At 51.9% G+C, this 239,514-nt stretch overlaps 3 protein-coding genes, 1 long non-coding RNA gene and 1 pseudogene across 10 annotated transcripts; 4 read left to right on the top strand and 1 right to left on the bottom strand.

Annotated features, from left to right (window-relative positions):
* The first annotated feature begins 1,124 nt into the window (after positions 1-1,124).
* On the top strand, positions 1,125-119,159 carry MINDY4 (MINDY lysine 48 deubiquitinase 4). Of its 4 annotated transcripts, none has more exons than XR_005021245.1 (17): positions 1,125-1,335; positions 7,740-7,859; positions 11,026-11,261; positions 16,433-16,679; positions 22,285-22,718; positions 58,036-58,094; positions 63,510-63,616; positions 65,149-65,265; positions 66,496-66,584; positions 75,736-75,837; positions 77,556-77,619; positions 78,779-78,844; positions 84,265-84,332; positions 95,750-95,813; positions 98,845-99,006; positions 105,486-106,310; positions 117,096-119,159. XR_005021245.1 is itself a non-coding variant. In XM_036863749.1 (17 exons), exons 1-17 carry the CDS (start codon positions 1,273-1,275, stop codon positions 106,312-106,314), a joined length of 2,256 nt encoding a protein of 751 aa, XP_036719644.1. In that variant the 5' UTR covers positions 1,125-1,272. The 4 variants fall into 4 exon arrangements, 2 of the variants coding, with proteins under 2 accessions (XP_036719644.1, XP_036719645.1); XM_036863749.1 differs by lacking the exon at positions 117,096-119,159 and having other exon boundaries at positions 105,486-105,666; positions 106,238-106,314; XR_005021246.1 differs by lacking the exons at positions 98,845-99,006; positions 105,486-106,310; positions 117,096-119,159 and adding an exon at positions 21,225-21,311 and having other exon boundaries at positions 77,556-77,686; positions 95,750-95,814.
* Positions 68,642-75,725, bottom strand: LOC118900899. The gene is made up of 3 exons (XR_005021247.1): positions 75,182-75,725; positions 73,780-74,376; positions 68,642-71,108 (listed from the first exon to the last, which is right to left on the bottom strand). It is a non-coding gene; the product is annotated as an uncharacterized LOC118900899 (long non-coding RNA).
* On the top strand, positions 112,555-115,299 carry LOC118900533 (annotated as a pseudogene).
* A 17,678-nt stretch (positions 119,160-136,837) lies between the features above and the next one.
* On the top strand, positions 136,838-150,242 carry AQP1 (aquaporin 1 (Colton blood group)). Its single transcript, XM_036863765.1, has 4 exons — positions 136,838-137,278; positions 146,962-147,126; positions 147,418-147,498; positions 148,174-150,242. Exons 1-4 carry the CDS (start codon positions 136,889-136,891, stop codon positions 148,351-148,353), a joined length of 816 nt encoding a protein of 271 aa, XP_036719660.1. The 5' UTR covers positions 136,838-136,888; the 3' UTR covers positions 148,354-150,242.
* A 2,011-nt stretch (positions 150,243-152,253) lies between these two features.
* Positions 152,254-184,124, top strand: GHRHR (growth hormone releasing hormone receptor). 4 transcript variants are annotated; one of them, XM_036863533.1, is made up of 15 exons: positions 152,254-152,265; positions 168,494-168,649; positions 172,941-173,043; positions 173,171-173,278; positions 173,961-174,058; positions 175,187-175,284; positions 176,034-176,172; positions 177,621-177,774; positions 178,062-178,122; positions 178,691-178,760; positions 179,450-179,541; positions 180,474-180,603; positions 181,183-181,224; positions 183,039-183,143; positions 183,924-184,124. In XM_036863533.1, exons 2-15 carry the CDS (start codon positions 168,593-168,595, stop codon positions 184,029-184,031), a joined length of 1,365 nt encoding a protein of 454 aa, XP_036719428.1. In that variant the 5' UTR covers positions 152,254-152,265; positions 168,494-168,592; the 3' UTR covers positions 184,032-184,124. The 4 variants fall into 4 exon arrangements, with proteins under 4 accessions (XP_036719428.1, XP_036719429.1, XP_036719431.1 ...); XM_036863534.1 differs by lacking the exon at positions 152,254-152,265 and having other exon boundaries at positions 168,505-168,649; positions 176,034-176,166; positions 183,039-183,137; XM_036863536.1 differs by lacking the exons at positions 152,254-152,265; positions 183,039-183,143 and having other exon boundaries at positions 168,505-168,649; positions 176,034-176,166.
* Positions 184,125-239,514: the final 55,390 nt, after the last annotated feature.

The following is a 239,514-nucleotide window of genomic DNA, read 5'->3' as shown; positions in this document are numbered from 1 at the left end:
AATCTGGAAACACGTATGTTGGCTTAAAGTCAATAATATGTAAGTAACAGGATAGGTTTTATGGACTGAATTGTGTCCCTCAAAATCCGTATGTTGAAGTTCTAACCCCCAGTACCTCAGAATGTATGTGTAGTTGGAGACTGGGCCATTAAAGAGGTAATTAAGTTAAAATGAGGCATTTAGCGTAGACCCTAATCCAATTGACTGGTATCCTTTTAAGAAGAGAAGATTAGGACACAGACATGCAGAGGGGAGACCATGCGAAGACACAGGGAGAAGGCGGCCATTTATATGCCAAGGAGAGAGACCTCAGAAGGGACCAACTCTGCTGACACCTTGATCTTGGACATCTAACCTCCAGAACTGTGAGAGAATACATTTCTGTTGTTTAAGCCACCCAGTGTGTGGTACTTTGTACACCAGCGCTAGCAAACCAATACACTGGGTGATGTGCAGATGGGGCGGAGATTGTGAAGGTGGTCCCCAAGTGACTGAGTTTGGGGAAGCTGGTACTGGGCAAAGGCATGGGTTTGGCTGGAATCCTAACCTTGTCAGTTCCTAGTTGTGTGATCTTTAGCACAATCTTAACCTCTCTGAATCTCAGTGTCTTGGTTTAAAGAATGGGCCGATAGTAAGCACCTTGCCTGGAGGTTGTAGGACTAAAGATGTGATAATGTATGTAAATGCCTGGTGCTCAATAACTGGTAGTCTCCTTATGGGAAAGCAGGCACCAAGGGGGCCAGGGATCCAGCCTTTAATTTGAGCACCAAGTCAGCAGAGAGTCCTGGGCCTCCTCATCCCTGCAGCGGAGGCCAACCAAGGTGAGTCAGCCTGGAGGAACCCAGGAGACGGCTGAGGTGCTGGGGGTGGACCTCTAGGGGCCACTTCACTGTGGGTTTACTCCTCTAGGAACCAGGAGCCAGGCACTCTCCCCAGTTCACACCTTGTGAGATGCGACTCAGATTGGAACAGCGACTTGTTCTAGGCCACCCAGATGGACAGGGCCAGTGCCAGGACCCAAGCTCAGAGCCCGCGGCCTGATCCCTGGGATGCACAAGGCTTGTACCTTCTGGGTTCTGCCTCCAGCTCTCAGGGCAAGTTTGAAGGTTGCTCCGCCCCTTCCCTCCCGCCTTCCCAGCCCGCGCGCTCCCAGGGAAGGGGCGGAGTTCTCCGGCTCTGCTGACACCGTCGCCACGGCAACGCGGCCATACTGGCCCCAACGGACCCGGGATCTGGGGCTGAGGCGCTGCGGCCTCGTGGGCAGACCGGAGCATGGACACCCTCTTCGTGGAGGAGGTGGCGGCCTCCCTGGTCAGGGAGTTCCTCAGCAGGAAGGTACGTGGCGCCGCCCTCACAGCCCTGGGAAGTTGCTCAATTTTGGGGGTGGCGGGGGGAACAGTCTGGAGGCACCTCTGCAACCTCTTCACCTTCGGGGAGGGAGCCCTTCCCCTGCCCGCTGCCTGCCCTAGAGATGCCCGATGCAAGCGCCGCTTTCCCGGGCCTGGGGAACTACATTTCCCAGGAGCCATTTCTGTCACGGTGCACTTCCCGCAAAGCGGGGCAGGACCGCGGCCGTCCTCCCGGGCATCTCCCTCCAGGGCGCGCGAACCAGGGGCCTGGGCCCTCCGCATTTTCCTAAAGTTCACGAGGCTCTGGGAGCCCAGCAGGCCGGCCTTGCCGCCGGGCTCCATAACCAGCCCCAAGGCTTACATCCCACTAGGAAAGAACTCCCCCGCAAAGGAAATCCAAAGGGCTAAAAAAGTTCTTGCCAGTCAAACCTTTTAGTCCTGTTCATCAGTGGGAAGTTCAATCGTTGAGGTCGTTTTGTTTTTAAGTTCTCCTATTGTCTTGTCCCAGGAGAGTTTTCAGAGAACTCAGAAGTTGGGGAGGTCCTTGGCTCCCACCTGCCCTGACAGTAGAGATGAAGGCAGGCTGGGGAAGAGGTCACTGGGGGTCACTGTGTATGGGTGTGTAAGGAAAGCACCCATTGCTGGCCCAGGCTGACCACCTGCTATGTGTTTGGTGTCCTCCTGGTGTCACGCTGGGCGGGGACGATGGGCTCTTGTCTGGCATTAAAAGACACACACAGACAAAATAAACAGTGTTTTGAATGGGGGAAAGGGAAGGGCTTTGGAGTCAGAGGGAACAGTTCAAATATCCGCTATTAATTAGCAGCTCAAGCTGGAGTACCTTACTCACTGCCTTGATTTCCCTATCTGTAAAAGAGGAATAATAAGACCTACTCTTGGCAGATTTATAATGAGGATTAATAATAATGTACGGGCAGGTCCCAGCCACTGTATCTGGCACATAGTAGGCATTCAACATTGTCCCCTCCCCCATCTCTGATGTGCACCTGTTTTGAAAGTGTCTTTCTTTGCTTTTTGAAAATGTATTTTTATTTAAAATGCTATGTGGCCTCACTGTACCTGCTCTGTTTTTATGACTAATTGACCTGCCATCACTTAGTCCTGGCTACACACGGGATATCAGTGATACACCCTGTGAAGCTGACCACGGCCATCGTTTCTTTTAAGTCTGGGCTACCAAGCAAAACTCTCTGAGAGTTTTCCTCATGCCTATCCTTTCTTGAGTACAAATGAAATCCAGAGACCTCACCTGATATCCAAGGCTCCCCTGTAGCTTGACCTCACCTTACCAGCCCAATCTCATTTCCAGCTTCTCTCACATGCTTTCTTTTCCCTGTTCCACCCATGGCCCATCCCAAGTTCCATTTCCTTCAAGATGTCTCAGGTAACTGTGGCTGAAATAACTACTCATTTGTCTGTGGTTTGCTCATCGGTGCTCATGTCATGGTTTATACATCTGCCTGTCTCACCCACTAGACAGGTCCACAGAGCTGACGCCTGAACTGGGCGGAATCTTGGCAGTCGTCTGGTTCACCTGGTCTCCTCTCCTTCCTACTTTTCATCGGGGCACACTAAAGCCCCGAGAGGAGAAACGAGTTGCCCGCAGTCATTCAGAAAGTCATGGAGAGCTGGAACTGCAGCTCAGGTTGGCTGCTTTGCTCATCACCTTCTGCTCTGGGGCAGAAACTGTGTACTCCCCTCAGGCCTTGGCACAAGGCAGGTACCGAGCGGTTCTAACCAAGAGCGTGCCCATCGTGGTGCAAGGTACCTTCTAGATGCCTGTTTATTTTCTCAAATCCTCATAACAGTCTTGAAAGAGGTATAATTATTCCCTTTCACAAAAGACTATGATCAGACTGGCAGACGAAGAAACCTGCCCAGGGTGAGCAGGTCACATCATGTCACTCCTCTGTCCAAAACCCTCCACGTGCTTCCTTTTGCAATTAGAATAAAATCCCAGGGAAGGCCTCACCAGGGCCTACCAGGCTCCCCATGGCGTGGCTGCCGGCTCCCCCTCGAACCTCACCTTCCACTACTCCTCCTCTACCCTCCAACCTACTCTGTACCCAGCTACACTGGCCTCCTCCAAGCGTGATCCCCCTGCAGGGAGAATCATGACAGTCTCCTGGCAATGGCAGGGTCCACCAAGGTGACTCTTCTGGTGCCCTAGCCTTCCAGGCCTCCCTCCTTTTGTGCCCCAGCCTCCCTCTCCTGCAGGGACCTGTCCCATCTGACCTTTGACACTCCTTCCAGGTGGTCATGCCCTAGGCTTGTTTCCATAATCTCAATTCCAAGCATCCCATCGTCCCTCACTTCCAGCTCACCCCCATCAGTAGCCCGATATAAACTATTCTTCAGCCTCACTCCCATCTCCATTCCACTGTTCCTGCCAACTTTTCACCATTCCTCAGCCCTCTTGTGACCTCTCCTCACGTCTTACCCACCCATCATTGTAATCACGCCCTCAACACCACGCTCAACTCCCTTGCCTGTCTCTCCCTTCTTTTTTTTTAAACTGTTCTTTTTTTTTTTAAATTAATTAATTAACTTATTTTTATTTTTGGCTGTGTTGGGTCTTCGTTTCTGTGTGAGGGCTTTCTCTAGTTGTGGCGAGCGGGGGCCACTCTTCATTGCGGTGCGCGGGCCTCTCACTGTCGTGGCCTCTCTTGTTGCGGAGCACAGGCTCCAGACACGCAGGCTCAGTAGTTGTGGCTTACGGGCCCAGTTGCTCCGTGGCATGTGGGATCTTCCCAGACCAGGGCTCGAACCCGTGTCCCCTGCATTGACAGGCAGATTCTCAACCACTGCGCCACCAGGGAAGCCCCTGTCTCTCCCTTCTTTATACTCCTCTGATGTTAGAAATTCAGCTTGGTCTACTCTGTGCCTGCACTGCAGAGCTGAATGGGGCTGGGGGAAAACACACCACCGTGTTGATGGTTTCTTGCCAAATTCATGGCCACTCACCCCTGTGATGCCTCAGGGATGCCCGCCCATCTTCTTATACCTCTCCAGCCCGTTCACTCTCTCAAATCTTGGCCGACCATTTCACACATCTCTCTCCTCAAGCTGCAAAGCCCCCTCCCCCTCTAATTTCACTGAGAAAATAGAAGCAGCCTTGAGAAAACTCCAGCACGCCCTACCACCACAGTAACTAACCTTCCTGGACCTGAACTATTCGCCCCACCCTGCCTCCTGTTCTTAGGAATGAATTCTCCATCTTCCTTCCTTCCTTCCAGCCCCTCCCTGTGTGCCTGTCCCCTCTTGTGTGTTCCAGGACACTGGTGCAGTTATCGTCATCTCTCTGTATCGTATCATACATTTTGCTTTCTCTGCTGGGTTAGTCTTATCAACGTGTATACGTGCTCCTACCAATTCCATCTTGACCCCCAAGCCCCTCCAGCTACTAGTCTCTTTCTCTTTTATAGCAAAACCCATGAAAGGGCTCTGTATGCTCTGATTCTAATTCTTCTCCCTGTTTTCTCAAACCCACTTTAATCAGGCTTTTGTCCCCATCACTCCATGGAAACAACTCTTGTCAAGTTCACCAATGACTTCTGATTTTCAGTCCTTACACTTATTGATCTAACAATTGTGTTTGACTCAGTTGATTATGCCTTTCTTGGAAACTCATTCCCCTTGGCTTCTGGAGATCACCCTCTCCTGGTTTTCCTTCTATACCTTCTCAGGTTCCTGGCAAGTCCCCCCTGGCTTCCTGAGCTGTGCATGCTGGTGGGCTTAAAGACTGAGTCTCTGGCCCTCTTCTCTTCTCCATTCATTTCCCAGCCACTTCCACCACTGTTGTGGGTTCCAGTACCCTTGATATGCTGACAATTTCCAAATGTCTATCTCTAGCCAAGACCTCTCCTTGAACTCTTACATTCTTTCCAACTGCCTATGTTACATTTCCATTTGGATATCCAATAAACATCTCAACTTAACACGTCCAAAACTCAATTCCTGATTCCTTCACCTCCTGCAATTTTTCCCACTTCAGTAAGTGGCATCACTAACTGTCTGGTTGCTTGGACCAAAACCTTTGGAACCATTCCTGGCTTTTTTTCCTTTTTGTGCACCCTGCATGCAGTCCATCAGTAAATCTGTAGGCTTTCCCATCAGAGCACTTAAAGAATGTAGCTATTTATTCCCCCTTCTGCTACAACCACCCTGGTCCAAGTCACCTCCATCTTTCATGTGAGTTGTTCAATAGCCTTCTAATCTTAATACGTAATCCCCTATCTCATACAGTCTGTTCTCAACCTAGCAGCCAAGTGATCCTTGGCAAATATAAGTTAGTCCAGGATGCTCCTTTTTTCAAATCCTCCAGGAGCCTTTCCATTTTACAAAAGCCGACAAGGCCTTTCCTTAGCAAGCTCTGGGCAACCTCTCTGACCTCATTTCCTGACACTTTTCCCTAGTTACATGGCTCTAGCTGTACTGGCCTCCTTGTAGCTGCCACAGGGCCTTTGCCCTTGTAGAACACTACCCACAAGTGTCTGCACAATCTGCTCCCTTAGTTCCCTCATGTCTCAACTCTAATGTCACTTAATCATGAAGCCTTTCCTGATCACCTTTTATAAAGTAGCAACCCTGCCCTGCACCCCCTCGTGGCCCTCTCTGTTTCCTGACTCTGCTGTATTTTTTTTCCCATAGGGTATTCTATTTGTTGTCTTTTTCCTGATAGTAGGTGAGCTCTATGAAGGCCAGGACTTTGGTCTGTTCACTCCTCCGCCTCTAGCAGATGAACTAGTGGACTAGTGGTTTGTTCCTTTCATTTAACAGATGGGGAAACTTGAAGACAGGAGTGAACACATGGATGATGCTCGATAAATAGCTGACTATCTAAAACAGTGTCTCCTCTCTCTCTGTTTTCTCTGTCTTCATAATAGAGCATATTAGCAGCTGGTATACTGTACATTTACCCCTTTGTTTATGGTTTGCTTCCCTAACAGAATGTCAGTTCCATGAGGGCAGGACTTGGCCATAACCCATCTATATCTCCTGCATCTAGAACAGAGCCTGGCACAGAGTAGGTGCACGACAAGTGTTTGTTGAATGAATGATGGGACCGATGACTGGCTGATTTCTGAGGGCATCCTTGTCCACGGCTCCAGTGGTTTTCAAACGCCAGTTTGCACCACAATCCCAGGGAATTTGTTACGTGTGCCAAGACTTGCTGATCTGTACTGCTGACGAACATCCAGAGTTACCCAGAAGAGAGGGACCCTCATTATACAGGTTTCCACATCACTTTGGTGGGAAAGCCATGGTTAAGCCCCCATGAAATGCAGGTGCCTCTTGAGTCCCACCTCTCCTTCCGGCTGACTCTCTTTAATGGACCCAGGCATGTCCCTACCTTTTCCCCAACATTTCTTTCTGTTCCCGCTCCCCCCTCCCCCCCACCGGCCCAAGACTTCTTTTCATTTCTTTTGGTTCAAGGTTGTGTTCATACGTCTTGTTTCACAAATTCTTCTTGTCCCAATTCATGGCAGGCAGCAGGTTTTGTCTTGTTTTCCCAGCATTGAGAGCCTCCGTAAAATTCTGAATACAAAGCCTAGGGGAGCCACTGACGCCTGGCTAGCACTGGGGTCTGGATGCATCAGGAGCAAGGGACTCCCTTAATGCCAGGCTGAGCTGTGTGTGAGGCATCTCCTCATCTTCCGCCATTTGGTGATCACTGTGTTCTGGGGAGGTGGGCAGGCCACAGCTGCTGTCGTTTTCGAATGAAGAAGCTAGGCTCTTAGGGGGAATAGTGCTTCCCATGGCTGGCCTTCTGGGAGTTCAGGGCCGGATGATGGAAAGCGGCTGCGCTGGGGCACTGCAGACGCTTACCACGTGCTTCCTGTGAGTCTGGGTCCTCTCGTCACCGCCTCGCAGCCTGGGATGGTCAGAACTCCCGCTATGTGTGTCCACTGTGTTATGTTGGACAAGTCGACCCTGGTGCCCCATCTGAAAGAAGGGAATGAATATTGGCCTTTTGTTTATGCTTTTCCTTTTGTTTATTTTTAAAGCTTCATATCCTGTGGCCCCAAATCTAGGCCAAACCCAGGGCTCCTGAGCCAGCCTCGGTCCAGACAGTTGTTACCCGGATTTCACTTTCCTTTTCTATAAAACGCGCTGACAACTCCAGCCTGAGCCCAGCCCACAGGGTGGCTGTAAGATTCGGAATAATAATTGTGAAGATGATATCAAGTGTAAAGGTTATATAAAAATAAATGCTTAAGTCAGTTTTTGGTCCTCCCAGTATCCTGAGAGGAAGGCAGGAGAAGATGATCATAAGGAACATCAACAGTCGTTTGTTTATCCTCTGAGTCAGAGCTCAGAAGGTTTTGATTTAAAATGGTAAAGAGTGATTCAGAGTTCTTCCCTCAGGGCTTAAAGAAGACGTGTGTGACCATGGACCAGGAACGCCCACGCTCTGATCTCAGCATAAACAGCAGAAACCATCTCCGAAAGGTTTTGCATCTTGAAGTTCTCTACAAGGAGAACAAGGTACATGCTTTTAAACGTGTGGTACGGAGTTCTGGAACGGAATGTGGCAACGTCAAAAGCACTCATGAGCCCTGCCAGGTCATCTGAGACCAGTGGCCGGAGGCTTGCCATACATGCAGTCAGGGAGAAACAGACCAGGCTGAGGGCGGACAAATCCCAACTGTGTGTGTGGGGTTTCCAGCCTGAGTTGGCCGCACCCCACTGGCCTACCGCGCCGCGCGTGCGCAGCTCTGGGGCGCATTTTGAACCCGAGCCTGCAACAATTATTCCCGGTGCTCCCTCCTCCCCCCATGAGGCTATTTTTAGTAAGACTGTACTTAAAAATATAGCATTCAGTTATGCTAAAAATTTCCATTCTCTGCTTGCATATGGTTTTCCTTCTGCAGTTCTGAGTAACACCTTTTTCTTAAGGTCACTGTGACATTTAATTCAGGCAGATGCAGGGCTTGGGTTCAGCTAAGCCGGGTGCGTTGGAGTTGAGGTAGCAAATGGAACAGGCACCTCGGGGTGCTTCCCTGATCCCCCAGCCTCGATGCCTCCACTTTCTGTTACAAGCCTTCAGGGTACCCCTTATTTTTCCTTTGTTGTGGCTTATTATGTTTATAATAGAATATTTGTGTGGTGGTTTAATTAGGATCTGCCTCCCGCACTACCTCGGACGGTGCAGGATACGTTGTATCCCCATACTTGACATGGGACTGATGACATAGTAAATAGTGTGTATTTATGAATGAATGAGCGAGTGAATGAATATACAGGAACGAAGGAATGAAGCTACCATTCTGAATTAATTGCTCTTTCGGTAAGAACAGAGAATGCTATAATTTGATTCAAGAATGGGCTCTCCAGCAGATGCCTTGTGGGAGGGCACAGTGTCAGAGTTGGAAAGAACTTCGTGATCATGTCGTTCAGCATTTATCACAAGTGGCAGCCAGGTGAAGTCCTACCAGAGGCCCAGTAAAGACCTTCATCCTCTGGGTCCTGCAGTGACACTCGGGCCCCTCCATCTCCTGTAGACAGGAGACTGTTGCCCCAGGCAGCAGATACTCAGCAATCTTCCTCTGGCTGTCTTTTAAGGCAGGAGAGTGGACTGTACATTTTAGAAAGATTTTCCACAGAGAGTGAGACAGTTCAGCAGAAAATTCAATTAACCGTTGCTGCACAGTGGAATTTTTATGTAAATACATCTTTACCTAATTTCCCAGAAGCATCTTTGCCATTCAAGTTATTTTTATTTCTTCACTGTGGTATAGTTTCCCTAAGGTAACTGTTATCTTAAGATAATTAAGATATTTTCATTAGATCTTGATAAGTGCCCAGATAATTTGATTTATACAGTAGTTATTAGCTGTTATACAATGAATTGGAGCTTATATTTTACAGGAAAATATACTCATTAATCTATCTATGGCATTATAATTTTGACATTCACTCAGCACAAAGCTAGAGTGATTCTGGGAAAGCCCTGCCAATTTAATGTTAATTCCAGTAACTTGTTTTTCCCTATTAAGTGTGCAGTAGGTAAAATGCCTATGTAAAATTGAGGTTTCGAAAAATGGTATCTAGATTCATATAAAGGCTGTATCTATTATGAGCAAAGTGATGTGAAAAGCCACAAAGTATAGTTCAGGTATTCAGGGCCCTAAATCTCTCTTATTGAAAGAAAAACAAGAAAGTTGAAATAATTATTTAACGTTCTCCCCCCAGCTCTCTTCCTTGTAAGTTTCATCTAGACTTAGACAAAATAGCTTTTTGGGTCCCATTCTAAAAAAAATAAAACTGTCCCCTGATTTTGACTGCCTGATAATTCTGTTGAGTTTGATCATAACCCTGTGGGTCTTGGTCCCAGAGTTCTGCTGTGTAGGTCAAGGGAATAGAAAGGGGGAAAGACTGGATTCACCCGAGGGTTCCCTCTGTGCCAGGCTCTTTATCAGGCGCTTTACCACTCTGACTGCAAACTCACCACATGCCCCATGCCTGGCCGCAGTTCCAAAGGGCCTGGGTGTTACTGGGCAGGTGGGGTGCGGACTGACACATGGTCTAGCCCCTGAGGCCAGCCTGTGGATTGCTGCTTGGATAACTGTGTCTGTACAAATTACTTACGAGACTTTCTAAAAGCAATCAAGGTTCTAATCTTGGTGATTCTGGCTTAGTAAGACTCAGCGGGGCCTGAGAATCTGTCTTTTAAAAAAACCTCCAAAGATAATATTTAGTGCTGTCAGGGTAGGGAAATACTGTTACCACTTATTTCCGAAACCTACTACTAAAAAGTTTCATTTTGGACTTCCCTGGTGGCGCAGTGGTTAAGAATCCGCCTGCCAATGCAGGGGACACGGGTTCGAGCCCTGGTCCGGGAAGATTCCACGTGCTGCGGAGCAACTAAGCCTGTGCACCACAACTACTGAACCTGTGCTCTAGAGCCTGCAATCCACAACTACTGAGCCCGTGTGCCTAGAGCCCATGCTCCGCAACAAGAAAAGCCACTGCAATGAGAAGCCCGCACACCACAACAAAGAGTAGCCCCCGCTCACCGCAACTAGAGAAAGCCCGCGCGCAGCAATGAAGACCCAATGCAGCCAAAAATAAATAAATTTATTAAAAAAAAAAGAGTTACATTTTATCTTTTTTAAAGATTGGGGTGTAAACTGACTCAATCCTGACTGCCTCTCTATGCTCTTGCGCTAACTTTCTGCAGCGTTGTCTCTGTAATTCCTTGTGCCCAGTGTTAAATGTAGAGTACATAAACTAAGAAATCATTCAAGTCCCAAATGTTTATAAAGTTGTAGGGTTAGCGATCATAAAGACTTGATTTTTTTTTTTTTATAAAAGGATATATATTTTATAAAGTTATTCCCAGGAAAAAAAAACAAGAGGAAATTTGCTTGGGTATTCCTCTGTTCATATCACATTTTGTTACAATTGTTCATTGAATCTCCTGACTCATGCATTGGATGCTAGTTCTTTTAGGGTACTGATTTTGTCTCCATCTGTGTTGCTACCTAACACAGTACCTGACATATAATAAGCAGTCAGTGAATGTTTGCTGAGAGAATGTATGGATGAGTAAGAAGTTGATAAACTCTGTCAAAGAATTGTGATGGCTGTCTTTCCCTCCCTTCCCTGAAGCTGTACATAAAATTAATGATTTTTTTTCTTTTGATGATAGGCAAAGGGAAATCCTCTAAAAACAAACCTTGAGCTCATCACCAGATATTTTCTGGATCACTTTGGAAATACTGGTAACAATTTTACTCAAGAAACACCAATCCCTGCACTCTCAATACCAAAGAAAAATAACAAATTACCATTGAGATGCTCAGAGACCACGCTGGTAAATATATATGACCTTGCAAATGAAGATGCGAGTTGGAGAACATCATTGTCAGAAACAAGCAAAGCCAGGTACCTCTTCTCATTTATACTGTGGATTAGTTTCTTATTTCTGCTATAACAAATTACTGTAAACTCAGTGGCTGTAATAGGGTTCTCCAGAGAAACAAAACCAAAAGGAACCAATAGGATATAAATGTGTATATGTATAAATATATATGTGCATAAATATATATTTAAATAAAGAGATTTATTTTAAGGAATTGGTCCATGTGGTTGTAGGGCTGGCGAGTCTGAGATCTATAGAGCAGACTGGCATGTTGGAAGCTCAGGCAGGATTTCTGTGTTACAGTCTTTTTTTTTTTATTTTACATCTTTTTTTTTTTTACATCTTTATTGGAGTACAATTCCTGTACAATGTTGTGTTAGTTTCTGCTGTATAACAAAGTGAATCAGCTATACATATACATATATCCCCATATCTCCTCCCTCTTGCATCTCCCTCCCTCCCACCCTCCCTATCCCACCCTTCTAAGTGGTCACAAAGCACCGAGCTGATCTCCCTGTGCTGTGCAGCTGCTTCCCACTAGCTATCTGTTTTACATTTGGTAGTGTATATTTGTCCATGCCACTCTCTCACTTCGTCCCAGCTTCCCCTTCCCCCCAACCCGTGTCCTCACGTCCATTCTCTACATCTGCATCTTTATTCCTGTCCTGCTCCTAGGTTCGTGAGAACCATTTTTTTTTTTAGATTCCATGTATATGTGTTAGCATATGGTATTTGTTTTTCTCTTTCTGACTTACTTCACTCTGTATGACAGACTTTAGGTCCATCCACCTCACTACAAATAACTCAAATTCGTTTCTTTTTATGGCTGAGTAATATTCCATTGTATATATGTGCCACATCTTCTTTATCCATTCATCTGTCGATGGACACTTAGGTTGCTTCCATGTCCTGGCTATTGTAAATAGTGCTGCAATGAACATTGTGGTACATGACTCTTTTTGAATTATGGTTTTCTCAGGGTATACGCCCAGTAGTGGGATTGCTGGGTCATATGGTAGTTCTATTTTTAGTTTTTTAAGGAATCTCCATACTGTTCTCCATAGTGGCTGTATCAATTTACATTCCCACCAACAGTGCAAGAGGGTTCCCTTTTCTCCACACCCTCTCCAGCATTTATTGTTTGTAGATTTTGTGATGATGGCCATTCTGACCGGTGTGAGGTGAGGTGATACCTCATTGTGGTTTTGATTTGCATTTCTCTAATGATTAGTGATGTTGAGCATCCTTTCATGTGTTTGTTGGCAATCTGTATATCTTCTTTGGAGAAATGTCTATTTAGGTCTTCCACCCATTTTTGGATTGGGTTGTTTGTTTTTTATGATATTGAGCTGCATGAGCTGCTTGTATATTTTGGAGATTAATCCTTTGTCAGTTGCTTCATTTGCAAACATTTTCTCCCATTCTGAGAGTTGTCTTTTTGTTTTGTTTATGGTTTCCTTTGCTTTGCAAAAGCTTTTAAGTTTCATTAGGTCCCATTTGCTTATTTTTGTTTTTATTTCCATTACTCTAGGAGGTGGGTCAAAAAGGATCTTGCTGTGATTTATTTCATAGAGTGTTCTGCCTATGTTTTCCTCTGAGAGTTTTATGGATTTTACATCTTGTGGATGATTGCAAGATGCCCACATGAATTTCAACCATAAGCATACTAGAGTTCAAAACAAACCGGTCTTTGTTAAGATTTTCATCTTTGGTCACCAGAGCCATAATTGCCATCCTATACACGTGATCTGATATGCTCTCTGGCTTCTGGACATTTCTGTATACCCAGCCAGTATGTGGGACTCTCTTGAGCTGCCCCACCAGCCTCAGGAACGGCAGCAGGTTCCGGGCCCCGTGGCCCGAGATGGGCGCAGCCGTGTGGCTACCGATCCTGACAGGTCTGATGTGTTACAGTCTTGAGGCAGAATTACTTCTTTGGGAAACCTTTGGTTTTGCTCTTAAGGTCTTCAACTGATTGAATGAGGCCCACCTGTATTATCTAGGGTGATGTCCTTTACTTAAAGTCAACTGATTGTAGATATTAATCACAATATGTTAATTAATCACAATATAACAATATCTTCACGGCAACATCTAGACTAGTGTTTGACCAAACAACTGGGCACCATAGCCTAGCCAAGTTGACATACAAAATTTAACCATCATGGTGTCCTAAAGCAACACCAATTTATTTATTTTACAGTTCTGAGGTCAGAAGTCCAAAATTGGTCTCACTGGGCTAATGGCAAGGTGTCAGTAGGGCTGGTTCTTTCCAGAGGCTTTGAGGGGAGAATCTGTTTCCTTTCATTCTTCAAGTTCTAGAGGCTGCCTAGATTCCTGGGCTTGTGGCTGCTTCCTCCATCTTCAAAGCACATCACTACAACCCCTGCTTCTGTGTCACATCTCCTACTACTGGGTCTCATCCTCCTGTCTCCCTCTAATAAGGACCCCCATGATTGCACTGGGCCCACACAGTCAATCTAGGATAATGTACCCATCTCAAGATTCTTAACATAATCATGTCTGCAAAGTCCCTTTCTTTTGCCATGTAAAGTAACATATTCACAGGGTCCAGGGACTAGGTTGTGAACATCCTCAGGAGGCCATCACTCAGCCTCCCATCCTCTGCATTTTCAGAATCCCTGTCCTGGTGCACTGTTCTTTTCCTCTGGAAGCCATGGGAATGGACCACTTTGTGATGGAGGATACTTATGATTCAAAATGTTTAATTTAAATTCCATGATTCATAAGGTTCGGGGGCTTCCTTTGTTTGCATTTTCTTAAAAACAGGAGTATAGAATTCTAAAAGGCCACTAAACACTGGAGCGATGGAGAAATCTGAAAAATAAGGCCTTTTGGAACTCGGGAAGAAAATGAACTGGCATTCTTGATTGTACCTCTATTATTTGGAAAACAGTTATTTTTTTTCTTCCAGTTTTATTGATATAGAATTGACATACAGCACTGTATAAGTTTAAGTTGTACAACATAATGATTTGATTTATATATGCCATGAAATGATGACCACAATAAGTTTAGTGAACATCTATCATCTCATATAGATACAAAAGAAAAGAAAAAGAAAAAAATATTTTCCCTTGTGATGAGAACTCTTAGGATTTCATCTCTTAACAGCTCTCGTATATAACATACAGCAGTGTTCATTATATTGATCATGTGGTACATTACATCCCTAGTGCTCATTTATCTTATAAGTGGAAGTTTACACCTTTGACCACCTTCATCCAATTCCCCCTCCACCTACCCCCTGCTTCTTGTAACCACAAGTCTGAACTCTTTTTCTATTTTGTTTGTTTGTTTGTTTTTGAAGTATAAGTGACCTACGGCACTATGTTAATTCCTGTTACACAGCATAGTGATTCGATATTTTATACATTATCAAAACGATCAGCACTGGAGAGCAGTTATGTTAAGTTACCACCTTAACACACTGCATGTCATCACCAATGTGAGTCTGACTTCCTGGGAAAGGGTGTTTTCTTCCAGCTCTGTTGAAAAACATTTCCTTTCCTGAGGGTAGCCAAAGCTTAAGGTCTGGGTGTCAAGCTGCTAAAAGATGGGGACCACCAAAAAATTAACTCAAGGTTTAAGATGTGAAAGGAAATGAGGGTGGTATGAAAAAGATGATTCCTCCTTCAAAGACACTTAGTGCCTGGCTAGGAAATGAAATACTTCTGAACCGATAAAAAGCCAGCAATGCAGAGGTTGAAGCTTCTGAGTTCCACCCAGTTACCCAAGCTACAAACTTGGGTGTTATCCTTGACTCCTCCTTGTCTATCATTTTTGTGTCCTTAATGATGCTAGACTCTTTCCCCCCTTTCTCTGTCTCGCAACAGCGGCCTCCATTCACACTCTCACCTCTTTCCCTGGCTATCTCCCAGGGTCTCTTCTCTCATCTCCAGGCCCCTGGTCATCTTCTCAAACCCACCCTTGACCTAACATAGAGTGAGATTTCCACGAAACAAGTCTGGCCACGCTCTTCCCTGCTGAAAGGCCTTCAGATGCTCCCTGTAACTTTTAGGATAAAGTCCAAACCTCTTAGGAGAACTTGCAAAAGCCTTTTCCACATCAGCAGGTGTCCCGTCCCACTCCCCCAGCTCATCTGAGCATGTCCTGCTTTTACAGGACTCTGTGCTAGTGCCTGGGGCCTTCTCCTGGTTACCTCCTGCCTACTCATTCTTTCAGACTCAGGTTCTGCCTTAGCTGGAAGCCCTTCTAGATTTCCCCGGGGTTGGTTCCGGATCCTTCCTCTGCTTGGCATGTTCCAATCATAGCACACATGACCGCTTCCATCATGCATGACCCAGTGCTTGGTAAGCAGCTTGGCACAGAGTTGATGTCGATGCCTCTTTATGCCTGAATCCGATAGTAGAGCATAGCCCAGCCTGTGTCGGAGGGGTGCTGGGCTCTCAGTGACCACAGGTGGGATTCCTCTTTACCTGGGTCTCTTGCTCTGTCTCTTTCTCATTCTTGTTCTTCCTCACTCCTTGCTTTTGCTCTCAGTCTCTTACCCTCTTTTGTTCTCTCTCCCCCTCTTACACACACACACTCACACACACACGCCCTCTTTCTTTCTTACTCTTTCTCTCTTTCAATGCCAAGCAACCCAAGAAAAGAAGCCATTGGCATGCCTAACTTTACTAAACCTTAACTGGGAACGCCAGGTTTTCCAAAGGTCTCTATCCACCACCCTCAATGGTGTGCAGTAACTGGACTCCACCCCTCTCATGACTACACCATCGTCCCCCTTTATCCATGGGGGATACATTCCAAGATCCCCAGTGGATGCCTGGAATCGTGGATAGTACCGAACCCTATATATACCGTAACGGGAGGGGGGAACTGTTGTATTGAAGGGCTGCAGTTTTCCTTAATCACTGGCGTCTGGGAGAAACAAGGATGCTCTTCGTATTTAGGATTCAGGGGATCCTATCATCAGTCATCGACTCTGATTTTGTTTCTTGTTTCAGGTCTCATTTTGTAGGCCAGACTTGCCCTGATACAAAAGTATTTTCTTTTCCTTACCTTTACTGATAAAGCACAGTCTGGTTAGAAATCATCACAGATTTGTGAATGGGCTTGCTATGGGTGCCTGTGGAATGTGGAATTTATCATCATTGCTAGTGATTCCTTTTGGGGAATCTGTTTTAATGGAAGTATCCCTTTTTCGCAGACACGACAGTCTTAATGGGGATGTACTTGGTAATTTTGCATCATCCAAAAGGGCCTCCCACAAAAGTAAGCCCTTGCAGACTGTCCCAGGTGAAAGCCCTCCTGTGGCTCCTGCTTGGGAGAAGATGGACAAGCTTCAGTCATCGGAGCCTTCTTTGGACACGAAGAGGATGGGAGAGAAGATCAGGCCAAAGTCTGGCCTGATTGTCCGAGGCATGATGGCCGGGCCCATCGCCAGCTCCCCACAGGTGGGCTTGGTGCTCTTACTATTATTATGAGCATGGAAAGTGGGGACTGGGCAGGGCTTAAGGGGCTGCCTGGGTTTATTTGGGGGTACCCCACGAGACAGCTCAAGAAGGGAGGACCTGCGTGGTAGATGGCAAGGACACTGGCCTCTTTTTCCTCCCTGGCTCTACTGTCAGCTCTCTGGGACCATGGGTAGGCCTCATCACCTCCCCTGCCTTCGGTGTAACTATCTCATCAACCAGGTCGTTACCAGGTGGATTCCTTTGCGGGGTGAGAACACATCTACCCAGCTTTATCTTTGCCATTCAGGAGTGGGGGGACCCATCCCAGTCTAGAGGACATATTTTTTTTATTTTTTAACACATGATAGTGAAAAGGGAAAAAGAAATCCCAATCCTTATAGTTTTGTTTTGTTTTAAAAAAATTCTAAAAATTTAACACCGATGTTTTATAGTCTCCCTTAAGGAGGGGCCGTGGTAGGGTCCCATCAGGTGGGAGACTAAACCAAAGGAGAGAATGAATGTAAAAGGGGTTTGTAAAACAGAAGAGAAACAGAAAAACAAAGGAAGGTCAAATGCCAAACTCAAAGTAGAGTATCAGTCAAATCAGGGAGCCTAAGCCAACCAAAAATAGGTCATCTGTGTGCACGCTGGTCACCTCCACCCTCACGTGTGGCATATTTATGTGTGGGTGCAGCTGCAGATACCAGCACTGTTCTCCCAGTTCATTTGGAATCAGGGCAACAAGCAGTGGACCTTCTCCCCTCCTCAGCCTACGTCCTGTGAGATTTTCGGACAAGGTCTTTGTTCCTCTTGGCCATGGTCTCGTTTGTTAGACCAGGTGTCTAAGATCCCTTCGAGATCTGGAATTTCATGACTCAGTGATGGTCATGCAGTTGGGAAAGGGAAAAGTATTTTAATAGTCTTTTCAGAAAACTAGGGGTATTTTTTAATATTACACCAAACCTAGACAAGTTGTTTCTTTTTTCTTTCTTTTTTTTTATCCAGTTCACAAGGCTGGGTGTTCCCTCAAAAACAACCTGCTTTGGGTCTAGATCAAGTATAGTTATCTGTCATTGTTCTGTTGATTAAAAACATACACAACCTAAAAGTTAAGAATTATGTTTTATTTGACGGACTTGCTGAGGACTTAAGCCTGGAAGACAGCCTCTCAGATAACGCTGAGGGACTGCTCTGAAGAGGTAAGGGAGGAGCCAGGATATACAGGAGTTTTTGCAAGAAACCAGCTAGTAGGAACATCCAAAGATTACTGTTAATTAAAGAAAAACAGGGACTTCCCTCGTGGTCCAGTGGTCAAGAGTCCAGGCTTCCACTGCAGGGGGTATGGGTTCGATCCGTGGTTGGGGAACTAAGATCCCACATGCCGTGTGGCGTGACCCAAAAAAAAAACAAAAAAAAAGAAAGAAAGAAAGGGAAAAAAAAAGAAAAACAGACATCTCAAGTTAATGAAGTTAGCACTTTTCTTTGTACAGGAAGATGCAGAGTCTGAGTTCATTTAAACCATTCCTTGAATACGCACCTTATCAATGAAAAAAAATGTTGCCTGCCATTTCAGTAAACAAAGGATGTTGCAGCCATCAAGCCATCACACTACAGCTGCCTGAGGGTGAGCCCTGAGGGAACTCAGCACAGAAATAGCATGCCGACCATCAGACACTGCAGCCACCACCAACCCCCGCATAGCGCACCCTGAGGAGACTCAGGAGGAGAAAGCACAGGATGCTGACCCCAGACAGCTGAGGTGCGCATCAAAGGAATGATTTTAATGAGCCCTGACTTCTGCATCTTCCCATATGTAGAAAAGTACTAAATTCCTTAACTTGAGATATCTGGTTTTCTTTTTCTTTTTTTTTTTTTTTTGAATTTTATTTTATTTATTTTTTATACAGCAGGTTCTTATTAGTTATCTATTTTATACATATTAGTATATATATGTCAATCTCAATCTCCCAATACATCCCACCACCACCAACCCCCCCGGCCCCCCCGCCACACTACTTTCCCCCCTTGGTGTCCATACGTTTGTTCTCTACATCTGTGTCTCAGTTTCTGCCCTGCAAACCGGTTCATCTGTACCATTTTTCTAGGTTCCACATAAATGCGTTAATATACGATATTTGTTTTTCTCCTTCTGACTTCACTCTGTATGACAGTCTCTAGGTCCATCCACGTCTCTACAAATGACCGAATTTCGTTCCTTTTTATGGCTGAGTAATATTCCATTGTATATATGGACCACATCTTCTTTATCCATTCGTCTGTCGATGGACATTTAGGTTGCTTCCATGACCTGGCTATTGTAAATAGTGCTGCAGTGAACACTGGGGTGCATGTGTCTTTTTGAATTACGGTTTTCTCTGGGTATATGCCCAGTAGTGGGATTGCTGGGTCATATGGTAATTCTATTTTTAGTTTTTTAAGGAACCATACTGTTCCTTAAAACATACTGTTCTCCATAGTGGCTGTATCAATTTACATTCCCGCCAACAGTGCAAGAGGGTTCCCTTTTTTCCACACCCTCTCCAGCATTTGTTGTTTGTAGATTTTCTGATGATGCCCATTCTAACCGGTGTGAGGTGATACCTCACTGTAGTTTTGATTTGCATTTCTCTAATAATTAGTGATGTTGAGCAGCTTTTCATGTGCTTCTTGGCCATCTGTATGTCTTCTCTGGAGAAATGTCTATTTAGGTCTTCTGCCCATTTTTTGATTGGGTTGTTTGTTTTTTTAATATTGAGCTGCATGAGCTGTTTATGTATTTTGGAGATTAATCCTTTGTCCGTTGATTCGTTTGCAAATATTTTCTCCCATTCTGAGGGTTTAGACAAGTTGTTTCTTAATGTGGAATCTGAAACCATCCCAATGAACTTTTTCTACGTATCAGTTTCCACTGGTTTGTCTTGAACTTTGAATGACTCTTTTACCACTGCATGGTTTAGTAACATGATGCATTGGGTCATGTGGAAATTATTGGTTTACTAAGTTATATGGATCTTCTGAACGTTGACACATTTCAATATACAGAAAAAACACATAAAAAATTGCATTTGTTGATGTCACTACTCAACTTATCAGAAAGTTTTTGAGAAGCCCTCCAGTTCACAGTGGCAAACACAAGTTTCCCCAAATTCTAATTTTTACCTGATGACTTGTATTTTATCACTGGCAACAGTGTATCATTTATTTTCCTTGATGTGACAGGCTCAATTTATTTTCAAGAAAATGCCTGCCAGATACTCAATACTGAATATTCAAATACTGAATAACCATAGTTCATCTGCCAGTTGTTCCATGAAAAAAATAGCAAGTTTAGCTCACAACTCAGATGGCTGCATAAGTGCTTCTCCTGGTGACAGCCTTCATCCTCTGCATCCCGCAGAATGTTTATATATACCTCCCATTTTGTCACACAGACTATTAAAGAGATGTATAACATAGGGTCAAGATTGAACACAATATTTTTTATGCTTCAGCATGGACATTCTTAAGTGAAATTAGCATTTCACTTATTTACTTTTATTGCAAGTGGTATTGAATACCTTGAGTACTGGTAAAGTTTGGTGCTGCTGCCTTGAATCATGCTAAGGGCCAGCCAACAGTTTTTCCCACCAGTGCTTTGCACCATCAGTACAAATGTGGACACAGTGAAAAAGGCAAATCATGTTGTATTATTATTATGAAAATAATTTTGAGCTCCCTGAAAGGGTTTGGGGATAGACCTGTAAGGTCGGTGGACTGCACTTTGGGAACTGGTGGACCAGATGAACGCTAGGGTCCTGTCCTATCATGACTTTCTAATCAGCAAGTCTGTGCAGTTCAGACCCCTTCATAACTGAGGTGTAAGGAAGCTGGCTTGTACCTGCTTTACTGCTGAGAGATTGCTGCAAACTTCTCCCCAAAGGAGAACTGATTGTTCTTGGAGGTGTTCTTTTCCCCTGGGGTATCTGAATCCTGTGAAAGACATAGAGGTAGAATTTCCCCAGGTTTTCTGGAAGGTGTTCTGGGGGCCTTTGAGTACCTTGGCCATACTTATTGGTTGCTCAAGAGAAAAGAGCAAGGTTGCTAGGTATGGCATCATTTTTTTTTGCTAGATCAGCTCTGCACTTTTGAAGAATGAGTAAGAGGCTGGGTTCCCTGCCCTTGACCGGAAGTTTGGGTCTCCTTGGGAATGTTGACTAATGTTTTCCTTGTTCTGTGGCAAGGGATGCCCTGGGTGGCTTTCAGAGGAGGTTTATAGTGCCTAGTAATTTCCACCGGGCGGGAATATGACAGAATTAGCTGTTCTTTTTCTGGCACAGGCTTTACAATTTGGCTCAGGATTATTTCTGGAAATGCTGAGAGGTCCAGAATTTTAAACCCAGGAAGAGCCCAGCAGGTGTATTTTTGTCCCCTACCCCTACTCCTCCACCTCAGATTGGTAACAACGTGAGTTCTCATTTCATTGGTTAATGATTGCTAGTGGGAGAGGACATGTCTGTTGACTCCTCTGAAATTCCTTCATTTCTAAGCATTGCTTACTATGTATAGGTCACTGGGCTGGGAGCTCTGGGGACACCAGAGTTGAAGGAAGAATGGCCTCCATCACCTGGTCTACTGGCAGGAAGGGTTAAGGCCGTATGTAAGCGGGGACGGGGCAAAGGTGCATAGCAGTAAGTAATATTTGCTGGTTGCTGTGCAGGGTTTGGCTCTGTGCTGGTGCCTTACGTGGGTCTGGGTCTCTCCTTTAGTCCTCACCATGGTCCTGTGGGAGATCGGGACTGCAGGTCCCCAATCCCTCATCCAAAACCTTTGAGCAAATGTGTTTTGGAATTTAGATTTTGTTTTCAAACTTCAGAAAGGAAATACAATGCATAAACCACATACCACAGAACGCCTGCAGTAGGGTTTGGAGTAGCACCCCATAAACAAAACATTTCTGCAGCAAAACATATGAGTATTCACACTTAAAAAAGGACCGCAACGGAATTCCCTGGCGGTCCAGTGGTTAGGACTCTGTGCTCTCACTGCCGAGGGCCTGGGTTCAATCCCTGGTCTGGGAACTAAGATCCCGCAAGCCACGTGGCCCAAAAAACCAAAAAAAAAAACAACAAAAAAAACCCAAGAATGCAAGCAACCTACCTCATAATAATGAAAAAGAATTTGCCATGGGATTCCAAAAGAAATGTTCATTTTTTAGGGGTTTTGGGATTTAGGAATTATTGATAGCGGGTTGTGGACAGGTTATATTGCAGGTGGGGAAGTGAGGGACAAAGAAGTTCAACGACTTGCCACAGAGCACACGGCTGGCAGGGGGTGACACGGGAATTAGAACACAGGTCTGACCCTGGAGCTCTCTGTAAGGGGTATGAGGGGGGGGGACAGAGGCATGCTCCTGGGATTTATGTGGGTGGGGTGCTGTGAAAGCGTTACAGAAGTGGTAGCCCCTGCGTGTCTCCTTAAAGGGTGGGTAGGATTTTAAGAGAAGGAGTGAGGATGGGAAAGACATTCCTGGGGGAGGGAAGATCATGGGTAAATGCTTGACGTGGGATATTTTCTCACCTCCCTCCAAGGGGATCCTCACCGCTGCTTTTGTCTTTGCTCCTTTCAGGATTCCCTCCGCAAACGCTCGCTGAGGCAGTCCCCGGCCTTGAGCAGCACGACCCAACCCCACGAGGAGGGGAGCCTACAAGTGCCCGAGCTGTCTGCTCACACCCCAGCCTGTCCCCCCCATGTCCCGCAGGAGGGCCCGGCTTCCAGCACCACCTCCCCCCCCAGGAGCACCCTGGGCCTGCTCAGCCAGCTGACCTTGGAAAAGCGGAGAGCCTCGCCCAGCAGCCCTCCTCACCTGCCAGGCAAAGGGCTTTCCCAGAGCGGGAGCGGCCGGTGGAGAGACCTTTCAGAGGGCAGCCCAGCCGTGGACAGCGGCCCAGAGGCCGACAGGACCGCCTTGAATTTCTCCTTGTCCAGTGGGAATGCCCCGACGACCCAGGAGAGGCTGGAAAGAGTGTTCAAACAGCAGGGGAGCCAGACCCCGGCCGTCAGGTGAGTGTGCTGTGCGCAGGTGATGGTTTTCGGAGAACCGTTCAGTCCCGAGTGGCTCCTTGGGCTCTCCGAGCAAGGCTGTGAAGTAGGGGAGGTGATGATGGTCACCCCACCAGGGAGAAAGCAGCCCAGACTGCACACACCAGGAGGCTTTGGGGGGGGTTTCTTTGGCCCTTCTTACTTCTTCTCAATGGTCAGCCTGATATGGTATAAGAGATGCATCTAAGCCAGAGGTATGGTGTTGAATCAGTTCCCACAACGCTCCTCTGGGGCAATTTTTTTTTTTTTTTTAAATTAATTAATTAATTTATTTTTGGCTGTGTTGGGTCTTCGCTTCTGTACGAGGGCCCTCTCCAGTTGCGGCAAGCGGGGGCCACTCCCCATCGCGGTGCGCGGGCCTCTCACTATCGTGGCCTCTCCCGTTGCGGAGCACAGGCTCCAGACGCGCAGGCTCAGCAGTTGTGGCTCACGGGCCCAGTCGCTCCGCGGCATGCGGGATCCTCCCAGAACCAGGGCTCGAACCCGTGTCCCCTGCATTGGCAGGCAGACTCTCAACCACTGCGCCACCAGGGAAGCCCTGGGGCAATTTTTTTTAACCCTATCCTAAGTCCTTTGCTTTCATTCTTTCACAGTAGACCTTGGTGATCCCTACACTGATTGTTTTTTGAATGTTAAACCAACCTTACATTTCTGGAATGAACCACCCTTGGCTGTGACGCATTATCTTTGTATATATTGTTTGATTTGACTTACTAATATTTCGTGTAGGGTTTTGTATATAAATTCATGAGGGAGATTGGCTGGCAAATTTCCTTTCTTGTAACAACAGCCTTGTCAGATTTTGGTGTCCAGGATATGCTAGAAGTGGTCCCTCTTTTTTTTTATGGTCTTGAAGAGTTAGTGTGAGATTGGTGTTATTTCTTGCTTAAATATTTGGGAGAATTTTCTGGAGAAGGCTTCTGAGCATTGAGTTAAAAGGTTTTAAATTGTGGATTCAATTAAAAAATTTTTTTAAATTAAAATTTTCTATTTCTTCTTGTGTCAGTTTTGGCAAGTTGTATTTTTCCAAGGAATTTAACCACTTAATTTATATTTTAACTTTATTGATATAAAATTGTGCAATTATACACAATTTTTTTTTATTGGAGTAAAATTGCTTTACAATGTTGTGTTAGTTTCTGCTGTACAGTGAAGTGAATCAGCTATACGTATACCTATCTCGCCTCCCTCTCGGACCTCCCTCCCACCCCACCCCCCATCCCACCCATCCATGTTGTCACAGAGCACCTAGCTGAGCTCCCTGTGCTATATAGCAGGCTCCCACTAGCTATCTATTTTACGCATGGTGGTGTATATATGTCAACCCTAATCTCCCAATTCGTCCCACCCTCTCCTTCCCACCCTGTGTCCAAATGTCCGTTCTCTATGTCTACGTCTCTATTCCTGCCCTGCAAATAGGTTCATCTGCACCATTTTTCTAGATGCCACATATATGTGTTAATATACGATATTTGTTTTTCTCTTTCTGGCTTACTTCAGTCTGTATGACAGACTCTAGGTCCATCCACATCTCTACAAATGACCCAATTTCATTCCTTTTTATAGCTGAGTAATATTCCACTGTATATATGTACCACATTGTCTTTATCCATTCATCTGTCTTTGGACATTTAGGTTGTTTCCATGTCCTGGCTATTGTAAATAGTGCTGCAATGAACATTGGGGTACATGTGTCCTTGTTAATTATGAATATCCTCTTATTGTCACTTTAAAGTCTGTAAGATCTGCAGGGATGTCTCTGTTTCCATTCCCGATACTGGTAATTTGTGTTCTATTTCTTAACTAGTTTTACTAGGGGGTTATGAATTATATGCTTTTTTCAAAGAGCTAACTTTTGGCTTTGTAAGTTTGTTTTCTAATTAATTGATTCCCACTCTTACTTTTTTTTTTTTTTTTTTTAATATATTTGGGGTTCCAACTTGTGAGAGAAGATAGTGTTTTTTGTTTTTTGTTTTTTTATATTTTATTTATTTATTTATTTATTTATTTATGGCTGTGTTGGGTCTTCGTTTCTGTGTGAGGGCTTTCTCCAGTTGCGGCAAGTGGGGGCCATTCTTCATCGCGGTGCACGGTCCTCTCACTATCGCGGCCTCTCCTGTTGCGGAGCACAGGCTCCAGACGCGCAGGCTCAGTAATTGTGGCTCACGGGCCCAGTGGCTCCGCGGCATGTGGGATCTTCCCAGACCAGGGCGCGAACCCGTGTCCCCTGCATTGGCAGGCAGATTCTCAACCACTGCGCCACCAGGGAAGCCCCCCACTCTTACTTTTATTCTTTCTTTCATTCTACTTTCTTTGAGTTTAATTTGCTATTATTTTCTATTTTATTTTATTATTTATTTCTATTTTATCGTAAATTATTGATTCTCAGCCGCCTCCTCCTCCTTCTTCTTGTTCTTCTCCTTCCTCTTCCTCTTCTACTTCCTCCTCTTCTTCTTTGGGCATTTCTGATTCTAATTTTTAGGGGGCTTCTTGACTGCTATTTCAGGATTATTTTCAATATTTCTTATATATAATTATTAATATTAGTTACTACCATTAATTGAGAGTTTACTTAGTGCCTGATGCTATACTAGGCATTTTTCATATATTATTCTATTTCATACTTGAAAAAACCTGCAAGAAGGTATTAGTATTCCTCAATTTACAGATGAGGAAATACAGACTCATAGAGGTTATCACTCCCAAGGTTGCCTCGCCAGGAAGTGAAGGAGCTGGGATATGAACCTAGGTGTTTCTGAGTCCAAAGCCCATCATGCCCGTAAGCACCATCCTGTACTAGTTAGGTAATTGCGTTTTTGTGTGTGTGTGTTGTGTATGTTTTAAGCACTAGTAATTTGCTTGGAGAATTTCTGCAGGGGTGGGTGTAAGAAGTATTAGGCATCCTGGTTTGTAATACTGGCTTTTTAAGTCATTTACTGTGCATGTAATATGTGCCAGGCACTTAGGCACTGGTAGTGCAAGGCAAGCTAAACAGATATAGTGTATTAACTCCCTTTGTGACCATAGATAAGCTGGGCCTACTTTGCTTATACATTTTGTGACTATGTTATTTGATGCATATACATATAGAATTCTTATAGCTTCCTGTCGGAGAGACTGTTCTATCATTACGAAATCTCTCTTCGTCTCTAATAATGCTTATTGCCTTAATGTCTATTTAGGTATAACTACTTCAGCTTTCCTTTGATTAGTGTTTTCATGGTATATCTTTTTTTCCATCTTTTTACTTTCATCCATTCTGTAGCTTTATATTTAAAGGTGCCAACCAAAAGCCTGTGGGGTTTACCAGGATCCTTCACCCTTTTAAAAAATAATTATTATAATTTATTTAAAATAACTAAAATAAAGCAAAACAAAACAAAACCAGTTTACCCATTTCTCCCACCTTCTACCCACCTCAGCCTTCTTCTTTTGTAATATCTTTTAAGGCTACAAATTTCCCTCTAAGTAATGCTTTGTATCCCAGAAGTTAATAAATTATATAATCATATAATTTAGTTTAAATATTTTCTAATTCCCATTGTGATTTATTCTTTTGACCTGTGGGCTATTTAGACATGTATTGACTAATTCACAGCATTTGGGCTATTTTTCTGGTTATCTGTTTGTTTTTGATTTCTTGCTTATTTCCACTTTAGTCATAATATATTCTGTATGATTTCAATCCTTTGATATTTGTTGAGATTTCTTTATGGTCTAGTATATATTTAAAGCTTATCTCTTATAACCAGCATATATGTGGATTTTTAAAAATCCAGTCTGATAATTTTTTGTTTTAGTTGGAATAATTATTGCATTTACATTTTCCTTTTGCTTGAAGAACTTTCTTTAGTATTTCTTTAGCAGGTATGTTACAATAAATTTTTTTTTCAGTTTTTGTTTGGTAATGTCTTTATTTTGCCTTTATTTTTGAAGGATATTTTCAATGGGTATAGAATTCTAGATTGGTGGCTTATTTTCTTTTCAGCACTTTAAGTATTTAATTCCATTATCTTACCTTAGTCTTTCATTATCTCTGTTGATAAATAAGTTGACATTTTTTATTATTACTCTTTTTAAGGTAATGTGTCTTTTTTTTGACCTCTGACTGCTTCTTTTTAATTTTTTTTTTGCTTCTTCTCATTCTTTAATTTTCAACAGTGTTACTATGATGTGCCTAGACGTGGTTTTCTTTTTTTTTTTTTTTTCATAGTCACAAGAATAATAGGTTTTGTAGCAGAATGATTGATTCCTGGTAACCACCCATCTGGTAGAAGCCAAATTGTGTGACCAGACATGGTTTTCTTTGACGTTTCCGTTAGTATATGTAGAGCTTCCTCAGTTTGGGGTTTCCATGATACCTTCCACTGATACCTTTCATCAGTTTTGAAAATTATTGTCTATTGTCTTTTCAAATATTGCTTTTATCCCATCCTTTCTTTTCTCTCCTGGTACTCCAGTTATACATATATTACTAGATATTTTCACTGTGTTCTATAGGGTTTAAAAAAATATATTATTTCCTGTATTTTCCATCTTTCTCTCTCTCTGTACTTTAATCTAGATATTTTCTCTTGCTCTATCTTCTGGTTCATGTTTTTTCTCTTTTGCCATGCTATTAAATATATATAATAAATTATTACTTTCAGTTATTTTTCAGTTTTATAATTTCTGTTTCTTTGTAAAAAGTAGATATCAGTCTTTTGTGAGATTCTCCATCTTTTATTTTCTTGAGCACATTATTCATAGTCATTTTAAAGTTGCTGTCTGGTAACTTCCATATCTGGATCACCTATAAGTCTATTGATATTGTCTTTTTTCTTTTGGGTTTTGATAATTTCGTCCTGTTTCTTTCCATTTCTGATAATTTTGATTCAATTCCAGACATTGCATGTGAATAATTGTAGAGGCTCTGGTTAACATTACCTTCCTCCAAAGAGGATTTAATTTTCCTTTGGTAGATATTAATTTTGTTAGTTTTAGACTGTGTAAAATATCTTTTCCTTTGTTGAACAGAAATTCTTAATTTTGGCATAATTAATCAATCTCTTGTTTGGCATACAATTTGCATTTTTTCTTTATTAAGTCCTTTCTTTCCTTTAGGTTTCAATGGTATTCTCCTGTATTTTTTCTATTAATTTTGTAATTTTAGCTTTCACATTTAGGTATTTAATCTTTTGTATTTGTTAGGTTGAAAGACTCACTTTTATTTTTCTCCATATAGTAAGACAGTTTTCCTAGCACCACCTACTCTACAATTTGTTCTTTACCCCGTTGATTTATAGAGCTGCCTTGATTCTTTTCTAAGTTCCTGTATAGATTGTCCAGCCAGTGCAATAACAGTGCTGTATATTCATAACTTCTTCCCCATTCCTTTTTCTAATTACGATTGCTGCAAAATTGCAGAGACCTTACACAGGAAATCATCAGAAATCATAATCCATCCTGGTGCCTTTTAGGGTATCCACAGAGACACTCTAGAGAACAGCCTTATCTACTTATTAGTTATTAAACTAGAAATGGTAGGACTGGCTTTACATTAAACAAATATTTAATATACATATTTTAAAAGAATCATGACCATCTAACAATATTTTAAGGTTGCAGCCATGCACAAAATATACTAGCTATCTCTTGTGTTTCATTGGTCATGACCATAGCTTTTATTACTATGGCTTTGTAGTTATAACCTGGTATCCTGGTAGGGTCAGTTCCCTACTTCTCCTTTCTTTCAGGATTGACATAGCTATATACAGATCTTTATTCTTTATGTAGGCCCTTTTTCCTGTTCACCCAGCATGTCTAACTTATTTCTACAAGAGGGATAACTGGTTTGTCCCTTTGCTGTAAAGGCCTTGCTCTCAAACCATCTCATGAGTGTCTCTTTCCTGTCAATCAGGTGTTTTATACTCATAGTGGTTTTCTCTGACTAACTTCACCTCCACCCACTCACCTCTAGCCTGTTTTATTGTTATCACAGCACCTATCATAACCTGAAATGGGCTCTGGAGTCTGATGACCTGGACTGGCAAACCACCTCTGCCCTTTATAACCACTGTGGCCTTAGACCAGTTCTTAGGCCCTTGAAAGATGGTATGGACTTTGTCTTAGAGGAGGAGGAAGGTAGCAGGTAAATGTGCTGCCACAGACCCCTCCCTCAGGACCAGGCGAAGTATGACCAGGAGTGCTTAACATGTGATAATAGTGTTGATCTTTATATCAGTAAATGTTTTGGGAGCTTTGTTGTTTACCCACTACTTATTTCCTATATGCTGAGCACCATGCTAAGCACATGTGTGTATTATCTCATTTGCTCTTTACGATAATCCGTTCAGGTGGATATTATTGGTTTTCTTCTCGGGGCGTGGGAGGTTCTCATTAAATAGTATTCTTCTCCTCCTGAGTTCTGAACAAATTGCCAAGTAAAACAAAGGATATCAACTAGATTGGGGTAAAATACATATCATCTCTGTGATTGATAAAGGGAAGGTAGGAGACACAGCAAATCATGAGGCCTGGTGGGCCCAGAGCTGGACAGACTTCCCCACCTCATCTCAGGCCCAGGGCCATGTGGTGGGAGGGTCCGGCCCCTAGAAGAGCAGCTCACTCCCAGAGGAGAAAGCGTGCAGCTGAGCCTAATGCCCCTCTTTCCTTTCTTTCCCAAATTAACCAATCAGACAGGTCACACATCCTCCCTCAGGATGGAGTGAATAAAAAGGAAGAGAATAAAGGTCTACAGGGTAGACCAGTAGAACTCCTTCCAAGCTCCCAGGAGACACTGGGAGTTGAGAACAAGCATCCTCCCACCCCAGCAATTATTATTCCATTTTAGATGAAGAAACTGAGGCACACAGAATTAAAGGAACCTGTCAAGATTCTGGGTAGATGCAGGCCTAAGGGCTCATGGTTTGGCAAATGGAATATGGGTTGGATTTCAGCAGTCTCTCATCCCCTCAGTTAGGCAGCTTTGTGCAGTGCACATACTACTCAACTGTATGTGGCAGCCTTGGTTTGAAACCAGGGCCAAAGTAATCCCACTTGCTAAAACTACCTACTTCCTGCCCTTCCCAATACCCCTCCAACAGTCTTGTCTGCCCATCACTTGTTTTTTTCATTCAATACAGTAAACATAGGTCTGAGACCTAGTGTGTATAAGATCCTGTGAACTCTTCAGGTGAGAGAGTCGTGTGCATATGTAATTCTTTTAAAACATGACGAGGGACAGTGAGATGACAGCAGAACTGGCTCGCATGCATGGCATATGCTCCATCACTCAGCCCTAATGAAGCTGGAGGAAAGGTGGCTACTGGGAGCCTTTGCTGGGCCTTGCAACATCAGGTTTAGGGATGGCCATGGAAGTCACACGTGGGGGTGGGGGAGTGAGCATGTGTCCTGGGAGAGGGGGCAGGTGGAGGACGTGACCTGCTGAGATGTCAGGGAACATGAATATACGTGCAGTCAGGCCCTTCTGACACTAACTCCGTAGATCTGACTCAGTTGCTGAAGGAACTACTTTCTGCTTTGATTTTTGTTTCTTTCCTGTGTCCTTTGATCTTAGAAGATGCTTAGAAAATGTCACCTTCTCATTGTAGGGGTTGTGGCTGTTTGGGGCCATTTGTCACTTGTCACTGGCCAGTCAGGGCTGCCCTTGTGGAATTCCTCTCACAATCAGTCAGATCCGCTGGGCCTCTGGCCCTGACCTGGGTGGTCCTGTAACCCTTGCCTCACTCTGCTTCCTCTATACCTTTGTGTATCTTGCTATCACCTACACACCTGGCCCAGACTAGGCCCTCTAGAAACCTCAGCTGCAGGACTAAGAGCATCGGAAAAGTGATTCTTTATTTACAAGTCCCCAGAACCCAGTATGCCAAGCCCATGGCTCCCCAGGTGGCACTTAGTGAAGGTTGATAGTCTGGTTGGGGGCAATCTCACTTGTGGTGCTTACGCTCTCTTGGGGCCTGATGGCCTGTCATTTGTCTGAGTCCCTCAGAGTGAATCCTTGGGGCTTCTCATGGCCACATGGACCCGGCTGTGGTTGATTTTCTGCATGTTAGTTCAAAACACATCATGCCGGGCGTTTGACAATAAGAACTAGCTTCAACTTATGTTTTCCAGATGTGTGTGGGCTGCAGAAGGTGCAGCCACATACATTTTGCCTCGTCTCCTTTGGAAACATGGGTGTAATCAGTGTCATGAAGTTGAGAAGAGTTGTTGGCCTCCCTTGGGAGTTCAACCCATGGCAGTGGCCCAGCAGCAGTGTCTAGCTTCTGGAAGACAGAGGTCAGAATTGGGTCTCGTTGGGCTGAAATCAACATGTTGACAGGGCTGTGGTCCTTCTGGTGGCTCTAGGGGAGAATCTGTTTCCTTGTCTTTTCTAGCCTCTAGAGACTGCCCACATGCCTTGGCTTGTGGCTCCTGTTTTCCGTCTTCAAAGCCAGCAATGTCAGCCGGGTCCTTCTCAGGCTCCCATCTCTCTGATTCTCCCTTTCTCCCTTTTCCGCCTCCTTCTTCCCCTTTGAAGGACCCCTGTGGTTCCATTGTGTCCACCTGGATAATCCAGGATAGACTCCCCATCTCAAGATCAGCTGACCAGCAACCTTATCTCCAAGAATTCCCTTTCCATGTAACCCAACATGTTCACAGGTTCCAGGGCTTAAGACAAGGGCATCTTTAGGGGTGGGCATCATTCTGCCTGCCACAGAGGGCAACTGTTTTTTTCTTGCAGTGTTTAAAATCTTTTATGGTCTCATGATTTTTAAACTGTTTACTTTTACCCTCTCCCTTTCTACCACTCCCAGGAGAAATTTTGTTGTTTTCACCTTATCCAGCCATTCTCCCCTGCTTGTCTGACTGTCTTTATGTCTCTCTCTTTTTTATGTGGGTCATGTGTGGGAAGGGAACCAGGAAGACCCACGGCTGCACGGTCCCCAGGAGCTGCGGGATTAGGCGTGTAGAAGATGTCTGGCTATGTGGCTGTCATGGTGTATCCAGTGAGCTCAGGGCAGTTGTGAATTTCATGAGCATTGATGGATTTCACCCTGGGGAAGGTGGATGTTTTCCCAGAATACAAGCTTAAAGTATGATAGAATCCATGGAATTGAAGTTTAATTTCGTTGGATTTTTTTTTTTAATTTTTATTTATTTATTTATTTATGGCTGTGTTGGGTCTTCGTTTCTGTGCGAGGGCTTTCTCTAGTTGCGGCAAGTGGGAGCCACTCTTCATCGCGGTGCGCGGGCCTCTCACTATCGCGGCCTCTCTTGTTGCGGAGCACAGGCTCCAGACGCGCAGGCTCAGTAGTTGTGGCTCACGGGCCTAGTTGCTCCGCGGCATGTGGGATCTTCCCAGACCAGGGCTCGAACCCGTGTACCCTGCATTGGCAGGCAGATTCTCAACCACTGCGCCACCAGGGAAGCCCTCGTTGGATTTTTTAAAAGATATTTTAAATTGGGTGTTTTAAAAGCAGAGTGGAATAGATGTTGCTTTAGAATCTGTCTCGATTCTTAACCGTATAGTTTGTCAGGGCTAGAAAGATCCTTAGGATCCAAGCCCTTCATTTGGCAGTTGGGGAACAGGGCCCAGGGAGCAGAGGGGAAATGGCTCACCTGAGCTCTTGCAGGTGTCGTATGGTCCTTTCATAAGCTCTGTTTTCACTGTCTGGCTATGTTTAGAGCTTTTGCTCGAAATATGTATGGTCTTTCCTGTACTCAATGTAAGCCTCCAGCACAATTGTCATCCATCAACATATGACATCTTATTTCTCACACAGTAATCCCTTGGTTTTGGAGAGGCTTGATTTCAGACCCTGAGTTCATCGAGTTGGTCCTCAAAAAATCCCCATCAATTCACAGAACTATCCATTTATTCAATTAACTTGTTAACAAGTTTTTTTTTTTTTTTAATTTATTTTATTTATTTATTTTTGGCTGTGTTGGGTCTTCATTGCCGCGTGCGGGCTTTCTCTAGTTGTGGCGAGTGGGCTTTTCCTTTTTCTTTTTTTTTTTTATAGTTATGAATTTTCTAATTTTCCGTTGTTATTTTTTTATTATTATTAATTAATTTATTTATTTACTTTTGGCTGTGTTGGGTCTTCGTTTCTGTGCGAGGGCTTTCTCTAGTTGCGGCGAGTGGGGGCCACTCTTCATCGCGGTGCGCGGGCCTCTCACTGTCGCGGCCTCTCGTTGTGGAGTACAGGCTCCAGACGCGCAGGCTCAGTCATTGTGGCTCACGGGCCTAGTTGCTCCGTGGCATGTGGGATCTTCCCAGACCAGGGCTCGAACCCGTGTCCCCTGCATTGGCAGGCGGACTCTCAACCACTGCGCCACCAGGGAAGCGGAGTGGGCTTTTTCATTGCAGTGCCTTCTACTGTTGCGGAGCACGGGCTCCAGGCGCAAGGGCTTCAGTAGTTGTGGCACGTGGGCTCAGTAGTTGTGGCTCATGGGCTCTAGAGCACAGGCTCAGTAGTTGTGGCACAGAGGCTTAGTTGCTCCGCGGCATGTGGGATCTTCCCAGACCAGGGCTCGAACCCGTGTCCCCTGCATTGGCAGGCGGACTCTCAACCACTGCGCCACCAGGGAAGCCCTATTAACAAGTTTTTAATGAGTGCTGTAGTGTGTCAGAGCCAGCTTGTACTGGCTTACGGACCTGATTGTTGCCATGTCTTCCTGAGGTCAGTGTGGTAGCTTGAAATTGGTCATGGTAGGAATATTTACACCATGGAAATTGGCAAATGCTGCAAATTAGCATCCCCCTTCCCTGGAGAGCCGGTTGTTAACTTCTACCAGCACGCCACCCGTGATGGCTTACTATGTGCCAGGTGCAATTCTAGCCACTGGGGATTCCACATGGATGAAACAGACCAAGTCTCTGCCCTCTTGGAGTGTATACTTCTGATGGGGAGAGGCAGCCCACGACAACAACCCAGTGACTAAATATATAACGAACCTGGGTGCCACGAGGAAAGGTAAATCAGGGAAGTGTGATGGGGAGCCCTGGGTTTGGGGCTACTCTTTTACAAAGGGGTAGCTGGGGAAAACCTTTCTGAGAAGGTGACGTGAGAGGAGACCAGAAGGAAGACAGGGAACCAGCTTTTGATCCCTGGGAGCAAATGCAAAGAGAGCAGCCGTGCACAAGCCCTGTGGTGGGAACACGGTGCTGTTCAGGCTGAGTGGATGAGGGGGGGAGGAGGAGAGGGTGGGGGAGAGGGAGCAGGGGCCTGGGGGCCGCTGAAAGCGCTGGCTTTGCCTCTAGGTGATGCAGGAGGCTTTGGAGGTTGGGCAGAGGCATGGCCTTCTGTGACTTGTTTTCAGCAGGATCCCTCTGGCTGCCCAGGTTGGGGTTGAGAATAGATTCCAGGAGGCAAGGCTGGAAGCAGGGGGACCAGGCAGGGGGCGACTGCGGTTGTCTGGAGGAGAGCTGATGGTGGCTTGAATCAGGCAGGGCAGTGAAGGTGGCGAGATGTGGGCTGGATTATAACACACACACACACACACACACACACACACACACAGACACACACACACACACACACACACAGACACAGACACACACACACAGAGGGATCCTCTGCTTTTCGAGTTAGCTTTATTCCACTTCACTTTCACTAAAGACCTACATTAGCTAACCAAAATAAATCCAAAGAGGATTTTCACTTTTAAGGAAAAAGGCAAAAAGTGCAAGTGGTGATCAACATTTTGTAATAAGTCGTTACAAAGGCAGCTCGCACTCTGAACCGCTGCCAGGGCGGGACCGCCAAGCTCCTTCCCTGGGAGCCATACTCAGCCTCTCAGCGTCAGGCCGCCATAGCCCTGAACTGGTCTGTGAGCCTCTGTGCTTGATCTCGATTTATTTTGTGCCTCCATTAGCAAGATGTGTCCTAAGGTAATTGCTTCCTTGCTTTACACCATCTCAGCTTAGGAAAGGTTTCATAGGAACGCTCTACTTCTGGGTAGAAGGGGAAACCTGTATATGGGTAGAGTCAACAGGGTTTGACCATGGATTAGATTTGCCTCATTAGAGAACGAGAAGACGCAAGGATGACTCCAAAGTTTCTGGCTGAACAACCGGAAGATGGAGTTGCCGTTCCCTGAAATGAGGAAGATGGTGGGAGGAGCAGGTTTAAGTCATGGGCACCAGGCCACAGTCCATTGTCCTCCCTGCCCTGATACTTTTTAATCAGGCCAGTGGTGTTTCTTTGTTGACTGGCCTCCCTGTGACCTGCGAGTCCGAGACCATGTGTCTGGAATCCACAGATGTGAGCGGTCAGCTGTCTTGTGGTTCTCTTTTCAGGCCCTGTTGATGCTGTTGTGACAGGCCAGTTCTCTTCTGGCCTCAGGGTCTTGTTGAAGCTGTGAAGAGGTTGTTTCTCACACCAGGACTATTACTAGAGCCCGCGTAATAGGATTGCTCACGGCTATTCTCTGAGGACAGCGAAAGCAATTGTCTTGCCTTTAAATCGAGCACTTATTTTTCCTGTGTTTGCAGGTTGACTGTCTGCCTTGGTCAGACGTCCAGCCCTCTCTGGGCCTCTGTGCTCCTGTCTGTAAGGGAAGGGGTTGGGTGGACTGCTCTTTAGGGGTTCCTCCGTCTCTGACGTCCCCCTCATCCTACACTGTACACATGGCCTTGGGCGTGTCCAGGCCAAACTTCCACCTTCTCTGTGATCCAGGAATCATAGTCTATTCAGCTGGTCTCTGATGTTCATCTTGTGTAAAGAATGAGCATGTAAACGGGGCCCTGTGCCTTGGGAGTCCCTCCTAGATGGTGGGCTCCTCTGAGCTCCTATAGTAAAATGATACAGGGCTCAGCAACGCAGATTCACCCCCAGCCCCGAGCATGAGGGTCTGTTGCTGGAGGCCTGATGATCTCCTGTTCCGGCTGCAGGGTTTTGTCTGGGAGGCTGGCTGAGTGCTGCATCCTGCCACCTCCAACCCCTTTGCCTGTTACTTGTTGAATGATTCCTGTCTTAGGTCAAAGTGCCAAGAACAGCTGTTCTCAAACTGTGATCCCTGGACCAGCGGCACCTGCATTGCCTGGGAACTTGTTAGAAACACAGCTTGTCTGACTTGCTGAATTGGAACTTTGGGGGTGAAGCCCAGCAGTGTGTTTTAACAAGTCCTCCAGGCACTGGGCTGCAGGCTAAGTTTTGGGAACCAGTGCCCCGGAAGCTAAGCCTGAGTTGGAGGGTCAGGTGCATGTAATCTGTTGGGGGGTGTGCTCTCAGGAAAAAGGCAGCGAGGGAAGCAGGACAGGGCAGGGGAAGGTCTCAGCAAGGATGTGGAGGGTCAGGCGGCTCCCACAGGGAGATGAGCGTGTGAACTGACCCAGAGCTGCTCCCACCTTTAAGCTAGGAGAGGGCTTATCTTTCTTGTGTCAGTCATTGGCTATGGGTGGCCCATCGTGGGGTGGGGCGGGCAGTGTGCCATCTCCTGGCTGAGTTTTGCGAAGGAGAGTTCTCTGGAGACGGGTGCAGCTGTGAGCCTTTAGCAGCCAACGTGGATAGCAGCTGGGATGGGTGCGCCCAGTCAAGGTCATCTGTGGGGGACACCTGCATCTTCCACGTCAGTTCTCATGGTTCCTTCTATACTCGCCCAGCTCCCAGTGGGATAATAAAAATAGACAATCTCGAAGCCTGCTCATGGCCAGGATGTCCTGGCGAGGCAGGCCAAGCAGGGATCATTTACAGGTGAAGAGACAGACCCTAGAGGGGGAGACTGGGAAAGAAGCCTGATGTAAGCCCACAGACAGCCCCTCCCATCACGACACCCACAACTCACATTGCAAGAGCACCATGTTAACCCATCACTGTCTTCAAGCTGGGTGATGCCCTGCTGTCTCAATCAGACAGGAGGTGTCCCTGAGCTTTCTTGGCACCCAGAGCTGGCACTGGGGATGTGGAAAGATGAGATGGCTCCCTGCTCTGAAGCCAGAGGCCCGCTGAGGCTGTATGTAATTGGGTGCTTAACTGTGGCCCTCAGAGGAGTGGAAGATCCGGGAGCAGGTGGAGGTGCTGTTGGCAGGGCAGTAGGGCCTTGGGCTTGGAGAGGCCGTGTTTGATGCCAAGACTTGATGGTGAACTAGTAACGCTGGGCGAGGAATAGCTGCGATTAGCCTGCCTTGTTCTGCGTGGATCTCTGCAGCCCGGACACAGACACAGCCCCACCAAAGCATCAATGTGTGACAGCTCTGTGTCAAGGCCTGTAGGCAATTCCAGGGATACAGCGACTGATGTAGGGTGTGCCCCATCAGGTTTTCGGGTTTTGCAGGAGAATAGACAGTAGGTGGCAGCAGATCTTCATCAATCTTCAGGACCCCAGAGACTTTGGTTGGCCCTGTTGTGTGATTTCAGCCAGCAGACACTCACCAGGCCCCTACCGACGATGATGACATGACGACACACTCAGGTGGGAGAGAGATGAATGAGATCCAATCCCTCCTGGGTCCTCCCCACTCCCGGGCTCCAGATCACTAGCCGAGGCCTGTTTGCATCCTGAGAGGGAGTGAATGATGCCACCTGGGGCCTGGCAGAGGCTGGGCAGAGGATGTGGCATTTGTGGTTTATTGACTGTTCCCCATATCCGAGCATCCTGAGTCTGACAACATCTGCGCTGCATGGGACGAGTAATGGGTAGAATTTCCATTCTAATTTGTCTCTGCACGTTATTTGGACTTTATGTCAGACTAGGGAGGTTTGAAATTAGCTGAGTCTTGAAACATACACAACACACAGTTGCTTTCCTGTGTGCCAGAAACCCCGTGTGAACAGGTGGCCTGCCTGGGGCTCCTGTGCTGGTCCAGCTTTCCCTTCATAACTGACTTCAGGGACCTGTCTTCTGGGTCAGTACAGCTGCCCTTCACACCTGCCATCAGTGCCCTGTGCCTAGCTGGTTTTCCTTCCCACCTCTTACCCACATTCACCCTACATGTGTGTCCCCGGTCCACAGTGGAATGCCTTCTCTCTCCTCCGAATGCCGGCCTCTCCCTAGCACGTCCAGGAGTTTAAACATGAGAAACGGCTCCAGCGCACGTTACAGGCCACTCGGAGCCCTCCAGGAGCAGGGTCGATGCTCTCACCCCTGTGCTTTAATTATAGCTGCCACCTACCTTCAGTTCAAGGGTTTCTCAGTCTTTGATCCGTTGCATCCCCCAGGGGAAAGAGACTTCTCATGAGTCAGATTTCCTTTGAGATCAAGAAAGTGTGGCTAAAGAGGCAAGAGAGTGTCCACACCTCTCCTTGGAAGGGTGAATGATCTCATTTTGTCCATTTTTGGACATTAGGATGGTGGCTCTGAGATCCTCCTCTGCACACACCTGGGCCTTGCCAGCTCTGCCCTAGGCCCAAGTCCATGGCACGCAGGCTGGGAAGATGTTCCATGCAGGGGAAGCCACTGCTGCTAGATGGAAAGAAGCTGTTAAGGCTCAGGGATAATTTTTGGGAGGTGAGTGTCAGAGAGCAGGGGAGGGGTATGGAGACTCTTATTTCCTGGGTGCTTTTTTCCCCTCACTCCAAGATGCTTACTGGCTGGTCTGTGAGCTAGCTTCCAGCAGACCCTAGCTACCGGAACCCCAAAGAGAGGCCCGTATGGAGATTAGCAACAGGGTCAGGATGAGAGTGAAGCAAGTGAGGTATCCCAGGGGCAAAATTTAAGGAGGCACTCACTCTTACGGTGTTTCAACTGCAGTGTAGGCACCTCCATGAACCTTGAGACTGAGTGCCTCCTTAAATTTTGCATCCTAGGTACCTTGTTATGTTTCACCCTAATTCTAGCCTAGTCCGCAGACTGGCTGCTTGTCTTCTGCTTCTCAGTATCATGGGTAATCCTCAATAGAGCATAATGATTTGATAATTCATCTTTACTTCCATGAACTCTTTGAGGATTGGAGTGGGCCTTATTTCTTTGTTGTTGTTGTTTTTCCTAGCTATATCCCTGGACCTGGCAACCTATATGGAGCAAATGAGAGAATGTACATAGTAAGGAGAATGAAAGGGAAAACCATTCTGATCTGTTTGGGACAGTGTCATGAAACTTAAGTTGATAATCTTTAATAGAATTGGAACAATCCAAACTTTATCTTCAAGTTCACTTGTCAGCATTCATTCATTCACTCATTTATTTTTTTACTCATATATTCATTTAATCAACTAATCATCCAGCCAACCAACCATCCATCCAACCAACCAACCCACCAACTCACCAACCAACCAACACAACCCATCACAACTGTGATGTCCAATATTGAAGTCATCTTGAATGTTGCCTTCTTTAGGAAGCCTTTCTGATCTCTTCCCTGCTCCTATACCTGGACGTGATCCCCTTCTCATACCTCTCATAGCACATGTCACACTGGAGACCTGACAGGCTACCATGTTTCTCCTTCTGGATTGTCAGCCACCTGAGTATGGGGCTAAGTCGTCTGTGACCCTGCCTCCCTCAATTTTGCTCAGAATTGTTCCAAACCTATTGGATGGAGCTGAATTATTGGCATGGCCTTGTGGGAGGGGGAGGTGAAATGTGAAGTCTTCCCCTTCATTCAAGGGATACACGGGAGAGTGGGACTAGTGATTTAGCAAACAGGAAAGTCACCTAAAAATAGGAGGCAGATCTGTCCCAGAGCCAGATGGTTGGTGCCCATTGAGGTGCCATAGGATCTTAGAGGGGGTGGTGCTGTTCCTGAGCTGGGCCTTGAAGTCTGAGCGGGGTTGGAACAGACCAGTTGGGGGCCAGCCAAGGGCCTCACTGCTGTGCCTGACATACTCATCGCTCTTCTGCACCTTCCTCCAAGCCTGAGATTCTGGGGGGGAAAGTTTGCTCATGTCCCCGGGGATCTCATTCCTAAAGACTAAAGCAGCTCCCTTGCTCTTCCTCAGCCATTTTTTTTTTTTTCTGGGGCCTGCATTGGATTCTGCTGCATTTGCAGACATTTTTGGGTAATGTGCACTTATGGTGGCTCGTGGAGAAAGAGCCTAATCTCATAGCTTTCCTAAGGATTGGGAAAGGGCACTGATTTAGGGAAAAGATGGGCATCCTTGTTCTCACCCCAAGTATAACTCTGATAGGCTGGCTACCTTGGGGCCTAGGTGGAGCGAGCTGAAGTCTTTCCCCTGCCAAATCCTGTTGCATCCTGCTAGAGTGGACCTTCCCTCGTGACTCCTCAGCTGGTTTTCCTAAACAGTGGCCATGACTCATTTGGGCTGGTGCCTCCACCTTGGAAAGATGGCCTTTGATGCTGAGTTCTGTCAGGGGCATTTGGGGCAGAATTCTTCAAATCACAAAGATGACCCGCCAGGGCAGTTTCCTGTGTAGCTGGATTCTGTGTGTGTGCCTCATTCCAGAAAATTCTACTTTGTTTTCTCTGCTCATTGCACAAGATGTTACTAAAACCATGGGATTCCTTCCATTTCCTGTAGGGACCGGTTTCGCGGCCATGGGTCCCTCAGAAGTAGAGCCTCTTCCTGATAGAGTAAACAGTTTTTGATCTCTATGTAAATACCTGTTATTTAATTTTATTCAGTTCAACAATGCATTTATGGAGTTCTCTTGCTTGTTCGAATAGTGCTGGGGAGAGATGCTGAAGATGCGGTTCTTGCCCCAAAGAGGCCGAGACCTCCATACACATAAAATCATGATTAAGAACAAAAAAAAAGAAAAGAAAGTGACAAGCGGACAGGGCAGGTACCATGGAGCTGGAGTCTAGATTGTTTGAAGGGTAATTAAGCTGTTGATATTTATTGAATACTCATTCTGTTGCAAGAGCATTCAATGTATTACCTCATTTAATTCTGACAGCAACACTAGGAGGGGTATCAGCTCTGTTTTACAGATGGGAAAACTGAGGCACAGAATTACCAACCAGCCTGAGTTCATGCAGGCAGTCTGGCTCTAGGGACCTCAGTCTTAACCCCTATCCTCAAGCCCCTGTCTGAGGAAGAAGGACTGATGGGGAGCTGACATGGGCGAGGACTTAGAAGGTTGGTCTGGTGATTCAGGGAGTGGACGCATGCCAAGCTGAGGGGCCAGTGTGATCAAGTGTGAAGAGGCGGGTGAGGTGGTGTAGCTGGAACCCAGGGCATGTGTGGGGACCAGGAGGAGAGGAGACTGGAGGACTGGACAGTGCTTGAGAGCCAAGCTAAAGAGCAGTAGAGAGGAACAGAAAGGTTCCTCGAATTTTTGGTTAGGTGGTGGTTGTTTTTTTTAGCTGGTTAGAGCTGTGCTTTAGGGAGACTAGTCCAGGGGCGCTGCAGAACTGAGAAGGGTGACCAGTAGCAGGAATCTGACCTAGAAAGTGGGGTGGGCCCTGACCCGACTGTACCAGAGGGGCGAGGAGCAGGGGATCTGGGAGGAGAATCCTTGGGACTTGGTGTGCAGGGAGGTTGTGGGCTTGGAGGGCTGGGAGGCTGGGCATGCAGACGGCAGGGAGAGGGGACCCGACGGGGGAGGCACTGGGTCAGGAAGCAGATGAAGAGGCTGTTCCTGGAGATGTCCAGTGGAGCTGTTGTTTCCACAGTCAGGAGTGGGGCAGAAACGCAGATCCTGGGCAATGTTGCATGAGAGGTTGGGAGGGGGCATCTGGGAGGAGCTGGCACGGGGCTGAGAGCTGAAGTCCTTGGAGGGCTGGACATGGCCAAAGGTGCAGGATAAAGGTGCCAAGGTCAGAATCCTGCAACGGGAGAGCCACATGTTTGATGTGGTAAGGAAGAGGGGTGGTCAAAGCAGAGGAGGACTCGGGAGGTGAGGGAGGAGAGGGTCTCCAGGAAGCAGGAGGTGTGGGCAGCTTCAGACCCTTAGCAGGGAGATTGGAAAGGTCACTAGGTCTGGTGACAGAGTGGCTTTGGAGAGAGCACTTCCAGTAGGGACTGGGGGCAGAAGGTCACCTGCAGCAGGGTGAGGACACGCACGAGAGCATGCAGCTTTTTAAAAGAAGTTAGAGGGCTTCCCTGGTGGTGCAGTGGTTAAGAATCCGCCTGCCAATGCAGGGGACATGGGTTCGAGCCCTGGTCCGGGAAGATCCCACATGCCGTGGAGCAGCTAAGCCCTTGTAGCCACAACTACTGAAGCCTGTACGCCTGGAGCCCGTGCGCCGGAACAAGAGAAGCCACCGCAGTGAGAATCACGCTCACCGCAACGAAGAGTACCCCCGCTCGCCGCAACCAGAGAAAGCCCGTGCGCAGCAACAAAGACCCAACGCAGCCAAAAATAAATAAATCTGTAAAAAAAAAAAAAATAGAAGTTAGAGGGGATGAGAAGCACAGGGACAGGATGGCAGCTCAAGAAGGTAGAGGGTTAGGGCACAGGGTCTTTCTTTCCAGGATGGGAGAGATAGGAGCACATTTGTAAGCCAAGGGCTGGGCGGCAGGAGCAGAGGGGAGAAACTGATCATTCATAGAGACTCTGAGGAGACAGGAAGTGTGTGCCTGGGCGGGCCCGGGAGCGGGCAGAGGCCACAGTAGCCAGATTCATTTTCTGCCAAGCTCCACAATGATAATTGATATCCGTAATGACGGGCCCGGGGCATTACAAGTTCCCAAAGTACCTTTTAAATCCTCAGTGAAAGAGCCAGTTCTGCTCAGCAGAGTTTCTGAGTTATTTGAAATTTATTCCAATTAAGCAAATCTTTGTTAAGTTACTGAGGACTGCTGTTTGGGAAACATTGCATTTTATTGTATTCTGAGACTTTGCAAGGTGGCTCTCCATCTTTAATATATTTAGTAACTCAGCATGGTGAGGTTGAAAGGGCCCGAGATTTAGAATTGGACAGATCTGTCCCTTATTAACAGGGTGACCTTGGGCACAGTGTGTGTGTGTTTTCAAAAAAATCTTTACAACTTACTTTCTTCATCTAAAAAATGGGATGACATACCTACTTTTACGTTTATGTTATCTTTATGTTATGAAGAGTAAATGAAATAATGTATGTAAAACATTTGGCCCACAGTAGCTACTTTAATAAATACTTGCTTTCTTTGCTACTATTTAGTTAGCCCAAACACCCTGTTTCTTGAATGGATGGACGTGTTCCTGAATAAATGAACATTTTGTAAGAAAGGGATGGGAAGTGAGATTAGAGGCGGATTATGCAAGATGGTGATGGTTAAAGAGAAAAGTTCAGCCCCATTGTGTGGGCTACAGCCGAGGGCAGTGAGGAGTGTGGGCTGGGTTCCCTGACTCAGGCACGGAGCAGGCCCTCCTCCGCAGGGTGTGTCCACCCTGCACACTGAGGGCCCAGGTGAGGCGGGGGCCACTTGGATGTGCGCTCCCACCTTTCTTTTTTTCCAGAAGCTCTCCTGAGGCCAGGCCTGGACGGTGGGCTGGCACAGTGAGCTGCCCTTGCCTGGACCCACAGGGCTGTGGTCCACACTCTCACGGCTTCTGCTCCAGGCCTGGGGCTTCATTAGATTCCTTGATGGAGTGTAGCGAAAGGGGAAGTCCATGATGGAGGATGGCGTTCCTATAATTGATGATGAAGCTTCCTTTGCTCCCAGTGTCACTTTGTTTTGGCCTTCTCCCTTCTTCTTTTGAATGAGAAAAAAAAAAAATTGAGCAAACTAAAAAAGTCAGTGATGGAAACCAAACCAAGTACCTATCTGGGGACTGGAGGCTCTTTTGCAAGGCTTAGAGCTGCCTCGTTTTTCTTATTCACCTCTTCATGGAGCAATGACACATTGAGTGTTCATGTTCCAGAAGCTACTATCCAGAGGGCAGATGAACTTATAAGGGCATTTCAACAAGTGTCTAGGAGCCAGAGCCAGAAGCTGCCAAGGAAATCCAGCCACACGCCTGTATAACCCAGAGCCTCTTCTCCCCCCACCCTACACAGTGTATTAAAAGAAGGAGAGAGAAGTTGAAAGTATCCATGTTAGATAAAAACCAAAAACGGACCTGGCCCATTAAAGACATTATGACTGATTTATCATTCTTCTTTTTCAAGAAAATAACTCCAAAATGGTACACTTATCAGACGCAGGAATCTGGGAGAGCTTAAACAAGGATCCTGGTTTTAAAAAGTGTTGTCCTACAAATAAACCCCCCATGGATTTTGTAGAAGGCTGTTATGGTTCTTAGGAGTTAGGCTGATGTAATATCTGCAACTTGCTTTCAGATGGTACAGCAAAAAAAAAAAAAAAAAAAAAAAATGTGTGTGTATGTGTGTATTTGGAGAGAGAGAGAAGGAGAAGTAGAGAGGGAAAGCAAATAAGGCAAAATATTAACAATTTGTCACTGTAAGTGAGGGGTATGCCAGTGTTATGGTATTAATCCATTCAATTTTCCTGTAGGTTTAACACTTTTCAAAATAAAAGGGGAAAGTCTGTATGGAACAAATAGGAAAAATGAAGAGTCAATAGGATCTATTTTTTGTCTCTCAGTAAAGTCCATGAAGAATGTAATAGGGTCATAGTGGGTCACTATGGAATGGTGGCATCCGGGTGAGGTGACGGTACAGACACAAAGCTAGCCCAGGAGACACCGAGGAATCACCCCAACACAGCCCCTTCCTTGTTGTATATGGGCATCCTCGAGCCCTTTGACCTCCAAAGAACCAGTGGCTGTGACAGAAACAAGAGCTCATATATGTTTTCCAGATGCACAGAAAGCAGCTTCTTTTGGTGTCATCCTGGTGGGCACTGCGAAGCCCATTCCTACCCTCCCTCACCAGATCCATCCTCCCCCGCCCACGCTGTTGGGCCTGGAATGCGCACGCCCACAGCCTGGCCGCATCTTCCGGCTCCATACCTTCCGGATGTTTTCTCGAAACTCACAGTTCCTTGATTACACCCACATCGTGAAGCTCAACGTGACATTTCCAACAGGAGACTGCCCGACGTGGGTCCAGCTGCTTCACATGGTTTTTCTATTTGTCCTGGAAAAAGCTCCAGATACCTTTGGTCAAAGCTCTTCCCGTTGGCTGTGCTCCTTGGGACCATTGCTCGCCCACACGGTCCAGCAGGGGCTGCAGTCTGCAAGTCCCTGCACGTCCACCCTGCCAGGGATAGGTAACCTTGGCAGAAGGGAGTGGCCTTGAGAAGCAAGGACTCCAGGGGGGGTTTTGGAGGGCGTGTGCTTTCAGTCTCCTGCCTGTGTTGTTTGCATTTAGATCCCTAGAAACCAAGGGAGTCAGAGCCTTGCCAAAGGGCTTCATTCCACTTCTGCAGAAGTTCCACTCTTAAGGAGAAAAGAGAATGTGCTGCTTTGATTTTTTTTTTTTTTTCCCTCCTTGCAAACTCACATGGAATATTGTTACCTCTTAAGGATCTGGGAAGGAATACTTGCCCTGTGCTAAAATTCTCAGTCCCCACATCCTGACTTCTTTGTGAGGTGGGTCCTGCGCTCCCCTGCTTTGGGGCTCATGGAAAGTTCCAGCACAGATCCCCCACCTTTGAGCAGCTGTGCTTATCCACATCCCAGCTCCCACTGAATACCCGCCCCCTGCCAGGCTCTCCACCTGAGAAACCCTCATTAGAGGCAGGGGTGGTAACCCCAGAGGGGTGGGGAGGAAAGGCTCCCACACTCTGGTTGGTACCCGAGGACCCTCACACCTCATTTCAAGTGCAGGCACTACCTGGAGAGGCACAGGGAGGCCACCTAGCTGGCCCAGGGACACATCTAATTTTAGCCCAGGGTGTGCGTGTCCTGACGGGGGCTGGCTCACCCATGGAAATTCCACAGCTCTCCGGTTTTATGTGTGTGAGTGGTGTAATGCTCAAAGTTTGCAAAGCTCAATAGGGTTTAAAGCAACATTTCTTTCTCCTTTTTCTAAGAAATGCCCAGAAAACAATCAGTCCTCTGTGTTTTTGGTGTAAGTCAAAATTTGCTAGAGATTCCGTTTTTGTGTGTGTGATTGGGCAGCATGGGGTGGAAGAAAGGGGAGCTCCATGAGCCAGTCTTGGCTGGACCTTTCTCTGTACGAACTTGGACAAGACAGTTACAGGGTGTCTGGGGCGGAGGAGACTTTGGGACATCTCTTGGTATAGTGGGTCACTGGGAACTCATGGATCAGCCAAATAAAAAAGAAAACAAAAGAACAAACTCCTTGGGTTCAGGTTCAGATCCAAACGTTGTGAGCCTGAAACTTACACAGTTTGGGTGCCTCTTGAAGACAAAGAATATAAAATTACCTCATTTTTGCAAATCTGACAAAAATAGAAGACCATGCCAACATGTGCTAGGGCCTCTTGGAGGGGCCTGTGCAAGGGAGGGTCCCTGAAGCTTAAGCCCCATTAACTTCATGGTAAATCAGACACTATTCAGGTTGTTATTATTTTTCTGGCTAAGTAAGAATATTAAAACAAGTTTGTAAAATTTAAATATAGACATAATCTTGAAAGAAAAGTCCAACCTTTGAAATGAATAAATTAAGCCTCAAGAAAGCTTCACAGTATCGTATGGTCCCCATTTGGCCATAGATCTGTGTGCCACGGACTGGTTTGTGTTGGACGATTTTCGATTTTCTGAGCCTCAGTGTCTTCATTTTTTAAAGTAAGGCTAAAAAGTCCCTTTGCTACCCCGCACACAGGCTTTTTGTGAGAAGTAAATTAAAAACTGTGCCTTCAAAGTGCTTGGTAAAGTAGGAATAAACACCCAGATAAACAATTCCTATTGTAAGGACAAAACTTAGAACCCTTAGAATGTCACAGAGAAGACAGTGGAAGCCCAGGGAAGGTGAAGATTCATCCATGTCTGCTTGGGGAAAGACAGGAGCTCCAGAAAAAAAGTTAAGCGTACGCCTCCTCACCCTTTCTAAAAGTAAACGAACCCCAGTTGCTTTGTTTTCAAATTGATATGAAGTTAACCTCGGACCCAGACAGTATTGTTTCAGACTTGCTGCTTATGGCTCTTTTATTAATGCTTATGCAGGGGAACGTTTTTGTGAGTTTAAAATGAAAATATTTCTTCTCAGAAGTTGTTTTACGCCACCCTTTGGCATATTTTACCAAACAGAACCTAAGTGGGTTTAATGTTTAATGGGACTTGGGAGAAGTCGGCCTCTCTCGTTGGGACAGCTCCTTCCCTGGATGCGTTGTCCTTTATTAGGACAGTGAAGAGCACTCATGGTGCCAAAAAGCAGTTTCTCCTAGCAGCCAAGTAAACATCTTCGCACAGCTTTCCAATCCGCGATGGAAACCAGCGGCAACTCTTACGTAATGTCTTTCAGGCGCACGTTAGAACCTTCCCTTTTATAACTCCAAGTGTGACTTTAGACCTCCTGGGACCGGGCCAAGGTTGTAGAGGCAATCCTTTCCATCCTGTGCTGTCACACTAGCCTCAGGGAGGGCGGGGCCAGGGGGAATCTTTGTCTCTGACGGAACCATCCTATTAGACCCTCACTCCGCTGCCGGGAGCCCTAATCAGGGGCAGCCTTAGTGATCCCACCTGCTGGGTGTGCAGTCTGGGGCTCACACCGGGAGGGGGCGGGGCTCACGGCGTGGGCCCGTTACCACATCATGTCTCTCGCTCCATCCCTGGTCACTGGGCTCATCCAGCATCTCACAACGGCTGGGCTTGGCTGAGCTACGCAGCCAAGTGCTGGTGGGCAGAGCGGAGGAGGCAAGACCGAGAGGAAGGAAGATCGTGGGCTAGCAACAGATCGGGTGAATGAGTGGTTACTCAGTGGATCTGGCTGTGTCCCAGAGGTGCACTCCATAGAGACCACTTGTCCTTCAAGAGGGTATTTTTCTTTCCCTGGAGCCACCTTTTCACCTCCCCTTGAGCAATGCCTGCCTCTCAGCACCAGTTGCCACGTGGAGCTGAGCTCAGCCACACCCGGGAAACTGCAGGCTGTGAGAAGGGCAGAGAGACAGGAGCTGGAGGAGCCTCCAATCCTCCTAGTGGGCATCCCTTATGGGAAGAGCGACCAGCCGGTCCCAGTGCATTCGGGGTCTTAAGAAAACACTGTCAGTGGCGCCAACATCTAGCATGGGATAGATGAAAATGAGCTAAGGTGAGAGTCTGGAGCCTGACATTCTATTTCTGCTTTGCCCACGACCCAGGGGTTCTTGGTAGAAGCTCTGCCTCCCATTCCCACCCCTGACAGACTAGATGGTCTGGGTTAGCCCTTCCAGCCCTTCCAGATGGATGAGGCTTATCTAGGGGAACCCTGAGTACTCCTCAGCTTCCAGAGGGAGCATCCATTAAACACCAGTTGTATGCCAAGGCCTCGTGCCAAACTGGGAGAATAACATGAAGGAAGGTCACATCTGGTACAGTTTTGTTTTGCCAGTTGTGTGCCCATGCAGGAACCCTCCCAGTCTGATAACTTGGTGACCAGGGTAAATTTCTTCTCTGTTCCTGAAATGTGCCAGAATCCAGCCCAACTCAGGGAAGGAGAAATGTTGGACTTGGTTTTGGATCTTGCTCTAGCTGTGCACACTTCTGGCCAAGGATGTTTGCCAAAGCCTGTGGGGAGGGGTGCATACGGAAAGAGAGTTAAGCTGAGAAATCATCACCCTCAAAGAACAATGGTTCAGGAGGCGAGAGTACAACGTGTGTTCTCTCCAGCGACAGGCTGAGCCGATTGCTTTTCCAGGAGGATGCAGGGCCATCAGGGACCCCTCCCCTCCCAGTCCGTTCTCACCGGGCGATCCCTATCTTTGTCCAACCTTTGTCCAGCCCGGATGAGGGAGTCTTGGGTATGCAACCGAATTCCCAATTAAAGTTTTTCACTAGTTTCAGGAAGATAATTTATTTGGGCTGAATTGCTAAGGCAGATTGCTTTCACAGTATTCCAGGCAGAGCACTTTCTCACAGGAAATCTCAGACCAGGCAGTTCCAGTCAGGTTTTCCACATCCTTAAGAGAAAAGAGAGAGGAAAACAAAAAGATTCCTTTTATATGTTGACGGTCAACAGCTGGAGAACTGGCAACTGCCAGGTATAAAACTGAGATCTGTGCACCTTATGACTTCTTGATAACCCAGCCCTTAAAGAGACCTCATGTTCTTTGATGGCTTAATTTTAAAAAGGCCTGTGGATGTGACAGCCCAGGGAGGTGGAGCGCTTCCTGAGGCTGGGACGTGGATCCCCTCGGGCTGAGCACTGGGAGGTGGAGACACTGGAGGAGCCCCCTTCCTCTCTCCAGGGCGCGGTTCCCTCATCTGTAAAACCAAAGGTTATGGCAGGTGACTCCTGAGTGCCTTCCAGGTCTAACTCACCATGATTCTGTACCTTGTCTTCACCTGGGGGAGCTTGGCTGAGCCTCTGCAGGAAGCCAAAGGGCAGGAAAGTCGAAAGAAGAAATCTTTTCTTCTCTGGAGAATTTCTTTAAAAGTTCTTTTTACATTAGTTTGCCGTCAGGGATCCACCTCACTAAGGCTTACCCCTCCTGAAGTTCAGTCTTTGATAAGAGCCTTTAAATCACAAGGGTTGTGCAGAGTCACCATTGGGAAGGCAGGGAAGGAACACGACACAGCACAGCCGTTCCTCCCAGGGTGCCTCCTAGGTGCACGCCAAGCGCACAGACGGCCAAACAGCGCCTGTGGGTGGGCGTGCGGTGGGCCCGAAGAGCTGAAACCCAAAATCACTGGAGGTGATGGCCCTTGCAGCTTCACAAAGATGATCCTGGTCAAAGGGAAGTTGAGACGTGAGACAATCAGTCTATTGCCAGATGATGCCAGTCTTCTCTGGCACGAGCTGGACCTGCGGCTCATCTGTCCGGTTTCGGTATGTCCATTGACAACTGCACAGCTCTTTGCTTCATTACCATCGAACCTTCTTGTTTATTCCAAAAGGATGTTCTGTTTGAAGCAGGGTAGTAGAAAGAGTGGTGAACCTGGGTCAGGAAACCTGGACTCTGGCCCTGGGGTTGTCAGTTTCACTTGTCTCATTATACTGCCTCTAGCATATCTCTGGTATAGTTCTGAATCTCGTGGGATAATGGACATCCTCATCAGGCTACTGCCTCCAAAGCTTCAGTGTTAGGATGCTCTGTAGGCTTCAAATATGTACATATCAAGTAAAGCAAAACCCTTCCCTTCCCTTGAGCTTGCTAAGTTTTTTTTTTTTTAATTTATATGAGTATTTTTTTTAATTTATATGAGTATTTATTTTTATCAAATGCTTTTTCTGCATCTATTGAGATTGTTTTACATGTCTTCCCTCTTTTGGGGAACTTCTAGGTTTTCTAGGGAATTATTAGATTTTCTAATGTCAAAATATTCTTGCATACCTACTTGGTCAACATTTTTTTCAAACTCATGGCTGATGAAGTGGTCTTTTATTTTAGTTCATAGTTTTGCACTTACATTTACAAGTGTTAGGTTTTTGGAATCAAGGTTATACTTGCGTCATTAATCATCATCATCATCTCAGCTAACACATAGTAGTTACTCTGTCAGATACTATTCTCAGCATTTGATATATTAACTTGTTGAATTCTCACCACAAACGTTTGAGGTAGGACTATTATTAACCATTTTACAGAGGTTCATGATGGCTAAGTTTTCATGTTGAATCGCTCCTTTTGTTATTCTGCAACAAGTAGGTTTATCACTAATAATGCTTTTTATCGGAAAGTTTATTTTTATCCGATAGCATTTAGCTACATTTGCATTTAAATGGTTGGCATACAAGTGATATATTTTTTCTCCATGCTTTACTGTTTTCCTTTGTGTCATGTATCATGTGAAACAGCATATTGCTAATTTAAAAAATCAATCTGAGTGTGTCTGTCTTTTAACTGGCAAGTTTAATTTATTCACCTTTATTATAGTTACTGATACACTTGAATTCATTTGTCCTGTTATATTTTAAACGTTGATTTTGCCATACTTTTACTTTCTTTTTTTCCTTTTTTTTTTTTTTAAAGATTTTATTTGATGTGGACCATTTTTAAAGTCTTTATTGAATTTGTTACAATATTGCTTCTGTTTTATGTTTTTTGGTTTTCGAGCTTGTACCCCCTGCATTGGAAGGCGAAGTTTTAACCACTGGACCGCCAGGGAAGTCCCTTCCTTTCTTTTTTAACTTAACCATTTTAAAGTGAACAATACAGTGGCATTTAGTGCATTCACAAATTTGTGTAACCACCACCTCTACCTAGTTCTAAGACATTTTCTTCTCTTCAAAGTAAAATCTCTTCCTATTAAGCAGTTTCTCCCCATTCCTCCCACTTCCAGCCCCCGGAAACCACCAATCCACAATATTTCACATAAATGGAATCATATGTGACCTTTTGTCTCTGGCTTCTTTCACTTAACATAATGGTTTTTTTGTTTTTGTTTTTTATAAATTTATTTATTTTATTTATTTTTATTTTTGGCTGCGTTGTGTCTTCGTTGCTGCTCACGGGCTTTTCTCTAGTTACGGCGAGCGGGGGCTACTCTTCGTTGCAGTGTGCGGGCTTCTCACTGCGGTTGCTTCTCTTGTTGCAGAGCACGGGCTGTAGGCACGCAGGCTTCAGTAGTTGTGGCACGTGGGCTCAGTAGTTGTGGTGCATGGGCTTAGTTGCTCTGCGGCATGTGGGATCTTCCCGGACTAGGGCTCGAACCTGTGTCCCCTGCATTGGCAGGCGGATTCTTAACCACTGTGCCACCAGGGAAGCCCTAACATAATGTTTTTGAGATTTATCCATGTTGTAGCATGTATCAGTACTTCAGTCTTTTTTATGGTGGATTAGTATTTCATTGTGTGATGTATAACATTTTGTTTATCCACTCATCCATTGGTGGACATTTGTGTTATTTCCATCTTTTGGCTATTGAGAATAGTGCTGTTATGAAGGTGTGTCCCTGTTTTCAGTTCTTTTGGCTATATACCTAGGAGTGGAATTGCAGGGTCATATGTTAATTCTATGTTTAACTTTTTGAGGAACTGCCAAACTGTTTCTCACAATGGCACTTTCTTGTGAATTAACTGATATGTGTTCTTTTTTCTTCTGCTTTCTGATTTGGAAGTTATATACTATCTTTTTTACTCTTTTAATGTTTACTCTTAAATTTTGATCATAATTGACTTAAAGTTTTAAGTTTAATCAATATCTCTACCCTGTCAAAAAATGCAAAGATTTCAGAAAACTTTAATTCTGATCATTTCCCCTTCCCAGGTTCCCTGTTTATTATTGTCTAGTATTATCCCTTTGTTTTCAGCTCCCTCCAGATTAGTTGCTATTGTTATTATTTTTATTGTCAGCTCTTATTTAGGTTTATCTAAATGTTCACAGATTTCTTTTCTGCCATTGCTTGCTGCATCCTGCTCTTTCTTTCTGGGTTCAGTTTTCTTCTCCTGAAGTAAGTCCCTTAGTCGTGCATTCAGTGAAGGTCTGTGATGGTAAACTTTTTTAATCTTTGTCTGAAAATGTTTTCATTTTGTCCTTACCTTTAATATTTTGAATACTAAAGATGTCTTTTGTTAAAGTAATTGTTGTTTATGGATGATCTATCTACCTTTTCTCTAAGATTTTTCTCATTGTCTTTGGTATTCTGGTAGTTTTAAGATGACATATCTAGGTGTGCATTTACTTTCATGTGTATCATTTGAGACTTATTATGTTTCTCTGAGTATTCATGTCTGGTAGGTTCTTAGCATTTATCTTTTCAAGAATCTCCTTTCTCACGTTCTCTTTATTCTTTCCTTCTGGAACTCCTTTTAGATGTATATTGGACTTAAAATTTTTTCCCTCCATGTCTCAAAACAGAGCATTTGGAGCCAGCGGCTCCAAATTCTTCTTTTATATATTTCATCTCTCTTCTGATTGAGTTGCATTCTGAGTAAATGTCATCTGATTGTTCCTAGTAATTTATTATCTCTTCACTGTATCTAATCTCCTTTTTTAAGTTTACCATAAGTTTCCCCCAACTTTAAAAAAGTTCTAACCCATGGAAAAGTTGAAAAAATCGTACGTGAAACCTACCTTCTGCAATTCTAAGATTTTTTTTGCACTTGTTTTCTCTCTCTTTCTTTCTCTCTCCTCTTTTTCCCTCCCCCACATTTTTGATGATTGATTGAAAGTAAAATTCAGATATCATGGCATTTCACCCCTAACTATTTCCGCTTGCATCTCCTAAGGACAAGAACATAACCACAGCACCATTATCACATCCAAGAAATTTCACATTGACTCAGTAACATCTGCTAACATAAAGCCCATAATCAAATCCCTCCCAAATGGCTCCAAAGCGTTCTTTGAGACTTTAGTTTTTCAACCCAGGATCCATTTAAGGTTCACTCATATTTGGTTGCCACGTCTCTCTAATCTCTTTTACTCTCAAACAATTTCCCTCCTTTTTCAGTTTTTCATGATGAATGTAGGCTTGTTGTCTCACAGAATGACCACATTCTAGATTTATCTGTTTCGTTATTGGGTATATGTTAAACAATCTTTGACAAGGACAATACATATGTGATGTGGTGTATTTCCTATTACATCACATCAGGAGCACAGGGATGTCAGTTCGTTTTATTTTGGCTGGGTCAGTCTGTTAGGGTTTTGCCAATCTCTCTGTTATTGGAATTAATAAGGAATCTCTAACTTTCAGACCATATGAATATCCTGTGCCTCAGAAACCTTTTAACCCATGGTTTGAACATCCATTGGTGATCTTTTCCCATATTAGGAATTTATAAAATGGCGATTTTCTAACTTTTGTCATTTTATCATTCCTTTTCCATTTATTAGTTGACAGTGTTTTACAGAGAAGAGCTTTCTGTTATCTATCCCTGCTCTCCTTCCTCCTCTAGTAGCAGACTCGTGGATTTAAAAGATATGTATTTAATATGCTATTATCCATCACCATCATTATATGCCCCAGAGTTTTCTTATTTCCGTGACTGTATTTGCTTTTCAGAGTTGCCCATTCTTTTCTCAGAGTGTCTGTATTTCTTTTTGCATGATTTCCATTCCTTTTATAAAAAGTTCCCCTACTCTCTCTAATTACAGCCTCTTTTAGATTGCTGTTCTATTATCTCAAGTTCTTAGGAATCCTACTTGCTGTGTCAGTTGGCTTTCACTTACGGAGGATGGTTTTCTCACATATTTAACAGTTTTTTGTTTTGAGCATATTTTCAGTGGGACTTAAAAAAAAAAAAAAACCCTCTCTCCCCCGGGAAATCTTGTGTGACCTGCTTTGTAGAAGTGCCCCTCCAGATAATTTTACATGGTGTGCTGGCATATCACTGGCTCGGGAAAATTTTATGTAAATTTCTTATGTTCTGGATTCTTGTGCTGCATGAGTGGGGTCAATCCACACTGGCTTCAGTGTTTCCATCAAATAGAATATATAGTAAGTGATCAATATCTTTCTTCTCATGGAATATCTTTCTTTTGTAATCATAACTAATTTAGCCAAGTATCCAGTACCAAACACAGAGGAAGGAGCATCTCCTTGTCTGATTTTAAGGCTAAGAGCTGGTGAACTCTTCTGAGTGTTGGGTGTGTAAGCAGTTGAGCATCTTCAAGAATAACGTGACCCAGGCACGTCAGACCTCTCAGAGCCCCTGCTTCTGGTCATGTTCCACAGCGAGTGGTCTTGCTCAGGCTTTCCCCAAGGTACAGATGAGGCACCTGATACCCACAGAGGTAGGTGACTTGCCCAAGGTCACTCAGAGTCGGGGGATCAGAGGCAAGAACTCTGGTCTCTGAGTGGCTCTTTCTACCCACCCAAGACCCAGTTATCCAGGGATTGAGTCCTGGCCCTACGTAGCCCCCGACACCTGCGGTGCCCTGGCCCTTGCCCCTCCCTTGGGGGCACAAAGAGGAGCTTGGCTGGGAGGTGGAGACCTCAGACCCAGCAGGCAAGCGCGTGTTTACAGCCTGGCTCCTGAGGATTTATTAGATGCGCACTTTGACACATGTCTCCAGGTTATATGCACAATCGCATTTTTAAAAAGTGTTTTGAATCCTTGATTTATCTTTTTGTCATTGTTTTTCATAATAGTTTTCACTCAAAGGCAAGAACATGCTTTTAAACTGACCTTTTAAACTTTGTAATGCTTATGCCACAAAGGGACACATAAAAGGAACAATAGGGCATTCCCTAAGTGTGAGCATTACTGAAGTCTCCTCTGGTGAAGAGATCTATGGGAAACGGCACAAAGCATCTGAGCTGGGCTCTCGCAGCTGATGGATGGCCTCAGGGTGGACGTCTCATGACCGGGAAGAGGCCCAGCTGTACCCTACACAGCAGGAACATCGTCCCCACCCTCTCCCCACGGCTCGTGGCCATCCGCGTGCCCGTGCGGCTTTGCCCTTGGGAGCCAAGGGGACAACTTGGGAGGTTTGGACTTTGTCTCCTGGTCCACAGGAAGCCGTGGAGGGTTCTGGGCAGGGAAAGGAAGCATAAAATAGAAAAAAGAGCAAAACAGAGCATTTGGAGCCAGCGGCCTGGGTTTGAGCCCTGGCTCTGGCACTTCTAAGCTGTGTGACCCGTGTGAATCACCTAGCTTGTGTGAGGGTCACTCTGGTATTGGCACCCATGTATGGAGCAGTGACTCGGTGCTGGGCACGCAGGATACAGAGGCAATCAAGAGAACCTCACAGTCCTTTGCTCCTCCTTGATTGTTTCTCTTACTGTGTGTATTAGTTTCCCATGGCTGCTACAACAAATTACCACAATTTAGTGACTTAAAACAACATGAATTTATTATCTCACTGTTCTGGAAGACTGAAGTCTGAAATCAGTTCCACTGGGCGAAAGTCAAGGTGTTGGCAGGGCTAGTTCTTTAACAACTAGAATCTGTTTCCTTGCCTTTTTCAGCTTCTAGTGACCACCCGCATTTCTCGGCTTGTGACCCTTCTTCTATCTTCAAAGTGCATCACTTCAACCTCTGTCTCCATCATCATCCTACCTTTCTTCTTCTGTGTCAGATCTCCTTCTGCCTCCCTACTATAAGGACACTTGTGATTAGGTTGCCCCCACCCGGATAATCCAGGCTGCTTTCTTCCATTTCAAGATCTTTAACTTAATCTCATTTGCAAAGTTCTTTTTGCCATAGAAGGTACCATTTTCCATTTCCAGGGATTAGGATGCAGATATCTTTGGGGACCATTATCCAGCCTACCACAGCATGTCATATTGCAATTTATGTGTGTTTATTGTACACAACTGGGTCTCCCTGGGGCAGGGAGACAGACCTGCTGGACAGCTGCCACATGTTTGCTAAGTGAGTGAAGAAATGAATGACTGCATGCTTTGGATTTGAGAAGAAGGTAACATTCCAACGGGGCTGTAGAGGATGAGTGTGAGTTTGCCAAAGGATATCCTAGCTGGAGTGAACGGCTTGTGAAAAGGTGTGGAGGCGTGGGCTGAGAGGTTAGCGTGGAGGACATGCAGGTGGAGTGGGAGAGTGCAGAGGGAGGTGATGCTGGGGTGGTAGGTAGCCAGGTCACAGGCAGCCCAGAGGGCGCACTTATGGGCTTGGGTTTTGTCTTATGAGGAAGCAGTATATGTCATGGTTGCTGCCATTATCTTTGGAGTCATTGCTTGGGTTCAAATCCCTGTGCTGCCACTTATTTGCTGTGTAACTCTGGGGAGATTACTGGACCTCTCTGAGACTCAGTGCCCTGACTACTTCCTAAGGCTCTTTTGAGGAGCAGATGACTTTTGATGCTTGCAAAGCCCTTAGCACAGTGCCTGCAACAGTCAAAGGAACCAGAAAGTATTTGCCACTATAATTGCCATCATTTTTATAAATATGATGTCTCTTGTTGACAATGATGTTGGGGGACCTTGGAAGAATTTCATTTCAGCCAGGCCGTGGCATGGTCAGATTTGCTTTCCAGAAAGATGCCTTTGACACTCATGTGAAGATGTGGGGACCAGCACGGGGTGGGGCATCACACGGGGGGTCAGGAAACCAGTTAGGGGTCTGTGAGAGTGATCTGGGTGAGAGACGAAGAGGCAGAGAGCAGAGATGGGTCCAAGAGAGACGTTGTCGCCATCGGGGTGTTCCAGAGATGTCTTTACTCCTGATGTTCCCGGCTCAAAATGGTTCAAGGTGGCTTTTAGAGACCATCTAGCACCTGCGCCTCAGTCCTTGCTTTTCAGACACCTTGCCTTAGTCTCTGGGTGAAATAGTGACACAGGGGACAGAAGGGATGGGACTCAGGTCCTCGGCTTTAGTGGCAGTGAGGATGGGGGTGGGGAGAGGTGTGGCTGGCTGGCGGAGGCTTCTGATGAAAGTGCAGCTCCTTATTGCTGGGCCCTGGGGAGGGGGGCACAGCGTCTGTGTTGACCCCCCTCCCCTCTACATCCTCCTGCTGCCCCTCTGTGCCTTAGCTCCTCTTTCCAGCTTGTTCTTTCACCATTCCCCACAAGAACACTTGCAGCATCCTGGTAGCCTGGGGCGTAGGAATTTTGTGGTTCTGAGTTGAGGATGAGGGGCTGCCTGGGAGGGAGGGGGAGGAGCTCTGTGTTCCAGCGCCAGAGGAAGAAACCCGGAGTCCAGAGCAGTACGTGCTCAGGGATTCGGTACTGCGCGTCCTCCGTGGTCTTCCACTCACGCCCCTTCATACATCTTCAGGAGGAAGCCAATTCAATAGAACCTACCGTGGCAAGATTATGATTGTTACTTCAGTCATATCTTAGCCTGCAAGGATGTTGGAGGAAAATATATTTCAATGCCACGTTCAAAAGAGCTGTCATTTTTAGCATTGTAAATAGATTTTTCAAGGGGGTGATGTAATGTTGTTATTTTTAATACATTCTTTTTAAAAAATGATTTTACTTTAGTTCAGATCGATGCATGCTGGAGGGAAAAAAGATCCCAAGAGAGCTGAAATACAGGTGGGCCATTTAAAGAAAGCTCTGTGTGCACATCTCTGATTTACAAGTCAGGGTCACAGTATGTATTCTTTGGTGCATTCTCGAGGTTTCTGATAAATGGCTGCTGATAGCTTTACAAGAAAGCTGGGAGAAAGGAAACAAACAAAAAAAATGAGATAAGAAAATCTGTGCAGTGATTACAGGAACTTGATGTGTGTGTTTGTGTGTGTGTGTGCACGTGCACGTGTGAATGTGTTTCCCAGCAGTATTACAGTGGCGTCAGCAAATTAGCTTGCATTCGGTTCTCGGGAAGTATCAAACTACAGGGTCCATCGTCCTATATTGGCTGGTGTGTGTGTGTGTGTGTACAGAATTGAAAAGCGCCCCAGAGGTGATTTGGTCCCATCCGATATGGAACCTGTGGCTCAGTGAGGGAGAGTGCTGGTGCAAGGCACACACAGAACAGCCTGGCCAGAGCTGGAGAGAACCCACCTCCTGAAGCCCCATCCAGTGCTCCTCCCACTCTTCTCTGCTGTTTGCATTTCTCTGTCATTCTCCTATGGTACATTGACATTTCCTTTTTTTTTTTTTCTAGGAATAATCAGTTGCCAGCATCCAGCAAGGTCGATGGTGAGCTGGGTGTGCTGCAGCTTGGTGGGTACCACTGGGGCCTCTGTGCTGTGCCCATCAGGGCCCAGGAGGTCTTCATTTGGTCTGTCTGGGAGGCAGTGGGTGGTAGCGCTCTCTGCTGGCCTGAGTGGGGGGCGGTGCTCCTTTCTTCCCACCTGACCTCAGGAAGGAGGGGCTGGCCCGGTGAGTAGAGCAGGCTTCTCTCTTTTTTGGTTGATGTCCAAATCCGTCTTCCACTGCCTATCTCTCCCAGAGAAATCCTATAAGAAGTCTGGACATTTCTAGATCCATACTGGGAGAGAGGGGGCAGAAAAGCCTTTTCTGCATTTGGAGGTTCTTTTAGGGTTACTCAGAACCTATAGAAGTCTCTAGAAGACAGTGCTCAGTCAAAATATTAGTATATCTCTGCCTGGAGAAGCCCATCCTTTAAACATTTTCCCCCACGTATCCCTGAGGTGTAAGATACAAATCGTGAGGCGCATCAGTGCACAAACCTTTAGTGTTCAGATCAGTGCCCTTTCACATGTGTATACATCTGTGTACCTCCTCTGCAAGATCTAGATAAGAACATGTCCATCCACTCTTTCATTTTGAAGCCATCTTTTTTTTTTTCTCTTTCTGGAATTCTCTACTCCCCAAAGACTGACGTGTTTGCAGGCCTTGGCAAAAGCCAAGAATAGAATAAAGGAGGACAACCAAGGACCAGACATGAAAGGACAAGGCTTGAGTGCCATTGACCTTTGCTCTCCTCCTGGAAGCCAGCAATTTACCTGTTGGACCATTTTGCCGTACAAGAGCTGAGAGCTGTTCACACCCTTTTCGTCTCCTTTTAAGCACTCCCTTTAACATGAAGGAAGAAAGCAGCTCGCCCTTTAGAAGTGACTTGTGTGAGACATGCTGTCTGACAGTTTGCTTTGATGAAGTTGAAAGGCAGGGGCAGGCCTCCGAATGATGGAGGCAGGGGTTTGTTTATTCTGCTTAGTTCTCCTCAGAGGTAAGAGTTCCTCAGAGGTTTGGGGTTTTTTTGTTTTTTTATTTTTGGCTGCGTTGGGTCTTCGTTGCTGCACACGGGCTTTCTCTAGTTGCGGCGAGCGGGGGCTACTCTTCGTTGCACTGTGTGGGCTTCTCATTGCGGTGGCTTCTCTTGTTGTGGAGCACGGGCTCTAGGCGTGCGGGCTTCAGTAGTTGTGGCACGCGGGCTCAGTAGTTGTGGCGCACGGACTCAGTAGTTATGGCTCACAGGCTCTAGAGTGCAGGCTCAGTAGTTTTTTTTTTTTTAAATTTTAATTAATTAATTAATTTATTTATTTATGGCTGTGTTGGGTCTTCGTTTCTGTGCGAGGGCTTTCTCTAGCTGCGGCAAGCGGGGACCACTCTTCATCGCCGTGCGCGGGCCTCTCACTATCACGGCCTCTCTTGTTGCGGAGCACAGGCTCCAGACGCGCAGGCTCAGTAGTTGTGGCTCACGGGCCCAGTTGCTCCGCGGCATGTGGGATCTTCCCAGACCAGGGCTCGAACCCGTGTCCCCTGCATTGGCAGGCGGATTCTCAACCACTGCACCACCGGGGAAGCCCGGCTCAGTAGTTTTGACACACGGGCTTAGTCACTCTGTGGCATGTGGGATCTTCCCGGACCAGGGCTTGAACCTGTGTCCCCTGCATTGGCAGGCGGATTCTTAACCGCTGCGCTGCCAGGGAAGCCCCCTCAGAGTTTTAATCATCAGAAATGGCTGGTGGGATCATTTGGCCCACCCAGGAAGGGGCAGATTTCATTGGGCACACGGCTGTGCAGAATGAAGCCCGGAGCCGGGAAAGGCTGGCATCCGAAGCCTTTCTGTGAAGCGCTTTAAGATTTTCTAATGAAAGCCACTCCTGTTTGGACATAAAGTGAAGCAGTTCCCGGCCTTGGGAACCCAGAGGGCTTCTATTGGGAGGAAGGCTTTTAGCAATTCTCTCAGAACCCAGCTGTTTAAAGTGTGTGTGCCTTTTCCGGAGGGAGGCCGACCCCTCTTTGCTGGTGGCTCAGCTGACGATTTAGAGAAGAGGACGGAGATAAAAGATAAGAGGGCATGCAACCAAGTCACCCAGAGAAAGGGGAAGAGAAGTTTGGGGTGGGGGCTCAGAAACAAGGAATAGCATTCCCTTCCCCATCCCAACTCATCTTTCTTTGGTTCAAGTCAGCAAACTTTGGTTAGCATTACATGCCTGGGCACATACAGGGCTGTCAAAGCACTTTTCATCACCGTGATGAAAAGTGGCCTTGCCTTCTTGGAGGGTGGGGCTGGCTGAGACGAAGGAATAGAGGTGACCCCTGATAGCAACACACAAAGTGGATGACCAGCAGCTCCTCACTGCTTCAGGAGGTGAGTAGGCCAAGTCTGTGGTGGGTTCCAGAAGTTTCCATAGTGAGGTGGCATTTAGACTGGGCTTTGATGGATGAGCAAGGTCTTGTCAAGCAGAGATGTGAAGTGAACGATGTTTGAGGCCATCTCTGGATGTGCGTGGAGGATGGATTTTAGGGGCAGGAGTCTGCATGTTTGGGAGACCCTGGTGAGGGTCTCTTGGAATAGTCCAAAGAAGAGGTGCTTGGGGCCCTGTTCTATCTGGGGAAATCCTATAGGTATTTCAAGACCCTGATCAAATATTTACCTCTTAGGGGAAGCTTCCCTGACCCTTTAAGGCAGAATTATTTGCCTCTTCCCCTCTGCTCTTATAACCTTTGCACCCGTCTCCATTTTAGCACTAACGTCATGTTCTTTGTTTGGGGCTCTGTCTCCCCCTCTAGGCAGTGAGCTCCTTGAAGGCAGGGGTGGTGTTTTCACCATCTCTGGACCTCCTCCGTCCCACATAACCAGTGGCACATCATGCGTGTTCAGTAAAGTGCTTGATGAACAAATAGAAAAATGACAACACATTCCTGTAACAGTGGGGAGAGAAAGGGCGGGGGGCAGCGTATGAGGATTCTGCAGGCAGGATAATTTGGAGGCTGGAGCAGCGTGGCTTGTGGGAGAGGGCTGAGGTTTTGGCCTGGGTCCCTGGTGGAGGGTTGGGGAGATGGAGTCTTATCAAAATGGAAGCCTGGAAGGGTTCTGTGCTGAGAATCCTGAGTCCGGGGCATTGGGGCACTTCCAGGAGAAGATATCTTGCAGTCAGTGTGAAGTACTGGGTGGGAACCTGGAAAAAGAGATATGCGGGCCTCTATTAAGTACTACCAAGTATATGTATATGTTTTCCTCCAAAGGGTAAATAAAATGGTATGGGAAACAAAATCCCTTGCTTCTTTTCAACCAGGCATTTACACCAGGGCCTTAAAAATAGCATTTTCAAGCCACTGGCGTTTGCAGCTGGTTTTGTCTGCTTGGCCAACATGTCATGCTGGAGTGCTTTGTTTTCCTTTGCACGGCCATCCCGCCACATCTGGACCTGCCTCATGGTCCTGAACCAACTCCCTGCACAGGCGCCAGCTGCCTCCTGGCAAAAACCGAGGGAGGCTGCCTCTTCCTGGGGGCTCCATCAGTCAGCTCCCCTTGGGCCCCCAGCCTCCAGCCTCAGACTTAGTTCATGGGGCTCAGGCAGAGCACGTTTCAGCCCTGGTTCCCTTCAGGACAGCCTTAGACTAAACAGAAGCCTCCAAATAGGCTTAAATCCTGCCCGCTCTGGGCCTCCAGGAAGCAGTCTGGCTGAGGCATCACAAGGACCCTTCAGGGCCTGGTGGAATCACTCAGTTACTCTCCCGCTCTGTTCTGGCCCTCAGATGCCTGGGATTGGATTAATCACACATCTCTGTTACTTAATTAACACTCTCAGTATTGATCTTTGCAAAGCCTGCTCATTGGTCTCCCTCTTGCCTTTCCTTCCTGATTTCCCTTTAGCCTCATGCTACACTCCCATGACCCTTAAGCAACCACTCTCATGTATTTAGGGATTCCTTTTTGCTTGTGTATGTTCTTGCAAAAATGTTTAGTGTTGTTTTGTGTGCATGTGTTTATAATGGATGTAAAATCGTGTTGTGTTATACATCCCATTTGCTTTCTTACTTTCTCTACCCAGAGCCATGTTTTCAAGACCCGTGTGTGTTGCTGGGTGAACATCTGGTCTTTATTTCAGGTGTTTTTGTAAGGCCATGGTCACAGGGTGGCTTTTTTAGAGACCCTAACTAAGAAAGGTTCTCATTTAAATTCCAGACTTGTTTAAAAATTTTGTTTCACCCTAAAGGTAAAATCTGTCTGCATTTCAGTGGGCCGAGCCTCTAGGAGTTGGCCTCGTGCTGTGCCTGGTCCTTCTCCAGGGGAGAAAAGGAGGCTGTAGAATAAGATTTATGGCACATGTTCTGGGGATGTTGGCCTTTGCACACCGTCTCAGATGATGCGGGGCAGGGACTGTGACATTTCTATAGTCCCAGATGCACAGAATTATGGCAGGCAATGTTGATTTCTATACAGTGTGGCGTGCTTTTTAAATAAGCATTTAACCTTGGGGAAAGGGTGGTGGAAAAAGTCTCCAGAGGCTCTCTGGAGACCGGCCTGCCCAGCTTTGCCAGCATAATTGCCTTGGGTTGTTTTCACTTGGGTCCTGCATCTGAGGGTTCTGGTAGATGCTGCGGCAGTGCGTATAATGGCGAGAGGCAGCCTCACCCGGCTGGGAAGGCACAGGCTGGTGCTGCCAACACCCACGCTGGGACCCTCTCTGGGCCTCAGTCCCCCCAGCTTTGGGAATGTGACTTAGTGTCCCTTCTGGCTGGAGGTCCAGGGAGGTCTGACCGGCAGGATGGCAGAGCAATTAGGAGTTGGCCTGGGTTTATATTCTATCTCTGCAACTTTCCATCTGTGTGACTTCTGGTCAGTTACTTAACTTCTCTAAGCCTCAGTTTCCTCATCTTTAAATGGGGATGATGATAGTTACTCTCTCGTGGAGCTGTTCTGGGGCTTAGATGATAAAACACAGATGGTAAGTAAATGAAAGCCACAATAGTGATCATCTATTATAACTGTTATTATTCTCTCAGGAAGGGCGGCATTGTCTTTCCTAATTCCGCCCTCTTCATGTTTGTCCTCAGGGGGACAGATCTGTGGGTCACATCCACCTTTTGTAAGAATTGTGTCTGAGCCAGGCTTTTCTGGGCCTGACTCGACAGCTTAGGCCTAGGCCCTTGTTTCTGCATGTCCACAAGCAGAGCTTTCTAGTGGACTGATAGGCAAGTCCCATCTGCCAGCATCCTTGGACCAGCGTGGGGTGACAAGGAGCAAGGGCTCTCACTCTGCCTTTTTCCTTCTGATGAAGGCTTGGGAGCCTCAGCGGGGATGGGGGGTGGGTGGTGGAGGAGCCCTCCTCTCATTCCAACCACCTCAAGACTCATCAGTGTCCTGGGTGTTAAACGGCTTCCTAGTCTGTTGTCTGTGAGTCATAACAAGGAGCTCACGTGGCCACGGTTTTCTTTCAGAGGATGTGGAGGATGAATTGGTAAGGGAAGAAGTCATCCTGTCTCCCGTCCCATCAATGCTCAAGCTGCAAGTAGAGTCAAAGCCCATCGACCTCTCAGTGGCAAAGGTAGGCGTCAGTTGAAAAGTGCGAGGTGATGTGTCTGGATTTGAGTTGGTGTGGATGAGGTGATTTTCATCTCTCTGGCTCCATTCATCCCGTTATAACCTCTCAGTCACTGTTAAAATGGAAATTTGAGTGTGATATGGAAGAAAACCTGAACGGAGGGAAAGTCAGGAAAACGAGGGCCTAGTCCCGGCATCTCCCTCTCCTTCTCTGAGACAAAAGGTGAGGATACAACCTCTTCCCATTCAAACATTCCAGGATCCAGCTTTTCTTTTGGTCCAGAGCTCTGCTTCACCATGTCCGCAACCGGTAACTCCAGGGTTGCGATGGGAACGGGATAATTGTCCTCATTAGCTTGACTGTGCTCCTGCACTGGTCCCCTGAGCTGGGCTCAGGCTGGGCTGCAGTGAGGGAAGGACAGGGAAGTGTTACCAATTCCTCAGCGTCACCTGGGTTCCCACCAGTGACCTCCTGGGTTCCCACCAGTGACCTCCTGGGTTCACACCAGTGACCTCCTGGAGTCACAGGACTTCGGGAGCCGGTTCCTGGCCTTAGCAGCCTCCTCTGCAGGGATGTCCTGGATTCCTCACCATCTCTGCTGCCATAGGGCCTCGCCCTTCTCCGTGGCCGGTGGTTCCTGCGTGATGGAATGTTGCTCCTGCTGTCCTCCACTGGCTTTTCAGCCAGGATCCAGGAGGGAAAAATAAAACTCCTGGGGACACAGCTGACCCTGTTCTCTTCCTACTTACCAAGTATTTACTCAGCACGCAGGTGAAAAGTCAAAGGTTTTTCTAGAGGTTTCGTCCCTCCCCATCCTTCTCCTTTTCCCTTCCTTCTTTTGAAACCACAGGGAGAGGGTCAGACCCAGTTAAGTGGCCCCAAGCCTGGGAGTAAGTGCTCTGGTTGTCTGTAGCCACAGGGCTCTGATTCTCTGCAGTGGGTACTGCTGTTTTGGGAAGGCTTCTCAGAGGCCTCTAAAGACCACCCAGTAGTAGCATCTCCAAAAGCAGCTGAAAAAACCGAGGCCCACACAGAGAAAGGAGGACCCAGGACACAGCAAGCAGGTGTCCACAGCAAGCAGGACCCAGGTTTCCAGGCTCGTAACCCTGTGACCTGGCAACCATACTGTGCCTAGCTGGGAGCTGTCATTCTGTGACTGAGAGAATAGACATGGGCTTCAGCCAGAAAACTCAAGGTCCTATAGTTTCTAGGCTCTTGGGAAACTCAGTCCAAATACATGGATGACTGTAGTTGGTGCAAGAAGGGGAAGCAAGCCCTGACAGACGAATTTACCCACCCCTCTCTCCTGGTAAGGTTTACAGATATTCCAGAGGTAAGACCCTGAGGGTCCATTTTCTCTTTCCTCAAATATGAGAAGAATGGGTTTGCAAAATGAAAAGAAAATAGACTACCCTGCTGGAAAACAGACTACCCTGCTAGAATTCAAGACCAGCTCCTGTGGGAATGCAGACACCCAGCAGTGTACTGTTGTTTGCTTTTAAAACAACCAATACAATTCTCTCTTCTTTTGACAGGACATAAAGACCATTCTGTTTGGTTCCAGCTTTTGCTGTTTCAATGAAGAGTGGAAACTTCAGAGTTTTTCCTTTAACGACTCAGCGTCATTAAAATATGGCATCGTGCAGAACAAGGCAGGTTGTTTTTAAGTGCCCCCGGGGACCCTGCTGTGGGCCCATCATGGACAGGGGCACACGTCCCCCAGTTTGGTAAATCCTGTGGGTGTTGCCTGCGCCAGCCCCTCATTTGCTGAGTTGTCACCCAGGGCAGGAACTTCACGTGTGGCTGGCAGAGCAGAGCAGGGCAACATGACCGCTGCCGTGAGGGGTGCATGATGCTGGAGGGGAGAGGGAGCAGGAGGGGGCCCTGTGTCCGGTCAGGGGTACCAGAGAGGGTCCTTAAGCTAAGTATTGAGAGATGATTTTGCAGGTGGAGCTGGAGAAAGGACACTGGAGGCAGGGGGCAACATGAACAAAGGGAGGCTGTGTGAAAATACAGGGACTGCAGGAAGGGGCAAAAGTCTCAAGCATGAGGACCAGAAGTGTGCGGGGAGGATATGATAAAAGACAGGGAAATGTAAGTAGATTGTGGCAGGATTTGAACATGGCTTATACACAGTTGCCAAGATACACATTTTCAGGGCCAGAAGATACTGTAAAATCTGGCAGCTTATCCAGGTTCCGTTTCTCAAGCCTCAGGAGCCTCCCCCTGCCCCACACTGCCTGAGGAAGAACCCCAAGACCACCCACTTCTGCCCCTAACTTGGCCAAGTCAGCACATCTTCTTGCACCCCGAGTTCGAGGGCACCCACGGCCCCTGCTCTGACAGTCCTTGTACTTGTTGATGCCTACAGGGGTGAGCTCCTTAAGGAGCCCTCTCCCTCCAAGACACACCTACTAGGTGCTGAGGCAGGCCACCGGCCGGGGAACAAGATTGCTTACACAAGCGGAGGCTGCCCAAGGGGCTCGCTTCTAGCTGAGATGGTCAGGGAAGCCTTCCTGGAGGAGGAGGCCTTTAGGATGGGCCTTGAAGGCTGGGTAGACAATTGACACCGTCAGCCTGTGGACACGGAAACACGTCTCTGGATGCCTGGACACCCATGGTGACAGCCCCTGACGGGTTGTGGAGAGTCACTTTCCCCCCATCACACACCACAGACTTTGCTCCTTCCTCTAGCGACGGGCACCTGGCCCTCTGTCACCCCCTCTCTGTGACTCAAGGTCAGCACTTCACAGAAGTAGTCGCCACGCAGGAGACCCCTGTTTGAGGCTCTGTAACCTGTTGGAGGAGGCTGGTTCTGGAGGAGCAGGTGGCCCTGCCCTGGGTCAGTTCTCACAGGCACTGACGCGCGTCCTTCTTTGCAGGGTGGTCCCTGTGGGGTTCTGGCAGCTGTCCAAGGCTGTGTCCTACAGAAACTCCTGTTTGAAGGAGATAGCAGAGCTGACTGTGCTCGGTAAGTCGGCGCTCATTCCGGCAATAGCTTCTCTTCCCAAGGCTTCTCCTCACTGTCCAGAAAAAATAAGCAAGGAAATGTGTGTTTGTTCCCTGATATTTCCCGTCTTCTGGAAAGGGAAACGGTGGCTGGCTAACAGGGCCAGTGCTGACCAGTTTAAATGACCTGCATGCCATTTGTTTCTAAGAGCAGGGAGGCTTGTTAAGTCCTGTGCCACATGGGAAGTGGCAGTTGGAACAGCACTGAAACTCAGGCCACCCCCTCCTCAGGAGTGGAGCACAGCAGCCCCCCAAATCCCGTCCACACCCAGGTCAGCCTGCTGACCCCTCCACTGAGCCCAGGTCTCCCCTCCCTCCCCTCGTTCCCCCACCTCTGCTAACAGCCATCCCCGCACGGTCCAGCCAGACCTGCAGGATACGGCTTCCTCCCCTCGGCCATTCTTTCTCCACCTCACACACTGAGTGTTTGCACACAGCCCCTCCTTCTCATCCTCACTCCCTCCACAGACATTTCTGGAACATTCTCTCTGTGCGGGTACCAGTGATTCAGAGAGGAATAGACGCATTCTCTGTTCTCCAGAGTGCTCTGTGAGGTTGAGGGATGGAGAGAAATCCATAATCCTACCTTGTGGTTGGTGCTCAGATAGAAGGATTATCGAGGGGCTACCCAAGGCTGGGGCCAGCTCGGCCGGTTTGAGGAGGCAGCCCTCTTACCTTAACCAGTAACTGTGTGCCCAGTGGTACCGAGTCACCCTCAGATTTACAGAACTTCTGGCACTTGTCTTTTTTTCTTTTTTAGTTCAACTCTAATATACATACAGAAGAGTACACAACTCAGAAAAGGGCACAACTCATGTATGTTCTGCTTAATGAATTATTGCAAAATCACACACCCATGAACACAGCGCCCAGATCAAGAAAGAAAATATTTCCAGCTCCCTGGAAGCATCCTCCTGCCCAGTAGATACCTCCGTTCTCTTCTCCAAAGTTGTGATTAAGCGGATTTGAAAATCACAGCTTAGTTTTGACAATTCCTGAACTTTAATTAAAGGGACTTGCCTTTTTTTTTTTTTTAAAGACAACAAGGCCCACCCACCATTTATTCACGTTCAAATTCCTGGGAAAGACACTAGTTCCCCAGACATCCAGCCAAGCTTGTACAAACGAAACACACTTTACCAGCTTAGAGGATGTGGCCTTAGACAGGATCCGAGTGAAGGTGGCTTTTCATGCTTGGCATTTTAGAATTTGTCCGATAATATGATTTGTCTAATTACTTTACAAAGTAACAAACAAGGTGCTTGGTTTCAAGCTGAAAGGTGCTAACCGTAAGCATAGCATAACTACAGCCGGAAGCCCAGCGACACAACATTTGCACAGCAAGGGCTGACCTTGTCCTGTTCTTCTCCCCAGTGCCTGCTCTGGAGTCCAGTCCAGCAAAGTGCGGCCTGCACAGTGAGTGTCCGATGGTCAGGGACGCTCCTGGCTGGCTGGCTGGCTGGGACTGGCTAAGCGAGGGACCTCTGGCTGCCTGCCCTCTAAGGGCGCAGGGACCCTCTCTGAGCACATATACACCTCCACTCCTACCTTCCCTCCTTGCGCCGCAGAGAGGCGCACAGGGAGGACTTAATAGGCACTTGGAGGGCGTGCGGGCCTCAACAAGGCAGCTGTGGCCTTGCCCTCATGGCACCTACGACTGAACACGAGAGCCAGATGAACAGGAGGTCCCAGGGGGACGTGCAGGGAGCTCAGGGCCCACCCGGACGTGAAGAGGGTCAGGCAGGCTTGCTGGAAGAGTGACTTTTTTTTTTTTTTTTTTTTTTAATTTTATTTATTTATTTATTTTTGGATGTGTTGGGTCTTAGTTTCTGTGCGAGGGCTTTCTCCAGTTGCGGCAAGCGGGGGCCGCTCTTCATCGCGGTGCGCGGGCCTCTCACTATCGCGGGCTCTCTTGTTGCGGAGCACAGGCTCCAGACGTGCAGGCTCAGTAGTTGTGCCTCACGGGCCTAGCTGCTCCACGGCATGTGGGATCTTCCCAGACCAGGGCTCGAACCCGAGTCCCCTGCACTGGCAGGCAGACTCTCAACCACTGCGCCACCAGGGAAGCCCAGGAGTGACGTTTTAATCTTACTGAGATCCAGAGGATGATCGGGGCTCGTGACTGGCTTCACACACACCCTGGCACAGGCTTGTTCCTCCCTCGATTTCTCCTTTCCCAGCAAATCCCTCAGCCTCCTTCCCTGGCTCCTCACGCGCAGAGGCCATGGCCTCAGGGCCGCCTTCCCCGACCTCCCCAGATGCTGCCTGCAAGGGCCCCACCATTGGATGCCCTTTTTATCCAAGTCATTACCTGTCCATTGTCTGTGCCCCAGAACACAAGCCGCCTGAGAACAGGGGCCTTCCTAAGCTGCCTGGGCCGTAGCTGTCCCTGGCATCCAGCCCCAGGCCTAGTGCACAGAAGAGGCCCTTGGAACTTTTGTTGAATGAACGCATGGACAAACATATGAGTTATCCAGACTGACTGGGAGGGGAGGGGATAGTATTCCAGTAAGGAGAACAACATGTGCAGAGGCCTGAGGGCAGGGAGTGGAGCTGAGAGTCGCCTGGGGTGGCCAGGGCAGAGTGTAGGCGGCAGGGCGAGACCCGGGCCAGGCTGCCAGAGGGCCCTCAGGGCCCAGCGGCTTGCTCAGGTCAAGCCTTGGCCTTGGCCCTTGTGGGAGGTGTTTGATAATTCATTTCAGCCCCACATCCCTTCAGAACTGCTTTTGAACTTGGACTTTGGACTTCTTGGAGGAAGTTGTAGATCATTTCCCAACAGTCAGGAAGGGGTGTATAAGTTGGTTCCCGGAAGGGCCGTTTCTGCCCAGGCCACAAGGCCGGCTTGGCTCCTTGTCACCTGCCCTACAGCCCCACTAAGGGGATGTGACAGCCTCTGGATCCCCGGGCACGTCCTCGGGAGAGAGTTCTGCTCGCCACACCAGAGAGGGGAGCTAGGGCTTGGAAGGCAGAAAGCCATTCGGGCTGGGGGCCCAAGACGGGCTCTGGGTAGAAAGAAAACTGTACCAGCTGTGGGAAGAAGAGTTGGGGCCAGCCTAGATTGAAGGCCCTCGGAGGCCGGGCTGGTGGGGCAGGAGGGGAGGAGGCTGGAAGGGGCTGCTGGCTGCTGGGAGCTCTGTGTGGGGTGTGCCTGGTGGGAAGGAGCCCCGCTCTGGGGGAAGGCTGCCTGGCTGGGCCAGAGGAAGCCTGTGCCGAGCAGCCAGGAGAGCTCGGCCTGCTGGCCAGGCAGGGTCCCGCCCACGGGAAGCGCGGTAGGGTTCATGCTGCAGAAGAGTGACCTCACCTTTCTTTGGAGTCCCACAACCGTGGGTGCTCCACGTTAGTCCCTCCCCTGTTGCACCTCCACGCCTGCGGCCCCAGGCCCTGCACCCAGAGCTGCTCTCCACGCAGGCTGAGCATAGTGGTCTGGCTTCCTGCTGGTGCTGGTGGCCGAGCAGGCCCAATAGTGGGCATTCTTCCTACCCAACCGAGAGGGAGGGGTGGAGAGCTTGGCCCAGTGACCCAGCTGCTCTCATCTAGCCGAGACCGCTGAAAGTGCCTCAGGGGACTCAGGGAGACAGGGCTCCGAGGGGGAGCAGCTGGGGGAGGTCCCAGTGGTGATGGGCTGTGGGCAGGGAGCACCAGCTGCCTCCACACCCCCCATCCTATGTGTCCTCCTCTGGCTTCCGCTGCTGTGGGCCTAGCTTTGCTGAGGCGTGAGCCTGCCTCGGGGCTGGAGGCCAACTGGGGGTGAGAGGAGAGAGTCCTCCTGGGTTCAGGCTAGGACTTGGGTCAAGCAAAGGCCAGGGGAGTGAGCGGCCGGGGCCTGGGGCTGGCAGCCGAGGGGGGAGGTGAGAGCGGAGTCTGGATCGCCGTTTGCTGAGGTGAGGCCCTGCAGATCGGAGGCCACAGGAAGTCGTCCTTGCCAAGTGGGTGTCGGTGCAGCCTATAGGTGCCCGTGCTGAGGCTGCGGGGAGTGCCCAGCTCTGTGGTCCTTAGCCTGTCCCAGGATGGCGGTTGCTGAAGAGAGCACTGGACCGGCCAGAGACCTGGATTACAGTTGTGGGCCAGCAAGGCCTCACTTTCTCCATTTGTGAATCTCTGTCCTGCCCAAGTCTGACTCAGTAAGGAAATGCAAACCAAATCCTTTGTAAATCAAGGGCTGTGCAAGTGGGTGGGACCTTGAGATCACTTGCTGTGGTACATATGGGGAAACTGAGTCCCAGAGAGGGAAAGATGCTTGTCCAGGTTCACACCTGACCTCCGGGGCAGAGCTAAGCACGTCTGTCACACCACACTGTGCCCTAGAAGAGACTCTGAGCCCCAGGCGAGCCAGAGAGGCCAGGAGGGGCTGGTGCCGGGAGGCCGAGTGTCATGGGCTTGAAACACCCGAGGGCTGGACACCCAGATGGACTCTCAGTGACCAAGCTGCAGCTCTGTAGGCTCTGTAGTTTACGAAGGGCTTCTAGGCAGAACGTCCCCATTTTTCCTAATTTGGGAAAAAAAAAAAAAAATCAGAAGAGTACAGAAGAGTAATACAGCAAAGCCCTGGGGACCTGCTGCCTCATGTGAGTAAAGGATGACATTCGACATCCCTGCGGGAACCTCTCGCAGCCCCGGCTCCTCTGGTTTCCTTGATTCATTTGTAAGATCTTAATATTGATTGTTTGGGTCATTGATGCCGCTGCACAGGCTGGTGTGCTGAGCTGAGCCTTCAGTACTCCCTTTTGACTCTGAAATTCCAAGATTTCAGAAATGGTCTGGTTTAAAAAAAAAAAAAAAAAAGGAAGAAAAAAGCAGGCAAGCTCCTCTGTTCTCTTTAGGAGCACTGCGTTGGCCCTCATGCCACACAGAGGCGGCACCTGCAGCTGCTGAATGCTGGGCCCTTTGGGAGCTCTGGGACCAGGGCCGGTGGGCCAGGTCTGCAGGCCTGGGCGGGCGTGGCCCCCTGCTCGCCATCTCCCCCCACGACTGGCGGGGAAACGGTTCTGTGAAAGCCGCACGAGGATGTGACTGCGGCCTCCAGGGAAATCATGCTGAAATAAAGGCTTCTTGGCAGAGGTGGTGTTTTTTCTGCAGGACTGTCTGGCTTCATTAAGACTCATCCCATCAGGCCAGCAGCCGGCCTCTCCTCAACTGGGGACGACAGAGCTGGGCGGCAGGGCTCAGTGTTTTTCCACTTGAGGAGGGGCTGTGCCAGCGGCTCGGCTCGTGGGAAGCGATGGTGAGCCTCGTTCCCCTGCGGGCTTGGGGAGCGCCACAGGCAAGGGAGCTGTCCTCTCGCCTCTACTTCCCTTCTCAACTGGGGAAGTCGAGGTCCAGAGAAGGAGGGGCACTGGCCCAAGGCCCCTCTGGACCCATTAGCGGAGCCAGGCTTGGAACCCAGGTCTGGTGGTCCCCAGGCCAGCTCTGGCAGCGTTTGACCCTGAAAGGGGGCAGAAAGGTCTGCAGTCATTCGCCAGCTTTCTTCTGATTCTTCTATAGGCTCAGACTAGCGGGCACGTCAGGGTGGGCTGGAGAGCCTGTTTTGAGTTAATGATGGTAGAAACATCTTTTTAATCTGAAAGACTTGGGTAATTAAGCCCAACACAGGATGTATTACTTACTGACGCCCATCGCCCATCCTTAGACAAATCCCGCACTTCTTCTGTGAGGTATTAGACTCTTTTAAAGAAACTTCTGTTGGTGCGAGAGCCCGGCTGGGTGCTAGATTCACGGTAGGGGTTGGATAAGCGCGTGCGTGACTGATGAAGGCGGTGCAGAACCGCCCTGGTCACCGAGGTGAAGGCAGACCCTGAATGCCCCGGTGAACGTGGAGGCCGGCGATTCCCTACAGCGCCTCCCTCCTCCCTCTTGTCATCCACACGCACCCCAGCTCTGAATCCCCTGTGGCTGGTTACCTGGCAGAAGGGCCGGGCGGGAATGATGCTTGGGGGCATCTGGCCCAGGGTCTGCATTTTGGACATTCATCTCCTTGGAATCACAACCCACGGTAGCGGACTCCGTCATCCCCAGAGCTTGTTTCCTGCCCCACCCCCATCCCGGTGACCGTCAGTCGTGGCATTCCCACCTCCTGAGCACCCACGCCCATCCCCTTCCCGCCCCTGCCCAGGACTGGGGTGCCCTGCTCCTCAGCTGAGCTGTACAGCCAGTGCCCGAGCAGCTCTGCTGCTCTATCTTGCCCTCCCTCCAGTCCTCACTGTACGTCCTCACCACAGGCTCCTCTTACAGCACAGATGTGACCAGGGCACTCCCCAGCCAAGTCCCTCGACATGGGCAGGAGTGGGGCAAAGTTATGCCTGGATTGTATCCTCTGTCTAGAATGTCTATGCTGGAAAACCTCCAGACGGAGCTACCAGGTCACCTTCCAAACATTCACTATGTTCCACACCAACTTACTGAAGCAGGTACCGCTTGCCTGAAAGCTTCTCACTGCAGCCACAAATAAGATTTTAAAAACCAACATATATTAAGTACTTATCGCATGCCAGGCACTGTTAGAAGCACTTCACACGTATTACTTCACTAATCATTAAAACCACCCTATGAAGGAGGTACTATTATTGTCCCCTTTTAAAAGGGGGAAACTGAGGCACAGAGACTAAGTGATTCACCCAAGGTCACACAGTTAGTAAAAACTGGACAAAGTGCAACAGCAGTGAGGGAAGGAGGAGAGCGTGGCGAGGTGGAACCAGCCATCTGGAGCTCCTGGTGTTGGGGACCAGCATTCCTTTGCCTCTGAGCCCATCTTTCCTGCACCTGCAACGCTATCAAGAGATCTGGCTCCTGGGCCCGGCCTATCTTCCAGGTCTCACAGGCTCTACTTACAGACCCTCTGAACTTCCGTGTTTCTACACAAAAGTTCTCATTCTTTTCATTGGCTTCCATTTAGTCTCTCCATCCTTCCCTGGGTCTTCTCCAGCATGCTCCTGCCCGTGTCAGCTCCAGACACAGCTTTCCAGAAAGCAGTAGCACTGGGAGAAGTGCGGTGGGCGGGCCCGGGTTCCATTCCTGGCTCAAGGCCTTGGGGAAGCCCCTTGCCCTTGCTGGCCTTCTCCTCCCCACCCGGATCCTTTCTCCTTTGTCCAGTGGGCCCTGCTTTCCAGGCCCTCCTTGGTCCTTGCCAGCCTCTCCTGAATCCCAGAGCAATGTTTCCTCACCTTTGTTTTCGTAGTTGACAGTGGCCCAGGGCCAGTGCTTCCCGAATCTCAGGTGCCCGGTTCGCTGGTGGTGTGGTAGCTGTTTGCAGAGGAGCAGGCAGGCTTCCTGAGGCTGCAGACGTACCAGGCAGTCTGCGTTTAATTTCTCAAGTGGTTGAGCGCTTGTTTGTCTCATTGAGTTAGAAGGATTGCCTGGTGTCAGCGGCTTGTCGTCACTTTCACATCAGATATAGGGAGTTCACCATCCTGTGAACCCTCTGGCCACAGCCAAAGTGGGCACTTGACGTTTCCATAAAGACAACAGCAATGGGTACCCTTTCTTGAGCATTCTCCACATGCCAGGCACTGGGCCATGGACCTTACACAGATCATCTCATTTAAAGCTCCCAACACGATGAAGGAGGTACTACTGCCCCAGCCAGTCTAGGGATGGGGAAACCGAGGGACCCTCTGTCACGTTGCCTCCCACTTTAAAGTCACTGGACCACAACAGCCTGGGTGCAGACGGCTGGCTCTGTGGCCCAGGGACTGGGCCGTGACCACGTACTGCCCACCATGGTGACCTGTGTCCTGGTCTCCGGGTTCTCCTCTCCTACCCTGGAGAGGAAGGACAAACACCAGTTTTCACCCGCTCCCCACCTAGCAGCTCAGCCTAGAGCTTAGGGTACTTGGTGACTGAAAACATGGAAGTTCCCTCTACGTTGCTGGGAGCCCTGGCGTCAAGCCCCTTTTGTTTGTTAGGTAGTGAGACACTCAGATGCTTAGCCTGCCTTCGTAGGAATTTAAGAAAACTTCCCAGAATCCAGGGGTGGGCAAGAAGCACAGCTCTGTGGAGCCCTGGAGACGGAAAGAGCGTCTGTACGTGGCCGTTGCTGCTCTGTCTTTCTCATGGACTTCATGCACTAAGGGCCTCTTCATTACCGTTTTTATGGTAAGAGGTCTCTCTGCCATTTTTGACACCACTGGCTGCCTGTCCTTCTCCAGCCCTTTTGCTCCCAAGACTGTAACGGCCCGTCTCCGAGCTCTGCCCTTCCTGCCTGCCTCCCCTGCCTCCCCCACGCGCTGGAGTTCCACCGGGCTCCAGCCTTGGCCGCCGCCTCTGCCTTCCTCATCCTCTCTCTGGGAAATCTGAGCCACACGGGGTGCCGAGGACCCCTCACATGCTGCTGGTTCGTAAGCCTCTACTCAGCCCGAGCCGCTCGCCTGGGCTTTAGAGAGACGGCTTCACCTGGGCGTCCCACGTGCACCTCCAACTGCCCCCCGTCACCCCCCGTCGTCCCACGTGCACCTCCAGCTGCCCCCCGTGCCCCCCCGTCATCCCATGTGCACCTCCAGCTCCCCACCCCACCCCGTCCCCGCCCTGTGTTCCCCATTTCAGTTGGTGGCACCACCATGCACTCACCAAAGCCCAGCCGTCATCCCGAATCCTCCCTTTCCCACGTCCCCACGCCGTATGTCCAGGTAACCGGCCAGTCAGGCTACTTTCCCCTCAGCGCTCGTGGTCTGGTCTCCTATCTGCTGGGGGAGCGCGGGACACCCGCTTGCGTGAGCCGCTGTCTCCAGGGGCCTGGGTGTCAGGACTGGCCAAGGCTGGGCGGGGCAGGGTGGTGCCCCTGCCTGGGATGGCAGCAGTTGCGGGCTCAGTGCCCTGGGCTTTGTCAGAACCCGCAGCCTTTTCTTCCACCGCTCCGGGCCCTGCCGAGTGTCCAGAGGCCCCTTAGCTCCCGTGGGTGATTTCCTCAGCCTGCTCCTCCTCCAGCCCTGCCGGGGCCCCTCCCTCACAGCTCTTCCCTTGGTCTTCATCTGCAGAGGCCCTCCTCCCGGGCTCTGCCTGAACCCCTGGGCCGCAGGGCTCCGCTGGGCAGCAGAGGAAAGGACAGGCCATCTGCCACAGGGCTGCGCTGTCTCTGACGTCTGTCCCCATAGGCATAAACACACTTCCCTTTTCGTCCTCAGGCAGCTGCAGCCTTCAGACGCTCGTAGGACCCGCTGCCTGGCCCTGGCCATCGCGGACATTGTGTGGCGGGCTGGAGGCCACAAGAGAGCCGTGGTCACACTGTAAGTGCTTCCCTGGGCTGTGTTGCGACCGCTTCACCTTGGGCGGGCGCAGCTACAGGCCAGCTGGCTGTGCGCTTCCTGTCCTTGGGGAAATCATCGTCTCACACAGGCCGTCTGGGCCTGAGGACCGTGTCTGTGCCCTCCCAGACCCCTGCCCTGTGCTCCAGGCCAGGAGGAGCCCAGAGAGTTGGCCTGATGTGCTGGGCAGCCCCACACCAGGGGAGGGCCAGCCCTCCACGTGGCTCCGGTCGAGAGGGGTCGGATCTGGGGATCCCTCTCTGCAGGAGGTGCTGGCGGATGTAACCTGCCTGAGAAAACCCATGCCCCCGTCCCGCCACCGGCAGCTTGCTCCCCTCTACATTTCTCTGATCCGGAGGCCTCGGAAAACAGCCTCTAGGTCGACCCAGTCATTTGTACTGCTCCCCCCAAAGCACGCTCCTATTTGCCCTGTCACTTGGATCCCCGTTCCGGTGAGGAGACTCACAGAGAGATGAGAGGTCAGCGGTGGAGCTAGCGCGGTCTTCTTCCCTGCTACCTCTGTCCTGCTGGTGGAGGATGCCATCCTCGTAATCTACGTGGATGGCCTGCCGGCTTTTCAGCCTGACCCTTCAGAGCAGAAGCATCACTTCATCCCAGCTGTGTGGCTAAGCTTTAGTAAAGGGGGTGCCCTTTGGATCCAAGGGCCACACCCTGGAAGGGGGCACAGTGGTCAGCAGAGCACAGTACTTAAGAGAAGAGACTCCAAAGGCTGACTCCCAGTGCTGTTGCTTATTGGCTCTGTGACCTTGACTAACTGACTTGACTTCTCTGTGCCTAGCTTGTTTATTCATCTGGAAAATAGGGGTGATAGTAATGATTACTTAATGGGGTGAATGTGAGAATTGAACGAGTCAACATAAATAAAATGGTATATAATGAATGACAATATCATCGATCAGTTTAAATAATTTATCCATATAAATAAGTGATAAATAATAGTATGAAGCACTTAAGGTAAGGTCTGGCTCATACTAAGTATCATGTCAGTGTTAGGTATCATCATCATTATCACTGTTGTTCTTATCGAGTGCTTGTCCTTGGTACCCATGTTCCAGGTAACTTACAAACCCTGGCCCTTAGGATCTGCATGGCAGCCTTGAGAGCATATGGGGCAAAAATTCAATCTCTCCTTACTTTACAGATTAGGAAACAGAAGCCCAGAGAGGGGGCGGTGGCTGGTCCAAGGCTGCACAGCAGGCTAATGTCATAGTGGCCCCAAACCCAAATGCAGCTTCTAGTCCATGCCTTCCTGGGCCGCACGTGCAGGTGCTGTGTAAACAGATGTCCTCCAAGAGGACAGAGGCTGGACTTCCTCAAGTCCCTAAAACACGAAGGGCAAGTGAGCATTCCTTAGTCTGGAAGCATGCTCGTCAGTGGGTGAGAGGCAGACTTCCTGCTACCAGGATTTGGGTTTGGTTATTCCCGAGCTCTCCTTTGGCTGTCTTTTTTCCATCCCATATTAGCACTGGCACCTCCACCCCCTCCCGTTTAGTGGAGTTCTCCGGACCCGGCCTAGCGGGTGAGTTCAAAGCGGGGAAACGAGGTGCGCTTGGCTCCCTTCTTTCCTCTGGACCACCTTTTGGTTTGTCCTCATTGAGCAGCCCGTGTGGTTTTTGCCTTGGCTCTGGGGCATGTCTTCTCTCCGCGCAGAGACTCATGCATCTCCCTTTCCTTTTTAGGGCTTCGAGAACACAGCAGTTCAGTCCAACCGGGAAATACAAAGCAGATGGAGTCTTAGAAACAGTACGGCTTTCTGGAAAATTATCACACAAGCTTTGGCTTTGTTTGGGGACAGTCTCCTTTCATATAAGTAAATCCTTCCTCAGTTGGGGATGGGCCAGCCTTCCCTGTGGCCCAGGCCAGCAGAATCCTCCACCTGGGATTGGGGTGCGGGCAGAGGTGGGGGCCTTTGGGATGAGCTCTGGCCAGAACTGGCTTTATGGCCAAAAGGCCGGCCGATGGGCGCCCTGTCATGTTGAGCTTGTACAGAACCTGAAGTCCCTCCAGCATTCGGTACACCATGCCTTTTGGCTAAACTCCAGCCTTCCCCATGTCCCCCTTTATGTCATAGCATCCTCTCTGGGATTGCTATGAGAGGGTAGTGGGGCTGCAAGGGAGAGGAAGTTAGAGAGCAGAGAAGAGCTTTGATGGACGGAGCACCAGCTGGAAAGCCAGACCCAAGTAAGACAAAGGACAGGAGAGAAATGAGAGACATGCGAAAATGCGGAAACTGTGACACTTTCCCACAAATTAACCTCCTCTTCACTGAGGATTTTTGTTTTACTTAGCTTGTTTCCTTTGACCTTTTGGGCATGTGTGGCCCTGGGATCTTAATTAAGCATCTCACTTTGTTGGATGTTATCTATGAAAGTGTTTTTTTCTGACCTGCATGAGAAAGCACAGGAGACTCATAACCACTGCTTTGCACTGAACTCAGGACACTGCCTGCTGGGCTTAGAACAGGCCTGGTGATGGCGACCTGGGTGGGTCACCCACCCTGTACTCCCCTGTCCCCCCACCCTCCCTGCCCCCAAGGTGCTCCTCAGATATCTGTGACTAGCCCGCAGGGTGCAGCCCCGCCTGTCAGGGCCATCCATGCATGATGCTGGCTCTGTGGTTTTAGTCCCATGATGTCTCCAATCCTGGGGCCTCTAAAGGCAGGCCCAGTGTTGCTGCAGGACGGGGGCCCCAGAGACCCCAGCTGGGCCCTGCAGCCTTTAAATCACACACAGGTGTAGGAGTGCCTCTCCACCCCCGCTCCCGAGGTCGCAGCTCTCTGACTGCAGGGACATTCCCCAGTGGGGTCTTGCAGCTGCTGAAGTTAGGGCCACAGAAACTAATCCAGCATGGGGGGCCGTCCACTGGGCTTGGGCAGTTCACCCTGTGTGCTTGTGTTTCCCAGCTCATACTCCACAGTTTGACCTGCTACGAGGAGCTGGTGACTTTTCTTCAACAGAGCGTCCATCAGGTATGAACAATGGTTTAGTTTGTGGGATGTGTGTTGCTAAGCTTCTGCTTCCTTTGTGCGAGGCATGCTGGTGAACTGGGGTTGTTCCCTGTTCATCCCCACCCTGGGGTAGTGGGGCGATGTCGGCTGGAGGAGTGGGCTTGGGGGCAGAGGGTCCGACCTCTGCCACTATGTCCTGGAGGGCTGGCCATGGCTACAGGTAAAGGGAGCTGCTGCAGCGGGGGCTGCAGAAGCAGGGATGGAGTGGGGTCGGGCTGAAGGGGAGCAGCTATCAGACTGCGGTTATGAGAGCTTTCTCTCTGTCCGAGGGCAAGCAGCTACCTCTGCAGGTAAAGAACACTTCGTCAGTGAGTGGGGCTCAGCACCATCTGGGGAGGTGACTAGGACATGGGTTCCTGGGCTGGGTTGGAGGTCTGAGCACCGTTGATGGAGATCCTGACAGTAGAGGACCTTGGTTGGTGTCCTGGGAGGCAGGGCTGGGCCCGGAGGGGCCTCCGGAGCATCCTGTCTACTGGAGGAGAGCCGAGCACCTGCTCCAGGCTGTGAGATGGGGTGGAACCCAGCCAGGGCCTGGGAGCAGCCCATCAGAGGGCTGAGGGAATTCAGAGTTGGGCTGTAGCCTCGGGGCTTTGTGGAGGAGGTCGTTGAATGCTCCCCGGGTGGGTGAAGAACATCGTCTCTGGAGCCGCCAGCGTCAGCGGGTGTTTGCATCTAGGTTACACCCCTCAGTAGCTCTGTGACCTTGGGCAACTTACTGGCGCCTCTGTGCCTCAGTTTCCTCCTGTGTACCATGTGGATGATGGCAACGGTGCCTGCCTCAGAGCGCTGTGCAAAGCGCCTGGAGCCACCGTGTCCTGCTCCGTGTTCCCGGTGGTCGTTAGCTTTCGCTGTGGGTGTTTCATCACCATGGTGATGATCACTTAAGGCAACCTTGAGATGGGTTAGTTGTAGACAGGTAGAGACGGGAGGGAAGCATGGCAGAGGGAAGCATCCAGAGCCAAGGGATGCTGCTTTCTGCGCCAGCCCGTCCCGCAGGTGCGTGGGAGGGGCTCTGATGTAGGAGGGCTCCTGGCCTTGGCGCTGGGAGTCCTGGGCTGGCTGTCGCTTGTTCCCGTCCCTGGCTTTCTCTGGTTCTTCATGAGCATAGCCCAGCGGGCTATGTAGATGCAGCGTGCTCACCACCGGCTCAGGGCCATGGGGGGCCTGGAGCAGAGACCCCGGCACCTCCTCTGGCTTATTCCTTGGTCACAAGTGGCCTCAGGAAAGTCACTGGGCTTCAGTGGCCTCATCTGGAAAGTGGAAGATGGAGCAGTTAGCGGGTAACTTCCAGCTCTTCACTGTCCAACTGTGATTCTTAAAGAAGAGCCTTAAACGCATGGGAAAGAATGTCTTCCAAATTAAGGACCAGGCAATTTAAATAAGCAGAAAGGACACCTTTTATTAAACATACCAGAGCAGTGTGAGAATACAGCAATGCAATGCATCTGAGAGACGAGCAAATCCTGACAGCATCAGTGTGCATTCAGGGAGGCCAGGACCAAGGGCACCTGTGTTCACACTGTCAGGTGAAGCAGAGCTGGAGGAGGGAAGCCCTGTGGGGCAAAGGAGGGGCCCTGGGGTGATTGCTCACATGACCCCAGGATCTGAGGCCCCATCATTGCCCCTGAGGCCCTGGGGTGGCCCTTCAGCACCAAGATCGTCTACATCCTTGTCTATAGATGGGATCTCCCTCCTCCCTTGGCCTGTACCCCCAGGGTTTCAATGAAGCCCAAGCAAGACAGTGAGTGTGAAAGAGGTTCTGAGAGTGGGACCCTCGCCAGGGGCGGGAGCCACCTACTTCCTGCCACACCTCTGGGCTCAGAGCAATTCCCCCTCCTCTCCTGGCCTTGGTTCCTGGGTACGAGCGGTCACCATTTGGCCCTCGCTCTGGAAGGCGTTGTTTCCCCCTGCAGTTGAAATTATGTTTTTGCTGGAAGCCGTTGAGCTGCCTCAGCACTACCCTCACCAAATTCATTTTTCATGGTCTGGGCCTAGGAGGGGTTCCTCGTGCCAGGCCTGGAAATGAACACTGAACCACGTCTGCCCAGAATAAATAGCCTCCTTGCTGTGTTTTCATCACCGCTCACCCTCCTGGTGAGACGTCCGGCTGCCGCCCCCTGCGGATGGGGGGATGCTCCCGCCCATGCCTCCCACTGGGGTTCTTGGTGGACTCAGGTCTGTCCCGGGCCAGAGCAGCTCGGTGCAACGACCCCTTCTTCCCAAGCGGTACCAGACATTTTTCCAGACCCTGCTGGTGGGTTCTGGCCCAGTTGCCTGCCTGGACTCTCCTCTCAGTGCAGGCACTTTGCCCTGTGGCCTTCCATGGCTTGGCAGCTGGAATTTGATGAGATAATTTTATAATAATAAATGTTTTAAAAACAAAATTGGATATTGGTGCCATTCAGTCGTGTTCCGGCAAGGGCCAGAGGCCCCAGGCGGGGGTCATGTCCCTGCCCTCTGCAGTCTCACCTAACCTGTCCATACACAGGGGCATATCCACGACTCAGGATGAGGTCCCCTTGGACATGTCCCAAGGACTGGAAAATGCTGGCCTGAGTATAATAATAGTTCTCCACGTTTACACAGAGAGTTGGCTTACAGCGGGAGACTGTGTTCCTTACTTCATTGCAGTCCTGCGAATAGGAAGGCACGGCAGTGGGGGAAACAGACCCAGGAAGTGCCGTGGCCTCCCCAGGACAATGTGCAAGTCCACAGCAGAAGTAGGTAGGCATTTCAGAAGGGGAAACTGAGACTGAGAGAGCTTTGTCACTCCTTGAGACAACAGACAAGACTGTAGTAGAGCTCTGACAAGGGCACTGGTGGCCCGAGTCCTCCCAGGCCTCTGTCCCCCTGCGCGGGGACATCCGCATTACTCTTTGCAATTGTCAGAGCACTTCCACCGACCTGGCCTCATAGGACGTGCAGCATAACCTAAGGAAACATGCAAGGGAGGTATTTGTTATCCTCATTTTGCAAATGGGAAACTGAGGACAACAGAGGTGAAGTGACTGGCCTGAGATCACAGAATTAAGATGACGTTGATTTAAGATTATTGTTGATTCATTCATTCCATTTCTGCTTCCAAAAAAAGATTTAAAGGTACTTATTAAAAAAAATGATGTCCTCGGGGTTTTTTCTGTGCTCCAGCCATGGTAAACCTTCCCTCTCTTGCCTCTGGGCCTTTGCATGTACTTCTCCTCTCACCTGGAACAACGTTCCCTTTTCTGATTCCTCCTTGTCCCTTGGGCTTCTGTCTAGACATCACTTCCTCCAGAAAGCCTTCCTTGACGCTCCCTCCTTCCCTAAGCCCTAAGTCTGCATTGAAGGCCCTTCCTGTGTGTTTCCAGGGAACCTTGGTTTTCCCATCAGTGCAGAGCCCCTTCCTCACTTTTTTCAAGTTGCTTATTATTCTCTCTTTCCTGAGTTACTTCTCATGAGGGCAGATCTGTGTCCACCTTGTTCACAGGTATAGCTTTAGCAGGGAGCATCCTCTTGGCACAAAAAGTTCAGGCAGTAATTTTTTTTTCTTGAATGACTAATTGAATTATTGGGTGAAAATAAAGACTATATACATATATAATATTTAGAAAATATAAATCTATATTTTTAATTGAAGTATAGTTCATTTACAATATTATATTAGTTGCAGGTGTACAACATAGTGATTCAATATTTTTATAGATTATACTCCATTTAAAGTTATTATAAAATATGACTATATTTCCCTGTGCTGTACAATATGTCCGTGTTGCTTATTTATTTTATACATAATAGTTTGTGCCTCTTAATTCCTACCCCTATCCTGCCCCTCCCCCTTTCCCTCTCCCCACTGGTAACGACTAATTTGTTCTCTATATCTGTGAGTCTCTTTCTCTTTTGTTGTATTATTTCATTTGTTTTATTTTTTAGATTCCACATATAAGTGATAACATACAGTATTTGTCTTCCCTTGATAAAGTCTATATTTTGAGGAAAAGAAAAGATAATTCTATCAGAAGTTTGAGCTAAAATAGTTTGAGTAGTTTGAACATCATATTTGGCTCTGAGCTTCCTGGCAGCCAAGGCAAAATGGAAATATGATAAGTTATATGATTCTCATTGTTCCAGGAAAATAAGCTTTCTTTTTCAGTTTTAAGTTCAAAAAGAAACTGATCACCCCATAAGGAACACTGACTGTTGTAACAGGCAGCATCTTCAACAATAATTCCAAAAGTGGTATCGTCCCCATAGTGGGATGAGTAAGGCCTTCACACTCATTTGCAGCCAGGAGACGGTGTTCCTTCAGGAAGCAGAAAAGACATAGTCCATCCCAGTAATCCGTGGCCTGCTGGGCTCACTGGACACATGGGCAGTGAGGACCCAGCATCATAATAACAGCTAACACAGGTGTCAGGCCCTGTTTGAAGTGCTTTACAAGGATGATCTCACTTAATCTTCACAACAACCTCATGAGGATGGGTCCTATTTTTATTATCTTTATTTTACAGATGAGGAGATGGGACAGAGAAGTTAACAAATGTCCCTGTGGTCACATAGCTAGGAGTGGCAGAGCCAGGATGTAAACCCAGGCAACCAGGTCCCAGGTTCCGGGCTCCAAACCAGGGTCGAGACTAGGGGAAGATGGGAAGACGAGTGAGGTGCTCCCCAAATTCAAAGGGGTCCCCAAAACCTCAGTAATCAGCATAAATAATATTTTAGTGCAATAGTTTGAAACTATTAAAATTAATCTCAAAAAATCCGCGATGAACAAAAAAAATTTGAAACGATGGGATCTGCTCTTGCATTTGCCATGCTCACCTCACTGGCACCTCCCCACCCGGCTCTCCTCCAACCTGCTCTCTGCTACTCTCTGCCCAGTGCAGTTCTTAGGATCCCTTAGGAGTTAGGGATTTGGAATCAGACGGAGTCCCTTGGATACCCATTGGGCTGCTTGCAAGCTGTGTGACCTCGGGCCAGTCACTCAATTTCTGAGCTCCAGTTTCCTCACATGGCAGAGGGTGGTAATAACAGTATTTATAGCACAGGCCCGGGATAGTTTTAAGTGTGATAGTGAGCAGAAGACACTTGCACGGTAGCGGAGGCTGCCCCAGGCCACTGCTGTGCGTGAGCTTCTGGGACTCGGAGGTCGTGGGGTGTCCCTCGGCGGGCGGGCACTGCATCTGCTCCACTGTCATTCAGGCTGGTGCGCTCCTCATCCCTTAGGGAGTCTGGTTAGTGAGACCTGCATGGGATCTGCCATGGGGCTACCTGGCGACCTCTGGGACCTGACTGGAAGCAGCTGGCTCGGGGTCAGGCTGCTCCCTGGGTCGTGGTCCCCAAGGAAGTGAGAGGAGGGAGGTGCAGACACTTGATGGGTTCTCATTCCTCTCTCCTCTTCCCAGTTTGAAGCAGGCCCCTACGGATGTGTCCTGCTCACCCTGTCGGCCATCCTGTCCAGGTCCACAGAGCTGTGAGTATCTTCCTCATTCGATTCCGGGAGCCGGGCTTGTCTGTCTGGTTCACTGCTGCCTCCCCAGAGCCCAGGGCAGAGCTGGGCACACAGTGGGTGCGTAGTGAGCATGGGTGAATGAAGCCGTGGACTAGGGGCAGTTGGCTGGACAGCGGAGAGAGAACAGTTACATTCTTCGTACATGTGTGTTCAGTGCTACCTTCTCCGCCGTCTCCCCACGTGTGCTGGGGAGTGCACGGGATTCAGATCCAAAAGACCCCCCAAAGAGCTTACAGCCTCCCTGGTGTCCCAGCGGCACTGCAACGGGCGCGTACTTGAGCACACACGTGGACTCCCTCGAGACATGTGCGGGGACATAAGAACTGGGAGATCACTGAGGGCCCTGTGAACTTGCTGTAGGCCAGGGCAGTCCCGAAGGTTTCAAGGTTCGTGTCTAGGGCCAACCCTGAGGAGCTGAGTGTGCCCCGGGGCCTTGGAGGCCGGGGGAGCAGGGAGGCTGGGTCCCCGGCTTGAACTCCATGCATCCTTAATCAAACGCGGCCTCCCGGGCTGCCCGAGAGCTGGAGTTCCGCCGTCACCCTCATTCCCTAGGAGCGTTCTAGGCCTCTTTTCTGTATTTGTCACCTGGGCATTATGTCACTAGGGAGGGTAGCAGATTAATAGCACATTAATAGGTTTGTAAAGTACAATCGATTGCCCCATCCACTTCCAAGCAGAGCGCAGACCCCAGAGGGCGTGGAGACCTGGGGGAATGAATTTGCACTTTGCAGGGGCGTGTGGTGTTGGGGAAGATTTGGGAACAGCTCTGAGCAGGCGGGCCCTGGGAACTGGGGAGGCGGAAAGAGTAGTCATGGGAGCCCAGGCTGGGGAGGCCCGGCAGAAGGAGACGCCTGCTCCCCACTCCCGGTCCTGGGCGGGCCCTGTCCGAGTTCCCCGTGGCCTCCGGTGCGGGTGGGAGGAGGAGGGCAGGGGCTCTGCAGCCTCGTGCTGCTAGCCTGCCTGCCGCTCGCTGCTACTGACCTTATTAAACGCATGTGTGTGCACTTTCTAATGGCATTTTCCTTCTAATCCTGCCATAATGATATGATTCATTCCTGGCCGGGCTCACGTGCACGGCGACCGTAAGCCGCCCTGCCTTCTCCCCTGGCCTGGGTTTGCTAATCCCTGGGCTGACGGGTGTGTGGGTGAGACCCTTGAGCTCCCTGAGGGGAAGCTGAGTTCTCAGGAGGGCCAGGCCCTTTTGCAATCCTCTTGGCCTCAGTTTCCCCATCTGTATGGGGGCCCCTTGGCTCTGAGGGTCAATGTCTCTGTGCTCAGTGTCTCTGCTCTAGGTGCCACGGGGCTTGTCAGCCTGGGGGCCGGGCACCCTGTTCACACGCACGCTCCTTAGGGAGCTGCTCTGGCAGCCCTGCCCATCTGAGGGGCCTTCGGGGCCCCTTGTCCAGGCTGTGCTTCACGTTGTCCAGAGCTGGAGCACTGGGGCTGTTTCTGCCACCTCCCCGCCCCATCCAACCAAGCCACGCAGGGGTCAGTCCCTGCCTAGGTCGTGGCACCTGTGGGGCATCTGTGTCGGGGAGGCTACCTCGCTGGACCTGCACAGCCTCGTGCCCATGGGCCTGAAGTCACAGCGCTGCCATGCCCCTCACCCTCCACCAGTCACAGACACACACGCGCACAGAGACACACAGATACACACAGACAGACACAGGCACAAAGAGACATACATAGACACAGAAAGAGACATACACAGAGACACATGGATACACACACAGACACACACAACACGGTGGGGGTCCCCTCCTTCCCTTTGTCCCCAGAGAGAGTATATAAAGACAGTCTCTCCTGCTTAGGGCCCCCGAGGACCTTCCCTGGGTCCTGGAGGCCAGTGGTTCCAAAGCCTCCCAGGGCAGCTATGGGCAGCCTGGCCCCTGCCTTCCAGGAGGACCTGCACAGAGACCTGCTTTAGCGTTGGCCCCGGCAGTGCTTTGGTGGGAGTTGTCTTACTCCTGTGGCCTCCCTTTCCTTCTTCTGAGAAGACAGCATAGAGGACATTCTCATCGGCAGTAAGGATAGCAACCAGCATCTAGTAAGCTTCCTGTGTGCCAGATCCTTTGCTGGAGCATTTTACACGAGACGCATTTAATCCCCACGGCAACCCTGTTAGGGGTCACTATTGCGATCACCATCACCATCTCTGTCTTTCAAGTGAGGAAACGAGGCTCTGAGAGGCGAGTGACTTGCCCCAAAGTCACACAGCTCAACCCAGGCAGCCTGGTCCCAGACGGGCTTCTCTGGGTTTGCTGTTTAAGGACCTGAACTTGGGAATAAAACAGATTTGGTTTCAGGCCTGACTCCAAACTCCTTTGAGCTTGAGTTTCTTACTCTGTAAAATGAGGATGATAATTCCTGCCTCACAAGATTAAACGAAGAAATACATGTTGTGTGCTTGGCAGGCCTCGGATAGTGGCTGCTGCTGGTCCCGTCCTCTCCCAGCTGTGCTCAGGAGCCTCTTGTGCCCCGTGCTGTCCTTTTCTTGCCCTCAGTCTTGGCTTGGTGCCTCGTGGTGGAGACATGGCCACAGGGATGTCCTGCAATGGGTGATGGGTCCTCCCTGGTGCCGGGAGACTGCTCTTAGGGGGAAGCCCCAGTTCTGCAAACACAGCTTAAAAACCACAGGACCAGGCGATCCCAAGGGCCTTCCTGCTCTGCGGTCCAGTTTTAGCTTTGCTGAACCCTTTGATACCATTTCAGGGTGATCTGGTGCTACTTTGGGCAGTTGGAAACGTGACCTGGTAGCCCAAAAAAGAGAGCAAGTCTCTCAAATCATATGCTGTTCGGCCAGGAGAAGCGGAGCTGGGGGAGGAGGGGCTGGGAAACGCAGCCGAACACAGTGTGAGTATGTGTGCGTTTGTGGCAGGGCGTGTGTGGACGGGAGATGGGTGAGTCTGAGGGGCTGGTGTGAGATGATGTGGGTTTTGGTGGTTGTGTCTGAGATTGTGCGAAGGGTGACTTGATTGTGTGTGTGCGGGAGTGTGAGTCTGACTGAGCGCGTGGCCGTCCCTCCCTCCTAGCAAGGCTCTGAGACTCATGCCTGAGGCCCAGGGGCAGCTGTCACAACAGAGTCATTGCCTCCTGTCCACGGGCTGTCCCCAGCCCTGGGTGGAGCCAGGGTGAGGACGCCATGGGCAGACACAAATGCAGCAGAGTGCAGCCTGGACACTTCACCCTCAGAGGCTGAGAGGCTGAAAGAACAGTGGCAAAGCTGGCCTTTGAGTTTTGCTTACCCCAGGCTGAGTGCAAAGGCTTGAGAAGGTTTCACTATTTTCTGCTTGATTTCAAGCCATCTATTTTCTTTCCTAAGATCTCGAATTGCTTACAGTAAATTTCATACAGGCTTTCATGTTCTCCTAGTTCCCCTGCTTTCCAAACCGCATGGCCCAGAACTTTCCCCAGCGCATTCTCACAAGCCCCAAGGATGCCCAAGGTTCTGGGGTCAAGGCCAGCTCCGAGCCAGGCCTGCACAGCACAGTGCAGGGGTGGGCCAGCCCCTCGGCCCAGGAGAGGGCTCGGGCGCTGCCCCCCAGCGCCACCCCGGGTGACTTAGGCCTGGGCGGTGAGAGGAGACAGCTTGTGAAGAAAACCTTTTCATTCAGTAGACCTTTGGCATTCATTACAGTGGCAACTTTGGATGCCCAAGGGCAATCTTGAAAGTCCAAAATAGGCGGGACTTTGTCATTTGCCGAAGTGATTTTCGAGCAGCACAAGCCAGGCACTGGGGGCGTGGAGAAGCTTCCACACCGCGTGGCTCTGTGTTCTTTGTAACCGTCTCCAGCAGAGGGAAAGCAACAACAACACAGTGAAACAGCCTTGAACTGAAAGCCAGCTGTGAGTGTTGGTCAGGCGAAGGCAAGTGGCAGAAGCACAGTTCTTAGCCAGCGTAAGCAGAAAACAACGCAATTAATTGATTCATATCAAAAGCCCGGGGCTTTGGGAGTGGCTGGATCCAGGAACGCAGACAGTGTCTGTGGGACTTGGTGTCCCCCGTTCTGTCTCTTCTCTCTTCTTTCCTCCGTCTCTGTCGTGTTCTCGGGGGGAGCCTCCTGCACGGCGGGCTCCAGGGACCCTTTTCTCGGGCTGCCGCTGTTCCTGATGCCCAGGCCCAGGCCGCAGCCGTTGTGGGGCAGGTGAGACTCAGGGGCTCCCCCGGAAGGTGGTCAAAACCCCCAGGGACCTACCCCACTGGCTGGGGAAGGGATGGGCTTGTATAGTCAGGAGCTGGAGGTGTGAGACGTATCAAGGAGCCAAGAGCAGGCCTGAACTCGGGGGTGAGTCAGATCGGGGCCTGCTGGAGGCCCCGCAGGCCACTCTCAGAAGTGGAGAGAAGCAGTGACGAAGCCCCAGTCCACCTCAGGGAGGCTGGGCGGGCCAGCGGATGGCAGCGTAAGGGTTCGAGCAGGGGGCTGTTCAGGTCGAGAAGCCCGGGTTTTTGGTGGCCCTAGCTGTGCTGTGCTGGGGGGAAGGAAAAGATAAGATACTTGTCAGCGTTCTCCTCCACCCTCCTGCCGCACCCCCTAAACTCTCCCAGCCCAGGATGGGAGGTGCAGACAGAACCGCCCAGACCGGGTACCCTGGCTCGATACGGACAACAATTGCTTTGCAGCCCTGAACGGAGCCTGGCCTTTCTCCCCTGGGTCTTCCAGGTGGGACGCGGGAGACCGGGCAGGATGGTAAATGGCCCTCCCTCCCGACATGCCAGGCTCTTTGGACTATAGCTGGAAAACAGGAGGAGAGGAACTTTCTCAATGAATTCCAAGTCACCTGTAATCTGGACTCGGATTCTGGTGGAGGCCGTGCTAGTGAGCGCTTTCAGCAGACGTGTCTGAGGAGGCTGAGGTGGTGGGTGGGAGGCAGGCCCAAAGGGCTTGCTGGCACCTTTGTCATCGGAAGCAGCACATGCTCCACCCAGACCCCACTTCCTTCGACTGACCTTCCTTCCTCGCCCAGGTTCCTTTTCTGGGAGCCCCCAGCTCCCGTGCAGTGAGCGGAGCTCCATCCTGTAGCTCTCCGGCTGGCTCCCCCAACCCGAGGAAGGCAGTTGTGGGAGGCCCAGCCTCAGCTGGAGGCGGAGGAGAGAGGGAGGGGCCCTGGGCCCCTGCAGGTGCACAGCAAGCGGGCCCCAAATGGTGTGAACCTGCCCACACCCAGCCCTGTGGAACGGCCTCCAGAAGCTGGGTCCCAGGCCGTGTTTGAAGGCAGGCAGAAGCAAGTGTCCTGCCCAAGCAGCTGAGGCTGGCCTGGAACAGCCCACCCCAGGCTTTGGGGGCTGCCAACAACCCAAGGGACAGGCCCATAGGCCCGGGACCATCATCCCATTCTGCAGCTGTGGGGACCAAGGTTCTGAGAATTAAGGGCAGGTTGGCGCACAGCTGACACCATCACCCGAGTCTCCTGTGCCCGCATCGCCCTTCCTGGGCTAGGGGAGGAATGACAGGCGCTGGTCAGCTGTGTCTGCCCACTTAGAGGGAGAATGGGAAACAGGACCCCAGGGAGTCCCAGACCAAACTGATGCTTGTCCACCGGCTTCACTCTCCACCTCACTTCAGCCGGCATAGTCTGGTCCCAGGCTGCTGAGATGGCAAATCATGGCCCGTGAGTGCCAGTGGGGTGTGGCTGAGGGCAGCAGGTCTGCCCATAGACAGAGCCTGAGGGCTGGATGCAGAGAAGGGCGACCAAGCCCAGGCCACGCCGGGGTGAGTGAGAGAGCTGGGAGGGTCTCCTGACGCTTGGTGCATCTAGCACCCCTACCCACTCACCCCAGAGCTATACATACCTCCTTGTTCCACGAAGGGCTTGCTCAGGTGCCCACGTAGAGACGATAGGCCTCAGGAGGTGGGAGAGGCCATTAACCTTTTTTTTTTTAACATCTTTATTGGAGTATAATTGCTTTACATTGTTGTGTTAGTTGCTGCTGTATAACGCCACTAACCTTTTCTTTTTCAAAGGTGAACATAACTTGATTTAAAAAAATTATTTTTAACATCTTTATTGAAGTATAATTGCTTTACAATGGTGTGTTAGTTTCTGCTCTATAACAAAGTGAATCAGCTATACATATACATATATCCCCATATCTCCTCCCTCCCGCGCCTCCCTCCCACCCTCCCCATCCCACCCAAGCCACTAACCTTTGGAAAGAATCTTTTGTTCCAGGCCAGCTTCAGCCATTTGGGTGGGAAGCTTGCTTCTGCCTGCCTCCAAACACGGCCTGGGACCCAGCTTCCGGAGGCCGTTCCGCAGGGCTGGGTGTGGGCAGGCTCACATCATTTAGGGCCCATTTGCCGTGCACCTGCAGGGTTAGGGCCCAGTTCTGGGCACCATGGGGCCAGACGGACACAACATAACCCAGGCCCTCCAAGTCCTTGCTGCCTGGAGGGGCAGGGCTGGCACCCGAAAAGCAGGGGGTGGGCGCTCTTAGGAAGGGGATGTCTGCAGGGAGATGGGGCACATCTCTCTGGGGCCAGGGAGGTGTCCCTTTGTGGAGGAGACGACAGTTAGCAGGGCTCTGAGCGTTATGTGGGATAAGGGTTGCGGCAGGCAGCAAGAACGAAGCAGGCGAGGTCTAGCAGAGGGGTTTGCAGGGAAGGGCTCCTCGAGGCATGGCTGGAAGGTTGCTGGCACGTGGAAGAGGACTGGGGGAGGGGAGGTGGAAGGCACTGGGGGAAGGGCTTGGGCATTTCTGCTTTCTCTTCCTTCCTCCAGGCAGGTCCCTCTCTCTCCATCCATGCTCCTTGCCCTGCTTCCTGGGTCCCCTTCCTTTTTAGGGCCCTGTGCCTGCAGAATGGAAATAATACCCGTGCCCTCTAACCTGTGGAGCTGTCTGTGGTTTGCAAGGCCTTTTTATGGCCTCAGCTCTTATTGCAGCGACTCTTTGAGGTGGTTATTGTTATCCCCATCAGGGGACGACACACCCAAGGCTCAGAGGTAGAAAGCAATTTGCCAAAGGTCACACAGCGCAGGTGGCAGAGGGGGCCTGACACCCAGGTGTTCTGACTCATTGTCCATTCCCTGGCGACATTCCTGAGAAAACAGTCAATATCTGCCACATCCAAATCCTTTTCAGATATTCATGGCCACAGTTCAATCGCTGGGAGTGGAGACTCCATTTATTCTGGGTTTTTGGCCGTGATACGAATAGTGGAGGTTGCAGGAATCATGACCTCTCAGTCATTGTTTTGTTGTTGTTGTTGTTGTTATTGCTGGTATCGCAGGAAAAAGGAAGTGACATTTACCAAATGTCAAATGCTTTATATAGTTCATCTCATTCAGTTCTCACAGCAATCTGTAATAGAAGGAGGCGTTTTCATACCCATCTTACAGGTGGGGAAACTGAGGCTCAGAGAGGGGAGCAACCGGTAAGCGGCAGCAGCTGGATTTGAATCCCAGGCTCCCTGACTTCAGAGCCCACGTTCTCTTAGTTGTTCCACAGCTGTCCTTTCACTGTTGATATTGTCCTCGAGAGTCAGTAGAAGTCCCACCAAACAATGGGTGATTGTTTCTGGAGGCTGCTGCAGGTGGCAGGGAGTGCAGTGGAAGGTGCAGCCTCTGGGGGGGGGGGTCTCCTGGGGGGGACAGGCAGGAGCTGGCCCAGTGGAATGTGGTGGTGCCCCGGGCCTGGTGCCCTAGAGGTCAGGTGGAGGGGAGGTGGCTGGTTGGGTCCTCCCCGGTTAATTACCAACTATTTTAGCCATGATGTTTTAAATATCAGAGTCGTGGACCAGGCACACTTGTTCACATCCTGGAAGGTCCCTGGAGACCCCTTGCTCCAGGCCTCTGGTTTTATAAATGAAGACACAGGCTGAGAGCGAGGCATTGACTTGCCCGAGGTCACTCAGCCAAGTCCAGGACTGAGCTGGCCATTGACCCCTCCTCTTGTGGACACTGATTTTAGGTGAGTTTTGGCTGTAGACCAGAACCATATTTCTAGGCCACTTGGACATATTTTCCTTCTTATTCAGAAACTTCTGCACAAAATGCCCAGATTCATATGTTCAGTCGTGTGTTGGGGAGGCTTTAGAGGGAAGGGACAAGCTGTGTCCCAGCCGGGGAGGGTGGGGACCAGGAGTGGGGCTTCAGGGCTCAGGGACCTGCCTGGAGCTGGCCGGCCGGGTTGACTATCACGTGTTTCAGGCCACCCTAGACAGTGTGATGTTGGTGCCAGGGACACAGTCCCTGACTCTGTGTGCCCACAAGTCCCTTCTCCTTTCTGGGCCTCAGTTTCCCCATCCCTGTTCTACGGATGGGCCGCTCTTGCCCGCTGACCTCACAAGACTTTAGGGAGGACAGTGTCCCTGAAAGCATCTGAGACCGCAGACTCTGTGGATCCAAGGCTCTGGCGCTGTAAGCTGCTCAGCGGCAGAACCTCTGCCCCTCTGAGCCCTGTGCCAGAGGGCGGGCTGGACAGAGGCAGTGGAGTTCTAGGACCGGCTTCAGCCTGAATGTGGGCTGGCACCTGTCACTAGCCCTGGGCCAGCTGTGTCCTTTCTCTAGCCGTCCATTCTCCCATCTGCAAAATGCTGGGCCCCGGAGGCTCTGCCAGCCCTGATGTCCTCTTTGTTCCGTTTCTTGGTGCAGTGCAGTGTCTCTGGGACCTCCCGATGGGGGCAGAGCTGGGAGAAGCCGTCCTTGCTGGCATCCTGGGAAAGCCCCTTCCTCTGTCAGTGGGTGGACTGGACACCCCCCAGGGTCAGGCCGTCACCCCAGACCATTGGTCCAGGTTCTGGCCCTTGGCTTCCAGAACGCTGAGGAGGTTGGCGGCAGGGCAGCCATGGCCAAGCCCTTCCTCGTAAGTTTCCATGCCCTGGGCAAGTCCACTCAGGCTCCCCCAACTCTGTGCTTCCTGCAGTCTAAAATCCAGGCAAGCTCCTGTTCCCTAAAGTGTTCCCCAGTGCAGGACAGTCTCAGGGGGCAGACTTCATCAGGCCCTGGCTCCCCCTCACCCAGCCTGGTGCCTGGGTCCTCGGGCTATGCAGAACTCTTCTGGGGCCCAGTGTTGTCCAGCTCCCAGGAGGACTGTGGAAGGAATAAGCTGCTCTTTAGACTGGAATGGTCAGTCCCAGGGGAGGGCCCATCACAGCTTGTAGCTCAGAAGCCCAGAGAGTAGGAACCTTAGAGCTCAGGCAGCCCCTCCGTGGATTCAGCCCCTGCTCCCAGGACACTGCCTGCCCTTGTGCAAGCCCCTCATGTTGCAGAAGGGGAGACTGAGCCCCAGAGAGGAGAGGTCTGTGGCCACACGGCAAGACAGGGCTAGAACCCTGGTCTGGTGATGGCCCTGCCGTGTGAATCGCCTCCTCTCCGGGGCAGAGCAGAAGCCGCTGTTTCTTTGCTCCAGGACTCCTCACACTCAGCTCTCCAGGGATTTCCCCTAGAGCGAGGTCTGGGCATCTAGATTTGCCAAAGTTGTAAATCTCTTAAGCCATAAGCCGCTCCTTGGCGTCTCCCAAATGCCCTAGTATGAAATACAGATGTTCCTCCTTTTTAAGATCTGAGCCTACTTCTGAATTTCCCATCGTGTTTGCACCTAAGGATGCAATTACCATTTCCTCCTATTGTCCTTTCTGCCCGTCCCTCTGCTCTCAGCTGACGCAGGCGCTCAAACCCGCTGGGTGAACACGAGGCTGTGAGAAGATCAGACTGCTTCTGAAAGCTTCGGGGTGGCTTGGGGCCAGCGATCCTTATCAGTCCACCCAGGGCTCCTCGGAGGCTATTTTCTTCCCTTCAGAAGATGCCGGTATATATGCCACAGGGAGCGTTTCCATCAATTCTTCTGCCCAAGCCAGTGCCAGCCACACGCCGGCCTCATCCATTTGTCCCCCGTCCCCCCAGCCAGCCCCTTCCCAGGCCCGCTGGGTCGTTTCTGGCAGGCCAGCCTCCAAGGCCCTTCCTGAGGACCCCCGGCCTCCGTGGTTCTCGGCTGGGCGCTGCAGTGTCAACCCAGCCCGTCTTCTCGTGTGGACCACAAACCGTCCCTGTTCGGCCACGGTTAGTAAAATCCACGAGAAAGCATTTCTCCTATGGAGTCATGGAGCTTGAGTTTCTAAGCTCGTTTGGGAACGGAGTGCATGTTTTAGGTTTGTGGACTTATGGCAGATTTAGATTTAAAGCATAAAAGTGAGACCAGGTTTTTCTTCTCTTCCACTAAAAGGAAAAACAAACGTCACGATTGCTTGCCTCTTCCTACCTCTGGGCCACCCCTCGGCGCTGTCTTTGGGGTGTGGATGTAGGCGGCAGGCCAGGCCACAGCCCTGCTGGGTGGGCAGCAGGGGGGAGCCAGCTCCCTGGCCTCACATCACCCCCCTGGCGTTACCTCTCTGGGCTTCTTTCCATGTCTATAAAATAAAGTAATTCCTACTTCACTGGGTGGCTGGAGGTTTGAAATGCTGTCCTCTGAGCGCGGTCTGTAGGTGGGAGCTCCTTTCCTGTTACCCGTCTGTCCCACGGCTCTGTTCAACAATAACGCTTGGTCTCCCGAGGGATTTACTTTGGGGTAAAAGGAATAATAATGTCCTAATGGTGGGCTTTCTAGACGGTAGGATAGTTTTGAGATTTGGGGGCAGGGGCTTGCTGACCTCACATGTGACAGGGCCATTGCTGACATGACACTCTGCACCGTTCTGGTCCCCAGTAGCATACAGCCCTAGAAATCTCTTTCTTTCAGTTTGGTGGGGTTTCTTTTGGCAAAGGGGCTTTTCACCTTGTGCCTTTAGGGGGACCCCATTCTGAAGGTGGAGCCACAGAGGTGATCTAGGGTTGGGGGAGCACAGGCCTCGGAGACTGGCAGCTAGGTCCCCCGCCAGCTCCATCGCCCACAAGCTGAGTGCCCTGGGCACGTCAATTCTTCTCTGAGCCTTGGTTTTTCTCTCAGGGTTTAAGGAATAATAGTTGTACTCGGCCTGGTACAGAGTCTACGCCCAGGTGGTGGCAGCTATTGTTTTAGAACTCAAGGAGGCATTAGAGGCCGTTCCTCCTATTTAACCGACTTGCAGACCGCGGACTGGAGATGGCAGGGAATGTCCCAGTCCCCACCCTTAGTAAGCGACAGTTGGAGTGTGAACGCAGGACGTGGATTCCAAACCCAGGGCCCTTTCTGCTGTGGCACGCTTCCATCACGAACCTCTGGTGTCTGCCGAGGGCCTGGTGGCCCTCTGCAGGCCAGAGTGGAGGCCACTGCCCAGAGCAGAGCGAGCCCCGGGCTCCAGCCCCAGGGAGGGCACAGAGCACAGAGGCTCAGGTTCCCGCCAAATCCGGAATTCGGGGCCTCAGCCTGGAACCCGAGGGGAGGCCCTGGCCACCCTCGAGGTTTGCCCGGCATCCTGAGTCAGGCAGAGGTGTGCTAACAGCCCTTTCTTCTTGCTCTCCAGTGTCCGCCAGGACTTCGACGTCCCCACCAGCCACCTGATTGGAGCACACGGATACTGCACGCAGGTCAGGGCCGCAGTGGGGCGTGGGGCAGTCAGGCGCTTCTTTCCCTTCCTCTTGCCTTCTGTCTTTGCCCCTGCCAGCACTCCCCAAGCAGCTTTCGTGTTCCGCCTCTGCTGGGCTTCTTCCTCACGGGGACCTAGAAAGGGAACTCAGGTTAACTTCTGTTTCTGGAGTTTGCTGTACCCGATCTGTGTGCCCGGAGCTGCAGGAGGTGCAAGAGAGGCAGAGCCAGGTGCTGCCCAGCCCGGAGCCCCGGCCTAGGCTGGGAGCCCCAGGTCCAGCTGGGGGGACGACGGCCATGGCACCCTACGTTTGTATAGCACCTTGTCTTTATGACGACCCACCCCTCTGCATCTTCACAAAGGGGCCCTCGAGTGGCTTCGTGGAGGGCAGGGGGTCCCTTAGCACAACTGCTTGTCATCGATCCTCCCAGTCACCCGGTGACACGAGGAAAGGGATCTGTTTCAGACCCTATCAGCGAGTGTCAGGACTGGGAGCCAAATGCTACACCTGACTACTGTCTGAGCCCTTCTCTCATGGCAAGGCCTCCTGAGTGGCCACCGGGCCACAGTTAAATCTGACCCTCAGTGCATCTGGGGGCGGCGTGTGTAGCACAGACAGGCTGGGCGGAGCTGCTCTGGCTGCCGGGCCCAGCTGAGGACCCAGTTGTCCTAGGGGTCCTGGCTCACTTGTGGCAGTCCTGAAAACATACCTGGGCACCGTGCAAGGGCCAGCTTGGGGCCTGTGGTTTGTCCAAGGCACCCAAGGAGATGTGACGTTGGCTGCTGCCTAGCCCCCGGAGAAAGGTTTGAGGCTGAGCGACGGCCAGTGGTGGTCCAGCTCCTGCTCTGGGTGCCTGTCCTCCCCGTGGGAGCTTCCCGACGCGCTGTCAGAGAGCAATGCGACCCAGGGGTGGGCCGTTACGCAGCGTACAGAGGATGCAGAACAGAGTCTGGGGCTGGATTCTGAGCTGTGTTGGCAGTTTCACTTGCAGCATGAGCTGGAGCGATTTTCTTCGCCTCCCTAAACCTCGATCTCCTCGTTTGTAGAATGAAGCATTTGGACTAGATCGGTGCTTCTTAAACTTTGATGTGCACGCGGGGCCCGCAGAGTCTTGCTGAAGAGCCGGCTCGGATTCAGTGGGCCCGGTAACCTAGGGCCTGAGCTTTTGAATTTCTAACAGGCTTCCAGGAAGGGTGATGCTGCTGGGCCACGGACTGCACTTTGAGTAGTGAGGAACCAGATGACCGCTAAGCTTTGCCACTGTGTGATTTTGAGTCGAGGGGCAGGGAGCGTCCGGTCACTATTTCTCCCCCAATTTGAGGAGCCTTCCTGCTCGAGGAAGGTTTTGAGACGCACCCCAGATGGGGAGCAGGACCTTTTCTCCCCCTTGAAAACCAGTTGGGAACACTTGAATGTGTCTGAAGAAGGCCATGCCTTTCTTAGGCAGCTGCTGGCCCTGAGGTACAGTATCTCAGAGCAGACATTTCCTCCAAATTCTTTCTCGTTTCCTCTGCAAGAACACAATGAGGCCCCCTCGGTATCTCCCTCCAGTGAGGGCCCCTCTGCGGCCATCAGAGGGACCTCTTTTACTACCTCTGGGGCAGGGATCCTGGTGCCGACGGAGGGATTTATTAACCTGTGCATCACTCTCACAATTCCGGGGAAAACACTTCTGTGAACTCTGCCCTCCAGAGTTTATGATGGGCAAGGGCTGTTATGGCCATTCCCACGTACCATGGAGGAGACTCCTGCGGGCTGGCCTCACGCACGCGCCAGCCCTGGCAGAAGGAGTTAGACAGAAGCTCCTGCCCCAGCACTAAGGCTGGGCTGGCGTGTATCCTTCCTTAGCAGGGCAGCGCGTACTTAGCGGTTACCCTCCGTTTTGAATCTTTGGCTGGCCAGGTGGTACCCTGAGGGTAACAAGTGAGGGGAGAGGGAAGGGACACTGGAAAGGGAGCCGGAAAGTGAGGGTGGGAGTCCGGCTCTGTCAGTAAGCAGCTGTGTGGCCTGGGCAAATCCTCTCCCAGCTGCGAGCCTGTTTCCGCATTCCTGACAGGAGGTTGGAGCCCTGGATGCTCTGCTTGAGGAAGGGCCCTTGCAGCCAACCCAGTGCCTCCGGGAGATGGCCAGAGAGTCAGAGCTCCACAAGTCACCGTCTCCTGGTTCTGGGGTTGGCAGGCTTGCTGGCCTGTCGGGTGCGAGGCATGAGTCATGCGGCCATGCAGCCAACAGAGGCAAAGACAGAGCGGGAACCCAGGCTGGGGCCCGCCTGCCTTCTCCTCTCTGCCCCTGCTATCCTCTCCTCTCCTTCCCCCCTTGAAGACCCCGCCCTCACTGGTGAAATCCCAGTACGGCCTGGAGCTGAGTTATTGGTGCCACCCCATTGTCAGCTTCCTGGTGTTGATAATGCACTCTGGTTATGTAAGATGTTATCGTTGGGGGAAGCTGGGTGAAGGGTGCACAGGAACTCTCTGTACTATTTTTGCAACTTCTTTTGACTCTAAAATTATTTCAAAATCAAAAAGCTTATTAAAAAAATATCCAAGACTTCAAGACCCACCCAAATGCCGCTTCTCCACAAAGCGACTCCGACTCAGTCATGTGGTCCTGTGTCCGTGTGGGCCACCAGTGCTCTGTGCACACATTGTTATAGCCCCAGTCACATCCTACATTGTGCTTCAGGCATGCAGGCCTGCACTGGTCCCCCCCTCTAGACCCGGACGCCCGAGGTCAGGAGCCACTCTTTCCCTCCAGCGGGACCCGCACCCCCCCCCCACCAGCCAACCCCCACACAGGGTCCTGGGCACAGTTGGCGCCCAGTGAATGCTTGTGGAATAAGGATTGATGAGTTCCCAGAGTCACTTTGATGAGCAGAGTTGGTGGCTTCCCTGAAGGCTGTGGGAACGCTGAAGTCACAGCCCCCTCTGATTTCGGTCTCTCGCCCTCCTTGCTTTCTTCCTTCCTTTTCCACCCTTCTTCTCTTGTTCCCCATCTCCCCTTGACAAGCCTTTCCCCTTTCTCTCATCAACAGGAACTTGTCAATCTGCTCCTGACCGGGAAAGCCGTGTCCAATGTTTTCAACGACGTGGTTGAGCTGGATTCTGGGAACGGGAATATCATGCTGCTCAAAGGCATCACCTCGCGCAGCGACATCGGCCTCCTGTCCCTCTTCGAACACTACAGCGTGTGCCAGGTACCGAGCCCTCGGGCCTCCAGGGACCCAGGAGCCTGGCTCCCTGGGACCAACAGGAGGGAGGGAGGAGAAGGAAAGTTGGCTCCAGTCCCCGGAGCTGGATCCAGTCTCAGTCACGGAGCGTATGGGAAAACTGCAGCTTCACCGCCATCCGGTACAGGCGTGTAGTTCACTCCCAGAGCCAGCTGATACCATGCAAGGGACTTCTAGGGATTTACAGTGTGCTCGTGCATTAGAGTGGCCACAGTTGTCGTGTGTGTGTGTGTGTGTGAGTGTGTGTGTGTGTGTGTGTTGGCCAAGGGGTCTTCTCCAGGGACAAGGGCCTGAGGTCTTGGGCCTCGTGTTAGTTTCCTAGGGCTGTCTCAACAAAGCACCACAAACTGGGTGGCTTAAAACCACAGCAACGTGTTGTTTCATAGTTCTGGAGCCGAAGTTCTCCTAACAGAAGTCCAAAATCAAGGTGTCGGCAGGGCAACACCCCTCCTGAAACCCACAGGGAGAATAAGCCTGCCGTGTCCCTTCTGGCTTTTGATGTTTTCCAGCAATCCTTGGTGATCCTTGGCTTGTGGCTGCATCACCCAATCTCTGCCTCTGGTGTCACATGGCCATCTTCTCCCTCTGTGTCTCCTTTTCTCATAAGGACGTAAGTCATGTGGATTGCGGGCCCACCCTACCCCGCTAACCTCATCTTAACTCTGCAACAACCCTATTTCCAAATAAGACCACACTCTGAGGTACTGGGGGCTAGAACTTCAACAGATCTTTTGGGGGGACACAATTCAACCCATAATAGGCCTTACTCAGTCTGTTTGCAAGTGTATTGGTCCCTCTACCTTTTCTCTCACTGCAGCCAGGGTCTTAGAAAGGGCCGGAACCCCAGGTGAAGCTGGGCACGGGGTAGGGTGACAGTATCTCTGGGCAACATGGGCAGGGGACCACTGGGCCCTGTGTTCTTGTCCCAGCCTGCTGCTGAACCTTGTCTGAGCCTCGGTTTTCATGTCTCCAGGGAAGACATGGTTCTGTGGTCGATTACATGAAAGGGTTGTCCTGAGGTGTAGCAGGAGGTCATTCTCTGGTGACCGGCCCAGCAAAGATTGTTGGAGGGTCAGGATGAGGCCCCATTCATCTTACATCCCCAGAACCAGGGATGCAGAGACTGACCCAAAGGGATACTCAGAGTATGCTAGGTGGATGGATATGCAGGGTGGTTCAATTTCATCGTGCCCTTCCTGCATGATCACATGTTTGGGTGTGCTGTCCCATTGAACGCCGTTGTTCAGGTGGCCCCGTGCCCAGATTCCGCATCTGGGTGACACCCCACCCCCACGGACAGGAAGCAGCCTTGTGGGTTCCAAAGACTTGGGGAGAAAAGAGTGACAGTGACTCCTTCCCAGATGTGCTGGTGTCAGGAGGGAGCCCAGGAATGTAGCCACGTGGCCCATGAGAAGCACCAGGAACCCTGAGCATCAGATCCTGGGTGGGCTCTGAAGGCATTCAGCCCAAAATTCCACGGGCTGAGAGGTAACCTTGCCCGGGCTCGCAGAATCCCCAGGCTTACCATGAGCCCTGGTTTCACTCTCGTGTGGAGGGCATTGGTCAAAATGTAAACTATTTTCCTTCGGTCTGTTGAGGGTAATTGACGGGAACAGCAGTTGGGCGTCATCCTGTCCTTGGAACAAAATGCTGATTGCACAAATTCAGGTCCTACAATGGTCCTTGAATCCACATAGACCACCACCACCACCCCCCCGCCCCCCCGCCCTGCTCTGCTATTGTTTGCTTGGTCGAAGACTGGGTGTTTTATCTCCCTGCAGCAAGGGATGGTTTGCTCCTCTGCCTTGGGACTGCAACCTCGCTAAAGAAGGACCCCAGGGCCTCCTCTCCTACTCGCCAGAGCTCACTGAAGGCTGGGCCTCTGAAGGAGAAGGCAGAGGCCTGGCAGTTAGACAAAGCACTTTCCTTTCCTGAAACTCCACCCGCTATCCCTTTGGTCACTGAGTTCCTTGGGGCTTTCATGATTAGCCACGTCAGACAGAGAGGGAATCCAAGGAGGTTTAGCCTCCAGGCCCAGACCTGGACCCAGAGCCGGGGCCCCCTCTCAGCCTGGCCTGGTCTTCTTCCACCTGGCAGTACAGACGTGGTCACTGGGGAAGATCTGGTGTTTGGGGCCTCCTGGGCATGGCGTCCACAGCGGGGCTTGTTCTGATACGGCTGAAGCCTTTCTTTCATGTAGACGGCAGAACCAGGCCCGCCTTCACTCACAGCCCATCTCCAGGCTTCTCAGTGCGGCCTCTGGCTGGGAGCCAGGGTTCTGGGGCCCTCACGAGTATGTGTGTGGGAGGGTGATAGGTCCTGCCTATCAGCGAGCTTGTCAGGTGACCCACATTCCAGCTGTGCCCGGGGGAAGCAGAGGCAACTCTGGGCCAAGAAATGCACCCCTGCCGTAAGTAACCAGTCCGCCGCCCCAGCATGGCTGTGTCCTACAGGACCCAGTCTGCCATCGGTGACCCACTGGGCTGGCCTTGCCTTGCCCATCTGACTTTCCCCTCACTCCCTCCATCCCAGAGCGCAAAGTGAGGATGGGCTGCACTGCAGACTGCAGTGGGAAGACCAGCCCCTCTTGGCTTGTGGTGGCAGTGGTGATGGGGGACTGAGAGGCCAGGGAAGGACAGCAAGGCACAGGGAGTTTAAGTTCAGGGCTTCCCCATGACCTGTAGGTCACGTTCATTGCTGCCTTCAGGAAGGGACCTGGGCAAAGGCTGAGCTTGGCAGGGAGAGCTCTGTAAGCACCATCCTCCTCCTCCCATTTGTCCAGCTCTGCAAACAGCACCATCTACCCAGTTACTCAAACCAGGAGCGCATTCAATCCATCAGGAGGTCGTGGGGCTCCTTCCCGAAGTTGTTTCTCAAGTCTGTCCACTTTCACCCTTATCCTAGCCACCAGCATCGCTGTTCTGGACACTTGTGATGGCCCAGCTGGCCTCTGGCTCCTGTCCCCACCTCCTTGCAATCCTGTTCCTTCACTGAAGCCAGTGTGATCTTTAAAAGAGTAGATCAGTCACATCATTCCTTTGCTTAACAACCTTCTATGGATTCCCAGTCCTCTGAGATTGTTTTGGGCTGAATTATGCCGTTCCCCCAACTCCTCCGACCCAACATTCATTTGCTGAAGTCCTAGCCCCCAGTACCTTGGAGTGTGACTGTATTTGGAGATAAGGCCATTAAAGAGGTAATTAAGGTAAAAGAAGGTCATATGGTTGGGCCCAAATCCAGCTGACTGGTATCCTTATAAGAAGAGGTTAGGACACAGGCACACACGAAGGGAAGACCACATGAAGACACAGGGAGAAGATGTCCATCTACAAGCCAAGGAGAGGGGCCTCAGAAGAAACCAACCCTGCCGACATCTTGATCTGGGACCTCCAGCCCCCAGAATTGTGAGAAAATAAATTTCTGTTGTTTGAGCTGCCCAATCTGTGGAACTTTGTTACTCAGCTCTGGCAAACTAATACAGAGACTACAGTCCAGACCTTCCCATGACCTATAAGGCCCTGCATCCTGTCCCTGCTTTTCCCTCCCTTCACGTTTTGACTTCACCATCACTTCCTAAGGGAAGCCTTTCCTGACCTCATCACGCTATCTAAATAGAGGTCTGCTCTCGTGGTCCCCTGCCCACCTTGTCGTCCTCCATCGTAGAATGTTAATTCTTTCCTTCACAGGCCTCCTCTTGGTTTTACGTATCCCATTTCATTGCTTTTGAGATGCGAACTTGCCCCACATTTGAACATTTCTGACATTTTGATGCATTATGGCAGCCGATGATGTGTCAGGCCTTAATTGCCAGCCTGCGTCCTTTCTTAGTGATACAAAAAAATAATGGTGACTCTGATGGCATCTTCGATTCAGTGAAATGTGGTGCAAATGTGTCTGTGTGATTCTTTGTTTACTATCTCCTCCTCATTCAGCGGCTAACCCCATAAGGACAGGCTGTTCCAGGGTACTTCACCACTGACCCATTGCCTCACACGGTCCCTGGGACCAAAGTATAACTCACGTTGAATGGATGTCATCCTTGGAGATGACAGACTGTCACTCTGCCAGCAATCAAATGTTGGTCCTTTTAAATTAGGGCTTCGAAGCTGGCAGTCCATGGATGGGTCGGGAGCATTCACACACCTCACTCCTGCAAAAGATGTTAAGAATCCAGCTAAAAGTACAAGTTGACCCTTGAGCAGCACAGGCGTTAATCTGTGTATAATTCATAGTCAGTCCTCCATATCCGCCGTTCTTCTGCATCCAAAGATCCAACCAACCATGGACCGCATAGTACTGTAGTAGTTACTGTTGAAAAATATCCGTGTATAAGTGAACCCACACGGTTCAAACCCACGTTGTTCAAGGGTCACCTTAATCCCTGATTGTGCTGCACGTTCACCCACCAGGAGAGAGGCTTGCTGGAGGAAATGTGCCCACCCACCCTCCTTCCTCGCCCCAGGCCTTTGGTCAGCTACCCCAGAATCCAAAGGAAGTGAATTTCATCTTTGGAAAATGTCACCCAATTGGGAGGGGCTCCTGAATGAGAAAACTCATTTATAAACTCCCCAGGCAGCTTTTTTTGCCCTTAATCTTTTGAATGTTGCTTAAATGGCAAGCTGCCCTTTTTCCCCTCTGCTGGAAAATTCAGGGTGGCTATTTCTGCAGACGCCTGTTCCTGGTGGGCTGCATGGCTCTTTTTTCCTGCAGCGAATGAGCACTGGCTTCCCAGTCTTCAAGGATCCCTGTTCGAGGTGATGCCCTCACCAGAAAAGCCTCTTTTAACCTGGAATGGAGGCCAAGTTTGCAGTGGAGTTTAGGCACGTCCAGCCACATCGTTTAAGACAACTAATTCCACCTCCCCTCCGTTTCCACCAAGGAGCAAGTCACACTTTAATGTTCACAGGGGGCTGGCGTGAGGGCCCAATGAGCCAGGTGGAGGGGGCGGGTGGGGGACTTGGGCAATGAGACAGTGAACACTTTGTGAAGTTCACCCTGCTACCCTCTGTAGGAGGTTCACGAGCAAGCATTTCCCCGGAGCACAGCCCCTTTGTTCGGGGCACCCCAGCTCCAGGTGGGCTCTGAGAGGCCCGAGGAAGACTGGCCGGCCACTCGTCTGTGACGGGCCCCGGAGAAAGTATGCCCATCTCCCCACTGGAAAAATAATTCCCATTCTTTCCTTAATCCACAGGCTGCGGCTGTAAATACCTGAGCATGCAAACATCTCCTTGGGGCTGGTGGGGATTAGGCCGAATTAGCCTGGCCCACTGCACGTACAGAAATGAATAAACTAGGGCCCGGGGTGGGGAGTCACAGGTGACAGCGAGAGAGTGCGTCGAGGTCTGGCCACCGAGGGGCAGACCAGCCAGGCATCTGAGCAGGCCTCCGGAGGGCCCGGCCACGCCTCTCTCTTCTGCAGGCAGAACCACAGGAAGGCCCTGATGCTGATTCCGTGCACCTGCCTTCTCCCAACACCCCTCTACCATGGAAGTCCTCTGCTGGGAACTTTCCAGAGGACTCCCTCCTCAGAGGGAAGTTCCAGCTCTTTATCCTCCCCTTCCCCTGCTCTTTCCTGATGCCCTGCTTTTTCCCTGAATGTCTCTGGACATTTGTTCCGGCGTCACCCACAGACTGCTCACCCAGAGGCCCTCCCTCCCTTCCCCCTGTGGCTCCAGCCCCACCTGTCTTCAAGCTAAAGTCCTAGCTCCAGTTCCGCTTCATTCGCGAGGACCTTCAGTCGTCAAACATTTGCTTATGTTGACTTATACCCCCTGCTCTGGTCTAAGGGTGTAGTCCGTGCCAGCGGCAGGCATACATGTTTATCGTGGGGCAGAGTGATGCACTGCAGCAGAGGAGGGTGGGTACCTAGTACCTAGTACACAGGACTAGAAGCGGGACATGATGTGTGCTCTCTGATTGGGTAATCTGGGCGATGCAGGACCCCGAGGAGAGGAGGGGTGTACGGGTGAACAGTGAACGCACAGGCATGAGGCTTGCCGTGCTGGATTAGTTTGAGGACCGGTGAGAGGTTGTGTGTGGCTGTGGCTGGGGAGGGAAGGGTATGGAAGAGCCGGTTAGGAGGTCATTGCTTGGGGAGGAGAGGCTGGGCATGGAGAGCTGTCGGAGGCAGGGTGGGCAAGCACCACATACCAGCTGGATGTGGGAGATGAAGGGGGGGGGGCGACGCCTGGCTTTCAGGCCAGGGTATCTCCATGTGACTGTCTGTGGGGCAAAGGCCCTGCGAGCAGTGGGCTGGGTGGGCAGGGGCAGCTCTGTGTCAGGGAGCCGCAGACGGGGCCCCAGCCTCACACATGGTCTGGGATCCCCAACGGGGCCTCGCTGAGGTCAGCCCGGGCCTGGGGTCGGACAGAAGATGCTCTGGCCCGCTTCCCTGGGGATGGCGCGTTGTATTAGGTGTCTCTGTCTGCTCCCTCTCCCTCGTCCAGGTCGGCTGCTTCCTGAAGACCCCGAGGTTCCCCATCTGGGTGGTGTGCAGTGAGAGCCACTTCAGCGTCCTCTTCAGCCTGCAGCTGGAGCTGCTGCGAGATTGGAGGACCGAGAGGCTCTTTGACCTTTACTACTACGACGGCCTGGCCAACCAGCAGGAGCAGATAAGGCTGACCATCGGTGTGCCGCCTCCCCGCCTGCCCTGTCTGTCCCCGGGGGAGTCTCCAGACCGGTCGGGGACGCCGGCCTTAGCACGCCCAGTCAGGGCAGTCAGAGAACAATGCAGACTGGGAGGTCAGAGGGCAAGTGTGAGCAGGTCCTCCTGCAGGAGGGGGCCAGAGCTGGGCCTTGAGAAACTGATGGCCTTAAGGGTACAAGGTGAGGTTGAGACTACGTAGTAGACGGTATCACGGCAACAAGTTTGGGTTTTATTCTCCAGGCGATGGGGAGCCATGGAAGGTTTTGGAGCAGGGGAATGATGGGATAAGACATGTTTTTAGAAAGAATTATTCTGGGAGCTGGAAGGAGGCAGGAGGGTGGGGTGGAGACTGGAGGTGGGAGGCCAGTGAGCAGGGACACCCGTGGTGTCCAGGTCAGAACCGATGGGCAGGAACCAGGGAGGGTCCAAATAAGAGAAGAGGGGCAGGTACCAGAAGAGTCAGGTCCCAGGAGGAGGGTTGTTGGTGCTGACCTCGGGGTGAACGTGGGCCCTGGGCTGATGAGCGTGTGCCTCTCTCTCCCCGCTCCCCAGACACCACCCAGACCGTCCCCGAGGACAGAGACAACGACCTCGTTCCTCCCCTGGAGCTCTGCATCAGAACCAAGTGAGTCAGGCCCGTCTCTGGCTTTGGAGCCTTGCCTGAGTGGCTGGGAGATGCAGTGGTTGGGAGCGGCCTGCAGGAAGGGGCATGGGTTCCTGGATTGTCCCAACTAGGAGGGGTGTGGTGAGGGGCCGGTAGGACCCCTGCAGACTGGAAAGACACAGTGCTTGGGGCTTGTCTGTATGTGGCATTTTGTGGTCACCATGGCCCAGGGAGACGTGTGTGATTTGCGAGATGCCGTGCCTTCAGATAGCTTCCTAGGATGCCCCGTGGCAGGGGGTGGGAGGTGAGCTGGTGCCTCTTGAGAGCTCTCCTCGTTCCAGGCAGCAGCTGCCAGATGTGCTGAGTGCTCTTAGGCCCACAGGAGGAAGAGCGAGTGAGGTTACCTGGTGGTGGCGGTGGAGCTCGGGTAGGATCGGAAGGCGGGAGGACCCGGCCCAGCCAGGGTGCGCTCGGAGGTAGCTTCCTGGAGCAGTGGCCCTCATGCGGGAGGAGCAGCCCCGGTCCTTCTGCGGGTGCGGGTGCGGGTGCGGCCGTCTGAACACTGAGCGGAGGTGCCCCAGAGGCAGTGGGGTTGCCGGCGGGGGTCCTTGGCTCCTCTCACCCAGCCCTCAGTCTTTAAGGGAAGCTGAGGCTCAGGCCAGGGGAGGCGGGTGAATAGGAGTTCTCTGACCAGGCCCAGGGCTGGGGCAGCACCCCAGCGGGCTGGCGGTTGTAGCCCTGGGGAATCACAAAGCCTTTGGGTGGTGACTTGGAGGCCTCAGGGTGTAGTGGGAGGGAGGGGCAGGCGGGGGCAGGGAGGAGACCTGGATTCCAGTGGGGAAGCATTAGAACTTGCCAGTGTGGTGAGCATGCGTTCTGGCGTTTGAATCCTGGCCTTGCCGCTTTCTGGCTGGGAGCCATCGGACCTCTCCTGTCTGTACCTCACTTTGTCATCTGTAAAATGGGGGCAATGGCTGTGCCTGGCTCACACGGCTGTTGTGAAGAGCGCCCAGGACACAACCGAGCACCGAGAACCGCTCTCGTTAACATTGTCTCAGCCGCTCCTGACTCGCTGTGACCTCGGGCGGAACCTCTGTTTTCCTGTTTGTGAAATGGTGGGGTTTGGGGTGGAGGATGTAGGCCATGGCTGGGGCCCTGCGGCTCTGACCGCCTGAGATCCAGCGGGCTCCCCTGGAGCCTAGGGCCGCTGCCCACCCACAGGCAAGTGAGCCCTTGAATGGAGCCAAAGAGAGAAAGAGGACTCCACATACACAGTCCCCAGGGACTGTGTCCCCAGGGAGCGGACGTGGAGGAGACGTCGTGACATCCTCATTACGCCCCACCCACGCGTCAACCTGCTCATCCATCCGTCCACCTGCCCGCCCACTGGGCCAGGGACGGAGCATTCCTGTGGGGTCACGTGCCGGCGTTTCTTTCATCGGCAGGATTAAAGGCACACGCAGGTCGCTTTCCTTTCATGTACAAAGGGCCACTCATTCAGAGTGATGAGAGAAGGGCTGCATGGGGGAAGGACCGGCCTTGGCACCTTCTGCAGGACGGGGTGGGAGACCACAGGGCATCCTTCCTGCAGGAGGACCTGCCCAGCAGGGCTCTGGACCGCACCCTGGGCATAGGCTCCACCCCCCTCCGGACCCCTGGGACCCCTCGCTGAAGGCCTGCATCTGTCTCTGTGCCCCTCCCCGGGGTGGCCCACCGCCCCGGACCTCTCCACCTGCCCCCGTCTGGAGTAACTCCTCTTTCCCCAAGAATGCTTCTGCTGCAGGACTCGACTCACCAGGCACCTCCCAGGAGCCCGGGGATTGGACTTCTTGGGCTCAGCCCTAATTGGCAAGTGCCTGAGAATGACTTGGGGCTCTGGTCTGTCAGGGAGCTCAGTCCAGAGACATCTGAGTGTGAACGTGGGCCCGGAGCACCTCTTCTTCTTCTGTCAGCTGTCCCTTCTCCCAGAACCTACCCCCTGTCCCCGGGGCCATGTGCCATGAAATGAACCAGTGAAATGACGGCATGTGAAATGATCTGGAGAGGCTGCACACATCAGGGGGCGAGCCCTCGGCTTGGGGCAGGCGGTCCAGGCTGAGTCCCTGACCTGCCCTTGTCTGTCCCTGCTCACTGTCGTGGGAGGAGCTTGGGCAAGGCTGAGCCTTGGCATCTCCTCCAGCAGTGCTTCCTAGTCCTCGTCACAGATAGCAAATCATCGTACTGGGGCAACACACAGGGTTAGGGACAACTGGCTTGGGGACTCTGGTTGACCCAGACTCTGCCCAGTTCCCTGATGGCTGAGGGGATCAATGGTCCAGCACGTCTGTATTTGTCTACGGCCACCCGCTGGGAAGATTTGCTAGAGCGTGAGTGATCATCAGGCTTCAGCGGGCATCCCCGCTGGAGGGTGTGGTAAAACACAGGTTGCTGGGTCCCACCCCTGGGGCTTCTGGCTCAGTAGGTCTGGGATGAGGCCTGAGAATCTGCATTTCTCACGAGTTCCCAGGTGCTCCTGGTGCTGCTGTCCTGGGACGGCACTGTGAGAACTGATGTTCTGGTGGCTGGTGAGGGCGGTGCCTACCTCTCCCTCGCCCTCCCTGGCTGCCTTGTGAGAGTCAGATGTCAAGTGAGGTGCTGACCCTCCAGCATCTGGTCTGCTGTAACATACCAGACCAGGGGTACTTTCTTCCTGGCTCCGCTGGCTGCCCCCTGCCCCCCGCCACCCCCAGGTCTGAGTGCTGCATCCCCTGCATGGACTTTGCTGAAACCAGTTCTACTCCCCCCATCACTTGCTCCGCCTTGATGGCTCGGTCCGTCTGGGCAGTTAACACGGTGAGACTTTTCCCAGCATCATTCCCGGAAAGCTGAATGGGTGAGTGAATAGTGGGAACGCAGGGTTTTTCCCGCTCTGTACCCATCAGATAACATACCCCACTGTAATGGGAAACAGCAGGCCCAGCCTCCTGGAATCCTGTTCCGAGGGGTTGGATTACAAAGGCTTTGCATATTGTTTTCATCCCAGATTCTCAAACAGCTCAAAGGGAGAAACTTGGGAAAGTAGCCTTCAAGGTCAGTGAGACCCGATAAAGCTGGGGCCCTGCCTGTTGGGGGATAAGTCCTGCTGCCTTGACAGGAAGGGCGTGTGGCCCGAGCTCAGGTCATTTCCAAGGCCAATCAGAGTCCAAGCACCCGCTGAAAGGCAGCCGAGCGCTCATGGCAGCGTAGGCCCACCTGCGGGCTGGGGGGCTTTCCCTCTCATCACTTCAACCTCACGGAACCCCTGGACAGGACTCCATGGAAGAAACAGCTGGATAAGACTCGCTTCTTGCTCTCAGAGTTCACAGTCGAATAGAAGTCAAGTTCAGAATCAACTCTGTTCTAATCCAGGGAGAGATGCGCCGCCTGCCCTCAAAACTAGCTCTGTTGCCCCATAAGAACCTCTGACATTCACGCTAACCCACATGGAGCACGCCACATCCCTGGCCACCTGGCAACCTGCTTGGGATCCACAGAAAGGCCCTTGGACACCGCCCGATATGGCCCTTCCTTCTCCAGATGGGGTCGCCAGAGTGGAGGTCTGGCGCCAGGACACACCTCGAGTCAAGAGCAGTTCAGGGCCTGGAGCTTAGGCCGGTGCTGTCCCAGCCCAGTGGAAGGTCACTGAGCAGGCAGTGTGACTTCCCGCCACCTGCTTTTGTTGCCATGGTGACATTACACAAGACCAGACTGCCAGTTTTGCCTTTGGAGAAGAGCATCCTAATTTGAACCATCCCCGGGTCCCGTGCTGTCTCCACTCTCTGGTGTGACGCACACCTCGACCTCAGAGAAGCTCCTGTTACCTTTGCTTGTGTCTGTCCCCCAGCCTCCTCCCTCCTCTGTTCTCTAACCATCTCAGCAAAAAAAAAAAGACTCATTTATGGTCATTTCCTAAGAAGACACACACACTGACCTCTCTCAAGCTTCCAGCCTTGCTAGAATGGGAGAAAATGAAATGGTTGTCAACAGGCCAGAGAAAAGAGGAAAGAACTCATAACCGGGGCCTGGGCCTGGGCCACAGATGTTTCTGTTTGGAGGCTCAGGCAAAAAATGGAAAATGTAATTTCAGCTGGGAACGGTGCCTTTGAGGGGCTGGAGCCGCGCGCCTACCTCCCTCACCTGCTCGCCCGCCCGCCTGAGGAGTCGGCCCCAGCCTTCACGCCTCTGCTGACACCCTTCTTGCCTAGATGCCCTCTTCACAGTGCCCCTCACCCACTGAGAGAGGGCTCCTGGTGCTCCCACTGCCCAACCCCCTCTTGTGAGTTCCCTCCCTGCACCCCACACGCACAGCTGCCCCTGGTGCTCCTTGTTCATGGCACGTGCAACGCCGCTATGCGGAGCGGAGCACCCAGCAGGAGTCTGGGGACCCCAGCTGAGTCCTGGCTCTGCTGCCGTCACGTGGCATGACCTCTAGAAGGGCTGGCTCTGTCTGGACCTCAGTTTCCCCATCTGTCGATTGGGTAAAACGGTGCCTTCCCTGAGCTGTTATGAGGTCGAGAGGAGATGTAGAAGCATTCCCTCTCCTTTGGAGACCTCTGGGGGCTCACAGGCAAGTGGGGGGAGGAGGAAGAATGGGAGGAGGCAGAGGGGAAGGGACGAGAGAGTGGAGGTGGGCCATGGACAGGGCTCGGTGACCACCGGGGTCAAAGGGGAGGGAGAGTGAAGTGTGATGAAGACTCAGGTTTTCCCTCTGGTGCCTGGGCTTGAGGAGGGGCAGGGCGTGTGCAGGGGCTGTGTTCACTCAGCGGCATCCCTGGGAGCCCAACACGGAGCTAGAAGTCATTGAGGGGATGGAGGCCAGCTCTGCCTTTTAGGGGCTCACAGTCTAGCAGGAGAGGGGGACCCCATGACAGCATGGCCGGGGAGAGCCTGACAGCAGTGCTGAGGGAGGATACTTCCGGAAGGAGGGCTCCTGGATCTGACCCTGAAGGAGGAGGGGTGGAGAGGGAGGATGGTCCTTCCAGGTGGAGGGCGCAGCACCGGCCAGGTTCGCAGGTGAGAGACAGCCTTGGGGCTCATTCTGTAGTTGCCCTGACTGCCAGCAGCTGACGCGTAGGACAGGACACTTGCACACAGGATACTTGTCTGGAAATCCAAAGTGAGTAAGAGGAGTTCTTGGGTGTATTTCTACTGGTCAGCTCTGGTGGCTTTAAAACCAGGCCTGCCCTCTTCTCCTTGCTGATACAGCAAGGCATCATGTTGAAAATCTGTGAAGTCAAGATAACTGCTGCTCTGATGCAGTGATGGCTGCTGGGGAAGAAAGGGATTCAGTCGTGGGCAAGAGATGGGCCTGCCCATGATGCTGAGCTGACCTCAGCTCTGGGGACCACGGCATCTTCACTGAGCTCAACCCCGAAGCCAGTGGTCCTCAACTGGGGGAAATTTTGCACCCCGGGGGATATTTGGCAAAGTCTGGGGAGACTTTTGGTTGTCACTTGTTTGCGGGAGGGTGCCAGATGTCCTACAATGCACAAGACAGCCCTCCTCCCACCCCCCAACAGAATTATCCAGACCAAAATGTCCGCTGTGCCCAGGTTGAGGAACGCTGCTCTAAACTCTCACACCCTCAGCCTCCTCTACATCAGCATAGCTGAGTGAGCCTTGACGGCACCTCTGCACTCAGAAACCGGTCCATTCCATCCCTCCCCTTTCTCTATCAGCCCCTAATTGCATATGCAGAGTTCTTCTTTTTCATCCTTGTAACTGATCCATAGACTTTCAGAACCTTTCCTATGGGGAGAACCATTCATCCCCTAAATAAGCACAGTATCCCAGCATTTCAGCCCTTTCAAAACGTCTCTGCTTTGATTTCCTGTTGTAGTTGTGAACTGCTTCTTTCTGTGTTTCTAATACTCTCCCTGCCTCAGCACCTGTAGTCCAGGATTGGGTAGGTTAGTTACCTCTGTGAAAAGCCTCACAGGTAGCATAAACCTCCCAGCCTGACCTTAGGACTCGGTGACTGTTGGTGTGACCTGGGCGTCTAGCAGCAGGTGAGTATGACTCACCCCTGCACTGAAGCCAAACCCTGTTTTGTCAGATTGGGAGCTCACAGGAGGAACTTCTGTCTGCCTGACAGTATGGGGAGGGTAAGGCTTCGAGGGATGGAGAGCGATAAGGGAAGGGCCTTGTGGGCCAGGCTGAGGGTGGATCTTATAGGGATACAGGAAGTCTGGTCTATTTCTGACTCTTCCCCATCCTTCTCTCCATGACTGGGGGCAAGAATCCAAACTGGTCTGGGCAGTAGTTTGGCCTTTGCAAGCCTGCGTCCCTGGTGCCTGTCTGGAGCCAGGCTGTGGGCGGGAATGTTACTCCCCTCCCTTCCATCTGCCACCCCTGGATGTCTGGATTCAGGATGTGTCCCTAGTGTCTAAGATTTTGATAGGAAACTTACAGAGGCTGATACTCCTCTACAAATCTTAACAGGACAGTAAGTCCCCTACATACGAACGAGTTCCATTCCAAGAGTGCGTTCGTTAAGTCCAACCAAGTTAGCCTAGGTACCCAACTAGCACAGTCAGCTATATAGTACTGTACTGTAATAGGTTTATAATACTTTTCACACAAATAATACATAAAAAACAACAAACAAGTACAAAAATAAAAAAAACTTTTTTCTTTAAAAAGGGATTCCTTTATTTTTATTATTTTTATTATTTATTTATTTTTAGCTGTGTTGGGTCTTTGTTTCTGCGCAAGGGCTTTCTCTAGTTGCGGCAAGCGGGGGCGCCTCTTCATCGCGGTGCGCGGGCCTCTCACTATCGCGGCCTCTCTAGGTGCGGACGCGCAGGCTCAGTAGTTGTGGCTCACGGGCCCAGTTGCTCCGCGGCATGTGGGATCTTCCCAGACCAGGGCTCGAACCCGTGTCCCCTGCATTGGCAGGCAGATTCTCAACCACTGCGCCACCAGGGAAGCCCAAGAAAACATTTTTAATCTTATAGTACAGTACCTTGAAAAGTACAGTAGTGCAGTACAACAGCTGGCACACAGAGGCTGGCATCAGGTGAACAGGCAAGATGAGTTACTGACTGGAGGAGGGAGAGGAGGTGGGAGATGGTAGCGCTGAAGGATCGTCAGCAATAGGAGACGGAGGGCAAGCTGCAGTTTCACTCACGCCTGACGTTGATGGAACGCACGTTTACATCTATGAAAGTTCGCAACTTGAAAGTTCGTATGTAGGGGACTTACTGTAAAAGCTTTTTAATGATGTGTTTCAAAACTGCAACAATGAGGAACAGAGCAAGAAAACTGAAAACCTCAGGTTGCACGGTACAATCACTAAGGCTTCGCCTTATGTTGCTACAGGTTGCTAAAGTGCTGTTAACCCAGTAGATGCTGTAGGTCCACCTACTCCCTTGGAACCTGTGGTTATCTCAGTGCCTTCCCAGCTCGCCTTACCTCCCGAACCTGCTCAGTTGTGCAAGTCAGAGCTGCACGTGTCTTCCCCACCAGCTGAACCTATACTGGCTACCCTGAGGCATCATCAGGGTCCAGCGCCAAAAGTGCAGGCAATGGGCACTCACCACCCAGGAGCAGCCTGACTTCTCCCGGGGTTGCCAAGTTGTCTCCAGATACCTACCATCCCAGTATCTCTCCTTCGAGCAGTGATGAATGCTATATGATGCTGATGGGTTCCATCAAAGTGGCTCAACCCCAAAGCGTCTAATAGATTCCTCTAGATCTGCTGACACACAGGAAACAGTCTAAAGCACCCGGGTTCCAAAGAATCACTTAACTGTTCCACATCCGATGGAACAAGTGATGCTGACCATGTGGATGCACGCGATATGACTGATGATGAAGCAGAGGCAGGGTCCGTGGATGAGCACGAGAGGTTATCACACATTTCTTATCACAGGTTAGGCTTGGAATGGATCTTACTAAGGTAGTTCTTCCAACAATTACTCTTGAGAGAAGCCCCCTTCTAGAAATATATGCGAACTTTTTGCACATCCAGACCTGCCTCTGAGTATCTGTGACCAGAAGGATCCCAGGGACCAAATGGTTCAGGTGGTCAAATGGTAGCTCTCAGACTTTCACGCAGGAAGCAAAGGATCAGTTGCCGAAAAGCCATACAACTGCATTTTGGGTGAGACCTTGCAGCCTCATGAGGTACTACCAAATGACACGGAAGAGAACAGAAAGCTAGTTTTAGAGGGACTAGTTTCTTGAAACAGTATAACATTCGGGGCTGAGCAACTTTTCCATCATCCACCCATCTCAGCCTTTTTTGCTGAGTGTTTCAACAAGAAGATGCACTCCAGCATTCATATGTGGACCAGATGAAAATTTCTTGGGATGTTGATTGGCGTGCACAACATAGGGCAGGGCTGTGCCTTGTGTCTAGACTATGACAACTGTTATATTCTCACATTCCCCAGTGTTTATGGAAGGCTTGTCCTTACAGCGCCGTGGGTGGAGCTAGGAAGAGAACGCACCTATCAGTTGTTCCAAAATGAGCTATATGCAAATATCGTCTCCCGTGCTACTCCTGCACAGAATTACCACTAAGATTTTTTCTTCTCCAAATAACAGATCTTTTTGCTCACTTGAAAGGAAATGGAATGGTGTAAAATATGCAAAATACTCAACAGGGGGTCATACAGTCTTTACAGAGACCAAGAAGTTGCCGGTAATCAGGAGGAAAGTAGGTTGGAAGAACAGAACAGAGTACGAATCCCACTGCCTCTGCAAGGCTGTGTCTCTTGACCTAAAAATCAGAGACGTTGATGCGGCCATTGAAGCAAGGCACAAGCGAGAAGAAAGACAAAGAGCAGAAGCCTGAGGAAGGAATAGAGAGAAATTCAGTGGGGGTCTAGGTTATTCATGAAGATGGAGAACGTTGGCTTTATGGCGAACCACTACTGAAACTTCGTGATGCTTCTAAGCATTAGATTGGGAAATGCAACAGCCTTACTTTGGGAGAACCTGTTCACTCCCTTCTTGCAGCAGGTCCAATCTCAGGGATACAGGCAGACCTCAGAGATGTTGTGGGTTCATTCCAGACCAGTGCAGTAAAGCGAGTCATACAAATTTTTGGTTTCCCAATGCATATGAGAGTTATGTTTACACTATCCTGTAGTCTATCAAGCATGCAATAGCATTAGGTCTAAAAAGCAATGTACACATCTCAATTAGAAAATACTTTATTACTAAAAATGCTGTCATCTGAGCCTTCAGTGAGTTGTAATCTGTCTGCGATAATAACATCAAAGATCACTGATCACAGATCACCATAACAAATTTAATAATAATGGAAAAGTTTGAACTGCTTCGAGAATTACTCAGATGTGACACAGAGACACAGAGAACAAATGCTGTTGGAAAAATGGCACCGATACACTTGCTTGACACAGGGTTGCCATAAACCTTCGATTTGTAAAAAAAAAAAAACACATTATCTGTGAAGAGCGATAAAGCAAAGCCCAATAAAATGAGGTCTGCCTGTACTGGACTTTCCAACGCAGATGTACAAGTAAAGTAAAAGCATCCCTGTTTTCCTCCTCTGTGGCAGTTACAATTTTGACTTCAGTCCTGAAGAAAAACTTCAGGTTTTGAAAATGTCTGCTCCCTCCCCAAACCCCACACCCTGGGAAGCGTTTCTAAACCCCAGTCTCAAACTCCGTGCTCCAGTACTGCTGTTGAGGTGTGCAACATCTGTTTCCTAGTTTGTATAATCTTAGGATGTACGTCTATGTATAATACGCCTAATGCTAGATTTTTCAGAAATATTCCATCTGCTATAAATGATTCCTCTGAGTTGTTTTAGAAAACTAGTTCCATGTATTAAAATCAAGTGCTGGTCTCAGCACTTGTAATAACTTTAATTTTGGAATTGAACTATTATTAAATTGTGTCTAACCCTGGACTCCTGTTTAATTATACTCAGTGCTTCTTAAGGCTTCATAAAGTAATTTTTTAAAAAGGCATATCAGTGCTTTACTGAACCGCTCACAGCCCTTCACTAGCAGTTCTTAGAGCAAAGCCCAGAATCCTTGCAAGGCCTCCTGGGTCCCATGTGGTGCCGCTCCCGCTGGCTCCCTATGCCCTATGCCTACCTTTCTGGGCTCCAGCAACTGGACCTCCTTCCGTGCCTTGAACCCTCTAGGATGTCTCCATATCTAGGTCTTCCGATGTGCCTTTATTTTTATTTTTATTTTTTAAATTTATGTATTTGTTTTTATTATTGCCTGTGTTGAGTCTTCGTTGCTGCGCGTGGGCTTTCTCTTTGTTGCGGTGGGACTACTACTTCTTTGCGGTGCACAGGCTTCTCATTGTGGTGGCTTCTCTTGTTGTGGAGCACGGGCTCTAGGTGTGCAGAGTTCAGTAGTTGTGGCATGTGGGCTCAGTAGTTGTGGCTCACGGGCTCTAGAGCGCAGGCTCAGTAGTTGTGGCGCACAGGCTTAGTTGCTCCGGGATCTTCCCGGACCAGGGCTCGAACCCATGTCCCCTGCATTGGCAGGCGGGTTCTCAACCACTAAGCCACCAGGGAAGCCCCCCATGTGCCTTTAAAGTGCCACCATCAGGCACCCCTGGAAAGTGGCTGGATTCAGATGCGTGTAGATCGCGCACCTCATTTGAGGGGTTTAGGTGCGTTTGTTTTGTAGGGGCATGGTGTGTAGGCTTGTCTGTGAGTGTGGAGGGGTGAGGTGGGCATGTTGGAACCTGAAATCCTCGAAGGCCTGGAGAGAGGAATTCCGGTGAGTGAGGACAGGAGCTGGCTCCTGTGTGGCCCCTGCAGCTGTAACTCTTTCTCTGTTCCTCTGCTCTTAGGTGGAAGGGGGCATCGGTGAACTGGAACGGCTCGGACCCCATCCTGTGACCCTCCATGTGGGTGAGCCCCATGGCTCCAGCACACATCGCTGGGGGTGACGGCTGAGCCCTGGGCCTCAGGGACAAGTCTGGGCCAGCACCTGGGCCAGCACTGCTGCAGAAGCATCCAGAACCTCCCTGCCCCTTCCATGAAGGGCCTGCCCAGGACTGTGCTGTGGACCCAGAGTGCCGCTGTGCAGCCCCTCCCAGCTGAGCGGTGACTGCCAAGGCCTGGAAGGAGGCTGGTGGGGCCTCTGCTGCCTTTTCTCTGCATCCCTCCCTTGCTCCCTGCGGGGCCGGCCCCTTGCCAAGCCTCTGATATGGTCGGCCCGGGACCCTGGGCACTCGTTATTTCTGATGGTTGGCTTTCTATAAAACAGAAGTCAAACCCATGCTGAGGGCCGAACCTCATTTGTTCTGTTGCCGCAAAGGAAGCATGAGGTCTGGCCGGCTCATGGCTGGGGTGGGGATGGTGATGGGTGGAGGGGCCCCAGAGCCCCGGAGACCTGTGGGCTAAGTCGTCACCTAACGAGGGTCTCTGCAGGCGAACCATGCCCTCTGGCCCACTGGTGTCCCTGGCTGGGCTTCTGGTTTGGCCTGGCTTCTGTGGATCAGCCCCAGGTCTAAGGCACCAGGCTCCGAAAGCTGTGCCGACCAGGAGAAACTGAGGCTCCCTGGGAGCCCATCTCGGGGCCGACCTGGATCTCTGCGAGGCCCCATGAGGACGGTCATGTGGACCTGGAGGGTAGGCTACACCTGGCCAAGCAGATATGGGGAAAAGAACCTTTCAGGGAGGGACCTCTTGGCCAGGGAGGACACCGAGGTGAGGATGAGAAGAGGGACTGAGTGTGGTCCCCCGTGTGGCTGCAGCGGGGCGTGTGCGGAGAGAACTGGCTGAACTGCTCCGGTGGGCAGAGGCTGTGGAGACCCTCGCATTCCAGACTGAGGGTAGGATAGGTGGGAAGGGGGAAAACTCCATAATCGCTTGTGAAGGGAAAATTGTACTCGGAGCCTCCTTCGTTCCAACCAGCCCTCAGCCTCCGTGCGCCCCCTTGGGCTCAGGACACAAGCAGCTCGGGGGCCGTGCTCCCCCCGAGGGAGACCCCCTCCTCTTTAAGGGCCAGGCATGCAGGAGGTAAAGCTGGCATTTGGTGGTGACAACTAAAGAGCCTGTTCTGTGCTCTCGTGAGCTGGGTAAGAAGAGCGGTGGCCGGACTGGGGGTCTTTGGGGAGCGGCAGGGAGGAGCTGGCAGGGAGAGCTTTGTCCAGGCTGTGCCACGGCCCCCGTGGAGTTTGCTGTGTAAACTCCAGTGGCCATTCACAGCAGGCGTCCAGCAGAAATGCTTCCTATATGTCCCTGAAATGTTTATGCATTTGTTTTCCTTGGCCAGGATCAGGCCTCTCCAGCTGAGCGACCGGGTGGAGGAAGTCGGTTTCCCTGCAGTGGCCTTGTTTATCAGCCTGGGAAGGAAAAGTGTGTCTTTTCAATAAAACACTTAACCTCCTGACCAGGGTGCCATGGGCGGAACTGGAGAAATCAAAATATTCCCAGCGTTGCTTGGGAAGACCAGTTCCAACAAATTACAAAAGCACTTTTCTAGAAGCCAAGACATAGGTACATGTGCAGCATGACGTCCCTTGCCTGGGATTATCTGGAAAGGAAGATGAGCAAAGCCCAACACCGCCCTCTCCCAGGTCCACAAGTCAGAATGAGCCCACGGTACCACTGCCAGACCTACCAGAATGAAATGCAGGCCCTGCTTCCTCACACATGGTGCTCTCCTTCTGGGCTGCAGGGTTTTCTAAGGAGACTGTGGGTAGGCTTCAGAGGGTCCATAGCCGCCCCCCACCCACCGCCCTGCCAAATTAAATTAAAATCTTTGTGTACATGTACATTTGTGTAATTTTCTGGGGAGAGAGTCTATAGCCTACCTCATGGCCTTGATCTTGGAACAATACCCATCTCTTTTCCCCCAGAAGGTTAAGAACCATATCCTAGGGTCGAGTGGCCTCTCAAAGACTGAACCTGGGCTTGACTGCTCTCTCTCTCTGGCCTCCTCATGCACGGGGGAGCCGGTTTATTGAACAAGCAGAGACCTCAGTGAGATGTGAGCAGGAAGCAGCTTTGTTCTTTCTTATTGCAGTTGGCTCCCTGTATCCGTGGGTTCTGCATCAGCGGATACTGAGGGCCCCACTATGGGATTTGAGCATCCTCGGAATTTGGTATCCTTGATGCATCCTGGAACCAATCCCCCTTGGAGACCGAGGGACGTCTGTATTTCCGCTTGGATTCTCCTTCTCTCGATTGTTCGTTTCTTTGTCTCTGGATGAAAGAGTAGGCCAATTCCACTGCTCTTCCAGCAGTGCGAACAGTGAGACCAGGCTGATGGCAACACCTAACTCCACTCTCGTCACTGGAAAGCTCCTCCTCGCCCTGTTCTTGTGGGGGACCTCCCACCCACAGGTGTCTCTCCTGAGTCAGGTGACTCGTCCTCAAGCTGGTGCTAATGGAGGCTCCCAGCACCTGCCCCCATCCAGCTTCCGGCGGAGTCAACCTCCCTCCTTCCCCTTTTAAAAAGACGGGAGTCTTCCTTCCGCAGGATCCACATTTGAACCAAGCAAAGCACCGACACGTCTTTGCCTCCCCAGTTCTGGAAGTCAGACCTTCTCACCTCAGGCCGCCTGTCTGCCCAGCCACCCACTGGGAGCAGTGACATGTCATTGTCCCCAGGTGGGAGTCATGGACCGTCCCACACTGCAGGGCACACATGACAGGCTTTCGAGGAGTTTTCTTGAAGCCTCCCTCACTTGTCTTAAGGAGAGGAGATGCTCCACTAGGAGGCAGTGGGGAAGGGGATCGCAGCACACCGATGCCTCTCTCCAAGGAAGCCCTCACCAGCTGCTGGCCTCTTCCACTGCCAGCCCAGTGCTTCCTCACCTTCTCGCATGGCTAGCGGGCGTGATGGGTGTGCCAGCCTTGGCAGGACCATTTCCACCCTTCTCTGTAAGTTCTACATGGTTGCGGCACAGGTAAGAAGAAGAGTTTCCAGTAGAGCTGCTTGAATTCCCTGGGGGCCAGAGCTGGGACAGGGCTCAGAGGGGCGTTTGGGGAAATCCTAAGGTAGGGTTGTGTCCAGACTCCGCCTGACTGCTCCCCAGGGTCTCTGTGTCTGAGCCGGAAGGGAAGTCAGGGCGGGGGGCTGGGGCCTAACCCATCGGAGGCACTGCTGGTGGAAGAGGGGGCAGCAGTGGGCCCAGGCTTCTGGGAGGGCCGGGAGCGGTGAGGGGCAAGTCTTGGAAGCTCTACCCCGGAGGTTGCGATTTTGTGGGGTGACAGTTTGGAATCTCAGAAGTCTTCCCCATAATGAAGAGGTACTGAAGGGACAAGCAAGAGGAGTGCCATATAGACACAAGGGAAGAAGCTGCATCGGGACCAGAGGGCCTGAGTTTAGTCCCGACTCACCACTTCCTGCCTGTGTAGCCATGAGCACTTGACATAAGCTCTCTGGACCTCAGTTTCCTCATTGGCAAAATGAAATCCCCCACCCCCACCCCCAATAAGTCTGTAATGAGTGTGAGCACGGGGAATAGGGCCTGCACATCACAAGGACTTGGTAAGCGTTCGCTCTTAATATTTCCAGCGTGGGCTAGAAGAGGCTCCTCGGTGCAGCATCTAACCTGGACCTTGAAGGGTTTGGACAAGTGGAGAATTGGATGGAAGTTCATTCCAGCTGAAAGGAACGGTGAGAGCCAAGAGACCATCAAAGTCCAGGATGTCTTTTTGTCTCATCGGGGGCGACCCGAGAGTGGGAGGATTAGGACGGGAGGCAGAGCAGGTGAAGGACTTAGACGGTGGGCCCTGAGGCTGGGACATTTTCTCCGGAGACAAGGACTGCTCAGAGCTTTCCTTCAGATCTTTCTCCTTGGCGGGGGAGTGGGTGTGCGGCAGGCAGAGGCAGGGGGCACATCGAGGGGCTACTGTGATACTCCCAGGGAGGACGGTACTAGTGGAGAGGCAAGGAGGGCATGGAGGCGACGCATGCTGATGACCTTTGCTACCAGAGGCCCCATGGACCATCCTCACTGGCCACTGGTTCCTTTCGGGATCCTGACACTTGCAGGAGGCAAGGAGGCTGCCAAGTCCTTTTGCAGGTATTTCTCTCCACCCGCCAGAGTCCTCCTCACTCTCTAATCATGCCCTAATCCCCACAGGGCTGTGGGAGCTGGAATTACCAGGCAAAAATGCCAGGCATTTGCGATAATGGGGATTGCTTAATGCAGGACGAGGGGTGGGCTGGCGGTGGGGGGGCGGGTGGCAGGCAGGCTGCCCTGGGTTTGGGGCGTACACCACCAGCGCCCACACGTTGCTGGGGATGCTGCTCCGGCAGACCCGCTCTGCACGACACAGGGAGCAGTGCCCCCCCGGCTGGGTGCTTGGTCTGCCTTCCCGCCCCTCCTTCCATGCCATTTCAGTGTGTGGTGCTTCATCCCACTGTCCGGCCCACATTCCCACATCCTGTTCCTCAGGAAGTCACTGAAAGCCCTCTCTTTACAGATGGGGAAACTGACCAGATAGCAGTCTGTAGTTAAGAGCCCTCCTAGGACATTTCTCCTTCACGGGGGTCTCTTGGAGACCAGACCACCAGCATGGTCTTTGGGTGGAAGGGAATACATCTGATGGGAAGGCCGTGGGGTGGGGGGATGATTCTAATCTGCCTCTTAATTCCATCTCCGCCTCTGCCTTCTCCAGCTCCATGCACTCCCCACCCCAGACCATAGCAGCTGCTTCCCTGGTGAGCTCCTCACTGCCTGAGGCCTTCACAGGTGCTCTTCGCTGCACCTGGGTCCCTGCCCTCCAGCTCCCCGTGTCCATCTGTCAAATACTACCGATTGGGCTTCCCTGGTGGCGCAGTGGTTGAGAATCTGCCTGCCAATGCAGGGGACACGGGTTCGAGCCCTGGTTTGGGAAGATCCCACATGCCGCGGAGCGACTAGGCCCGTGAGCCACAATTGCTGAGCCTGCGCGTCTGGAGCCTGTGCTCCGCAACAAGAGAGGCCGCGACAGTGAGAGGCCCGCGCACCACGATGAAGAGTGGCCCCCACTTGCCGCAACTGGAGAAAGCCCTGGCACAGAAACGAAGACCCAACACAGCCAAAAATAAATAATAAATAAATAATAAATAAATACTACCGATCCCACAAGGTCTGTCTCTAAGGGACCTCCTCTAGGAAGCCCTCCTAGATTACCTGGCTGAGTGCCCTTGATCAGCTCCTCTCTCACAAGCCCAGCTCCCAGTGAGTGGGTGTCAGTCACACAGCTACCGGTTTCCCCCTTTACTGTGTGTGTGTGTGTGTGTGTGTGTGTGTGTGTGTGTGTGTGGCAGGGGCCACCTGGTCTTCCCTCTCTCCCTCGTCCCCGCCACCAACTGGTACCAGTCCCATCATGGGGGGATGAAACTCAAGGTTCATCCCCCTCTTTGAAATTTTATTTATTTATTTATTTTTGGCTATGTTGGGTCTTCGTTTCTGTGTGAGGGCTTTCTCCAGTTGCAGCAAGCGGGGGCCCCTCTTCATCGCGGTGCGCGGGCCTCTCACTATCGTGGCCTCTCCCGTTGCGGAGCACAGGCTCCAGACGCGCAGGCTCAGTAACTGTGGCTCACGGGCCCAGTTGCTCCGCGGCATGTGGGATCTTCCCAGACCAGGGCTCGAACCCGTGTCCCTTGCATTGGCAGGCAGACTCTCAACCACTGCACCACCAGGGAAGCCCCATTCCCCTCTTTGAAGAAGCCCCTTCAGGCCTACATCTGCCCCCTCCCTTCACCCCCTGCCCCACCTCCGGGCATAAAGCCCCAGTCACTGGGTGTCTGGCTGGGGAGGTGCTGCCTGAGGTCTCTAAACCGTTGAGTTGGGTGTGGTTTTGAGATTAAACCTGGCGCCTTTCCTGTGGCCTCTGATAAGGGTGATCCTGGGTGCTTATCTGGCAAGTTCTGTTTTAAGGCCTGCTGACATCTGCGAGGCTCAGCAAAGTCCCACCTCCCTGTGGAGTGGGGCCCTGGGGGATAAGCGCCCACCTCCCCTCCCCCATCTCCTTGTGCCCTGCTGGGGCACCCAGGGTAGGCACTCTCAGGGCACTGGGGACACTGGGCCCTGCCCCGTCTGCCTCACCCCTCCCCTGCCCTAGCACCGGGGCCGAAACTGAGGGGGTGCTACTAATAATTACATGAGGACAACTGTGTCAACAGACTGCGCTGTGTGTGGGAACCTTAGTCTAAGGAAGGATTGTTCCATTATTGATTGATCTCCTGGCACCCTGTTCTCCAAACTCCGGGGCTCAGATCCTTCCTTGGATTTTACTGGGGGCATAGGGCTCAGAGGAGGGAACTTGTATGGATGGGAGCAGTTAGGCAGGCTTCTTGGAGAGGGAGGATTGAAGCCTGACCCTGAAGGAAGGTAGGGAAGCAGGAGGGGCAGAGGCACTCCAGGCGGGATGGGCGGGGACAGAGCTGCCAGGGGAAGGGGCCTGGGGAGTCTGGGGTGGCAGGAAGATGGAGGATATTAGGGCTGGATCCTGAAGGGCTTTGCATGTCAAGCAAAGGAGCTTGAGCTGCCTCTGTGAGCCCTGGGGAGCCATGAGGGGTTTCAGAGAGCAGGGCTGTTTTAGAAGACTCAGACTGCAACAGTGTGGAGGGCGGCTCAGAGCAAAGATGCCAACTTCCGAGCTAGGGCCACGGAGAGGAGGAGTAGGTGGGCGATACCCTGCTGCATTTTAGTGATTCAGCCTGGGGAGCAAGGTGGGACCCCATGGGCCTGGAGTCAAGGCCCCTCTCTCCCCTGCTTCCTGGCAGGCAGATCTCGGCCTTGAGTAACCATTCCCTCTGTGTGCTCCCCCGCCGGCACTGGCGGCTGCAGCTCTCCAGGGAACAGTCTTTGCAAAACATCCCTACCTCCTGATGAAGGCTTCCTCAGTCTCCCGCCTTGGCAGACCGTGAAGGAGGGGGCCTCAATGCGAGGAAGTGCCCGAGCCTTTGTTCTGGCCCCAGCCACGGCTAGACCCACTGCCCATTGTTTTTAAAGCTGTTGGTGACCTTGGGACCAGCTGGCTCCCTTGGGCCTGGCCACCTCCAAGTGCACATGGAAGACAGCCAGTCTGGCAGGATGGTTCTCAGCCCCTCGGTGGCCTTGGGGAGGGCCTCTGTCATGGGGGAGCCTCGGGGCCCCATTTGTGTTCTCAGAGTCTGAAAACCCCAGCTCTGGCCATCTGGGATGTTGGTGGGCATTCTGGAAACTGCACATCTCTTGAGGACCAGGAATTTCTCAGACAGGAAGGCAAAGAGAGCTCCCAGTCCCTGGTCCCAGGTTCATGCTTCCTCCACATCTGCTGCTGTCAGGGCCCTGGCTCTCCTGGACCTGTAGGTCAGAAGGCCCAAGTCTATGCACCTACTGTTCTCTCTCCAGGTTTGGGGGATCCTTGCTGCACCCACCATGAGGTGTGTGCTGTGAGAAAGGGGCCTGGACAACTTGACTATTTGGGTTTAGATCTTAGCTCCAACGTCTCAGTTGTGTCACCTAAGTTACAAAACAAGCAGACAAAATTAAAACTTGTCTGAACCTCAGATTCCCTACCTATAAAATGGGAATAATCATACCCCGTGCCTCTGAAGGTTGGTGTGAGGAGTAAGTGTACAATGCTTGGAACAGGGCCTAGCACCCAGTCTGGGCCCAGGAGATGCTGGCTCTTTTACTGGGAGCTGGATGGGAGGCCACAGGAATTGGGGTGGGTCTGAGAATTGGGGTGGGGTCACTGAGAATCAAGAAGGGTGACCATGCGGAAGCTGAGATGCAGCGAGGCCAACTGGACCTTAGCCTGTCCACTGACTGCTGGAGGTCAGTCCCTCTTCCCCTACCTTTCCAAACCCACCCCCAAGTGGCTGTCCCTCCTCTCCTTTCCCCAGCTCTTACCAGGCCCCATAGCTGCTCCTGAGTTAGATGGAGAAATGTCTTCCTCTCTGGTTGCCCCTGTAAGGCCCTCCCTCCCCACTCTAGGCTTTGGCCCCCTGTTTGTGAAATGAGGCAGCTGGATGATGTGGCCCTAGGCAGCTGGGCCCACACGCTCAGCAGTGACCACTCCTGAGTACAGGGCTCCAGCGGCAGGCACCGTGGGCAGCACCTGATGGGCATCTCCCTCAAACCTCCCGCTTCCAGGTGAGAAAACTTGAGTTTCAGGGCACCAAGGCACTCGGCCAGGGCCCCAGGCAGACTGATGGCAGGTGCCAAGCCGTCCTATTTGCTCTCCTGCCTCCTGGAAGGTTAAGCAGGGAGGAAGAGAGGGTGGGGCTTCCTGGAACCCCTCCTCTCCTATCTTCCCTTACTTCCTCCCCAGTCGCCAGCCCAGGCCTGAGACTCTGGGGGCTCTGGAAACATATGCAAGTGTCCTGGTTTCTACACCCGCAAGCGATTGTGTGGGAGCCCAGCCTTTCCTTCAATTCAGGCTTCAGACTTCTCCCCTGGAGCAAACTGGAGAGAAGGATGGGTCAGAGCCCCCGTTTTGGCCCAGACCAGAAGGAAGCCTGGCTGGCCAAGGCGGGAGCAGCCGTCCAGCTCCAGCGTCTCCGGCAAACCCCACTTCCTCTTGCCCCCCAACCCCTGACAGCTTTGGCAATCACAGAAAATGCCAAGCACTTTTGTCTTTCTTCCCTGCTAACTCAGACACACTCTGGCTCTATTTATCTAAAGATTTTCCATTTCCTTTTCTGGAAAGTCATCAGGGTCCTACACGACCCTTTCATCACAAAGGAGGCTGGGAAGAGAGGGTGTGTCCTGTGTCACCCTGGGAAGAGCAGGTGAGGAACACTGGGGACCCAGTCCCCAGGTGACCCCACTGTGCTCTACCTGACCCCCCTTCAGGCTGAGATGACAACTCAGGTTGGCCTTTCATAGGAACATCCCCGTTTACAGGTGAAGGGCCTTGGGAGGGGGCAGTGACTTCCCAAGGCCTCCTGGAACAAGGCTGACCAAGCCTCTCTCCCCCTGGGTCCTGTCTGTGGCTGTACCCACAGTCATGTTCAGAGGCCTAGCTGTCCGAGCTCCTCGCTCAGCCCCAGCTCCCGCCCGCACTGGTCTGGAACTCTCTGAGGGCAGAACCTCTCCACCTGCAGCATGGGAGCTCCCTGAGCAGGCAGGGCCCAGGCCTCCCTCTGCACCAACCCGGACGGAAGCAGAGATTCAGGCTGTGAGGAGAAGATAGACTCACGCAGGATGTCCCGGACATGGGCGGGAGCGGCTACGCCATCCCACCTCCATCAGCCCCTCTCTGAGGGTCTGAGCCAGCAGTGGAGAGAGGGGCAGTGGGGAACCTCTCCACCTCTGCCGTGGCTGGAAGCCCACCCCATCCCATCCCCCCTTCTGCTTGGACTTTCCTCTCCCTAGACCACTTCTCTTCCTTTACATAAACAAATTTGTCTGCCATGTCCCCTCCTCCAGGAAGCCTTTCCTGATTATTGGGAAGAGGTGGGGCTCTTCCGCTGCCCACATATCTGCCTCACCCCTTCCTGAGGCTCAGGCCTGGGCCTTAGCTGCCCTCCCCTGAACACTCAGGGCTGCGTGGTGAAGCATCAGAACTCCAGGTTTCCCTCTGTTGTCAGGGGCCCTTGAGCCAGCTAGTGTCTGAGCCAGTAGGTGGTGGAAGAATGGTCTCCTATGGGCATTGACCATGGCGCTGACCCAGGCTTGGCACAAGGGGCACTGTGTTATCTAAACTGTGAATGTCCATCAGGGATGCAACCCATGGAGGTGCCCAGGCTCAGTCCTTCTCACGGAAAGGCCCACTGTGCCCCTAAAACACAGCCTGTTTCTCAAATCTCCTGATGGTAAGATCTGCTCGATCAGTTCCCTGGGCAGCCAGAATCAGGGGAAGGACTTTCTCCTGATGACAGACAGCTGTCTCTGTTGTCATAGAGTAAGAGTTGGTAAACACTTCTTTCCTTTCTTGCCATGGCTTCCAGGAAGCTCAGACGGGAAGTGATATTCAATTGCAATCTCTCACCCATATCATGAGAAGTTTCCTTCCTTCTCGTGTTTTTATTTTAACTAGATTGTGATCAGGAGTTTATTTTGTTTGCTTGTTTATTTCGGTAATTCAGCCCCTTGCTGCTCAGAGTCCTGAGACCAGTGGTCTTGAGACCAGCAGCATTGGCATCACGTGGGAGCTTGTTAGAAATGCAGAATCTTGGGCCCCACCCAGACCTACTGAATCAGAATCTGCCTTTTAACAAGATCCCCAGGGGATTCATGTTCACATTAAAGTCTGAGAAGCACTGATGGAATCCTCAAATACTCTGGGAAAAGATATGAAAGGTATGTGAAATAAGACCAGTAATGATTCTCTCCTTTCCTACCCTGATTTCTCTACCAAAGAAATTTATCTTCGTTGCAGCCCTGCCCAAGCCTGACATACCAGCCCTGGCTGTGATTTTGGTCCTCAGTTGTGCTCTCTGGCGGGGTCAGGTCACTGAGGGGTGTGGGATGGGGGCCCTCTTGGGTTGTCATCTAGAGGATGAGGCAGGTGGAGGGCCTGTGCCCCAGGACAGGGGACCTTCCATAACTGTCTGCTCCCTCATGGACCAAGGTCATCTTTTCACAGTGTTGGGCTCTTGGCTGCGGCTGCTCCTGGCCACTCCTGGGGTAATGGAATTGTCCTGATGTGATCTTGCTGGGTTTGGGCCCCCACTACGACCAAGATGAAGCAGGAGCACAGAGGGCAACAGAGACCTGGGGATGGCCCCTCTGAGAAGTGACAACCCCTGAAAAATAGTCCTTATGTCCCCACTTCTCCAAAAAGCTGTCGCTGGTCGGTGTTGGGGGACACACTTGGTCTGTGGCCCCGAAGGGCAGCACTGGGAAAGGTGGCAGCGTTGCTGGGAGGTGACATATAAGGAGCCACTCTCTAACCATAAGAGCCGCCCCACAATGAGCCGATAAGTGGTTCCCAGGGGGAAAAGTAGCCACAGAGGGGATCATAGCTCTCTGGCAGGAATGATATTAAGGAGCTTTCTGGGTCTGATGATATGCAATTTTAGGCAGCCTAAACTATATTTAGCCTCTTTCAGGCCTGGGCCTGGCTTGGACAGAGGCAGGATCGACATGAGGGGACTGGGTTCCTGAGTTTAAGGCACTGCAGCCCCAAACGCCTCTGGCCCTGGCTCTTCAGAGGTCCCAGTGATGTCAGCCCGGAGGGGGGGTGGCGGGGGAATGAGTCCCGCCTGGCTCAAGCAGTGAGTCCCTGCCAGTCCACTGTGTGCCCGCCTGGCTGCCACTCTGACAGTGGGGCCAAGGGCTAGGCTGAGACTAGTTCACCGTGTATGACATTGGGAAAGCCCCTTCAGCCCGTGGCCTCAGTTTGCCTTTGTGCAATAAGGTGTTAATGACCGAAGGCCCTCCTATCCTAATGGTCTAATCCTCAGGAGTTCGGAGGTGCCCAGTCCTCGTGATGGGAGGGCCCTGGAGCGGGCTGCGCGGGCACCCTGTGAGATGACTTCCTAAGACTGACAGGCATACCTGTAAAACAATAGCACAAAGCAGGAGGCGTGTGTGCTGGGATGAGGCTGCCGGTGCTGGGGGCTGGGGAGTTAGGGCCTGGCTGGGCACAGGGGCCAAGGGCAGGGGGCCATGTCATCATTTTCTCATTAGGCAAGACAGCGATCTGCCTGTGTGAGATGATCTTGCTGGCCCTGTGGGCTCCAGGAATGTTGGCTTCACATGAATAGAATCCCCAGACTGGACCACAGAGGGAGGGGTCTCCGGTGGATGGGGAGAAGGATAGCGCTGCCTACTTCCTCCCACCCTCCTAGACTCACCCCCACCGGCCCAGCCCACAGCATCACAACATCCTAGGAAGCCAAAGAGTGAAAGCGGGGTGCGGGGGGGTCCCACAGTTGGCCTTGCCCATTCCTGCCCTGTGAGGGCCCAGCATCCCCCTCCTGACACCGGCTGGTAGGCTGGCAGACAGCTGGTTCCATTCACCTTTGAAAGCTTTCCCGAGCTGCCCTGCACATTGAACCTACTCCCTACCTGGCTGCAAGAGAGCTGGGTCAGACCCAGTCCCCATTCCCCACCCAGGGTGGGTGGTCTCATCTGGATGTGAAGACAGGCTAGATATAGTATTCCCAAGAGAGGACTCACAAAGCCATGGCGTTGCAGAAATGGCCACCACTGCGTTCCTCTTGCCCACGGCTCCCCCCGCTCCACCATTTAAATTCAGCTTCATGTTAAGGAGCTGAGGGAGGCCCCTGGATTATGAACAGCATGGGTGGCTGCAGCTCTGAGTGCTCAGAGGTGCCAGAGAGACCGTGCAGACGTCCCAGGGCTCAGGGTACAGGCAGCAGAGGCCATGGTGTACATGGCAGAGGGTTTCGGAGGTGCAGGGGTTTGTGGCCATGATGCATATCTTTACCCTGTGTATTTGCATGCATGTGTACATGTGAGGATGTGTGTGCACTTGCAGGTGTATATATTTAGGCATGCACACGTGTTTGCATGAGTGCAACACGTTTTGTGTATGCAAACCAGTGTGTGTGCATTGCATATATATGCATGTGTGCCCATGTGGTGTCCATGTATATGTGTGTACATGTGTGTGAGCCCATGTGTGTGTGTGTGCACACATGCATGCAAGTCCATTCACTGTCAGGAGAGAAGGAAGGGACAACCTGGCCTGTGTGGTGGCACTCGGGCCAGGTGTGACTTGGTAGGGCAGGCAAGAGGGATGAAGGACCCATGATGAAGGAAGACAGAGCTGGAGACGCAGCTCAGCCCAGGAATACGCCTTACTGGTCGGAGGGGTCAGTCTGAGCACAGCTGGAGCATGCGCATCTCAGCCCGCCCTGACTACCGCCCTTGGCCGTGGTAGCAGTGGTGATGGCCATGGTGGTGCTCCAGGCCGCATTATGATTTTTGTGGGCCCTAGATTCTTTTGTTTTTGTGGGCCCCTTCCTCCATAAAAAAATATTAAAAATGAAACTTTACGACTAGGGGAATATAAAGAAAAATATATTAATCCTGGTGATGAGGTGAGTGAGAACAGTGCAAACACAGTGCAAGAGGAATTTCCCTAAAGCCCTGGAACCTGCAGCACCCGAGCAGTCCCACTGCAGGGCCCAGAGGGAGCACAGGGTGGCACCAGGCCGCACCTGCTCCCGCTGCGGGAACCCAGCTGGGGTGTGCTCGCAGGAAACCCCGAAGAGCCTGCCAGGCTCTGGCCCTGAGATGCGCCCAGCTGTCCCAGCAGTGGGGACCAAAGGAGGCGACGGCACCCGGCACCGGGGATGAGAGCACGGGGTGGCCAGCCAGAGCAGGATCTGGCAGCCGGGATGGTTCTCAGGAAGAGGCAGAGCCCTGGGAGATGTAGTGAAGACTAGCAGAGGCAGTGGGACCCGCAGGAGGGCAGGGAGGCCCCGTGGCCAGATGACACGGGGGCATGCAGGAGAGGGCTGGAGCAGGAGGGCAGGGAGCCTAGAGTCCCTGCCTGCGGGACTTGCAGTGCCCACCTGGACACTCCCTCTGGGGACGGTGGCCACAGGTGAGGGCTGGGATGGGACAGGGGCAGGGGAGCATAGAAGGTCCCCCCTGCCCACCGCAAAATACCTTCCAGCTGCCCGGGCACTTTTCTGAGTCCTCACTGGAGCCCGAGGAGTAGGTGGTCTCTTGTCCAGCAGAGGAAGAGGAGGAAGAGGCTGGGCGAGGCTGACAGACCAGGCCTGGGCAGGAACGAGAACACCTGGACTCCAGTCCTGGCTGCACCCTGACCCACCAAAGAACCTCGGGCACGTCACCTCACCTCTATAAGCTTCCGTTTCCCCGCGTGCAAAATGAGGGCATCAGATCCCATGCTCTCTGACCCCTTCTCCCAAGTCTTGCTGCTTTATGATCTAACAAGGCAAAGACAGGAGACTTTTGAGGGCCCAGGGCAGGAGGGGGGTAGGCGTCTCGGAGAGTCGAGTGGAAGCTGCAGTGACAGCCAGGCCAGGGGAGAGGGGAGCGCCCTGTGTGTGGCCAGGGTGAGGAAAGCCTCCAAACCCTGGTACCCAGTGCGCCGAGGCCGGCTCCAGGTGGAACCCCCTGCCCTGCCTATCTCCCCTCGAGGGTGTGGTGAGCAGCTTGGGACAAATGCCACCACTAGCATTTTCTGGAAATGAGAGATGCCTCCCTCCTCTCCCGCAGGGCAGGGCTGGGGAAAACGTGACCTCACTCCTTCTTAGAGGGCCTCCTCCAGTCCCAGCAGAGCTGGGGGTGGGGCAGGGGCTGCCCTGTGTCCTCAAGGTGCCCTCATTCAGGCCTAGGAGCCCAGCCTGACTCTCCCAGCCAGGCCGGGGGCAGCTTCCCCACCTGCCTCTCAGGCTCCTCCTCTGTGGCATCAAGTGGAGGCTATTGCTGGGGAGTTGCTAAAACATCAAGATAGAAAATCCCGCTTGCCAGAAATAGGGTTGACACTGTCCCACCCTGCCGGCCGCCCCACCAAGCCTTGGTGTTATTGCTCAGGGCAGGCGGGGGGTGGTGGGGGAGGGCAGTGTGAGGAGAAATGAATGGGAGGCAGTAGTTTAGAAAATTACTAAATTGTTCCGCCTCTGGTGAATCACTGGTGGCCCGCTAAATCCGGTTTTGATTTAAGGGGGATCGTGTGACGCCTAAATGGCCAGGAGTTAGCTGTCAGACAGGGAGGAATTCACATGATTTAAGAGGTGGGTACCTTGTCTCCAGGGGGAGTCGGACAGTCAGACAGCAGATGGTTCCAAGATCATCCCACCTGTGCCCAGCCCTGCACTCAGCTCTGCTGGGGGCACGGTGGATGGGGAAGGAGAAGACCCAGGCCCTCGGGCTCAGCCTCGCCCCCTGGGGTCAGGAGGGGACAGCCCAGGCTGGGGTGAGCTCACTGCTGTAGCTGTGGGTGCTACTGTGGAGGAGGGGTCAGAGAAGGCTGGTGCAGCGGGGAAGGAGAAGGAAGAGCGCACGTGCAAACATCTGGGGGCAGTGAGCCTGGTGGCACGGGAGCCCGGGCCCTTGTCTGGGGCTGGGAAGGGGTGGTGACAAGTGTGCCCCAGGGTGGTGAGTGGAGAGCCTTGAGGACACGGCCAAGGAGTTGGAGTCTCTGTTTTGGTCTCTGTGCTCTGGGCCTGGGTCCCGCCTCTGCTCCCCCTCTGTGGGGAATGGCCACACCTCCCAGGAACAGTGACTTCACCCTGGTGCTAAATCCTCGCTTCTGGCGCAGGCCTCCTGGGCAGCGGGGGCAGACAGGCCCCATCCGGGCAGCCTAGATCAAGGTCAGGGTGGGATGGTAGCCAGTGCCCTGTTGAGGGGCAGAGCTGGGAGGACCAGAGGGTTTCTCCAGGAGGGGGTGTTCATTGGTTCTTCGCCACCCTCTCCAAGACCCGCAGGGACTTTGGCCCGTATTCCCACCCTCCACCAGTGCTCTCGGCCATGATTCAGAGAAGTCTGAGGGAGGAATTTGGGGAAATTCATCCAAGCTGCTGGTGGTCATGGCCAGTCGGCTGTCGGCGTCTCCTCCTACCTCAAGCTCCATCTTCCCGGTGGGCCTCCTGGGGGGAATGAAGTCATTGTTCCCCACAACTCAGACTGTGGGTGGGAAATCCCTGGCGGCCCAGAAGGGAGGGTCTGTCCCCTCCGTCCCTCTGCCCCGTGCTGCACAGAAGCTTCTGGCCAAGAGAGTGACAGCTGCGGCCACACCCATGGGCGTCCTCTCCCCACACAGCCCGAGGGCCGGATCCTTGGCCAGCATGTGAGGCTCTGTGCGTCCAGCTCTGGACGAAGCTGGGCCTCTCCCGCTGGATCCGGGTGGGGACCGGAACCAAGTGGCCCTGGAACAGCCGGCTCTGACTGGAATGCGGGTCTTGTAGACACGGCAGGAATATGGCTCGTCTGGCAAAGCGTTCGCTGAGACCGTTGCTCTGGCAGGGCCAGACAGTGCCCAGGCCCAGTGGCCTCCAGCCCCGCCTCGGGAGTTGGGGAGGGGGTAGCCTCCCTTCTTTAGCCTGGCTCAAGCCTGTGGGCTCTGGAGGCTGGGCCCACGCCGCTGCCCGTGGGAGGGCCGCGGAGCCTGCTGAGTCAGGTCGCACCGGAAGGGGAGCTGGGTGGGTGTGGTGTCCTTCACAGGGCCCGAGCTCACCGGCTGGCGGGACCACAGGGGCAGCTCTGGCCTCTCCTAGCTGCTCCGATGCTCCCTTCCCCACCAACCCCCTCGCCCCCTCCCACCCTGATTACGCGGGAATGGTGAAGATGGTCCTCTCACTCCCACCCCTCCCTCATCCTAGTTCCTCCGGGGCCAGCTTCCCCTGCCCTTGTCTTTGTTCCTGGCCCAGCAGAGCTGGGGTTTCCATCTGGTACCCGGGTCCATCAGGGCCCTTCCTGATAGGCAGGCAGAGAACCAGACTGGGGTTCCTGAGTTCCCCAGCTCTGCCGTTCCTTGGCAAAGCGCTTACCCTCCGAGCCTCCCAGGGCTGTGGTGAGGATGGACCCTCAGACAAAGGCTGCTTCCTTCCTTCTTTCCCTGGTTGGCCCAGATTTGTGGCAGACCAGGGAGGAGATGGAGGGGTTTGGGGCCTTTTTGGGTCTGGGGCTCCCCTTTCCCCATTGAAATGGCCACAGAGGCCCTTTTCCATTATGGGAGATGGCGGGTGAATGAGGTGGGCATTATTCTGGAGATGCCTGCGTTCTGATGGCGCCTCCTGGTGACGGCAGTGCCTTCATCCAAAGGAATGTAGCTATAATGGTGGCATTTAAGGCAGATGCCATGCTGACTTGGGAGAGGGGGCAGGAAATGCAGGGGTTTCGGGGGGTGTTGCACTGAGGACCCTCGTATCATCCTGAGATTAGCGGGTGCCTGATTTGCCTGGGCAAAAGTGCTTTGTCAAAACCCCTGTGTCCCCCGTCTCCTGCCCCACTCCAGACAGACATGGCCATCCAGCAAGTCCACGCTCACACACGCGTGACCCCAGCCACTCCCACAGAGCCTGCAGGCTCATGTGCTAGAAGGAGCACTTCAGGGGCTCAAGGAGCTGGGCCACTTCGTTCGTAGCTGTCTCCCCCAGTGCCCAGAACAGTGTTTGGCCGTGACACGGGCTAAGTAATTATTTGTCGGATGAATTAGTACTTCCCAGGTGACTGTCACCCGCATGCACAGTAGCACGTGATGTGTCCTCTGCTGCCTGGGTTCTGACCTGGCCCGTGGACACTCTCACAGAGCCTGGAGCATACACAGGCCCACGCAGGCTCCGATTCTTGTCTCTGGGGTGTTGCATCCCGACACCAGCCTGAGTCTAGTGGCCCCTCCGGGGCCAGCTCTCCCCCTGCTGCCTTCCTCAGGCGCTCCTGGCTGGGTCCCAGCACCTACCACCGTCAGAACTAGTCCCTGCACCAAGCAGAGGGTGTGTGCTCCTCGGTGGACAGGGAGCCCGTGGCCTGAAGGGAATGGTCCTGCTCCGGAAGACCCTGCTCTGAGGTGCGCCCCAGCCTTGCCCTCAGAGCCCGGTCTGAGGGGAAGCAAGGCCATCCGCCAAAGCCTCAGAGTCAGGGAATCCCAGCCACGTGGCGGAAGCTCTGGTCGGAGGCTCGGAACTGACCAGAGAACACTTCATCACGGGGCATGGTGGCCACCAGGCCATGGGGCCAGGGTCAGGGCGTGAGGAGCCTCCTGGGGCACGGAGAGCTGAGCCAGGCCTGCCCAGAGTGAAGGATGCGGAAGAGGCTCCCGGAAGTGTCCTAGTGGGGCCGGCTCCCTCCCTTGGATGGTTAAATAAGGCACCGATTACCTCTGGGCACCGGGCTCTCTGGGCAGGCAGGGCCCGCTAGCCACCGTGCTAGCTCCCTGCCTCACATCCACCCTGTCGTGCACTTACAGACGCTCAGGTGCACACATCTCCCCCACCCCTAACCCGGTGGGCCTCCTGCTCCCGGCAAACACCGGGCTGATCTCTGGGGGGTCATCGCCAGGGGGAGGGCAGCCCTGGTGCGCTGCAGCCAAGCAGGACGGAGGTCAGTGGGGTCTAGCGTCATCTTCTGCAGATGGTCCCTGGACACACACAGAGCTCAGAGAAGTCCTTCCCCTCACTGGGCCTCATCTTCCCACCTGTAAAATGGGGAGAAGCCAGCATTCTGGTGCAGGGCTATGGTAAGGCAGGCAGGGGAGGGAGGAGAGGGCCGGGGAGGCCCCTCCCTCCTGGGCCCAACCTCACCCAGGACCCCACCTCACCCAGGACCCCACCTGGCTCCTCTTCTCACAGAATAATGTGCAGCAGGCTGGTGGCCTGGGTCTCCTGACCGTGCTCCTGGCCCAGGAGTCCAGTTTCTTGCTGAGTTCATTGGCTGCCGCTGGGCCTCTGGCATGGGGATGCACGGGGCACAGGTGGGACTGCAGGACGGGGCCTGCAGAGCAGCCCATTCCCCTCCCCCTGCTCGGGGTGTTGTCTGACCCCCTGCCCCCCACCTCCCCTCTGCTCGCTCATCTTTCTCTTTTGGATTATTGCCTCTGGGTCCAGTCCTGTGTCCCCTCCTTCCAGTTTGTCTCTTCACCCTCTGTGCTCTCTGTCTCTCTTCCTCAGCCCTGACCCGTCTCCCTGTCTCTGTCTGGGGATCTATCCCTTTCACTTCCACTTTTGCTGATTCTACTTCTCTCTGTCCTTCCTTCTCTCTCTGTCTCTCTTCCTGTCTCTCTCTCTGTCTCCTTTTCTTCTTCCTTTTCTGTCCGTGTCTCTCTGCCTCTCCCTTTCGTGCTCCCTCCTTTTCTCCCCCATCTCTCCCTCCCAGGCTTTCCAGTCTCCAGGTTAGGCTGCCATTCCTTCTGTCTCCCCCGTGTTCTGCCAGCTTGACAGTCTTTGAGAGGAAAGTCCTCACCTGCCCTCATCTTCCCACACCTGCCCCGAAATCATTTGCTCAAATTGCTTCAGAAGCTGGAGGGCTCCCAGCATGGGGGCCTTTCAAATTCTTACTGATCTCAGGCCTGCCCTTGACCACACAGAGTGGAGGGTGGTCCACGGACAAGCTCTCTGCACCCTCTGATGCCTCCGTGTCCCCATCACCTGAGGCCTGGCCGGTGGGGCTGGGGGCTCTGGGCCATTCCTACAGTGACATCCAGTGGCCAGGTCTGGGCCAGGTGTGGGAGGCCCAGACTGCCCCTGGGGACCCCTGGGCCTGTGGACTCCAGACTAATCTCACTCTGAGGCGGGATGGGGATGCCAGGCCAGCACTGTCATGGTGCCCGCCTCCAGGAGGGCAATGTCTACCTGCTGAACCCAGGCGCTCACCCCGCCCCATCCATCTGGAGCGCCTGGCTTTGTCCTCGGGCACCCCCTGAGCTTTGCACACAGGGCGGGGACACCTGGATTTCTCTGGCCCTCTGAGCGGGGCCAACTTGGAGGAATTTCTCAAAGCCTATTAGAGCAGTGGCTGCCTCCTGCCTGCCTCCTTGGGCTGGGCAGGGCTGAGGGCGGAGGAAAAGAGGGAGGGAGGGGAGAGAGGAGGAAGGGAAAAGAAGTTGGCAGGCTGACAGCAGAGCTGTGTCTGCATCCATCGCTGAGAGGAGGCCCATGCGGTGTGGGGCGGGCCACGAGCAAGGAGAGGCCTTCCTCCCTTTGTGCTCCCCCCTTCTCCTCCCCCCAGGGTCCTATAAATAGGCCCAGGCCGGGCTGTGGCTCAGCTCTCGGAGGGAGGCGAGCACCAGGCAGCGGTCTCCAGCCAAGCCCCCTGCCAGCATGGCCAGCGAGTTCAAGAAGAAGCTCTTTTGGAGGGCAGTGGTGGCCGAGTTCCTGGCCATGACCCTCTTCATCTTCATCAGCATCGGTTCTGCCCTGGGCTTCCAGTACCCGATAAAGAGCAACCAGACGACAGGTGCCGTCCAGGATAATGTGAAGGTGTCACTGGCCTTTGGGCTGAGCATTGCCACGCTGGCCCAGAGCGTGGGCCACATCAGCGGAGCCCACCTCAACCCGGCTGTCACGCTGGGGCTCCTGCTCAGCTGCCAGATAAGTGTCCTCCGGGCTGTCATGTACATCATGGCCCAGTGCGTGGGGGCCATCGTCGCCACTGCCATCCTCTCGGGCGTTACCTCCTCCCTGCCCAACAACTCGCTCGGCCTAAACGCGGTGAGTGGGGTGGCCCCAGGCTCTGGGGGCTCAGTGCTGAGGCGGCGCTGGTCTCATCCTCCGCCCATTGTGCAGATGGGGACACTGAGGAACAGAGAGGACAAGAGGTTGCTGGAGGTCATGCAGAGTTGGGACTGGAAGTCAGCTACGCCTGCCATCCAGAGCCTGTTTCCTGCCAGGCACTGTGGGGAACTGAGACCCAGCATAATGGTCTTGCCCATGTCCCCTGCGGGCCTCTGTTGTGGGGAATAAGCTAACAGTTGAGCCAGCAGTTCCTCGCCCCTGGGCTGTGGTTTCTTGTCCCGCCACTCCCCAGCCCTGCCTGTGCAGCAGCTCTCTCCCTGTGCAGCCTGGACCCTGGGGACACCCTGCCCGCTGTCCCCAGCCTCCCTGCACCACCTGCCCGGCATGTTCTGCAGCTGGTCACACAGTCCTGTGTGAGCAGGACTCCCCTGGAGGGGGGGTCACTCAAGCTTCCAGGCAGCCACACAGGTCCCCCAAACACACTGCCTTCAACGAAAAAGCTCCTCTTGCTCTTCTGGCCCCGGGAATGAGACAAAGATGGGGGGTGAAAACACTTTCTGGACAGCCTGCAGGTGGCTTTCCTGGATTACAGCAAGCGGGGCGGGCGGCGGGGGGGCCGGAGCGGGTGACACCTTGCCTCCTATCTGGGTCCACTCTCTGTCACCAGACACAGAGAGGTGTGGCGCGTGTGTTTGTGTCTGTGAACGGTGTGTGCACGTGGGTGCCGGCATGGGTCTCCAAGTCTGTGGCAGCTGGCTCCACTACTTCTGGAAGTGTGTCTGTGAGCACGTGAGTGCTGCTGTGTGAGCGTCCCCGGGGGTGCGTGTGTCCCTGCGTGCGCCCACCGCTCGCGGCTTGAATGGGGCCTGGCCTGGGGGCACTCATGAGAAGCAGATGTGGGGGACTGGGTAGGAGCCGCGGAAAAGAATTCCTCCCGGGCCGCTTAGCACAGCTAATTGGCCGTTGGCGGCAGCTGCCTGCTGTCGCGGACCTGGGCTTTTCCAGACCCTCAGCCAAGTGCAAACTCAGACCTGGCTTGGGCCACAGCAGGGGGAAATTTGGCCTGAGAGGCTGAGTAAGGCTTGGAGGAGGTCTCAGAGCACCCGAGAGGGTGTTTCCACAGGGAGGGAGAGAGGCAAAAGAGCAGAGAGGAGGAAGCAAGTCAGGTCGAGACTGGCGGGGCCTGGGCCGGGCAGGCCGGTGTGGGAGAGTAAGGGAGCCGGCCAGGGGCTCTGCAGAGAGAGCCGTGGGTGATTAGAGAAGCAACTGCCCTCTTGCTTCCCAGTCAAAGTTCAGATCCCGGTGCTGCAGCAGGGGGAGTCTTGGCGAGGTCTGTGCAGAGGCAGCTGGCGTGACCCTGCCAAGGAGGGATTAGCACTTCTTCTGTCACAGTGACACCTCACCCAGCCTAAGACTGAAGGTTAGCCCTGCGGCCTGGAGTTTAGACTTTAGTCGGGGAAGATGTGGTCACGGTGGATGTAAGGCCCTCCAGGCCTGTCTCTCCAGTGGGGGCAGAGCCGGGTGACTTCGGGGAGTGCGCACTGGGTAGGGTCAGGATCACCTTGGGGCTCAGCTGGGCACGACGGGGATTGGGAATGGGTCCTCCTAGGGGAGGAGTTGAGTCTCCCTGGGCCTTCTGGCCCCCTCTTGACCTTCCCTCTCAAGGGACAGGCAGGACAGGCATCTGCTGGCCGACTTTGCTCTCTCACGTGGGCATCCCAGGCAGCCTCGAGGAGGGCAAGCACCTACCTCTGTGCCATCTTGATGTGGCCACACCCTGCCTTAGTGTCCCTTTCCCTCGCAAGGCTCCATTTTCCAAAGTCACCCCAATACCTGAGCTGGATGGGTCGCAGAAGGGGGAGAAAAAGGGGCCCAGCCCTGGGCGGGGAAGCAGGCAAGTTGGGTTCAAGGCCTGGCTACTGCTAACTTGTTGAGTTTTCTCGGAGTTGAGAACGCTGAGCCTCCAAGAGGGGACCTAGGTCTCTTGATATCTCTTGGCCACACCCATACTACTAACAAGCTTACTTTGTGGACTTGAGTTTATCACTCTTCCCAGGAAGGTCTGCCTAACAGGAGCCCAAGAGGGGCCATGCTGAACATAAGGGCACTGAGGGCTGTGGTAGGGGCCCAGGGACTGCCCTGGCCACACCATGGAAGTTCGGGGTCCAGAAGCACAAGTCCTGGGCTGAAGAACAGGAAAGGGGTCCAGAACACTGAACCTGGGATCTGAAGAGACCTGGCAGGTGGCCTCAATACCTCAAGAGGGGCAGAGACCAGCCTACACAGGTGACACACTCTTTCCTCCAGGCTCTGGGGGAGGCTCCCACAGCCCCTTGAGTCCCGAGCCCCACCCCAGCCCAAACCCATTGTTGGCATGGAGATTTCCAAGGAAAATAGGGAAAGAAGTGGCAGGAAGTGGTTGGAATGAGTCAGGGGGTATCCCCCGGGGACATGCTGGGGACAACTTTCTCCTCACTGAGTCAAGGCTCAGGATGTGCCCCAGAGGGACCAGGGACCTCTATCCAGCCTGGCGCATCCTGGCTAGTTCTCAGAGCCAAACCCTGATTTTGTTCCTAGAGTGAGAGGCTCAGAGGCAGGGGTCGGTGACAGGTCTGCCCTGCCCTAGCTCAGCTACTAATACCCTGTGTGATTTCATGCAAGCAAGCTTGTCTGTGTGGCCCCAGCTCCCATCTGTGGAGAGGGGAGATCGCAAGGTATGGCTGGGCTCTGGGAAGTCGAAGATGCTCCTGAACCTTGGAATCTGGACCATTCGCCTGCTCTTTTCCCTCTTCCCCTCTCTGGCTTGCTCGCCCTATAAACGTGACGGTCACTGCTGCAGACTGAATGCAGGGCTGAGTCAGCCCAATCCCTGCCCTGGGAAGCCCATGGTCCTGTGCAAGATAAGCCTGGTGCACATCTGTCCGTGATAGGGGGCAGGAGGCCGGTGCGATAAGAGGTATCAGGGCACCTGGGAACTTCTGACTTTGAGCTGTGGTGAGGGCCAGGAGGGCTTCAGGGAGGAGGTGCCGTGAGAGCCTGAATGTGAAGACTCCGGGGTGGGGGGAAGGGGCTTCTAGGTAGAGGAGGTCATGTCCTGAGAGTTGTGGGGTGTGGCTGACGGGGGGTTATGGTGGGAGGCTGGAGCTCTGGAGAGAGGTGAGGGCTCAGGGTTCAGGCCAGTGTCGACCTGCGTCCAAGAGGGGACTGGATGCCAGGCCATCCAGAGCCTCTGATTTCAGCCCCTTCGGGGGCTCAGGCACAGCGCACACTTCCCTTATTTGGGGGTCTTTTCTCAGCCCCATTGATTCTGGGCCTGACTGCCTGGGGACTGTTTCTACATGGTGCATCCAGGGCCTGCCTTTAGCCCCAAAGTTCCCACTTCCCCAGTTTCCTGGGCCTCAGTTTCCCCAGCCACAGAATGAGAGCACCCCCCCTCTCCCTAACGCCCCCTTCCCCATGCCACCGGTTCTTCCAGAGTTGAGGGCCCTCTGCCTCCCCCAGAGCTGGGGGTGGGCTGGGGGAAAGGGAAGCCAGTTTTCCGACGGCCCTGCCCAGGGAGGGGGCTGGGGGCTGGGTGGTGATGCCACTGATGGGACGTATAATTACTGTTTCCAGCCAGAACCAGATGAGGGGGAGGGCACAGAGCGGGGCAGGAGCTTTGCGGTGGAGACTTCCCTTACCACGGAGAATTCTTAGGCTCTTTCCCCTATGAGAGCCCTCAGAGCAGCCCTGCCCGCCCCACGTTGCCCACCCTGACGCCTGGCCCTAGCCAGGGCTCGCTGTGGGAATCCTCATGTGAAGGAGCTACGCTCTGAGAGGGGACATGGCCCGCCGGGTTCCCTCGGTCTAAGGGGACTTGCCTTGACTCCCCCGTCCCCAGGTCACAGCCTCCCCTCACACCTGGAGCCTTTAGCTCACTGCAGGCCAATCCCACGCTGTCTCCCCCCAACCTGATCTCAGGCCCAAGTAGTGGTCCGCGCTTTCTCTGGGGCCCCGCCCAGCAGGGGTGCCTTTAGCCTTACCCACCAGGGCTTTCCCCATGCAGGTCAAACATGCCCCCTGCCTCGCCTTGAAGACTGGTTTGGGCAAGCTTTCCTGGGCGCACAGGGAGCCCTTGAAGACTGGTTTGGGCAAGCTTTCCTGGGCGCACAGGGAGCCCTTGAAGACTGGTTTGGGCAAGCTTTCCTGGGCGCACAGGGAGCCCTTGAAGACTGGTTTGGGCAAGCTTTCCTGGGCGCACAGGGAGCCCTTGGTTCTTGCTGGCAGAGCCCCCTGGGGGGCCATGGTCCTTGCCCTCTGGAAGCACCGATGGGTCTGGGGTCTCCTGAATGGGCGTGGGCTGAGCCCACATACCTGCAGGTAAGGGCAAGGAAACGTTGTCCTGGCCCAGGGTCCCCTCAGCCAGAGCCTCTCTCTGGGGTCCAGAGGGGCTCCTTACCCACGGTGGTGCCCAGGGGGTAAGTGAGGGGCTGTCTTTACACAAGGAAGGAGCTACAGTCCAACGGGCAAGCGCACCCTGAGGCTGGAAAACCTCAACTCAGAAGAGGGTAGAAAAGGCTGGGAAATGCCCATTCCTATGAGCACTTCCTTTCAGTGCCTGAAATCCCACCATCGGGACAACCAGAGGCAGGTGTCTGCTCAGTGTAAAGAAAGACGCTTTTTTTTTTAAAAATTGGGGAAGGGCAGCCCCCAAGTCAATAAGCTCCCTGTCATCAGGACTGTGCAAGTAGGGTCTGTCAGGCAGCCGGCTGCTCTGGGGCGTGTGTCTGTGGAGTGCATCGGGCGGGCGGTTACAGGTGGGTGGGAGGTCCTATAACAGGCTCCGTGCCATGTGGAGACCAGCGGTTCAGATGGCCATGTGAGAATCCTGCACTCAGGATCCTGGCCCGGAGGGTGACCGCAGGTCTTGGGGGCCGGGGTCCCACGTCAGGCGGGGAGGAATCCTGGACAAGGTCTGGGGCTAGAATCTGGGCTGAGGCCTCTATTTTACTGGTAAGGAAACCGTGGCCCACAGAGGCATGGAGACGTGCCTAGGTTGCACAGCAGATGATGGCAGGCAGGACCCCCCAGCCTCCTGCCTCCAGCCCTTGATTATCTCTGCTGCTCCAAATTGCACACATTTATGCTGCACCAGTACCCACACGTGCACTCACACACGCAATGGTACATGGCACACGGGCACACATACATGGGCATGAAGCACACTCTCAAGCCTGGGTGGTTCCACTCAGGCCCTGGGACCCTAGGAGGGTGGTCCTCAATGGAACCTCTTCCTTTCCCGGGCAGGAGGGCAGGGCTGCCCTGAAGTGAGGAAGGGAAGAGGAAGCCGTTGCTTTGTGTATTGTTTCTTGTCAGGAAGATGAAATGGCTTCTGGGAGCAAATAAAGAGCTCTTTGAGACCTGCCTCTCTCTCTTACTCAAGGGGGCTTCCTTCCCTTCTCCTCCGTCCCCAGCCAGTAGTGGCACTTGTGTGTGGGAGTGCAACACACAGGGACAGGGTGACACACTCAGAAATGCATCAGACACACAAGATGAACATCTAGGGCCACACAGAGAGCCCTGTCCCAGCCTCCGCGAAGCCCACCTCCGTAAGAGATGGCACCCTGCGTGATAAGGATTTTCAGAGACAGTTGAGATGCATCTGGCCGATACATGATTAGTTTATCTGAATGTCCCATGTGGGCTGAAAAAGAGGGTATCTTCTCAAATATGGAGGTGCAGGGCTTACGCATTTTCCTTAAATCAAACTTGTTAATTGTGTGGTTCAAATCTTCCCTGTTCATGCTATTCATATTTTTTGACTCTTCATTCCATCAGTTTCTAAGAGAGGGTTGTTAAACCCTTTCACTCTGGTAGTGGACTGATCATTTTCTTCTTGTAATTCTGTCAATTTTTGTGTCATATATTTTTAGGTTGTATTGTTTAGTGCGTACAGGTTGAGAACTTTTGTAACTCTTGGATAGACTTTTTGTTTACTTGTTGTCTAATAAACCTCTTAATGTCTAATGAAAAAGAAAAGGAAAGAGTCACACCTGGACACATGTGGTCACCCACAGATACCAATCTACAAAGACACACAGAGGCACACAAAGCCGTGGATCCTCAGAGGCACGTGCATGCCGGAACAGTCACGGAGGGGTGACGTTGGGGGGCTCACCGATGCCCCCCTCACTGGGAGTGCTGAGTGCTAGAGGCAGTGGGTGTGTGGGGCAGGCCTCAATGTCTTCCCTCCCCTGTTCTTTGAGAGTGGATGCCCAGAGCCACAGCCGGGCCTGGCTCTGGGACCTGCTGTTCCCCAAGGGTGGGACGCCATGGTGCCCAGGCCAAGCTGGGGCCCTGGCCCTTAGAAGCTACTTTGGTCATCCTGCCCAAGGGCAGTGGGGAGTGTTCCAGGCCCATTCCTGGAGAGGTCAGCCTTGTGCCACCCTGGTGCCTGGGACACCCTGGCAGCTACAGAGCATCTTCTGCCAGCTCCTCAGGCCAAGCTGGGAATCGTCAGGACCCTTAGCCCAACCTGTGGGTAGCCCGCACCTTGGCCTGTGAATGTGGGTGGCACAGACCCCCGGAGCAAGGATTCTGACTTCGCTCTCTCCTTCCTGGGCCTTGGCCTCCTTGTCTGTCATCTCACAGAGCCTTGAGCAGGCTGCCCTGCAAGGTCCACAGAGACCAATGACTGGCCTGTGGTCTCCCAGTTAGAAAGCAAATGAACCAGCCCTGCCAAGCTCCAGAGGGCTTCCCTGGCTGCCTCTAGAGAGGGTGGAAATGCTAGAAAATTAGCATCGTCTGCTACTTCTGTCACCACACAGCGAGCGTCCCCTTTGAGGTCTGGGCGGGGAGATGAGACGGTGTCCCCATTCTGTCCCCACCGAGCTCCCAGGCCAGGGGGTCTGAGGCACCCACACAGGAGGCAGAAAGGTTACTTCTCTGCAAGATATGCAGGCCGTTCAGTGAGGGCTCGGCAGAGTGGCAGCAGAAGTTAATTCTAGCCAGGGACCCAAGAAAACTTCTTGGTGCTAGTTGAGTCTGAATTGGGCCTTGAGAGTGGGCTTCAATGGGTTTGATACAAAAATGGAGAGCCTGCATCTTTCTGATGCTTTAACTAAATGTGTGGATTTTTCTGTTTTTTATACTTGTGTTCAGAAAATTGATTGTTACATTTTTTTTTTTTTTTGGGGGGGCCTTCATCAGTGAAATATAAGATCTGGACTGGGCCAAAACTACCTGGGGATGTGCAAACATTTTTTTTTTTTTTGACTGGGATTAGCCCTATTTAAGCAATTGTGTCAAATTTAATAGTTGTAAACAGGAACATAGGGTCTGAATTTTTACTTGCTCTTTTCTGGACATCAAGTTTCAACAGACTTTTAACTATCCCTTCCGATTTTGAGTTATCAATTTTTTTTTTTCAGATGTAAGTAACACAGTGCTTTGGCAGTTGAAAGAGAGAAGGTCATAGACATGGAAACAATCAGGGGAATCTTCCTGCTGCTGGTGGTAGTGGTAATGGGTTTGGGGAGAGGAAGTTTACTAACCCATGTGGTTCTGGGCAGTCAGGTTCTAAGGGCTCTGGGCAGCTAGGAAAGGGTACATCCTAGGGTTCCCAGGGCAGGTGTCACTTCCTGTGGACAGGTCATGGCACCAGGCCCCCTGCTCTGCTCACTTTGCATGAAAAGTGGTGTCCTTGGGCAGAGCAGGGGCTGGGATGCTCAGACCTGCTTAAGAATGGGTGGGGGGGGGCGGAAATGAGCTTGCCCAGACCACATCTGTGAGGAGAGTGTGGTGGGGATGGGGAGTATGAAGCAGGAGCCACTTAGAGCAATGGCTCCATTAATCAGTGTGGAGGGGCTGGTTTCAGGACTCCTGCCAGCTAGCAATTATGCGGAGCCTGGAGAGCAAAGGAGAGAGTGTGAGGAGGAGCCCTGGACTTCCTGAGCGCTCAGATGCGGAGGGTAACAGCAGGTGTGAGTGTGATGGGCATGGGTACAAGCTGCCCGTCCTCACCAGCCTCGCCTCCAAGGAGCCTGTCCCGGCTCCAGGGAGGCCTCACTCCCATCTCCACACTCTTGGGCAGCAGAGCCTCTCCCCTTCTGCCTGTCCCCCTACCCCATTCCTGGGGAGGAGATGAGAAAGAGCCCGAACAAAGCCACAGCAACTATCCTGATCCCTCCTGCCTCTGCAGCCCTTCCCAAATGCCCCAAGACTGTCCCCACAGCCTTAGAACCTCTGGCCTCTCTGGAGAATGGGAAGGGAAATTTAGATCTATTTTACAGATGGGGAAACTGAGGACCAGAGAGGGCGGAGGCCATAGTCATGGTGCCAGCAAATAGGAGAGCAAGGACCTGAACTCAGGGTTTCTGCCTCCACAGCCCCACGTTGAGGTGTGAAGAAAACTGGGTATTGCCCAGAGGGCTGGCTGAGCTGAGGGGCTGCAGCCCTGGGGTCGGCCAGGAAAGGCCCAGAGCTGGGGCTGCAACACAGGGGAGGGGATGTGAGTCACTTTCCCTGTGACCCAGGGCTGCAGACAAAGGCGGGAAGAGAATTGTTCTTGTAGGATGGCCTCAGGGTGGGGCTGAGAAAACCTCTGGATGGTGGTGGAGTGCCCTCCACCTAGGACTCTGCAAAATGCCCTGTGGCCTTGGGGACAGCCCCACTCCCCTACCCTCCGGATGAGACTTCAAGTTCAGTCTTATTTGGACACACCGGCCTGGGAGAAGGCAGCCTCCTGGCCACATCCAGGCATCTTTGTGGGGGGACTTGTGCTGACATGGCCCAGCTCCCCTGTGTGGGCATATCTGGCCCCTGGGACCCTCATGTGCGGGAAGGTGCAGGGGCTCCCTGGGGAGGGGTCTCCCTGGTGCAGCTGCAGAGGGAGGGCTCCGGTGACCTCACAGCAGCTCCCATTCCCTTCTTTTTCCATGAGTCATGTTTCTAAAAGTGGCCCAGGAGCAAGTGGGAGCCAGACGGTGGTGGTGCGGCCCGCGTGGCCAGAGAGAGGGAGGGGCTCTGGGCCAGGAGGGCCAGGGAGGGGGCAGATAGGGAGGGCAGGGCTCAGAGGAAATGGGAGAGAGACACTGGACCAGGGGAGAGACAGACAGAGGTGGGGAAGGAGACAGAGGGTGGGGATGCAAGGGACGTAGGCTCAAGGGTGAGAAGGACACAGGGAACTGTGGCCAGCTAACTGAGGAAGGCCCTCCCCATCTTTGGGAATTTTAGATGCAGCAGAGGATGGGGGGGAATGTTCAAGCCTTTTGGAGTAAGAAACAATGTCTCCAGCTGGGCCCTGCCACCCATTTTCTTCTCTTCTTTAATTGTCCCTGAATGTCCCTAACCATCTCCTCCCATGTCTAGGGCTCACCTGTCGCCTATGGCCTTGGTACCACCAGGGTACCCCGGCCTGGATGTAGCTGGATGCAGAAGCCCTGCCCCCCAGCAACCCCAGGCTTCTCCGGCCTCCAGAGAGAGTGCCACAGTGTTTAGGCCAAGCTGGCGCTTCCTCAACAGGTGTGGGAGGGGACAAGGTCCACTAATGGCTGTATGTGCTTGAGTGTGGCCTTGCCAGGGGCTGATGCGATGGGCTCTGAAGGCACTGAGGGTCTGGCCCTGGGTGCCCGGGCCTGGGGGCCCTGGGACGCAGTTCTTACTGCCCCTCTCCCTTACAGCTGGCCCCTGGCGTGAACTCGGGCCAGGGCCTGGGCATCGAGATCATCGGCACCCTGCAGCTGGTGCTGTGCGTGCTGGCCACCACGGACCGGAGGCGCCGGGACCTCGGGGGCTCGGCCCCGCTCGCCATCGGCCTCTCTGTGGCCCTGGGGCACCTGCTGGCCGTGAGTGCGGGACCTTCCCCGGTGGCGGTGGAGGTGGGGAGGGCAGAGCCAGGCTTTTGTGGCGTCCTGTCAGGACAGTGGGTGGGACCCCAACAGGGCTCATGTCGTGGGGTGGGGGGACCGCCTACCTGGGAGAGGAAAGCGCAGGGACCTCCTGACCATCTTTCTGGGTCTGTCACTTGTCTGTTTCCTCTCTGGTCCTCTCTCTCCGTGTCACCCTCTCTCTCCCTCTCCCTCTGTCTCTGTTTCTGTGTCTCCTCCCCTGTTGCCCCCGCCCCTTCCCCCTCACAGATCGACTACACAGGCTGCAGTATTAACCCCGCCCGGTCCTTCGGCTCTGCGGTGATCACACGCAACTTCCAGGACCACTGGGTAAGGGGTCGCAGGGCTGCCCCGTGGAGGTGGGCGGGAGGTTTTGGTGCCTTATGGAAGACCCGCCCCCATCCTGTGACATTATGTCCCATCACAGAGGCTCTGGGAGATGGCCAGGGTGGAGGAAATAGGGCAGCTGAGACCTGAGATGAAAGGGCCGGTGGGCTCACGCCTCGGGTGACGTAGGCCAGCCTCCCGTCCCAGCTCAGACCTGCCCCATGTCGACCCAGTGCCTCTTGGTGCCTGTGTTTCCCGAGCTGGGAGGTGTGGGTGTGGGAGTGCCTGCTTCCCGCCCAGTTCAAAGGTCTCGGCACCTGTAAGCTGAGCACGACACAGAGTCAGTGCCCGAGGGATTTAGCTGTTCCCACTGTTGCTGTTTCTTTTCCAGGCCGCTTTTGATCAAACCGGACTGTCTCTGGGGCCTTTTCAAAGCTGGGGAGGGTGGGGCACTGGCCACCCTCAAGAAGGGGCCGGTCTGACCACGCCAGGCGCCGAGGCAGGGGGACGCCCACTACCAGAGTCCTGCCTTGGGCCAGTCATGGGGGGCACAGGAATGGGGATGCTGGGGTTCAGGCACGGGTGGGAGGGAAGCCAGGCGGTGGCGTGGTGCAGCAGGGGCCTCAGGGTAAGCAGGTCCCATCAGACGCCCTCTGAGCACGTCTGCTCTGTTCCTAGATTTTCTGGGTGGGGCCGTTCATCGGAGGAGCCCTGGCGGTGCTCATCTACGACTTCATCCTGGCCCCGCGGAGCAGCGACCTCACAGACCGCGTGAAGGTGTGGACCAGCGGTCAGGTGGAGGAGTACGACTTGGATGCCGACGACATCAATTCCAGGGTGGAGATGAAGCCCAAATAAGGGGGCCTGGCCCAGGCATCCATGTGGGGGGAGGCAGGGGCGGGTGGAGGGAGGGGAGGGATGAAATCCGTATTATAGACACTCTGACAAGCTGGCTCAGTCACTCCCCAAAGATCCGCAGGACCTGCATAGTCAAGCCTGATTTGGGGCTGTTTCTATCACCTTCTTTCTCTTTCTCTGTTTCCTGGCCTCAGGACTTCCTGGGGACCAAGATTTTCCAATTACCCACTCCCTTGAAGTCACAGAGGAGGTGAAAGAGAGGGACCCACCTTGCTAAGTTGTCCCCTCAGAGTGTGATGGGAGGTGTGCCAGATAGTCCCCCCTCATCCCAAAGTTGCTCACCAACTCACCTGCTGCAGGTGCCTGGGGCTCCACTGTGATTGCTTTGTGCCTTTGGGCATGGCCCTCTATCCTGTAAAGTGCACTTGCCCCCAAGGATGCTCTGATGGGGAAAAGATCCCAGCAGGTGCAGTGGTAGGGGCAGGTGGCAGACAAGCCTCGTCCTTGCGACCTGGCTCACTTCCAGGGCCCCCCTAGATGTGCTGCATGACCTTGCGAAGGTCTCAATCTTGGGGCCCCAGTGATCCCGTCTGTAAACTTGCAGGGACAGGGAAAGCTATATGGGCCTGAGGCCCCTCTCTAGGATTCTATAAGTGTAGACACACTGCAGGTTCTGGAAGATGTAGTCTGGACCAGTGCTGCTTCTTCCACTTGCCAAGTATATAGTTGTACCTACACACCTATGTGAACACGTGTACATAGGCATACATGTTTCAAAGCAAAGAGCAGCAGACCATCCAGCCATTGGAAGTTCCTGTTCCTGGGGGGAGCAGGTCTGATAGTGGTTCCACTGGACAGAGGCTGCTCTTGTAGAATGAAGGTCATTTAGAGGGCGAGGGAGGAATGCCCATATTCCTTCACTGAGTTGTAGTTGATCTTTTCCACCTATCACTGCATCACCTCCGTCGTTATTTGGTTCTTCACTTTCTCCTGCCAGTGCAGACACAGGTCACCATTATGCAGGTGCGTTTATTAAAGGGCACTTGGTCATCTGAAGGTTATCAAGCCTGAGGACACATGACCGTGATTCGGATCAGCCCTCGGCGGCAGATGCCCTTGTTGGACACTTGGGGGTGCTTCTAAACCCCCAGCTGATCCCAAGGGAGGAGGAAGAGCAGATTCCCTCCTTATTCCTGAGCTCCTGTTTGGAGGCATTGGGGGCAGCTGGGTGACCTGTACAGGCTGCCCAGGTCATAGTCTTCCCTCCTCTTTTATCTGGAGGGGAGAGTTGGTCTTGACCTGAGGAAGTAGCTATGGCTGCAGCCCAAGGACAATTCAGAGCACAGTCTGTTTGGGGGCAGCTATCTACCCAGTCTATTCAATTCCACCAGGGTCAGAGCAGGTCTCCCTATGTGCCTGTGGCCATGATGGTGACAAAAACTGAGAGACACAATACACAGGTATCTAGAAGCAGCAGGATGACCAGGAGGCCCTTAATGGTCATGACCCATCATGATATCCACACACTCCCTTCTCCATTTCCTAGCAAAAACCTCTAGCCCATTTAATAGATAAACTGAGGCCCAAGGACCCACAGCTAGATAACGATTTGGCCACAGGCCTAGCAGGCAGGACCATGTCTCTGGCTGCTCCCTGGACTGTGAGACTGGTCCCCCTCAGTCCCAGCTTCTGCACTTCTGCCTGGGCAATGGCCAGGGGCCAGGAGGGGTGAGGGTTGTGCTGGAGGGGAGAAGGGCACAGACCCGTCCTGTCCTGTTGTGGCTGCTGCACACCAGAACCCTGCATCCGTCTGCTCTGCGTACATATCTCTTTGGATTTGGAATTTCATGATATGTTAAGAAAATAAACAGTAATATAAGTCATCCAAGCTCTCTGGAATGAAGTTTTCTTTCTTTTGCCACCATGTTCCCACAAGGGATCTCTGGGTCTGAGAGCTTGGGCCCACTCCTAGGGACCCAGTCTGAGGGGGAACCACTGCCTGCCCTCCTGCCTCCAGGATCCCTGGTCTCAGGGAGCAGACACAGCCCCACCCAGAACTCCATCTGAGAGACACAGGGTCTTGCCCCTAATTTTTGATTCTGACCTGTGAAATGGATGGGGGAAAGCAGGAATGAAGTGTGACAGCCCATGGCTCCCCTCTGACCCCTAAGAACAGAGCCCAGGGAGCACCAGGGACTTCCCAGGTGACCCTCCCTCTGACCCTCCTCACATTTGTGACCCAACTACACCTGGGCTGGGCACTGGGGCCCACAGGCTTGCCCGGGGAGCTCAGCCCCAGGGGTGGGTATGGAGAGAGACTTGCCCACCAGAGTGAGGTTAGTGCCAGGCTCAGGGGAGCCTTAGCTGGCTGGGGAAGGATGACCTGCAGTAGCTAAGAGGGGAAAAGCCACTTAGTCCCTTGAGGCCTTGGGGGGCTAAGGGCTCCTCCTCTCTGAAATCATGAGCCACATTCAGTGAGGTTGTGCATTTTCCCATGGAGGATCTGTGGCTTTTGTCAGACTCCTAAGGGGTCTCCCCAGGGCAGAAGGGAAGAAAGGTCAGAGTGGGCTGACCTCTGCCCCCAGGGTGACAGGAAGCCTGGAAAGGACCCCTCTGTCTGTTCCTGCCTTGCCACCTGTCCCCCATGTAGCCCAAGGGCAGTGTGGGCTGAAAGGTTCCATCTAGGCCTGTTCAGCTTACAAAACCCCTTCCCACCCATGGCCACCCCCAGTGCTGGAGGCTCAGCAGGCATGGACACCCTCACTTGACGGAGGGGAGTGGATACTCAGGCACATGCCCCAGTAATAGGACAAATCTTCGCCAAGCTGACATTTGGACCCAGGCCCCTGACACTCCCCCTGACATGCACACACACTTTGGGCTAGTTTCTCAAAACAGAGACAACTGTACTGGGAAACCTAGTGCCCAATAACAGGAGGCCCAGAGTCTGGGAGGTTCCGAGAACCATCAACCTGGATATCTCACTGGGCCACAAGGACAGGTGTTGCCATGAGTGTGGGCTGAGCAGGTCAGGGGTGACTGGGAAGGTCCTGGCATCACAACTCTGCTCCTAAGAGATGCACAGTTCCTGCCTCCCTCTGGTGGGGGGTTTGCTGATGGTGATACAAGGGCGGCTTGGCCTGTGGAGGTTCAGTGCTGTCGGAGCAGGCTTTCTTATTCCAGCGTGAACTGGGCCACTGCGAGTGGCACCTGGGCCCTCAGTCCATGCAAACTGTCTCTGCACCTCCCAGGCTGAGGACAGGCTGCTATGAACGGGAGGGTGCTGGCCAAGCTATGGAAACAGGGTCCAGTCTAGCCTGCGGCAGCCCACCTGTGCAGGTGTGCCAAGGCTTTCTCTCACAGCCCTTCTTGGCTTGTCTCCTTACCTTGTCCCATCCTCCCTGGCGTGAAGCCCTCTCAGAACCCATAAGGCGCCCTGGCCACCCCCACCTCAACCCTTGCTCTTCCTTTGGTATCCCTTGGCCATTCCAGGGCAGAGCCTTTCTTAGCGATTGTTTCGTTTTAACTTCTAGAATCCTAGTGCCAAGATACACAGCCTGAAGAAGAGGTCGAGGAACTTCCCTGGGACTTCACATACAACCTTTCTAATCTTTATAACACCCTTGGAAGGTAGAGATGACAACCTCTATTGTAGAGGACACCGAGGCCCCTGAAGATGAAATGATTTGCCCAAAGCCACACAATACGCTGGTGGCAAAACCGGGATTTTGAACTTTCTCTGTCTGGCTTCAAAGACCGGGCTCTTTCCACTATGTGGTGCAGGCCCATTTTGTCAAGACTCCCACTGAGTTTAGCTCTGGGCCAGCTAGGCTTCCTCTGCCTGGAGGGTGTTGGGAGGAAAAAGGAAGGGAAGAGAATACCTGGCTGAAGGGAACTCTAGCACCAGGAGAAGTGCCATTCATTCTGGGGCCAACTGGCCATTGTTTCTGCTTGAGACATATTGGCACCACCTGGTCCAAGACTGCTCCCTGGCACTGGCCTCACCCAATGCCCTCCAGGTCTGACTGTCCCTCTCTCTATTTGGGAGGAATATGTCTGATAAACTTGCTCATCCCACCAGAGTGGGTTGTCCTCTCCCACCAGAGTATATGAGAAGGGGTAGGACAATGCTATACCCTGAGGGCTAATAATGTACCATTCAGGCCTGAGGGCAAAATCTGTAGGGCCAGGCTGTCCCAGATTCCCTCTCATCTTCCAGACCATGGTTTCAGGGCTTCAGGTATCCTATCTCCCAAGGGTCATCTCCAGCTCTGCTCTGCTCATGTTCTGTCCAGCCCAGCACAGAGGAGAGGTTTTAGGAGAATAACTGGAACTGAAGTAGAGCTTCTGGAGCAACCAGAACGCTTGTCTGTTTTGTTCATCAAAATTTAATGGAGAGAGTATATTTCCTGGAAGATTCCATGACTCAACCTTGGTTCCCCAGCTGCCAAGCATTCAAGCAACTACACACATGAGGTGCTTTGATGGGAGGGTCATCTATCACCCTCCTCCATCTGGGTCCATGCTGACCAGCTACCACGCCACTTCCTCCACTGGATTCCCCCATGGTCCAATGGAGACCTGCACATGGAAGTGGCTCAGCTGGCCTGGAAGGCTGTGCTCTCTGTGCTTGGCCCAGAAGGAAGCAGGATGTAATTCAGCAGTTACTGAATCCTAGAATACTTATCTCTCCATTAAACGCTTTTTAAAAATAATTAATTAATTAATTAAAATTAAGAGATGGACAAGGCCAGATTTACGGGCCTTTAATAATTAATTAATTAATTAATTTTATTTATTTATTTTTGGATTCATTGGGTCTTCATTGCTGTGCGCGGGCTTTCTCTAGTTGCGGTGAGTGGGGGCTACTCTTTGTTGTGGTGCACAGGCTTCTCATTGTGGTGGCTCCTCTTGCTGCGGAGCATGGGCTCTAGGTGCACGGGCTCAGTAGTTGTGGCTCGCGGGCTCTAGAGCGCAGGTTCAGCAGTTGTGGTGCACGGGCTTAGTTGCTCCGTGGCATGTGGGATCTTCCTGGACTAGGGATCGAACCCGTGTCCCCTGCATTGGCAGGCAGATTCTTAACTGCTGCGCCACCAGGGAAGCCCTGTCATTATCTTTTAAACATTCTGAATGTTCAAGCAAATGTCACAATACAAGAAAATAATCAGTATAAATATTGGGATATAAGAAAAACTCTTATTAACAGTTGATATGAGTATATGATTGTATATGACCTCCTGCCTCCAGTCAATCAGTCCTGGGTTTCTAAACATCCAGTAATGTAACATCCTTATAGACCCATATTTCCCTTTTGATATATCCTTTTCCTCCAGGATCAAGGGGACTCCTCTTTCCAGGCCCTCGAGAGTTCTATGAGAGAATTGATCTTTGAAGCTATCCGGGACTGGGGTGAGTCAACTGGTGAGACATAGATGCCACGAGGCCTCAATGGGGCTAGCGACCCATAAATCTGGCCCTGGCCCCAGCATCCTTGTCCATCTCAAAAGCTCATGTAAGGCTCCAAGAGGACCCAAATGAAAGGGTGTGGGTGGCTTAGGGCAGCCATTTGTCACTTGGCCTCAGGGACATGGTGCCTTTTGGGGATTTGGTAGAAGCAAGGCGGGCTCACTTCCTTCGGGGGTTCCCAGGCTGGTCCTCAGTGTCCTTGGAACCAAAGCCAGGAGCTGGTCTGGAAAAGCACTGGAGGGACTGGTGCCAGGGGCCCCCACCCGCGGCACGGCCTGGCCACGTGCTGACTGATTAGGATTTTTCCATCACTCCTGGAGGTCACACCTTCACTGGTCAGGAGCCTCTCAAGGAAGGAGATAGTGATTAATGTTTTATGGATGAGCTGCTGGGCACGATGCCTTGTTTTCTTTAGGTTTAGAATACAATGAGGATGATGAGTGGAATTTGCTGTGAGCTGGGGGCCAGGGAGGGGCCGTTTTTGGGGGCTGGGGACACACAGGTGATGATGTTTACTGTCCTTGGTGCCCCTCAAGGGGAAATTCTGGAGGTAGGGAAGGCAGGTGAGGTCCTCGCCAGCAGGGCCATCATCCCCGGCCCTCAAGAGACAGTTCCTACCAATACCTCGGGCCCTGGTGGGCAGAGAGGCCACTGGTGAAGGGAGCCCAGAAATTTTAACAAGCTTGTCCTGCTCCGATGACTCTACTTCATTCTAATAAATCATATTCTCAGTATATAGGGTTGTGCTTATTTTTCTGTTCTTTCCAGTTATTGATGGGGAATGGCGCGAGGGCAGAACTGATCTTGGCCATGTGGGGAAGTACGGCCTCACCAATTCTTTGTTTGTTTGTTTGTTTTGTTTTTAAAATATTTTAAGTAACAAATTATATTTAAATTAAATAGTAAATGGCACCAAGTTGAGTATAAGTCAAACATGTTATTAAATACATTAAAAATGAACTTAAGTTTAATGAATATAGAAATACTTATTTCCTTTGAATTTCTTCCCCATTGACTTTTTCTAATTTTTATTTTTTTATTGAAGTGTAGTTGATTTACAATGTTGTGTTAGTTTCAGGTGCACAGCAAAGTGATTCAGTTTATATATTCAGTATATATACATATATATATTCTTTTTCAGATTCTTTTCCCTTACAGGTTATTACAAAATACTGAGTATAGTTCTCTGTGCTCTACAGTAGGCCCTTGTTGGTTATCTATTTCATATATAGTACTGTGTATATGTTAATATTAAAATACCTCCATTTATTCTGAGCTCTTCAAGTACCTCCCCCCAGCCCTCGCCCATAGCTGTCTGGTCTCGGGCTACCCTGGTCCTTCTCTAGTCTCTAGCCTCCCCTGGACCTCTCCACAATCCAGCACTTAAAGGGTTAACATGTCATCAGAAGGGGACCTCCAGGACCCTGTCCACCTCAACAGTTGTGGGATAGTTCTGGTGGATTGGTGCCCTTGCCACGCAAGACATATATTTTGCATATCACCTCTAGGTGGGAAAGAATGCATTCTCTCTCTCTCTCTCTCTATGTATATATATATATATATATATATATATATATATATATATATATATATATATATATATATATATATATATATGACGTGTCTATCCAGTAAGGTCCAAATTAGAAACTCTGTATGTGTATGTGTGTGTATGTGTGTGTCGGGGGAGAACTTACTCCTGCAATACTATATTTGGAGTCATCCTCTGATCTGCCCTAAGAACCTACCAGTGATTCTCACTCATGGGAGAGCCACGGCACAGCTTTGTGTAGGTACACAGACCCAGTGCTCTGCCAGCTCTTGCAGCCTCACCCAGGACCAATCCCTACCACATAGTCAAAGGCTGAAGAAATGTCCTCTGCCCAGGGTATGTTTCTTAAGAGATGTCCCCACTAGGTGCTATGCTCAGTTTCTCTGAAGCCAGCCTACCCTCCATGGAGAATATGAGCCTGGGAAGGCTGGTCTGGCTGTGCTCATGAAGGGGGACCTAGCATACACTTTCAACAAGCTACTACGGAAGCCAATGGAACTACAGCTTGGAGGGAGAAAAATATTGTCTTTGGGGAGAAAAATGAAAGAGAGGGAGGGAGGAAAAAAGAGAGAGAGAGATAGAGACTCAGTGAATTCAACCAATGAGTCCAATCCAAAAGAAGCAAACCCAGAGAATTAATAAAAGATGAAAATGTTCTCAAGGATGGGAGCCCACCATTGATAGCACTCTTGAACATTCTGAAAAGTGACTAATATATCCTTGACACATTACTTAACATGAGCTTTATTTTTTTTTAACTTAGCTTATATTTTTCATAATGCAACCTAAAAAGATATAAAAAACCTATGCCTTTAAGGAGCTCAAATAGAAAACCCAAACAACCTAAACCCATAAAACTAATAAAATTAGTTATAATCACGCAGACGTTGGCATCTGTAGTTGGTGCCCATGTCATGCTAGGTGTCAATATATTGTTGTGGGTGTGGGGAGACTGATATCAAGCCCATAAAGTAGGAATCAGTGATGTCAAAGGTGACCGTGGAACCTCCTACAGCATCTTCTGGATCGTGAAGTCTCCTGCTTGCCACTGGATGACGTGAACAACTCACAAATTTTTGGTTATTTGTTTGAACTCCAAGGAAACCTTCTTTAAATCAAACTTGGGTTTTTGAACGCAGTGAAGACACGTGACCCACACCACAGAGCAGACAGGCATCTGCTGAGTTCCAGGCAGCCCATGTCGATCTGCCCACTGGGAAAAGCAAGTTCCTGGGAGTCTGATAGAGACCAGGCTCCCTCCTTTCCCTCGCCAAATCAGGTCTTCTTGCTTGGGTAGATTACACATAACTTGGTGGTGTTTTTGTTTTTTTGGCCGGTGAGAATTTTTTTTTTTTCAGTGAGAAATACATAATAAATAATCCATTTGATAAAAATGCTGGCAACCTCTGTTTTCACGTACATGCTTTCTCCTGATTCCTTGTGAATCAGGCACTGGGAGCTGAGTTCCATGTTCAGGAAGGATGGAGCTAGTTTCATGTCTTGGTCAAATCGTTGACCGAGGCTGGTTTCGGAGGCAATCTCTCCCGAAGTCACAGGGCGCACAGCCGTCAATGTCCACAGGCCGTCTGGCATGTACCTACACCAACAACTCTGCAACAAGCATTCGTGACCTCCTGTTCTAGCGTTCTGTGTGTTCATCCATATTTCTGGGTCTCACCAGCAAAGACAGGGACACGGGAATTTCCTGGTCCTCCGTATCCCTGTATCCCTTTGTCCCCTGCTTCCCTTTACCCCCTCTCTCTGCCTCTCTGCTCTGTCTCTGCTCCACACCCTGTGAGAGGATTCCTGGGCTCTAGGGAGAGAATGACTCTGTTAAAGTGCTTGTAAAGTTCCGGGATTCACTGATGCGCCCGGATTGTGACTGATGAGCCGGTGGCACCTTCCATCCGAGACGAACTCCAAGAATTTCCGCTGCCGGCACTGACCTCCTGGCCTGGGAGGAGCCACTGCATCTGCCTCCAGGAATGTGGGGCCTATAGAGACACCAAGCCCAGGAATGCCTCCATGGGGCCCAAAGCTTCAGTTCCAGAAAATTCTGAGAGCTCCCAGCTGCCTGCCCATTTCCCTCTTTCTCCCCGTGAAGCCGCCTCAGGCTGCAGGGAAAATCCTGGAGAGTTAGATTTGAAACGAAGCTTAGCAGCCATGGGGATTTTACTGGCAGGTGCCATCCCCGTGCCCGGACAGAGCCTGAGTGAACGGGCGTAGGTGGATCACCTGCCCTACGTGGTCCTCGTGGAGTGAGAGCCCCAGCTCTTGACTGGTTTTCCCAGGTGCTGAGGTAATTTTGAAAACCGCATCACCCTCTGGGAGACTCACAGTAGAGGCTCTGACAAGTCTCGCAATAAGAAACTCACTTGTTTAAGCCAGCGTTCACCAAACTTATTTGTCCATAGACCTCTCTTATGGAAGCAATTCGATGACCGTTTTGGAGAACTGGTTTTCTGCAGAGCACATACTGTCATTGTTGGCCTGGGCATTGTCTCTGAGGGCCCCTCAGCTTTCAGATTCCCGTGTTGAAAACCTTACTTTATCGGAACCTCGCCTGAGGGCAGGTGCAAGGGAAGAGGGTGAGAGAGAGAGAGAGAGAGAGAGGCCTGGGGGTCAGGGCTGGGCTGCGTACAGTCCGGCTGGTGGGTGGGGAGGACCTTCCTCCCTGCAATGACTCTTCCTCTGGGCCCATCACTGATTAATCCCCATCCTGCTCGGTCCGGGGGAGCTTGTACAGGGGCCAGTGGCAGGTGTCTGGTGTACCCAGTGAAGGCCTCCAGGAAAGGAGCCTCCATGAATCATTGACTGGCCTTTCATTGTGCTGGAACCAGCTGGGGCTGGTGTGCGTGCCAAGCTCCCGGAGCTGTGGGTAAAGGTGGCGCAGGCTGGGGGGAGCCCACGCTGAGCCAGATCTCATCCAGAGCCTTGGAAACAGGCCGATCCAGGGCCGTCAGGATGTGCTCGGCACACCAGGGCTCCCGGCCGCCAGAGTCGGCTGCAGCCGTTGGAAGTGGGCTAGGAGTCCGGGGCCCAGAGTACTAGGCCTACCTCTGCTACCCTCTTACCATGGAACCTTGGATGCGTTCCTTCTCCTCTCTGGGCCTCGGTTTCCCCAGCTGTACAATGACGTTTGAATTTGAGAGTCCAAAAAGCCCCTCTCAGATCTAGGATTTTGCTCAAAGTCCTTTCAAAACCTCACGCCTGGAGTCCTCTCCCCCTGTGTGGGCCCGGGGGTCTTGGCATTCACACCCCAGCTCATACCTCTGCAGTTCTTCCTAAGGCCCACTGGGCTCTGCGCTTGCTGTGGGGAATGCACAGAGGGATGCAGGCCTTGGGCCCGTCCTTGGAAGCTCCAGGATGCTTTGGGAGACCCGACATCCCCCATGGCCAGGATTGGGTCCGTCCAGCTCCGAAAGGCGCAGGACTGTGCTACACCTGTCCTCCCCAGTCGTCTGTGCCTCTGCTGGGCTGGGGGACCTGGAGCACCCCTCCCCCAACTTAGTTTCCCCATAGCACGGCGCTGGGAGGAAGGTGGGTCACTCTGGACTCTCATGGAAGCTGGGCCCACACACCATCATTCCCAGCCCTCTCTGCCCTGGCTGCTGGTGCTGGAGACCCAGGCCCAGCCCCCTGCCAAGGGAGGAGGGCGCCTGGGCAGAACCTACAGGCTGGCCCTCATTCCACATACTCTGGGGCTTCCCAGGGTGGAAACGCCACCCTGTACCTCAGCGAAACTCTTGGGGAAGCCAGAGAGGCCCCTTCCCAGGCCTGAGCACGCCCAGGGGGACTATTTCCAAAGCCTTTCTTGCACGCTCACATGGCCCCTACACTCCTCTTTTTGGCCGCTAATACCTTGTGGGCCCTACGAGGCAAGTTCTGGGCCTTAACGGATTGAGGAGGGAGTCGGGAAGGGGGTGGGTAGGGCTCCTTAGGTCAGGCTGGGAGTAGAAGCTGCCTGTTTCGCCTGGGTATCCTGGGACAGCCGTGTCTGCATGTGGGGACCGCGGGGATCGGCTATGATGATGCCAGGAAGCTGAGAAGGTCTGGGGGTGATCAAGAGTTGCCCAAATCCTCCACACCTACATCCCTGCCGCCATGAAAGAGCTGGGAAATCTGAGGCCAGAGAGAAGGGCCCTTCACTCATTCACCTGGGGGCTCCGTCCCTGCTAGGACTAGAGCTCTTCCTGCTGCCCGAGCTTGCTCTGGCCCTCATCCCTGGCTGTCTTTCACTGAGATCATTTCTCGTCTTTGCCTTTCCCTATCCCTGCGGGGCAGCCCTAATCCATCTCTGCAAAGGCCTTTTCAGCCCCCAGAACTGCTCTGAGCACAGAGTGGGTGCCCAGGCATGGTTGCCAAACTCACCTGGCTCCCCGTTCTGATTTCAGCCCTCTCAGCTTGCCCACCTGTGCACCTCCACTGGTCATGGGCTGAGGGCAATGTTTGCTGAACAAAAGAGAAGAAAGGAAAGGGGTGTCCAGGGGATGATGCAGGCCTTGCCGGCTGGACCTCAACCGGAAGCCAGAGGCGCTGTTTCTCCAGGCACCAAGTGAAGGGACCACAGGGTGGGCAGAGAAGAGGGGAGCACAGGCCAGAGGAGCCGCTGGGGAGGAGGCTGGCCCGGGCGCTCTGAGCCGACTCCTTAGGCTCCAGGCTCTTGGTGCCTGGGAATTTCAGGATGGATCTGGGCTTTGAAGATGGGGGATCCTGGCCTGGGATCAGAAGGGAGCCTGGAGCCCTCAGACTGGTCAGTGAAGGGGCAAGGGGAAGCCCATTTGCAATGTCCTGCTGTGTCTTTGCACTGTGCGGGATTCTCATATATATCGCTTTGCTTGATACTCATAAATGAGCTGAGAGTTAGGGATTCACTTGTTCATTCAATGGAGAAATATTTCTGGAGCTCCTATTACGTGTCCAGCATTGTTCTGGGTACGGAGTATTGAACAAAACAGACAATGCTGACATTTTAAAGATGAAGAAAGTATAAATCAGAGAGGTTAGGCAACCAATTCAAAGTTGCACAGCTAGAAAAGGCAGAGCCAGGATTCAGAGCCATGGTCTGGGCCCAAGTTCTCTCCATTTCTTCATACTGGTGGAGTAGAAAGGCAGTGTGGTGAAGAGGAGAGAACCTCAGACTGCCTTGCTGTGTGAGTGAAGGCAAGTCACTTCCCCTCCCGACTTTGAGGAACTTGACCAAGCAGTCTGGAACTGCTCCTGGGAGACAACAACAGAAATTAAAAATTTAAATGCGGACAACTACCAGTTTTTGAGCAAGTTCTATGCATCAGGTCCTGCAACATCCATAGGGAGCCCCTGAAGGTTTTCTGAGCAGGAGGAGGGGCACAGCAGAGCACCCCTGAACTCTGCTTGTCCCAGGGCCCCTCCTAGTTCCCCAAGACCTCTGGTCCTCGAGTTATCAGGGGAAACAGCTGAAGCTTTGGACAAACAGTAGGGACAGGCAGGGACCCAGGGACATATGGTTTATAAATAAGGGGGCTGGCTGGGGTGGGGGGTGGTGAGGATCAAGCTGCAGGGAGAAGCCAGGAGAAGGCGTCAGGGGACAGCCGGCCCCTCCTTCACGGACCACCTCGCCCACCCCAGGGGCAGGGAGCTCTTGCCCAGCCCCCGGGTCCTCAAAGGGGGGACCAGGGCTACTTTCTCCACGAATCTTCCAGGCTCAACCCAGCTGCCTTGACTGCACCAGCCACCCTGCTGTGCAAATGAGAGCTCGATGCCCAGGGAAGATGGGTGTGGGCAGTTAGGTAGGGAGAGAGGAGGTGGAAGGGAGAAGAGGTGAAGAGGAGGGAGGGATTTTACCCGGGGCAGGGGAGGGCAGGTGGGGGACATCTGTACCTCAGGTGGAACACAGTGGTGGCCTCCTTTCTTACCTCTCCCTGTACATTTTAACTTTTTAAAATTACATTAAAAAATAACATACTTATACAATAATATATGTAGCCCAGTAGAGTTGTTTAGACCATGGCCTCTGGAATCAGACTGCCTGGATTAGAATCCAGGGTCTCATATCAGCTATGTGATCTCCAAACAATCACTGGGCCTCAGTTTCCTCATCTGTAAAATGGGGATCCACCTCACAGAGGATTAAATGAGCTCATGTATATAATGTGCTCATTAAAGAGCTTGGCACATAGTAAACTTTATATGAGTAGTAATTATTGTAGAGCTAAAATATTAAGTTTAATAATATAGTAAACACCCATGAGTCCATCACTCATCCCCCAAAGTAGAACATTTCCAGTAATTTGCATCTAGCTATGTGTCCCCTGCTCCCTGAAGACCCTTTAGAGGTATCTACTATCTTGAATTTTGTGTTTATCATTCCTTTGCTTAAAAAAAGGTTTTATTTTTTTTTATCATGCACACATATGTGCCTAATCAATCTATTGTTTAATGCTCCTCTTTTTGAGCTTTATGGAAATGGTAGCATATTGTAGATAGTTTTCTGGGGTGTTCCCTCCATCTTCAGTTTCTGAGATTCATCCATCTGTCACCTGTGGCAGGAATTCACTTATGGTGGAGAATTTGTCACGCTTGGTTTCTCCCAGCTGCTCTTGCCCTCTCCTGACCGCTGGCCACACTGTAACCAGGGAGGGTCTTGCGCAGAACAAATCCCACCACCGGTGCTGCTACAGCCTTGGAGCCTTTCAACCTCCACCCCTGCAGCCCTCTGCTGGCGCTCCTCAGCCCCCAGCCCTGGCATCCCAGCCTGGTTCCTGGATGCAGGGCCACCTCCCCTTCTCCCATTGCTCTGAGAGGAGTGGCTGGCCAGGTAGCACGCTAGCTTTGCTTCTGACCATCTGTGTGACCCTGGGTAGGTCTCCTGCCCTCTTTGGGCCTCTGTCTCCCCACCTGTGAGGAGAGTGGGTGAAGGAGCCCATCCTTCCTCGGCTACAGAGTCCTTCCTCTGCCTGCAGGGGGCACCTTGCCCCACCCAGAAAGTAAGGACAGTGTGTGTGGGGTGCAACCTCATTCTCTCCTCTCACTGGGGCCCGCATGGGCACCTTTCCCCGGTGAGAATCCCACAGAGCTCTGGGGACTCTGCTCCCAGCACCCTCAGTTACTGTGTAATAACCTCTTTAACACCAAAATAAGCCATTGAAATTTTGAATCAGAACTTTGCAGTGAATGATAGCATGGACCTTGGCCCACAGACAGCACCCGAGGCTGGGAACCTGGAGACCTGGGTCCCAGTCCCAACTCAGAGAACTTACTTCCCGTGTGACCTCGGGCACCTCAGTTTCTCCTTCTGCAACATAGGGACAATTATCCATGCTGGGCATGTGCCAGGGACAGTTATCCCTCACACATAGCACCTCTCGTCAGGCCTGGCTGGAGATAGCCTGCTCCAGGAGGAGGGGAAAGTCTTGGAGAAGTTTAAAGTTTATAAGAAAGGAGTTATCCATGCACAGATCAAAGTGCCTTCTGCAGTTAGAGGAAAACAAAGTGTCACATTGTCCTCATGTTGCCTCGCTGAAGGCCAGTGCTCCTCCCGCACCCCACCGCCCTGTCCACACCTTGTCCCGCCCTGTCCACACCTTGTCCCGCCCTGCCCCGCCCCCATTTAGCAGGTGTTCCTGCGGGGCCATAATTTCTGCTCAGGGGAAAAATCCCTTTGGGACTCTGAGATTGACCTAAAAAACTTAGAAACTGATTTACCCTCAGAGCCCAGAGAATATAAGCATCCTCGACCCTGGTCCTCATCCTGATCCTGACCCTGGCTGGAGACTGAGCCCTGACCCAGCCCCAAACTGAGCCCTGACCTTGACCCCAGTCTGAGCCCCAAACCTGGTCCAATCCAACTCAGACCCCAAATAGATGGCAGGCTGACCTGTGACTCTGGACAGAGATTGAGCCCTGACCCGGGCCTCAGGCAGAGCTGGGTCATGAGTACATGTGAGAATGGTATGGCTTCTGGCAGCCAGAGCCCCTACAGAGCCTCAGCTAAGTGGGGTGCCCCCTCAGATGGCCAAGGATGGGGCTTCTGTCCGTAGGGATCCATTCTGAGGCCCCAGGACCGCAGCTCCTGTGCTAGCCTGTTCCTGCCCCTGAGGAAAGGACAGAGTCAGGGAACAGGAAGAGGGGCTAAAACTCAGCCAGGTATAGGGCTCGCTCTGGCCTTGCTCTGAATACCTTCTGTCTGAAGCCCACCCTGGAAAGGGAGATCCCGGCCAAATATCCAGAAATAGCTGCACCCTGAGGCTTGTCCACCAGCTACAAGACCCCAGCCCTAGTTATGGACATGCCTGGAGCCCTCTGAGACAGGGGTCGCTTTCCAGCCTGGCCCTTCCGGCGGGAATCAGGAAGAGGCAGCAGTTGCTCAGCATTACCACCAGGGGGCATCGGACAGAGGCAGGACTGAAAAGCCACTGTGGCTGGGTTCCCTGGGAGTTTTGCTGTGGGTTGGAGGGGCTCTCAGGGAAGACCTTGATGGTTTGTTTAAAGACACCCAACTGCTTGTGGCGCAGACATACTCCACCCTGACATCTACAATACCCACCGGTGACAAGGAAAAATTAAACACTAGCTACTGTGATCTTTTACATTTAATTTTGATTTTCCAAGTAGTGCACAAATACATTTTTCTTAAACACTGGAATATCAGAGTTAAAGCGACGGTTCCATTTGACCATTCCTCACATTCCATAACCTGTCCCTTTCCTCTTTTCTCCATTTTTAGGATTTTGATGTGGGAGCTTCCAGACATTAAAAAAAAAATTTTTATATATACAAATATGTAAGATTTTTCTACATATAATTGTGTCATCTGTGAACACAGATAATTTTATTTTTTCCTTTCCAATTTAGGTACCCTTTATTTCTTTTTCTTGCCTAAGTATTCTGGCTAGAACTTCTAGAACTATGTTGACTAGAAGTGACAAAAGCAGACACCCTGTCTTGTTCCTAATCTTAAGGAAAAAGCTTTCCGTCTTTCATTATTGAGTATGATGTTCACTGTGGGTTTTCATATGTGGCCTTTATCATGCCAGGGAAGCTCCCTTCTGTTTTTAGCATATTGAGTGTTTTTATCTTGAAAGGGTTTTAGATTTTGTCAAATGATTTTTCTGTACCCGGGGAGATGAGCATGAGTGCTTTTCTCCTTCACCCATTAAAATCTAATATTTTGTATGTTTTGTTTAAATTTCTTGCTGTTAAGGTAGAAGGAGAGTAAATCATTCTCTGTTACTCTGTCTTGTAGGGAAACAGAAGTTCCTCAAGTATATATTTTTGAAATCTCTCCATGTTGATACAAATAGAATTAGTTTATCTTTTCAATGCTTTACAGTATTCTGTTGTATGAATATATCACATTCTATTTAGCTATTCCATTATCATTGGACATTTGTGTTGTTTTCTGGGTTTTACTACACATCATAAATAATACTGCCCTCTGGAACAAATATCCAGAAGTGGAACTTCTGGTTTATAGGGTATGTTCATTTATAGATTTAAAAGATTATATTATATTGCTTTTCAAAGCGGATATACCAGTGTCCACTCCCATCTGCACAATATAAAAGTACCATTTCCCCACATAATTCCAAACATCATATTATCAGACATAAAATTTTAGGCAATGTGATAAGTGAAAAAGAGTAACTCATTATTATTTTAATTTTCATTTTCTTGAGTATTAGTGATGTTGAGCATTTCTTCATCTGTTCATTGGTCCTATTTTACTTATTTTCTGAATTGCCTGTTTATATCCTTTGCTCACTTTTCTATTGGGTTATTTTTCTCCTTATTATTAATTTGTGGGTATTTTAAAATACATTTTTGATGCTATATCTTTGTCATTGTTGGTCGCAAATATTTCTTTCAGCCTGTAGTTTGCTTGTAGTTTTATTTATGGGGTCCTTTCTTGAATATACTTTTTCTTTAATACTGATGTGGTCAAACTTATTAATCTTTTCTTTATGGTTTTAATTTTGTATATAAGAAAGTTTCCTTTCTTCTGGGGTTATAAAAACAAATTTCCATTTTTGGAAAAAAATATTATTTTGTTGTTTTACAGTTGGGACTTTAAGCCTTCTAGAATTTATATTTTGTAAATGTGAGCTAGAGAGCTAATCTTATTTTTTCTGTACAAAGAATTGATTGTTCTAACTTTCTTTGCTGATGGTCCATCTTGTAACATGTTGTCGTCTATGAATTAGGCTCTGTATGAGGTACTTTATATGCCTTTACTTATCTGCTTATCCCATCAACCCTACAAGCAAGGTATCATCCTCATTTTTCAGATGGAAAAACTGAGGTTCAGAAAGGTTAAATAGCTTGCCCAAGGCCACACAGCTGGCAAGTGGTGGAGTCAAATTTTGAACCCTGAGCAGATACAGAGATAGAGATGGGAGTTCAATGACCCTGGCCCATTCAGAAGGCACAATGGGCCTGGGGGAACCTTGGGGAACACAAACAATTAGATCAGGGTCTCTCAACCTTAATCCTATTGACCTTTGGAGTGGATCATTTATTATTATTATTTTTTTCTTTCTTTCTTTCTTTTTTCTTTTTAATTTTATTTAATTTTGGCTGCGTTTTGGGTCTTCATTGCTGCACGCAGGCTTTCTCTAGTTGTGGCGAGTGGGGGCTACTCTTCTTTGCCGTGCGCGGGCTTCTCATTACGGTGGCTTCTTTTGTTGCGGAGCACGGGCTCTAGGCATGCGGGCTTCAGTAGTTGCATCAGGCAGGCTCAGTAGTTGTGGCATGCGGGCTCTAGAGCGCAGACTGAGCAGTTGTGGTGCACGGGCTTAGTTGCTCCGTGGCATGTGGGATCTTCCCGGACCAGGGCTCAAACCCGTGTTCCCTGCATTGGCAGGCGGATTCTTAACCACCGCGCCACCAGGGAAGCCTGGATCGTTTTTTAGATGGTTGTGAGGGCCATCCTGTGCGTGGTAGGATGTTTAAGAGCACTTCCAGTTTTTATGGTTTTTATCCCTTATGTAAAAATAACACCGTGTCACACCTCCTCCCTATCCCTGGGCCCTGGCTATGACACTGAAAACTGACTCTAGGCATTGCCAAATATTCCCCAGGCCACAGAATTGCTCCTTGTTAAGAATCGCTAGTTTATATACAATGGAATATTACTCAGCCATAAAAAGAAACAAAATTGAGTTATTTGTAGTGAGGTGGATGGACCTAGAGACTATCATACAGAGTGAAGTAAGTCAGAAAGAGAAAAACAAATACCGTATGCTAATGCATATATAAGGAATCTAAAAAATAATGGTTCTGATGAACCTAGGGGCAGGGCAGGAATAAAGACACAGATGTAGAGAATGGACTTGAGGACACGGGGAGGGGGAAGGGTAAGCTGGGACGAAGTGAGAGAGTGGCATGGACATATATACACTACCAAATGTAAAATAGATAGCTAGTAGGAAGAAGCCGCATAGCACAGGGAGATCAGCTTGGTGCTTTGTGTCCACCTAGAGGGGTGGGATAGGGAGAGTGGGAGGGAGACGCAAGAGGGAGGGATATGGGGATATAGGTATACGTATAGATGATTCACTTTGTTATATAGCAGAAACTAACACAACATTGTTAAGCGATTATACACCAATAAAGATGTTAAAAAAATTAAATTCTTTAAAAAAAAGAATCACTAATTTAGATAATAATTACTAGTAGTATTAATATCAATTATTAACCCTCAGTAATACTAATTGACACTAATTACCAACAGTGATTACTGCGGTATTTTTCCTTGGGCTGTTGTCTCTCTGCAGCTAGGGGACAGAGGCTCTGGCTCTCCCTTAAACATACACCTGTTCAGTGCTCTGCTTCCGGCACTGCATCCTCACTCAGCCTGTCAACAGAGGGGCTCTGCTTCGTCCTGCAAATGTGTGAGCTAGTTGTGGTGTGAGACCTGCCCCAGGTCACGGCCAAGCACATGAAAATGCTTGTGCAAGGGCAGGAACGTCTGGGCTGGGGATGCTTCATGTTTTCTTTTCAAAATATTTTTCTTTGTTGGTGATGAACACAAATGGAAAAATAAAGCCCTGCTGATGTAAAACGATTCCTCAATCCAGACGTGGCAGGGGCAAGGAGCTTCATCATTCATGATTCGAGTTAGGCTGTAAACATGTCTGTGTCATAGCGTCTGGCCCGTCAAGCTCTGGGAATGCAGACCTGCACACAGATGTTGGGACCTGCCAGGTACTGGCACATTCAGGGCCCTTGAAGATCAAATGTGCTTTCCAATCCCCCCGGTGCCGTGGAGGATCCAGGGCAATTTAGAACACTGTCTGTAGCCTGGCTAATTGGGATTCCTCATTTTAAAGTCTAAAACTATAATAAAAATAACCAGGCAATGAATATGCAAAATAATCCGAGCTGTTGTGTAGGTCCTCTTGTTTCTGCCCCTGATAACAGTGGTTTTGCCCCATTCAGGATGGCTTAGCTCCATGAATCTTCTTGCATGTTTCCTGTTTTTCTCTGTTGCCATGAGGGCTTCTGGAGAGACTTGACAAGGCCCCCATGTAAAGTCCAGAGCCTGGACGCCTGCAGACTTCACCTCGCCCTCCAGGCTGGCATCCTTGCCAGGAACAGAAATGAGGTTCTGCTGATATGTCACCTTCTCGACCAGCCCATATGGGTGCTTCGTGATTGCGCTGCCCTTTTCTAAGCTCATTCCTACTTTCCAGCACCCACTGACACCCTATCCACCTCTGCTGGGTCCCCAGGGCTCTGAGTTCACCCTCCAGCACTGTGGATGAGGCTGGGATCGCAACCAAACTGGGGGCTCCCTGAGGGTGGGCCCAGGCCTTCTTCTTCTTCTCTGAATCTCTCCAGGGTGGGCCCGCAGAGGGCTGGGCTCAGAGAAGAAAACGATAAAGAATACTGACCTACTGGGGTAAGAGGTGTCCTGTGGCTGTCATTTCTCTGTGACCTTGGTATTAGGACAGACACAGGCCGACTTACAGACAGAGTGGAAGGGGGTTGCAGGGACCCAACCCGTTCCTCCTGGGAACGTGGAGTCCCACCCCAAGGCCGGGGCTGAGATGGGCACGGTGTCCTGTAATCCTGGTGAATATTCAGCCGTTCCGTCCCCTTCGCTGGCTCCTGCCTATGCAAACAGCCACCTGGGAAGGGGAGGCAGACGGTGTGCTGGCAGCGGCGGCAGGAGCAGGGGACCGTGGGCAGGAGAGCGGGGCTCACCGAGGCTGACCGAGGAGCCGCTGCCACGCCCCTGCCATGGACAGCAAGGTGTGGGGTGCCTGCCTCCTCTGCTTGCTGCGCCCCTTACCCATCGTGAGTAGCCAGCTCAGACCCTCCTGCCCCTCCCACTGGGCTCGAGATCTGGGAGCCACAGGGCCATACCGGGGTCCACCCTTCACCAGCACAGGAGTCTCTCTACCAAGCAAGGGGTGGCTTGACTTGGAGAACTCCTCATCTCCTCCGCGGCCCCCTCCTCTCCTCCCCCTCCCTTCCCAGGCACCCTGCTCACCCCTGGGGAGCTCTGACAATGAAACCGTCCTTCCTGGGGCTGAACGGAATTTGCTTGCTCGTTGCTCCCCCCAGGGCCTGTCTGCACCCTCTGGGGGGCCACAAGACTCTGTCCCAAGACAGTACTTCCGCCTCCCCTTCACACCCCAAGTCTTATCCACACCCCCTCCTCCGACAAGCTCCCCAGAGCCCTCCCTATCCCCACGACCCCTGGAGCCACTCCATTTGGTTGCTTCCTTTGAAGAGGGGCTGGCCAGGGACTGAGAGGCCCTGGGTAGTAAGTGAGCAGCTGCTCCCCTCCGGCATTTGGGGGACACTTCCTCGCATGATACGGCCTGGGGCCCTGAGAAGCTGTCCACCATCAGATGTTGCTCGGAGGCCTAGGATGCTGGAGAAGGGGCTGCCAGGAGAGGGCCCTCTCCGAATGTGCCGCAGTTCCCCAGCATGATTTCCCGGAGTGCATGCAAGTGACAGTGACGCAGGGACCAGGATGGGAGACACAGGTCCCGGGGAGGAAGCGGCAGCTCCCAGGGACTCCTGAGAGCCCGCAGGGACTGAGGACTCCCTCTTCCTCCGCTGGCTTGTATGGGAGTGTGTGTATGTGGGCGGGGGCCCGTGCCGCGCCTCCCAGGCACTTTGCTGCACCCTGCCACGAGGGTGCATGGCCTTTAGGCTTGAATCCTGGAGCCGTGAAACTAGCTGTGTGATCTGTGCAAGTCCCTTCCTGAGCCTCACTTGTCTGTCTTGTAAAAGAAGAACACAGTATCTGCCCCCCAGGGCTGCTGTGCATGAAGTCAGATCTGACTTGTCAAAGGCTGGGCATGGGGTGCAGTATGGGAGACTTCTGCGCCCTCCCCTCTTCAGTGAGGGGCGCCTCCTGCCTCTCATCTGTGTGCACCCCACAGTGAATGCTCTATTTTTAGGAGGGGAGATTGAGATCCCGTGGGGGTCATTCAGCTGCTGGTGGCAGGGTCAGGGCCAGCACCAAGTCACTGTTACCCAGTGTGGCCTCCATCCTGGACAGACCCCGGGTTAGCTGTAGTCACGGTCAGCAAGGCCGAGGTACGCAGGGTGAGAGAGTCTCCCCTCAGGAGGAGTGGGTCCAGTACAGGGGCCAGATGATCCCCGAGCCCTAGGTGAGTGGGGCGGGGGGCGTCCATCAGGAGCGTTTGGGTAAGTCTTGGAATGGTCCACCGTTCCCCACCCCATACAGTCTCCACCTGTTACCACACATCTGGGTCACGAGTTGGGCTTCCCTGAATTTTCCTCCCCTTAGGAACGGTGAGGGCTGTCTGTCTCTCCTTTCGGTGGGAGGCTTCCCACCAGGGGCCCTAGTTCTTTTGGCCTCAGTGGTTCCCTAGTCAGGCCCTGAGAAGGTATCCCAGGAAGGGCTGGGCTGCAGACGTGGAGGGGGAGGAAGGGCAGACGGAGCCCGCAGTCCCATATCAGGCGAGTCTGCCCTCCCCATCTACCCGCTTCTGACCATCAGACTGCTACTGGGGACATGTGGGGGAGATAAGACTGGGGCTCTGCTCTGAGGTGGCTCCTGGGTCCCTGAGTCCCGGGGAGGAAGCCAAGAGGCACCACCAGGTTGGAGACCCAGAGCCTTGGCGGCAGGTGGAATGTGTAACCTGAGGTCCCAGGGGCCCAAGCAGGAGGTGGCAGAGCTGAGCCCAAGCTGGATTTGGGCGAACAGGGTCAGCAGGTCAGGACAGGGGTGTCCTTCCCCGTAGGGCAGGGCTGGTAGGGGTGAGCCTACTTACTGGGCTGGGTCTCTAGGTCCTCTCCTAGCCCACTGGCCTGTCCTTGGGTCCCTTCCATGTGGTCACCTGCTGTCCACTGTCCCCACTCTGGTGTTTGAAGTCCCTTCTCTCTCACCCCAGTCCCTGTCTCGCATCCACTGTGCTCTTTGCTGTGCCTGGATTTCTGTCAAAGGACACTGGGAGCTAATTAAACAGCTGCTGATACAGACTCTGTGTCAGACACTGGGGCTTGTGTGTCTGTGTGTGTGTGTGTGTGGGTGCGAGGATGGCCATGGGAAGGGCTCTCCCCTCACTCAGCTCAGGTGCATCTGCCCACTCCCTTGTCTGTGCACATTCTTTGTCCCGAGTGCTCTTTTCCTCACCAATTAAAAAAAAAAAAGCTCCTTTTTTTTCAGGTCCGGCTCAAATGCCACCTCCTTAGTCCTTGTGAGAAGGGCCACCCTCCCGTAGTGCCTGTCCTGCCTCTGATCAGTTTGTATTGGATCTATCAGGACCAGGTTTTAGCTCCCATCCTCACTCCACTCCTCCCTGTGAAATCCTTGGGGACAGAAATCTACACTGATTGAATTTGATGTGCACGTTGTACACAAATGTGGGCTATGGATCATGTTCACAGTGTAAGGAGCATGTCTTATAAAGCTGGGTTCCCTCACATGTACCTGTTTGGGGCTGTGCCCTGTTGGACAGTCCGTTTCAGATTTTCTCCAGTCTGGGGCAGTGGGAGGGAGAGGTGTTAAGAATTCCTGCCTTTGACTCCCAGCTTCCTAGAGAACTTGTTAAAATGCAAAGTCCTAGATCCAGCCATAGATCTCTGCATATTCTTGGCTCCATCCCAGGTGATCTGCAGGTAGATCATGAGGCACACTTTCAGAAACACTGCTAGAGGGTTTCCAGAAAAACAGCTTCTTTTCCAGCTTCCAGGGATCATTCCCTGTGGTCACTGGGTGGCACCAGGCTCTGGGAAACTCCTAAAACTGTAATCCTTCATGATTACTGAGTCACACAACAAACCCATTATCCCTCCAGGTATCTATCCATTACCTACCCATCCATCTTCACGTGCATGCCCTCATCCATCCACCTGTCCACCCATCCACCATGCATCCAGTCATCCATCCGTCCATGCAGGTATTCACGCATCCGTCTATCTATTCACCTATCTATTGTACGTACGTTCACTCATTCTACCAGCCAGCCGCACAGTTACCCATTCGTTCATTCATCCATGAATCCACATTCATCTGCTCTTTCACCTCATTCATCTACTCATTCACTTATCCATCTATCCTCTCACTTACTAATCTACCCATTTTTTTCCACATATCTTTGTCAGGGTACCTCTGAAAGCAGAGCCTGAGACAAAGGCATCTGTGTAGGTAGTTGTATTAGTTTCCTATTGCTGTTGCAACAAATTACCACCAACTTAGTGACTTAAAACGGCACAAATTTATTTTCTTACAGTTCTGGAGGTCAGAAGTCCAAAATGGTTTTCAGTGGTTTAAAACCAAAGTGTTGGCAGGGCTGCATTCCTTTCTGGAGACTGTAGGGGAGAACTCGCTTCCTTGCCTTTTCCAGTTTCTGGAAGTCACCTGCATGCCTTGGCTCATGATCCTCTACCTTCAAAGCCAGCAGTGTAGCATCGTCATCTCTCCCTCTCTCTCTCTCTCTCTCACACACACACACACACACACACACTCACACACATACTCCTCTGCTTCTGTCAAAATATCTCCTTATCTCACCCTGACACTCCTGCTTCCCTCTTATAAAGACCCTTGTGATGACATTGGGTCCACCCAGATAATCCAGGATAATCGCTCCATCTCAAGATCCTTAACTTAATCACATCTGCAAAGTCTCTTTGTAAGGTTGCATAGTCACAGGTTTCAGGGATTAGGACATGGACATTTTGGGGGGCCATTACTCTGTCTACCAAGGTACTTTATGCAGAATTGCCTTTGGGGAGTGGGAGTACAGAGCAGGGGAGTAAAACAAAGAAGGAAAAAAGGCTGCTACACGGATGCATTATTGAGTTGGCCATCTCTGTGAGATATTCTGAAGACTTTTGTTTAATGTGACTCAGAACTTACTTCCATGAAATGAAAAGGGGAAGCATCCGTCCAAATCTCTATTCTCTCTGCCTCTCTCCCTTCCTGCTTGCCTGCCTTTCGTCCAAATATCCATTAAGCATACCTGGATGAGCCGGGTCCTGTGCTTAAGAGCACGGCCATGGAAATGAATCAGGCTTTATCTCTGTCTTCAGGTCGTTAGACCAGCAAACCCAGAAGAAGCATCCAGTTGGCTTAGCTCATCCCATTAACTCTCTCCTGCAGGTACTGGGCCACGTGCACCCAGAGTGTGACTTCATCACCCAGCTGAGAGAGGATGAGCGAGCTTGTCTACAAGCAGCAGAGGGGATGTCCAACTCCACCTTGGGTACGTGGCTTGGGAGGGCGGGGGTGGCTTGTCACGGATTTCCTGATCTCCTCCAGCCTCACGTTCAGGATGGTGGACAAGCCTGTCCCCTGGGCTGAGTCTCCTCTGCTCCCATCTCGCTGTCTAGGCTGCCCTAGGACCTGGGATGGGCTGCTGTGCTGGCCGACGGCAGGCTCTGGCGAGTGGGTGAGCCTCCCCTGCCCGGCTTTCTTCTCTCACTTCAGCTCAGAACCAGGTGAGGGGCGATGGGGGTGTGATGGGGGAAGGGGGAGGAGGCAGAGGTGACAGGTGACGTGGTTTCATCTGGTGGTGGCAGAATACGGTGGCCACGCCCCTGGCTTTGAGGCCAGGCAGACCTGGATCGAGCACCGCCTTCCCCCTCCCCCTCTTTCAGTGTGACCTCGGGCAAGTCAGTCACCCTCCCAGACCCTCAGCTTCCTGACCTCCCGTGACCTGGGGAAAACAAGAGCACTAACTACACAGGGGGTGGGGTTAATGATCGGGGCTTGGCAGTGCTGAACTCAGGGCCTGGAACTAAGTAAATGTCCTCTGGGAAGTTGCCTGCTTCACCTCCCTGGCCTGGGAGTCTGGGGTGGACGGTCCCTCCAGGGGCAGAGGGGGCCTCCTTTCTCCCTCCTGCCCTTAGGATGCTGGAGGCCCAGCTCGCTACTCTGCTCCTCAAGGGAACCATTCTTTCCATTAACAGAAGGTGAGTCTGAGGCCAGAGAGGAAGTTCCTAGAACGTGTCCCAAGCAGGCTGGGCCTGGACCCCAGGCCTCTGGAGAGAAGTCTCCTCTCTCTCTGCTGCAGAGATGGGCTGTCTGTGCAGACCCTGCCAGGGTCAGTCCCCGGCTCCCTGACCTCTCCTGGGGAGAGAGGAGGAAAATCTCTCCTTCCCCGCCTCTGTTGCCTCCCAGGGGCCGTGAAACGGGATTGCACCATCACGGGCTGGTCTGAGCCCTTCCCGCCCTATCCTGAGGCCTGTCCTGTGCCCCTGGAGCTGCTAACTGAAGAGGTGAGAGGCTCCTGGCATCTTGGAGGAAGGGTCGCCGTGGATGTTTGATTGGGTGGTGGACTGCACAACGGTAGGGGCCGCCATTCCCACTGTAGTCAGCAGGTTGGAATATTCATTACAGCACATTTCCGGAAGATGGCAGTGTCTGGAAGAGAGGGGGTCTTGTGCTAACTTGCTCAAGGGTGACAAGTGGGCCACGCAGCTAGGAGGGAGAGGGGAAGCAGAGGGCAGGGAGGGAGATGTGCTGGGCACCGTCTTCTTTTCTCCTTGGTGTACCCTCTCTGCGCCCAGGCCTCCAGGGCAGGGAGCTGAGAGTAGTTCTGGGAAACAAAGGCTCTTAGTGGTCCTGGGCAAGCTCCTTGCCCTCTCTAGCCCTCAGTCTGTGGGCAAGCGAGAGAAACCAAAGCCTGGAGTGATGTCAGTGCCTCCTAACCTAGCTGGCACACCCCACGCTTCCAAATTGAGCAGGACCTTTGCAAGGTGCCTCCACACTCATAATCCCATATCTCTTTCCCCCCAGCCCTGAAGGCAAAGCATGAGTCTGACATTTTTTCAGATAAAAAGACTGAGTCTGGGAGGGGCGATGATTGCCTGCATCCCTCAGGCGAGCTGAGTTCCCGATCGATCCCCTCCCCGCAAGGCTGCACGCTCCGTCTCCATCTCCGGAGTCCAGGCTAGACTTTGATGGATCCAAATCCTTGGTCTTGGAAAGAGCTTTTCCTTGCAGCTGTCCCTGGCTGTCCCCTTTATTTGGGGATGTCGTGTTCCCAAGCCAGTGAGCAAGCTGGATGTCAATAAACAAGCCCAATTTCCTCCTGAGCTTTGTCACTCCCCAGGGATGTGCGGTTTCTGTGTCAGCCTCCCCCTACCCCCAGCGACAGCCAGAGTTAAGCAACTAGCTCCCTCCGCCCCTCCCCCCACCCCTCCCCTGCTTCCTCACCAGCGACAGGCTGTAAACAAAAGCTTCGCTTCAGTTCCGGAGGGAGTTTGCTGTGGTCCCCACAGACACCCCTGCCCCCACATGGGCAGTTTCGGGATAGAATTGAAAATGTCACCTGCTTGATTGTCAAGCCTCCCTTTCCTCAAAGGCCCAGTTGCTGAGCGTTCCTCCGTCTCCACCCTCCCCAGAAATCCTACTTCTTCACTGTGAGGATCATCTACACCATGGGCCATAGCGTCTCTGCCGTGGCCCTCTTCATGGCCATCACCATCCTGGTTGCCCTCAGGTTCGCCATCTTCATCACCTACTCCAGAACCTTCGCCCTCCGCATCGTCCACAGCACCAAACTTGAACCCTTACCTGGATATTCAAGACGTTCCCAGATCTGGCATCGGCCATTTCTAACTTTTCCTTTCCCTTTCCCCATCCCCTCACACTCCAGGTCTGGCTCCCACCTCTACAACTTTGCTTGTGTGGAACTTATTCTATTTGCTTGGAATGCCTGCCTCCTTTTTTCTCAGTGCCCTCATATCCGTTAAAATTCAAAGCTCAGCTCTCATCTGCCTCAAGAATCCTCTTTGTCTCTTCCATGAAGCCCTTCTTGACTATTTCAACCCTTTGATCTTTGCCCTCTCAAAGCCCCGCCCCACCCCACCCCCCAGCCTGGCCCGCGCTGTTCTCTGTCTCCCGGGGGGGTGGGGGTGGGGGGCGGTAAGCCTCCTCTCTCTGATTATCAGGGGGCTCCCCTGGGCAGGACCCTGTCGTTTCTGCCTCTGTCCTCCACACCATGAGCTCCCTGAAGGCAAGGGACTGCTATTCTCTGTCCTCTCACCTACACTGAGCCCAGCTGCCCTGCAAGGTTATAGCTGAAGCCTCAAGTTCAATGCAATCCATCCGATCCAATCTGATCCAATCCAATCCAAGCCAATTCAGTTCACCTCCCGCCCTGCTCAGCCTCCACAAGCCCTCTTTGAGCACACCAAAAGCCCCTCTCCCACCTTGCCTCCTGTTCTTCACCCCTCCTGTCCCCTCCAGGAGGCTCCACTGCCCCAGGAACTACATCCACACCCAGCTGTTCATCACCTTTATTCTCAAGGCGGGAGCTGTGTTCCTGAAGGATGCCACCCTCTTTCACGGCGAGAACACGGACCACTGCAGCTTCTCCACTGTAACAGCCATGGGTCGGGGTGCTGGTGTGGGTGCGGGCGAGGAGGTTGGATTAGAGATGCAGCTGTGCCTGTCCGGTAGCGTGGGCTGACCCTGCGGCTCCCGCTTTGCTAGCGACAGAGCGGGAAATCACCCCTCCCCCTTCCTCCCCCTCCTTGCGGTCAAGTTCTAAATCCTCCAGCTGTTTCCTGGACGACGGTGCCCATCCACAGCGTTTCCCTTATTCCACTCACACTCCATATTCTGTATTCCCGTTCCATTCCCCATTCCATATCCCAACCCGGACCACATTTCACTCCAGCCAGCCTTTCCATTTCACACTTCCTCTGAGCACTGTCTGTCTGTGCTGGGCGTGGGTATGCCAGGGGCTGGGCAGAGCCGTGTGCCTCCCTTGAGAAGCACCCAGGGTGCCTAAGGGGTCAGATTATACCAGATTATGGGACCACTAGGTAGAGGGAGGTGAAAGCTGGGAGAGAACAGGAGAAGGCCTCAGGGAGGAGATGGCTTTGGAGCTGGGTGGGCAGCAATGATAGGGAGGGAGCGGGGAGGACCAGGGTGAACGTGTCCAGTGTGAGAGGACCAGCTCTCACAGACAGGAGAAGCTGGGGCAAGTCCAAGAAACAGGGGTGTCATCATGGGGGCAGGGAGGTGGGCTATGAGAAGAGACCGAAAATAAGGGAATTTGGGCTGAGTGTGGTGGCCCAGCACTTACCAGCTACTCTGACACTGTGCTGGAAATGAACAGCTACATGAATGAACAAACCAACAGATGACCTTCATTCGTTAATGAAAGACATAATAATAGTATATGTATTGAGCACTTATGTGCCAGGTATTATGCTAAATGCTTTACATATGTTATCTCCTTTTATTTCCTACATCTATTCTCATTTTAGTCCCATATGTAGATGAGGGGTAATTGGCGATGTCACCCAGCAGCTGAATGGTGGGAGAGGGACCAAGCCTGGGCCATTCTGAGCTCAGAGGCGAGCGCTCCTCCCCCGACAGATGAGCAGAGTCACGCAGTGAATGAATGAATGCATGCACGGGCACATGAGTGTATGTTCGCAGGACGGAGCAGTGCATGAATAAATGGTGTTCCATATCCTCAGCTCTAGGGATTGACTTGAGCTCAGGAGGGACGGGGTGAGAGTAAAAACAGTAGCAATTCGTATACAGGGTTTCCATTCAATCCTTATGATGAGGCCACGAGCCAGCATTGGAAGTTTTTCCTTTTAGAGATGAAAAGCTAAGGTGTGGGAAGGTTATCCAGATGGTAAATTTGAACCCAGGCTGTCTGGATCCCAAATCTGTGCTCTTAACCACTGCATTACACAACCACACCCCCTCTGGGGCAGCCCAAGGTGGAGGTTTGGGGCCTGAGTGGGGTAGGGGAGACTTGGCGGGGCTCCAATGGGTGTCCCGGCTCTGAAGCGCCCAGCCCCTGGCCCGCAGGTTCTGTGCAAGGTCTCCGTGGCCACCTCCCATTTCGCCACCATGACCAACTTCAGCTGGCTGCTGGCAGAAGCTGTCTACCTGACCTGCCTCTTGGCCTCCACGTCACCCAGCACAAGGAGAACCTTCTGGTGGCTGGTCCTTGCTGGCTGGGGTGAGCACTGAGGGCTGGTTTGGGCACTGTGCGGGTGTTGGGGTGTCGGGGATGCCCAGGGAGCTCACACCAAGGTCCCTTCATCTCGCTCACGATGACCCCAAGGCCCAGGGAGAGGAAGGGCAGCTTACAGGCCTACAGCAAGTGCTGGAGATCAGGGCCAGGTCCCCGATCTCTGGGCTCTCTCCTGGTCCCGCCTTCACAGTGCCCTGTGTGACTGGCTGCAGTGGTGGGAGGTGGGCGCAGGATGAAGACCCCTTACTCGTGTCTTTTCTGTACCCCCTCAGGGCTTCCCCTGCTCTTCACCGGCATGTGGGTGGGTTGCAAGTTGGCCTTTGAGGATGTTGCGTGAGTCTGGGCTATCCCTTCATCACACCCGTGCTGGGTCCCCATGGGGCATGGACTGGACTCTCGGGCAGTGAGGCTGTCCTCCAAGCTGGGAAGAGGAGAGCTGCCAGGCTTGGGAGAGGGGTGGGAGATGCAGTCGTGGGTAGCACAAAAGGGGCTTGAGCCTGGGCAAGAAGGGGGCGCAGAATCTCAGGGTTCGGGGCTCGGGGGGTAGGGGGTTGTAAGTGGGGGCCTTCTGGAACAGGGGGGGTGTTGGAGCCACAAGAAGGCAGCAAACAGACTGAGTTTTGAGAAACTCATCCACCTAGGTGGAGAGAAAGAGTGAACCCAGCTTGGATCAGGGCACGCCTTTGGAAAGTGCCTAAATGTCTGAGAGAACGTAGATAAGGCTGGTTGGGAGTATGGTGAGGCTAGAAGGCTCAAATTCCAAAGTGAGGAGCCTAGAGGCTGGTAGGTAGAGAGGAGGGAGGAGCATGGGTGCCGCAGAAAAGGGCTTTCCAGCAACTGCACTCTTCCCACCCCACCCCACCCCCGCCCCCCCATCAGTCCCGGCCTGTCCTCTCCCCAGGTGCTGGGACCTGGACGACAGCTCCCCCTATTGGTGGATCATCAAAGGACCCATCGTCCTTTCCGTTGGGGTCAGTGCCTGGGGCCAGTGTCCTCTGCTTTATTCAGCCAACCTCCCTGGGTCCACCGAGCAGCCATACACAGCAGGAAACACGACTCCAGGCTGGGAGTCAGGACACCTGGGGTTCCAGCCTGGTTCTGCCGCAGATTCTCTGTGAGGCCCTCTCTGGACTTCAACAGCCCATTGGTAAAACCAGAGCTCAGGCCTCTTCTAGCTCAGAGTTTCAATGAGTCTGGTGTCCTGGTTGCAGATCACCTACCGCCGCAGTGAGGCTGGGCTGGGAGAGTAGAAGACGCGGCAGCTGAAACTCCTACCTGCTCCCACGTGGAAGACAGAGCAGCTAGGACTGGTTTTGTGGCCTGGGTGAATGTACGCATTTTTGACAGTTTTGCAGTTGTGCAAAGAGAAGGCCACATGCTTTGTGCCAGAGAAGAGCCTGAGAGGTGCTGGAGGCAGGATGGCAAGGCCTGACCTCCCACCCTCGGTCCTGGGACTGGAAAGGGAGGGGGACCCTGAGCCCCCTATGGGACCGTCCAGTCTCAGGCGACAAGGTCTAGAGCAATGACCTGCACATCCATCTACCTGCACATCCCTGCCTCTCCAGGGTTTGAGGTTTCTAGTCCCCAAAGATGTCCCACCCCAGGCCATTTGGGTCACCCCTGACCCTTGCCTTCCACCTCCCTACACCTCTATTTCCAGGTGAACTTTGGGCTTTTTCTCAATATTATCCGTATCTTGCTGAGGAAACTGGAGCCAGCTCAGGGCAGCCTCCACACCCAGCGTCAGTACTGGTAACATGTGTGTGTGTGTGTGTGTGTGTTTCCAGGGGTTCTGGGGACATAACTGGAGTGGGAGTCAGCATGGTTCTCTTTTATGCACAATTAGGCATCCATGATCCTGGTCCAGTGCTTGTCCCTATGTCCCCAGAGAGAATAGATCTGGTCCCTGACCTCCAATAGGTCACAATATAGGAAGGATGGGGCCTCCAAACAGCCAGTTGCCAGGCCAAATAGGCTGATGAGTGTTGGGATCAATTTCTACGGGAGCCTGCAGAAGGAGATCCTTTCTAAACAGATGGTGGGGTTGGAGTACAGTCCGGGAAGACTTCCTGGAAGAGGTATCTTTGAACTAGACTTTGAAAGATGCATAGACTTGACTAGAATAAATTGAGACAAGAGAATTTGTCAGAGGGAACAGCGGAATCCAGGGGCCCAAAGTAAGGAAGCCCAGGGTGCATGTGGGGAGTTCTCCAGGGTGGCTGGTGTGTAGAATTGATATGGGAAGCTGGTGGGAAGTGAAAGTAGGCAGGGGGCCCATGGGACTTTCTTTTTTTTTTTAAAAAAAATATTTCAGCTTACTTTTTTTTTTTTTTTTAAACTTTGGGTTTATTTATTTTATTTATTTATTTATTTATGGCTGTGTTGGGTCTTCGTTTCTGTGCTACGGCTTTCTCTAGTTGCGGCAAGCGGGGGCCACTCCTTATCGCGGTGCACGGGTCTCTCATCATCGCGGCCTCTCTTGTGGCGGAGCACAGGCTCCAGACGCGCCGGCTCAGTAATTGTGGCTCACGGGCCTAGTTTCTCCGCGGCATGTGGGATCCTCACAGACCAGGGCTCGAACCCGCGTCCCCTGCACCAGCAGGCAGACTCTCAACCACTGCGCCACCAGGGAAGCCCCCCATGGGACTTTCTAATTCCAGCCTTGGGCTTGTCTTTTTCTGCAGGCGTCTCTCCAAGTCAACCCTTCTCCTCATCCCGTTGTTTGGAATTCACTACGTCATCTTCAACTTCCTGCCTGACAGTGCTGGCCTAGGCATTCGCCTCCCCCTGGAGCTGGGACTGGGTTCCTTCCAGGTGAGGACCCCCACAGCACTCACTCCTTCCCTCTGAGTCCTTGGGCAGGAGGAAGGTGCTGCAGCCCACAGGCTTGGTTGATTTCATGGTAGGCTGAGGGCGACTAGGCTCGTTATTCTTCCTTCCAGCCACTCATCCATCTATTCAAATATCCATCTGTCTGTTTTTCTCCCATCCATCCATCTCTCTATTCATTCAACTACTCATGCGCCTATCTACATATCCATCCATCTACCCATCCATTCATCCATCCATCCATCCATCCAATCTATTCAACATTTACTGAGCACCTATTATGTGTCAGGCTCTGTGCTTAATACTAGGGGATGGAGAAATAAAGAGAATCAGAGAAACAGGCCAACGGGGCCAACAGTACAACCTTGGCAGATTTGCTATGACAATTACATGTGACAATATGCCTGGCACATGGTAAGTGATGAATACGTCTACTTTCCCTTTTCCCAAAGACCTGGTCCAAGTCACAGCCTGGCGGAGAGTAGGGGAAAAAGGTAATAGGAAGACTGCAGACACCTTGAGGCCAGGCCAAGGTGATGGAGTCCTTTCTCTTTGGCCCCACAGGGCTTCATTGTTGCCATCCTGTACTGCTTCCTCAACCAAGAGGTATGTGACTCAGGCTATCCTTATTTGTTAAGCCTTCTCTCCCACCAGTCCTAAGGCTGCCTCTCTCCTGCCCAGCCCCTGTAAATCCCCGATCAGGCCAAACACTGAGTCCTGCAATCCTATGTGGAAATCTGTCCTGAGTTTCTGGATCACGCTTAACCTGAATACTTCCTGTAAACATCTTTTATCCGTCCCTCCTCTGGGCTGGGCCAAGTTTACTGTCCATTCAGCAGGAGGTGGAGAAGGCCTTCCAGGGATCAGAAGAGGGATCCAGGGGTGGGTTAAAAGGATCCTTTAATTCTGTGTTTCTAAAACTGAATGAGAGAGAGTGGAGGAAGGAATAAGTCGGCTCCTGGAGAGACAGGGAGAAGACACAGAGGAACCAAGAAAATCAGAGGTGGACATACAAAGTCTAGGAAAATAAATTCAAGTGCAGAGACAGGGAGGATGATGGAGAGCAAAGCCAGGGACTCTGAGACAGAGCACCCGGAGGAGAGGCGCACAAAAAGAACAGACCAAACAGAGAAGGACAAACACATGAATAGACAGAGTAGATGGTACCGGTGCACATGTAGAACTATGGAGAGATGGTAAAGAGGAGTGAATTATAACATCCCACCCAGAAGACACTTCGCATTTTTCCTTTAGGACAGACTTGCTTTATGGGGAGGGGTGGGAGAATTTAACTCAGTGCCCCAGACAACCAGGTCCTGTTGCTGTGTGCACAGGCAGAGTCATGGGCTCCCTCTGGTGGCCAAGGATTTGCTGTGGGCTCTGTGTTCTGCTGGAGACCTGGATGTACGTACCTGTACCCCAGCTGTGGAGCATTGCACCCCACTATTCTGCCACCACTGTCTCTTATTGGCTCCCTCCCCTCTGCCGTTCTTTACTACCACCCTAGCCTTTCTGAGTTTTCTGCAGCCTTATCTGGTGTCTGGATGCAGACACAGGACTGCAGTATCTGATTGTAGTGGCTCATGGGCCCTGGGGTTGCTGAGAGGGGCGAGGAACAGCCCTGGACAAGGTGGGTGGGATCTGGAAAAGGGGATTCCACAGAGAGTTGTGAAGGGATCTGTCCCAGGAAGCGGTTTGGGGACTAGATAGTTAAATGCCTCTGGAGACAGGGAGCTTACTACCTATCAATGACACTTTCTATCATCAGGAAGCTCACCTTTATGTTGAATGGAAAACTGTCTCCTTTCTGTCTTTGTCACAGCCTAAATTCAGCTCTGTCAGAAATGTCACAGCCTCTCAGCCCCCTTTGCCCAAGCAGCCCCTTGGAGATGTGAAATACAGACACTCCCCCCACCCCCCTACATCTCCCAAGTGGCTTTTCTTTCAGTTACTCTCAATCCCCTCAATTGCACCTCCTCAGACAGAGTTTGGAGGCCTCTCTTCCTTCAGGTCATGTCCCCTGGACAGATTCCCAGTGGCCACAGTTCAGCTCAGTGGGCAGGGGCAGGAATGAGCCCCAGAGCAGGGGATGGTCTAAGCTTTTGGGGAAGACAGAGTAGTTTTTTGGCCAGAAACTCAAGAAAGCACCCATAAATGTCTTTAACTGGGCCCAGAAAAAGGCAGTGCTAAAAGAGAAAGGAGCCAAAGGGAATGGTCAGCAATACAGGAAGGAGGAAGTAGTATCCTCTAGAGGTAGTACTTAACAGTGGCTGTGGCCAACCATAGCTTCTCCTGCTCCAGGAACCCCTGTCTCTGTTTCTCCTGCATGGTCTCCCCCTGCACCCTCAGCCCCACTGGGGTTGAGTAAAGAAGTGGCAATGGGACCTTCCTAACATCCTCCCTCTTGTCCTTGCTTGGAGGTGAGGACTGAGATCTCACGGAGGTGGCGTGGCCATGATCCTGAACTTCTGCCAGCCTGGAGGACTCATGCCAAGTGGACGATGCCTTCCCGCTCAAGGGCGAAGGTGCTGACATCTGTGTGCTAGGCTGGCCACATCACGTGACTGGAATCCACACCTGAACTTGGGCAGCTACACGGGCCCACCACCCTTCAGAGGAGTGGGAGCAGCGTCCCCTGGGAACCCTCAGTTGATGCCTCCACCCAAGCTGCTGCCCAGCCCTTCTTCCCTGTCCTGCCCCTGACTCTTTTCGCCCGGGTCTCTGTGTGTCCACCTCTGACTTCCTTGGTTCCTGTCTGTTCTTCTCATGTTCCTCTTCCTGGAGTCTGGGCCATAGCCCAACGCCAGAGGAGCCAATAAACTTGTAAATGAATAGATACACGTTTGAGTGAAACCATGCGCCTCTGCAGGGGAGGGGTCTGTAGGCTTTATTTGAACCCCCGGTGCAGACGTGCATTTATCGCGTCTCAGTTCATGTCACGTCCCCATCACTTGTCTGTGCAAGGATGCTCATGTTTAATTCATTAAAAAAATGTGTTCTCTTTTGTCTCTACCTGCACTCCCATTCCCCTCCTTCCACAGGCAAACACTCCAATGTGTTAAATGTGAATTCTTGTGTTTCTGTGTTCTTGCAGAATGTGTAGTGTTGTGTGTGTCTGTACTTTTAATTTACATAAATGCTGTCGGCTACATGCTTCATCCTGCTTCTGATGTTTTTCCTCTCAGCACTTTTAAGAGATCCACCCTTGTTGCCATGTGCTCATCTGGTTGCTTGTTTTGACTGCCGTATGGTGCCACATGGTGTCACCGCCCACGTGTGACCGTCCTGTCTCCCCCTGCCTCTAGGTGAATGTCCGCGTGCTTGTGCCCTCATGCCCCCACGCCAGCAAGCCTTTCTCCGGGACACATACCACAGAGTGGACGTGCCAGGTCAGCGGTTGTGCCTTTTCTTAACGTGACGGAGTGGTGCCAGATTGCACCCAGAGCTCCGGCGAGATCTCCACTCCCACCAGCAGCTCTGCCAACTCTAGGCATTACCCAGTCTTTGGGTAAAGCGATTATGGCTGATTTTTATTTTCTTTTAAAATCCCTTCTATTTCTCCCAAAAGCCCTACAATGAGTATGAACTGCTTTTACGATCTGAGACTAAAGGAAGAAATGCATGGCAGGGTTTTTAGACTGTGGCCGCACTTTTGACGTTTGTCTGACCAGGAAAGTGCTGGGCAGCTGGGCATTATGGCCAACAGTGTGCCCTTGGGTTTCATGTGGCTGCATCTCCTCTCACTGGAACCCCTGTGACTGCAAGGGCGAGAGTGGCCATCAGAAGAGAAGACAACGGCAGGGAAGGCTGAGGTAGTAAAGGAAGGCTGCCTGGAGGCCGGGGAATGGAGCTGAGTTTTTTTTTTTTTTTTTTTTTTTTTTTTATTCACACACACACACTGTATTTTATTTTTACAAGACATAAATAGACTGACACCAAGCATTGTACATGGATGACCACAACAAAAGCAACAATGATTGCAATTACCAAACATGAAACACACTCATACTATGTCATAATATTGACATTCAGTCCAGTAATCCTCCAGGGAGCTGAGTTTTGCAGGACAGATCTGATGTGAGTAGTTCAAAAGTGGGAGAGATGTCGTTTTAATAGTCAAAGAGTGGTCTCCTGAAGTTTTTTTTTGTTTTCCTAAACCCTGGGGAGGGGTTGTGCCCTCCTATTTATTTATTTATTTTTATTTAAAATTTTTATTTATTTTATTTTTTGCTGTGTTGGGTCTTTGTTGCTGCACGTGTGCTTTTCTCTGGTTGTGGCGAGTGGGGGCTACTCTTGTTGCAGTGGCTTCCCTTGTTGCAGAGCACGGGGTCTAGGTGTGCGGGCTTCAGTAGTTGTGGCAGGCGGGCTCAGTAGTTGTGGTGCACGGGCTTAGTTGCTCTGTGGCATGTGGGATCTTCCCGGACCAGGGCTCGAACCTGTGTCCCCTGCATTGGCAGGCGGATTCTTAACCACTGCGCCGCCAGGGAAGCCCCTCCTGAAGTCTTAACTGGCATCAGTAGTGGTTAGTTAGCAGTTAACGTTAGCAGTTCGTGGTGGTAGCAGTGGTTGAAGCAGAAGCTCACTTTGTGAATTGTCCATCACTTCCCTAGAGGTTTCATCTATGGCTGGAAGTCTACTCCTTACTACCTCCAGTTTCTACTGGAGCCTCAAATTCCCACCACTTTGCTAGTCTCTTCCACTACAAGGATCCTTTGCCTGGGGCTACACTGAGGGTTTCTGGGCAGATCCCTTGATTGGCAAACCCTTCCCTTCTTGGGGCCTCAGCAACCCCATCTGCAGCAGGAAGGAGTCGGTCAATAGGCGACTTCTGAGAGCTTTTCGAAAGGGACACTGAATTGCAGGCAAGAGTTGAGAGGAGCAATGCTTAACTTGGCCACCAGGTGGCAGAACAATGACGGTCAAGAACATTGGCTGGGCTGACCAAGCTCCCTGATGAGGCCCCAATGCTGGAGGTGGACACGGGGCTCCCAGGGCCTGGCCTGGGCCACAGTGAGCCTGCAGGGCTGGTGGAAGAAGGACCTCGTGGTCTGGCCAGCGTAGGGGGGCAGGAGGCTTTTGGAGGAGGGCGGGAATGGGACACCCCCGAGCCCTTCCGACCCCAGTCTTGAGGAGGAAGAAGCTGATAAGAAGAGTGAGAGCTGAAGGGATAGGAGAACCTGTGCTCACTGGAGTCTCTGTACAGCGTTCACACCAGATGGGAGAGGTTTCCATGGGCCCCTGGTTTTGTGCAGGGAAAGTAGGATTTTCCATCATCCACTGCAGCATTTTCCTTCCAGCCAGCCCCTCCTCAGGTCCTGAAAGGAGTTTCCTAAAGGGAAGGAAGAAACTTCCCTGTTGTGGCCAACCTGTGCTCCTCTCCATTGTGGGGAGGAGGAGGGAGGGTACAAAAGAGGGGCCTGTTCCCTGTCCCAGGGGAGACCCCAGGAATGTTGAAGAGATCCCCAGGGATGAGCCCAAACCTGGATGTGAGTAAGAACGGGTATGTGGGGCTCAAATTCTCTGGGCTGTGGGAACTCAGAGAACAGGGTGTCAGTGAGGGCAGGAGCAGTCAAGGAAGGCTTCCTGGAGGAAGGGACTTGGGCTGGTTGTATAGATCCTAGAACCCCCCCAGGCCAAGAGCCACCATCTGCTGGGCAGGAAGCAAGAGTGTGGCTGATCTCAGCTTGAGGAGCAACGTTTGGAGGAAGGGTCTGCAGGACGGGATGGTGGGTATCAGACTCAGACTTTGTTCTCCTCAAGGATATTCATGGACATTCCTGTTAGGGCTCTGGGTTCTGTGGGGCCACCTATTTGCTAAATACTTGCTTAGGTGGCAGACACCTTGCCAGCACTTAGAAACACGGCTGCAAACAATTCCAGAACATTCCTATTCAGGGGCTTAGAGTCTGGTTAGGGAGAATATGAGTCAGAGGTCTCTGTTGCAGGCCACAGGACCCCTCAGGCTGGGTTAAGCAGAAACATGATTTAGTCGAGAATGTCAGGGAGCTCACTGGTCTCCAGAGTACAGTCAGAGGCAGCGCCCACCCCCAACCAGGCGACCACTGTGGCGAATTCCCCACTCCATCACTTTTGGTTGCAGACTCAGGTGCTCACAGCAGTAACACTGGGGACGCAATGCCGGACACCCCACATGGCTGTCCTGAAAAGCCAGACTCCTCCACTGCCATGCTTGCCAAAAACTCAATTGCACTTGGCGCTGGCTTCCTCTTGGTGCTCTCTTCCGAACCCAAGTCTCACAGAGCTGCCTCTGATGGCACGGCCTTGGTCCTGACCCTGCCCACTAGCTGCAAGGGGTGCTAGAGAGCCCACGCTGACTTCTACCTGGAGAGGGCCCACACACTGTCGCAAGTTCCTCAGACATAAGACAGGCATTCAGAATAAGCTGGCTGGCCGCGAACATGACAGATGTCCAACACTGGGAGACAGTCATGCAGCTCAAACAATTGCATGATAATGGCTATAGATGTACAGAGGAGAAATAGAGTACCAAAAGAAGAAACATCTAGAGGACCAAGTCTAGTCTGGGGGTGTTAAAAAAAAGGCTTTCTAGAGAAAGCGACATGTAAGCTGAGATTAGACTGTGAATATGAGTTGGCTGGGTAAGGAAGTGGGTAAAATCCCAGGTAGTGGAAATAGCATGTGCAAAGGCCCTGAGGTGAAAAGGAGCTTGTCATTCGCAGGACCTGAAAGTAGTTACTGTGGCTGGATTGAAGTGAGAAAAGGGGAGGGTGGCCTGAGATGAGGTGGGGTGGGCAGCACCCAGATCACGCAGGGACAGGAAAAGCCACGTTAAGGAGGTTTCATCCCAAGAGCTGTTGGAAGTGTGTGATATAATGAGACATGTTTTTGCAGTAATCCCTCTGACTGGTATGGATGGGAAGACTGAATTTGGGGTGGAGACCTCAGCCGGAAGCAGGGAGGCTGCAAAGGGAGGCTTGGCTCAGGGGATGGTGGTAGGAAAGGCTAGGCCAGATTGAAGATGTCTAATTGGGTGATGAGTTTATGTGTGAGGTGAAGAGAAGGGAGCTTTGTAGGAAGATTCCTGGAACAGGCCGAGGTGGAGAGGAGCACATTTTAGGAGCGTGAGCATGGTCAGTGTGGGGTGCACGGGAGACAGATGGATGCCATGGCGCAAGCTGGAGCTGAGGAGATGGGCCTGGCTGGGAAGTGAGACTCGTGAGTTGTGGGAATATCTGTGGTGGTGTCTGACCCCCGGGCGGTGAGAGTGAGGCTTGCGCCTGGAAGGACGCTGGAGGGACTGCATATCCCCAGGCCCCGCGCAGGAGCAGGAGCCTCCGGAGGAGGCTGGAGGGAGCAGCCCAAGAGTGGGAGGGAATCCAGATGGACTGGGGCGGGGATGGTGTGAGCGCTGCTGCGCAGCCCTAAGACCTGAGACCAGGCTTGCAAAGCAGGCCGTGGACCTGACGGCCCAGCTCACGGCAGGAGCAGGAGCGTTTGGGGCAGAAGATGGACTCGGAAGGCAGCCTGGAGGGGGCTACACAGTGAGGGGGCCGTGTGGACACGCCCTTTACCCAGGCTGGCCTGGGAGGGGGAGGGGAGATGAGAGGGTATCGGGAGGGGAATGTGGGTCGATGGGGGGTTGTTTCTTTGTAAGAAGACTGTCTGGATAAATGCTAATGAGCTGGATGTAGGAGTCACCGAAGGATGGGGGGAGGGCAAGTGGTGGAGCGAGGTCATTGAGAAGGTGGCCCCAGGACCCAGGTGAGGGCATGTTGTCTGGGGAAGGGGGCCCCTGCCCCCAGGGAGGTGGTAGATGCAGGTGACAGGAGGGCCGGGTGGGCGGCCGTAGGAGGCCGGCTGCTGGCTCCGGCATTGACCCAGGAGGCGGAGGCGAGGTTGTCTGCGGGGCAAGGGAAGGTGCGGTGGGAGCGGAGAGTGGTGGGGCCTTGAGGAGAAGGAAGAGGCTGGGAAGTAGTAGTGGCAGAACGTGGGGGGACAAGCTGGGAGGAAATGGGGTGAGCTGGGCAGGTGAATTCGGAGTTATGACCATTTCCCTCGGGGGAGTGTCTGGCCCAGAGAAGGCCAAGGGGAGCCTCTTCAGGGTGGGGTTTTGCCCAGAAGACAGTGGCACTTGAGACTTCCAGGCCGTATTTGCAAATGAGGGTTTGCACTGATGACCCCGGGATCTAAGCCAGAGGGGACGGTGGATGGAATGGAGCAGGTTACGGAAGCGTCAGCTGTGTAGGTGGGGGGCACTGAGGAAAGACCCGGAAGGACAGGCGGGCGAGGTCAGAGGGGATGAGAGCTGCTCTGGTGCGGTTTGTAGCCAGGGCAAGGGCTCCGCGCTGGGCGAGGGAGGGGCTGCCGGGAGACCAGGAGGAGGGCCGGGGGTGCTGCTTGGCCAGTGGGCCTGGGCATCGCAGTCACCCGGGATGAAGGCTGCGGTTGAGGCCAAGGAAGACTTAGAGCCAGAGTCTCCAGTGACGAGGGCAGGCTGGCGACTGCAGAGAGGGGCTCAGGCGCGGGGGGGAGTGACACTGAGGAAGGAGGACAGGGCAAGCCAGAGGGAAACACAGGACAAGGCCACAGGTGGAGAGGACCCGGGCAGGGGGCAGGGCAGGAGGCAGGAAAAGATCCAGGCACTTGCCCCGACTCTGGAACCCTGGTGTGTCCCGGTCCTGCCCAGCCATCCTGTGATGGCCTCACCCTCCAAATTTTGGGGCTGCCAGTGGCCAGGCCCTGGAACCATTAGGAACAGGGCTGCCTTCAGAGGTAGAGCCAGGCTTTGGAAACCAGCAGGAAACCGTAAACTGCAGATGTTTGGGACTTTTATTTGGTTGGAGGGGGGCAGTCTGTTCTGTCTCTCTCATCTATGTGAATCTCTGTGTGGATGTTTCTCTTCTGGGGCTCTCCCTCTCTGTCTCTGTATTTCTCTCTGTCTCTGTATTTCTATCTCCTCTGTATTTCTATCTCTGTCTCTGTATTTCTATCTCCCTCTGTATTTCTATCTCTCTGTATTTCTCTCTCTCTCTCTCTCTGTATTTCTCTCTCTGTATTTCTATCTCTATATTTCTCTCTCTGTATTTCTCTCTCTCTCTGTATTTCTCTCTTTCTGTATTTCTATCTCTCTCTCTCTGTATCTCTCTCTCTGTATTTCTATCTCTGTCTGTATTTCTCTCTCTGTATTTCTATCTCTCTCTGTATTTCTATCTCTCTGTATTTCTCTCTCTCTCTCTCTCTCTGTATTTCTCTCTCTGTATTTCTATCTCTATATTTCTCTCTCTGTATTTCTCTCTCTCTCTGTATTTCTCTCTTTCTGTATTTCTATCTCTCTCTCTCTGTATCTCTCTCTCTGTATTTCTATCTCTGTCTGTATTTCTCTCTCTGTATTTCTATCTCTCTCTGTATTTCTCTCTCTCTCTGTATTTCTATCTCTCTGTATTTCTCTCTCTCTCTCTCTCTCTGTATTTCTCTCTCTGTATTTCTATCTCTATATTTCTATCTCTCTCTGTATTTCTCTGTATTTCTCTCTGTATTCTCTCTGTATCTCTCTCTCTCTCTCCCTGTCTCTCCCTCTCTCTGTCTCTGTCCTTCTGTCTCTGTCTGTTTCTGTCTTTGTCTCTGTCTCTTTCTTCCTGTGTATGAGGCCCCAGCTTCCAGCTGTGGGAAGTGACAGGACAGCCCATTGGGCAGCTGGCCCATCTCTGTGATACCGGACATCTGGGGTTGAGGTTGGTTGGAGGTGGCTGGAGCTTTTAGCTTGTATCCAGACGGCCAGCTCCGCCACCTGTCAGAATCCTCTGTGGTTCCCTCTGTCCATCCCCCTCACCCACGTCTTTCTCTTTCCCCCCGTCTTCCCTCCAGACCATTCTACCCCAGGAGTCCCTTCCACAGACAGGGTGCTGTGTGTGTGTGTGTGTGTGTGTGTGTGTGTGAGGAGTCTGGGGGATGACACGTGGGGCAACATAACCCAAGTTCACGGAGCCTGTCTGCGGGCATCCCAGGGAGCAGGTCAGGCCGGCAGGCAGGATTGGGTTGATGGGCAGACCGTTTCCCAGTCTCGGAGATGTTGCATAAGCAGCCGCGGCTCTGCACACATTCCCATGGTTACGGGGCTGGGACAGGCTGGCAGTGGTGGCATCGCCATGGCACCAGCATGACCCGGGGCTCAGCTGGCATGGTGCTGGCACAGAGCAGCTCTGGGTTCTCACTGGACAGAACTTTGCCAGGCAGGGCCCCTCCCGGGCATCCAGCAGCCTGTGGAGTCAGGCCGGAGGCAAACAGCCCGGGACCAGCTTTGGGGGGAAGGCTGGACTTTCCCCTCAGCCTCTCAGCCCAGCAGCCAGAGCTCCGTGGGGTATGGGGGTGGCCAGGGGAGTAAACGCCTCCTACACTAGCCAGCTCAGCACAGGCAGACCTGACCCCGCCCACAGCCCAAGTCCTCAGTCCTCAACCTGCAGGAATCTTGACCTTGACCTTGACCTCAGTCTTGGAGTTCTCATCTCCTGCACACCCTCCTGCTAGGCCTGTGCCCTGGGGATCTCACAGTGGAGACCTAAGCCCTGCTTTTGGGGGCGGGTGTGCATACTGAGAACAGAGGCATGTAGGACTCAGGCCAGCAGGACGGTGGGGATTCAAATGTCAGAGGTCAGCGGGGGTCAAAGCGGTCATAGGAGTCCTCCTGGGAGGCAGTGGTGTGTGGGGCCCATGAAGATGAGCAAGATTTGGAGGAGGGAAAGCTCCTGGGAGGAGGAGCAGCTGACATGAAGGTGGGGAGGCCCAGAGCACACGACCTGCTTGATCAGTTTAGGTCTTTCAAAAAGAGAATATCCGTGTGTGTGTGTGTGTGTGTGTGTGTGTGTGTGTGTGTGTGTGTAGCGGTTTCTCCGGGTTTAGCTCTGGGTTGCTCCAGCACAGGAAGTCTTCCGGAGGGTGGGGTAGGGGAAGGTTAACAGGAAATCGCCTTACAGGGAGCCTTGCCCATGCCCTGACACAGACTCCAGGAAGATCTTCTGCAGGTCACCTGAGCTCCCACGCATGGCCCCATCCAGCCCCCCGCCCAGCTCCTCCTCCACAGCTCCGTGTGGGTGACTGAGGCCGGCTCCTCTTGCTGTTCTCCCAGCTCTGAGTGTAAACACCATCAGCCCAGCAGTTCCCACACGGATTCCAGGAGTAACTCCTGAATCTCCATCAGGAGTTTCTGAAGCCTCGGCCTCCCTCTTGTGTCCCACATCCATCCTCTTTCACCGATTCCCTTGTTACAACCCCAGAGCTCCTGCCACAGGGTGACCCCTCACTGATGGCCTCTTGGCCCTTACAGGACGTGGCCCACGAGGAAAGAATAAAGCCCATCCCAGCCCTCCCCACTTTCCCATTTGACTAGGAAAGAAGAACCCAAGTTCCTCTCCGTGGCCTGGACTGCCCACCTCCCCAGCCTCATCTTCCTTCATCCTCCTCCCCTGGGCTCTGCCCTGGCCACACCAGCCATCTCATGGTCCCCAGAACCCCCCAGGCCTGTGCTCATTTCAGAACGACTGCTGCTTGGGACACGCTGCCCCCAGCACCTCCCCTGGCCGCTGTCTCCCCTGACTCCTAATTCAGTGCCAGTGTCACCTCCTCAGAGAGGCTTGTCATGACCACCTAGTGACATTGCTCAAGGTCATATTGCATTTCCATGTTTTATTTGCTTGGTGCCATTTGGCAGTAGTTACAGCTGATCCTCATTATTCATGACAGTTACGTTCTATAAAGTTGCTGTGAATGCTGAGTTAGCAAATACGGAACCATCGCTCCTAGGAGAGATACAGCGTTAGGCTCCTGTGAGCCTCTAGTCACAAGATTTTGTCAACAGATCAATACATAACTTTGTTTTCTGTGTGTTCTGTTTATAGACACATGATTTAATATATATCGTTGATTCATTAACATTGAACTTGTGGCCAACAGCGCTATCATTCATGACTGAGAAAAGCTAAGTTACACATGTATTTGCTCTGTAGGGCACATCACAGCTTCCATGCACTGAGCAACTCTAGACAACACTTCTGCACTATGCTTGGGGCCATTTAAAACAGTGAAATCACCCACAAAAAGCATAAAACTGTGGAAAACATGGCCCTAAGTAAACCTCGAAAAGGACACATTTAAAGTCTGAGCTGAACCAAGAAGGCAGAGGTCACCATGGCGGAACCCAGCTGGAGACTTGTGCATTGGGCCACTGAAGTTTTCCCTACCCTGTGTTTGTCCAAGAATGACCATGACAACACTGTGAGTATCGACTTTGGGGTGCAAATACATTTTAGCGAGCAGGCAAATTCACAGATATGGAATCTGCAAATAGTGAGGATCAGCTGTTTGTTATTTTCAAGTGTTTCGTGTTTATTGTTGGGCTTCCCTTTCCTTATTCACTGCTGTATCCCCAGCACCAAAGAGGGTCAAGGTCAAGATTCACAGTAGATGCCTTATAAATATTTATTGACTGACTGCCCTGCCTCTCTCTCTCTCTCTCTCGCACTCTCTCTCTCTCACACACACACACTTACAACACAGAGTCCTTATCAGGTCTCAGAGCCGAAAAGATGTGGGAATCTTGTTTCTGGGCACCAGAGGCAAGGGAGAGAAGGAAGATTCTGGAGAGAGGGGGTAGGTGAGAGTCCTTGTCCTAAAACTTCCCTATTCCTGGCCTCCTCTCCCTACTTATTCGTCCCAGGGAAAGCTGTGTGTGCACGTGGGTTGTTAAAACCCCCTCCCGCAGGAATTGACGCGGGCACGTGCAGTATGTGCACAGCCTGGCTGAGGACCCCTGCGTCCCGCTCCCGGAAGGATGGTGTGCTTGTGCGCATGTGTGTGCCGTGCCCCCTCGCGTGTAGGCACGTGTGTGAGCACGGGCTCCAGCCTGCCCTGACGAGGCCTGCTGGCTTCCTAGCAGCTGCAGAGCTTGCTGCACTGACAGGGCCTGTAATCACGGGAAATTACCGAGCCCAGAGCTAAAATTAAGGCTACTGCTGCTGCCACAAAACCTGCTTACAAAGCCAAGTGCCTGGAAGAGGCCTTGGGAGGCTGTGCTGGGAGCTGCAATGTCTGGGGAGGACACGGGTGGGGACTGGGCGGAGAGGCCACAGAGAGGAAGGAAGCCTCTTGTACTTGCCATGCACCCATGAACTGATAAGCACTGTGCTAGTTAATTCTATGTTTCAGTTTATTTGATCCTCACAGCGGCCCTGCGAGGTAGGAATGGTCCCGGGGTACTGACGCCAGAGCTGGTCTCAGAGGTCGAGTAAGGAGTTTCAGGTCATGAAGCTTGTAACTAGCAGAGCTAGGGTTTGAACGCAGGGCTGTCTGCCTCCAGGGCAAGGCCTGTGGGTCAGGGAGAGGGGAGCCCTGTGAGCTAAGTGGGAACGGGTCTCACAAGAGGCAGGATTCTCTGGCTTTTAGTATTTGGTACTTGGTGTAAGGAGCCCTGGAAAGAAGACCCCCATCCATAATACTGTCCCCCTCCCACCTGTCACATGGTCCATGGCACACCCGTTAATACTTTAGGGTGAAGGTGGCCCTGTGGGAACCCACATATCCCTTCAGGGAAGAAACAGGTGAATCGTGCACACTGACATCAAGTCTAAGGGACCGTGTTCCAGGTGCGGGGTCGCCCCTTCCCCAAGCACAGCACCCCCGAACCTCATATGAGTGGGCCTGAGGGGACAGACTATAAAGCTGCACCAAGGCCCAGGGTCTGGATTCCCAGCTGAGGGCCTTTTCCTTTTCTTTCTCCTTTTCTGTGGCCCTGCACAGACCCCTGGCCCCAGAAGGACCCCTTCCCTTCATCTAAAGAAATGTGTCTTTGACATTCTTGCTTTGCTGTAGGCCTTTCTTTGGGTGGGATTCAGCTCTGATTCAGTGCCTGACCCCACCATCAGCCTCCTGGTTGCCAGGCCCCTGGCAGGGCACTGTAAATACAGATACAAACCAGAAAGCTCCCCCTCCTGGAGTCACAGCCTGGAGGGGAGGCCGACAAGCGAATAGGAGGCAATGACACAAGTGTGACAGGGAAGCACCAGGGGCTGTGGGCACCCACAGAACGGGAAAGTGCCCCAGATGGAGGGGATGGCTTGCGTGCCTAACTTACCTCCTTAGAGCCTATTTCCTCACAGTGACGCTGAGCTTCTAGATCAAATGAGATGATGAACTGGAGGACGATCCAGTCCTGAAAAGTGACATGCAGATAGAGATTTTTATGTTTCACTCTTCACAAAGAGGCAGGAAGGCAGAGCAGAAATTAGTAAACCCATTTCACAGATTTTGCCATGTTCATCCTTTCCCGTGTGGCACTTCTTCCTTCTTCCCAAATTTCAGTCTCATCCAGAGCTCCTGAAGGCTGAGACCCTGTCTGCTTCATTTTGCCTCCCAGCCTGAGGCCCTTCCACCGCCAAACATGTGTTCTTTGGAGCCCCTGCCTCCAGCCTGGGCTCCCCTAGAGGATGCCATGACCTCTGACCCTGCTAAGCCTTCATCCACTCCTCCCGCACCCCTGGGGCTGTCAAACTCAGGGCTGAGGGCCTCTGGGGGCTGGCTGGAAACATGGGAATCAGGGTAAAGCCAGTTCTCACCGAAGCCTTTGCACGCCTCTGCCAGGGCTCTGCACTGCCTTCTCTCCTCCCCTCCTCCCTCTGGAGAGCCGCTCTGCGGGGGACCACGTCCTACCCTTTTGGGGCAGACTCTCCCAAGGCTCAAGGATACAGATTTTCAGGCCTAGAGGGGCTGTCATGAAATTCAAGGTCCTGCCTCTTCCTGCCATACTATAGAGGAGGAAACTGAGGCCCAGAGCAGGTGAGAGGCCAGCCCAGGTCCCAGGGGGCCAGAGGCAGGGCCAGGTCTGGAGTCAGGGTTCTGCGTCACCATCAAGTCGGAGAATATTTGCTCTTTCAGGGCTTCTGGTGTGTTTCATCTGGGCAGCATCCTGGACTCCTGGTGTCTAGCTAGCATTGCATACCTCCAGCGATGGGGGACTCACTACCAATCTTTGTTTTCTCTTGCTCTCTCCACTTCTGTTCTCCTCATCTCTGAACCCAGACCTTGGAGTTCAGGTTCTCTGCTTCCGACCCTTCCTGCCTTCCCCACTGGTGCTTCTAAAGACGCTCACATGCTTGTTGTCTGTCCATGTTTACAGAGGGGACTTCTGTCCTGCTGCCACCCCCTCTCTACTCTAAACAGCATACTCAGGGCCCAAGGTGAGGTTTACTCATTCTTGTCATTCATTTCTTCAAAAATTCTTATTGAATGTTTGTTCTGCTACGTACCAGGTACTGTTCCAGGCACTGAGGATACACTACAAACAAACAAACACAAATATCGGACCAAACAGAGACTTGAACTGTCCCTGACCTAGACCCTCCGTCCCCATGACAGAGCCTCGTGCAGCTCTGAAACTGATAGCCGGAAGGGCAGACTACCATAGAGAGACAGACACACGGAACAGAAGTGTTCAGAGCGAAAGTGGGACAAGGCACATGGAAACTTTACAAACCACTGGTTAGTACAGTTCCTCTGCCAGGAAATTACAAGGCTGCCCTTTGACTTTCTTCTGGACTTGGAGGCTGAGAGTCCCTTGGAAACAACTGGAACATCTGCTAGCTATCCTCTCCCACGGAGGGAGACGGGGCCAGGGCTTGATTGGGCTGGGACTGGGGCCGGGGAGACCAGGCAGGTCCAGCGGGAGGTCGCTTCCTCCTCCCAGATCCCTATAACATCACTTGTAGAGCCAGGGCAGGCCTGGCGCCTCTCCAGCCTCCCCACCAGACCCTGCTCCTCCTTCCTGCCGCCTCTGGCTTCTCAGAGTGGGCTGGGTCCACCGGGGGCACATCCTCTGCAGGCCCCTGTGGGGATGTCAGCTCCCGCAAAGGAATGCCAGGCTCGGGGGCAAGGGCACCAGCCGAGCCCATGGGAGCTCACTCTCTGGGGATTGTCAGGACCGGGCTGTCTGAGATTAGAGGTGGGAAGGTGAACGTGCACTGCGGCGGAGGTCAGGACTGGGAGCAGCTAAGACCGTTGGGGGCAATGGGAGAGACTGATGGGCTGGGGAGAACAGAGTGGGTGACTCACACCACAGACTGAAAGGGATCGAAGCTTGCCCCCCACCCCTGCTATTGGGGTTGAAACTCGAGGATGTTATGGGCCTAACTGGGGAGCCCCCCCCCCAATTCATATGTTGAAGTCCTAACCCCCAGTACCTCAGAATGTGCCCATATCTGGAGATAAGGCTTTTAAAGAGGGGATTCAGTTAAAAAAGTCATACGGTTGGTCCCTAATCCAATATGCCTGGTGTCCTTTTAAGAAGAGGAGATTAGGACACAGGCACACGCAGAGGGAAGACCACGTGAAGACACAGGTAGGAGATGTCCGTCTGCAAACCAAGCAGAGAGGCCTCAGAAGAAACCAACCCTGCCGACCCCTGGATCTTGGACTTCGAGGCTCCAGAATCGTGGGGAAGTAAATTTCTGTTCTTTAAGACACTCAGCCTGTGATATTTGCTACAGCAACCCAGCAAACTAACATAGGTGCAAAGCTATTTGAATATGGCACTGCCTTAAGCGTGGTCACTTTCAGCTCCCCTGGAGATCCCCTTGTCCAGATGCTCTGCCAGGAAAGCGACAAATACACTTTTAGGATCGTACTCCTAGATTACTATTTCCCATGGATTAGGGTCAAAATTGGGACAGCTGTAGAAGCTGATATTTTTCATGGAGACCAGACAGGACATCACTTCTCAGTGATGAGTGGTATCTGCCTTTAAGAATGTAGGCGAAAACCTGACACAACATCGCCAGTACAGAGACCAACCAGAAGGGTACCCACTGTCTTCCTCTTGGACATTTAAGGGATAGAGGTGCCTTCTTCCCACCTGGAGTGAACAGAAAGTCTATGAAAAAGAGGAATTCATAAACATGTAGCAAGTGCCTGAGGCAGCACAATGTACCAAATTCTAGGATGTGGTGGGGTGCTGAAACTTCTTAATCTGGGGGCCGGGTGTGTGTCCACCGGACGATTATAACAATAGCTAACCCTTTTCTATTTCAGACATTAGCGACAGACCATATTCTAAGCATGTTACACAAATCATCTTCATCAATCCTCATAAAACCCTATGAGAAAGGCACTATTTGTGTCCCCATTTTATGTATGAGAAAACCGAGCCACAAAGAGATCACGTGACTTGGCAAAGCTTACACAGCTGGTAAGAAGGAAGAGTAATAATGTTAGAGGGAGAAGAGACTTGAAGACAAGAGAAAGGAAGGGTGAGGGCACAAGGGAGCAGACACATGGGTTGCCTTCCAAAATCTTGTCCTCCAGTTTGGAATGACTTCAGGACACTTATTGGAACCCTTCAATGAAGAACTACTTAACTCACCATTGGGGTCTAGGGAGTATTTAATCTGAAGATAAGCCCTACGAGACTGTGGGTGAGATAACCAAAAATATCCGTTAAAGTGGAGAATGATAAACAATGGCACGCAGATCTTACATATTTTGGGACAACTTTTAAGATGTATGTGTCTATTAACCACTCTTGATATATGGCCAAGCGCTTTTCTTTTAGCAGAAGCCTGATGACTGGAACTCTAATTTGTCTATTTTTTTTTTATAAAAAAAAAATTTTTTTTTTATAAGCCACACCACACTATTTTTTTATAAGCCACACCCACGATACCTCATCTTTGGTTTCCTGTTCTGTTTTTTTAATAGAGCAGTGAGGGTGTGGGCTGGTTCACACTCTCTGGCCCTCTTTCTGTCTGTGCACAGGGCCGGATGGCCCTTCTATGCCCACCTGAAGTTGGTTACGGCCACATGACTTCCCTGGGCCAGCAGAATGTAAGTGGAAGCGATGGCCCGAACCAGAGCCCCTGCTCACCATGACGAATCTGCAGCATGACTAAGAAAAAAAACCTGTGTGGTTTGACCACTGAGGTTTGGGGGTTATTTGTTATTGCAGCCTAGCCTACCTCCTCCTAACTGGTACACTCGTCAAGTACTACAAGTCCAGTCTTAGTCTGGGCATTTAGATGTATTTCTCTATATTTCTCCAGCATTTTTGTATGGTCTCCTTAGGCCTCATTTCACAATTATTTTTAGCTATTTGCTTTTACTTTGGGATACCCAGGACACCCAGCCCTTATTCATGATGCTGTTTCTGTGGTAAAAGTGTGGAACTCCAAGGAGAAGCCCACTGGGCGTGCAAAAGGTAGCACATTGAGTGTGGTCATCTGGGGCACCCTGAGGGCAGGACCCACGCCCACCCCTCTCCTACTTTTCCCTCCTGCTGAGACAGACAACTAGCCTTGGACCATGGGCATCCCTCAACATTCCTGCTGGGTACACCACGAACGCAAGGCCCTGACCGCTCTTCACTTGGGCCACTCCTCAGGGTCATGTTTGCCACCAGCAACCTTGAGAGAAGAGGTAATGTCTCCCACCAGGCAAAGAGCAGGCTTCCCATCCACTTTCTTTAAAACTGAAGACTCTACCAAGCTCAGTACTTCCTTTCCTGCTACTCCAGCCGCTGAGTGACCCACCCATCCTGGGCCCCTTGCTTTGCCTTTGTGGGATTTGGATGGCACCGGAGAACCAGAGCAAACCGTTGTGAAGCTCTGGTGACTGCTTTTGTACAAGTAACAAAGCCCTTTGTCTTGGACCCAGGTGTCTGGGCTCTTCGTCCGGCATCCATGAAACAGTGGCAGGTTAACGTGTGAGCTTGTACACAGGGTAAAGTCTCAGGCCCTGCACCCTCCACCCCCAGTTCTGCCCAGGACAGTCTCATTGTATACCTGATTCCCTAGGGGCCATTTTACTTCCTGGAGCCTCAGCTTTACCCTCTGCAATTGGCACAAGAAACCAGGACCCAGTTCACACTCAGGGCTGTTAGATTTGGGGTTTGGAGGAAGATGACTGGCCTTCTCTGGTAACTGCCAGCTGATTTCTGTCTTCCTTTGAGGTGATGCCAGTACACTTGGCTCCTCCCAGAGAACTTGGGAAAGAGGAAGAATTTACTGTTAGTGAGAAAGGAGGAACGCAGCCAGCAGAGACGCCGTTGGCCGTGGAGTCTTTCCTGTGGGCATCTGCGCGAGCAGGACAGGGACTTGGTGTTGTCATGAGGCAGGACTGGAGTGCGTGTCTCCTGGGGCTCTGTTTGGAATGAGAAACGTGACACCCACCTTCAGGGAGCTGATGGGAAGGACTTGCCTTAGTTTCCAGCCAAGGATTTGGGGTTGCTTTGTCGGGGCAGCTGGGGAGGCCTAGGGAAGGTAGACGGCGGCCAGAGACAATGGGACAGGCCTCTGAGGTCGCTGCCCAGGCCGTGCTGGAATTTGCACCCAAATAAACACTTGGCAAAGCTGGGGTGTGTTCCTGCATTTCAGATTTAATAAATCCAAAGAAAGCAACTCAGTGTGAAATTGAAAAAACAAAACAAAACAAAAGGGAGGGACCATTACTTGACTAGCGTCTTTGCTGTGCCTTCAACAGCTCTCACCAGGGGACACATGTGCCCCTGCATCTCTTTCCTACACTTCAGGGAAGGAGGAGGCTTAGGGAAGATTGCAGGTGGGACTGGAAGGGGAGAGAAGAGGCAGTGGGGTGGTGCAGCAGCTCTAGGAGAGGGAGACACGGGCCTGAGCCAGGGAGGGGACGATATAGGAGAGAGGAGGGGATGAAGGGGGGTACACGATGAGGGCTAATTCTCAGCAAGGGGTGTGGTGGCTGACTGGCTGGGGGACCCCCGTGTCCCCTCATCTACCACACCCGGCTCAGGGCTTTCTCTTCGCAGAGGATTCTGGGAACCATTGCCCCTCCTATTCTTGGGTCCACAGGGTTGGCGGTCGGGTTGATCTCAGGAACCCAGCTTCCCCGCCCCCCATCAAGGAAGGGCCTGTCGCCAGGAGAAGGATAACTCTCCCGTGTCCGAGTCCTCATTTCACTCGCAGCTGGGCGCTAATCCAATTGCTGGCTCTAACCTAATTCTCCATTGATGCTCGAGTCCTTTGCCTGCCGATATTAAAACTCTTTTCATTTAATTGTGCAGAAGATAGATCCTCCTCAGCTGTCAGGTGGTAAATATAGAAGAGCTGATGTGGAGCTCTAATTTCTTCCCTGGCAGGCCTCCCACGGCTCTGAGTAACTGGGGACCAAGATGTTCTGAAAGGAGGGGGCCAGGAAGGAGGGAGAAGGGAGGCGGGTGGGTCGCTGGGATGTTACCGTGGCCCAGAGGTTACAGATTGGAGGGAGTTGGGCCTGGTCAGTGTGTTCCTGGCCTGGTCAGTGTGTCCATTTCATAGGGACAGTCACTTCTCTCCCGAATCTCTCACGTGACTGGTATCCCGAGATGTTATGGGAGAATCAAGGGTGACCAAGGGGAGGGGGCTATCCCACTGTAAAGAGTAGGAGGGGTTCACGGGAGCCCCCAGCGTTGGAGGCAGGGAGCCGTGGTCCCGATAAACCCCTTTGATCTCATCACAGAGAGGACCGTTCCAATCTGAGTCAGGACTTTTAATGGACCAAGACCCTTTGAGACAACTGACTGCAGCCCCCTTGTTTGGTGACCACAAGCAAGGCAATGAAGAGTTGGCGACAGAGGGCTGGCCTCTTGATTTCCAGTCCAGCCTGGAACGTGGTGGCCACCCTGTGTCCCTGTGGAGGGAGGGACGGAGCATCACAGTGACACCCCAGCAGCCATTCGTTAGCAGGTTCACCCTCCCACTAGAGGCCACCTGAAGTCACTCCCGCCATCCGCTGCTTATCCCCCCCGACCCCGCGCGCTCGCACACACACTCACACACACACACACACACACACATTTATGCAGGGAAAGGCAGGACAGACGTAGAGACCACACAGCCGAGGCAGTGGGTCATGGGTAGGGCCCTGGCCTGTTACTGACCCCACACCTGGCCGCAAGGAGGCAAGAAGCATCCTAGCAAGAGCCACCGGCCACCAGACACTGACTTCTCTAGAGGCCCAGCCCCACCTGTGGCTTCCCAGGAGCTCACAGTTTCTGGGGCTCCGTCGGGCTCTGGAGGACTTGGCACCCACTCCACCTCCTGGGGAGCGGCTGCTGCTGTTTCTTGGCCCCCTGCTCAGCTCCCAGCACCCCAGAGCTCCTTGTGCTTGATCACTGGTGGACCTGAGCTCCTGGATGCGCCCTGCTTCAGGAGGCTTTGCTACACCTTAGCTTCCTGAACCCCTCCCTTCTGCCACCCCTTGTCACAGCCTGGTGGGGACCTCAGATGGTCCTTTCCTCTCTTCTTTCCCTTCCTGCCTCAGAACAAGGCACATATCCAGTATTCCCTGAGGGCTCCTCTCTTCTGGACACTGGAGATTCGTAGACCTCCTTCCCCTCCTGGCCTGCCACCCCAGGCCTTTCTGACTCCACCCCAGTCCACTCCCCAAGATCTGCTCCTCCCTTCCTACCTCCAGCCTGCGCTCTGCCTTTACCCCTTCTTCACCCGCTGAGCTAGGAGATCCTTGGGTAAGGGGAGGGCATACCCTGGGGCTTGGGGTACCTGCTGAATCTGTTACCGACCAGGGTTCTTGGCTTTCCCCAATCGATAGAAATTGACAAGAGGCCAGACAAGAAATTCAGGCAAGGCTTTATTGGGGCCCCTGCTGCAGCAGGGGGCAGCCAGAACAAACAACAGGTTCTCTTGCTCGCTCGCTGAGGGGGGGCAATCTTGTTTCTTATATGGGGTGAGGGTAGGGGTGTGTCCAGGGGTTGGGCCAGACGGGTGGCTTAGGTGGTCTGCCCACCCCTTTGGTGGTGTTGTGTGCAAGGGGCACGCACAGTGCCCTGCTTTTGCTCCTGGCTCTTCAAGAGCGGCAGTTGGGCTTTTTGGTCTCTTTGTATCTTTTGGGTCCAGAATTTGCCCCAACTGCGCATGCACGCAGTTATTTTTAGTCCCATACAGTTTCTTTGTGTTTTGTTGCTCTAGGAGAGGTGTGTCCAGGTGCAAGCACTGCAGCAAAGGGTCCCAGGTCGCAGCAAAGGGTCACAGGTCCCAGGCCTTTCTCAAATCCTTTGACCAGGAGGTCCTAGAGAAGGTGATCAGGGTGGTTTCCAAGACCCTGGCTCAGAACATCACCACTGTCTTTTCCTTCAGAATTTGGGGCCAAACCTGCTGACCTGCTGACTTGGGGTCCCTCTCCTTCATAGTATTTTCAGAACAAACACTGGCAGGACATGTGACTGCTGGGAACATAGGCCCAGATGATCTAGTCACAGGATCCCTGTGTGCCGCGGCCATAACGGCCAGGGCTGCTGCCCAACCCCTCTGTTCAAATGAGGAAATTGAGGCTCAGATACACACACAGGAGGGCATGTTTGCCCAGGTTCCTGCTGTGACTCCATCCAGAGACCCTGGCCTCCCAACTCCAGTCTACACTCTAGACGTTTCTGCCAGTAGAGTCAGAATGATAGGGGTGCTTCTGAGCATGGGGGTCAGGATGACGGAGTGCCAATTCCAGTTCCACCTTCTGCTGGCTGTGTGACCTCCGGCAAGTTACCTGACCTCTCTGGGCATCAGTGTCCTCACCAGTCAATTGGGGATGCCAATGGTATCTATCTCTTACGTGGCATGAGAATGCACTGAGATGATCCTCCGAAAGCCCCAACACAGCATCTGGCACGTGGTGAGTGATGATTAGCTTTCAAGCAACATTCAGCTCCACTGGATCACGAACATCCTTAAAACCAGTAGGAACCATAACGAACATTAGCTATTCAAGAAACAAGCAAGCATTTAATTTACTCCCTCAGAAAACTGAAGGGTTCTGTGTCAGGAGACTGTTTGGATGGTTTTCCAGAAAGAGAAGTTTGCACAGATGTCGTTATTCCCTCCATAGATGTTTCCCAGCACAGAGCAGGGGCAACAGAGTCATTCCGCTCATCCTGAGGCTACCCCCAGGAAGCAGAGGGAACCACCCAAGTCAGGATGCTGCTGGTTCTTCTCTAGAAGCTCTCCAGAAGCCCAGGACTGCCCTGACCTGCAGCCCACCTTCAGCTGAGCGGTGTATCTAGTGCTATGGGAAGCCCCACTCCCCATCCCAGGACCTTCGGAGCAATGATTACGCCCTACGGTTCAGTCCCTGGCAAGGTGTTAAGCAAAAATGCTGATACTCACCAGGACCAGAACTAGGGCGAGGAGAGTGAAGCACTCACCTGGGATGCAAAATTTAAGAGGCACCCCCAAACTCAGTAGCCAAGATAAATAATATTTTAAAACATTAAAATTAATTTAAAAATCCACAATGAACAAAATATCACACTTTTAAATAGAGACAGGCTCTGCCCCTGCAGAACCCTGAGAGTGAGTGCCTCCCTGGCCTCACCCTAGTCCCAGCCCTGAAGCTCAGGTCCCTTCCCAGACCAGTAGAGTCAGACGCCCTGGGATGGGGTTCCAGACAGAGGTACCATTTGGGGAAAGCTCTGCAGGTAGTTCTGCTGTGCAGAGAGTTGAGTACCCTGCTCTGAAAGAAGTAGCAAATGCAGGCACGTCTGAGGTTTGCAGAGGGGAAGGGAGGGGATGCTATGTGATCCCTTAATGGCAGCTGTTGAAGAGTTCTGTGCAGAGAGGCCAACAGTGCCCCATCCTCCAACGGCACTGAAATTCTGCTTTTCCACCCTCTTCTCTGTGGGTTTTCTTTCAGAATGCAGAAACTCCTAGAATAATTGAACAATACAATAAATTAACTTGTTCAGTCTTTGAGGACTCTCTGCTCCACTGTTTCCACTCCAGATAACTGGGGTCCTTCTCTCTGCTTATTTAAATCCTGTGCAGATTTCCAACCCCAGTTCATCTCTCATGCCGCTCCCAGGAAGCCCTGCTCAAAATTCTGTTTCTGGAATCTCTCCCTCTATTCATTCCATAAGCAAACATTTGAGGACCTACTATGTGTCAGGCTGGATTATGGAAATACAAGGACTGAATTAAGAAAACTGTGTTTGGGGAACTCAAAGTAGTGCCAGCATATAACTAAAGTTAAATTATACTAGAAGGTTTAGAATGAAAAGTAGCAATCTCTGGTCCAACTTTCTCCAAGTTCAGTATCACCTCTAGGCTCTAATCACCCTTAATTCTTTTGGGTGTTTCGTCTAGTATTTAGTTCCATTTTTCTAAATATAGGCATACACAGTTTTGTTTTGTTTTTTTATCAGTTTTGGGCATTCACTTTTGAATTCCTGCCATGGTAAATAAAGACTTAAATCTCCCATCTCCCTCCTGCTTCCTTTCCCTCCATCCTCCTAACATGAGTATTTTCCAATTTTTTATTGAACAAAAGCACTGCTGAGCCCAGTTGTACATTATAACTGCATTCTTTTTTATACAAGCCTTTTTTTCTAGAACTAATAACCGCCTTTTTTATTTGTCTGATGTGTAGTATTTATTGATAACTTTTCCAATGTCCCTGCCACTTGCCTATCAATAGTAGTTCCTCTCAATCAAACATATCGATTTTATTTTTCCCTCTATTTTCTTGTTTTAAGCTAGACTTGTTGCTTGCTGAGCCTGGGACTCAACTGTCCTCTTAGGACACTTGATCTTCATCTTCATGTCGAGATATACCTTCACTGCACGTCTGTGTTCACGTCCTCACTTCTGGAATCTCTTTCTTTCTCTTCCTGGGTTTGTTCCCCTGTTTTGGTGGCATATATTTTCCAATAGCTTCCTGAGAAAGGGGACATGGGAGGTAATATTCTCCATCCTTTTATGTCTGAAAATGTCTCTATTCTATCCTCACACTTGGTTGATGGTTTCCCAGAGCATGGATTTCTAGGTTGGAAATACTTTCCCTTGTAAAGCATTGCCAATTAACCTCTAAATTCCAGACCTGCTAGTAACCCAATGCCATTCCTGGTCTCCTGTGACCTGCTCTGTCACTTGGAAGCTCCTAAGGTCTCTTCATAACCACTCTGATTCTTGTTCATGACTCTTTTTGCATCCATTATGCTGGGAACTGGGTGGGACCCTTTTGTTCTGGAAATTCATGTCCCTCAACTCTGGTGAGTTTTTGTGTGTAATTTCTTTGGTAATTTCTTCTTCTCCATTTTCTCTGTCCTCACTATCTCAAATTCCCTTAGCCAAATGTTGGACTTCCTAAAATGGAGCTCTAATTCTATTGTAATATTTTCCCCTATATTCCTTTTTAATTTTTAAATTTTTTTCCTGATGGATTCTTTGTATTTCATCTTCTATCCTTCTATTGATTTTTAAATTTAATACTCTTTTTATTTTAATTTCTGAGAACTCATTTTTGTTCTCTGTTCCTTTTTCAAAAATCCCCTGTCTCTGGATGTGATTTTTTTTTTCTCATTAAGAATGTTAGTGTTGTTGAAGTTTTCTTCTGTTCCCTGCATAGTCTCTATTTTCTCTATCTTTCTCCCTTCCTTCCTTCCTTCCGTCCTCCCTCCTTCCCTCCCTCCCTGACTCTCCCTCTTTCTTTCCTTCTTCTTTCTTTGTTTCTTTCTCTTTCTTTCTTTCTTTCTTTCTCTCTCTCTTTCTTTCTTTCTTCTTTCTTCCTTCTTCCTTCCTTCCTTCCCTCCTTCTTTCCTTCCTTCCTCCCTCTCCCCCTCCTTCCCTCCACCTTTCTTTCTCTCTTTATCGCTTTCTCTCTTTCTTTCTTTGCAGTTTGGACCTTGTATTTTCTTTCTTTGGACCTTGGTCTTTAAAGTCAGAGGATTTTCTAAAATTCTGGTGATTCTTGGCTGCCTGTTCTTACTAAGAGAGATCCCCAGATGCTGATTAGAAGCCCTGCGTGCCTGGCAAGGCTAGGTTACTGATGGGCTCCTCTGGAGGTGGTCAGATGACAAGTCTGCTTTTTTGTTGGGGGACACCTAAATGTCAGGTTTTGTTTATATAGATTTTATGGGCTTGTTCAGATCTCCCGAGAAGAATGTGTGTGGCTGTTGGCCTCCTGGAATCCAGGAGGAGTGGAGGGGAAACACCTGAGAGAGGTTTCAGAAGTGGAATCCACAGGACTTGTTTTTTCCTGAAATCATTAATTTTTTGTTTGTTTGTTGCTTACTTAGTTTTCATGTACCTATGTGAATTCTTCCCCAAATCTCCAACAAAACATAAAACTGCTCTCAATTCTGTCAACTTCTGTAGATAATCTATAAGTGTGATTTTTTTTTTCTTTTTTTGAAGATATGCCCCTTAGAACCTCCCGTCCCCACATGGAGGGGGCGTTCTCCACGTCTCTTCCCCAGCTAAGGGCGGTCATTCTAGAGCTGTCCTTCCTTATCTTCCTGAGGATTCACTTCCCTCTCTCTCTCTCTCTCTCTCTCATGAGTTGATCCCACTATGCCCTGGATCCAATGCCTTCCTATTTCTTGGCTAACTTCCTTGTTTCGGTGTAACACGTTCTCCAGTAACTTCCTAAGAAATGTACACAGGAGATAAACTGTGTGAATCCTTGAATGTCTGAATAAGTGTTTATTTTTACCTTTTATTTACTCTTTATTTTACTTACGTGATGGATAGTTTGGCTAGATATGGAATTCTAGGTTGCAAATAAATTTTCCTCTAAGTTTTTAAGACACAGCTAGATGTCATTCTAAGTCTTTGTCCTTTGTACGTGACCTGTCTTTCTCCTTTTCCCTAAATTTTTCAGGATTTTTTTCTCTGTCTCTGATGCTCTGTGACTTGGTATAGATCTTTTACGATTCATTGCTCCTGTGTACTCATGACTGTTTTCAATGTAGAGACTTATGTCCTTCAGTTCTAGAAAAGCTTCTTGTATCATCTCTGAAAACTTTCTGCCCCTTTATCCTTTCTATTTGTACTTTCTAGAACTCCTATCACTAAAATGAGTTGAACTTCCAATTTCTTATCTTTTATCTTTTACTTTCTAACTTGTCAGTTTGCTCTATTTTTTGAAAAGATGTTTTCAAACAATTTTTTAGTTCTTCCACTGATTTCAGCTATAATATTTCTCTTTTTACTTTCCATGAGCTTTTGCTTATTCTTTTAATATACCTTTTAAGGATACCATTCTGTTCTTTTTTTCCCCCATGGATGCAATATATTCTATTACTTTTCAGAGGATATTAGCTCTACTTTTAGTTTTTTACTTCCTACTTGTCTCTGTTTTCTCTAAGTTTCTTTCTTCATCTGCCTGATTCCTTTCTTGCTTCCCCCTCTTTGTCTAGTGCCTTTCACATTGTAGGCATTTCTAGTGCGTCTGGGGATCCTTGGCAGGAGTTCATTTAAGACAGAGGCAACCACAATCTGATCGCAAACTCTGTGTGGACAGGGCTTGTCTTCAGAGGGGCTTCCCTGGAAGGGATCAGGTGGTGAGCTCATATGCTACTATCTCTAGGTCTTTCCTCTTGAGCTGGTTGGTTTCTCCAGAGAGGGTTTCTCCACTATCCTACTGGGAGTCTTTAGCCTTTTCAAGTGGAGTAGCAGTTGGGACTAGAGGTCCACCATCCTGTACGTAATCCCCCATTTTCAGTATGGCGCCTCAGGCCCACCCCCGCTACGCAGTCCCAGTGTCACTAAGAAATCCTCTTTCCATCCTCAGCTAGGTGGGGAGAGAATTTGCAGGGAGAATGGGCAGGGGGAGAGGGTGGGTCTAACTCCCTTCTTAAGGAGACTTTCATTGTTCCTCTTTCAGCCTCATTTTTGCTTTCAGAGGAATCCGGCTGCTCTGCATCCTGAGCCCTTCCAGGCATCGAGGTAGAATACGCCTTCTTCTCTCTCCGCTGGCATTTATGTTTCCACTTTCTCAACTCTGTCAAGGCAGTTACTGCTCTGCCATTCACTTTCCCTTTTCCAACATTTTGTTGAGTCCTATTGTCTCGTCTCTGGCTGCCTTTGTCTTTTTCTGTCATTTTAGTGGGGCTTTGCAGGGGCGGGGGAAGGGAATATAGTGGGTGTGGTCAATCCCCAGGGCTTACTTTTTTAAAAAAATTAATTAACTTATTTATTTATTTTTGGCCGCATTGGGTCTTCGTTGCTGTGTGCGGGCTTTCTCTAGTTGTGGCGATCAGGGGCTACTCTTTGTTGGGGTGCACAGGCTTCTCATTGCAGTGGCTTCTCTTGTTGCAGAGAACAGGCTCTAGGTGCGTGGGGTTCAGTAGTTGTGGTTCGAGGGCTCTAGAGTGCAAGCTCAGTAGTTGTGGCACACGGGCTTAGTTGTTCCACAGCATGTGGAATCTTCCCGGACCAGGGCTTGAACCCGTGTCCCCTGCATAAGCAGGCAAATTTTAAACCACTGCACCACCAGGGAAGTCCCCCAGGGCTTACTTTTGAAGGCATCAAGACAGGGCTGCATTGACCTCCTGGGACATCTATATGCTGATGATCCTGATTCTACTCTCCAGCCCAGCTCTCTCCCGTGAGGCCAGGCCATACGTTCAGCTGTGTTCGGGACACGTCCGCTTGTGTGGGCCACAGACCCCTCGAATTCAGTGTACCTCAAGCTGAACTCATCACCACTCCCTCAAACCTGCTCTTCGTCTTTGGTCCTTCAGTAGTGAATACCCATTCCCTTCCCTCTGTGGTCAGGGAACAGGCCTTCCTGTATGCCAACAAGACAACCATCATGCATTGGGAATACCACTTCCCACTCGCCTCTTGAGTCCACCCTCGTGTCTCCATCACCACCTTGACCAGTCTAGTCCAGCATCATTTCTCACCTGGACTGCAACAGCCTCTAACTGCTCTGCTTTTCCTAGTCTGGCCCAGAAAGTCCTCTCTCAAGCTGATCATGTCCAGTGGTTTCTCACTGCCCTTGAGATAAAGACTAACACTGTCACCTCATGGCCCATGAGTCTTGCTGACTGCCCCTACTAACCTCTTCAGCCCCATCCCTTGCTTCTTACCCTGAGTACTCTATAATCCAAGTACTGCACACTGTTCTTTTTCCCCTCAGGCCTTGGAGTTAGGCCTGTCTCTTCCCTCTGTTCCTTCTCGCTGCCTCTTCCCCTTTGCCTGATGCCTCTTACCTGTCAGGTTTCGGCTTAAAATGTCATTGCTTCCAGGAAGTCTTCCATGACTCTGAACCCCACCCCACCTCACGAAGACTGATTAGGTGCCCCTAATTAGGTGGAAATTAGGTGCAAATTCCTTACCTGTTCACCTGCCCTGTCTTCCCATCAGGCTGTAAGCTCTGTGAAAGCTGGGTCATGGCTGAACTGGGAGCATACCTATCCACCCTGTCTCCAGAGCCCAGCCAGTGCCTGGCATAAAGCAGGTGCTGAATTGGTTATGTTAATAAATCAATGTTATAATTAATTTACAGCTATATATCATACGCAGCCTGGTACATGGGGGAGCCCATGGGAAGAGTGTGCGTGTGTGTGTATGTATGTGCATGTAGTTGCAGGAGTCAGAGAAGTAGGCGGGGCCCAGCCTTCGCCATCCCACAGTGCAGAGGGTGGAGGACAGAGGGCAGAGGGGAAGGGGTCAGCCAGGAGGCAGGGAGCCCAGCAAGGCGGCTGTGGTTGTCTGTAGAGAAGAGGGCAGCCCACTCTCCAGCTCCCCTGCCACAATTCCACTTGGCAAACTGTCCTGAGCTCGGCGAGAATGGGCAGCACTTTGGTATGGTGTATGTGCACCAGGGACGGTTCCAGGCACTCTACACATGTTAACTGGTTTAGTCCTTACAGCAATCCAATGAGCTAGTATTATTTTCACATACGTTCTACAGATGAGAAAAGTGAGGCAGAGAGTGAGGAAGGGTCTCTGGTTTCCGTCCCCAGGGCACAGTGAATTCCTTCTGCCCTGGCACTGCCAGCAGTAGGTACCACATCCCAGGCAGGGCAGCTCTTTTGTCTGCCCCAGGCAGCTGGGGCCCTGGGCAACCTTGGAGACTTAGGACTGTGCTTACCTCTGCTCACCTCCTCCACGCTTACCCTCCTCCTAGCCGTCCCTTCCTTCCACACTCCCAAATTGAGGGCCTAGGGGTCAGAGGTGAAGGGGGGATGTCCCACCCCCATCAAGCTCCCAGGCTGCTGGAACATCAAACAAGCTATGCTCTCTGTGATCACGGTCGCTCTGTGTAGTACCTGTCTTGTTCAGAGCCAGGAGGTGGAGCTGAGAGAGGGGAAACGGTTTGCTAAAGGACACACTGCTGGCCTCTGCCCTTCTTCCATCACCCATCGGGTCCCAACCTTCCTACCCCAGGATCTCCTCCCTCCACAGATATTCAGGGCCCTTATGCGGCTGAGCACTGCTTATCACAACCTGGTCCACCCTAAGGGGGTGCCCTAAGCTCCAATGGCGACCCTTCTGGCATCTGGGAGAACACTGATGGGTTAACACAACCCTGGCTGCCCCGAGTCTCCCTTGGAGGGAGCATGTGGGTGGTGCCCAGCACTGGGCAAGGAGTCAGCACCACTCCCTCCCTCATCTTGTGCGAGCTTAGAGGAGTAGACAATGCTCCCCAACGCCCAGCTTGGTCCTTTGAGAACTGAAACGCCACTCTCAGGGGTCCACTCCTCAGGGTAAGGCCATGCTAAAATGCTTGGCTCGGGCTTCCCTGGAGGTGCAGTGTTTAAGAATCCGCCTCGCCTGCCAATGCAGGGGACACGGGTTCGAGCCCTGGTCCGGGAAGATCCCACATGCCACGGAGCAACTAAGCCCGTGCGCCACCACTACTGAACCTGCGCGCCACAACTACTGAGCCCGGTGTGCCACAGCTACTGAAGCCTGCGCACCTAGAGCCCGTGCTCCACAACAAGAGAAGCCACCGCAATGAGAAGCCCGCACACCGCAACAAAGAGGAGCCCCCACTCGCCGCAACTAGAGAAGAGCCTGCGCGCAGCAATGAAGACCAAACGCAGCCACCTCAAAAATAAATAAATAAATAAATAAATAAATAAATAAATAAATAAATAAATAAATAATAAAATAAAATGCTTGGCTCCCTGGGAAGAGCCGCTTGAAGTCTTACCAGTCACACATTCCTCAGTGTGAATGAGACCTCCCTCCTTCCTGAGCTCGGCTTTTAATGACCGGGGTGGGAACGTAGGGGACAGAGCCCGAGGATTCAGGGCACAAGAGAGGAAAATGCTTTTGTTTGAGGTCACACAGCGGAAGCCAGGCAGAGACAGGGAGCCTGGGCTCTTCTGAACCTACAGCTGGTCCTCCGGGCCCTGCACCACCCGCTCTGTCCTTAGCCTGCTGCCCCAGAATGGAGGCAGACTAGGTTGATACTGTGGAGAAGCTGCTGGGACAGATGTAAGTTGCGGGGGAGGATACGGGAAATGGAGGAAAATACCGCCCCACCCACTCTGCCTCCTCCGGCTGGTTGCGGATCCCCCGATTCCCACATGTGCTTCTTCCGGGGGGCTGTGGAGAGGGTAGAACACCGGACCACATGTCTCCCTTGCCGTTGCCCCAACAGCTGGCCCTTGCCCTCTTTCCTTCTAGCTGAGGGTGGAGCTTTTGTTGTTGTTTTTGCGGTGTTTTTGGCATCGGGGTGACTCTGGTTGTCATGGCAACCCCAGCAGAGGGAAGGAAGGAGAGGGCCTGAGGGCGGTGAGTTTATTCCACCGTGAGCTGGTTCTCCAAGTGGGGATCTGCAGAGGATGGAGACTGAGGGACCAGAGAAAGGCCCTGGCCCAGGAAGGCCCTGTGGACCTCCACGGCTCCCTGGCCTGCCTGGCTCCAAGCCAGCTTCTGCACCTCGCAAGGCTTCCTCTTTTGGGGGAGACGCAGGCCTCCCCTGCTGCCACGTGAGGTTCTGGGTCTAGAGAAGGATGTCTTAGTGTGGGTGAAGAAAGGGGAGGGAGAGCCCCAGAGAAGCATCCAGGGCCTGGGGACTTGTGCTGAGCCCTTAATCCTGTTGGGGCGGCAGCCGGCGGGGGGGGGGGGTGGAGTGCAGCTCCAGGGAGTCCTCTGGGTGGCCTGAGAACACAAACTCAACCGCTAGAAGCCTTGGGCCAGGAAGTCAAATGAGAGCACAGAACCATGTGTTTGATGGTTAAATATCTTTCTAGGGAAACGGTCTCCCTTTGCTATTTTCTTCTTAAAACATATGTTCCCTCCAGTTCAATTTTCCGCTTTTGACAGCGACACATTGACAAAGAAATAGTATTCTATTAAAACAACAGCACGTCTGGTGATAAATGGCAGCTGGCATTAGGGATGGGGGCGATGGGGAATGGTGAGGACTGTGGCCAAACGGAGACCCTTTTCTCTGGGTGACGGGCACTGCTCCTACGCACTCCAGTTGACCGTTGCCATGTGGACATACTGGCTCAACGGCTCAGGAGAAGTAGGCAATCCATTTTATGTGAAATTTCCTGAATTTTACCTTTTTCCTCACTAGAGTCCTGTGCCCACCTAGACCCAGGACTTCTGAGGAGCACAGACAAGGGGGCCCCTGCTATCACTTAAACAAGTTAAAATGGGCCAAGCCTCTAGAAATGATCTCATCTACCTCATCCTGCTACAGATAGAGAAACTGGGGCCCAGATAGGGCAGAGAGCTGCCTGGCTAGTGGCACTGAATGGGCTAGTGGCAGGGCTGCCGTGGGAGGTACCCAGAGCGGATAAACAGAAAGGCAGCCCAAGAACGCATGTGCTACTGCGACCATACGACTAGCACCCGGTCCCATCAAGTCAGATGGACTGAGAGGACCTATGGATGATCATCATTTTAGCTCACATTTATCGGGACAGGCGTCAGTCTTGGGTCTTTACATGTATATGTTGAATCAGCAGGGCTCGTGGCTATTGAAAATAATTTTATTTTTGGATCTCATGGCCTCTTTAAAATGTATTATTAAGGAAGTCTTCTCTTGCTCAGATGAAAACTCGGGCTGGTCCCGTGTCTTTTCTGCTTGCTCTTAGGCCATAGAGGAGACATGAATTAAAACTCTGAAACTGATTTAACAGCGCTTTCCCCCTTGCCCAGCTCAGGTCTGGAACGTGCAGTGGGAAGGGGGGATTTGTCCTTCTCCTAGTGCTTCTCTCCTCCTTCAGCCACTTTCCAGCTTGCTAGCCAGTTTCTGACCCGCCCCCACTCACCCCGGGTGTGGGAGGACAGGAGGGAGGTGGGGAGGGAGGGCCGGCAAGGGGAGGAAAAGTCGTGCTGGGGCTGGCACCATCATGAACTGGCCTTGTACCCTCTGAGCCTGGCAGACGGGTAAAGCCGGTTCCTCCTTTGCAATACCTGGGTGGGGGCCATCTTTACCCTGGTGGGGAAGGATAGAGATGGCATCCATAATGGATAGCAGTGCCCACTCCACAGCCAGAGAAGAGCCCAGGCTGAGGGGAGAGCCAGGCTGAAGGGGAGGGCTCAGCCTCTGGGACAGGGGAGCTCAGAGAAGGGAGGTCCGTGAGGCTCGAGGCAGTTGGGGAGACTCCTGTAGGAGAGTGGATAGAGCTGGTCTTTCAGTACTTGGACATGGTGATTAAGGCAGAAAAACACTCAGGTGGAGGTATCTTCTCGCAGAGTTGGGGCAAGAGTTGAAAATGAACCGAGAAAGGATGGGGGAGATGTAGGAAAACTCTACCTGATTGGATCAAGGAAGGATGGAGTGGAGAGTAAGTCAGGAAAGAGAAAACAGACCTGGAGGCCGATGGCAGAGAGAGTTAGGCTGAGGGTGTTAGGTGTAATGCAATGCGAAATAGGAGCCATTGAAGATTTTGGAGCAAGGGAATGGCTTGGTCAGATTAACAGATGGCAAAACTCGTTCAGCCCCTGGCTGGACAGTGGGTGAGAGTAGAGGCCTGGTGACCAGTTGGGAGGATATTGCAACTGGTAAAAGGTAACAGTCCCCGGCTTGGGCAATTCCTTGTGGTTGGAAAATAGAAACAAAATACCTTTCTAATGTAGATGAGGGATAGGCCTGGGTGGATTAGATCAGGATGGGAGTGATCTATGTGGAAGAGGCTAATTCTTTTTTTTTTTTTTTTAATAAATTTATTTATTTAATTTATTTATTTTTGGCTGCATTGGGTCTTTGCTGCTGTGTGCAGGCTTTCTCTAGTTGCGGCGAGCGGGGGCTTCTCTTCGTTGCGGTGCGTGGGCGTCTCATTGCAGTGGCTTCTCTTGTTGCAGAGCACAGGCTCTAGGCGCACGGGCTTCAGTAGTTGTAGCTTGAGGGCTCTAGAGCACAGGCTCAGTAATTGTGGCGCACGGGCAGAGTTGCTCCGCAGCATGTGGGACCTTCCCGGACCAGGGCTCGAACCGCACTGGCAGGCGGATTCTTAACCACTGCGCCACCAGGGAAGCCCCGAAGAGGCTAATTCTTAACTAGGTTTCTGATTTGGGCAATTGGGAGGATAGTGGTGTCATTTACAAGGACTGAGAACACAGAGATGAGCTTGATTTTGGACTGGCTGACCGCCATGTATCTGTGAGGCATCAACGTGGAGACGTCCAGTAGATAGTTGGATAGATAGGGGTGGGGCTCAAATGACAGACTTGGGCTCATTGGCAAATAGCTGTGGATAGAGAGTGGCGCTCAGTGGGGTGGGTGTGGGGATGCGGTGGGAGTGTCCGAGTCCGTGGGAGCCATCTCTACCCGCCCCTCCCCCGAGATTGTGCTACGAACCCAGTCTAAGCGCTGCCTGAGAGTGAGAAGAGGGTGAGGACACAAGCCCTGGGGACCACCATCATTTAATGGGGGGAAGAGGAGGAATGGCAATGAGCGGGGTTAAGGAAGCCCAGGGGCATGGTTATAGGTGTCTGTGTTGCAGAGGGGAGTGTGGTGAGGCGTGAGTCACAGCACGGGGTCAGCTGACAGAAAAGCCCAGAAACCAAGTCACACCTGCTGTTGCTGGTAGCCACTGGGTCTGCAAGCTGTCCTGGAAGGAATGTGCAGGTGCACCCCCAAAGCCCCAGGGAGGCCCTCCATCTTGTGCTCATGGGAAGGTGCAGCTGACTGCCCAGCATCTCTACCCTCTCCTCCCAGCCCGTTTGTCCCGGGTCTTGGCCATCTGTCCTCTCAGCCCTCCTAGCCCCCTTCTCTTCCTCTCACTTTCAGAGCCAGAGGACTAGGCCAGCACAGGCCCAGGTGTGTTACCAGTTCCTGTACTCCACTCCCATGTCCCAGAGCTCCCCCTTTCCAGGGGTGCAGGAGTGCCACGCAGGCTGAACCTGAATTTTATGCTGCAGTTCAGATCTCCTGTTGCATGAACAACCCGTGCCTGGGCTTGGGGTGGTTAGACTTGAGGGGAGGCCTAGGCTGGGGCCACCCTCTGAGATGACGTGGTGCACCAGTAAACTGGCCATGTTGCCCTGGGTGGGAGAGTGGATGGCTCTGTGTCACCCACTCCAATGACTGAGAGAGGCAGTCAGTGCCTGGGTGTTGGGCAGCAGAGGGCACAGCCTCTGAGGTCCACGTGGGGGTGCCTGGCAGTCTGGGCAGCGGCTGAGTCATCTCTGAAGCCGCTGTGGCTGGAACATCCAGTGCGCACGGGTGGACCGGAGCTCATCTGGGCCATCCGCCTGCCAGCCTGTGTCTGACATGATCTCCTGGATGAGACAGGGTTCCCAGCACTGGCCTGCAGCACGGAGGCCTTGCAGAGCTGGGCTGAGGAGGGTCAGGGAGGCCCCTGAAATCCACGGCTCCGGGACCAACACACAAGACTTGGATCTTAGAGGCACAGGGCGAGTTCCTGCCCAGAGAGAAAAGGGAGCTTCTTTTCTAGTTCAGCAACCCCTGCCAGATGCCAGCTCCTGAACGGTAGCCCCTTCCCTAAAGGGGCCCCGTATCTCCCCACCCCCCGGGCTCAACAATATAAGAAACGCCCAGCTATGCCCAGAATGGAGGCTTGCTGTGGGTAGATGGGCCGGCAACATAGAGAGAGGTCAAGGGCTTTAAACGTGGAAAAAAGTTTAGAGAACGTCTTGCCTGGTGTGGGTTTTCAAACATTTTTAGCAGCGGCTCAAGTACATGAAAGTAGTCACACTGACTGCAGTGGGGTTACAGGGCTGGGGCCGCTGTTGAGCCCTCTCCCCCGTGCCCACTCACTGCAGCCACTGGAGTGTCTGTGATTAAGACCTGCAGCTCCAGGTAGCACCGTCTAAAAACTGTATATCAGCTTCAATCTCTGCACAACACATTCTGCCTACCTGCTTTACAGATAGGCACACTGAGACTTAAGGAGGAGGAGTGATTTACATGAGGTTGTCTGTGGCAAAGCCAGGGACATGGACCCAGGTTCCTGCATCCCAGCCTGGGGCCTCCTGCTGCCCGGGAGAACTCCATCTTCCTGACTGTTGATTGGATTCCAACAGCTCTGTTTTAAAGAATAATTGTATTGTCCTAATTATGCATCTCAATATTCTAAACCATCTTACATCTGCTTTGGAAGCAGGCAGAGAGAAGGTCATCAACGCATATGTAAAATCACTACACTCCTTTTTTGTGCAGCTCTGGTCTCTGCTGTCCTGTGGGAGGAAATAAAAGGATGAATCTGGTCCCTGCCCTGATGAGCTCACAGTCAGCCTGGGCCTTTGGGGAGAGAGGGTGGCAGAGTCTGGGCCCACCCTCAGAAGCTGCAGACAGGCTAGGGAGGAGAGCTGGCACCCTGTGGTGTGCCACTGGGGTGGGGGGCAGCATAGCAGATGCTCCCAGGCATCATTCTGGCTAGCTGCAGGGCAGAGGCATAGCCACAGTTCCTGTGTCTCTGGCCTGAATGCTATTAAGAATGTGGACAATGCCACTTAATAGCTATGACCTTAGGCAAGTTTGCTAACATTTTTGTGCCACAGTTTCCTCATCTGAGTGTGGAGATTATACAAGCACAAACCTCTAAGAGTTGTTGTGAAATTTATCATGTATCAATTTATGCAAAACACTTAGCACTGCAGCTGGCAGATGGTAAATGCCCCTAACAGTTAGCCGATGATGATGATGATGATATGACACGGTCGGTTGCAGCGGGCTCAGGTGGGCGTCCACCCTGGAGGAGGGGCTGCAGGGTGAGCCCTCCCAGGGGCAGCGCTTCTTGCCTGAGGCTTGGTCATTGGAACCTTGACTGAATGTAGAGGAGAGGGTGCTGGTCCAGGAAGCAAGTGACTTGGAACTCAGATCCTTGCTCGGCAGCTGAGGACCAGGGGCAGGTCTGTTTCTTCCCTGAGCCTCAGTTTTTGCATCTGTAAGGTGGGGAGCATTACACCAAACACACCATGGTGCTGTGACTGTAGATCAGATCAATGTGTAAAATACCTATCACCTTACCTGGCACGTTGGAGGAGGCATTCAGAGAATGTTAGCTCCCCTCCCAAAGAGGACAGGCAGGAGGACCCTGGGTAATGCATCACACAAGGATCCTCCTTAGAGTTTAGGGAGAAGCTGGAAGCAACAGCACCAGGAGATAATAGAGATGGGAGCAGGTAGAGAAGTCAGGCTGAGACAGAGGAAACTTTCATGTTTATTCACTCAGCACCTGGACATGAACTATGTCTGGTCCCTGGGCTGGATCCTGGGCAGATAGACATGGCTGATATAGTCCTGCCCACAGGAGCTCCTAGGCTGGAAAGAGCGGGGTGAAGATGTCCCCTCAAATGAATACTGTGCCAGGTGGAGCTACAACAGGGGCTGAGGTCCCCTTGAGCTGGGGAGGGTTGGGGTTCTGTTTTGTTCTGTTTGGCTGGGGTTTGACAGCTTCAATAGAAGAAATGACGGCATACCAGATAGGTTGAAGGGCATCCCAGGCGCAGGGAACTCATGGGCAAGGAAAGGGGCAGGAAATCATGAGGGGTGTTCAGTAGACTGAGTGAAGGTCTAAGCTGCAAATTTTTCTTCCCCAAAGGAGGCAAGCTGGATCTGAAACTCTGCTCCATCCCTACCTCTTGCGTAGATCACCCCATTCAAGCAGGAACAGAATTTTCCCTGGAGGAGTCTCTTAAAATACAGACCAAAGCTCTAGACTACACAGGGGAATATTGACTGAAAACTCACCACAGGCCTTGGGAGGGTCCAATGAATCCTGCAGTGAGCCTGGGCAGGCCTGGAAGGCTTCTTGGAGGAGGTGATGTTGGTGGAAGCTTGCCCCTGTGTCAGGAGAAAGCCAAGCTGACAGACGATCATTCACTTCCTATTGCAGATTAGAGCCGGGGTTTTCCTCAGATTACTTCTCACTAAAAAGACAGGCCTCTTCTCAGGCACAGCGGTTCTGTTTTCCCCAGATGGGGATAATCAGCTTGTTTGGGAGTTGGGCTGACAGCTCAGGCAGCAGGCGGGGGCTGGGGGCGGGAGGCCCCTGGCTGCAGGCAGCTCTCAGGGAGCAGACGCTGCCTGGGTGACAACCCCAGGCAGGTAGGGATTTCCATTTGTGCCCCGGAGGAGGGGGCTGCGGAGCAGTTAGCTCAGTTACGTGAACCCCGAGAGCCTGCCTGGCTGCCTCGTGCCGGAATCCAGCCACCCCTTTGCTCTAAGAGAAGAGACCCATCAAGATCTGTGCCTGGAGCTGCGCTGGGTCTTTCCAGACCTCCCGCAGGCAGGGACCTGACTCTCCCCTCTCCCCTTCTCTGGGAAGACTTCCTTGGCTCCCCCCACCCCGCCCCGTCCCTTGCTGATGGTCCCACCCCACCTGTCTCCACAACCCTGAGAGGCCCAGCCTCGGGCTCCAGCCCAGGACGCACTCTTCATGGACTCACGAACTGGGGGATGAGGGCAGCGGCCGCCAGCCTTCGGGTCTCCGTGGACAGGCCACAGGTGAGCCTCTCCTCTGCTCGAGGGTCAGCTCCAGGCCCTTGTCCTGCTCAGCATATCTAAGCACTTGGCCAGAAGGCTTGAGTACTGAACACAGCAGAGCTGAGGAGTGGCTATTTTGGAATCACCTTCAGCAAAACAGCCATATCCACCCTGAGGATGGCAACCTCGCCCCTCAGGGGCTCTGCAGGTCTGAGGGAGGCCCCATAGCTGCTTTGCCAGCTTTAAGGAGGTGAACCAGCCCAGACAGCCTTTCTCAGGGGCTTGCACTCCCCCTCACCCCCGACCCAACACACCCTTTGATTTCCTTCTGTGTGGAAGGAAGGGGGTGGACTTCCCCGGCTCCAAGGTCCCGCTGCCCCCATCTCAGCACCCCTTTTCTGGCTCCCCAGTCGGGGCCCAGCTTCCATCTCTCAGTGTTGGCTTATTCACTTCCAGTGCATCCAGAACTGGGAGTTTTCCTCAGACTCTGTGGTTACACATTCCGGCTGTTTCAGAGAGCAAGGTTTAGTAGGGACTTTAACAAAGCCTGAGGTCTCTCCCGAGGGAACGGATGGGAGACCTGGCTGTGGAGACCAATGCACCCCCTGGTGGTGTGTTCCTGGGTTGCAGGTCCTGGAGGTCTGCAGAGCCCAGGGCTGGGAGGCAGGGCCCCTGGCTCTGTCCTGGGTTCCCCACCACTGACCCCCCAGCGTGTCAACCACAAAAGCCCTCCACCCTCGGCGTCTCAGTTTCCCCATCTGCCTCCTGGGTGTCGAGGAGACCCCTGCAAGGTGCACCTGAGGCTGTGGCCCCCTGGAGAGGCACCTCTGGGACCACCAGCCATCTGGCCCTCGGTAGCCGTGTGGAGCAGCCTTCCTCCACTGTGGTCTCCCAGGCAACGGCGAGCTGCCTGCCAAGCTCACTGCCGAGGCCTGGCTCCTGCACACATCTTTAGTGCCACGCAGAGATGGCTGATGGCAGAGCCAGGGCGAGGCCCATCCTCCCCAGCTGTCGCAGGGAGCAAATCAGACAAAGGCTGAGTGGGGTTGAGAGGGGAGGTGCCAGGGCAGGGGCCCTGGGAAAGTAGCTCAGAGCCTTGGCTGCCCTCCGCCTACCTCATCCTCCTAACACTGCCCTCTCGGTGACCCCTGCTTTCTAGAACACTCCGTTTGGAATCTCACAGCACTGGGCCTCAGTTTCTCCATCTATCAAAGGAGTCAGGGCCGATCTCTAGCCCTCCAGACTCTAAAGGCCTGAGACAAGATCCCAGTTGGGATGTCAGGGGCCTGTGGAATGGGCCCTGAACAGTCTTTGGAAAGCTGCCCCAACTGCCCCAGCAGGACATCAGAGAGTGTATCTCTCCATGGCATTTACTAGACAAAGTCTCCAGGACCATTTGCTCCAAGATCCAGAAGCCACGCTCTGCCCCTCACTCCACACCACTGGTGACAAGCCTTCTCCCAGCTGCCACTCCCAGGTTTGGCAGGCTCTGGTGGCTGGGCAGTTCTTTGTTAGATTAGAGTTGCTCCTGCATTAAGGCCGCCATGCCATCCCTGTCCTGACAGATGTGGAAGCTGGGGCTGGCCCTGGGAGGTGGGACCAAAGGGGGATGTGCAGAGAGGAGAGAGTCCTGGGGACGGCTGCTTCCGCATGTGAATAGCTGGGGCGGGGGGCAGAGAGCGGAGATCTCCCAGCACCCACAAGACAAGGACATGGGAAGGAGGCATCACCCCACCTCCAGCAGATTCCCAGGTCCAGAGCAAAGATGCAGGCATTCCCCATCCACGCTGGGTCCCCCGGGTCTTGGCTTGGGGCACCAGAAGGGACCACTGCTGTGATGGGGAGTTCCACTGGGACTGGGCAGCTAGCAGCATCAGGCAGTCAGGCAACGATACTGCCAGCCCCTGTGCCCCCTTTGTGTGAATTAGAAAAATACGCCCTCTCTTGGCAGCCATAGCCCTGCAGCGCATGGATTTCAGTCCCTCACCACCTGTGTAGGTGGCCATAGCTCAGGGCTGAACCTGAAGTGCCATCCACGGTAGCCGGCCAAGCAGCAATTGGAGAGGTAGTGACTCTTTGACCAATCCCCTGGAGACTCAAGAGAGGTTCCTGGCACAGCTGCGTGGGGAAGCTTTGGTGACTTGGAGCTGAGGCCTGGAGGCCAAGACAGAAAGGGCGTTGGTTCCTTCAATACTAATTGAGAGCACTCTTCAGGATGCTGGGAGGACAGTGGTCATCAAGACAGACAAGGTCCCTGTGGTCCCAAAGCTTACGTTTCAGACTGAAGAAACAGACAGTGGTAACCTAGAAAAACATCAGGCAGCATGCAAAGACTCACACTCGGCGCATGGGGAGTGAGTGAAGAGCAGTGGGAGATTGGAGGTGGATAGAGATGTCTGGCAGGCCCCGCTGAGCCTTATACTGGGGCCTGAATGATAAGAAGGGAAGTGGGATTGGGGATGCTACTGGCCTCTAGTAGGCAGAGGTCAGGGATGCTGTAAAACATCCTACAAGGCACAAGACAGTCCCCACAACCAAGAATTGTCTGCCCCAAACGTCAATAGTGCTAAGGTTGTGAAACCCTGATCTAAAAGTTGGTGCTCCCAAGGTCTGCTGTTTTTATGGATAACCCAGGGTCACTGTAGTCACATTTCTAGCTCTTTCTGTATATACTCTGGGTTCAAATTCTGTCTCCACCACTTACCCAAAATGTCAACGGTGCAGAGGTTGAGAAACTCTGCTGTAGAGGAAGATTGGAAACTTCGAGATACTTAGACCGCACAGGCTCACGCAGCAGCCACTGGCCACGTGGGGCTTTGGAGCATTAACGTGGGATAGTCCCAACCAAGATGTGCTGGGATTGTAGAACACACACCAGATTTCAGGCTTAGTACAATAAAAATAATGTAAAATATTCATCTTTTTATATTGATTATATGTTGAAATCAAAATATTTTAGATATATGGGGTTAAATAAAATATATCATTAAAACTAATTCCAATTCTTTTTATCTTTTTTAACGTGGTTAGTAGAAAATTTTAAATCATATGTAGCTCACATTATGTTTCTACTGGATGGTGCTGAGTTAGACAGTGATAATATTGATTAAAATGCTTACTATGTGCCAAGCACTGTTCTTTTTACATACACCATTTGACTTACTTTTCATAACCACTTCATCAGGGAGATATTGTTATTATTCTCACTTTCCATTTAAGAAAACTTTGGCTCAGAGAGGTTAAGTAACTTGCCCAAGGCCACACAGGGAGTAAGTATAGACTTGGTTCATTGGGTTTGCTTTGAACAGCAGGTGGAGGGTGAAGCCAGTCGCTGAGAAGGAGAAGCTAGGGGAGAGAGCAAGCTTGGAAGGGGACTCAAGTGTTCTGGGTGGTCCTGCCAAGTTTGAGATGACTGTAGACATCCGACTGGAGACATCAAGAAGGCAGTGGGTTTACAGGGAGACGTCTGGGGCAGAGATAGACAACTGGGGGTCAGCAGTAGATAAACGGAATTTAAAGCCATAGGGGGTAATGTGATCACTAAGAGAGACTGCAGATGTTGGAGAGAAGGTTGATCAGGATGGAGCCTGGAGCACACCAACATTTAGAGTGTGAGCTATGGAGAAGGAGCCCGGATGGGAGGCTGAGAGAGAGAAGCCAGTGAGGCAAGAGGAAAACTAGGCAGGAAAAGAAGGTATCTTAAGAAAGAGGGTGTGGTCAGTTTTCAGGCTGACCTGTGAGCCTGTGAGCCTCTGTCCGGTTGGAGCAAGATAGCAGAACTCACTCCCAAGGTAGGCCCTCTGGGGGGGCTGGGCTCACCCGTGGGCACACCCGTGGCCAGACTCATGCTGAGTTCCCAGAACTAGGCATCCCTGGTTCCTGAAAAGAGCAGGGAGGGGCTACGTCAAGTGCCCCCAGCTAAAGTGAGAGGCAGGCCCCGGGGTGTGGGAGTGGGACCCACATTTCGTTTGGCAACCAGGAAGTCCTCCCTTATGTCTGACTATAATCCTAACTACTTCAAAGTTAGCCTACAGTTCTTTGTAGCTAAGCTGAGCAACCCCCCTCATATACATCCCTTTTATGGTTGGAGACAGATAAAATGCTTGTTTTTCCCTCCACCCTCTCATAAGCCCATCAACCCCGTCTCTCCCAGGCTACTCCTCCTTCTTTCACCTAGGTAAGAAATTTCTCCTCCTTGCAATAGCCCACAGATTTAGCTCAGGACTCAGAGTGGGAGAGATGGGTAGAGACTCTGATCTGAGCTTCCCGTGTCCTGCCTCTGGTTCTAGAAGCTTCCGGCTGGCCCCTAGCCCTAACTCCCACGGTCTCTCTCAGCTGATTTGAAAGGTCTCTGTTCAGGAATCTGTTCTCAAGAGCACTTGTTTCTGCTTTGGCAACCTCCTCACTGCCACCTGGCTCCTGACCATAGCCCAACCCGGCTTCTGTTCTCAGTGTGCCCACCTTGGCATTCTGAGTGCCCCCCGCCCCTAGCGCACGTCCGCTCTGGGCTCCCCTGCCGCTTCATCGGAGCGGTCGCCCCAGTGCACCAGCCCCTGCATGTCCCGGATCGCTAATCTCTTCATCAGCAGCTTCTTTTCAACCGCACTGCCCACAGAACCAAGTGCTTTGTCGATGAAAAAGCCCTTTGGGGGCAAACACAGGAAATTAAAGACTCCAAGCGCAGTAAGAAAATCCATTCTTTTTCATGGATTTCTGCAATCTGATTGCTTTGGCTTCTGCTGAGTGGCTGGGATCTCCTGGTCGGAGCTCACACCCACGGGGGCTGGCCAGTGGGGGTGATGTCGCGAGGAGGGCTCTGTCTGAGATTCCAGCATCCACATCGTCCGTGCCTCTCGGTGACCATGCGAGGCTGGCCACCCGGTCAGCAGGGGGGTCCTTGGCAGGAGGGAGCCTTCAGGGCACCGTCAGAGCTCACACCTCGCTCGGATCTGTCCCTGGCCAGCTGGGAAAGAGTGTGTCCTGAGAGAGGAGCAGCTGGCAGGGCCAGAGAGTTCTGTGGCTTTGAGTGTAGAGTGAGAAGGGACAGCCTTCTGCAGGGATGTGGGGAAACCACAGTCCTGCCTTCCTGTCCCAGCAGGTTAGTGCCGCTCTCAGTGACTCCTCGGCTCAGCCTGTAAAATGAGGGGCGTTGGACTGATGGTGTTTAAGGTCCCTTCGGGTATAATTTACGCAACAGATGCTAGTAGAGCTCCATCCTTACGCTGGAACTTTCAGGAGCCTCAATTAATAGTGCCCAGGGCTCCGGATCAACCCAGCAGTAGCTGCCTCCCCTTACCTCCTGAGTCCGGCCACTGCGGAGACCTGACTCGGTCTGCTTCTCAGCTCACAAGCTCACTGGCCCGGATCTTTGGGAGCCCCTGCATCACTAGGGGGCCTCAGGGACCCTGGGCTCAGGCGGGTATCAGGTATCTTCTCTGAGAACCCCAAGCTTCTGCCAAAGCACTTCACTGTGGCTGGGCTCCGCACACAGAGGAGACTGGGCCACGGAGAAGGCAGGCCAGGGGCTGGGCGATGGGAGGGAGGGAACGCCCTGCAGGGAGGTGGCAGAGGACAAGGAGACCTGGCCTGCACTTGGGACCCTAACTTACCATCTGGGGGAGCAGGCAGAGGAGGAAAGACTGGAGAGGGCAAGAAGAGCAGAGTTTGGAGCAGGAGGCCCCGAGCCCTCCTACAAGGAGCTCAGGCCCTGCCACAGGCTTGAGTGTGGGGACTGTGGGCTGAGGCCCTGGGGAAACCTCCCAGCTCAGGGCTCTGGGGCGGTGGCCCAGTCCAGGCACTGGGAGAGCAACTCCCACAGGGCAGAACAGGCCACCCCGGCGCCAGGGGTGCAGCAACAGTCAAAGGTGGCGGCTGGACAACTTGTCAGCATCAGTGTAGGGGTTCAGCGTCACTTATCCAAGTCTGTCAGGTCTTCTAGTCTCAGCCAGACACATGGGATCCAGGATTCCATCATTCATCTGCCTACTCATTCAAGGAACATATTCTAGTTGCCCTTCCTTTGCCACCTCCCTAGCCCCCATTCCCACTGACTCTTGCCTGGGGCTCTTCCACCACCCATGGGCCGTGGATATTATTCCCTGTGAACCATCCCTTGCATCAGTCAATTCATCCTGGCCGCGTGTCTGACCTTTCACATCTGCTCCTGACACCCCAGGTGGAGTAATTGACGTCTCACCTTGTAGACGGTCATTTCAGGTACTGGTTCACCAAGTCCTCTCCCTGCCAGCCCGTAACATTGCCAGAAACCTCATGGTTACAGAGAACTGACAGTCCTCAAACATTACACTTGTACCACACTGAAGGGTTATTTGATTAAACTTAAAGGAAAAAAGGGAACCAACATGAACGGAACACGTACTCTGGGTCAAGCCTTTTCCTGATTAGCTTACAGCCCCCCAAAGTTGGTATAATCCTGTCAACAGCAAACGTAGCTAATATTTATTATTGGCTACTGCTATGGTCTAGGCTTTGTGCAAGGTAATTTGTAGATGAAGAAACAGGCTCAGAAGGGATAAGTGCTTTACAACTTGCCTGGTGTCACATAATCAGAGGGTGGCAGCACTGATGTTCAAGTGGGTCTGGTGACCCCTGCCACTTTCCACCTGACATCCCAGAACAGACATGGGCCATGTGCCGTGGGGACCCAGTTGAGGGAAGAGAATGTTTGGTTTCAAGGAAATGCTGGGGCTGGGGCATCCTTCTGGGGGACTTCCTGTACTGACCTCTGCCCTCCTGAACTGTGGGCTCCTCCTGGCCCAAATGATACAGGCTTTCCCCCTTCTAGGCTTTCACTGAAGTCAGGCACATTCTTCCGTAAGCGCCCCAGGGGCAGAGGTACCCTTCCTCTCTCTGCTTCCCTCCTCGCTCTGTCTTCCACCTGACCTGGAGAACAGCAGAGGTAGAGAGATACAAGGTGTTTCATAAATCCTTATAGTTTTATTACTGACCACTTTGATGTTTACCAAAAAAACTTACCATTTTGGTACGGATGAGTAGGGCTATTCTATTTTATAGAAGAGAATCTGAGGCCCAGAAAAAACAAATTGGCTGCAAAGAAAGGCAGCAGTAGAGGCCCCGAGGGTTCCCTGTGTGTGTGCTCACAGCGCAGGCAGGCCGGCACTGCACACAGGGTGACCAGCTGCGGTGACAGCCTTGGTGCAGTTGCCCGGGGCAGGGGCTCCATCCCAGCAGGGAAAGTGGAGTTTCCTCCCTCGAAACCTCTGGCCAGGTCAGCTGTGAAGACCAGAGCAGCTTCCTGAGTGGTGACCAGGCAACCCCAGGAGGGAGGGAGGGAGGGAGAGTGGAGAATCCATTTTGTCACTGCAAAGCCTGGTCACATCGGAGAGGACTGTTGTGCATGCTCTTTGCCTCTCCTTGCCATGTTCTGTGTAAGAACTCTGATGGAGATGGCTGGGCAGGTGCTCTGTGTCATCTGCTCTTTCTCATCTCCCAGTGGGGCCCGGGAGGGGTGAGAAGGCCTGCAATTGACGGGACCGGAAGATGGATGCTTTTCTCACTCTCTACTCCATCCCTAGGCCACCTCATCCACTCCCGTTGTTTCGTTACCACCCCCGCCAGTGGCTCTCATCCCTGGCTGCATGTTAGAACCACCTGAGGGGCTTTTAAAAAATGCTGATGAAAAAAAAAAAAAAATGCTGATGCCAAGCCCTGCCCCAGACGGAACAAATCAGAATCTCTGGGGTTGGGCCCAAGTATCTGAATTTGTTAAATGCTTTTGTGCCATCAGGGTTGAGAACCACCAATTCATCCTCCGATCACACTTTCTTCCAACTTCGATCTCTCTCCCAAGCTCCCCACCTGCTCCCTGGACATCTCCTTTTGTTTCCTCCTGGAATGCCTCCAACTCAACTTGCCTAAGTCACGTGCACAATATGGACAACCCACACGTCATGCCACCTTGAAGCCTGTTTCTCCTCCAGGGCTCCCTGTCTTAGTGAACTTGACCCGCGCCATCCAGTGGTGCAAGCCAGAGACCGGAGGGCAGCCCTGCCTCTCTTGTCCGTATTCTTCATGCCTAATCCTTCACTGTGAAGATCTGATCAGCAGCTGTAACAGAGAGATCCAAATAGCAGTGCCCAGGCAAAATAGAAGCTTACCTATTTTTTACATAAAGGTGTGGGTAGGAAATTCAGGGCTGGTGTGGCCACTCCATAATCACGGGGGGCCCAGGCTTCCTCTCAATCACGTGTCTTTGCTCTCCTTCATAAGCAGCTTTCTTCTCTTTGTCCAAGACGGTTTCTCTAGTTCCCACCGTCACGCCCCCATTCCAGCCAGTGGGAAGGGGCAAGGAGGAAGGGGAGGTCATGGCCCTTCCTTTAGGGCACAAATTGGATGTCATTCACATCACTTCTGCTCACATCACACCGAGTGAACATCACATTGACCTGAACTTAGACACAGGCTCACACCTGGCTGCAGGGAAAACTGGGAAATGTAGTCCTATGGATTTCATCTCCTCAGATGGTCTCCGGTTCCTCCACTTCCTCTTCCACCATTCCCTTAGTCCAAACCATAATCTCCTACCTCACCTACTGCAATAGCCTCCCAGTTGGTCTCCCCACATCCTCCAACCTGGTTTTTCCTTTGCATCCTGAGTGATTTGGTTTAAATGCAAATAAGACCTGATCACCTGTTTAGCAGCTTCCCACTGCCTCAGGATAAAGTCCCTCATGATCTGACCTGGTCCTCTGGCCGCAAGTCAAGCCTCTCTCCCTTGCTGTCTGCCCTCCAGCCGCACTGGTCTGAGGCCAGTGGGTTGAGTGCAGGTGGCTCCATCTCTCCATTCATGGTCCTTGCTCTTGTTGCTTTCTCCGCTGCAGTATCCTCTCCCCACCCGACTCCCCACATCCCCCCAACTCCCAGCCCCATCAGATCTTGTCCCTCAGATCTAAGGTAAGTGGACTCTTTCTCTGGAAAGCCTCTCTGACCTAGTGGATAAGATCAGGCCACTTGTTACATAGACTTATGGTACCTTATCTTTTATTTCAATATCACAGGTTAGATTATGTTATTTGTGTGATCATTGCTTAACTTCTGTGCGCACCATCTGACTGTAAGCTCCAGGAGGGCAGGGACTGTTGCAGCCCCCATGCCTGGCATGGTGCCTGGCCCATAGCAGGTCCTCATGAAATGTTGGTTGCCTGGGTGAACTGTGAGGCATGGGAAAGTGTGAAGAATGACTGCCAGGTCTCTGGCTTACCACGGAGATGAATGTGGTACCATTTGTGCAGACAGGGCCCTAGGAGGTGGGTGTAGATTGGGGCAGGATCCTGTGTTCAGTGTTGGAAATGCTGGGCCAGGGATGTCAACAAAGTTCTTGGATAGTGACCGTGGACTTCTGGGGAGATGTCCTGCTTGAATCAACTGACATTGGATTCTCCACCTGGCTCAAGGTTATCGTGGGTCAAGGTGGCCAGAAAGGCAGCCATTTGGGGGGTAAAGATAGGGGTCCTGGTCTTGTGTCCAACTTCAGAGGAGAGGAACTGGGAAGGAAGTACCAGAAAAACTCTCTACTGCAATTTTCTTTACTGAGTTCTCTTTTTTGGAAGGGACTGTTTGAGCCCTTTGGTTGTCAGGGAAGCTGAGGTTCTGAGCAGCAAGCACAGTGAGCTTGGGAGGGCTGGAATCTGCACTCCCTCACCTGTGTGACAGGGCACACTTCTCCCCCCCCCCCCCCCGCTCCACACCCACGAGCAGCCTAGTTCAGCAAACACGTACGTGTTGTCTACTGAATGCCAGAGCCCTGGGGATCAATCATGATGGTGGTGGCAGTAGCAGAGTAGTGTAGCTACTGTTTATAGCGTACTCATACCAGACACTACCGAGGCACTATATATTGAAACACATTTAATCCTTTCAACAGCCCTGTGTGTCATTATTTTTCACATTTTACAGCTGGAGAAACCAAAGCAACAAAAACGTCAAAACAAGATCACAGCTACTTGGTGGCGAAAAGAAGAAAACTATAGCCCCTTTGCTTAAAAACGCTTAGAGGTGCGGGATTATTTTGTAATGGTGAGGCTAGCTATTATCACTACCATTAGATAGATGGGGGAAACGATCTGGTGAATATAACACTTCCTAGCTGCACTAATTCTCCCTGCCTTTCTCTAGCCCTTTCCCTTTTGTACCTGTTAGGACTAATCCAGTTTTCCTTGGAAGAGACAAAACTAGTTTTAAGAAGACAGGCAACTGATGGGCTGGCTGCATTTCAGTGAAAGGTGATGGGTAACCATTGCCAAGGTTAACTTTCATCACACTGGTGGAATAATACCCCTTCACAGAGCTTGGTAGTTTAAAAAGTTCCTTTATAGAACTTAACCCTGTGAGATAAATAGTATCATCCATGAGTCACATATGACTCTGAGAGGTTAAGTGACTTGCTAGGATCCTGGGGCTGGTAGGTTGTGGATAGGACAGAAACTTAAACTTTGTTCTCCAGACTCCCTGTCCAAAGCAGTCTGTCTGAAGTCACTTCATATCAATTCCGCCTGTATCACCTTCTCCAAGTGTCCAGATTTGTTCCCACTTAGGTCTTTCATTTTCCTTTTGCCTTTCCCCACCAGGTTGTTTAAAATCTGCTTCTGCGAAGCTTCAATGGCTCCATGGATGAATCAGCTAATTCATGCTGAAGTGTTAATGACTGATAATGACACTCAATATATTCCCTCTCCAGAGAGTTTTACATTTTAAAACATTGAATAATAACAATAACAAAAGATCCTCTTATGGGTTCTGCCTCTTGGAGTTTTCAAAAAGAGTTACCATTCATTTACCTTATTGTTTTCCTCAGATCCAGACCATCACTTTTCCTTCTGTGGCCACTGCCTTAGTTCAGTTCAGCCCTTCAACATCTGTCCTCAGGACTGCTGAAGTAGGTTTCTAACTACCTACTCAGTGCCTCCCGTACATCCTCTGTCCAGCTGCCCAAATGATTCTGTTTAGCATCCCTTGATTTAAGCCCTTGCCTGGCTCTGCAACCTCCACAGATAAATCCAATCTCTTGATATAGTTCTTCCTGCAGCTTGTGCAGGGACATGTCTCTGGGTAGTCAGCTGTCAGTCTCTGCGTCACCCAATTTCAGCAAAAACTGCCAACCTCTCCAAGTGAGTCTTTTCAAGCTCCTTTCAGTGGGTTGAGGTGAGGGAAGTGCCCTTTTCTACCTGCCTTCCCTTGGGAACCCCCAACAAATGCATCCTCAGTAATTTGAACATCTCTTCCTTACCCCCTCTCATATAGCCTGGAAGTGGTGGGAAGATGTTGGCTAAGCAGGTTTGAGGCTCTTCCCTTGGCAAGTCCTTCAAAGACAATCTTTCTGAATAGTTTCTCAAGGGGGTAGGGAGTGGGCAGTGGTGGGAATGCACAGGAGTGTTTTTAATGTCACAATGACGAGGCAATGCCACTAGCATTTAGACCTGGAGACTGGACTAATGCTTAATGGTTTGAGTAGCAATGGACAGCCTGGCAATAAAGAAGAAGTATCCTAACCAGAATGCTCACAGTGTGGGGTTATGTGGCACCAGTATGGGCTAGAAGCAGCATTGTGACCCAGATTAGAATGCAGGTTCTCTCCCCATCACACGAGAGCTCCCTGCACTGTATACTTCCACTTCCCTCCAAAAGAAAATGCATCCCAGTGGAGAGATTTTTGTGCAGCACTAAACAAGAAGATTGCCCAGAGGATAGAGGGCCTTTCCTTGTGATCTCACTTCCTGTGGTCATCTGAGCCAAGTGAGGCTGGACAAGCTGCCCCTTAGTAGTGCAGCTGGCACAGCCCCTGGAATATGGGTGATGGTTTCTCGCTTCTTCATCCAGGTGATTACAGCTCTGAGAGGTCGGTGGGTCCATCCATCCTTTCCAGACAGGACCACCTTACCTTCCTGGGAGTGAGCAGTGTGTGTGTCAGACATTTTTAAGTGCCTTGTTGGGGGAAGCCTCCAGTTCTGCTGGGCATCATATTGATGGGAAGAAGGCAGCCGTCCCTTCACCTTGGAGATGCTGAAAGGAGAAACAGGGAACACACAAAGACTCCAATTTGTTTGTTATTTGGATTGTTACAGGGTTCCTCCTCCAAAAGCTCTAGGCTCATTAAGGAAAAACAGTGACTTATTCCAAGACACTAAAACCAGCCAAGTCGAGGCCAAGACAGTGGGTGGCAGAAGGGCAGAAAGGAGTGCAGTTGAGGGAAGAGCAGAAAAGTTGGGAGACCCGCATGGGGTATGTGGCTATCACCGGGCTTACAAATATTCATCTATGTCACCAACTCCATTTGCCAAGATCACCAAGGCAGGCATCCCCGTGGCCATCTCCACCTCAGATACCACCTCCACGGTCACTCGCCCGACTCTCTCGCCACAGTCTGTATCTCTGTCTCCAACAGCGTCTTGACTCTGGGTCAGATTAACCCCTGGTCCACTGACCTCCTTCCAGGTTCTCTTTCTCATGTTGGAAAGAGCTCAGGATGGTGCAGGGCTACATCTGAACAGAAGACCTTCCCACAGCAGGGAGGGGAGAGTCCGCTTGCTCTGGGCTTTGAGAGGGATTCAGCCCGGGTCTTTGTAGCTGCTTCTAGAAGCCAGCATGCCTCAGAGGTGTGGGACTACGTTACCATTTTAAGGAATCCTACTGGTCTTTGGATTCTTTGAGGTGAATCCTATTTTCAGAGATCTGTGGGCTCATGAGGCACTGTTCGGAAGAATCTGTAGCTGGGACCAGGGCTCAGTCTAGAGGTTAGTTTGTAGCTGGGACAAGGGTGTCCTCTGAGACTGGAATGGGGACCTAATTTGAGACAAGTTCAGGGTTCAGTGTCCAGGCCAGGTCAAAGGGCTGACTGGGATTGAGTCAATTTTCAGGGTAGAAGTAGTGTCAGGTGCCCATTAATTGAACCTTTGTCTTATATCCAGAATTCTCACCAAGTACCATCATTTTACTCTGGGTCAATTCATTTTCTTAAGGGATTCCTCCATCCTCTGACCCCTCACCACATCCTCCTTTTAGCCCTGAGTCTCCTGGGGCTCAAGACCCAACCACACTCCTGCTCTAGGGTATGGACTTCAGAACAAGATGGAATATCTTCTGAAACCCAAGCACTGCGCGGCCTGAGCCTGCCTTTGGAGGGGAGGGCAGAGCCAGGCCTGGGGCCCAGCCAGGCCTGGCAGCTGGGTGGCCAGCTGTAATGGGATTAGGGCCAGCCACGCCCACCCTTTGCCTGTAACCCCAAGACCCTCCCTCCCTTTCTCCTCTGCTCCTGATTAGGATGCAGCCCTTGGCTCTACCTACCCAGCCAGCCTCATTGTCTTCGGCCAGTGCCAGCGCCCAGCAACCCTCACAGGGGAGCCCTTTCCCACTGCCATCCTGGCCTCTCCCCCTGCCCCCCAGCTCTGAGCACCAGCATCACTTGTGTTTTTATCTCTGCAAAGAAGTCAACACCGTGGAGCCAGCTGGTCTCACCAGATTCTCCCAATGACCCGGTTCTGAGAGTCTCTTCTGAAATTCTGGGCCTCCTCTGCAAGATTCCTGGGTCCTAGTCTCAGCAATTCTCAGATTACTTTCTGAGATTCCAGAGTTCCATTCTGGAATTCTTCAAGGCCTGGAGTCCATTCTAGGAATCCATGAGTTCTAGAGTTCCAGGATTTTATGGGTCTCAGACCATTCATCGTAGGCTAGAATTTGGTTACTGTGGGACAAAGGGGTCTTGTGGTTCCAGAAATGGAGACTGTGGTCATGAATCAGGGTGACAGAGGTTGGAAGATGATGAGGGCATGGAAGTTGCATTTTTATTCTCTTTAAATGAGAACTTCTGAAGAGCACAGAGAGAAATGAAACCTCTGCCTGGGAAGAGGGAAGGTGGGATTCACTCACTTATTCAACAAATATTGTCCAACCCCTTTAGGTGCTGGAAATAGAGCAATGAGCAAAGAAAGACACTGCCCTCAAGCAGCTTCCATTCTCTTAGGGGAGACTAATATTAAACAAATAGACAAATAATATGCAACATGTCAGATATCAGATAGTGATAAGAGCTACAAAGAAAAAGAGGGAACAAAGGAATTATTAATACTTTATTGTATTTATTCTGTGCTAGATACTCTTCTAATGCTTTATTTATTTATTTAGTTTTGGCTGCACCATGAGGCATGCGGGATCTTAGTTCCCCGACCAGGGATCCAACCCAGGCCCCCTGCAGTGGAAGCACAGAGTCTTAACCACTGGACTGCCAGGGAAGTCTAATGCTTTAAATATATTAACTTATTTACATTCATAATAATGTTAATAAGTAGATGCTACTGTTTAGTCCCACTTTATAGATGAGGAAACTGAGGCACAGAAGGTTAATTATCTGTCCAAGTGGCAGAGCCAGGATTGGAACTCAGCAGTCTGGCTCCAAAATCTGCGCTTAACCAGTGTGTTATCATGCAGAGCAAGGGTATGCACAGTGATGGAGTGAGGATGCTATCACACAGGGAGGGCAGTGACATTTGACCAGAGCCTTACAGATGGCAAGGTGGCAACGCATGTGCATCTCTGGGGAAGGACACTCCCCTGGGGAGTAAGCCAGGTTCCGTTTCCACTATGGAGGACACATGTTCTCTGTGCTTCGGGGCTGGAAAAAGGCTCCCATTGGGATCTGGTGGGAGGGGTAAACTCAGAAAGATGCTTGCCTCTGTGGTCATAAACGACCTGATTGCCCATCCCAATCAGATTCCCCTGCATCCTCTCCTCCCTGGTCGTGCAGACGGGTCCCCTCCTTTCCAAAGAAGTGTCCCCAGAATGCAAAGGAAAGAGCTAAAATAGACAATCCCATGTGACAGGACTAATCAGCCTGCTAATTATGAGTAATTAGAAACACCTCCCTGCCTTGTCAGGCCCTGGGTGGCCCAGTGTGAAACAGAGTGATGACTTAATCCTCCTGGGAAGGAAGGGGGAGCGGTGGGCAGAGGTACGGGGGAAGGTGACCAAGCATCGCCAAGCATCCCCACACACCTGGCCTCCTGATGCTGCTCTCAGTCTGTCCCGCCTGCATACATAGGCAAGTCAGCATGGAAAAGGGAGCACTGGGGACGTTGGGATCAAGCTGAGTGAGCTTGAGTCCTGACTTTGCGATCGTGCCAGCAGCATCTTTGGACAAGTTGCTTCACCTCCCTGAGACTTGGTCTCTTCATGTGTAAACCTGGGGTATTCATCATCCCTAATCACACAGCTTTATGGCAATTCGAGGAGCTGGTAAAATAACCAAACATGGTGCCTGGTAAACAGTAAGTGCTCAATAAATGGTAGTGTTTATTGTTGTTCCAACTCTGTCATCCGTTGCCTTGGATGACTTGAAAAAGTACTTTCCTTTCTCTAGCCTTGGCTTCCTCACTTGTACAACGGAGGTAGGAGTTGGTGACTCACTTATTCAATCAAAAAATATTTTCTGAGGACTGACTTCATACCAAGCACTTGGATGGAACAAGACTGACACAGGCTCTGACCTCAGAGAGCTTTGGTCAGTAGGGTGTTCCCACCCCATCCCTCACATTCAGTCTCCAGGTGATATGGACTACGGTAGACAGGATTGTAAGGTCCCCTGGGGTACAAGCCCACACAAGCTCCTCCTCTTGGATGTGGACAGGACCTAGAAATATAATGGGGTTTTACTTTCCTGGTTAGGCTAGTTATGTGGCAAAGGGGAAAGGGATTTTGCAGAGGTTGTTAAAGTCCCTAAATGCATTGACTTTAAATTTGTCAAAAGGGAGATTATCCTGAGAGGGCTTGAGATAATCAGATGAGCCCTTTAAGAGAGGGTCTAGAACTCAAAGACAGAGGCATTAGTCTCTCTCCTGTTGGCCTTAAAGAAGCAAATTGCCACGTGGTAGAGAGGGCCAGATGGGGCCCTAGAAGCTGAGGGCCTCAGCCCCAAAACCATGAGGAACAGACTCTGTCAACAACCTTGGAAAAAGACCCCAAGCCTCAGACGAGACCCCAGGCCTGACTGACACTTTGATTGCAGTCTTATGACACCCTAAGCAGGGGATCCCCCCACTGCACTCCTGCCCTAGGGAAACCGTGACATAATCAGTGTGCGTTGTTTTAAACTGCTAAGTTTGTGGGAACTTGTCACCCAGCAATAGAAGCCTGATCTACAAACCCTGCCCCTGAGTGCATGCAAGGCCTTGGGTCAGTGCCATCCTGCTGGCTCCAACTATCTTCTCAGCCCCTGCTCAGGGCCTAGAGCCCTCAGTGCCCCAGTGAATTCCCCGCAGACAATGCTCCCATCAGCCATGGCAAAGAATTGTTTCATCAGCTGCCAACCTGCTCCCAAAGTTGGTCGTCAAAGAATGTTCTATTTGCCCTACTTTTAATATAATTATCAGCATCATTTGCACAACACCGAGTCAGGGCTCAGCCTGTCACAGGCCCCCGGTTATCCCGAGCTGCTTTTCTGGGAACGGCTGTATCCATGCCTCACGCTTGCCGCCTCCTCCCACATGAATTATCTGTAATTTCCACACCTCCGTGCTTGCTTGCTGAGGTCCTTTGTAAAAGCAAGGACTTGTGCTGGGCCGGGCGCACTGTGATTTTCAAGGCAGCCAAGTCAGGCTCTGAGGAAACTGAAACAAGAGCAAGTGGAACCTGGCCATGACTGTGGGACCTGCAAGGGGGGAGGGGAGGGCAGGCAGAGGGGGTGTGGGTGTCCACCCCAACAGGAGCTGGAGCCAGACCGAGGGCAGTGAGCTAGCACCTAGCAATCAGAGGGCAAGGCGTGAGCAATACGGCTCTCGAACACACACAATGTGGCCCGTTTGTAGGATGCCCAGGAGGGGGCCTTTCTTGCAGCAGCAGAATTCTACACACCAACTCCAGAGTGTGCTGAAGATGTTGGAGAGGATGGAGGTGGGGGAAAAAAAGAAAGCCCTGTGGATAGAGGAGAATTGGAAATGGAATGGAAATAGCACATTCTCCTTCAACCAGAGTTCCCTGCAGGGTATTCAGCTCCCAGGGGTAAACAGCTGAGTCCCCTGGAGAGGGGACTACGGAAGGTGGATGGGAAACGTTGCTCTCTGAGGAGAACTGCCTGACAGCAATGAAGCTCTGCTGCTGCAGAGTGGCCCACTGGCTGGTTCAATTCTGCAAGGGAGAAAACACCTCTCTTGGTAGAGACGATGTACTTTCACACGGCAGATCTTTGGAAGGTGCCCCTGTGTATGTGCGTGAACACGCTTGGACCCTATGTGAATGTACATTTGGGCATACGTAATGGATAGAAATGCACATGTGCGTGTGTGCAGAGTATAGTCGCATGCAGCAGTATGTGTATTTGGGTGTATGCTTCTCCGGGCCAGAGGCTGCATTTGAGTATTTACGTACATGGGGGAAGAAGACAGGGCATTTGGCTCTTCATATGTATCCCTCACTTTTACCTCTTTTGGTACCTACTCCCATTACATCCACACGTTCCAGCTCCCGGGAAGTGTATTTTCCCTTTTAAGAGTTATGGTTCAGGGGACGGAACTCAGTCAGGACTTGAAGTCCAGAGACCTCGTATGTGGCCCCATCTCTGCTACTAGTTAGCCTTATAACTTTGAGCCAAACATCCATTCCTGTTCTCTGAGCCTCCTTTGCTTCCTCTGTGAAATGGGGTGCTTAACGAGTCAAGTCTGCACTTAGAATTTAGGATTCCAGATCCCTGTCCCCCTGGTCCCTTCCCCCTGTTCTGACAGTCCTCCCCTTTCTCAGCCTTATCCACTGCCGTGCCCTGTGGGGGACGGAACAGAGAGGACTTGGGACTCCTCAGCTCTGAGGAGCTCCCAGGAAGCTCTGAAGACAGGTCTCCCTTCCTTCTGTACTCCAGGTTTCTGGTGAGGCAGCTTCAAGTATTCTAGAGCTTCTGGAATACAGTTTGAAAACCATGGATCTAAATAGCCTGATGTTCATTGCCTTGGTTTCTTAGAAAATTCCAAGGGTCCGTGGGGTAGCTGAAAAGGCTCTGGAGGGTATTGGTTTATCTGATGAGGATGCTGCCTCCGGGTGAGTGGGCACGGGGCCTACTTCTGGAATGGTGCTCGCCCAGGGGAGGCCAGGCCCTGCTACCTGGAATGCCCCTGCAGCCTGCGTATCTGCGGGAGAGGGGACCTTTATGAGGCAATGGGCCTGGCCTCCTACCTTCATGGGGCTGAGTCTTCCAAAGCCTCCCTGCTGCTCACCCTGCTGTGTTTCCGGGCCTTCCAGTGGGCACTCCCTGATGCACCTGGGACTTCTCAGAGCCTGCCTGGCTGTCTGACTCCAGCACAGATGCAGGAGGTGACCAGAGGGCCTTCAGAATCAAACTTTCCCCAGAGCTGCACAATCTAGAACTCTGGCTCCCACTGGCTTGGGTGAGAAGTGACCCAGGGTCAGCATTTTGCTCCTCCATAGAAAGAAACCCATACTCCATAGACTGCCATTCAATGAATGCCCAGGACATTCCCCAAATATGAATTAAATGGGCAAATGCCCGTAAGGCAGCTATTTCGCATCCTTTTCATGTCCTGGAGCACATAGAAAACAAAAACGTGTGTACAGCTCCCAGAGGAAGTAGAAGAGGCTGCTTATGTTTACCAAGGGCTCTGAGGGACAGCACCTTGGCACGCCTCTCATGGCTTCTGGACATATGAGCATGCCACCTTGGGACGTACACAGGTAAAGCATTTAGCAGAGGGCCTACGGCAGTGGTTCTGAGCCTTGGCTACACACTACAATCCACTGGGGGGCTTTTAAAAAAATATTTTTGGCCAGGCCTCACCACAGACCAACTGTCTACTGATCTTGGTGGTGAGGCCCAGGCATGGGTACATTTTTTTTTTGTAATGAATTTATTTATTTATTTTTGGCTGCGTTGGGTTTTCGTTGCTGCGCGCGGGCTTTCTCTAGTTGTGGCGAGCAGGGGCTACTCTTTGCTGCGGTGTGCAGGCTTCTCATTGCGGTGGCTTCTCTTGTTGCAGAGAATGGGCTCTAGGGCGCACGGGCTTAGTTGCTCCGTGGCACGTGGGATCTTCCCGGACCGGGGCTCAAACCCGTGTCTCCTGAATTGGCAGGCGGATTCTTAACCACTGCGCCACCAGGGAAGCCCCCATGGGTACATTTTTACAGCTCCCCAGGGATTCTGTAGCGCAGGAGGGTTGAGAAGCCCTGGCTCAAGACAAGGTGAACATTCAGCAAATGTCAGCTATTTACAATAAAAACTCCTTGGTGTCCTCGAATGTGCTGTTCTCCCTGCCTGCGCAGCTGGGCTGGTGTGGCTGGAGCGGGGCGGGGGCCAGGAGTCACGGAGGGAAGTGCTGTTCAGGAGAGATGAATGCTGGGTAGGGCAGCCTGGCATCCATCTCCCTCAGCCACATCTCAGAAAATTGAATTAAAATCCATCTTTTTCGGCGGCTGCCTGCTTGGCTGGCTGGCTTGTGGAAGCGAGCTGAGGCAGTGAGCACCTCAGGGCAGGAAAAAGCTGTTGAGGAGATGCCCCAGCCTCCCACCCTAGGGGAAAGAAGGCAACTCAAGGGGTCCTCTGGAAGGAGACCATTCCCAGGGGTGGTCCCTCGGCCTCCCGTCTCCCTCAAGCCAGGCAGGCAGGGTGAGGAGGGGCTGGCTATCTTGGAAGAAGAAGGAAACTCTGCTCCTGTCCTTGGGGAGGCTCAGTCTGGGGGACCAGACCTGGCATAGCTCCTGCTCAAGGAGAAGCAAGATTGTTTGGAGAGACCAAAGCCATATGCCTGGATGGGCAGAGAACGGTCTGGGGCATGAAAGCCCAGCCTGTTTCAGCATGATAGGGGTAACCCACTAGGTAGAACCACACTAAATTGGGCACATGGACACAAGCTTTAGTCCCTAGTCTGAAAAGTGTGTCCTTGGGCTAGTCCTGTGGCCCCTCCGGGCTTGGGCACTTCATTCATAGAGAAGGGGACTAGCCAGCCTTCCTGGATCCCAGCTCTGATGATGTTCATTCCTGTGCCTCATCCAGGCTGATGCTACTAGGTACGGCTGGGATTAGAAGCCGTCTAAAAGGACTGCAACACCTTGGAGAAAATTAGAGAGGTGCCCTGTCCTGGACCACCTAGAAAAAGCACCCCTTTTGGTGGACTCTGCATTCCTGGCTTGGTGGGAAGTGGGCAGAGCAGGAGCTGGATTTCCACCCCTACCTGCCCCGTGCAGGGAATGGACTGCACAGTGGGACCTGGAGCCCTGACTGACCCCTAGCTATGGTCAGCTAAGAGCCCA

Source organism: Balaenoptera musculus, chromosome 9 (assembly GCF_009873245.2).
Source record: "Balaenoptera musculus isolate JJ_BM4_2016_0621 chromosome 9, mBalMus1.pri.v3, whole genome shotgun sequence".
Classification (NCBI taxonomy): Eukaryota; Metazoa; Chordata; class Mammalia; order Artiodactyla; family Balaenopteridae; genus Balaenoptera; species Balaenoptera musculus.
Note: the sequence above shows the minus strand (reverse complement) of the source record. Positions and strands in the feature narration are given on the sequence as shown.

Bases quoted from the DNA above. Each gene is read 5' to 3' on its own strand.
- AQP1 (XM_036863765.1), top strand. From the start codon at position 136,889: ATGGCCAGCGAGTTCAAGAAGAAGCTCTTTTGGAGGGCAGTGGTGGCC. The intron at 137,279-146,961 runs GTGAGTGGGGTG...TCTCCCTTACAG, and splicing joins ACTCGCTCGGCCTAAACGCG to CTGGCCCCTGGCGTGAACTC. The intron at 147,499-148,173 runs GTAAGGGGTCGC...CTCTGTTCCTAG, and splicing joins GCAACTTCCAGGACCACTGG to ATTTTCTGGGTGGGGCCGTT.
- MINDY4 (XM_036863749.1), top strand. From the start codon at position 1,273: ATGGACACCCTCTTCGTGGAGGAGGTGGCGGCCTCCCTGGTCAGGGAG. The intron at 77,620-78,778 runs GTACGGCTTTCT...TGTGTTTCCCAG, and splicing joins CAGATGGAGTCTTAGAAACA to CTCATACTCCACAGTTTGAC. The intron at 99,007-105,485 runs GTACCGAGCCCT...TCCCTCGTCCAG, and splicing joins AACACTACAGCGTGTGCCAG to GTCGGCTGCTTCCTGAAGAC.
- GHRHR (XM_036863533.1), top strand. From the start codon at position 168,593: ATGGACAGCAAGGTGTGGGGTGCCTGCCTCCTCTGCTTGCTGCGCCCC. The intron at 168,650-172,940 runs GTGAGTAGCCAG...TCTCTCCTGCAG, and splicing joins TGCTGCGCCCCTTACCCATC to GTACTGGGCCACGTGCACCC. The intron at 175,285-176,033 runs GTTCGCCATCTT...TGTCCCCTCCAG, and splicing joins ACCATCCTGGTTGCCCTCAG to GAGGCTCCACTGCCCCAGGA.